Consider the following 288358-nt stretch of genomic DNA (forward strand, 5'->3'; position numbering starts at 1 on the left):
CCTACACCAAGCTTATTCAGCGCTTTGTAAGAACGACTAGTGACATCTACAAGGTGTTTAAAATGTTTGAGGAACGAAGAGCTGATGCTGAAATCGGCACAGTTCAAGCGCATTTGAAAACATTATGAGCGTAAGATTTTCAATGCATGAATTTGGTGAGAATATTTTCTTCTCGTTAGCTATGTAGCTGTGGTGATTGCAAATCTGTGGTAGCAGTGAATAATATGATTTTTGCTACTATAGCCTACAAGAATATTTTGATATGAACTGAGATTTTATTATTCCAATATCCTCTACTGCACACACATCTTTCAATTACAAATTCATATCTATCTGAGACAGAAGTGTATGAATAAGAAGTGTATGAATAAACAGAAATTTAATTTATGAATTTTCCAAAATTTCCACGAGTGACCGAGACATATTATGATTAATCATACCACCAGAGATAAATGAAAGATATCAGAAGACCAGACGACAGCACTGGAGTACGCACAGTAACTTCTATGCTTGACGTCCTGTCTGTTCATGAGTAACTTTCTCACGACTAAGTAATTCATGTTTTGTAGATAAAAATTGGAGACACTCTTGTACTTACGCTACCTTAAAAATATATTGAAAAAGTGTGTTCGTGTGTGATGATGTACTGCTTCCTTCTGCTTCTTTTAAAACTGAGTTCAGAACCATACAAAAAATTCTGAAGACTGCGTCAGCCAGCTGCTATATCTTCTAGGCTGATACTCTTCTTGAAGAAGTGTTCCGAAAACTAAACTGAGATGAGAGGCATGATGGCGACATCACGTATCAAAGACTTTGTAGCCTGGGTTTTATGCTGATATCGCCCACTTTGCAGAAAACGACATAGAACTTGAGTCCGTATTACTGATTCCGTTTGAGCCTAGGAAGCGAAAGGGGAATTACGAATGAAACTAAGTCTCGCTCTCCCAGGACGTCATTTGCACAATGCGATACGTTGGGATGAGTTACAGTAACAGACGTTCAGAAGGAGGCCGGGAGCAATATGTGGAGCTATGGCTCGGTAGAGCATACGGCTCAAAGAAAGAGAAAACATGTGAACAACAGGAATGGCGGGATGGTGAACCGCGTTAGACTGCGGAGCGGAGGATGTTTCAGCTGGATAGTAGTCCAATATTCTGAGCAAAGCTATGGGCAGGAGAGCGGAGAGCAGAGATCGGGGGACAGTAATACGAGAGGATCTTAGTCCAATGTAATATCGTTTAATATTAGTGCTACTACTTTAGACAGACAAAAGATATACCCAGAGAAAGTGTTGCATTGTACGAGACGGAACACTGAATGTCAAAAGTTTGATTGCGAAAGGGAAGCTAGAATATCTGAAAAGGGAAATGCAAAGGCTCATTTCAGATGTAGTGAGAGTGAGTGATATGAAATGGAAAGAATACAATGATATCTGGTCAGACGAACTGACCGTGAACGGTACAGTGATAGGATTATTCGAATAAGAATCTGCAGCAACGCAACGGCAACAAGAGTAGTTTACGCAAATAGGATGACGTCACATGCAAAAGACGAACAGACAGAGAAAGTCTGTGAAAGTATTGGACGTATAGCCCTGCATGAAAAAGGAGATGAGACTATAATTAGGAGTGATAAGAAAGCTGCAGTAGGGGAAGGAATTGAAAAAAGAGTTGCGGGAGAATATGGGTTTGATTATAGGAATGAGAGAGGAGGAAAACTGATTTCTGCAATAAATTTCAGTTAGTAATACCGAATAATTCTCAATCACAGGGAAAGTTCCGGAGGTAAGGGAAAAATCACATGGATTACATCATGGTGAGACAAAGATTTCCAAATTAGATATTGGTTTATAAGGCGTACTTAGGAGTAGATACAGAATCACATCACAGTTTAGTACTGATGAAGAACAGTTGAAGTTTAAGAGAATCGTCCGGGAGAATCAATATGAAAGTAGTGTGATACTGAAGGACTGGGGATAATGAGGTGCGTTTGAATTTGTCTAAGGCTGTAGATAATGCAATAATGAATACCACAAAAGGCAGTTTAGTTGAAGAGTAATAACTGTCTCTAATAAGGGCAATCACGGAATTTGTAGAGATAAATATGGGTACAAAGAAAGTGATTGTGAGGAAACCTTGAGTAAATATATATATATATATATATATATATATATATATATATATATACTCCTGGAAATGGAAAAAAGAACACATTGACACCAGTGTGTCAGACCCACCATACTTGCTCCGGACACTGCGAGAGGGCTGTACAAGCAATGATCACACGCACGGCACAGCGGACACACCAGGAACCGCGGTGTTGGCCGTCGAATGGCGCTAGCTGCGCAGCATTTGTGCACCGCCGCCGTCAGTGTCAGCCAGTTTGCCGTGGCATACGGAGCTCCATCGCAGTCTTTAACACTGGTAGCATGCCGCGACAGCGTGGACGTGAACCGTATGTGCAGTTGACGGACTTTGAGCGAGGGCGTATAGTGGGCATGCGGGAGGCCGGGTGGACGTACCGCCGAATTGCTCAACACGTGGGGCGTGAGGTCTCCACAGTACATCGATGTTGTCGCCAGTGGTCGGCGGGAGGTGTACGTGCCCGTCGACCTGGGACCGGACCGCAGCGACGCACGGATGCACGCCAAGACCGTAGGATCCTACGCAGTGCCGTAGGGGACCGCACCGCCACTTCCCAGCAAATTAGGGACACTGTTGCTCCTGGGGTATCGGCGAGGACCATTCGCAAACGTCTCCATGAAGCTGGGCTACGGTCCCGCACACCGTTAGGCCGTCTTCCGCTCACGCCCCAACATCGTGCAGCCCGCCTCCAGTGGTGTCGCGACAGGCGTGAATGGAGGGACGAATGGAGACGTGTCGTCTTCAGCGATGAGAGTCGCTTCTGCCTTGGTGCCAATGATGGTCGTATGCGTGTTTGGCGCCGTGCAGGTGAGCGCCACAATCAGGACTGCATACGACCGAGGCACACAGGGCCAACACCCGGCATCATGGTGTGGGGAGCGATCTCCTACACTGGCCGTACACCACTGGTGATCGTCGAGGGGACACTGAACAGTGCACGGTACATCCAAACCGTCATCGAACCCATCGTTCTACCATTCCTAGACCGGCAAGGGAACTTGCTGTTCCAACAGTACAATGCACGTCCGCATGTATCCCGTGCCACCCAACGTGTTCTAGAAGGTGTAAGTCAACTACCCTGGCCAGCAAGATCTCCGGATCTGTCCCCCATTGAGCATGTTTGGGACTGGATGAAGCGTCGTCTCACGCGGTCTGCACGTCCAGCACGAACGCTGGTCCAACTGAGGCGCCAGGTGGAAATGGCATGGCAAGCCGTTCCACAGGACTACATCCAGCATCTCTACGATCGTCTCCATGGGAGAATAGCAGCCTGCATTGCTGCGAAAGGTGGATATACACTGTACTAGTGCCGACATTGTGCATGCTCTGTTGCCTGTGTCTATGTGCCTGTGGTTCTGTCAGTGTGATCATGTGATGTATCTGAACCCAGGAATGTGTCAATAAAGTTTCCCCTTCCTGGGACAATGAATTCACGGTGTTCTTATTTCAATTTCCAGGAGTGTATATATATATTTGGACTGGTCGACGAAAGAAGGAAGAAGAAAAGAGTTCAGTAAAAGACAGCAATACAGAATACAAGTTATACAGGAATGAAATAAGAAGGAAGTCGAAGAAGCCAAGTCGAAATGTGTACAGGAAAAAAGTGAAGAATTTGAAAACTAAATGGTCGTCGGAAGTACTGATTCAGGTTATAGGAATGTCAAAATAACCTGCGGTGAAATTAAGAGGAAGGGTACCTACACCTCGCACTCGGATGCCGATGGAGGTGGAACCACTGACGTTCCCAGTTCGACGCCCGCCATCACCTGTGACGGGAATAGGCTCCAGCCCATTCGCAGCACAGCAGGTCGACCACCCAGCCCTTCCTGATGTCGAGATGGCACTGGACGGATTGACGGCGTCACCAGGCAATCCTTATTCTGCCCGTAGCGTTCGTAGGCATAGGCATGAACGCTGATAGCTCTAAGGACCGATTAAAAGGGAGGGATCACGTGTTACCGCCGCGCAATGCAGTCTATACAAGTAACGCCTACGACCTAAAGCGATTTAGGCTTGAGGTTTGTACCTCAAGGAGGTCCAGCCAGCGGCCGCATTAGTAACGCTCTTTGCCGGAGACTGGGGTTTTAAAGCAGCCCCACGGCGTACTAACAGTCAGTGCACTGTACAGGGAGATAATCGTTACGTGCTGTGGTAGACACCTTACATCGATGCGGCTATTGCCTTGGTTCTTGTTGTAGTCTAGTGTAGGAACTCTGTGTCTGGCATACGACGGCTTGGGCTTCTGTGGCTGGTACGCTGACCGGGTCCCTGCCAAACGCGGCCTTCCTGCGAGGCCGGTGACAACGTTCATACAGGTCACACCTCCGTTGCTCGTGCTCACGAGTGCGTTCTAGCGCGCTACCTAAGGCTCCATTGCCAAAATTAAAAAAAAAAACATGCTCTAATTGATTAAAGAATCCTCTTGTGAAACCTCTCTCTATCGGACTATCAGCCTATCATCTATCTTCAGCACTGTTCTTGAACTTACCTTTCTCCATGGAGGCGATACACATACTGAACAACATTTATTTCTTTCCGAGCACACTGCGGCTTCAGTGCCTGTTTCAAATATTTCTCTCAAATTTAGTCACTTTCCATCTCAGGAAAATAACGAATATTTCTCCACCACTTTGCTATTTCTACATCGTGCGGCTTCAGTGCCTGTTTCAAATATTTCTCTCAAATTTAGTCACTTTCCATCTCAGGAAAATAACGAATATTTCTCCACCACTTTGCTATTTCTACATCACTTTCCTTTCAGTAGAGGTAGAGAAACCGTTGGATGAGATGTTGCAACCCTGTCTCCCGTTTGAACTCGAAATATTCGCACTTCGAATCAATTTACGTACCTGTTTCATTTCTGCCTTGTTACGCTTCGTACGTTATTGTCGAACATACCACCGTAGCATCTTATATTCTCAAGGATCTTTTCCCCCCTCCGTTACACAGTTGCTAGGTTCAAGCCATCTCTTCAAATCACCTGCTCCCGAAAGTGCCCCCCCTCCAATTCAGCCCTTAAATTTTTAAGAATGATTAACCGGGCAACAAAGTCGCAACTATTGCAGTATATTGCTGGTTTCGGCCGATACTGCAAACGATTTACGGATCGATTAATGCCGTGGTAGTGTATACGAATTATTACTTATCTGCTTTCAAACGATGTTAAAAACTGCTCAGTTAAATATTTAGTTTCAGATTGCGACTACATCCTGTTATTATGAATTTATACGAAGCGTCATTAGTAATTCAAAGACTGAGCCGTAACGCACCATAAAGCCAGTCTGCCTGTCTTCGATACTATTGAATTTTTAAACTACGTTTCAAATTCGACTTCACTGCAACTTTTCCTTGTCTTGGCGTAACACCTCAACATTTGCCTGGGAAACTTGTCTGGTAAATCGGTTTCGATCCACTCTTTGCATATTGTAAGCAGTAATAGGTTCCAGGATTTTTCTACAATTGTTTGTCTTTCTGCGACAGCTCAGCAGATCTGCCACACAATATACGTAGGTCTGCGAAATGTATACGTAGGTTTTTATGTTGGTAACGCCATGCAGCGCTCTGTATGAAAGTCACTGACTGTGCTGTGTGGAGTCTGTGGCTGGTTGGACTCAATGTTGGAATATTCGATTGTGTAGTGTTGGGCAGATGGATGTGAACAGCGCGTGGCGTTGCGCAGTTGGAGGTGAGCCGCCAGCAGTGGTGGATGTGGAGAGAGAGATTCCAGAGTTTTGAGCGGACGATCTGGACGTGTGTCCGTCAGAAAAAGGAAATCTGTTTAATTGGATGTCATAAAATTACATATATATTATCACTTTTGAAGGCTGTTAAGGTAAATACATTGTTTGTTCTCTATCAAAATCTTTTATTTGCTAACTATGCCTATCAGTAGTAAGTGCCTTCAGTAGTTAGAATCTTTTATTTAGCTGGCAGTATTGGCGCTCGCTTCATTGCAGTAGTTCGAGTAACGAAAATTTTTGTGAGGTAAGTGATTCATGAAAGGTAGTCAGGGCCATTCTTTTGAGGGGATTATTGAAAGTCAGATTGCGTTGCGCTAAAAATATTGTGTGTCCGTTTAGTGATGATCAGAATAAGTAAAGAGAAAACTGTCTGAGTACGCTGAGTTTTGCTCACCTGTTTGTAAATCAAATAACTTAAGAGGTTTACCACTTCAGAAATTCATAATTTTTCTAGGAGGACGTTTCAGATGTAGCTATCTCAATGACAAAATTGTATGTTAAATGGTGCTTTTTTTCTGCCACCCATAAATTCCCAACCCTAAATCAGGCAGTCCGCTTTCTGCTTCCATCTTTTATTTTTCAGTGTTCCAAGGACGATACGTGCACCATTAAGAATTTAGAAAGTTAACATAGCAAAATAAAAAATAAATGTTAAAACTGGGTTGGGAAGGCATGAAATATACACCAACAAGCTTAGGCTAAAACTGTAAAGCAGCGGATTAGAAACTCAAAAATACTTAGAGTACTGCAAGTTTAAAAGTTCACACAAGGTTCAGCCGGATGGATGACGTAATAAATCGGCCAGAGGAGACGTTTAGCCTGTCGGCCAGACACGATACCCTCTTATCTGCGGAGACTCTATTGAAGTCCTGTCTGAAAAGACTGCACTGGTGCAGCGTGCCAGAGACAGTCTCATTAAACGTATTCTTCATTTGATTGCCTCGTATCGAACAAACGAACCTTTTGCTCGCCTAGATTAAATTTATCAACTTCCGAAACAGGTACATTTGAACTGGCAATGATCATTTCAACAAGTGACAGTTCACGGACCCACAGACGTCTGTGCATTACCGTATTTTAGCAGGTGCAAGTGCTTCAATTTGCGAGCTCAGCTACTTGACTGGGTAACGTCAATGCAAATTGAATCGGAGGTTGCGCAAGGTATCGAATTTTTTCTTAACAATTATTCCTCAGCGCAACCTACTCTGCAGCGCTCTTACAAGCTTCTCATGCTGATTATGAGAGCCCTGCATAACGCACTGGTCGTCGGCCCAAGCCCACATGGTGAATCTGCAGGAAAAGCAATTGTTTGCGGATATATAAAAGCATGATCTGAACACTCATATGAGAGAGATCTCTGGAGACCGCTACGAGAGACATCATATTAGTAATGAGGCTTGATTTTGAAACTTCTGGCGAATCTCTATAGCGGAGATTTGGCGTGGAGACGCCAGATGAGGGCCATGGACGATGGTCTTGGTGTGACTTGGATTCCGAGTGGCCAAACCGTTACATTTGTATCACGTGCTAACAAATTACCCTTTTTCAGAAACACAGACATTACAAACCCATACACCAAAATACCAGTACAGGAAACAACAAATTTAAAAACAAAATCTATTACAGCCAGGCAAAATTTCTATTGCAGGAGCTTACGAAATCATAGAAATCCTTAAAACGATTTTATCACAATACAGGGTGATTCAAAAAGAATACCACAACTTTAAAAATGTGTATTTAATGAAAGAAACATAATATAACCTTCTGTTATACATAATTACAAAGAGTATTTAAAAAGGTTTTTTTTCACTCAAAAACAAGTTCAGAGATGTTCAATATGGCCCCCTCCAGACACTCGAGCAATATCAACCCGATACTCCAACTCGTTCCACACTCTCTGTAGCATATCAGGCGTAACAGTTTGGATAGCTGCTGTTATTTCTCGTTTCAAATCATCAATGGTGGCTGGGAGAGGTGGCCGAAACACCATATCCTTAACATACCCCCATAAGAAAAAATCGCAGGGGGTAAGATCAGGGCTTCTTGGAGGCCAGTGATGAAGTGCTCTGTCACGGGCTGCCTGGCGGCCGATCCATCGCCTCGGGTAGTTGACATTCGTAGGACTCTCCATACAGTTGATTGTGGAATTTGCAGCTCTCTGCTAGCTCTGAGAGTCGATTTTCCTGGGCTGCGAACAAATGCTTGCTGGATGCGTGCTACATTTTCATCACTCGTTCTCGGCCGTCCAGAACTTTTCCCTTGCACAAACACCCATTCTCTGTAAACTGTTTATACCAACGTTTAATACACCACCTATCAGGAGGTTTAACGCCATACTTCGTTCGAAATGCACGCTGAACAACTGTCGTAGATTCACTTCTGCCGTACTCAATAACACAAAAAGCTTTCTGTTGAGCGGTCGCCATCTTAGCATCAACGGACGCTGACGCCTAGACAACAGCGCCTCAAGCGAACAAATGTACAACTAAATGAAACTTTATAGCTCCCTTAATTCGCCGACAGATAGCGCTTAGCTCTGCATTTGTCGTTACAGAGTTTTAAATTCCTAAAGTTGTGGTATTCTTTTTGAATCACCCTGAATTTTTTAATTCAATGGAAAACTACATCCAAGCAGATCGAACAGCTATGGGACACTGTAGCTGGCGCATTTGCAGATACGGGTTGTTAAAAAAGTCTCTCTGCAGTGCCGTATGATTGTTAGCCGCGCGTGCCGTAAACCGCAGTGAATATACCGAAATGAAACTCATTCAAATTCAAGTCACTAATTTATTGAATATTCATTTATACTTACAAATTTTCGCATTAAATGTTGAAAGTGTCCCCCCCCCCCCCCCCCCGTTGTTAAATACACAATTCAATTCGTCTAATCATGTTTCCAAACACAAGCTGTAACATTTCTTCTGTAACAGAAGCAGTGAAAGTGGATATTGCAGTTTTCAATCCATCGATGGATTTTGGACGGTTTTTAAAGACAGTTGCTTTCGCTGCATCCCAGAAGAAAAAGTCTGGTGGTGTTGGTCAGACGATCGTGGAGGCCAAAGTCCCTATGAAATCATGCGATCACCAAAAACATCAGCAAGCAGTGACAGTGCTGTATGCGCGGTTGAACCATCCTGTTGGAAATAAGCGTTCAGTATTTCACTTAATACAAGTTTACCTATGAATGGGTGCAGAATATCACTGCAGTATCGTTGTGCGTTTATTGTTTCGTTGAAAAATATTGGACTCACAATCCGACGTCTAGAAATTGCAATCCAAACTCGTATTTTCACAGAATGAAGCGGTTCCTCGTGAATACACGATGGATTTGCTGTACTCCACATTTTTGCGATTTCATATACCCGGAAAAATGAAAACACGCCTCATTAGTGAAAAACGTTTCATTAAGAGTATCCCTTCCATTTTGTTGAACAAAATTTTTGAGCCATTGACAATAATGCCGTCTCTTGCCAAGATCAATATTTTTCAGTTTGTGCACGACTGTCACTTTGTATGGGAAAAGTTCTAAGTTTTTCCTTACAGCTGTTTGAGCCATCCCGACACTAACATCGATTTCCTGGGCGAGTTTTATTTCTGACTTGTTCGGACTCATGGACATTTTATCGGAAATGTCGAGTAGCTTATCATCAGACAAAACGCTTGGACGACCACTTCTCGGTGCATCTGTCACTGAACCCGTACTTCGAAATTTGTTAATCAAATCTCGCACAGTATCGCGATGTGGGAGTGTCGTCTCCGGGAAAACTGAATTAAATGTTTGACGAACTGAAACTGTGTATTTACCGCCAGCTTTGAACACTTGTTCGACTAAATACACACGTTCTTTAATGGTTAACATTTTAACAGTGACAAAAACGAAACAAACGAACAAAGGAACTAAACTTAAACGTTTATGTCAACACGTAACGACACACACCAACGATACTGTTGACGCTGGCTGAGATAAACGAAAACAGTGGAATGTTGCGAGAGTCCACTTAAAGGTAAGTAACTCAGGCAGGCCAACAATCATACGGCACGCGCGGCTAACAATCATACGGCACTGCAGAGAGGCTTTTTGAACACCCCCTATATTTCTCAACACATTAGAAGAAATGTTTTTCAATTCACAGTCGCCAGTACTTAATAAGATCATCTTCTATTATAGATACGTAGATGACAAGTTAATGTTGATTGATGGAAACAGTATAGACATCAATAATGTCCATCAGGCACTGAACAACTTCCGTCGAAATATCAAATCTACTATGGAATTGAAAACATACAATTCAATAAGCTACCTTGACCTGGAAATTAGCCAAGACAACCGCCACACATTCATCCACATCTACATCTACATCTACATGATTACTCTGCTATTCACAATAAAGTGCCTGGTAGAGGGTTCAATGAACCACCTTCATGCTGTCGTTTACTGTTCCACTCTCGAACGGCACGCGGGAAAAACGAGCACTTCCAAATTTTTTCGTGCGAGCCCTGATTTCTCTTATTTTGATCATTTCTCCCTATGTAGGTGGGTACCAACAGAATGTTTTCGCAATCGGAGGAGAAAACTGGTGATTGAAATTTCATGAGAAGATCCCATCGCAACGAAAAACGCCTTTGTTTTAATGATTGCCACTCCAATTCACGTATCACGTCTGGGACACTATCTATCCTATTTCCCGATAATACAAAACGAGTTGCCGTTCTTTGTACTTTTTCGATGTCATCCGTCAGTCCCACCTGGTGCGGATCCCACACCGCACAGCAGTACTCCAGAATAGGGCGGACAAGCGTATTGTAAGCAGTCTCTTTGGTAGACCTGTTGCACCTTCTAAGTGTTGTGCCAATGAATCGCAGTCTTTGGTTTGCTCTACCCACAATATTATCTATGTGATCGTTCCAATTTAGGTTATTTGTAATTGTAATCCCTAAGTATTTAGTTAAATTTACATCCCTAAGATGTGTGTGACTCATCGCGTAATCGAAATTTAGCTGATTTCTTTTAGTTCTCATGTGAATAACTCCGCACTTTTCTTTATTCAGGGTCAATTGCCACTTTTCGCACCATACAGATATCTAAATCATTTTGCAAGTCGTTCTGATCATCTGATGACTTTACGAGAAGGTAAATGACAGCATCATCTGCAAACAACCTAAGACGGCTACTCAGATTTTCTCCTATGTCGTTAATATAGATCAGGAGCAATAGAGGGCCTATAACACTTCCTTGGCGAACGCCGGATATTACTTCTGTTTTACTCGATGACTTTCGGTCTATTACTATGAACTATGACCTTTCTGACAGGAAATCACGAATCCAGTCGCACAACTGAGGCGATACTCCGTAGGCACGCAGTTTGATTAGAAGACGCTTGTGATGAACGGTGTCGAAAGCCTTCTGGAAATCGAAAAATATGGAATCAATTTGACATCCCCTGTCGATAGCACTTATTAATTCATGAGTATAAAGAGCTAGTTGTGTTTCACAAGAACGATATTTTCTGAATCCGTGCTGACTGTAATAAATTAGACATATACAGAAAACATACCACTGCAGGTGACATAATAAATGCCAACTCTTGCCATCCTGAAATACAAAAGCCTGCCTTCTTCCACGCAATGATGAAAGTAATAATCAATTTACCTCTAGAACAACCAGCTATACAGAAAGAATTGAAAACACTGAGTTACATAGCTTAAAAAATTGTTTTGATCCATATATAAAAACCGCACAAAACCGAAACCCTTCACAATACATAATGACATACATCTTATCAGTGAAACCTTAACAAAACATGGAACAACCTAGTTTTTATAATATTCTACAAAGTGGTAAGGCGAAGTGTTCTCCTTCTGGCTGCTTCGAAACTCTGCCGTTTCCCGTCAGAGCAGGAACTCGACCGTCCATGGTGGCAAAGCTTGCGAGCGGCGACTAGTAAAACTCAAGTGAAGATATTAAACAACCCGTTACTCTTGTGGATTTTGCTATGTTGAATCAATAACGCTCTGAGGTGCGGAGGAAGGCAGAAAATGTCTCCCACTCTATAGCACAATTTCGAAAGGGGCGTATCAGATGCTCTGCACATAGACACACAGAAAAAGTGTGGGCTCTCTAGAAAATAACAGCATGACCTAATCAGAAAGCTGGATTCCGAAAGTTTAAACCGAACGATATCCTAAGGTACTGCAACGAAAATTCACGCGGCCTCTCGGAAGCCGCATCTGGCTAGAGATCTCCTATCTTCCTAAACGCCTTCTGCGAAGAATTGTAAGTTTCTTGCGACAGAAAAAAGGGCTCACCGTGACCCACCTGAGAATGAGCTGAGAACAAGAATGGACGTGAATGCTGGTCTGCTTGCCTGCGGCTGCGACTATGCTTAGGGCTCTTAAAATTTCTATGACGGCCAGCTCCTCTTAAAAGGATTATTATCTCGTGCAGCTCTTGGAAACCTCCATCGTACTACAGAGTAAAGGTAAAGAACTGACAACAGCTACTGGTAATGTTAATCCATATCTGCAAATACTGACCAGTGTAACTGAACGAATAGGGAATTTGTATATCATCCTCTGAAATATGTTAGAGGACAGTTTCAGAGAAAAATGGCGACACTGCACAACCAACAACTTAACAGGGACATCCGTTCTCAAATATCATAAGTTAGACGTGTATATTCTTAACTTCCTTATCCATTTGTACGGAATTATCATAAGACATTGATATTAGCCCGACAGATAAAGAGATACGTGACGAAGTAGAGAGTATGTATCATGTCACTAGCATCTAACAAAACGGGAAGAAAATACGAACTCTGAACCGACAGTGTCGACTCCAGTCTGCACGGTAGTGTTTCAATCAAAACATTTGCCCTCGATTTTTACTATTTTGGGGACTCGCTAGTCGCTTGAGCGACACATCACTCCGGTAATTCAAGGCAGAAATTGTGGGCATTTTCAAATTCTGCGAATCAGAAAAGATGCCATATCTGTTGCAGCAGATGTGGCGATCATCGCTAACACATACATATTCGGCAACAGGTCCAACCCGCTTAGATTGTTCCGGACGGCACTCATTCACAGACAAGACATACGCAATATTTATATAAGAACGAGAACTACAGCGTGCAAGGACTTGAGCTGCATCCGGAAGGGTATCCACAGGTTCTTTACAGATGTACCCAGCTGCCTTAAGACAAGTTCACTACCACGAGAGTGAGGGTTTCGGTTTTGTGTGTTTTTTGTAGGCACCCACAACATCCACCGGTAACTGACCACCCTATGGAAACAGCACCTCCACCTGTCAACCCAAAATGGATTCTCATCCTCAGAGAACTGGGTACCATCAGAACTATTTTCAGTCACGACAGAAAACAGCTAAGTACACTAGAGTTGTGGGATATAGTCCGTGTCACCCCACTTTGCATTGTTGCCAGATTTATTCAAGATAGTGAATCCAAGATGGCGCTCATAGATGTGGCATCATCGCAATAACCTCATGAAGAGAGTTAAAATTTTGGCGGGAAAAATTGCTGGAAAATGGTGGAAAAAAGGTCACTCCACTAACCTAAGAAAATGGTGTGAAAATTTTGGCGAGAACTTCAAATTTTGGTTGTAACATAGGTCAGTTAAGCTATGACTACCATCCAACCACTCCCGCTTCCTCGGAACTGGCGGGAGACGGTCAGTCTCTGTCCAGCTGCTGGAGAGGAAAGGGTGTACTTCACTTATTTTCAGTGGGAAGCTACAACAATTTATTTAGGGGGTGGATTGCAAGTAGTTTACATATTATGCTGATGCAAAACACTCACCCTGACGTGCAGGGATCACAGTACATAGCCTAAAGACCCAGATGCAGGATAGGGAGGAGTGTACTTCGTTTATTTTCAATTGGGCAGCTACAACAGTTTACTTAGGGGGTGGATTTCATGTCGTTTATTTATTACGCTGATACAAAAAACTCTCCCTGACGTGCTTGGGGTCACAATACATGGCCTACAAACCTGAAAACTCTTCGTAAATTACCGAAATACTGCAGTATACTAATGTACAGACAAACAGACAACAACTCGTAAATTGTCAACATAATGCATGTAAAACGCTCTGCAAACACGCTCACTAATTTTAAACTGTGTAAATAATGCATTGCATAGCCTACAGACATGTTCACAAAGTAATGCAGTACACTCATGTACAGATACGTTAACTGCACGTAAAATGGTCAAAACAATGCATGTATAACACTCTGCAGACACGTTCACAACGCTTAAACAGCAGAAATAATGCAGTGCACAAACGCTCATTGCACGTAAAAACGCTTTAGAACTGTCGTTAAGAACAGTCCATAAAATTCTTCTGGATTTGTGACCGCATTGCCAACTATAAAATTCTGGCATATTAGCAATACACCCGGAGGCAGGCGGCTTGCAATAGTCACCGAAACGTCGTAATTTTGTAGTTGACAATGTCGTGACAAACCCAAAAGAATTTTATTGACTGTGACAACAGCCACGGAAACGGAAACGGGTCCAGCGGTGGCTTAATTGCCGAGCGAGATGTTTTCCCTAGCAACCCAGCCTCGCAGGCGCAGCTAAAAGGTTGTCAGTGTTGTACTGACGTCTCATGTCTATGTAAATGACAGCCAAGTTACCTTCTGGACACGCTATAGAAATCTTTTGCACTGCTTTCAGAAACTGTTCGCGAAAATATCCCAGAATAATACATGATGCATTCTTCCTAGCGATCCTAACGAGACAGCCCATCCATTATATTTCAACCCTTCCCAGAAATCGTAAAGTTAACGATCGCTTTTTTTGTGGGAGATTTCGTGATATCTCAGCTTGTCTACATGGAAATTCTTGTCCTAACAGGACAGCTTGTTCAAAACATGGGTCAGCAAACGTTATTAACGTCTGTGGCGACCTGCCTTCGAGGAACAAAATAATGGCACAGCTAAAAGGTTGTCAATGCTATGCAGACGTCACATGTAGATGTAGCTGACACCCAAATCTCTCTCTGGACACATGCATACTATAAAAATATTTTGCACTGCTTTCAGAGACTGTTTACACAAATATCCCACAATAAAACCGAATGCATTCTTCCAGATGGTCCTAATGAGGCAACCACCCATCATGTGTTACCCTTACCAGAAATCGTGACGTCCTGCTTTCAACAAACGTCTCACAAAAAGTAAATGTTCGCTAGTGTTGTCATGACTAAAAGCCTTCATCATGTCTGTCCATGCTTGTGAAAACAAAGTTAATCACAAAAGTGTTCTTGTTGTCTGGAGGGACAAATCCCGCCAGAGATGGATGGTCTGTTTGGAAATGTCTCTGAATACTTGAGCGAAGAAGACATCACGTTACTCTGAGAACATTCCATAGATAACTTCCCTCATCTTGTTCACCAGTCTGTAGAGGCCCCTACGCCCCACACAAATAATATCTTGTGAGTGAATGGAGTATTCTGATTAGTTTTTATTGAAATTACCAGCTAAACTGCTGCTGCTGTCGGTGTGGAAGCACTGTCCATCTTTTTTTTTCTGCAGACAGACAAATTACGAGACTTTCAGCAGCAAAATTATTTTGTGTAGCTCGAAAAAAAACTTACAGCAGCCATATTGCACTGACAGTTAAACCCTGCAAAAGTGGTCTCCAGATCATGAAGTATGGAAAGACAGTTCCTCAGTTACAGTGCTCTGTAATTTTCGAGCAAAAGCTTGATTTTTTTTCGGTCAGAAGCCCGCCAAACTACTGATGCTGTCAGTGTAAGACCACTGTCCGCCATTTTCTGCAGACGAGACTTCCAGTGGCAAAATTATTTTGTACAGATTGCCATATTACACTGCCAGTTGAACCCTGCAAACGAGATCTACAGATCATGAAATATGGAAAGACACTTCCTCAGTTACAATGCTCTGTCACTGACGACGAAAGCTTAATATTTCAGAGTGAAACCTGTCTCCAACCCGACTATGTATCACCAGATACCATATCGATATAGTGAACACACAATTCGTATACTGCACCATACAAAATCATCACTTCTCCATACGGCATATAGCTATTTACCGTCAGACACTCGAACATATCCTGCAAAGACAGACAGCAGAAGCACATGCACTGTATATAGTCCTCACAGCATTAGATATTTTCCGTGAGCTTGGTAGGTCATCCACTGCAGCCAGTGGTCACAAGTCATCTGCCCCTGCACACACACACTGGCCTGACGTGTGACCAGAGTGCCCTAAGTGTACTGAGGTCACTCTCCAAACAGTTGTACAAAAGCTGGGTCGGTTCCTCTCGGCACAAAGGCTGAAACGTCACCTTTGAAAAATTTTACAAGACTGAGCTTAAACTGACACACAATGTTTTTAGCGCAACGCAATCTGACTTTCAAAAATCCCTACAAAAGAATGGCCCTGACTAACATTAACCTATACCTTTCACAAATCACTTACCTCACAAAAATCTTCATTACTCGAACTACTGCAATACAGCGAGAACCACTAGTGCCAGCTAAATAAAAGATTAAAACTACGGAAGGCACTAACTACTGATAGGCATAGTTAGCAAATGAAAGATTTTAATAGAGAACAAACAATGTATTTACCTTAATAATCATAATATATATAGCGGTTCATGCCACCCAGTATTACAAATTTCAAAACTCCGCCATCTCTCTCCCCACATCCACCACTGCTGGCGGCTCACCTCCAACTGCGCAACGCTACGCGCTGTTCACGTCCAGCTGCCGAACACTACAATGGCAGACAACAATGCAAACTAGCCACAGACTGCACACAGCACAGCCAGTGATTTTCATACAGAGCGCTACGTGGCGACGGCGTTACCAATATAAGAACCTAAACAGCCTACTTGCAAGGCGTTCCTCTTTCTGGCCCCGACCTGCTTGCTTGGTTTCTACACCCATCTCCAGACTCTGGGATTACAAGAACGTATGTATATTCAAATGGTTTACTAGAGTATCATACCATTTACACGATACTTCCCCATATCAAGCACATAGAAATATCGCTTGTGTAGCAGTTTCGCTTGCACAGTATAATTCCAAACACTAGAAATTACGAGGGCTATTCGGAAAGTAAGGAACGATAGGTTGTGAAATGGAAACCACAGTGAAAATCAGAACTGTTTTATTTGCTACAGTTAGCTACAACTTTCAGCTACTTATCTGCATATCTGGGAGTGTGTGTGCGGAACGATTTGAAGTACAATGATCATATAAAAGTAATTGTTGGTAAGGCGGGTACCAGGTTAAGATTCATTGGGAGAGTCCTTAGGAAATGTAGTCCATCGACAAAGGAGGTGGCTACGAAACACTTGTTCGACCTATACTTGAGTATTGCTCATCAGTGTGGGATCCGTACCAGGTCGGGTTGACGGAGGAGATAGTGAAGATCCAAAGAAGAGCGGCGCGTTTCGTCACAGGGTTAGTTGGTAAACGTGATAGTGTTACGGAGATGTTTAGCAAACGCAAGTGGTAGACTCTGCAAGAGAGGCGCTCTGCATCGCGGTGTAGCTTGCTGTCCAGGTTTCGAGAGGGTGCGTTTCTGTATGAGGTATCGAATATATTGTTTCCCCCTACTTATATCTCCCGTGGAGATCACGAATGAAAAATTAGAGAGATTCGAACGCTCACGGAGGCTTTCCGGCAGTCGTTCTTCCCGCGAACCATACACGACTGGAACAAGAAAGGGAGGTAATGACAGTGACACGTAAAGTGCCCTCCGCCACACACCGTTGGGCGGCTTGTCGAGTATAAATGTAGATGTAGATCTAGTCGCCGATCCGATTTAGACGTTTGTCATAGCGTTGTACCAACTTTCCAATACCCTCATTATAGAAGGCAGCCGCCAGTGCTTCCACCCATTCTCTAGCTGGCCTTCAGCTCGTTGTCTGTGCCAAAATGTTGTCTTCATAGCCAGCAGTTAAAGTGAGCAGAGGTGAAACTCAGATGGAGACAATTACGGGCTGTATTGTCGGTAATCAAACATTGTAACGTTGTTAGTTTAGTTTGTGGTATAAGCGGAACTGATAGACAATAAAAGCGGTTTAAAAGCTGTGAGCTGTCTGGGGAAGTTAACCTTGCATTACTGAGCAACTGTTTCACCAGGTATCCAGTCTAGCTTACGAAATTCCCAACCAGACTAACATTAATTATAATCTTTTAATAGTCATACGACAACCAGTGATATATATATATATAAAGAGAATTTAAATAAAAAGAAATAAATCAGTTTATATTTGGAAATTTATTTTAACATTGATCATTGAAATTTCAGCATATTAAATGTGATTCATAAATAAACTGGTGCCTTATTTAGGATTGTGGAAAATGTGAGTTTGTAATCTTACGGAACACATCAAATATGGAGCCAAGATTGGGAGACTACATACAACACTGCATTCATAAAATAGCACACGAAGAACGTTGAAACATATGCAAGAGGAAATTAACCACAACCAACCGATTCAATTTTCACCCAAAGAAGTTACGTTCGTAGCACAATCCTGTCCGTCATGTAATTACCACACACTGGTATACTAAATTCATACTAACTCTCTGTGAAATCTTCCCGAAAAGAATAGCTGAGGGCTACTTTGATGATTACACCACATGCTTCACGTGGTCAACTTGGTTTACACGAAGCGTGTAACTCCACAATATTTTTGATAATTAAAATAAATTAGATCGAAAAGCAATTTACAAAAGAAAAACCTCGAACTGGTTACTAACGTCTTACTATTAACCTGATGGGCCAAACAATTGTATAAGCACGTGGTACTGGTCTCACAAAGTACACTCCACGTGGGTTGAACATAAAGAAGAGTTGCTATATTGAAAAATATTGTCAAAACGAGAAGTTAAAATCTCACGCACATTCGCATTTAAGATTGATGATCTTAGTTAGAATTACTGATCAACACGTGGTTCCACTTTACTCACAAAGTAGTGACAAAGCAACTACCGGAATATATTCTGAACTTCACACGAGAATTACACTGCGCTGCAATTTAAGATAACATTAGACATTTTAGAGCTAAACCTAAAATAAAGGTGATTAAATTTTCAGTTAGGCTGAACTTAAGAAATCCATTGTCCTACGGACTTAGCAGACACGCGCTTAGCCGGAGATCTTATCACTTCAGACACTCGCCACGGACAGGCTGACTTGGTCCCTTTCTGAGGGTGGCTCCCCACTACAAACGGAAGTGGCCAGAGGGGCAGCTTCCTATACCAACATGACAAGGGACAGACAGGACCATACTAAGGATAGAAACCTCTTTGCTTTTAGAAAGCGTAGCTACCTGTTCCGACGTTGGTCCTACTGTTCTCTAGCAGACAGGCTTGTCTGCTACCCTGAAGCATGCAACTAGAAATACATTTGCTCATTCATCCTCTCACACAGAAGGGAAGGGAGATGACAGTATCCTATCATATACAGTATATAAAAGAAAGCGGATGTAGGTTCCGTATGAGACTGTGTGACATGAATTACATATAAACTGTGTTTTAAAGTGTAGTGGTGTGACAGATCGTTCTTGTTTATATGTAAAAGTAACACGTTCCACTACTCAGTCTCCTCCCAGATAGTCAGAAACGCCACAGTAAATTTAGACGAGGAATTTATGCCGTAAATGACAACAGATTTAAGAAATTAACATGAAAGGAATCCAGCAGAGACCTTTCATAACCCCAACGCTCCGGGAAAAGACTGTGCAGGGAATTTTCTGGCCATGCTAGGACATTCCCAAGCAGGCTTCTCACACCCAACTTAAACCAAAATGTAAAGAAAAGGCATAAGGTCACCAGCTACTTGCTAAAACACAATAATTTCAACACATCTATAGAATCTACCAATTTCTAACAGAAAAAGAACACAATCTGTGACACCTATTTAAAAGAGAGTGTAGACCTAATTCGGTCAGCAAGTAAAAACAATGGTTCCTGTGTCATTAATATGAAAACAATTTCTGGTTGTTACCCTTATGGAGTTCACCAGTATTTGCTCATTGCAAGAGCCAACTGATCACAGGAAAATTTATGACTGTTTATTAACAAGCAAAATTTATGAAAATAGCAAAGGTGCCACAGCAATTAAAAAAGAACATGAAAATAACATCAGTATTATAACGCAGAACATTACAATGCACAATCTGCTAAAGCAAAAAAAATTAAAAAAGAAAAAAACATGTTTTACAAAGTGGTTATCGTAAAAAATTCTATATCTTATAAAACTAATAATTTGTAGAATTAAAATAACGTTGTGGCACTAATTTAATCACTCTACTATATTTCAGTTAGTTAGCAAAGAATGATCACTGTGTCATTATACTGAAACTACAATTAATTATGCGGTTATTACCCTTAAGGGGTTCCTCACAATAAATATGCCCCATGCAAAGGCTAATCGATCACAGTCCAATGAGAGTGAATAGCTATCTGACTGATAAACGAAGCAATGCCACAGGAATGAATTTACGAAACAAAATATCACAAATCTAATACATCACACAAGAACAAACATTGATCAATAAAACAGCTCTGAAAGTACAATAGTCAACATCTAAAAAAAACACCAATGAACAAAACACCTGCAAAATACAAGAGTCAAAGTCTAAAAAAAACAATAAATAGAACACCTGCAAAATACAAGAGTCAGTCTAATAAGCACCAATAAATCGAACTCCTGCAAAAACACACGAATCAAAGTTTCTCTGACAGAAACACACATATATGCATTGAGCTAAGAACTGTATAATCACTGTTCACTGACACACTCAGTACTTCCACTGTTCCGAGGCACAATATAAGGGGCGGGGGAGGGAGGGCGGGTTCGTCGCCGCAGCTGTCAGTAGGGATTTTTGTCCATCTGTTGCGTGCAATCCCGCCGTCTCTGCCCTCTCATGAAGTTTCTCTTGGTGGCCCATGTCATGTACATCTCGATTTGGTTCCATGTTTGTGTTGTCAACTTCGTGCGGTATCCTCGTTTGACACGCCAGGTTGATATTCCTGGGCAAGGATGACACTTAATGGCTCTTCTTTGTGCCACCCTTAGCGACCAGAGAACATCGAACCATGATTTACCATCGCTTGACAGTAGGCATCCGTCAGGAAATGTCGATAGGCGTCGTTGACGTCTGCAAGTTCCTCTGGACAGTACCTGTCAAAAGGCTCCACGCCCCTTTATCCCCTGTCTTCTGTCGTTTCACCACGGCCGTCTTGTCACGTTCGCGTGCATGTGGTGCGTTGCCAGCAGATGGATTTCCTTGTGGTGGACCGCTCGGACATCTCAGGTCATCGCCTCCAGGAAGGGTCGCATTGGTACGGCCGGCCATTAGCTCCGGGTTGTAACGGAACATATTAAAGGCTTTACTGTACCGAAGTATGCGATACCCTCCAAATTCAACCAGTTTAACGAGTATTTATGATTATAGAAAAGTTATTGTGTATGTTAACAATGATTGCGTAACATGTCTCCATAAACAGTCAACCCAGTAAATTATACTGAATAACTAACCCACACAAAAGTTAATATCACTTGATCACTGATACAGCAAATGTCATCATGTAAAAACACTGAGTTCATCTTAAATAATTAATATGAAGTACGAAAAATAGTGCACAACTTAGGTATTTTGGATCTCCTTAAATAAAAATCACCCAGTGAAACCTATTTGTTCACTAGGAGCGGTTTCACTTAGTATTCACGAAATCAATCCTGTTTTAGACGAAAACCAATGTATTTCTTAATAATTCATGTTAATTACTTATTTATGCAAATTAGAGAAGTCAATTGACAAACTTCTAAAAAACGGACTTTTTGTAACAAAGAATTATTCTGTCAAGTCAACAAATCTGTCTGTCATTTTAATAACATGTTAAATTATGTCACTCGATGCAAATTAATAACTTTTCTGCACAAATTATGATAACAGATGTACATGTGACCTGTAAACTATATCTCTTTTTAGTAGTTCTTTGACAATGTTATAAATACGAGCAGCAAGAAGGGTCGAGAGGCAGTCGGAATGTCACTTTGGTACAGTGTGTTTGTGTGTTATTGTTTGAGGTGGATAAACAATGCAAAGAACATGTAAAAGAAGTTGTGTTGTGTCATAGTCTTTGGTGGACAGTGGAATTAAGATGGCCACCAGAGTAATAAATATTTGAAGTTTACATATTTGTTGGTTTCGTTCATTCTTTATCATCAAAAGCACATAAAAAACACGGGACCTCATGTTTTTAACCCTAGACAACCAGATTTAGAGCCAGCATCAACATCGAGACACAGCAGCGATCCAGCAAGCAGCAGTGATTACTACAATGCATTTTAATGGCGCCAACCTAACATCAAGTGCTAACAAGCTCCGTAAATGGGAGTGAAATACTGCGATTATAGCAATTAGCAATATCTACGACCAGGCGACCATTACAGGGTGCAAGGAAAAGTGTTTGCCGCGTACCCTTCTTTTGTTGTCGGCCGCGCTCCCGAAGTGGCCCGGTTGACAGTGTGTCCTGCTGGGAAACCCGCCAGTTTACAACTAGCCCTCCTCCTCGCTGCTCCCACTGTCTCGTAAGAGTGTAGCCGGTTCGCTTTCACGTTCTCAACTGCATTCACAGAAATTGTTCATCATAGTTATGTGATTACACAATGTCATACCTAATGCCACTTAGTACTGTCTTTCACAGTTTTTAAGAACAAAAGTGAGACTTAATTTTTTTTAAATGAAAAAATTAGATGAATCGACAATATAAAATAAAAGTTAAATGACTTGACAATGTAAAAAAAAATTAAAGTGAAATGACTTGACAATGTAAAAAATAAAAATTAAATGAACTGACAATATAATTTCTAAATCCACATCACTAATGTGGTTCACTTGCGTTTTGAAAAATCAAATGCTACTTATTAATTCACTAAAATGAATAGGATTATGCCTTGTGCAAGTATAGGTCAGGACAGCATGGGTTCACATGTTATTTACACACTCACACATGCACATCTGTTGTCTATTCTACAAACTAACTACCCATAAACATGCATTACTCAAAATTCTACTTCCATCCACTACTAGTTAATCCAACAAGCTACTTCAATGCTAGTTCAACAAAGTGTTTACACCACTTCAACATTGTTCTAATTCGTCCTCTTCTTGACGCTCGCGGCATATGTCTTGTCACATGATAAATATGGAGAACTTTCCTTAAACATACACAGTAAAAGAACAATGGTTATTTACACGCCAAAACATTTATACCAGCTGACACACTTGATAAGAGACTCGCAATTATACATTTATCATACTCATATATTCACACATAAAAACAGTAAGAAAATTTCATCTAAAATTACGTTATCACAAGAATTAATCACATAGATGACTCTGAGAACGGTAAAAATATCTGCATCATACAGGTTATACTACATTTTCTTACCCATTTTGCTGCGATTTCGTTCCTTCATTAAGTTACCTTTCGCTTCCAAATCAGTTATTTCGCCTGTGGTGGTTATTCTCGATTCATTTCTCATGAATGGCTAAATTGTGGTCTTCTCTATTTGTAAGTAGGCTGTTTATGTTTTCTTTATGTAAGTAGGCTGTTTATGTTTTCTTATTGGCAACGTTACGTAGCGCTCTATATGAAAATCACTGGCTGTGCTGTGTGCAGTGTGTGGCTAGTTTGCATTGTTGTCTGCCATTGTAGTGTTGGGCAGCGGCAGCTGGATGTGAACAGCGTGTAGCGTTGCGCAGTTGGAGGTGAGCCGCCAGCAGTGGTGGATGTGGGGAGAGAGATGGCGGAGTTTTGTAATTTGTTATGAACTGCTATATATATATTATGACTTTTGATGATATTAAGGTAAATATATTGTTTGTTCTCTATTAATATCTTTCATTTGCTAACTATCCCTATCAGTAGTTAGTGCCTTCAGTAGTTTGAATCTTTTATTTAGCTGGCAGTAGTGGCGCTCGATGTATTGCAGTAGTTTGAGTAATGAAGATTTTTGTGAGGTAAGTGATTTGTGAAAGGTATAGGTTAATGTTAGTCTGGGCCATTCTTTTGTAGGGATTTTTGAAAGTCAGATTGCGTTGCGCTAAAAATATTGTATGTCAGGTGAAGCACAGTCATGTATAAATTGTTCTAAGGGGACGTTTCATATGGCGACCCTGCCAGGATACCTCACTGGAATCTTCTGATTTTTTCTTGTAGTTTGTGTATTTAGTGTAGCTTTTGTTTATTGCTAGTGCATAATTGTAGAGAGAATCTCCTTTGTAGTTGCAGTCTTTCATTGTTGTACTGTAAAACAGTTGTGGCATGCATGTAGATTTGCACCAAGTATTTCGCAGCTGCGCTTGTAATTAACTACATATTATTTTCATTGCTATGTTAATGTGTTCTCTAATTTTTGCTATTCAAATTGTGCTTTTCTGTGTTATCGTGTGAAATATTGTGACAATAATGGCGTGTGAAAAACGTAACACTAGGCTCCAAAGTAAACTGAAAAATAATAGTGACGACGAGCGTAGCTTATCAGCACCACTGTGTAGTGAATTAACAGACATTCGAAGTAGTCATTTGGTAATTGTGCATAGGGAAATGGAGCGGGCGGCAAATAATGGTGTAGGCAGTGAAACAGGTAGTGAACAAGGAATCATCATCGATCGATCGGTCGGCAACAGCTCGCCTCAGGAATCCGAAATGATAGGACACAATTTTGCAAATACTGTAGATTCAGGTTTTGCGTCCTCACCGTTTTCTCAAATAAGTCAAGATACATTTTCTGCTTGTCAAAATGTGAATGTTGCTGGTGCAAATGCACTGCCGAAAAGCGTAGAGGAACAGATTCCAGACACTAATGCATTGTTATTACAATTAATGCAACAAATGGGACAAAATCTTCAAAAGTTAGACACAATGGAACAAAATCAGAGACAAACACAGCAAAAGCTTCAAAAGTTAGACACAATGGAACAAAATCTTCGGAAGTTAGACACCACACTTGAACAAACACGTGAAGATTTAACTACTGAGTTACATAACATTGAATCGAAATGTCAAAAAGTCTGTAATGACGTAAAAACACAAATTTGTGAGCATTTTCAGCCTATTTTTTCGCGGCATGAAAATGCATTACAGAATCACGAAGCAGCCATAAAAGAGCTGCAAACCATTGTTCATGAAAGTCATGAGACCTTGTGGGCTAAAATTGACTCAGTTGCATCTACTGATTCGGTTATGCAACTGGCAAAAACTCAGGAAAACTTAAAGAACACAGTAGATTCGACTTCAACACAAATGGACTCTCTGAAACTTGATTCAGAAAAACACACTGAGGAAATGTGTTCACTATCGGAGAAAGTAGCCGAACTTTCGGATCAGGTCACTAACTTATCTACAAAGGTAGATGATGATCTGAATGACACAAGACCCGTAGCCTTCACTGACACAGAAGAGTATGAACAAATAAGAAAATTCAAACAAAATCAAAATCAAATCATTACACAGTACAAAAGAGAAATCCGGGAAGTACAAGATCAGTTGACACAGGTAATACAAGAATTACGTATTTCAGAGGACACTCGCGCCCCAATACGGGAAGAGGGACATAGAAATACGGAAAAGCCACAAAATAATAACACAGGGCATTTCGGTAATTATGAAAGGAATTGGCAAGGTACACCGAATTTTGAGATGGAACCGCCGACACGACGTAACAATGACCGATATGCTACTCGCCGACACGATGATTTTGACTATAAGCTGTTCATTACTACACGTAAATTCAAAACGTTTAAGAATTCTGCCAACGACATTCATCCACAAGCGTGGCTCCATCAATTCTCTCATTGTTTCCCTCCTAACTGGTCATTGGAGCACAGGTTAGAATTTATGTGTGGCTACTTAGAGAATGAACCAGCTGTAAGAATGCGATCGGTCATTCACGATTGCCACAGTGAAGGAGAATTTTACCATGCCTTCCTCTCAGCATATTGGTCTCAAGCCACACAAGACCGAGTAAAACATGGCATCATAATGATGAAACATTTCGAACAATCTGAATTTTCCAGTCTTGTGAAATATTTTGAAGATATGTTGCATAAGAATCAGTATCTTTCAAACCCATACAGCCCCTCAGAACTCATCCGCATTTGTTTAATCAAACTGCCTGAACATTTGAGACATATTATTTTAGCAGGACGTTGCAAAGACGACATTGAAGCTTTTCAGGGACTCTTACAAGAATTAGAAATTGACACAGCACAGCCAGTGATTTTCATATAGAGCGCTACGTAACGTTGCCAATAAGAAAACATAAACAGCCTACTTACATAAAGAAAACATAAACAGCCTACTTACATATTCTGTAAACCAGTTTCATCTTAACATATTGAACTTACAACAGACACAAAAGATCCGAATCCTCCTGTAGTTTAAATGACAAATGTTTTGCTTCATCCTTATTACATTAAACCAAGCTTTCCTTCGGCCCCATAATCAAAATTATTTAATCTTCCTCTACCTTCAAGAGGGAAATTTCCTCAGTACAAATCATATAGGCTGCAGTGCATCCCGCACCAGCGAAAACAGTAAGCTGTAATGCTCACAGCATCAGCAAAACACATAAACGTCGCTTTTCTAGGACAAGTATTAACGCAGAATAATTTTTCAGGCTTTGGCTCAACATCAGTCAAGACTACAAAAAGGATCCATATTTCCGTTCGATTCTCCATTTGCTGGAAAACTGCTCGTCATTTGATTGCCATAATACTATTTCAAGCCACGTAAATTACACAAACCACAACTCTTCTTTCACCTTGAAGGGAATCAATCTACTTACGAAATCCACAGACAGCACATTACGTACTCAGCTATAAAGAACAAAAAAGACATATATCATCAATATTAACATATCATCGCATAATGGGAAGCCAAAGGTTAAACAATCGTATTATCGCATCCTGTTTTCAAGATTCCAAACTTACTCATTCCTTTCTCAGAGTTCTCCTATCTTAAAATATTTATACAACACGCAAATTATAGTAAGAGATCCTCATTTATACTGACAGATATAGAATAGTAATAGATAGATAGTAGCACTGAAAGCAGAAAATCGGAAACAAGGCTACTAACAGCTGGGGACCTGGGTTTGCCAGTCCCATAATACCCACACATCGGATATTCCCCTGAGTTTTGCATTAATTCAACACAGATCTTGCTTCCCTCAGGAGCGACTCTTTTCAATTTACACAAAAAAACATAAACAGCATTTCACTCGTCCACAAAGAAACCTTTTCTCTTCACGTTTGAACCAAACTAAATCCTAATTGCACAAGGAAAGAAAAAAAATTAAAACATCACTTCAATCAATCACATAGAAACATCTTTATCATTAATTTTTACCAACATATTATTCAAAATGCATTTATCACAAATGTAAACTAATCAATTGTTTCTCTTCACCGTCCTCTCTACTCCTCACTGTCCTTTCTACTCATTTGCCATGTCGCTCATTTGTTCCGATTGGGCGCCTTCTGCGCTGATCGTTTGTCATTGCCGGTTTTGTTCATTTCCATTTGCTGGATTATGTCTAGGGTTAGCCAGCCGAATTTCAACAACATGAGGTGCTCCGCCTGCAGTCCTATTCCCACCGTATTTATCGTAGTATCGATTCTGGTTGTCGTACCTGTAGCGTTCACGATCTTATCCACGTCCTCGATCATTTCCGTTGTTCCACCTGTGTTCGCGACTGTTACCCCGGTTTCTATACGGCCGGTCCCGATTATTGTTCCGTTCGCGTCGCGACGACAAGTCACGCCGTTGATTACTACTACGGCCACGACTGCGATCGCGCTGCTGTGCCCCGTAATAACTTTGTGCCTGATTAGGCGGGCATTTTGCTGTATTATATTCCAACTCTTGGAGAAGTGTCTTAAACATTTCCACGTCCTCTTTGCATCGTCCCGCAAGAATGACGTGGCACAAGTGCATCGGCAATTTGGTGATGCATATCCTAATTAGTTCCACAGGCCCGTATGGATCGTATAGAAATTGATTTGCCTGCAGCATGTGGTCGAATAGGCGTGCTGGGGTGCTGAAACAAGACTGGTTCAAATTTGGTAGCATAATTATGCCATGCTTGACCCTATCTTGTGCCGCTTCCGACCAATAGGCGGAGAGAAAGGCTTGTCGAAACTCCCGATTGGAGTTGCAGTGACACGCTGCCGACCTCATGCGAATCGCCGGTTCGCCTTCCGAATAGCCACACATATATTCTATCTTATGTAAACTTGCCCAGTCGGGGGGAAGACAGAACTCAAATTGCTCGAGCCATGCTCGTGGATGTATTCCTTTTTGCAAATTTCGAAATATCTCAAACTTTCTCACCGTAAGGAAATGTTTGAAATCAAATCCCCGCATTTCCTCCTGGCGAGGCCCTTGAATGTTTCTATTTTTCTCATGTCTGCCCCTCAAAATACATTCTTTCCTGTCGTCAAAATCTCCCTCATGGCCGGAGTCCCTCTCTGCACTGTTCGTACAGCTATTTTTAGTACTATTGGCGAGTTCGTAATCACACGCCATGCGGTTTTCCAGATGCGCCACGCGTTCTTGTAATTCGCCTGTTACAGCTTTGTGCCGCCTGTTCACTTCGAACTGTCCCTTCTGAAATCTAAGAAGCGAACGCACTTCTTCGGTCTCTGCGGCCGCTACCAGTGTAGTATTGTTCTCGCTTTCCGTCACCTTCATCGTGCCTACGATGTCCGCTAATGCCGCAATCTTATCATGTATTTGTCTGTTGTCCTCCGCCCCAGTCTGCTTCAATTGTTCTACTTGCTGTTCCAGTGCGTGAATCGCTTGACTGTTGTCCGCTACTGTGATGCTAACGGACGTGGGACAATGCGTTTCTGCCTCTTGGACCCTCGAGAGTATCTGCTGGTGTTCCCTTTGGCATTCTTCTCTCAGCGCTTGGAAATTCCTAAGTAGCTGTTCTTCGCTCTCTTTAGATTCCGCATCGCGACTCCGCTTGCCCTGTTCTAAAGCTTGCAGACGGTCATCGATTTGTTCAAATGTACGGCCTAATTCTTTCATAATATCACTTTTTATTTCACTTGCCAGATTGTTTATTCTTTGTGAGATATCATCGGACACTCTCTGCATCGACTTGTCGACCTTATTTGTCTGCTGGATTAGTTTTTCGTCTATTTGTTGGCCTAGCTCGCGGATCGATTTTTCAGATTTCTGCGTCATTTGTTCGCCTAGCTCGCGGATCGATTTTTCAGATTTCTCTGCGTTTTCTTTATTTTGTTGCAATAAGGCTTTCATGAGTTCTGCCAAATCAATTTGGTTAGTTGGAGGCAAATTAATTTCTGGCTCTAATGTGAGCCCGTTCGTCCTGTTTTGCATTCCCTCTAAAGTATTCCCCAATGCATTTTCGGAACCGTCCGACGCGTTAATATTCGAAATCAAATTATCCCCTTGGTCCATGATGCTTAAGTTATTGGACCGCCTACTTTTAGCTTGGTTACGTGTCTGCATTAGTTCAATTTATACCCAGTACACAACACACTAATCAGAATATATGTATCCACCAAAAATTACGACAGTCACACGAAAGGTACCCAACCTAGTACGCACTTTTTCACACGCAAAACAAATTTATATCTTTGATCGAAGTCAGTGCAATTTACAAGCGAGAAGAAAAACACATACAAATAAAACACACAAATATAGAAAACAAAACAAGACAAACAACACAACGCCGCTCAACAACGCTGTGAATCTTTTGAAAGTCTGCTCAGAAACAACGCAGAAGTTGTTTGAGCGCTGCAGGGAAAAAAATTAAGATTATACAACGCTCGCAATCTAACGTTTCAGAGATTCCAGAGTCTAGCGGAATCACAGAACAGGGTCGCCATGTGTAACGTTGTTAGTTTAGTTTGTGGTGTAAGCGGAACTGATAGACAATAAAAGCGGTTTAAAAGCTGTGAGCTGTCTGGGGAAGTTAACCTTGCATTACTGAGCAACTGTTTCACCAGGTATCCAGTCTAGCTTACGAAATTCCCAACCAGACTAACATTAATTATAATCTTTTAATAGTCATACGACAACCAGTGATATATATATAAAAAAAGAGAATTTAAATAAAAAGAAATAAATCAGTTTATATTTGGAAATTTATTTTAACATTGATCATTGAAATTTCAGCATATTAAATGTGATTCATAAATAAACTGGTGCCTTATTTAGGATTGTGGAAAATGTGAGTTTGTAATCTTACGGAACACATCAAATATGGAGCCAAGATTGGGAGACTGCATACAACACTGCATTCATAAAATAACACACGAAGAACGTTGAAACATATGCAAGAGGAAATTAACCACAACCAACCGATTCAATTTTCACCCAAAGAAGTTACGTTCATAGCACAATCCTGTCCGTCATGTAATTACCACACACTGGTATACTAAATTCATACTAACTCTCTGTGAAATCTTCCCGAAAAGAATAGCTGAGGGCTACTTTGATGATTACACCACATGCTTCACGTGGTCAACTTGGTTTACACGAAGCGTGTAACTCCACAATAATTTTGATAATTAAAATAAATTAGATCGAAAAGCAATTTACAAAAGAAAAACCTCGAACTGGTTACTAACGTCTTACTATTAACCTGATGGGCCAAACAATTGTATAAGCACGTGGTACTGGTCTCACAAAGTACACTCCACGTGGGTTGAACATAAAGAAGAGTTGCTATATTGAAAAATATTGTCAAGACGAGAAGTTAAAATCTCACGCACATTCGCATTTAAGATTGATGATCTTAGTTAGAATTACTGATCAACACGTGGTTCCACTTTACTCACAAAGTAGTGACAAAGCAACTACCGGAATATATTCTGAACTTCACACGAGAATTACGCTGCGCTGCAATTTAAGATAACATTAGACATTTTAGAGCTAAACCTAAAATAAAGGTGATTAAATTTTCAGTTAGGCTGAACTTAAGAAATACATTGTCCTACGGACTTAGCAGACACGCGCTTAGCCGGAGATCTTATCACTTCAGACGCTCGCCACGGACAGGCTGACTTGGTCCCTTTCTGAGGGTGGCTCCCCACTACAAACGGAAGTGGCCAGAGGGGCAGCTTCCTATACCAACATGACAAGGGACAGACAGGACCATACTAAGGATAGAAACCTCTTTGCTTTTAGAAAGCGTAGCTACCTGTTCCGACGTTGGTCCTACTGTTCTCTAGCAGACAGGCTTGTCTGCTACCCTGAAGCATGCAACTAGAAATACATTTGCTCATTCATCCTCTCACACAGAAGGGAAGGGAGATGACAGTATCCTGTCATATACAGTATATAAAAGAAAGCGGATGTAGGTTCCGTATGAGACTGTGTGACATGAATTACATATAAACTGTGTTTTAAAGTGTAGTGGTGTGACAGATCGTTCTTGTTTATGTGTAAAAGTAACACGTTCCACTACTCAGTCTCCTCCCAGATAGTCAGAAACGCCACAGTAAATTTAGACGAGGAATTTATGTCGTAAATGACAACAGATTTAAGAAATTAACATGAAAGGAGCAGAGACCTTTCAACATTTCCAATTGAAAACTATGCAGGAGCATCTTCATTGCCGTTGCAGAATGCGGCTGAGAATTGTCTTGAAGAAGAAAACGCACCACAGTTATGTAATTTTGGCTGCATAACTTCCGGCGAATTTTCTCACCAGGCCCTCGTACTTGGCGGGAAACACTATTGTTCTAGGTATCTTTATGTGCACCCTGTGTACTCAGAACTAAAAAGAGCGACGTAACGTGATCGACGGGCATACTAGAGACACTGCCCAAGACACCTGTGCAAAACTGAATCGGATTTTCACTGTGTTTCCGATTTCGCGACCGATCGTTCCTTACTTTTCGAGTGCAGTGAGGTGGAACGTGTTGTAAACCGCTGAGAACTAGAAACTTATTTCGTCTGCGAAGATCTTTAAGTGGAAAGCCGAAAAAATAGAGGAAACTGATAATTCCACTCGCGAATACCGATGTCGGTGATATGACAGATTCCAAATCATCTTTGTAATTTACAACGTCAACCATGGTGTTTCTCATGTCTAGAGAACGAGCAAATGTATCTTCCACCCGTCTTTCACCTGCTAGATGCACACAACATAAACAATCGATGTTCTCTCAACCAAATAAAGACAGGAAATGTGCAGAAGCAGTCAACTGAACAATTGACATTGGAATAATGGTCCAGCGCAAATACACGTCCAAACTGAATCTTCTCAAAGTTCTACTGAGTACACAGGTGATATGAAGGCTGTCCAACACATACTGATTATTTGCCCACAATTCAGTTATCTAGAGGGCCACACGGTTAGGTCAGCTACATTCCTGCACCCCAACCGGCCTTTCCATTAGGACGACTCCCGCCGTAAACTGGAAGCGTCAATTGTTCCTGCCACAGGCCAATGCCTCCACATGCTTCTGGCGCACACCAGGCAGAATCGTCCTAGGAAACCAGCCACATATATCTCTGTACTTACAATTAAATATTACGTATGCAGTCTCAATTGGATGACGTTCGACAATGAGCAAAGAATGGCAAATACCCCCCTTGTGATGGCTGTGGCTCTGGCAATAGAAGTATCTGTACAATTTTTATGACTGTACATAATTTTCCTAGTAAAAAAAAAACTTTCATTCCCTTTGCGGCTATCGCAGTTTTCCATGTCAAATCCATACCATCCTTATGACAGGACACAGTCATTTTCTTTGCACATGCTGGAACACACATATACTTTATAAGTCTGCTGCTCAGGGCGAATCTATCATGCATCCCCTACTACTCGGTATATATCAGACAGCAATCTACATGTTTCTAGAACTTCGTGATTAGTGTGTAATTTATTATCTTTCTCTCTATGAAGAGGGGAGCCCAGTATATCCTCGCATTCTTGGAATAAGGTCAGAGACGGAAAGATTTCCTCGCACTGTCTTTGACTAACCCGCCCTCCAGCACTGTGATCGACGAAACTTGTAGCTGACCAGAAGTGGGAGAGTGTAACGCCCACTACATCCACGTCTTGTGAAGGAACAGGGTGAAGTGAGTCCGTAATTGCCATTCAGTGTAGACTGTTCTGCGCGAATCTTACAGCACCTGTACAAGTGGACAAGATCCCTCCAGATGTGAACATGTTACGGAGGTTAGCACCTCTTATCGATGTATTGAAGATATGGGGATGTTGTGAAGATGAACAAGAAACAGGTGGTTTTTATGCATGATGGAGCTCCAAAGGGACGGAGTTCGAAGCATTTTACGTAAATCAACCATGCTATCAATTCTATTGTTCTAGTGTCTTGGATCAGTACCAAGAAAGGATTGGTAAGAGAGAACATAAACACATTCACTCCTAAGGCTTCACGGTTCTGCACTTAAAACAGGCTGTAATGTTAGATTGTTGCAGTTTCTGACCTATTAGTCGTGTGGAATGGAATGCTGTTAATATTCTAATGTACGAAATCTATTTCCAGCGCATGATGTACATCCTTCTTGCAGGTTTCTCTACGATAAAATATGGTGACAAAAAAAACTACTTCCTTAAAACATCGTTTCTGTGTGGTACATGCACAATATAGCTTTCGAGAGGTGTATAGCATCCACTGTTCACATATTATCATGGTTCAAAAATTATACTATGCTCGCATCAGTTCTACATAGAATGATCGTTAGTAACAGAGAATATCTCTTACAAGGAAATTGACAAATGCGTAGCAGCGGCGTTTGACTTATGAAATTACACGTCATGCCGTCACTAACTCTGTAAACAGGACATTTGTCGAGCAGATGTATACAAGAAAATTGCAGTACCTCATAAACACCTGTTGCTAACTTAAAATCACTGTAGTAGGAAAGTTAGAAAATCTGAAAAGGGAAACAGTAAGGCACAATCTAGATGTAGTAGTACCTAGAGAAGTGAAATGGGAAGACGATAGGAATTTCTGGTCGGACGAATCTAGGTTAATATCAACACCGGCAGAAAATGGTATGGTAGGAGTAGGAACGTAGGGCAGATAGTAAGTTACTGTAAACAGTTCAGTGACTAGGTTGCTCTCATCAGATTCGACTGCAAAACAACGCCAAAAACGATAGTTCAGATATACGCACCAGAACTGCAAGCAGGATATGAAGAGATAGAGAAAGTATATGAGGATACTGAGTACTTCTGTATGTAGAGGGAGATGAAAAACTAGTAATCATCGGGAATTCTAATACGGTTGTAGGGGAAGGAATAGAAGAAAAGTTTACAGCAGAATATGGGCTTTGCAATAGGAGTAAGGGAGGAGAGAGACTAATTGAATTTTGCAATAAACTTCGGATGGTAAAAACGAATACTCTGTTCAAGAATAAGAGGAGGAAGAATACTTGGATAACACCTGTAGGCACGGGAAGGTTCCAACTGGATAGTACCATGGTTAGACGGAGATTCCGAAATCAGAAATTGGATTGTAAGATATGCCCAGGAGCAGATATAGACTCAGATCACAATTTAGTAATGATGAAGACTGAAGTTTAAGAGAATGATTCAAAAGAATCAATGTGAAAGGAAATAGGACACTAAAGTACTGAGGAATAATAAGACGCATTTGGAGTTTGTTAAGAATGTGCGATATAGAACACCAGTTGAAGAGGACGTCTTTAGAAAGATCAGTCACAGATGTTGGGCAGACAAACGTAAGTAAGAAAAAAATAACTGTGAGGAGACCATGGGTAACAGATGAAATATTTCAGTTGACCGACAAAAGTAGAAAGTACAAAAATGCTCAGGGAAAGGCAAGAATACAGCGATATAACTCTCTCAGGAATGAAATAAATAGGAAGTGCAGTGTAGCTAGTCTGCAGGAGCAGCAGTGCTGACAGCAGACTTGGGGCCTGCTATTTTCTCTCCTGGTCGCTTTTCGTCCCACACGGCCCATCTGTCAATTATGCAACGCAGCGACAGTGGACCTGGTGGCGCTGGTATCCCTATCGATCTGTCCTTCACAGAGACAAAAAAAGGAGGTTTGGCATAACAGAAATTGGTCTTCCATCAAAAGTAAACCCAGTGAGACAACTGCCAGTTTGTAAATGAAACAAAGACTTATAGCAAAGAATTGAGCAACATAACGTTCTTCATACTGATCATGGAAAGGACACGTGCAACAATCTAAAAACAGATATTATCAGATTGGAAAGCCCCATGAAACATATCTTTTCAATACGAACAATTTGCATTGTTAGATGTAGCTCATAAAAACTCAACAGTTTAAACTTGGTTTAGTTCACGTTCCGTTACTTATATGCATATATATCACATAACTAATGAGGAGGTATTGAATAGAATTGGGGAGGAGAGGAGTTTGTGGCACAACTTGACGAGAAGAAGGGACCGATGGGTAGGACAAGTTCTGAGGCATCAATGGATCACAAATTTAGCATTGGAGGGCAGCGTGGAGGGTAAAAATCGTAGAGGGAGACCAAGACATGAATACACTAAGCAGATTCAGAAGGATGTAGGTTGCAGTAGGTAATGGGAGATGAAGAAACTGGCACAGGATAGGGTAGCATGGAGAGCTGCATTAAACCAGTCTCAGGACTGAAAACCACAACAACATGCATATATCACGGATCGCATTTCCGATATCTGACCATGGTGTTGAATATGGTAGTTGATCAACAAATATAATACTTTTCTTGGGAAAATTGGGTGTTCACACGAGCATAATCAAAGATTAGACCTATTGACCTGTCCTGTTTCTGAACTGTCCAAGCAGTCTTTTCCAAAATGGCAATTTATATAATACGCTTTTACCTTAATTTGAGTCAACATGTAAATTTAGTAATCGATCCTCTCCAGATATTTATCAGTATGGTAACAGGAATTGTCAACCAAAAATATTTTCAAATTGTCTTTGAATCTATTTTATTTCTCTGCTGGTACATAAAATTTTTAAGGAAGGTGGTCAAATATTTTATGACTGTATACTTTATTTTCGCCTGTCTAAAAGTAAGTTAGAGTTGTCAATCGTGGAGGCCACTTCTGTTTCTCGTTTTGTTATTTATTCACCCAAGAGATCTGATACTGAGTTTGACACATTCATTTCAATTATGCTGTCTTGTTATTGATTATATTTTCTCTCTTCCACAGAAAAAATGAATTAGTTTCTTTTTTTCAAGTTTCCTATCAGAAAAGTATGCAGCGGAAAAATCACTTATTGGACCTTGGAAACCACTATTTTTAACATTCTCCAATCTGTTGTGATTTTCAGTCACAAATTTAGACTGATCACAATAAAGTCCACATAGATGATATTTAAACATTTGAATACAAGGTCAGTAAACCATCAGAAATCATTTTCAGTGGAAATATTCATCATAAATGCAAATTACGAATGAATTAAAATATAATGTTTGCAGATGTGGTCAACCATTCATAGGTCCGTTAGGTGTTGGTAGTTATTAATATGTATCCAAAGACCTTTCACAAAAAGCGGTTGAACAATGAAGTGCTTGAGTACTGAACAGACACCTAACAAAACTGGTGCATGTATGAATGACTACAATAGAAACACCAGGGCATATTTCATATATACTGCTTGAAATTTTATCACCCCTCCAACAATTTTTGGTTTAACATCAAAGTGACTAAATGCGTGACGCACTGTTTCTCATAAATACTATAATGCTTTTTCTTTTAGATTACTGATCTTTCTGTTACATTTAGAAACTGTTCGTTCACGAAGATTGTATGTTCACTGTAATACACACACAAGCAATCATCTTGTTTATAACTGGATCATTTTGTTTATTGTCAAGGTTATCAATTTTCTTTCATATTGCTCTTGGTATTATGTAGATGTTATTTTCGAAATAATTACTTTACAACATAAAATGCAAACTTTCAGATGTGTTATGTTTTCCCTAAAAAGAACACTAACTTCTACAGAATGGAAGTGATCATTTTGTATTGTTGTTTGCTACTATACAATACGTTAATGCATTCCGTTATTGATGTGAACCTCACGTAAATATTTTGCATCTTTACAGTATGAATATTTGAACTGTTTCTGTATCAATATACCATGTAGACGTAATTTTTTAACAATAGAAAACGAAATACAAATGCAATTATGAGATGGATTTAAGTATGAAAGTGAATATAAAAAATGTTTCAAATGGCTCTGAGCACTATGGGACTTAACATCGGAGGTCATCAGTCCCCTAGAACTTAGAACTACTTAAACCTAACTAACCTAAGGACGTCCTACACATCCATGCCCAGGGCAGGATTCGAACCTGCGACCGTAGCGGTCGCGCGGTTACAGACTGAAGCGCCTAGAACTGCTCGGCCACACAGGCTGGCAAACTGAATATAAGTTACGTTTTCTTCCTACTGAAATTGACCCCGAAGATGATGTTCATGCAGAAGCTATTGAATGTGCTGGACATGAGCAGTCTGCTGAAAAATCTTCGGACACTGCAAAAAAAAAAAAAAGCCTAGCTGAATGTGTGGTTCAAAGAAGAAATTGATTTTTGTTGAAGCATGAAACCTATTTACGTAAGTTCGTAGGCTTCCACGCCCAGCATAATTTTGAATAAAACAGTTTTGGGTATTACACTGCGTCATTGTGAAACACTAATACAACTAAATTTCCAACGTTTTGGCTGACTTGCTGCCGTACTCTTCCTCGCCGTTAACTGCTGAATGCTGGTGAATGTCTTTCCCTATATGCTGTATACTGTCTTTTTCGATTATCTGGTGATTACCGACGTAACATATCTGGGATGTCATTGGGTAATTGGAAGAGAGATTGCTGTGGAGAGGATCCGCTGTACGGTAGGCTATTGCCTCTGCTACTCTGGTGGTTCACTGGAAGGCAACTGTAGTGAGTGGTAGGAAATAGCCGTATTGGTAGGCTGTTGCCCTTGCCACACTAGTAAGCGATTCATTGGCGACTCTCGTTGGTGATTGGTTGGCAGTAGCTAATCGGCAGCTTGAAACCAGACGTTAGAGTTTTCCTGCAGCGAAGCGTTAAGGCCGCTTAAGGCCGCACTGCATTTCTGTCTTGGCTGCTGTTTACGAGGTTAAGAAAAGGTCAGGTGGTGTTGCTGGCTGGCGAACACACGCGGTCCGCCAAGCTGGAATCGTTAGCACCCAGGCCGTAGGTAACTTGTAGCCATCCTCCCTGTTAATGCTATTCGGGCGTTTGATTATTTCAATAGCCTCTCTTAGTTTTCATTGCTGCACCCACGGCTGCCGAGCAAAAACGAAAGGTTCTAGAAAATTGATTAGAACGGCCACATTCCTGGTGGTGTTCAGATACTGCTGATTTGTTATTCTGTCCCAGTCGTACATGACGTTCATTCTGCGACACGCGAGCTGTAACGTATCCTCCAGTTTCATCAACACAGACCTCGCCGCATTCACACCGAAGTTCAAAGACGTCTGCAGTGTGAAGAGCATCCATGGGATCTTTAGTGGGTCTCAACAGATCTCGGACATTGCTGCCATTCTGGAATATGGGTTTGATTCTTCCGCGACACAGAACCTTACGTAACTGTCAATTACGCCCCTCAGCCGGCCGCGGTGGTCTCGCGGTTAAGGCGCTCAGTCCGGAACCGCGCGACTGCTACGGTCGCAGGTTCGAATCCTGCCTCGGGTATGGATGTGTGTGATGTCCTTAGGTTAGTTAGGTTTAAGTAGTTCTAAGTTCTAGGGGACTGATGACCACAGATGTTAAGTCCCATAGTGCTCAGAGCCATTTGAACCATTTGAACCATTACGCCCCTCACATAAGGTAAACTAACATCATGACGAGCTCCTTCTGTAACTCTGTCTGTGCTACGTACGCTGACAGCCCAAGCTTACCGGGTTAGTAACGTTAACCACCTACAACATGAACGGAACGGGCTCAAGACAACATTCCGTGCTGATGGATACATGACAGACTACACCGAGCTATGAGGTACAGCGAAGACAAAGCAGACAAAAGTATAGAGGAAGCTCCTTCTATTCATCGCCTACCTTATGTGACAGAGTGCCTACCATCTAGGCAATGTTCTGTTTCGTGGAGGGATCAAACCTGTATTCCAGAGTGGCCGCAAGATCCAAGGTCTGTTGAGGCCCACTAAGATTCCCTGGATACTCTCCACACTGCAGTCGGATACGAACTTGGTGTGAATGCTACGAAGTCGACGTTGGGTAAATTAGGAGACCAATTAGCACTCGCATGTCGGAACATGGACGTTCTGTACGACTCGCAGCTGTAGCTGAACTCCACAAGGATTATGGCTGTTCTATCAGTTCTCTAGAACCTCAAGTGCTTGCTCGGCAGCAGCGGATGCACCAGCGAAGAATAAGAGAGGCCACTGATAGAATCGAACGCCGTAACTGCATGAATAAGGATAACGGTTACAAGTTACCCATAATCTGGCCCGGCGGACCTCATGTGTTCGCCAACCAGCAACGTAACCTGAGCTGGGTTTAACAGCAAAAACAGCAGCCATGAGTAAGAGCGATGCTGTCAAAGCGCTTCACTGCAGGAAAATATTACCCCTGGTTTCAAGCTGCCGATTTGCTACTGTCTACCCGTCACCAGCGAGAGCCGCCTACCAACTGCTTACTAGAGTGTCACAGGTAATGGCCTGCCGATACGGCTATTCCCTACCACTCACCTCTACAGTTGCCTTCCAGTCAGCCACCAGAGTAGCATAGGCAATAGTTTACCGTACAAACATCCTCCTCCGTAGTAACCTTTCCTCAAATTGTCCATGACATCCCAAACATGTGACGTCTGTAGCTATTTGATAACCGAAATAGGCAGTACATACAGGGAAAACATTCACCAGTATTCAGCAGTTAACCGCCCGAAAGAGGACCACAGAAAGTCGGTCGAAACGTTGTCAATTTAGTTACTTTTGTGTTTTATAATGACGAAGCGTAATACCCAAAAATATTTTGTATATGTGGTGTCTGTTCTTTATTCAAGTTACGAAACATATTGTTAGGAGAGGTCATCCATTTGCTGACAACAAAAATTATTTGTTATGAACACCCTTACATCATCGTTTGAATCAGTCATCAGTTCAAAATACAAGGTCTGTCCGATATGGCTGCATTGAAGAGACAGGGAAACCTTATAGGAAACTGTATTGCCCTCATCATGGCAGCAACAAGTGTCAAAAGTGGGGAAATAATGAATGAATGATTTTTGGCAAAAATATTTGTTGTTATCCCTTAACAGTCTCTCCGTCATTTTTAAAGTAAAGCAATTCAGTTCCATACGAAAGATGAGTACGTACGGAAACTGCGGAGTAAGTACTAGTTCAAATGGCTCTGAGCACTATGCGACTTAACTTCTGAGGTCATCAGTCGCCTAGAACTTAGGACTACTTAAACCTAACTAGCCTAAGGACATCACACACATCCATGCCCGAGGCAGGATTCGAACCTGCGACTGTAGCGGTCGCTCGGTTCCAGACTGTATCGCCTAGAACCGCACGACCACTTCGGCCGGCGGAGTAAGTACTGAAAAATACTATAACTGCAAGACATCATTGCACGCTCCAAAAATCACAACAGTATGCTTCTTAATTTATCTCTAATTATCTGGAAGATGACAAAATACTGTTTCAAAGTGTTATAAAAGGTCTGAAAATTTTCCATTGTATGTTGGTAGCATGCAGTGATTGTGCCACTATTGGAATGCTGTTACGTGGTATCACTTCATAATTACTTGCATGTTTCCACGTGATGATCTATACAATTACTATTAATGTCTAGTAGTTTTGAATCTTACTGTTTCTACAATATGAAGTTGGTAACTGATAAAACTTAATATTTAACATTTCGTTTCAATGTTCAAAAACCTTTGAGATGGGTATGGTACATCAACTGAGTTTTCAATTACACATTCGTTCAAGCAAATATAAATATTGCTAACTTTGTTTTTAATACTTTTAATATTGATGTACGTGATACTAAATAATTTTCAGATTTGTCCGACCGTATAATATTTGGAGCTTTATTTACTTTAATCTCTTTCAGCACTGCCTGTCTGAATGATGAGATTAACCTAAAATTTTTGTGCCCTTTTAAGCCAGCAACAGCTGTATGTCACATTATATAATTCTGCGTTATAAATGTATCAAATAACATCGAAATAACACTAGACGAGAAATCATCTGGAAGGAAATCATAAATGTATATTTAATTACAAAATGATATACCATATTAAATAAAGCATTATGTCCGCAGCATTGAAAAATGGAGGCACGGCCAAAAGGTGTAAATATTTAAGGAAGTTATTAGGACAGGCGGCAAAAGATGTAGGGGGTTTAGAGAAGGCACAGGAAAATGAGATCAGAAATGGAACAAGTCATCTACTAAACAAATTATGAAAGTTTTAACCATTTAGCAGGCGTGCCTACAGTTGTCACATAAGCAGGTCCACGCTGTAAAATTTGCAGCATGGGCATTTTTCAGCAAAAGCAAGCCTAGTGTAATAGTTCACAATTAAGGCATCGATAAGGCATACTAACAGCTTTTGTTGTACCTTTTACAACAGTGCGTCCGCTGGAAGGAGCCTGTATTGTAGAAACTCACCTGAACCATTTTCATTTTGCTGACGACCTTGCACTGTTTGTCTGTACCACAGATTAACTTCTAAACTGAATGGAAAAACTTGACTAAGAAGTTTGAGAGCAGATCTGAAGATCATTTGTAATAAGACTAAAACGGTGTATAATCAACACAATAAAAATAATAAAAATTAACAATGACGTGCTACCAAACATATGTATCTAATTAATATGTGACCTATTAGCAATATTTTTCATAAAACTTTTAATGTTTACTTTCCAAGTAAATCGATTAAAATATGATGCTAATTACAATGTTAAATTGGTATTCCCATGAAGATAAACGTTTTAGTGGGAAAAGTGGAGACGTTCAGATTTCGTGTCTTGAAAAATTTTACCGTAGGCCCCTCGTAGTGGCGGTGTGTGGGGGGAGGGCTCAGCTGGGAAGGAAAACACTCTGTATTTCCTCTGGCAGGACACACTCTGATAAGGGTGAGGCGGCCTACTCTGAGGTGACAAAAGCCATAGGATACTTCCTGATATCGTGTCGGACCTCCGTTTTCCCAGAGTAGACCAGGAACTCAACGTAGCTTGGACTCGACAAGTCATGGTAGTCCCCTTGCAGAAATATAGACCCATGCTGTCTCTACAGCCTCCATAATTGCGGAAGTGTTGCTGGTGCTGGATTTTGTATACGAACTGACCTCGATTAAATTCATACCGGGCGGTGTGGGTAACCAATTCATTTGCTCGAATTGTCCAGAATATTCTTCTTCAAATCACTCGGAACGATTGTGGCGCGGTAACATGGCGCATTGTCATCCATAAAAATTGTATTGTTGTTTGGGAACATGCAGTCCATGAATGGCTGCAAATCGTCTCCAAGTAACCGAACATAACCAGTTCCAGTCAATGATCGGTTTAATTTGACCGGAGGACCCATCCAACCAATGCAAACACAGTACACGCCATTATGGAGCCACTGCCTTCTTGCACAGTGCCTTGTTGATAACTTGACTCTATGGCTTCGTGGAGTCTGCACTACACTTGAACCCTACCATCAGCCCTTAACCAACTGAAATCGGGATTCATCTGACAACGCTACTGTTTTCCAATCGTCTGGGATCCAACTGATACAAGATCCCAGGAAAGGCGCTGCAGGCGATGTCCTGCTGTTAGCAAAGGTTCTCTCGTCGGTCATCTGCTGCTATAGCGAATTAACTCCACATTACTCCAAACTGTCCTAACGGATACGTTCGTCGTACGTCTCACATTGATTTCTGAGAATATTTCATGCTGTGTTATTTGTCTGTTGGCAATGATAACTATATGCATATACCGCTGCCCTCGGTCGTTAAGTGAAGGCCGTGGTGCCGGCCAGTGTGTCCGAACGGTTCTAGGCGCTACAGTCTGGAACCGCATGACCGCTACGGTCGTAGGTTCGAATCCTGCCTCGGGCATGGATGTGTGTGATGTCCTTAGGTTAGTTAGGTTCAAGTAGTTCTAAGTTCTAGGGGACTGATGACCTCAGATGTTAAGTCCCATAGTGCTCAGAGCCATCTGAAGGCCGTCGCCTCTGCTTGTCCGTGGTGAGAGGCAGTGCCTGAAATTTGGCATTCTCGGCACACTCTTGACACTACGGATCTCGGAATATTGAATTCCCAAACTATTTCCGAAATGGAATATCCCATGAGTCTAGCTCCAACTACCACATCGCTTTCAAAGTCTGTTAATTCCCGTCGTGTGGCCAGAATCACGCCGAATATCTTTTCACATGAATCACCTGAGTACAAATCGCTATCCCATGACTTTTGTCAGCTAAGTGTATCCCCTCTTATTACGGTATTACGGCCATGAAAACTAAATAACGCCCAGGCTACAAAAGATCATCTCCACTACTAGAAAACTTTGAACACGGTGATAAATGTTAAAAAATACAAAAAAGAAATGTGATAGTGACATAGAGGTAGGAGATATACTTTAAACTTTAATCGCTTTGGAACAATACTGCATAATAACAACTGGTTTTCTACGTGTGATAAGATAACTCTTGAAGGTATTTTATTTTTTCAGGTGCTGCGGGTTTGAAGAAAAACTTGTACACCACAGGAAGAAGCTTACTATGTAGACTGGTTCATAGAGACAGTCTTTCGAGCACAATATGGAAGAGAATCAAATAAATATTCGGTCTTGTCATTCGGCATTTCCGGAAACGAGTACTGTTTTACACAAAAGGAGGCCAGTCAGACATGAATTTCAGACACCATTGTGAGAAAGGCACAGGAGGCGCTTACAAAGAATTCGTTGAAATCAATATGTACGACAGCCAGACAGTTGTAAATGCCACGACCAACAGTGCACAAAGCCATAGTTCAAGGTTACGTATCTATTCCTATGATTTGCAGTTCTTACGTCGTGAATCACACTAAGGCAGCGATTAGCAGTCTAACAACACTTTATTACATAGTCACAGAACATACAATACAACAATACATTGTTCTAAGAGTAAACAAACAGTCTCTCACTTGCCCGAAGTACATCACTCTGTGACATCCTCCCCACCCTGGTTGACCTCCAAAGGTACGGCCAGCGGCATAGGACGACTAATGATGTGACCTTCTGGTGTCCGGAGTATTATCGTCCTTGCCCTGCCGTCTCTTCCTGGTAGTACCTTTTCTATCCTGGCCTTTTTCCACATACGTCGCGGACGAAGGTCCTCTTGGATCACCACGATGTTGCCAGGGCGAAAGGGGATGACTCGTCCCGATGGGTGTTTAACTTCATGTTAGTTCCGGAGCTCCAATAGGTATTCTTTAACCCACCGGTTCCAAAAACTGTCACAGAGTTGCTGTCTCAGTTGGAATTTCTTTGTTAAATTCGTGCTCGCTGAAGGCTCTGGTCCCGTCGGAATAATCGTAAGTTTTTCTCCCGTCAGAAAATGGGAAGGTGTGAGTGCATCACAATCATCTCCTGGTGTGATGGGCTTGGAGTTCACCGCGGCTTCAATACTGATCAAGGTGGTGTTCAGTTGTTCCTCAGTGAGCTTTGCGAGTCCCAATACCTTCCGTAGGCAACGCTTTATAGTGCCCACCATTCTTTCCCACCATCCTCCCCACCAAGCCGCCCGGTAGACAATGAATTTCCAAGTAATACCGTGGTGGGCGAGGAACTGATAAGTTTTTGTGGTGGTTAATGCCTTCCAAAGTTGGGCTAGTTCCATATTCGTGGCGTGGAATGTTTTCGCGTTATCTGTATATATCGTATGGGGTAGTCCACGTCTTCCGGCGAATCGCTGAAGTGCCATAAGAAACTTGTCCGTTGACTAGTCTGTACAGAGTTCGAGGTGTACAGCTCGTGTGGTAGCACATGTGAAAAGAGTGATATATGACTTGTGCGTTTCCTTCCCCACTTTGATGAATAGTGGGCCAGCAAAGTCTATTCTGGTTACAGCAAAAGGTTTGGCAGGCGAAACTCATTCAGGTGGCAGCGGTGCTTCGACCTGTTGCCCTCGTGGATTCTTCAAGGTCTTGCATGCGAGGCATGAGTGTAGGATTCTTTTGATGGTCTGACGAGCTCTAAGGATCCAAAATTCGGTTCGCAGTTCGGATAGTACAGAACGAACATAAAGGTATGGAGGCGGGTATGTGTCTCTCGAATAATCAATTGTGTGAAGTGGTGGGAACCGTCAAGGAGAACGGGATGTTTTTGTTCCCTATTTAGACTAGTGCACTGCAGTCGACCTCCTAGACGTAACAGTCCATCTTCTAGGAAAGGATTGTATCGTGCGATTTTTGACTCTCTTGGTAGTGGTAAGTTATTCTGAAGTGCATGTAATTCGCTGGGGAAGGAATCTCTCTGGCCCACTCGAATCCAATACATTTTGGCAGCTGATAATTCCGTGGCTGTAAGTTCTCCTGAAGATTTATTCTTCTGACGAATGTTGTGCAGGAAGCGGAGAGTCCATGCTGCGATACGAATGAGCTTCCAGTATGAGCTGAATTTAAGTAAGTTCAAAAGGCTGGTTGGCGTAGATATCGTCAAGACTTGGCTCTGGGTCTTCTTCCTCTTTTCTTCGGGAGGAGGTCGTACCATCGTTGGAGGATCGTTTGGCCAGCATTCAGGAGGGCGTGTAAGCCAAGGCGGCCCATGCCACCAAATATCCAGAGAATTCATTTGGTAGCCGAGAAGTCCACGTGAGATGTGGTCAGCAGGATTGTCTGGTCCTGAGCAGTGTTTCCATTGCGTGGGAGTCGTGTGTGTTTGTATCTCAGTTACACGATTACAAACGAAGGTCTTCCATCTGTTAGTATCACAGCGAATCCAACTTAGTGTTATTGTATAATCCGTCCACAATATCGCATGGGCAATTTTAAAGTCTGTTGCGCGGCAAAAGTAACACAATAGTCTGGTCCCAACTACTGCCGCTAAAAGTTCGAGTCGAGGCAATGTCACCTTCTTAATAGGAGCAAGTCTGTTCTTGATGCAGACTAAATGGGTCACGACGTCATCATCTAAGACACTACGAATGTACAGAGATGCTCCATATGCCTCTTCCGAGGCGTCACAGAATACGTGCAGCTTAGAGTCTCTTCCATGAGTTGTAGCTATCCATCTAGGGACACATATATGTGACAATGAAGGTAAGCTAGATATCCAAGTGCGCCATCGTGCCCCTAAGTCCCAGGGCATAAGTTCATCCCAGCCAATTCCTCGGCACCAGGTGTCCTGGAATATCAATTTAACAACAAGAGAAGCAGGGGAAAACAGTCCGAGTGGGTCATAGAATTTAGCCGTACATTGTAAAAAGAGTCGTTTGGTGGCTGGCTCTTCTGACGACCTTCTGATGATTTCGCTAGGATCGATACAGAAGTAGTCACCTGTAGTGTTCCAGTCTACGCCTAAAACTTGAGTCTGGGTGTGGAGTTCTCGCCCTTCTGCCCTCCAGATAGTTTGGAGTTGTTCACAGTTGGTAGCCCATTTTGATAAGGGAAGACTGATCACTTTCATTAGGGTTACAAGTTCATAGTATATAGTTATCACCAAAATATCACCTGCTACTGAGATCACAAAGTCGTCCATGTATGCAGTCTTGTTTATAAGTGGCGCTACGGTGGGAAATGCTGTCATACACTTGTCGGCAAGTTCTCTTAGTGTTGCAGAAAGTAAAAATGGGCTGCAGCTCAGGCCGAATGGGAGTCTGTTAAAACGGTATTCTGTTAGTTCGTCCGCTAATTTTGAACCAGAAAAATCTGGTCAAGTCTTTGTCCTTTTCGTTCAAGGTTAATTGAAGGGAAGCTTGTGTGATGTCCGCGACGATAGCCGTAGAATATAGTCTGAAACGCAGTAAAATTTCCAGAATCTCTGGTAATAGGTTCGGTCCTACTTCTAATACCTCATTCAGAGAAGGTGCATTGTTTACGTGAGATGAGGCGTCAAAGACTAGTCTCCACTTAGTGGTTCCGTATTTCTCCTTCCTCACTGCATGATGAGGGAGATAAAATAGCTCCTTTCCTGAGAGTGGGGTGGGAGCGATCTCTACTTGCCCCTTCGTAATGTAGTCTAGCATAAGATCGAAATACATTTGCTTAAAGGTCTCTTGACGTTGAAATCTTTCCCTAAGGTGCTTGAATCGTTTTTCCGCGATCGGTCTGTTGCTCGAAAGCGCTGTATGTTGTCTTTTGGGAAGTGTAACCACTGCTCGATGATCCTTTAAAGAGAAAGATGCTCTAATCCCTTCAAGAAGTCTCGTATCCTTGTTCTCCTCAGGTAGATCCTGATCGGCAGTAATCCCTATAGTTTCCAAGTCCTAAAAGCGTCTGAAATCATTGTCCGAGTGCAGAGGAGATCGGTCAGTGTGAGCAAAATTTACCACGGTTACATGCACACAGGCTTGTGACTTGTTACCACGAAGTACCCACCCAAACTAACACTAAGGTTTCAGAGATGCGTATGGGCGAATTGTGCTTCACTATCTTCCAATAAAAATCGCCTCCTACAAGAATCTCCACGGGAAGATCTTCTGTTGAATCGGTTTTCGGATCTGCTAGCGTAATCTTATGGGCATGTGCTAAACTCTTTATATGTTGTGAAACTGAAGGCTGGTGAGAAATAACGTGAGTACTTTCGAAGGCAGTAAGTGGCACTGAAGAATTCTGCCAAAGCCCCTTCATATTAAACTTGTAAGTAGGCTGTTTATGTTTTCTTTATGTAAGTAGGATGTTTAGGTTCTTATATTGGTAACGCCGCCGCCACGTAGCACTCTGTATGAAAATCACTGGCTGTGCTGTGTGCAGTCTGTGGCTAGTTTGCATTGTTGTCTGCCATTGTTGTCATGAACTGCTATAGCTGGATATGAACAGCGCGTAGCGTTGCGCAGTTGGAGGTGAGCCGCCAGCAGTGGTGGATGTGGGGAGAGAGATGGCGGAGTTTTGATAATTTGTAATACTGGATGTCAATTATGAATATTAAGGTAAATACATTGTTTGTTCTCTATTAATATCTTTCATTTGCTAACTATCCCTATCAGTAGTTAGTGCCTTCAGTAGTTTGAATCTTTTATTTAGCTGGCAGTAGTGGCACTCGCTGTACTGCAGTAGTTCGAGTAACGAAGATTTTTGTGAGGTAAGTGATTTCTGAAAGGTATAGTTTAATGTTACTCAGGGCCATTCTTTTGCAGGGATTTTTGATAGTCAGATTGCGTTGCGCTAAAATTATTGTGTGTCAGGTTAAGCACAGTCATGTATAAATTGTTCTAAGGGGACGTTTCATATGTCGACCCTTAGCCTAGGATACTTCACTGGAATCTTCTGATTTTTTCTTGTAGTTTGTGTATTTAGTGTAGCTTTTGTTTATTGCTAGCGCGTAATTGTAGAGAGAATCTCCTTTGTAGTTGCAGTCTTTCATTGTTGTACTGTAAAACAGTTGTGGCATGCATGTAGATTTGCACCAAGTATTTCGCAGCTGCGCTTGTAATTAACTACATATTATTTTCAGTGCTATGTTAATGTGTTCTCTTATTTTTGCTATTCAAATTGTGCTTTTCTGTGTTATCGTGTGAAATATTGTGACAATAATGGCGTGTGAAAAACGTAACACTCGGCTCCAAAGTAAACTGAGAAATGACAGTGAAGACGAAAGCAGTGTGTTGGCCCCACCATGTAATGAATTAACTAATATTCAAAGTAGTAATTTGGTAACTGTGCATAGGGAAATGGAGCGGGCGTCAAACAATGGCGTAGGCAGTGAAACAGGTAGTGAACAGGGAAGCATTATCGATCGATCGGTCGGCAACAGCTCGCCTCAGGAATCCGAAATGATAGGACACAATTTTGCAAATACTGTAGATTCAGGTTTTGCGTCCTCACCGTTTTCTCAAATGAGTCAAGACACACTTTCCGCTTGTCAAAATGTGAATGTTGCCGGTGCAAATTCACTGCCGAAAAGCACTGAGGAACATGTTTCAGACACCAGTGCATTGTTATTACAGTTAATGCAACAAATGGGACAAAGGCTACAAAAGTTAGACACAACGCTTGAACAAAATCAGAAACAAATGGGACAAAATCTTCAAAAGTTAGACACAATGGAACAAAATCAGAGACAAACACAGCAAAAGCTTCAGAAGTTAGACACAATGGAACAAAATCAGAGACAAACACAGCAAAAGCTTCAGAAGTTAGACACCACACTTGAACAAACACGTGAAGATTTAACTACTGAGTTACATAACATCGAATCGAAATGTCAAAAGGTCTGTAATGATGTAAAAACACAAATTTGTGAGCATTTCCAACCTATTTTTTTGCGTCATGAGAATGCGTTACAGAATCACGAAGCAGCCATAAAAGAACTGCAGACTACTGTTCATGAAAATCATGAGACCTTGCAAGCTAAAATGGAATCAGTTGCATCTACCGATTCGGTTACGCAACTTGCAAAAACTCAGGAAAACTTAAAGGACACAGTAGAAAGGCACATGGGGGAAATTAGTTCATTATCAGAGAAAGTAGTTGAACTTTCGGATCAGCTAAATAATTTATCTACGAAGGTAGATGATAATCTGAATGACACAAAACCAGTAGTCTTTAATGACACAGAAGAGTGTGAACAAATTAGGAAATTCAAACAAAATCAGAATCAAATTAATACGCAACACCAAAGAGAAATCCGGGAAGTACAAGATCAGCTGACACAGGTAATACAAGAATTACGTATTTTAGAGGACACTCGCGCTCCAACACGGGAAGAGGAACTTAGAAATACGCAAAGCCACAAAATAATAACACAGGGCATTTCGGTAATTATGAAAGGAATTGGCAAGGTACACCGAATTTTGAGATGGAACCGCCGACACGACGTAACAATGACCGATATGCTACTCGCCGACACGATGATTTTGACTATAAGCTGTTCATTACTACACGTAAATTCAAAACGTTTAAGAATTCTGCCAACGACATTCATCCACAAGCGTGGCTCCATCAATTCTCTCATTGTTTCCCTCCCAACTGGTCATTGGAGCACAGGTTAGAATTTATGTGTGGCTACTTAGAGAATGAACCAGGTGTAAGAATGCGATCGGTCATTCACGATTGTCACAGTGAAGGAGATTTTTATCATGCCTTCCTCTCAGCATATTGGTCTCAAGCTACACAAGACCGAGTAAAACATAGCATCATAATGATGAAACACTTCGAACAATCTGAATTTTCCAGTCTTGTCAAATATTTTGAAGACATGTTGCACAAGAATCAGTACCTGTCAAACCCATACAGCCCCTCAGAACTCATCCGCATTTGCTTAATCAAACTGCCTGAACATTTACGACATATTATTTTAGCAGGACGTTGCAAAGACGACATTGAAGCTTTTTAGGGACTCTTACAAGAATTAGAAATTGACACAGACAGTCACGGGATGCGAAAACAGGAAAACAATCACTACAGGTCACATCCGTCAGAATTCCGTGACGACAGAAACGATAACTGGACGCGACAAGGCTATTCTCACCACACAAATTGTGACCAAAATAGACACCACCCGTATGACAACCGTTGGCAGAGTAGTAATAATTACAGGGAAAGATCACCTCTCCGCAGTAATGACTATCACAGAGACAATCAGAGAAACAGACAATATGGGAACCAAAACAATTATTATCAAGGGAGACAGAATAACTTCAGACGCAACGGTCCAGCACACAGTTACGATTCAGGGAGAAATTCTCCACCACGTGACTGACAAGAAAGAAACTATGGAATCTACCGACATGACGACAGACGATATGATCGTAACGACAGACCTGAATTGCATCAGAACTGGCGGTATTTAAACAGAGCAGAGCCCTCTCGGCAAGGCGAATTTGTGGAAGTTAGGTCTCCTAATCCCAATAACGACGCGCGCCAACAAAGAGACAATAGACAATGACTCGCACCGCAGGCTGCCGCGTGCGTCCGCTGGCTCAGGGAACAATAACATTGACGCTAACCTTGAGCAAAATTCCAGTATTCTTTACGGACGAATACCGCATGATAATTGCATTCAAGTGGAAACTCTGCGTACTGAGAAGAGCAAAGGTTTACACCACATTTCACATGTAAAAGCGTTTATTGAAAGATAATCTGCTTTTTAACTTTGTCTTTGCCATAAAACGTTTCACTTCACGTTACTAGTATGCTTTAGAAACTGTTACCATGCAACAATGTTTGAAGTTAAATATCCAGTCAAGAACCAAGAGAACTTATTTAAACAGAAATTACGAATGCATTGTTATTGCGAACAGATGACACAGTGTTATTGTGTGTGTACATTCTTGCTTGTTAGTTGCACGATTACGTAACGACTATAAGGCTCACATACTTGGAACATATACCGGCACTGCTAATGAAATTTTCATGCAACATTTTGGTTTGCTTGAGAGTGGATTCTGGATTTAAGGTACTTTCAGTGAGATACCAGATGAGACAGTGGTTGGTTTGTGTGACAGCTGCACGATTTTATCACGACGCTGCTGGTGAGCGACAATTTACAATGTTGCTTTTGCGGTGTATCTGTTTGGTATCTGCACAGTTTTTCTGAATTCTTCTGTAAAGTGGAACGTGTTTTGGTAGTAACTTTTGTGCTATTGCTACAAGGAGACAGCCTTTTCCGTGGGACAACAATACGATGCAGCACAGTACTTTCCTCATCACGGCAATAAGCGTAATAACTAAGTTATCTATACGCAAAGCATTTCGCTTTTGTGTCTCATGAGGTAAGTACATTGACTTCTGCAGAACTTAGCTTTCGGAGGACGATAACTACGACACTTCCCAGAGATTATCTTACAGCAAGACGCACATTTAGCGCTACAGGACACGTATTTGAGTGATTAGTTTTGTACTTGGGGCATTTATTTTTAAAGATTTTTGAATTACAAAGAAGGTTTTTCGTGATACATTTCATTCCAGTGCTGTAATCTGTAACACCTGAGGGTATAATTACAATAATCCTCAGGGGGGTACACGCTTACTTTGTGTACCATGTGTTTGGCAAGCACAAGGAACCCTAGCTAATATGGTATTTGCTTATACAACTTTACACATCGGTACCATATTTCTCTAACACATAAATTACACAGCTATCTGATCATTTAACTGAGAGATAAATATGTTTTTTACTACGTCAGTGACACATGTTTACGTAATTACACCGTTGGGTAACTTCACACTTATGAAATTGTATTTTGTCTGTACTGTGTGAACTCTTCATATTTTTTCGGAACCATTGTGATACTATGAGAGCTTTGAATGATGTATTTGGTAAGGGAGCATGATTTTAAAGTACGTTTGAGGCAGATGACACTGTTGAAATAAGCAGAGAATATTTTTTATGGTTTGAAATTATTGCAGAAAGCTACGACTTTTTTGAGATTTGACTGAGGTGTTATGATGTTAATTTTACAACGACGATGTGTATTATGCTGTTGAGGTATGTTTATGTCAATAAGATGATGCTACCATATATGAGGAATGTGATTACGTGTTTATATGTATATGAATAATGAGTAGTGTTTAGGGACTCTTGACTTGTGAAAAAGGATGTTGGAAACCAAGAATCGTACTTTAAGAGTTATGAAATGTGTGTGTAGATGCGTGAATGTATCACAATGCCGGCGAAAATTTTTTGGACACTGTTATATTCATAAGATTTGGTTTCTACACATTTGCAACGCAAATTCTCGACCCGTGAAATTTTGTATATGAGACTGTCTCTGTAGCGGAAAAATGTCGTAAATATTTCCATAAGAATGTTAAGTGACCACCTGCATGTGCGTCGTCGGCACACAGCTGTGTCAGACACCTGGAGAACAAGCCATTAGGGTGTGCCTTTCCGGAAGCACAGGCAGAAAAAAAAGGAGGCCTATATCCCGCTAATGACATTCGTTTCTAGAAAGCATCGCAAAAACGACTTGGTCGAAATTAAAAACATATGATAACACTGTGGAGCTCTTAATTTATGATATTTACTGAAATGCCTAATAAAATGACAAGAAATATTTTTACATCTGCACACCTGATTATGACAAGCGTCTTTCTATGAGAGTTGAGAGAATTTCTACTAACTTATGAAATGTCACATGACTACTGAATGATATTTTTATGCTTTGCTTTTCATAGTTGCTTATTTCATTTGATATCTGGTTTCCAGCTGTGTTGCAGCATTGCTTTTATAAAATGAAATGCATTTGCTAATGTGAACACTTTCTGTCAACAGATCTATTAAATAATTATTTTATGATCCACATTCTTTAAAAAGGGAGCACTTGGAAAGGAAAGAACAATAAGAAGGAACTAGTAACAGTAACACATAATTTCTTTTCAAGTACATGGAAATATTTTTTTTTACAATAAGTTGTTGTGGTGCACCACTTTAATTACATAGACATTAAGATGTGAATAGACATTTCCCTTTTCTGCATTGTTGTCTTTACTGTAATATTTTTTCTGCTTGCGATTTGTCATGTTGCTGCTGCTGTTTGCCAGGCATAGTGCTGCTAAATTTAACTTTGTATTACTCTGTTAAGCTGCACATTGGCTCATATTAGTTGTAATTTTGCATTTTATCTGTTAATTTAGATTTACTGCTGCTTCCTTTGCAAATTGGCATTTTTTGTCCTTGTGGTTTGTGTTAATTTGTTTTGTGCTGCTGCATTGCCTCGTCCCTTAGTTTAGCATCTGAGCTCAGTAGATTTAAGTTAGCTTAAGAGGGGGTAGCCTATAAGACAATGAGTTATGATGAATTGGAAGAAATGCATTGAGAAGCTATACGAAAAAGGTTTGGCAAAAAAAGTGTAGTGTACAGTGGAGAAAAACTATTTTTGACAGAGGATGTGAACTGAATACAGAAAGCAGGCTTAGATAGGACTTTTTGGGAATAATGATGAACGAAGGGAGATCTCCATGCAAAATACTGCAGTAAAACAAACCCTGTCCTTTCCTTTTGTGTCATCCCTCTATATATGTTTGTGTACCCTTGTGTATTTGTGTTTTTCCTGTCTTTATGTGTTTAGCTGATGAGAGCTATGTTGTAGACATTTTCTAATATTCTGTTATTTACTTTGTAAAGATGTTTAGACATTGTTTATACTGTTTGGTTGCTCACATGTGAAGGTGATGTTTCAAACGTTCTTCTGATCTTTTATGTATGTACTTATGTCATAATTTCTGTAACACTGATGTATATGTTTATTTCTATTGTTTTATAGAGCCTACATTACTACAAATGTTATCTGTATTGTTATGTTTTTAATGATGTATTTTGTACCTTTGTAATTGTATTCTTACGTCATAAAATTGTAATTGACACCAGTTCATCATATTATAAACTTGTAAGCATTCATTTCACTGCACACTTTTCTGTTGGTCATACTATATGGACAATATGTGAGAAGTAGGGACTGTTAGTGTTTGCACGTGTGTTACTAATTCAGCAAGGGACTGGATAACAGCATTGCTGGTTCTAAGGACAATTCCAAAAACTTTGTGAGTGCACAAGTGGTGGTTATGGACTTGCTCTATTATCCGCAAGACTCTTCAATGGTGATTGTGCACCTGCACAGTCGCAGCAGATGGCTGCTGGGCATCTCTACAAGGACTACAGTGGGTCTGCATCTTTGGTGGCCCACCAATACCACAATCTCTACCAGGACTACAGTGGGTCTGCTCTGTGATGACCTACCTATCAATATTCGTCAGAACTTCGAATGACTCTGCTGTGGGTTTGCTCTGTTGTGGCCCATTACCCGTCAGCATGTCAAGAGTCAGCACTGTCTTTCTGTTGGAAGGACAACACTACTTCTTCAAGACTGCATGGACATCCACTACTTCCGTGTGCATTGACTTTTATTGCTCAGACTTTGATAACAGAAACGGCAGTTTTACTGTGGTGAATGATCAGGACTGTCTTTATGGACTGTGAGAAAATTTTAGCTTTTGACCAACATTGTATTAATCAGTGTGTGCATTTGATATCTTTCTTACTGTAACTATGAAAAAATTTTTCAAATCTGTATTGGCCACTGGCCAAAAAAAATTTTGTAAAATTTTTTGTGGGGAGCATGGGGGCTATGTAAGTAGGCTGTTTATGTTTTCTTTATGTAAGTAGGCTGTTTAGGTTCTTATATTGGTAACGCCGCCGCCACGTAGCGCTCTGTATGAAAATCACTGGCTGTGGTGTGTGCAGTCTGTGGCTAGTTTGCATTGTTGTCTGCCATTGTTGTCATGAACTGCTATAGCTGGATGTGAACAGCGCGTAGCGTTGCGCAGTTGGAGGTGAGCCGCCAGCAGTGGTGGATGTGGGGAGAGAGATGGCGGAGTTTTGATAATTTGTAATACTGGATGTCAATTATGAATATTAAGGTAAATACATTGTTTGTTCTCTATTAATATCTTTCATTTGCTAACTATCCCTATCAGTAGTTAGTGCCTTCAGTAGTTTGAATCTTTTATTTAGCTGGCAGTAGTGGCGCTCGCTGTACTGCAGTAGTTCGAGTAACGAAGATTTTTGTGAGGTAAGTGATTTCTGAAAGGTATAGTTTAATGTTACTCAGGGCCATTCTTTTGCAGGGATTTTTGATAGTCAGATTGCGTTGCGCTAAAATTATTGTGTGTCAGGTTAAGCACAGTCATGTATAAATTGTTCTAAGGGGACGTTTCAAACTGAAAAAGTCTGTGGCCACGTGGGCGTGTAGACTTTGATTCAAAGGAACAAACGGTTAGTTCCTGTCGGTCTACCGTTTGCAGTTTCAGATCATCAATCAGCGATTTTGCTATGAAGCTGGACTGACTACCTGCGTCCAGTAGACATCGCGTTGTCCTGCTCAATCCTGTAGATCCTGAGACGCATAATTAGGCTGTCTGAAGGTACGTGTATCCGTGGGGAGCGACAGATACCTTTCCCACGGAAGTAACGTTTGTCTGACCCGCAAGACCCCTAATATCCTTTCGTTCCTCACAAATGGACTTATGATGCTGTCTTTTTACAGGTAACACACCGAGCCTTTTCTTTCTTTTTGCAATTTGACACTTTGTGCCCACGTTGAAGACAAAGAAAGGATCTGTTTATTAGTTTCAATTGACCTATTCGATCATTAACGCGTACAATCTTCTTACAGTCTTGCGCCCAATGACCGCAAGATTCGCAAAAAACGCAGAATGGTTCCTTTACGCTGGTATCCTTCGGAGTCGATCTTTTAGATTTCGCGTGTACGTGAAGTGCGGACGCTGTGGGAAGGTTACTACACTCCTGGAAATTGAAATAAGAACACCGTGAATTCATTGTCCCAGGAAGGGGAAACTTTATTGACACATTCCTGGGGTCAGATACATTACATAATCACACTGACAGAACCACAGGCACATAGACACAGGAAACAGAGCATGCACAATGTCGGCACTAGTACAGTGTATATCCACCTTTCGTAGCAATGCAGGCTGCTATTCTCCCATGGAGACGATCGTAGAGATGCTGGATGTAGTCCTGTGGAACGGCTTGCCATGCCATTTCCACCTGGCGCCTCAGTTGGACCAGCGTTCGTGCTGGACGTGCAGACCGCGTGAGACGACGCTTCATCCAGTCCCAAACATGCTCAATGGGGGACAGATCCGGAGATCTTGCTGGCCAGGGTAGTTGACTTACACCTTCTAGAGCACGTTGGGTGGCACGGGATACATGCGGACGTGCATTATCCTGTTGGAACAGCAAGTTCCCTTGCCGGTCTAGGAATGGTAGAACGATGGGTTCGATGACGGTTTGGATGTACCGTGCACTATTCAGTGTCCCCTCGACGATCACCAGTGGTGTACGGCCAGTGTTGGAGATCGCTCCCCACACCATGATGCCGGGTGTTCGCCCTGTGTGCCTCGATCGTATGCAGTCCTGATTGTGGCGCTCACGTGCACGGCGCCAAACACGCATACGACCATCATTGGCACCAAGGCAGAAGCGACTCTCATCGCTGAAGACGACACGTCTCCATTCGTCCCTCCATTCACGCCTGTCGCGACACCACTGGAGGCGGGCTGCACGATGTTTGGGCATGAGCGGAAGACGGCCTAACGGTGTGCGGGACCGTAGCCCAGCTTCATGGAGACGGTTGCGAATGGTCCTCGCCGATACCCCAGGAGCAACAGTGTCCCTAATTTGCTGGGTAGTGGCGGTGCGGTCCCCTACGGCACTGCGTAGGATCCTACGGTCTTGGCGTGCATCCGTGCGTCGCTGCGGTCCGGTCCCAGGTTGACGGGCACGTGCACCTTCCGCCGACCACTGGCGACAACATCGATGTACTGTGGAGACCTCACGCCCCACGTGTTGAGCAATTCGGCGGTACGTCCACCCGGCCTCCCGCATGCCCACTATACGCCCTCGCTCAAAGTCCCTCAACTGCACATACGGTTCACGTCCACGCTGTCGCGGCATGCTACCTGTTGTGGCGTAGCAAGACAGCCACGCCATTTGGAGGTAGCCGAAAGGCACGCGTACACACACGCCGGCTGGCGTGAGTTCTGGAACAGGATAAGTAATTGAATGCTAATAAGAAAAGTACGTATCTAAGTTAATACTCAATTTTAATTCATCCTTGTGGTACATCGCTATTGACGATACAAATGAGTCTATCTCCAGATACGGTTAATTACAATCACTGTAAGGCTAATGGCGCCTTGCTAGGTCGTAGCCATGGACTTAGCTGAAAGCTATTCTAACTATCTGCTCGGCTAATGAGCGATGCTTCGTCAGTGTAGTCGCTAGCAAAGTCGTCGTACAACTGGGGCGAGTGCTAGTCCGTCTTTCTAGACCTGCCATGTGGTGGCGCTAGGTCTGCAAGTACTGACAGTGGCGACACGCGGGTCCGACATGTACTAATGGACCGCGGCCGATTTAAAGCTACCACCTAGCAAGTGTGGTGTCTGGCGGTGACACCACATTCCTCCCCCGCAAATCGGCGAACGGTCGTGTTATAAGGCTTCCGCCCGCCGTGGGGAGGGCCCCATGTTGACGTATGCGATGAGGTGGGGAGCCTAACAACAGGCGAGGCTGTGCCACCCGCACCCGGCCATTCGGTCTGAGGGGAGCTAGGAAACGCCTGGAAACCTACTCCAGTGTGCACATCAACATGCGGCGTATGCGCCCGTAAGGTGACAGGAGGGGCCGAAGGGTCGACCTCCATTGCGTCGGGGCATCCGACGCGCAACGACGCCATGTGGTCCGGAGCGAAGGACAGCTGTCCACGGGAAGCGATCGGCGGCGCGTGACCCAGGGAGGCGTCCGGCGGCTGCAGCGAAGCGTCCTCTGCGGGCTGCGCCGGCGGCGGCTGCGGCGGCGACGGCGGCTGCGCGACGCCATGAGGCAAAATGGAAGGCATCGTCGGTAACACCTGGGGATGAGGCGAGCCAGTAGATGGGTCCCCAGGGCGCTGACCGGACGGCTCCGTCGCTGAAAGCAGACGGGGAGCGGCAGAACCCAGGCGACGACAGAGGCGCAGCTGATTGAGATGCCGACGCACCTCACCAGAGGCCCCCAAAACCAAATACATCGCGCGGCCGAGGCAGCGAAGAATGCGTCCTGCGAGCCAACGCCGTGAACCGCGATAGTTGCGATAGAATACAACGTCGCCTGGAGCAAAAGCAGGAGTCTGCCGCTGCACAGGAACCTGATGCGGCGGATGCAGCAAAGACATCAAGGTTCGATGAGGACGACCGTGAAGCAACTCAGCCGGCGAGCGACCATCGCGGGGCTGAGAGCGATACGAAGACAAAAAGAGCAACAACGCGTCCTCCCGAGAATGCGACTCTTTCAACTTCAACATCTGTGACTTGAAAGTCCGGACCAAACGTTCAGCGGCACCGTTTGACTGAGGCGAAAACGGCGCGGATGTCAGATATTGAATACCATTGGCCTTGCAGAATGACTGAAATTCTGCGGACATGAATTGTGGGCCATTGTCGGAAACAATAGTCTGTGGAAGACCTTCAATGCAAAAGATAGCAGACAACGCTTGGATGGTGGCAGATGACGTCGTGGAAGACATCTGGACAACAAAAGGAAAATTACTGAAGGAATCGACAACAACCAACCATCGAGCATTCCAGAATGGACCAGCAAAATCTATGTGTAAGCGTTGCCAAGGGGAAGTGGCTTTTGGCCAGGCAAAGAATTTCCGCGGCGGTGCGGATTGTTGTTCGGCACTCGCCATGCAAGAAGAGCACATATGCGTAATCGCAGCATCGATTCCGAACCAAGTACAGTGCTGACGAGCAAGTTGTTTCGTACGCACTATACCCCAATGTCCTTGGTGGAGAAGCTTTAAGACAGAGGACTGTAACGAACGTGGGACCACGACCCTAGACTGATCATTATCAGAACGCAACAACAAAACACCACGTCGTACAAAAAGTCTTTCCTTGTGAGCAAAAAATCTGCGAACCATCGGATCCTCGATCCGCGACTTCGACAAGGGCCATTGCGTAGCAACAAAACGCAAAACGGTAGCAAGGACAGGGTCAGCAGCTGTGGCGGTAGCTACACGACGAAAATCAATCGGAAACGATTCGACCACGTCATCAGTTTCCGCATCAATGAACATGCAAGCAAGTTCGGAAGAATCGAATGCTTTATCCTCGGCAACAGGCAAACGGGACAACGCATCGGCGTTTCCGTGCTTAGCAGTGGACCGATACAAGATATCGTAGCGGTACTGCGAGAGGAATATAGACCAGCGAATGAATTTCTGCGCTGTACGCGGTGGTACAGGCTTGGTCGGATGAAAAAGCAATGTCAAAGGTTTGTGGTCCGTGATGATAGTAAAGTGGCGACCATACAAGAAATCATGAAACTTTGTAACACCAAACACGAGAGCCAAAGCTTCCTTCTCTATCTGGGAATAATTTCGTTGCGCTGACGAGAGCAATTTGGACGCAAAGGCTATAGGGCGATCATGCGAACCATCTTTGTGCGCAAGCACAGCACCGATCCCGAAATCCGAGGCATCTACCATCAACAAAAGGGGTTTCTGGGGATCGAATGGCGTAAGGCAAGTATTTGAAAGCAACGCCGATTTCAATTGGCGAAAGGCGCGTTCGCATTCCGTCGACCAGACGAACGGAACACATTTACGGCGTAAGCGATGAAGCGGAGCTGAAATGGAAGAGGCATGCGGAATAAAGTTATGGTAGTAATTTATTTTTCCCAACACACTCTGTAGCTGCTTCAAATTCTGCGGCGAAGGCAAGTCCTGTATGGCATGGAGGTGCTCTGGACTCGGATGTATGCCTTGAGCATTGATTACATGTCCCAGATATGGCAAGTCACGAGCAAAAAACACACATTTGTCCTTCATCAAACGAAGACCATTCTGTCGCAAGACCTGAAATAATGTTCGGAGATTTTGTAAATGTTCCGCTTCTGTCTTTCCGGAGATCACTATATCGTCCAGATAGTTTGCTGCAGTAGGGACCGACGCACAAATAGTTTGTAAATATTGCTGAAACAATGCAGGGGCGGATGCACACCTGAATGGCAGTCTTTTGAATCTGTACAATCCAAGATGCGTGTTAACCACCAATACGCGCTGGGATTCTTCGTCCACCGGTATTTGCAAGTACGCATCTGCTAGGTCCAACTTTGAAAAATATTTTCCCGGGCACAGTTTGTCAAAAAGATCTTCCGGGCGGGGCAAAGGAAAAGTAGCAGTCACTAGTTGTGGATTCACTGTTGCCTGGAAGTCCACGCAAAGTCTCAATTTTCCGGAAGGTTTTTGCAAAATTACTAAGGGTGAGGCCCAGAGAGAAGCCTGCACACGTGCAATTACACCTTGGGATTCTAAATCGTTTAATGTTCGTGCGACCTCATCACGCAATGCGTGGGGAACATTGCGCGCTCTGAAAAATTTCGGTTGCGCGTTGACTTTGAGTTCCAAATGTGCTTCATAGTTCTTAGCGCAACCAAGGCCCGGTGCAAAAATGTCTGCAAATTCCTCACATAGACGAGAAACACTTTCGGAAGGCACAGTCTGGTTCACTGATAGGACCTGATTTACGATAGACAAGTTAAACAATTGAAATAAATCTAAACCAAACAAGTTCACTGCAGCAGAAGAACGAAGAACGTAAAATGACACAAGTTTTGTTTGTCCCTTGTATGTTGCAAGAAGGCTGCACTGTCCTAACACAGGGATATGCTGTCCTGAATAACTAGTGAGCTGAACTTTTGCGGCACGCAACGGCGGTGCGCCCAGTTGTTTGTACGTGGCGTGATTGAGCAATGAGACTGCAGCTCCGGTATCTAGCTGGAACGGTATCACTTGTCCGGCAAAGTCCAAATCTACAAAAAGTTTATTGTCCTGCTGACGACAAGAGCGACTGTTTTGTGCAACTTGAACAGACACTGGTACAGAATCACTTGCGACGAGACGGCATTGCCGTCGACGTCGACGCACACTTTTTGTGGGACGAACACAGTCACAGTTAGAGAGAGGAACACTGGGCGGAGTGGCATTAACTACATGAATGTCCATGGGCGAAGGTTCCCGAGCCTGAGTGTCCGTGGTTCGATTCCGGCGCGAAGCAAAGGGCCTGGAATGGGTGGTAGTGTCCGATCTAAGCTTTTTCTGGCAAACACTTTGAACATGTCCTTTCTTATTACAGAAAAAGCAAATAGCTTGGCGTGACGGGCAATTCTCACGCGAATGTCGAGTTGCACACCGCGGGCATGATTTCAGCACTGCATTTGCTTGCTTTCGCGGGACACGTAGCGTTGCGGACGGGCGCGAAGGCTGTTTACAGTTCCTTGCAGCGCGCCCGGCGGGCCGGTTAATGCGACACACAGCTGGCGAAGTTTCAAATGATTCCTGAGCAAAGTCAAGTGTGTCTTGCCTATCCAATATGTCTATCACTTGTTGAAGGGAGGGATTGACGAGTTTCAAAATATGTTCCCTTATGCGAACATCAGAAACGTTCTGTGCTATTGCATCACGCACCATAGTATCGGAATAAGGGAGTCCACAGTCACATTGAAAAGCGCAGTCCCTAGCAAGGCCTTGCAAAGTTGCAACCAACTCCCTATTAGTCTGACCGGCCGTACGTTTTGTACGAAAGAACGTATACCTTTTTGCAACTACATTAACTGTTTCTTTGAAATAGGCATCTAAAGCCGACAAAATTTCTTCGTAGGACAGAGTTGCTACGTCGCGTCGGGGAAACAATTTCACTATCACACGGTAGGTGGACACACCGACACACGAAAGCGAAAAGGGCTGCCGCTCATTACCTTTAATTCGGTAGGCGGCGAGATGGAATCCAAATTGGCGTGACCACTCCGACCAGCCTTCGTCGTCGGGACGAAATTGACGGAAAGGGGGTGCAACTGCGTGTTGTGGCTGCGGTAGCGATGAAGCGGCGGCGGCCGCATCGTGTTGCAGCGCACGTTGACCCTGGACGAGCTGTCCAAGGGCATCCAATAACGCCTGCGTCTGCTGATTCTGCAAGCGATAAAATTCGGACAGTACATCTGGAGATTGTGGCGAAGCCATGACACAAGCAAATTAAAAAAGAGGAATACGAACGCGAAAGTCTTTTTTAAGACTCGTCGCCAATCTGTTGTGGCGTAGCAAGACAGCCACGCCACTCGGAGGTAGCCGAAAGGCACGCGTACACACACGCCGGCTGGCGTGAGTTCTGGAACAGGATAAGTAATTGAATGCTAATAAGAAAAGTACGTATCTAAGTTAATACTCAACTTTAATGCATCCTTGTGGTACATCGCTATTGACGATACAAATGAGTCTATCTCCAGATACGGTTAATTACAATCACTGTAAGGCTAATGGCGCCTTGCTAGGTCGTTGCCATGGACTTAGCTGAAGGCTATTCTAACTATCTGCTCGGCTAATGAGCGATGCTTCGTCAGTGTAGTCGCTAGCAAAGTCGTCGTACAACTGGGGCGAGTGCTAGTCCGTCTTTCTAGACCTGCCATGTGGTGGCGCTAGGTCTGCAAGTACTGACAGTGGCGACACGCGGGTCCGACATGTACTAATGGACCGCGGCCGATTTAAAGCTACCACCTAGCAAGTGTGGTGTCTGGCGGTGACACCACACTACCAGTGTTAAAGACTGCGATGGAGCTCCGTATGCCACGGCAAACTGGCTGACACTGACGGCGGCGGTGCACAAATGCGCAGCTAGCGCCATTCGACGGCCAACACCGCGGTTCCTGGTGTGTCCGCTGTGCCGTGCGTGTGATCATTGCTTGTACAGCCCTCTCGCAGTGTCCGGAGCAAGTATGGTGGGTCTGACACACCGGTGTTAATGTGTTCTTTTTTCTATTTCCAGGAGTGTAGAAGTGCTGGAAAATTCACCGCGTATCTTCTGCATGGTAAGCGCCCCGTCGACTTCCTCGTTCAGAAACTCCATCAGTTGCAAAATTTCCCCTTCGGATATTCCTGTACGCTTGGCGTGAAATATCCAAGGGCGGCATATGTCATCCGGAAAAGCGCGTAAAATTTTCGGCGAGAGGACTCGGCCGTATCCGTTCACGTCTTTTCGAAGTGCCCGGAGAGCTTGAATACGTCGCTGGCGTTCAATGAATGTTGAATTAAGTTCCTCTGGGGTGGACAGCTGAATTGGTTTTATGGCTTCGAGATAATCTAAGAGGGCTTGAATTATTCGATCCTTGTTGCCATAACGCGCTCGGAGAATCCTCTTCGTTTCTGCGTACGTCTCGGCTGTCACCGCAATACCGTCCACTAAATGCTTTGGTTCTCCCGAGAGATAGCCGCGAAGAAAGATGTGTTTATTAATTGTAGTTACCGTCGGATCGTTGTCAACCGACTGCTCAAACTGCTCCCAGAATCGTGCCCATGTCTCGAGATCGCCTGAAAAAGGCTCAAGCTTGATCGGCGGAAGTTTTACTGAAGCTGTGGGAACTCTCATTGTTACAGATTGTACCGGCGGATTGTCGGGAATCTTTACGTCTGCTACCGATTTCGCAGGCTGTTTCTCTATTTCGTGAGACAATCGAGAAATTGTGAGTTTCGCGGTGTCTATATAATCTTCGCATTTAAGAACATCATCTTCGTGTTCGTCATCGTCTAATAACTCGTGAATATCCTCATCTAATTTAACGAGGCGGTCCAGAACGCTTCCCAATCTGTCATTGTAATATTCATAATCCGCGATTTCCGATGTGTCTGACAACCTTGGAACTTCCGGTACGAGTCGCGGAATGTTTGCTCTTTCTCTCATACGTTTTCTCTTTAGGGAGTGTAACTGTGCTTCTGATTTGTGGTATGTCATATCCACTCCGTCCGATTACTCGAAAGTTTAAAGCAGTGTCGGCTAGCGATCAGCTGGACCTAGTAAGGCGTTATCTTTGGAGCGCTAGTCGAAGTAGTTCAATTGATGGTCGCTAGATGGTAGCACTAGTCATAAACAACCTACAGGTGTAGCGTAGGATATGATAATTCATTACAGTGCTAATCGAACAGCTACAATAGCAGTACACAGCGGCAATAATGTAATAGTGCCTTTACAAATGGCACTACAAAACATGTTGCGTGATAATGCAATTGAACTTAGCTATGTATGCAGGCGGTTGTCGTCGAAGAGCTTCTTGCGTGGTGTGATAAATCGCTGCAGTAAACCCCCTCGTAGTATTGCCGCGTGACGTGCGTCCAGAGTTCGTGTTTCACAACGGCAATCGTGGAAATTGTCTCCCGGGTTTCGGCACCAAATTCTTATGTCGTGAATCACACTAGGGCAGCGGTTAGCAGTCTAACAACACTTTATTACATAGTCACAGAACATACAATACAACAAGTCAAAGATACATTGTCCTAAGAGTAAACAAACAGTCTCTCACTTGCCCGAAGTACATCACTCTGTGACAGCAGTGTTTCAGGCACAGAAGCTGATAGACAAACGTGAGCGTGGACAGTTTGCAGTGGGTGCGCTTGCCGAGATTATCGCAAATAATTCTGTTTGAAATACGTTTGTTTCTCTAATGAGTCAATTTTTCAACTATCCTGCAAATTGAACCGTCATGACGCTCGTATATAGGGATTAAAGTGTCCTTACGTTACACATGAAAAGGAAAGACTTTCCCAAATTAGTGTGGTGCAGACTTGTGCACGGTTGAAGCATTGGCATACCCTTTTTCAGCGAGTCTTCAGTCAACATTGATGTTTTCCTGCACATGTTACAAGAGTTTATTAGGGTGACCATATCGTCGGAGACCTCAGATGTCACATATTTTATTAGTGCTCCGATGGTTAAAATTCTTTATAGACAAATGATATTCATGGAATAAATCTCAAACTAATTCGAAATTCACACAGGACTCCGACAGGTAGATGCTTTTCGTAGCTCCTGTTCCATATCGTGTGGAAAAAAATAGTCAGTAAATGGGAAAAGTATGTCAGAGGTATTCACATTGGAAAGAAGAAAGGAAAAAAAGTCACTGTGAAATGCTTGGCCTTAGCAGATGACCTGGCTATACTAGCGAACAACAAAGACGTGGCAAAGTTGGCATTAGATAAACTGTATGAGAGCTCCTGTAAAGCTAGATTCCAAATTTCCTACGAAAAAGCTCATTATCTGAACATCAATGAACAGGGAAACTTACTCTGAAAACATCAATCACTTCAGGTATTTAGGAGCAACCATCCAACTCATAAGAAGGAACAAACTCCAAAACATCAAGAATTTAACTACGGAATTGATTCAAACTGAGAGACATGTTACATTTTTACGGTTTAATTTTTATTCTTGTTACAATTTCTATTTGACGAGAGCATTTTTGTTTAGATGTTTTTCACGCATGGTGTGATTACATGTATACCTACGTAATTTTTATTCTGGTGAAGACCGCCTTAGTGCTGTCGAAAGCATGGTCAATTTGACAACAATTTTATGCAACAGAGGTGGCTACACATATATTCTGTAATGAAGTTAACGAATAGTTGCTGGACTTCAGCCAACAACAATGTTTAAAATTTTAACATGAAGAATATTCAAACTGCAAGAGGCGTACAAACTGACAAGGGTATACTACAACGAAAGGGTATTTCCCTTAATGCAGAACAATGACACTACAACACAGTTCTTTTACCAGAGGCCATTTACACAGCAGAAATCACAGGGATGACGAATATTCGAGAAACAAGACTGGAAAATACTTAAAATGTTCACAACTCTGTTCTTCAAGACAGAATTTGGATGAGACGACCTATAACACAGACAACATCACAGATAATTTTAGGAAATACACCTGTTGTTCTATGAACGCCTATCTACAATAGATGATAACAGGGCCACTAAAAACAGTTTTAACATTACTCAAGCGAGAAAAGCAAAAAGACTTGTAACAATTGAAAATCTCAGGAAAGGGAATTAGGGACAGAAAACAATTCAGAAATAAAAAAAGAAACAAGAAAACTGAACAAGTCTTAAGAAAAGAAACAACAGGGAAAAATGGTTAAGAGAATGGAAGAATTAATGAAGAGGTTTAGGGAATAAAAGAAAAGAGGGGAAGGAAGTGAAGCTCCCCTAGAGGGAGTAGACGAATATAATAATACACTACTGGCCATTAAAACTGCTACAACAAGAAGAAATGCAGATGATAAACGGGTAATCATTGGAAAAATATATTATACTAGAACTGACATGTGATTCCATTTTCAAGCAGTTTGGGTGCATAGACCCTGAGAAATCATTACCCAGAACAACCGTACGCCTGGGCATTGAATCAAACAGAGCTTGGATGGCGTGTACAGGTACAGCTGCACACGCAGCTTCAACACGATACCACAGTTCATCAAGAGTAGTGACTGGCGTATTGTGACGAGCCAGTTGCTCGGCCACCATGGACCAGACGTTTTCAATTGGTGAGAGATCTGGAGAATGTGCTGACCAGGGCAGCAGTCGAACATTTTTCTGTACCCAGAAAGGCCCGTACAGGACCTGCAACATGCGGTCGTGCATTATCCTGCTGAAATGTAGGGTTTCACAGGGATCGAATGAAGGTTAGAGCCACGGGTCGTAACACATATGAAACGTAACTGTTCAAAGTGCCGTCAATGCGAACAAGAGGTGACCGAGACGTGCAACCAATGGCACCCCATACCATCACGCCGGGTGATACGCCAGTATGGCGATGACGAATATACGCTTCCAATGTGCGTTCACCGCCATTTCACCTAACACGGATGCAACCGTCGTGATGCTGTAAACAGAACCTGGATTCATCCGAAAAATGACGTTTTGCCATTCGTGAACCCAGGTTCGTCGTTGAGTACACCATTGCAGGCATTTTTGTCTGTGATGCAGCGTCGAGGGTAACCGCAGCCATGGTCTCCGAGCTGATAGTCCATGCTGCTGCAAACGTCGTCGACCTGTTCGTGCAGATGGTTGTTGTCTTGGTAACGACCCCATCTGCGACTCAGGGATCGAGACGTGGCTGCACGATCCGTTACAGCCATGCGGATAAGATGCCTGTCATCTCGATTGCTACTGATACGAGGCTGTTGGGATCCAGCACGGCGTTCCGCATTACCCTCCTGAACCCACCGATTCCATATTCTGCTCACAGTCATTGGATCTCGTCCAACGCGAGCAGCAATGTCTCGATACGATAAACCGCAATCGCGATAGGCTACAATCCGACATTTATCAAAGTCGGAAACGTGATGGTACGCATCACAACAACGTTTCACCAGGGAATGCCGGTCAACTGCTGTTTGTGTATGACAAATCGGTTGGAAACTTTCCTCATGTCAGCACGTTGTAGGTGTCGCCACCGGCGCCAGCCTTAGGTGAATGCTCTGAAAAGCTAATCATTTGCATATCACAGCATCTTCTTCCTGTCGGTTAAATTTCGCTTCTGTAGCACGTAATCTTCGTGGTGTAGCAATTTTAATGGCCAGTAGTGTAATAAGAATAATAGTAGTAATGGTAACAAAAACACTGAACAACCAATTTGAAGTTAAAGTGTGTAAACTGCATTATTTTGAGTTAGTTATGTTTATTTCAGTTTTAGTTTTATTAAAAAAAAGTGATCTATATTTTTGTATAAATAACTCGCTAACTAAATATGCATTCATGTTCCAAGGTTCAGTATAACAAATTTTAAGTGAATAATTACTTGAATTATGTTGTGTTTTATGCATTGATAAATTTCAGTGCCATTCTGGAAGTAGAAAAGTAAAATATTAAGAAAAAATGATAGTATTACATGAATGTAAGTACTTTGTAAGTCTACTTTGTACCAGAACTATGTAAAGCACAAAACAAAATATATACATTCATTGGTCACAAACGTATATGTAGGATTACGATTGTTAAATTCTATATGTACAGTATATACAATTATATATTTTGTTCAGAGATAAGTTCAGAAGATGACCGTTTTCGCTTGGCTTGACGTTTATGCACATACTCGGGAACATGCCTTGTGACAGTTCAGCAGTAATCTCCTAAAATAGTAGGACTCCACTTTCCGGCATACCTCTTCTCGAATGTGGGCAATATCTTGATGAAATCGCTCTCCATGTTCATTACTTACTGCACCACAACTTTGGGGACCTGGAATGAAATAGTTATAGTCTCCACCACAATCCTCAAACGACTGCCACGTCCCCTTACCATCCCATGTTGGTGGCGGTCTAACGTGTACTAACGTGCACAGCACACGACCTCATCCAAGATGTTGGTCATGATATCAATTGACGACGCAAGTGCCACAGCCCCCCATGACTGGGAGTTTGAATTCTGGCGGGAAAAAAGGGAAGTTGGGCTACCTCCACTACCCTAAGTCATCCGACCGCCACCTCTTCCTAGGAATTGGCGGGAAAAAGACTCAGTTGAGCAATAGTTTGGAGGGAAATCGATTGCTCTGTGTGAAATACTGTTTAAACAATTTAGTCAATGTATGGAATACATGGAAAGCGTATATCGTTTATTTATAAAAAAATCAGTTTTTTGGGAGGTTGAATTTTTCTTGCTCATCATTCTCTGCTGTTTGGAAACACGTAAGTCATTCTAGAAGCAATTACATGGAGGGCAAACATGTTCCGTAACTAAGTTCAGCATTGTACTCTGGGTGTCTTAACCTAATGTTCCGGCTTTTGTCGGCATTAAACGTGTTGTTCTTTTAAGTAGTTTTCCATGTCACCGCACTTAAACTATTGTACGGCCTTTGATGCCAAATTAAGTAATCAGTTATGTCCTCCCACCATTTTTTGGGACACTTTTCGAATTTCACATGCTTTTCAACGCCATTTCTGGCGCATTCTTCTTTGTCACCCACCCTCTTAAACTATTGCACTGCGTTTTACATAAAAATTATTCAAATTAACAGTGTTCTGCACATAAACTGCTCTTCTACTCCAAGACACCCACTCACGCACTCCCTCCCATTAACTACTGTACTGCTGACACCACATTGATATGCAAATTAATGAAATCGGTATTCTTCACACATATGGAGTACTTTTTCTTAATTCGCAGCATCCTATTGGTCGGTGAAATCGATGGAATAAAGTTTAAACAAGAGACTGCTAATAAAAGAAACACATCCCACCACTCGTCACCAGACGCCGCCGCCGCCGCCGCCCCCGCCACAGCTGCTGCCACCACCGCGAGCCACCACTGGACCCATCGCTCTTACGCCGCTGCTAGTGAAAGTTGGGTCTATTTTCGTGTTTACAGACAGAATTCTTTGAGTGTTATACCGACCTCACAGAGCTCAAAGGCGCAGTCCCCATACGGGAGACACCTCCGGGCAGCACTTGTGTTTACCGTTGCTGACAGAATATCACAGGCTGCTTTCCCCCTAACTGAAAATACGAGCTGCTTTCAGCTGTGCGTATCCACCCCAGTGTGACTAAGGCCTCGTCACGAAACGGTGACAACTCGCCATCTAAAAGGTTCTCAATGTTATTCTAACATCTCATGGCTTTGTAAAAAATAACAGCCAAGTCCATCTCTCAGGAATTGTGTAGAGTCCCAGGAATAGTTAACGCTTGCTTTCTAGATGTCTCAGCTTGTATGCATGGAAATTCTTGCCCTAACAGAACCTGTTTACGAAAATAACGCCGAATGCAGTCTTCCTTGCGGACCTAACGCGGTACCCAGTCCATCAAGTGTTACCTGTCCTGCTTTGAACTCACACAGACATGCCCTAAGCTGTGTACAATTTACTATTTCCCAGCACAAAGGAAGTGAATGAATCGAGCATTATGATTGGCTCTTATCGAATTTACCTGCCGAATTACTGATGCCACCAGTATCGAAGCACCGTCAGTCATTTTTCCTTCTTCAGACGAGACTTTCAGCGGCAGTAAACTATTTTACACTGAACACCATATTGCACCGACAACTAAACCTCGCAAACTGCCATAGATATCGTCAAAAATGGAAAGACTCTTACTCATTTCCAATACACGCCCACCGAGGACAGGAACGTGAATATTAGTCAGCGAAACCCACCTCCAACCCAGCAGTATATCACCACATACTGTGTCTATGTAGTAAACATACAATTGAAATCCTCCACCATACAAAATCATCCCTTTTACATCATTCATACATATATCGCGAAGACGGACAGTACCATATACACTCCTGGAAATGGAAAAAAGAACACATTGACACCGGTGTGTCAGACCCACCATACTTGCTCCGGACACTGCGAGAGGGCTGTACAAGCAATGATCACACGCACGGCACAGCGGACACACCAGGAACCGCGGTGTTGGCCGTCGAATGGCGCTAGCTGCGCAGCATTTGTGCACCGCCGCCGTCAGTGTCAGCCAGTTTGCCGTGGCATACGGAGCTCCATCGCAGTCTTTAACACTGGTAGCATGCCGCGACAGCGTGGACGTGAACCGTATGTGCAGTTGACGGACTTTGAGCGAGGGCATATAGTGGGCATGCGGGAGGCCGGGTGGACGTACCGCCGAATTGCTCAACACGTGGGGCGTGAGGTCTCCACAGTACATCGATGTTGTCGCCAGTGGTCGGCGGAAGGTGCACGTGCCCGTCGACCTGGGACCGGACCGCAGCGACGCACGGATGCACGCCAAGACCGTAGGATCCTACGCAGTGCCGTAGGGGACCGCACCGCCACTTCCCAGCAAATTAGGGACACTGTTGCTCCTGGGGTATCGGCGAGGACCATTCGCAACCGTCTCCATGAAGCTGGGCTACGGTCCCGCACACCGTTAGGCCGTCTTCCGCTCACGCCCCAACATCGTGCAGCCCGCCTCCAGTGGTGTCGCGACAGGCGTGAATGGAGGGACGAATGGAGACGTGTCGTCTTCAGCGATGAGAGTCGCTTCTGCCTTGGTGCCAATGATGGTCGTATGCGTGTTTGGCGCCGTGCAGGTGAGCGCCACAATCAGGACTGCATACGACCGAGGCACACAGGGCCAACACCCGGCATCATGGTGTGGGGAGCGATCTCCTACACTGGCCGTACACCACTGGTGATCGTCGAGGGGACACTGAACAGTGCACGGTACATCCAAACCGTCATCGAACCCATCGTTCTACCATTCCTAGACCGGCAAGGGAACTTGCTGTTCCAACAGGACAATGCACGTCCGCATGTATCCCGTGCCACCCAACGTGCCCTAGAAGGTGTAAGTCAACTACCCTGGCCAGCAAGATCTCCGGATCTGTCCCCCATTGAGCATGTTTGGGACTGGATGAAGCGTCGTCTCACGCGGCCTGCACGTCCAGCACGAATGCTGGTCCAACTGAGGCGCCAGGTGGAAATGGCATGGCAAGCCGTTCCACAGGACTACATCCAGCATCTCTACGATCGTCTCCATGGGAGAATAGCAGCCTGCATTGCTGCGAAAGGTGGATATACACTGTACTAGTGCCGACATTGTGCATGCTCTGTTGCCTGTGTCTATGTGCCTGTGGTTCTGTCAGTGTGATCATGTGATGTATCTGACCCCAGGAATGTGTCAATAAAGTTTCCCCTTCCTGGGACAATGAATTCACGGTGTTCTTATTTCAATTTCCAGGAGTGTATATATACTCCTCTCAGCACTAGGGCATCTACGCCCGACGGGTGCCCACAGCACCTCAGCAGACCGAAGTCGCTCTCAGAACTGTTCTACAAATTCGGGATCGTTTCCCCTTGGCACAAACGCGTTACTGTTTGTGCTCCGAACTCGCTTCCTTGTTGCTCGCTTTTCTACACAAATCTCCAGACTCGGGGTTTACAAGAACACACGTATTTTCGCTTAGTTCGCCGTAATATTATGGTATATTATACCATTTTAGCGGTACTTCTCGATATCAGGCACTAGGCAGCATCCTACTGATATCTAGCTCAGCATAATTCCTAAGATATAGACTGGAATCTTGGAAGTTTAGCGAGGTGGACCATGATGTAAACCACTGAGTAACTAGAAACAAATAGAGGAAACTGATATTTCCACTCTCGAGTACCGATGTCGGTGGTGTAACAGATTAAAAATCATTCCTATAATTAACAAGCCAAGTAAGGCCTTTCCGATGTCTAGAGAACAGACAAACGTGTCTTCCACATGCTAGATGCACACACTGCAAGCGATCTTCTCTCAACTAAATAAAGGCGTGAAATGTGTAAAAGCAGTCAACTGAACACTTTACATGGGAGGGAATATCGGTCCAGTGCAAACGAATCTCCAGACACAATCTTCTCAAATTTCCACTTGATCATGAAAGCCGCCCAACACATATTAAGTATTTGTCCGCTATCTCATCGTCTAAAGGACATCAAAGGCAACTCAGATACATTCCTACACTCTAACAAGCCTCTGCATTCGGACGGCTGCTGCCGTTAACGGGAAACGTGAATCATTCGCACCACAGACCATGCATACACGGAATCATTCTAGAAAACCGGTCACATATATGTTTTATCCTTGTACATACAATTAAATGTTATGATCGCGTTCTCAATTAAATGGCAATCGACAATGAGTGAAGTTTCGGAAGTACACCCTGCTATTGGCAGTGGCTCTGAAAGTAGAAATATCACTATCTTTCTTATGATTTTACATACTCTTCCCTTTGCTATCACAGTTCTCTGAGTCAATTCCATACCCTTCTTACGACTGGACATAGTCATTTCGTTCCAGAAACATATACATTTTAAACCTGATGCTCAAATGCGAACATATGACGCATCCCCTATTACTAAGTCCAATACTTCGTCAAAAGCTGATTGCCTATGCTACGAAATAATACTGACCGAAAATCAACGATGAGTGGACATGTCTTTTAGTTTTATCTTGCGAGAGCTACCACTGTGTAGTAGACGTAATCGACCCGATGTTAAAAAAATGCAATCCCAACAACTACCGTATGTTACTGTCACAAGCGATCTTGGTTCTACAGGTGCACACAAGTATCCATGTTAAAGCCTATACCTGCTTTACGAATCGGGGTACGACTTTAACTCTGAATGAGGTGGTTTTTTTCCGGACAAATACAGTGACGGTGGTTGTAGAAATGCGTATTATCAGACCAACACGTAGCCCACAATGCAACCTCGTGATAAAATTACCGCATTTTGAAAGTTTTTCGGCTAAGGAACGTACGAGGGCTGTCCAGAAAGTAAGGTTCGATTGATCGCGAAATGGAAACCAAAGTGAAAATCAGAAATGTTTTATTTGTAACAGTTGGCTACACCTTCCAGCTACTTCTCTACGTAGTCGCCGTTCTGACTTAGACATTTGCCGTAGCATTGCACCAAATTTCCAATACCCTCATCAAAGAAGACAGCCGCTAGTGCTTTCCACCAATTCTCTACGCTGACCTACAGCTCGTTGTGTGTGCCAAAATGTTGTCTTCATAGCCAGCAGTTCATGTGAGCACAGATGAAACTCAGAGGGAGACAATAACGGGCTGTATTGTGGGTAATCAAACATTTCCAATTGAAAACGACGCAAGAGCATCTTCATTGCCCCTGCAGAATGCGGCTGAGAATTGCCTTGAAGGCGAAACCGCACGATAGTTACGTAATGTTGGCTGCATAGCTTCAGGCGAAATTTCTCACCAGGCCTTCGTACTTGGCGGGAGACACTATTTTCTAGACATCTTTACGCGCTCACTGTGAGCTCAGAAATGAGAAGAGCTACGTGTTGCTATCTAGGGTCATACTAGAGACACTGCCCAACACATCTGTGCAAAGCTTTATCGGACTTTCGTAGTCGTTCCCATTTCGCGACCGATCGGAACTTACTCTCTGGACACCCCTCGTATTTGCAGCACATTCTGTCTCGAGACCAAATCAGAGATTCTGCGATACATACAATGAGTTACAGGCGATGACTGATTGAGAAGGAACACAAACAGTAGTAGTAGATGATGTGCCGATTCATGTCATAAGAAAATGTCCACTAGCTTCTCAGATCTCTAGTGTTACGCTATCCACTACAAATGATGCAATGATTTGGAATTGGGTGTTTCCATTCAAGCACATACCTGGGTGGGATCCTATTGACAATTCCTTTAATGATTACAACCACTACTCAATCATATTTCAGGCATTCCCAAATCTCGAAATGAGTCACCTTTCCCGAAACTAGCTGCTACAGTAAAATTCCAACGTGGTTTTAGTCACCCCCTATGCATCTTGCAACTGCTTCCATTTCTACAGCTTTCCGCTTGTGATAATTCCAATTTGAGTCGGAACTGAACAGAAGTTTGAGAAAGACTTATCCACCACCTTCTTCAACCCATGTAGAAATAGAACGACCTGAGTTAGTGCAACAGGACCGTGTTTTGACCATTAGGTTGTAATGCACGCAATGTGGTACATCTTCAAACTAGATACAGATACTACATACCGAAGCAGATCCGTGTCCATTCAAATCACTCAGCCCAACATGCTATCATCGTTATTCTATACCCGCCAACAGAGAAAAATTACGAACTATGAAAGCCCAACCGATTTAGAAGTCACCTAGGCACCGATGCTGGCGCAATGACGCATAGCTGCGGTGCAGTCCAGTGCGGAGACAGATTTCACAATACTCCCCTGGAAGCGCATTTCTAACAGTATACCCAGTCCCTCACAGAATTTTCACCTCTAACTGCTGCTGCTACTGCTGCTGCCTGTATGGCACAATCCTATTAAATTTACAAGGCCCAGCAGAGGCCACTTTAAAGTTTGATCACCTATACTCTAGGCGAATGATCGTATCCCACAGACTGTACTAAATCGCATGAGACGCTCCATCTGGTCCTGTTTAGTTGTTTCAGACACTGTTTTCTAACAAGCTTTTGTACAATGCCAAACATTTCCTTTTTTCTTCTATGACTTCGAGACCTGTTCAAGGTTCTAAACTGACAATAAGAAGTTCTGATCCACGGCCTTTCACAGGAAACTAGATGTTCCACGGTGTAAATCATATTCTTACGGCGGATAGCGTAACACGCCATACATCGGCTGATTTTAAATAAAAGACAGTTACAACATAAGCAAACTGGACGAGTTTTACAGCGTTGACATAGGTTTCCAAACTACAACCTGAAGGTGATTCACGAGCTCTACATTGAGACTCGTCTCTCACACTGACGGAATAGCTGATGGCCCTGCGTTCCTTTCGATGGATTCCTCATGTTGCACTCAGGTACGCGATCGGTGTTTCGGTGCGATCCACCCCAGAAGGTGCTTTCCATCCATCCCCAACTCAAATAATCAGTATCAGTTAATCATTATGTAGTAACCAACAGCGTGCCAGTGCACGGATGGGATGGAAAAGACAAAATTGATGTATACTAATAATAAGCATCACAGTTGATAGCGTGAACAATTTTAGCAATTTTACAGTAACTTCAACACCGGCCAATGATGTGACAGCATGTTTCCCCAATTACAGTTTCATAGCGAAACGACACCCTCTCCACTTGGCGAGTATCATTGCAAACAAGGATAGATGACTGGCCAGTACGTCCATTCAGTGGTAATTCTCGAACATATAAATCATCAAAGTATACCAGACAGCACTCCACATATTTCTATCACCTCGAGCATAGTGTTTAATTTACGATCTATGTCTCTGCATATGGGAGTCACAGAGAATTCTCGCTGTCTTATAGTAAAATTAGAGAGTGAAAGACCCTCCTCTCAATGTCATTAACCAACCCACCATGCAGCACCATTAACGAATTAATCTGCAACCGACCAGTAGAAGACCGCTACACTCCACGGCTCGTGAATAAATCGAGCTTTCCGAGTTCTTACCCATCTCAAGATGCGTCCATGTCGAGGAGCTTAGCTCTCCTTATCGACGTATAGTAACAGATTTCAAAGTGCAGTGGTGTAATAACAGGCAGTTAAGAAGAACAAAAAATAAATGATTTTTATACGCAATGGAGCTCCAGATCGATGGAGTTCGGCGCATTTTTACGTAAATCAACCAAGCTATCAACTCAAAAGTATTGTTCTAGAGTCTAGAATCGGTATCTGGAAGGTATTGGTAAGAGAGAACATAAACAAACGCAATCCTAAGGCTACAACGTTCTGTACTTAAAACGGGCTATAATGCTAGATATGGCGGAGGATTTGAACTGTATGTTTATTACATCGACACAGTACATGGTGATATACTGCTGTGTTGGAGATGGATTTCGCTGACTAAAATTCAAGTTCCTGGCCTCGGTGGGCATGCAGTGTAAGTGAGTAAGAGACTTTCCATATTTGTCGTTATGTATGGCAGTTTGCGAGGTTTAGTTGTCGGTGCAATATGGTGTTCAGAGTAAAATAGTTTACTGCCGCTGAAAGTCTCATCTGCAGAAGGAAAAATGACTGACGGTGCTTCGATAGTGGTGGCATCAGTAATTCGGCAGGTAAATTCGATAAGATACTAAAATGTAGACTTTCACGGCCGGAAATATCATGTCCATTATAATTATCCGGGCTGTTATGCCGTGGTTGGTTGATGAATTCTGTGTCGATTCCCAACGTTTCGTCTCCGACTGCGGGAGACATCTTCAAGGGGGTCCGTAGCTCAATATTCGTTTCGAGGAGACGCAAGTACTAGCAGCCACAAGCGGATATTACGAAAGGCTCTACAGGGAGGCAATCGAAATCGCTAAACACCCAAACAATTTCAACCGTAAGGAGGAGGGTGTGAAATTAAACGACATATGGATGCCGGTGTTAAAGAAGATGTGTACCACCCGCCCACTACTGGGTGATGGCAACGGCGATCGACGGCGACGGACAGCGGCCAATTGCACTGAAGTTTTCAAAACACGTGACGTCACGCCGCGGCGTGGGAGCGCGCGGACACGGAATTTAGCGGCAGTCAGTAGCGAGCCAGTGGGTGTGTTGGACCTTCCATTGAGCTACGGACCCCCTTGAAGATGTCTCCCGCAGTCGGAGACGAAACGTTGGGAATCGACACAGAATTCATCAACCGACCACGGCATAACAGCCCGGATAATTATAATGGACAAATTCGATAAGAGCCAATCATAATGATCAATTCATTCACATCCTTTGTGCTGGAATATAGGAGACTGTACATAGCTTACGGAGTGTTTGTGTGTGTTGGAAGCTGGACGGGTAACATGTGATGGGCTGGGTATTACGTTTGGTCCTCGAGGAAGTCTGCATTCGGCATTATTTTCGTAACGAGGTTCTGTTAGGGCATATAAGCTGAGACATCTAGAAAGCGAGCGTTAACTATTCCTGGGACACTATACAATTCCCGAGAGGTGGACTTGGCTGTTATTTTTTACAACGCCATGTGACGTCAGAATAACACTGAGAACCTTTTAGATGGTGAGTCACACCGTTTCGCGGTGAGGTGTCAGTCACGCTGGGGCGGGTACACACAGCTGTACGCAGCTCGTATGTTCAATTAGTGGGAAAGCAGCTTGTGTTATTTTGTCATCAACGGAAAAGACAAGTGCTACCCCGAGGTGCCTCATGTATGGGGGCTGCGCCTCTAAGTTCTGTGAGGTCAGTATAACAGTGACTGTATACTCGAAAATAGAGGCAACTTTCACCTGCATCTGGCTGCAGCTCATTCTCGCGTATGAGACAGACGTGAGCGCGCGTTGGAGGTCTGTGACGTCGGTATAACACCCGACGAGTTCTAACTGTATACACGAAAATAGACTCAACTTTCACCAGCAGCGGCGTGAGAGCGATGGGTCGCGCTGGCTTGCGTCCAGTGGTTGCTCGCGGTGGCGGCACGGCTGTGGCGGGGGCGGCGGCGGCGGCGGCGTCTGGCGTGGAGTGACGAGATGTGCTTTTTTTTATTAGCAATCTCTTGTTTAAAGTTTATCCCATTTCACCGACAAATAGGATGCTGCGAATTAAGAAAAACTTCTCTATACGTGTGAAGAATACTGATTTAATTAATTTGCATAATTTTTTATATCAATGTTGTGTTAATGGTCCAGTAGTTAATGGGAGGGAGTGCATGAGGGGGTGACTTGGAGCAGAAGAGCAGGTTATGTGCAGAATACTACGTTAATTTGCATAATTTGTATGTAAAACGGAGTACAATAGTTTAAGTGGGTAGGTGAAAAAGAAGAATGCGCCAGAAATGGTGTTGAAAAGCATGTGAAATTCGAAAAGTGTGCCGGAAAATGGCGGGAGGACATAACTGAGTACTTAATTTGGTATCAAAGGCGGTACAATAGTTTAAGTGTGGTGACATGGGAAACCACTTAACAGAACAATAGGTTACGTGCCAACAAAAGCCTAAACATTAGGTTAAGACGCCCAGAGTAAAGTGCTGAACATTAGGTTATGGGACATGTTTGCCCTTCATGTAATTGCTTCTTGTGAGACCTACATGTTTTCAAATAGCAGAGAATGATTAGCAAAGGGATGTCCAGCCCCCCCCCCCCCCCCCAAAAAAAAAAACTATTTTTTTTATAAATAAACAATTTACCCTTTCCATGTATTCCATACATTGTTCAAATTGTTTCAACAATATTTCACACAGAGCAATCGATTTTCGTCCAAATGATCAGGTGAGTCTTTTTCCCACCAATGCCTAGGAAGAGGAGGCAGTCGTATGAGAGGTTAGCGGAGGTAGCTCAACTGTCTTTTTCCCGCCAAAATTCAAACTTCTATTAAGGTGCGGTGTTGCACTTCCGTCATTATCTACATGTACATCTACATACATACTCCGCAATCCACCATACGGTGCGTGGCGGAGAGTACCTCGTACTAGAACTAGCATCTTCTCTCCCTGTTCCACTCCCAAACAGAACGAGGGAAAAATGACTGCCTATATGCCTCTGTACGAGCCCTAATCTCTCTTATCTTATCTTTGTGGTCTTTCCGCGAAATGTAAGTTGGCGGCAGTAAAATTGTACCGCAGTCAGCATCAAATGCTGGTTCTCTAAATTTCCTCAGTAGCGATTCACGAAAAGAACGCCTCCTTTCCTCCAGAGACTCCCATCCGAGTTCCTGAAGCATTTCCATAACACTCGCGTGATGATCATACCTACCAGTAACAAATCTAGCAGCCCGCCTCTGAATTGCTTCTATGTCCTCCCTCAATCCGACCTGATAGGGATCCCAAACGCTCGAGCAGTACTCAAGAATAGGTCGTATTAGTGTTTTATAAGCGGCCTCCTTTACAGATGAACCACATCTTCCCAAAATTCTACCAATGAACCGAAGACGACTATCCGCCTTCCCCACAACTGCCATTACATGCTTGTCCCACTTCATATCGCTCTGCAATGTTACGCCCAAATATTTAATCGACGTGACTCTGTCAAGCGCTACTCTACTAATGGACTATTCAAACATTACGGGATTCTTTCTCCTGTCCATCTGCATTAATTTACATTTATCTATATTTAGAGTTAGCTGCCATTCTCTACACCAATCACAAATCCTGTCCAACTCATCTTGTATCCTCCTACAGCCACTCAACGACGACACCTTCCCGTACACCACAGCATCATCAGCAAAAAGCCGCACATTGCTATCCACCCTATCCAAAAGATCATTTATGTAGATAGAAAACAACAGCGGACCTACCACACTTCCCTGGGGCACTCCAGATGATACCCTCACCTCCGATGAACACTCACCATCGAGGACAACGTACTGGGTTCTATTACTTGAGAAGTCTTCGAGCCACTCACATATTTGGGAACCAATCCCATATGCTCGTACCTTAGTTAGGAGTCTGCAGTGGGGCACCAAGTCAAACGCTTTCCGAAAGTCAAGGAATATGTCATCCGTCTGATACCCTTCATCTATGGTTCGCAAGATACCATGTGAAAAAAGGGAGAGTTGCATTTTGCAGGAGCGATGCTTTCTAAAGCCGTGGTGATGCATGGACAGCAACTGCTCCGTCTCAAGGAAATTCCTTATATTCGAAGTGAGAATATGTTCGAGAATCCTGCAACAAACCGATGTTAAGGATATTGGTCTGTAATTTTGAGGATCTGTCCTTCTACCCTTCTTATATACAGGCGTCACATGCGCTTTTTTCCAGTCGGTCGGGACTTTACGTTGGGCAAGAGATTCGCGATAAATGCAAGCTAAGTAAGGAGCCAATGCAGTAGAGTACTCTCTGTAAAACCGAATTGGAATCACATCAGGACCTGGCGATTTATTTGTTTTCAACCCATTCAGCTGCTTCACAACCCCAGGGATGTCTATCACTATGTACTCCTTACGGGAATCTATACGAGACTGAAACGGCGGTATGTTTGTACGATCCTCCTGTGTGAATGATTTCTCAAATGCTAAATTTAAAATTTCAGCTTTCGTTTTGTTGTCTTCCGTTGTCAGGCCAGACTGATCAGTGAGTGACTGGATGGAAGCCTTCGACCCGCTTACCGATTTTACGTAAGACCAGAATTTCCTTGGGTTTTCAGCAAGATCTTTTGCTAAGGAATGAGGTGGTAGTGCTTGTATGCTTCGCGCATAGCTCTCATTACAGCAGCACGAATCTCTACTAACTTTTGCCTGTCCTCATTCTCCCGATCTTTCTTGTACCGCGAGTGCAACTGTCTTTGCTTCCTGAGCATTCTCCGAATTGCGCTATTAAACCACGGTGGGTCTTTTCCGTCGGTAACCCACATTTTCAGCACATATGTCTCCAATGCATGATTTAAAATTTGCCCATAATTCTTCCACGTCCATCGTACCGGAAGTAAATGAAGTAAATTCATTTACTAAGTGGGATGCTAACAACTGCTTATCTGCTCTTTCTAGTAAGAATACTCTCCTAGCGTTCTTGACCGACTTTTTAACTTTCGTAACCATATTCGTAATGACAACATCATGATCACTAATCCCTGTCTCAACACTGACACCGTCGATGAGGTCTGGTCTGCTCGTGGCTACCAGATCTAAAATATTTCCATTACGCGTTGGCTATCGATTTAGCTGCTCAAGACAGTTTTCGGATAATGTGTTCAAAAGTAATTCACACGACGGCTTGTCTGTACCACCTGTAATGAATCCAAAGACATCCCAGTCTATACTAGGTAGGTTGAAGTCACCTCCGACTAATATAGCATGATCCGAGTACTTCTGCGATACAGAGTGTAGACTCCCTTTGAATGATTCTGGATGCTGTCACGGTGGAACCTGGTGGCCGGTAATAACAACCAACAATTAACATTATTTCTCCTAGCCCTGTTAAACGTGTCCAGATAACTTCACAATCACACTCTACTTCTACCTCAGTAGAGACAATATTTTTGTCTAATATAATGAAGACACCACCTCCTATGGTGTCTAATCCGTCTTTCTGATACACGTTCCAACCCTCACTAAATATTTCGGAACTTCCTATCTCAGGGTTCAGCCAGGCTCAGTCCCGAGAATAATTTGCACGCCACACACTTCCTGAAGGGCAGTAAAGTCAGGAACTTTATTCCGAACACTCTGAAAATTTATTGCTAATATCTTGACAGCTGAAGTGTCTTTACACTGAGCCCGTCCTGATTTCCCTGCCTGCACGTCGACTGGTGAGTGTTCATCATGATACCTCGCACTACTGCCTAGTCTAAAAAACCCACATGTGCATGCCACAAGTACTCTGCTGCCCGAGTAGCCGCTTCCTTTGTGTAGTGCTCCCCTGACCTATCTAGGGGCGTCCTACAATTCCCCACCAAATAGCGCAAGTCTAGAAATCTGCAGCCAAGACCATCACAGAGTCGACGAAGCCTCTGGTTGAGACTCTCCACTCGGCTCCAAACCAAAGGACCTTGATCCACTCTGGGAACGATGCTGCAAACAGAGAGCTCTGCTTGCACCCCGTGTGTGAGGCCAACGGTCTTCACCAAATCCGCCAGCTGCCTGTAAGAACTGAGGATCGCCTCAGAACCCAAGCGACAGGCATCATTGGTGCCGACATGAGCAACTACTTGCAGACGACTGCACCCCGTACGGTCGATAGCCGCAGGTAAGGCCGCCTCCACATCTTGGATGAGGCCCCCCAGCAGACAAACCGAGTGCACGTTGGAATTCTTTCCAGCCCTGTACGCTATTTCCCTAAGGTGCTCCATCACTCGCCTAACGTTGGAGCTCCCAATAACCAGCAAGCCTTTGCCCCCGTGTGCCTGCTCGGGCCCTGCCGAAGGAGCGGCCACCTGCCCACTGACAGGATGAACGGGCGAGGCCAGCCGGCCAGCCTCCACATTCACCCTCCGCCTCGAGCGACGCGAACGCGTTGCAGTCCGCCACTCACCCTGAGGTAAGGGCGGCCCCAACGTGCCGGGTACACTAGAAGGTGCCGCGGTGGCTGAGTCAGCAGACGCAGCAAGCGACACCTGGGGTGTCTCAAGTGACGCGACGCGCCAGACCCTCCGCAGTCGCTGCACCTCGAGGCAGCAGCCTGAAGGCGGCTGACTGTGGCCAACAGCACGCCCAGCTGCTCGCGAACTGCAGTCAGTTCCTCCTGTGCCCGCAAACAGCACGCACACACCGTATCCATCCTACTGCTAATATCTGGACGTATAGAGTTGCGACAAATAAAACAGCAATATGTGACTGCACAGTTGCGTCACCAGCGCCAGATTGAGCTGCGATATATGAACAATTGCTTATGAACTAAGCAATCAAATGACCACGACTACGCCACTATACAGATATTACAATGCGATCCTACCACTGTCTTAGTACAAATGACAACCGCCTAAGCGATGTTACACTCTACCGTTATTAAAATTTGATACTACCCATTTCTCATTCGAAAATACGCAAAGATCCGAAAAATTTCACCATGCAAGCACAGAAAATCTGACAAAATTTGTTTCCCGCCTGGCAGGGGGCGTCGCAGGGGGCGTGGCACTTGCCCATCAGAGAGGTTAATTAATTGATCAATTTAATTAAGTAGTCAATGTAACCTACGTTCCCGCCATTTTCTTAGGTTAGTAGAGGTTGCATTGTCCTGATGGAATTTGAACGTTCCACTAGGGGCGGGGGGATGGCAGGGGGGAATGGCACTTTCCCACCAGAAATGTTAATTAATTGATCATTTTAATTAAGTAGTCAATGAAATTGATAAGAGTGAGAGGGGGTCTATTCCAATAACTCAGACCTGAAAGAGTATATATATATATAGACAAGAGCTTTCAAATGCCTCCATAAATGTAAGTCAAGAGGGTTGAGGTCAGGAGAGCGTGGAGGCCATGGAATTGGTCCGCCTCTACCAATCCATCGGTCACCGAATCTGTTGTTGAGAACCGTACGAACACTTCGACTGAAATGTGCAGGAGCTCCATCGTGCATGAACCACATGTTGTGTCGTACTTGTAAAGGCACATGTTCTAGTAGCACAGGTAGAGTATCCCGTATGAAATCATGATAACGTGCTCCATTGAGCGTAGGTGGAAGAAACTAAAATGAGCTCTAACATGGAAATTAAGCGTTTCCGGACACATGTCCACATAACATCTTCTCTTTATTTATGTGTGAGGAATGTTTCCTGAAAGTTTGGCCGTACCTTTTTATAACACCCTATATATATATATATATATATAGGGTGTATATATATATATATATATATATATATATATATATATATATATATATATATATATATATATATATATATATATATACACCCTATATATATATATATATATATAGGGTGTTATAAAAAGGTACGGCCAAACTTTCAGGAAACATTCCTCACACATAAATAAAGAGAAGATGTTATGTGGACATGTGTCCGGAAACGCTTAATTTCCATGTTAGAGCTCATTTTAGTTTCTTCCACCTACGCTCAATGGAGCACGTTATCATGATTTCATACGGGATACTCTACCTGTGCTACTAGAACATGTGCCTTTACAAGTACGACACAACATGTGGTTCATGCACGATGGAGCTCCTGCACATTTCAGTCGAAGTGTTCGTACGGTTCTCAACAACAGATTCGGTGACCGATGGATTGGTAGAGGCGGACCAATTCCATGGCCTCCACGCTCTCCTGACCTCAACCCTCTTGACTTACATTTATGGAGGCATTTGAAAGCTCTTGTCTACGCAACCCCGGTACCAAATGTAGAGACTCTTCGTGCTCGTATTGTGGACGGCTGTGATACAATACGCCGATCTCCAGGGCTGCATCAGCGCATCAGGGATTCCATGCGACGGAGGGTGGATGCTTGTATCCTCGCTAACGGAGGACGTTTTGAACATTTCCTGTAACAAAGTGTTTGAAGTCACGCTGGTACGTTCTGTTGCTGTGTGTTTCCATTCCATGATTAATGTGATTTGAAGAGAAGTAATAAAATGAGCTCTAACATGGAAAGTAAGCGTTTCCGGACACATGTCCACATAACATATTTTCTTTCTTTACGTGTGAGGAATGTTTCCTGAAAGTTTGGCCGTACGTTTTTGTAACACCCTGTATAATACATACCGCCAGGCTGGGGTTTGTGTCAGTGGATTATATATATATATATATATATATATATATATATATATATATATATATATATAAGATGCCATTTTGTGTTGGCTGGATTTACTAGTATCCCAAATACCAAAAGGTGTCATGGAAGTGATGAAATCGATAGCCGGACGGAGTGGCCAAGCGGTTCTAGGCGCTACAGTCTGGAACCGCGCGACCGCTACGGTCGCAGGTTCGAATCTTGCCTCGGGCATGGATGTGTGTGATGTCCTCAGCTGTTAAGTCCCATAGTGCTCAGAGCCATTTGAACCATTTGAAATCGATAAACCGAAAGGACACTAGGGCTTTTTTAAATTGTAATCACATCCTTTATTCATTGAAAAATACGTAATGGTGCAAGGCTTATTCACAGTGCCAAAACGACAGCCAGCTGGTGGATGTGTGGATGTATAAAAAAAATTTTTTTAGACCTATAATTGATAGTCAGAAGTGTTATGCTGGTGCTTCAATGTAAAGGTACTGTGGCTTATGTTCCGACATATGTTTGTGGGAAGTAATCAAACTACTATTCACATAAGTAAGAAAATGTGTTCGCTATTCTTTCAATTACTTACTTTTGAAGATCATCTGTGTTTCGGATGGAGGAAGTGGGTGATTCGATGAAAAGTAGTTAAAACTAGATAGTTGAAAGCGTAGCGAACCCATTTTCTTACCTATGTGAATCCCCTAAATTGTTTAAATAAAGAATTTTCCACACGTTGTCTAAATAGTTTATACAATATTCCATACACAGCAATCGACTTCTGGACAAATTCTTTAGCTAAATAAATAAACTATATTCCACACACTGCCATAAATAACTAAACTATATTCTACACATTGCCTAAATTGTTTAAACAATATTCCATACACTGCAAATCGAATTCCCTCCAAATGATCGATCAGCTGAGCCTTTTTCCAGCCAATTTCCGTGAGCGGAGGTAGGAGGGGAGGGGGGTTTACCACAGGAGGAGAAGTTAATTAATTGATCAATTTAATTAAGTAAATCAAACTGATAAGAGTGAGAGGTGCTATTCCAATAACTCAGACCTGAAAGTTTACTTGTTGCAGCAATGGGGAGGGCGTGAGTTGGTGGTTTCCTGAGGGGAAAGGGGAGTGTGAGGGGGTGGCGGAACAACAGGTTAAGGACCTGTCAGTCAAAAGGTAGGGTACATTCAGCAGAACAATAAGTTAAGCACCTGTCAACCAAAGGAGGACAATAGGTTAAGTATCTGTCAGTAAAAGGAGAACAATTGGTTTGCCCCTGAGTGCATGCCTGCCCCTTATGTAGGTAACCAACACCAACAAAATGTGCTGATTGTCTCTTTGTCCCACTAGTTTTGAGGAATGAAGAAAACAGTCAGAAGCAAGAGGACTTGGCGTCTCTTCAATCCACCGCCAACTTCCATCACCACAACAACCCTGGCTACGGCAACACTCGCTGACCTGTCAGTTCGGACACTCTTAAGGGCCCCCGCTGCACCACAGCCAGGGGCCACTGAGGGTGCTACCGATTGGTCACCGCACAGCTCCGAGGCGACGTGCCGTCCCATCCCAGACCCGTCCGCCGTCATCACCATACGACAAACGTCTGTGAAGGATGTGAGACGATTCATTCCCCCCTCCTTCTCTTTACTAACTCAGTTGCGTCCAGACAAAGTCAAATTTGCGCTGAGATTTGAAATTTCTGCTGTAGTGTTTTTTATGTAAAAGGTACCGCAATAAATGCAATCATTTCATATTTTATTCACCTAAACGATCTGTTCCACTTTGCTTATCAGTCCCATAATCTCATAACCTCTCGTGGTTGATTTCATTTAATTATTGATGTCAATTATTGGCTGCCAACCTGGGCCAATGTCATTAGTAATTTGTATGTTATGTTATATCGCAAAGACTTCCCAGTTCACTACAAAAGAAAAAATGACCTTCATTACCCACTGTTAAAGCTGTCAGCGGCTCAGAAAAGTGTTCAATATGCAGCAATATAAGTTTTTGATCATTTGCCCAATAACATAAAATGTCTGATAGGTAGTGAAGCAAGTATTGACCCTAGTAATACCCACGCATTTTCCATAATGCGTAATACCAACAAGGGGTGGGGGGCGGCGTAGTTTGTGCCCACCAAAAGAAAACTAAAAAAATGTCGAATTTTGTTAAATCTGTTTAACTCCTATTAACAATGTACTTTTCAAATAGGTGCTGATGTATATGTAGGGTACAGAACCTGAAAATATCGTTTGGGACATTCTTAGTAACACCATCGTATTTTCCATAATGTTTACACAAAGTGGTGGGGTACCTTATGGCCATGAAAGAAATTAAAAAATTACAAATCTCGTTAATTAGCGTTGATTTTCATGCACAACATGCCTTTTAAAGTTATATAGATGTGTGAGAAGCGTACTGAACCTGAAAATGTGGATATTATATTTGTTGTGAAAAGTCACATTTGCTAAAAGACTTACATTTTTGGGTTAAGTTTTATTGAAAAATTTAAAACAGTTACAGAATGTGATAAAAGAAATCGTTGAAAACAATAAATATTTTTCCAAAATTTGGAAGTATGAAGTACCAGATTGGATTGCGACAATTTCAAAAGGTTGGAACGTAGTACCACTCCTCCCCCCTCCCCCCAGTTGGTAAGTCGAGGTTTAAATCTAAAATAATTGATCCCGGAGAAATCCTTCTATTCCATTGAAGAATTTCAATTTAAAAACTGGCTGCAAGTAAAAGAAATAATAAAAAATAGGAAAAGTTAGGTGTAGTAGCAACAGCAGGACAAAAAATAATATGTTCATACATATTCTGTAAACTGACTAGTTCCACATCATTTCGATAAAAGAATCGTTCATATGATCTATGGAACATGTAACTAAATAAGTGCCCTGTCTGTGGTCGTTTGTGCACCCAATCATATGCCTCTACTCTTTCCTCAACGGTGTAACTGTGTCCGCTCACATGGTTTTGCAATTGAAATAATGCAATACTCAAACGGAATAACACAATACTGTGAAGAGAAAATTCCATCAGTTGCAAAACAGCGATATGAATTAAAGAACTATTTATTTCCCTAGATGCCCATGTTAAGAGGGGTACAGGCACTTCTTGGACATCCTGTAAGTCTTCCCAATAAAGGTATATCTTACATCGGAGACTGTTCAAAAAATACAGGCAATCTTTTGTTCTTTGTTAAAGTGACATTCTCTCCACTTGTTGAAATACTTCGTCCTTTTTCAGGCGCAGAACAACTGCCTTTACCCCGGCTGGAAAAAGGGCCGTGATGTTGCAATATTAGTTTTTGAGCCAGAAAATATTTGCCACATTTAATGCTCCGGTGGAACTGCCAACAGGCGGTGTAGCTTACATTTCCGGAAAGTGCGAGTTTCCCGGCTGCTGACAAGCTGTAGAAATAACTCTTGTTACAAATACCCGAGGCGGAAACGTGGCCATTTATTAAGGAGAAAGAAATTGCTGATTGCTGCCGTAATGGACTCTGCGGCGCCGGCGCTGTTCTAACGGCTGGAATATCCGCGGCCGCCATTGCCCGCACTCTCCTTCTGTCTATTACATCATCGATATTGCCACCTCATTTATTACGAGATTGAATCTCCACCATCTTCTCTTCTTTTTTCGCATTTAGCTCGCTATCGACAGTTCTCCGACCGCACAAAGAAATTAGTTTCCAGACGAATCCCTAGCTCTACTCAATGCGGTAGAAGATAACCCGCTGAAATACGGGGAGGTGAAGGGGGTAGGATCGGCGAGCGAGATGAGCGATCCGGGAAATTAAGTTTTTCCCCCTTCTCTCTTCCCCTTTGGCCTCCTTCCTTCCTTCCTTCCCTGCGCCAACCAGAATATAATGAGGCTCGTCTTATCGCCTTGCAGTTAAAAACAATAGAACGGCCTGCTGGCTAGGGCGACGCATTAATGAGCCAAGAGTTAAAACACCAATCACAGAATTACAATTAATTACCTTTTCGTATAAGTTGTAAAACACTTATGAGTCTGCCGCTGAGTTACAATTATCCAACTCGAATTAAATTTTCAATATTTTTTAAAGAAATGATTTGGAGTAAATAGATAGTAGTTAGAATTACATTTGACCCTGTGTTCAAGGCAGGATCATGCATACAAGGGACTGGGTGATGTTCGTAAAAACTTCCGTGGGGTTACAATAAAGCGATTGCTTACATCTGCTCTTCAGGAATTTTGCAGGCATGAAGAAACTGAAACGTGTTGATTGACATCCATCCGTATTTATTACAGTAAAAAATGGATTATGTGTGTGTGTATGTTTCACATCTCTTCCTAAACCACAGGACCGATTTCAATCAAACTGGGTGCACGTATCCGTTCCTGTCAGATAACAATTGCTGTGGGGGTAAGAACCACCTACCTACAACAGTTCAAGAGATAATGCGCCATAAACACTGAGGTGCGCGAAAAAGTCCCGCATCATGCATGCAAATTTTAATACTTTTATTCTTTACTGCAAACACATCACATTCCATTTTTTTGTTTCCGTTTCTAATAGAAAGTTGACAAAATGAACACTTGGGGTAATGTCGGATTTATCGGCTAGTTGTTTAATAATCTTATACAGTTCAGCTGCACCGTTACATTTTTAACACTATTATGACCTTGACACAAGAATCACTTAAACTCGTACGGTATAATCAAAGCGATGGTAAAATTATATTTTACAGTTGAAGAAACCGTCACTTCCTCATCAGACTTGGAAGACAGGTCAATACGTCAGGCCACGTTAAAAGAACGGTTATTCTCAGAAATCGAGTTAAAACAGCAATGTTGATTACGCAACTCATCTAGCTCTGCGAGAGAGTTGAAGAAAAAGTTTTGAACTGCAATGTGGCAAGTGATATAGCTGTTGTGCAACACTCCTCCCCAATTGGAAAAATCCAGTCCACCGGATTCTGATGTGTCCACATTTCTGAATAAAAGCTTTAATACATAATTCATGGGTCGAAATAAAAAATACTATATTCTCAGCTAATTTTTACTCTAATTCATCGTGAGCCACATGGTTATAGGCTGTTTGATAAAGTGCTATTTCCTAAGACTAATCCAGTCCATCGATTGCAGATGCACTGAGAGTTTGAATTATGGGGCGGTTTTCCACTTAAAGTAGATACAGGTTACGCAAAGGGTAGATTCATAACCACAGTGGTACCAGAAACCGAGACACTCATGGTCGTGGTTGTACTGAGCTGCTTACCATGGTATTGCCGTACATGTCACAGCATTTGCTCAGCAGTAATGCGTCCCTTCTGTCTAGGTGGAAGCTAATGCAGCGAATGGAGAAGGTCAAGTTTTAAAGGTGTTGTTAGGTAAGCTAGATGCTGGATTACAAGCACAGGCAATGGTTTTACTGGTCAGTACATCGAGCGTTGTCTCATATTCATTACAATGGTTACAGCAGCAGTAGCTGGGAGGTGAAAAGTAGCTCCTACTATATCACAGGTAGTATCATCGATCAATAACCTCCTATCCTGTATTTCCTGTCTCATCATTCCCTTACGTCTTCCATGCTCATAAAAATTTATAATTACTACTTCAGGTGTAAACATGAAGGAAATCCAATGCATGTAAGCCCATTGGAAGTAATGGTGTGGAGCCAGAACATCCCTTTGACATCCCATTGCATCTGCTTTTCCTAGAAATAACTATATCTCACATGATTTCGTGTCGTCTGGGCCATCCTGGTTGAGCAAATAGAAACTTGCTCTCTCTGACAATGGTGACACTCTTCCGTTGATATCAACATGGTTGTGTGGGAGAGAACTGGAGTTCAACTACAGTTTCGGCCGCTTCATGAGCTCAGAAGCGTCCGCGGTGCTTTCGTCAACCCGTGGGCTCAACGAAGACGACAGTGCAAATATTTCGTCGGATCGTCGAGCCTGAGTTAGAGAAGACGCAATTCACGCTCGGGAAACCGCAGCGCCTACATGACATTTCCTTCGGGAGTAATCAAGCACATTGACGGAAAATCCGTGACAATGGTCAAGCAATTGATCGGTAACACTGCGCAAGCAGAACTTCGTGAAGACGAACTCTACCGAGATGATGAGCTGAAATAATCCGCGCGCATCGAAGAAGAGCTTCCTTTCTCTTTGCAGATCGGCACTACTTCCTGTGTTTTTCCCTGCATGTACTTTCTCAGAGCTTCCAATTTTGCTGAATAGCGGTGGACCGCGAAAAGTTTGCAATGCGCATCAACACTGGCTACTGGAAACTAAGCTAGCGTATGAGGCTGAGCTCTAGCGGTGCTAATCTCTACTGTAGCCACATGGTAGAATAACGACAAGCTTTGGTCTGTCTGTTTCTCTACATGCTACAGTTCCGCCGTTAGGGCTTCCTGGACCTTTCATATACCAGCCACGAACTGGCTCGGAGATAGCTCTGTAGTACTCAGTTGCCTTCGCACCACCTGGTGTACTGTCTGCTACAACGCTGTTACTTCCATTCAGCACCAACTATGCTGTCCGCTGCCGACTGCAGATGTTTTATCACTGCGATTCTGTATCTAACACATCCACTCGTGTCTATACCACATTAAATTTTCGAACCACTGTCCCCACAGTTATTTTTACAAATCCTGTCATTATCGTACTTAATTCCCCTCACGCTAGATTAGTATTCAGTACACCTTGTGCCAGGTTTGCTAGTTGTGCGGTATGCCATTCTGTAACAGCTCTGTTGCTTTCAGCAACTTCCCTCGCTTCACTCAGCGTCTCATTTAATTCCCGGGTATCATCGGTATCTGTAATCCCAAAGACTATCTTTAAGAATTTCCCACCTGCATCGAACCATCTCCTTTCCTGATGCAGCAGCATTATGGCGCTATATCCATCACTTGGCGCAACTGTTTTCGCAGCCATTTATAGGAGAGAGACAACCCTACGTATTCTCCTGGTACTTTCTTCAGTACTCCTTTACTCTCGGCCTCAAGACATAATTCGGGAAACATTTCCACTGGTCTTCGTACCTCATTCCTTACGTCTCATGCATCGTAAGTCAGTGGTGGCTGGTTAGTATGGCGACCTCCAACCTGTTTAAAAGTACTCCTCCCTAGAGCTGCTGATTCCGCAGTGCTGCACCACTTCACCACTGTAGAGGTGTAGCATCACCAGAATTATGCCATACATCATGGTTATCCTAGAAGATGACGTCACGCAGGAGAAACGAATCCACATTGTTGTCTCTCTGCCCCTTCGAAAGGCCTGACTCCCAAGTTCCATTGTCACACACGACCAGCGACACACTCACTTCGTTACGTTAGCACACCCACAGTCCACTAATGCATTATACTATCCAACAAGCCTATTATTAAATAATATGTCGAAGTAAAAACAGAAATCACTCTTGGCTAACAAAACATAATAATTCCAACAAAATAAGACAAAATAACATAATTCAACATAAAGCTTCATCATATATTCCATAAGCTTTGTCACTTATTGGTATGGCCTCAGTGCATAGGGGACCCAGTATGCAGCTTGCGTGCGAGCTTCTGATTTGTCCCTTCCCAGCTTGCCCTACGTTCTTTGCAGACAGCGGCACTAGCACTCGCGGTAAAGCAACTGAAGCACCTTCAGGAGTTCTCATGTGCTCCATGTGCACAGTGTTGGTCTGCATCGCTACTGAATTTGATGCTTACTGGCCATTGATTTTCTGTAACCTAATATGACACTTGATATGGTGTAAATAAATTTATTAGTTTTACCTTATCTTTATCCGACGACTCTGCGTAAGAAATGTCAGAATACTGTAGTGAACACACATATGTTATGTGCTTTTAATCTGGAAACAGTAAAAATATGAAATACGTTTTTCATCATAACCAAATAGGTGTAATTTCTACGATGGGGGTTTCTCTATGATTCGCACATAAACTGTTTTCTTACTTCAATATTAGAAGGTAGGAAGACTGGAATCGAACATCATTACAAATGAAACGAGGCGTAAGATAAGGAGGGCTAACGAAATTGACTGTGTCCTTCGTAAAGATACAAAAACCGTGGAAAACCTTAATCTGGGTTGCTGGATCTGTATTTTAACCGCGATTCGCCCCCCATCCCCCTAAACTGCTAGTGAATTGCCGTATCCAATGGCCCACCTCAGTCGATTTTAGGTTTTCGAATGTCATGAATAATTAGGCGCGCCTAATTCCATTGTGTAATCCAGATTGTCGACGGCAGCTTGCACTGCCTGAACGTACTGAAAACTTCGACATAAAACGATGTAGTAAACGCAAACTACTAGCCTATATAAGTCTTCTATAGTTCTTAGAGTGACTTGATCATTATTACTATTCTGCATTAAGATTTTGTTGCGTAAGGAACTGCACGGAAGTGGAAGGACTCCTAGTATTACAATATTCGATCCTCGTTGTCGCATTCTATTTTGTCGACTATAACGTTTGCGTTATCTGAATTAGCAGCTTGCTAACAAGATGTGTCTATGACCACGACGTTGGCAGTTCTTTATCTCTAACACGAAACGAAGCAATCTAACTACGTAAGAGTGGTAGAAAGTAGAACACATACGACTGAACACGGTATGTGGACATTGTGCAAAAGAAACTGGGCGTCATTTGCAAGTGACTTTCTCACAGTGACCTGTATTGGATGTGGATAAAACAACTGATAATTAAGAAAGATGTATTTATGTTTTACCGATATTTGCCAAAATATTATTTAGAAATACAGTGTGAAACAACAAGTTGTATATGTCTTACTATATGTAAATGTACCCCTACGAAATATTCAGTTCTTATATTGAAAAATGTAGACGTGTAAAGCGAAAACAACAAAATCACCAGAAATGTAAGTCAACCATTGCAGTATGTGCTGCTTATAAGAGTAGACATTTATAGTGATAGTATTAGGACAATGATAGACACATTAAAGTGTCAAAATGTTTTGTGTGTGGTACAAACATTGTATTGCTACTAATAAAAGTTTGTGCTCTCTGATTTCCTAATAGCCGGCCGGAGTGGCCGTGCGGTTCTAGGCGCTACAGTCTGGAACCGCGAGACCGCTACCGTTGGAGGTTCGAATCCTGCCACGGGCATGGATGTGTGTGATGTCCTTAGGACAGTTAGGTTTAAGTAGTTCTAAGTTCTAGGAGACTGATGACCTCAGACGTTGAGTCCCATAGTGCTCAGAGCCATTTGAACCATTTTTTGATTTCCTAATAAGAAACAAAAACTTTCTGGAAACGACTATCATGATATGTCATATACTCCTACATCTATTTTTCGTATATCGTATAATGTTCTGGAATAGAGCGGAAAAATATATGCTGTGTTGATACTATCAGTGTCATTTTTATACTGTTTTCTTTTTCACTCTTTCCTGGAACAAGAGAATGAGAGAGAGAGAGAGAGAGAGAGAGAGAGGGAGAGAGAGAGAGAGAGAGAGAGAAACGAACAGGAGAACACCACGTCGATATCAGCGGTCGATCGAACCCGTTTCTCTCTCCGGAACAGCGAGAATACGGGAATGGCGAAGCGGCAGGTCTGCGTGGCTAGCGGTCTGAAGTTCTTTGCAGTGTTATTGCCGCTCATCGCTGACACTTTTAATCGGAGCCGCTCGTTAGGATGCAAAACGCTCACTTTAATGGCCGAAAGTCGGCGTCGCTGGTGCTTCTTAATTTCCGCGGACGAGTGCCATGTTCCCCGCTCCACCCCCAGCAAACTCGCCCCGCGGAGCCCCCATTGGGTTGCAAGCAGCAGCCAGAATAATAAAGCAGACTGCGAGCTGCAGAAAACTGCGGACAGCGACCGAAACAGAGTCTGCCCGCCGCTTATAACGCCGCAAAAATTGAAGGAGCGGCAGCAGGCTCTCCGTTCTCCATGTAATGCCAAGAAATACTTATGAGATAGATGTTATGAACTAAAAAGACGGTGGCGAATAATGAATAAAGTTTTCAGCAGCGTGCGAATGAAGAAAATAAGATTCGAATGTGTTAGTTACTAAAATTTCACGCACATTTTCGCCAGGGCATATCTGAACTCTGGTGCAACGTTTTATGACGGTAATGCCACAAAAAAGCGACGAAGATTACGGGATGGATAAGAACTTCCCTTAAATATGACGGGCATTCTTCCAAAGTGGGAAGAAGAAGGAGGCACACTGATGCTTCTTTTTTCTGCAGAAGCTGTGATACATCGATCGCCGTAGAAAAGATATCGCTATTGTCAGCAATGTTAAGTAATCCTCTCATTCCATCACTACGCACATTGTAATGAATGATGTTACTTCTCTCTCTCTCTCTCTCTACTTCTGATACATGATTACCTGTAAATCTCTATGCTCGATAGTGTGGCTGTGTCCTGTTTACAAGGAACACTGGTAGGTCATAGTTTAACTTATAAGCATCCTGTTGATGTCGAGGAAGAGCAGATGCCTCATTAAAATTCATTTATAGATTTTAAGCGAATGTAATTCATTCACGACAGAAGTGGTTTATTAAACACTCGTTCAAAAACTACTGTGAATGACTTTTTTTAGCAGCAACAATTTGATATAATTTGTGCGATATCCGCTGAGACAGGTACCGTTAAGATGGAACACGTGTAACTTGTCAGTAAACGTCCAGAGACTCTAGAGTGAGGTTGTATTTACCATAACTGTCGCACATCATGGATATTGAAAAACACGTGTATATTAAGTTCTGTTTCAAGTTGCAAAAAAGTGCCAAAGTAATTTATAAAATGTTGAAATTGGCGTATGACAATAATGCTGTAAGTCTGAAGACTTTTTACATGTGGTATGAGCGATTTAAAAGCGGAAATGAGTCGATAGAAGACGAGCAATGTTTAGGACCTCCATTAACCTCATAAACAGAAGAAAACGAGCAAAACGTAGGAAAAAATTATTCGTTAAAACAGGCGAATAACTATTCGAGGGCTTACCGAAGAGCTTATCATCTCGTACGGGTCTGTACAATGGATTTTAATGAAATTACAGAACCGTGAAAATTACACAGATGTTATTTTGCTGCACGGAAATAGTGTCTGGCACTTAGCCACCCACACAGGTAATGTGGCAATCGTACACACATTACGGCGTTATGCTGGGACTTATGTGAAAGGCTTGATAATGGACGAAAGTACGAAAATGGTAGCCATTTAAACAAAAACAGACTTCCTTGCAACTTTCACGGTTTTGTAATTTCATTGAGTCGTAGTAAGTTGCTAGTTACTGCCATCCAGCACAATAGAAGTAAACAAAGCATTTTAACCGATAATTTGCAAACGAGACGAGTGAGTGCAAAATTTGTTCTTAGACTTTTGAGTCATGAACAAGAGGAAAACAGTGTGTCAGCACGACGCTGAGGGATCGACTTGGATTTGTGGATATGACCCCGAGACGAAAATTCAGAGCTTCCAATGCAGAACCAGTGAATCTCTTCGCCGTAAAACGGCAAGTCAGTCAAAATCGAATATAAAAATCATGGTCTTTAATTTTTCGATACTGAAGGCATAGTGCAATCAGAATTCGTTCAAAGGAGAAGGACCATAAATGGAGAATTTTACAAGGGCGTACTGCAGCCTTTTCGAAACAATTTATGAAGAAAGAGACCGGAAAAATGGGCCAAAGCCTTTCTTCTTCATCACGACAATGCACTGTGTAACACTTCGCTTTTGATTCGATAGTTTTTGGCCAGAAAAAGTCTCCCTGTCTGTCCACCTCTGCCTTACTCACCAGATTTAGCATCATGCGACTTATGGCTCTTTCCAAAAATTGAAAATGTGCTTAAAGAGAAACGTTTTGACACCATTTCTGACGTTGAGAGGGCCCCAAAAAAGCAGCTGAACGCCATTCCAAAAGAAGCTTTCCAGAAATGCTTCCAGTCATGGATTCAACATTGGGATAAGTGCATTACTAGCTTAGGACTGTATTTTGAAGGAGATTAAATCAAATGCCACGTTAGCTTATTATTTTGTTTCTAATGAAATTATTCGCCATATTTTTATCACACCTTGTACAACGAAGAGAGGCGCGTTTCGTCACGAGCTCGTTTATCCGGAGGGAGCGTTACGGAGATGCTCAACAAATTCCAGTCAGACATTACAAGGAAGCGTTGTGCACCACGCCCCTTGAGGATTCAGAAAATATATTACTTCCTCCCACATAAATGTCGCGAAATGCCCGCGTCGAAAAAACTGGAGAAATTGACTGTCATAACCAACAGTAATTTTTCCCACACGCCATTTGCGAATGTAACAGGAAACGAGAGAAAAGATAGTGTTAGCAAAAACACCCTCCACTGCACACAGTATGGCGCTATGGTGCCTTGTAGAGTATAAATTTAGATGTGGATAGATAACGGAGCGTTATCTCGGGTGGACCAGGATGAGATGAAGAATGAGCTGTTGCCTAATTTAGATCACAGCGACCAGCAGTTTTGCACCACAACGATGTGAGTAGTCAGTTAACAGGAAGTGAGCGTACAAATTTCTGTTGCTGTTCTTGTTGAAGGTTAGACTGTACCGGTCCAGAGGGCTAGTCTCATGATAAGGCCAACTGGTAGTCAGAGCTTGTGTTGAATAACGCTAGAATAAGGTGAAGGCGTCATGTTGTTACGAGTGCTATGTGTGGCACGAGTGCTTGTTCCAAAAGGTCGTCTTTGTCGAACTGACTTAAAGTCTTCAAAATAAGCGAGAACAGGATTTAACGCTCCTTAGAACGGTTACAAGTTGTGGTTGGGAGGAAATGGGAAGGCGAGTAGCAGTGCCCTTTTAAGACACACCTCGTCAGAATTGTCCTAAGCGATCTAGTGAAATCGTGGGACACCTGGGTAACTGAATGCAGACTTGAATTGGTATTTCGAATTAGACACTTTGACAGATCGCTGAATTCACGAAAACCAAGGTCGAGGAGCAACCTAACAGACATCGTATGTCTGGAAAAGGCAAAACTTTACCGTTCGCTACAGCCAGAAGTGCCAACTGTCCCATCAGGGCTAGTGGTAGCAGAAACACCCTCCACCTCACACCGAATGGCGCTGTAGTGCCTAGCGGAGTATAAATTTAGATGTGGACAAGTAACGGAGCGTTATTTCGGGTGGACCAGGATGAGATGTTAGAGGATTATGATGAGGTCGACGCATTTGCTCTAATGGTGGACGTAGTCTATGGTTACTGGACAAGGTACGCGGTGCATGGTCTGTCGATCATTGGCAGTGAGAATCCGTCGAGGAGAGCCCACGTAATTATCGTTGCTTATATATATATATATATATATATATATATATATATATATATATATATATATATATATATATATATTTTACACAGTAGTTGATTTTATCAGCTCTTTAAACTGCTGCTTTGCTACAACCATCACCACTACAACCAGCTCCAGAATCAGAAGCACCATCCCCAACTACTGCAGCCACACCCAGACCTGCACTAACTGGATATAGATCAATTATGACTGCACCAGCCACATCTACATGGGTTTCAGCTACACCAGCTCCAGGTAAAAAAAAAAAAAAAAAAAAAAAAAAAGACGAACCCACGTTCTGTATTCTACAACCACCTGTTGCTTGGGTTTCCTGCCATGACTTTTGGTTCATGTGCACAAGTGCTTCCAGTTAGCTCACCATGTCTCAGACAACCCTTAGCACAAGTTCAAAATGGTTCAAATGGCTCTGAGCACTATGGGACTCAACTGCTGTGGTCATAAGTCCCCTAGTACTTAGAACTACTTAAACCAAACTAACCTAAGGACATCACACACATCCATGCCCGAGGCAGGATTCGAACCTGCGACCGTAGCGGTCGTGCGGTTCCAGACTGTAGCGCCTTTAACCGCTCAGCCACTCCGGCCGGCTAGCACAAGTTGCTCGCTTACTCTCACACTTGTGATCCTCAGGGCTGATCCCAAGATCAAAGTGGGGGAAGTTGAATGGGAGCTGAATTCTATTCCTAAGTCCTCTAAAGGATTCTGGTCCCACATTCCTCATCCATGTCTTCTCTGATATGCCATACATCACCTCCATCAGAAGAGATCCTATATGCATCACCGGAAAACAAAAAGTAATACGTTCTCAATCTCAAGCCTATGCCAAATGATGCAACAAATGTTCCTCTAAAATGACTATTTAACTTCCGATTGCCAAAACCCATCCAAATATCCGTACTGCAAAACCAACCAGCTTTAGCAACACTGTCCTACTGTCTCTATCCCTCTGTAACACCTGCAACAAATCCTATCCCACCTACTTGTAACTGTAATGCAACCTAATCCCCCCTCCCCAAAACAAGCCTGAATTGACCGCCCCAACAGCCTTGTCGACTTACCGCTTCACTCAAACCTACGTCCTGCCACCAACAATGAAGTCGTCACTCATCCCAGTGCCACTGTCCTTCAAATTATCGACCGACCTGAGCGTCCACATATCCCCCATCAAGTCAACCTGGCTGCTGTCCCCTGTTACATTGAACTGGAATTGCCACATGTTCTCAAAACCACTCCCATTTCCTATTTCCTCAACTAGACATCCTCATCTTAACACTTTCCTACTCAATCTTAAACTGCCTATTCAAGACAAAAATACCGATCCCTGGACCGCAGCGTAGATAGATACCTCCATCACTATCATGTCTGAACATTGGTGAGAAATTAAACTGCAGGAACTTACTGGAAAATCTTGGAGTTAAGCATTTTATCTAAAAACTTCAAAAAGAAAGCTGCTGCAGCAAATATAATTTTGTTTATGCCTCCCAATGAACAGAGGTCCATCCATGTTACTGCAACCCAGATTTGAAGAACAGTCATAAATCGACTCTGAAATATTTAGAGGTGGTGTGACGTAGAATGAGTACGGCAAAAAACAATTCAGCTGGTCGAAGACTACTTCATCATCACGACCGAATTTTAAAAAATACAACCGAACGTAAAAAATCTTTGTTTGTTTTTCGAGTTGAAAGGGACAGCCCATCGTGTATTTGTCCCCAAAGGTAGCACACTTTACCAGAACTGCTCCGTTCAAATACTGAAAAGATTACATCAGGCGCCGTGGTCAGTTGGCCTGCACCCTGGCGATCAATGGATTTGGTCCTCTACTACACGAATGCTTCTGATAGCACAAAGTTGAACGTCAGTTTTTGGTCAAGAGAAAAAGCCAACAGCTTCACATCCACTATCCTCGCAGGTTCTGGCCTCCTGTGATGTTTCCATACACCTACAATAGAAAGGAAGTTAAAACAAAAGTTTGATTTGCTATAGAAGATGTGAAACAAAAAACGTTGGAAGTACTACACGGAATAGCTTGAGAAGACTTTGAATATCGTTTCCGTTAACGGCTGAAACGTTGAGAAAAGTGCATTAGGTTTGATGGACTCTGTTTTGATGGTAATATAATTTTATAAATATTTCGCGAAGCAGAAACGGTGCAACTGATAAATTCACTTTACTTTTACATCCCCTCTGATGTTAAAATGTATGATTCATTTTATGTGTTGTTAATTTTAATCTTTTGTATTTCGCAGTACAGCCAATCGTTCTTCACTCTGCAAAAACTTACTTGTCGGAGTATTTTTGCGTCCATTGAGGACACTAAATAGAATCATTAACAAGTAGTCGAATGAGGCCGTTTGCTTAAATTAGCTAGTAATTTGCTGTAGCCATGGTGTATTAATGATACAGTATAAATATAAGTAGCTTCTTTTAACTCGGTTCACGTGGTTAATTAAAACTGACGTCGTTATTTATTTGAACAATTTATTTAGTTTGAAGTAAACGTCAATTAGCTTTTGATGATTGTTATTACTCAATTATTCCTCCAACGTTTCGTATTAATCAAAGCACAAGAAAGGCGGTTATGATTCAAGGATGAAATAGACGATATTGTGAATGAAATCAGATGTAAAAACCGCCGACGTATCTCATTAGTGAGTCTACATTACCAGTTTATTGTCAACATATCTCAAGATTGAAAGTGTTTCCATGTTGACTGATAATAAGACTCATTAAATCATTCATTAAATTTTTAGTATTTCCCACATCACAAGGCTCATTACCACAACTTTGTTTCATATCACCGAAGCAACTGAAAAATAAATGGAACGCAGAGAATACTTTAATAATAGTACGACAATTGCGTTGAATATTACATGTCTTACGTGTTACAGTTGTACCGTACGTAATCATTAGTATTTATTTTTACAAAAAATTAGAAATGATTTAAAGACAATGATAACACATGTATAGAGAGAAATATTTGTTCAATATAGCTTCATTTCCCCACGGTTTTATCATATAAAATATTTTTAACGCACTGTCACCGGCGATGAAAACTGAATGACATCCTACGTCGGCAAAAACTTAGATCTTCGTACAGAAGCGATGAAATAGTGATTGTGTAGAAAATCTTATCTCATCCTGTCATCTTCCCTAATCCCAAGAAGAAGGAGCCGTGTTGGTGCGCAGTCTGGAATAATACATGTATGTGTACCTACACGATAAGACAGAACAGCCAAATTTTGCAATAAGTATACCGGTTATCGCCTCACGAACGAAAATATGCCATTTTTTTCTGGCTTCTCTTTGTCAGTAGACTGTTGTAATGTGACGTTCAGAATTACTTGCTTAAAAGACTTAATGAAATCTATATATGATCACTATTCATTACATCGAAAATGTTTACTACACGCTGTTTGAAAGTTGATGCATCTTCCATTTTGATGGCCACGCGGAGTGGCCGCGCGGTTAGAGGCAACATGCCATGGATTGCGCCGCCCCTCCCGCCGGAGGTTCGAGCCCTCCCTCGGCCATGATTGTGTGTGTTGTTTTTCGCATGAGTTAGTATAAGTTAATTTAAATAGTGTGTAAGTCTAGGGACTGATGACCTCAGCAGTTTGGGCCCTTAGGAATTCACACGCACACACACATTTCTATTTTGATGGGAAGCTCGCGTGTTTCTGCACCATAATATCACGATGAGACTCTTGGGGCTGGTTATGTAATAGCGAAGAAAGATCTCAGCCTATTAGGGGTTATAAGCTAGTAAACCACCTTTTATTACTACTGTTATACCAGTAACTGGTGCACTTGCATAGATGATTTTTCTGTTCTAGAAGAGATGAGAGCAGGATCTACCTGTCACAAGCTTTGCGGTACCCCAAAACGCCAGTATCGTCTACAGTGCATTAGGGCTGACGTTAAGCCGTTTGCACAGTTCCCTGGCCGCAGTCCGCCGGGCCACGGATGGTCCTGTTGAGGTGCTGCAGCCCAGCGGCAACCGCCGGATTGCAGCCCGTCTGTCCTTCGTGTGGCTTCTGCTTCTGCTGCGAGGCAGAGCCTACGCGTGTTCCAAGCCACTGCAGTGTCTCAGCATATAACATTCATGAACATGGTGTCCGAGGATTTAGAGGTAACTATGTCCACCCAACATTATGCCTCCCCACTACATAATACCTCATGAATCGATCGTTTTCGATAACTTTCCTGGGTGCATTACATGTTTCCATCTCTCGCCATATGAGAATATGCATGACATTAATCTTTTATATATATATATATATATATATATATATATATATATATATATATATATATATACTTATGGAGGGAGATGAAGCAGTGCAGAGGACGCCATCTTGAAATCTCATCCTGGCTGGATAAATCTGTATGATAGTTATCAAAGGCCCCTGTCTTGGCTTGTAACATCATCATCCCCAGAGGATCGGCTTCCAGGGCGCAATTTCTTCCTTTGTATGTCCACTGTCCTATGGCACATTTGTCACTAACTGGGTGTGGGGAAGCACCCCAGAACCCAAATATTAGCCATGTTGTATCCTTTGTGGCTTAATGGGATGGGTTGAGGTGTTCATAAATCATTCTATTTTGTATTCGTATCCTCAACCAATAGCAAAAGTGGCTTAAAGAGAGGAGAGGAAGGAGGGGGTGATAATAAATCAACTGACCTCATACCAGAAAAGGCACCCTACTCACAGAATTTGAGAAGAAAAAAGTACGTACTGAAAAGGAGAAGCAACATGGTGATAGGTCGTGTGTTAAGAGGTCAGCGAATAACTTCCATGGTATTAGAGAGAGCTGTAGAGGTTAAAAACTACAGCTGAAGACAGATATTGGAATACATCCAGCAGATAACTGAGGACATAGGGACCAAGAGCAACTCTGAGATTAAGAGGTTCATACAAGAAACCAGTTTGTGGTGGGTTGCATCATTTGCCTGATGATGGCGTAGAAAGCAGAAAGTTGGTTATTAACAAGGAAGTCTAACGTAAATACACACATCAAAAAATGTTTTGCACAACTCCGGTTCCCAGAACTCCTGAAAACAGACGTTGACTGTGGATATTGTCTCACAGACAGAGTCCCTTTGATGTTCAGAGATGTCACTAAACCCGCCCAAAAATGTAAACAACCATGCATGAGCAGCGCCTATTAGACGGAGGGGGTCCGACAGCCGATCGGTTCCTGTCATTCCACCAGGAGGGAGGTACACAGCTCTGGTGTTGTCTGTAGTTCAACCACGCCTAGACGGTCAATGCCGCGTTTGAAGGGCTCTCAACAAGGGAAATGTCCAGGTGTCTCTGAGTGACCCAAAGCGATGTTGTTCGGACATGGAGGAGATACAGAGTCAGGAAGTGTCGACGACATGTCTCGCTCAGGCCGCCCAATGGCTACTACTGCAGTGGATGACCGCTACCTACGGATTATGGCCCGGAGGACCCCTGACAGCAACGACACCATGTTGAAGAGATTGGTACAAGGAAGCAGTTTGTAGTGTGTTGCATCATTTGCCTGAGGCAGCCGCAGAACGCCGTGTTACGACTCAAACTGTGCGCATTAGGCTGCATGATGCGCACCTTCACTCCCGACGTCCATGGCGAGGTCCACCTTTGCAACAACGACACCATGCAGCACTGTACAGATGGGCCCAACAACATGCCGAATGGACCACTCAGGATTTGCATCAAGTTCTCTTAACCGATGAGTGTCGCATATGCCTTCAACCAGACAATCGTCGGAGACATGTTTGGAGGCAACCCGGTCAGGCTGAATGCTGTAGACACACTGCCCAGCGAGTGCAGCAAGGTGGAGGTTCCCTGCTTTTCTGGTGTGGCACTATGTGGGGCCGACGTACGCCGCTGGTGATCATGGAAGACGCAGTAACGGCTGTATGATACGTGAATGCCATCCTCCGACCGATAGTGCAACCATATCAGCAGCATATTGACGAGGCATTCCCCTTCATGGACGACAATTCGCGCCCCCATCGTGCACATCTTGTGAATGAGTTCCTTCAGGATAACGACATCGCTCGACTAGAGTGGCCAACATGTTCTCCAGGCATGAACCCTATCGAAAATGCCTGGGATGGATTGAAAATGGCTGTTTATGGATGAAGTGACCCACTAATCACTCTGAGGGATCAACGCAGAATCGACGTTGAGGAGTGGGACAATCTGGACCAACAGTGCCTTGATGAACTTGTGGATAATATGCCACGACGAATACAGGCATGCATCAATGCAAGAGGACGTGCTACTGTGTATTAGAGGTACCGATGAAGGTCTCGCTGTATGGTGGTACAAGATGCAATGTACTGTTTTCATTACTGTTTTCATATGCAGTAAAAAGGGCGGGAATGATGTTTATGTTAATCTCTATTACAGTTTGCTGTACAGGTTCCGGAACCGAGAAGATGCGAAACTATATTTGATGTGTGTATTACTGTGGGATGTTAATACTGCACATTTCCGTTTTTAATATGTATATGTTTCTGTAAGCACTGACGGAATATTCAATAATATTGCTTGTAGATGAAGAACAGAATTCTGTTAATTTACTTGAAATATTCTATATACAGTGAGAATTTTTGCTTATCGTGAAGTTATTACATTCTTCATTTTTTTGGCATAGTGTGGAGTATTTGTGATGTATGTGACACTGATATTGTTTCTTGTGTGTATTCCGTTATTTATCCATTGACTGTCAAAATAAATCTTCTGAACTACTTCCAAAAAGTCGTTATTAAATGTTTTTACCTGACAACTGCCAGTTAAAACTGGGCGGTATCCTTTTACAGCGTTTCTCAAATCCTTAACTGTATTCCTAATTTTTCCTTTTATGTTGGCCGTTTGACAGAGGTTTCTTCACTTTTTTTAATCACATTGATTAAGACGACAGAGTATTATTTCTAGTATAAGATCAATTTTACTCCAAATCTCCATGATTTCTTATATTTTTGCTTTCCTTGTGTATAATAAATGGGTAACATAACTTTTGTAATCGAAGGCTTCTGTTAAGCCATATTCGTGTCATATTTTATTATTTTTTGGATAATCAGCAGTTAAAGACTGATAAAACAACTTGTAAAAACGTTAACTTCACAACTGGCATGTGCCGCATTACACACAGCCTTCCAGTCAGTTTCCTGTTAAGCTTCCATAGAAGATTCTGTTGTCTATTCATTAATAACTGACCGTTTTCGACGATACCACTTCATTATAATTAGGTATGTTATTAAATATGGCTTGCTTTGCATCATGGTTAAAGTGGCCATCTGGCCATTCACTACTAGATAAATATTTAGATAATTGCTGAAGTGTGCATCTACAGATTCACTATGTGATTAAAATTATCAGGACACCTGGCTGAAAATGACTTAAAAGTTCGTGGCCCCCTCCATCGGTAATGCTGGAACTCAATATGGTGTTGATCCACCCTTAGCCTTGATGACAGCTTCCACTCTCGCAGGCATGCGTTCAATCAGGTGCTGGAAGGTTTCTTGGGGAATGGCAACCCATTCTTCACGGAGTGCTGCACTGAGGAGTGGTATCGATGTTGGTCGGTGAGGTCTGGCATAATCGGAGTTCCAAAACATCCCAAAGGTGTTCTATAGGATTCAGGTCAGGACTCTGTGCAGGCCAATCCATTACAGGGATGGTACTGTCGTGTAACCACTCCGCCACAGGCCGTGCATTGTGAACATGTGCTCGATCGTGTTGAAAGATGCTATCGCCATCCCCGAATTGCTCTTCAACAGTGGGAAGCAAGAAGGTGCTTAATACATCAATGTAGGCCTGTACTGTGATAGTGCCACGCAAAACAACAATGGGTGCAAGCCTCCCTCCATGAAAAACACGACCACAACATAATACCACAGCCTCCGAATTTTACTGTTGACACTATACACGCTGCGAGATGTCGCTGATCACACCCTGCCATCGGATCGCCACATTGTGTGCTGTGATCTTGTGCCCGCCCAGATAGACGCGCTGTTCAAGGGGCTGCTACCCGAGCGGAGAGGCGTGCCGATGTGCCGGTCAGCCTGTGGATGGTTTTTATGGTGGTTTTTCATCTGCCTCGGCGAGTGCGGGCTGGTTCCCCGTATTCCGCCTCAGTTACACTATGTTGGCGATTGCTGCCCGAACACTGTCTCCCACTGGGGGCCGAACCGCACAAATAACCATGGGTTCGGTGTGGGGCGGCGGTGAGATGGGTAGACTGCCGTGGTCCATGGTTCAATACACAATACACAAAACACCGTGATCTTTGAGTTTACGGGAGATTTGACAGTGCTAGCGTTAGCAGTGGCGTGTTTATGGGCTGCTCCCAACGGACACGCCCATTTCTTATGGTGAGTGTTCGCTTCTCGAGGCGGCACTGGGCATTATCATTACTGGGTAGTTGCAAGACCTCTCACTGAGGATCTGCCTCGATGCCCGAGCTAAATGGGGATTGAGATTTTACATCAATCCTGGGCACGAAGACAAGGAATGTGATATCTGAATTGAAGTTAAGAGATAAAATAATGGTTTATAATACTTTCAAAAATAAAGTGTTTACAATGCAAGTGAATATTCGAAACAGAAAAACCTCTTACTAAATTGGTTGATATAGGAAAGCAGTTTGATATAATAAGAGAAAATTTGAGGGAATAAAATATAGTAATATTAAGTTTCACACTGACAGACAAAAAAGTAAAGGACTCAGAAGACTTGGTCGGCTGCAACTTTATACACGCACGCACCTGGGTGTGTAAATGATTACAGTTCCAATTCTCTGTGACAGAGAAAACGGACACCAAGGTGCATTAGTACTGTTCGTGTTTAGTGTGATTACCAGACCTGGTATGGTATACAAGAGGCGGGAACAGCGGAGACGCCGAGTTAACTCTGTAAAGGAGTGTGAGGCAGCGTTATCAGCACATGACACAACATGAAAAAGGTTTCACTGTCACTCTCCATCTGCATAGATAGACGACTCACTCACTATCCAGATTTGTGAGACGCTGGGCTATGTCGTGGCTCAGTGCTGGACTGTGTTTGAACTTAAGGGCAGACATACTCGTCATCAAAAAAATGGTTCAAATGGTTCTGAGCACTATGGGACTTAACATCGGAGGTCATCTGTCCCCTAGAACTTAGAACTACTTAAATCTAACTAACCTAAGGACATCACACAACACCCAGTCATCACGAGGCAGAGAAAATCACTCGTCATCAGGGTTTTGGATGACCAGGTCAGACCACCATAAGAGTGAATCGCCATATTGGGCAGCAAGCACATCTTAACCCATTCACATCTGCACCTGCTATCCAAAAATAAGTAACGGGCTCCCTACAAAATTTTGTGTCATCCTGGATGATTAGCTGGAAACTAGCAGCAGCTGGACTAGATAATTACCATCCCATGCTCAGGCTGTCATTAAAACCTCAACACAAATGGTTGCATTTGGAGTGCTGCTGTGACTAAGAAGCATCAATTGCTGATGAATAACGTTGCATTGTGTTCAACAACGAACTGCTGTTCTGTATAACGCTGGATGACCATCATAAGTGAACATGGCTGTGACATGAGGAGAGGCTCCATGCTTACAATCTTTAGGAGAGGTACAAGTGTATTATTCCTGGCTTTATGGTTTGGATATGCCTTCAAGTCACAGTTGGTAGGAACTTCGATGGCAAATTGGTACTGTCAGATGATACATTGATTATCATCCTTGGAGAGTGCAATAAGATATCAGGATGACAGTGGAGTTGTGTAATTAACTTCTTTTTCTGGCCCTCGGACATGGTACATCATGAATATCTTGGTAGAGGCATTCTGTTGTGTCTCATGCGAAACGATAGACGTCCGTCATTGCTGACAGCATAAAGAGCAGAGCCGAGCACAGGACCACCCAAATGCCACTTTCAGCGACGTCTTCAGCTGTGACCATGATGACAGTACAGCAGCGCTGCCAGTGATACTGCGGATGCAGCCGTGACCTCCCTCCAGCAAGTGGGCAGCTCTCTGTTGCGGCGGCGTCTGGTCTCGCGACTCATGGCAGGCTGCCCCATCCCATGGTCGAACAGTGGACCCATACTACATTCCAGGATGTCACTCTTGGTGTCACAGGCTCTTGGTGTAGGCTGTGATAGTGAGATGAGAATATTTTAGTACATGAATGGCTGAGTACTTGTACACTCCAGACTGTGTTCAATTAGGGCATGAGGCCCATACTTTAAGTACTTCTGTGGTGGCAAGAGAGGAGAGGCTTCTGTCCTTCTGCTAGCGTATTGCAGCATTGGCTATAGCTATAGCGCACCCAACGGGTTCTGTTTTGCAAAACCTGTCGGCTTTGTTTCGCTTCACAACGCGTAACACTCTTGCCTGCCTGCACCTGGCTCTGTTGCAACTCACTTCCGCCCTGGCCAAATACAGTCGATATGCTCCAGTATTTCGACATCATGCATCCCCATTTGTTATCTCTCACGCAACAGTATCATGGTGCCATACATCATCATGACAATACTTGTCCACTTACAGCATGTGCCTCTATGAGCCGTCTGCAAAATGCTGAAGTATCCTGCGACGAGCAAGGCCCCAGATTTGTCAAAAAAAAATGCTTCAAATGGCTCTGAGTACTATAGGACTTAACTACTTTGGTCATCAGTCCCCTAGAACTTAGAGCTACTTAAACCTAACTAACCTAAGGACACCACACAGATCCATGCCCGAGGCAGGATTCGAACCTGCGACTGTAGCGGTCGCACGGTTCCAGACTGTAGCGTCTAGAACCGCTCGGCCACTCCGGCCGGCCCCATATTTGTCCCTGACACAATATGTGTACGGGACTAGTCTGTCTCATTGCCAATATCCACAGTGTCAAGGACTTGTTGCAACTGTTGTGGGCTTCAGGAGGGGATACAATGGCTTCATAACACACTTTCCAAATGAATCAGTGAATGCGTCCAGATTAGTGGAGTTACAACGTTATACTCATTAACGGGCTCAAACTGCCGTGTTCCCTGTAAATTACATTTGATTTTGTACTCACTGACATAACATCAGATACCCTCCCAACCTGTGAAGTTTCATTCCGTTTCAGGTTCCCCTTCTGAGTGCTTCATACTTCTCTATCAGGCAGTGTATTTGCCATTGTCGCTAAGAGGTGAGATGTAAATTATTCCCTAAGGACTGTGGGAAAAACATAGCAGCACTGGAAACGTCAACTATGGAACGGTGACGAAAAACTTAGGATGGAGGGAGGGAACCTATGTCCGTTGAGATATTGTGACAGGGAAAAAGTTAAAAAATTGTGAAGACAAAAATGTATAAATAATCGGATTAGCGCTTCAGAACATATTTTGGTTTCGATTTTGTAACTTGGTCTAAAAGTAAGGATCAAGCCTATGTTAATGAGCCAAAATCAATAGATTGTTTAGAGAAGAGGAACAAATTTATGCAGCTATACACTTGAAGCACATCGCTGAATGGACTTTAAAAAAAGTAACTGGGAGCAAGCGGATCTAGTTCCACAGAAGGAATTTGGAAATGAAGTCAGCAGATGAAATCGTTCTGAAAACATTTCAGAACAGGGACTGACAAAATTGCGTTGAAAATTGTCATTAGAAGTAACAGACTGGTGGGTCATTAACTATGGGATAAAGAATCAGTTAACTGAAAACGAAGGGAGCAGTAGAAGATTTGAGCCGTACGAAAGCAAACTGGAATCTGTTTTTCTTGCCGAAGACATAGTTTTGCTCTGAATGGAATTTTTAGCTGTCCAGGTATAGGTTCTGAAGTGATTTATGGCAAATAACGAATTAGTCTTCGGAACAGATTTGTCTCAATGGCCCAATAGCGATCGTGGTCTGTGTGTTTCATTTAAATGGATCAATTGGAATGCCATTCGACTATAAATTTATTTGGTTTGCAATCACAAATTCATCCATTTTTTTGGCTTTCTGCAGTAAGTCTGTTCGTCTATATGCAGCGGATGATAAATGGACGACTGAATTCAAGATGATCTACAGGAAATGATTAACGAGAAACATGTCTCAAATCAGCAACTGGAACTCTACAGAAAAACAAGGTGATCTCTATTCCATCCGTCAGAATGGTAACAGAGTTTTCAGTTGTATAAATTGATGCGTCCCTTTGATAATTTTGCGAAGAGTATAACAATGATTTACAAATACTCTAATATTGTCCACTTTAAGGACCAGAGGCCACAGTTGTGAAGATAATCGTTACAATTACTTTAGCATACAACCGCTAATGTAAGAAAGACAGTCCTCAGCAACAAATACTACACAAGGCGTCTGGCTTAAGTGAATGAAAAACTACGCAAGAAGTCTGAGCCACGAAAGGAAAAAATCTGAACAGTCTATCAGCCCACAACAATGCTTCGACAATGGAGAAACGGGAAATATATTTGTGGCACCAGTTGCTGTACCATTCACATTTTTCAGCCTACTTTGTTCCGTATGTGATTCACTGTTAGAAAACATTTTGAGCCATGTGAGGCGATAATATCGACCGTACACTGATGCTTTGCAGACGTTCCGGAGTCACACTTGAGGGATCATTACTTCAGTGGAAAAAAGTTGCGTAAAGTGCGTCGACCTAAAAGGTGAAAGGAACGGCATTTTTTTTTCTTTTCTTTTCTTTTTTTTTTTTTTCAAGTTAATTGTGTTCACCTTGTCCTCCCAGAGTGAGATAAATACCCGTAAATGTACTACTGAGGAATAAGAATCCAACGGTAGTGAAGCGATTAGCTCGTGACAAAAAAATGATTAGAACTGAATAAGGACAGTTCAGCCGATAATGAGGAAAAAACTGCTATCTCGCGCGGCCTATGGCATTCCTTCTGCACCCGCTTGACAGTGTAGTAGCACAGGTAGCGGTGGACGTTATTGATAGAAGGAGAGGCAGAGGCGCCTGCGCGAGCAGAGGTGTCGGGATGAGCAGTTAGTCCCTCCGTCCTGCCGCTCCCCCCTCCCCCATTCATCAGGAGGCATTCAGCGGCCTAAGCCGTCTTCATTGAGCGCCGCGCGACCGATGGGTGAATAGCGGCTGCCGCGCCCGCGGCTTCCCGAACGTCAGCGGCTGCCGACAGCCCTCGAAATTTTGTAAGGGTGGCCAACTTCGCAGCGTGCTTTCTCGAGCCCTCTCGCGGTGCGTTAGCCGCATATTTCGTGAGTAAAGTTTCGTTTAGAGCAGCCCCGGGTTTTGTGAAGCACGCCCTTCTACAACGCAGCAGCCGCACCGCGCTGCCGCAGGATCTCTAACCCTCAGGGTACAGCTGCATTTGTATGGCATCGCGTCTCTATTTAACTGTGAAATGGCGTCACTGTGCTGTCATTTTGTATCATGAAATTCTGGCAGTCAACAGGGAACTCAAACGCGGTGGAACATCACTGATAGTTCTTTGTATTTCATTCCAGCGTATCTCAGAAGCCTGATATCTACATCTACATCTACATCTACATCAATTCACATTTAAGTGCTTGGCAGAGGGTTCATCGAACCACAATCATACTATCTCTCTACCATTCCACTCCCGAACAGCGCGCGGGAAAAACGAACACCTAAAGCTTTCTGTTCGAGCTCTGATTTCTCTTATTTTATTTTGATGATCATTCCTACCTATGTAGGTTGGGCTCAACAAAATATTTTCGCATTCGGAAGAGAAAGTTGGTGACTGAAATTTCGTAAATAGATATTGCCGCGACGAAAAACGTCTTTGCTTTAATGACTTCCATCCCAACTCGCGTATCATATCTGCCACACTCTCTCCCCTATTACGTGATAATACAAAACGAGCTGCCTTTTTTTGCACCCTTTCGATGTCCTCCGTCAATCCTACCTGGTAAGGATCCCACACCGCGCAGTAATATTCTAACAGAGGACACTCGTCAAGGAATAGCCACAAAATGTACTAGGCGTATTTAGAAATACATGAATATATGAATCATACAGGATGATTCTTACAAAAAACTAAAAATAGCAACCAGCCACTGTTAATAATCCTATTCATTATGAACAAATATCGTCGTTACCGGTTTCGAATCGGTTGATTCATCATCAGACGGCTGCTCACACTTACAGTTAGTTATATCTTATGTTGCACATTCGATGTCGGCTGATTAACGCTGTGGTGAAAGTTCCTTAGGGTGATTGTGCCATACAGTAAAAAAGACCGAGCAAAAGGACTCTTTTCTATAATTGGACCTAACAATGAACTAAAACAATGTAAACAATTTTCTAAGATAAGAACTAACTTGGTTTTGTTTTACGCGTGCATCGAAATTCCTGCCTCGTTTAACAGGAATGTTCACTGCTTCCAATGAATTTCATATTTGGCGGAGTAGCAAGAAAGAGTCAACATTTGTTTTAACTTTCCTCATAATATTGCACTTTCGAAGTTGAGAAAAGCGTAGAATCTTGCCTACTGTTCAGAGAACTACGTACTTATTTAAAAGGCAGTCAGCTGTGTTACAAGATATCTTAGGTTTCTCGATGCAAATAACATAAAACAAACTCATTTGTTAGGAAGTTGTTTACGTTGTAGTAGCTCATTCTTAGATCCAGTTACAGTAAAGTTGCTCTGTTTCTAACACCGTTTTTCGGTGAAGGATATCACCACCCAAGGAAAGTTTTCCACAACGAAAAAGAGGCCACATCGCATGTGCAGCGTAAGACGAAAGTAATTTTAAACGTGAACAGCTGCATGAAATGAACTTGTCGGGTCAAAATCAGTAACAGTGCTATTTGTTCGTAATAAGTAGGAATATTAACAGTGGCTGACTGCTGTTTGTAAGAATTATCCTGTCTTTACACAGCCAGGTCCTAATGTCGACCGAGCTAGGTGGCGCAGTGGTTAGCACACTGGACTCGCATTCGGGAGGTCGACGGTTCAATCACGCTTCCGGCCATCGTTATTTAGGTTTTCCGTGTTATCCATAATCGCTCCAGGCAAATGCCGGAATGGTTCCTTTGAAAGGGCACGGCCGACTTCCCTTCCCATCCTTCCCTAATCCGATGACCTAGCTGCTTGGTCTCCTTCCCCAAACAACCCAACTCGCTCCCCTAATTTCTAAAAATACCATACAAATCATGGCACTATTTAAATACTTCTAATCTGATTCTGTACTCTTTAATCTATGTGCCGCAGGCTGTCTCGTGCGCTACAATTATTATTCGCTCTTCCTGTTCAAAATATATCTAATATTACCCCCATGGTGACTGAGGCTAAACTTGGACGATACGTTAGTGGCACTGGCATGTGTTATCTCGGACTATTAAACAGAGTAAGGTTTTCTGCAATGCGAAATACTTTTCCTTGCCCGTCGTCCACTGCAGTTTTTGAGCGTTTCTGTAACGCCCTCTCGATGGTTGAAAAAAAAAAAAAAAATCCGTGAGGAATGTGCCAGTCCTTCTTCCATTTCTTTAATACAGCATACTAAGGTCATTGGGCGACAAACAATTCTTAAGAATCGATCGAAAATGGCATATGAAAGCGATATCCTTTGTGGTAAAATTACATTTCCTTAGTGTTACTGGATAGGTTTAGATCTGCTATCTGGGTTAAGCACAACTGGCTCCGATCTGTTGTTTCATCTGAAGTCATGCCCGACTGATGTTCACAGAGCTCTGCTTCACGCTTGTGATTACAGTAGCTGATCCCTGTTCGTACAGTCAAGGCATATGAGCTTTTTGCACCTGTTTATTCACGTAACTGGACATGATAAATGTCAAGGTTCAATTGACAGTGTTTGAATCAATCACCATCCAAACATATGCAATCCTTCTTGTATTTCGTAAGTCTCTTCTAAAGACGTGCCCTCATTGCATAACTGCATCGTAAGCGAAATGACATACAGAAATTTAGTATCAAATCTTCAAATCACAGTCACATACCTGTTGCGGTATTCCTTAAGTACGTACATAGAATGCACAATATCATGTCATCAAATTAATATACGCATAAAACACGTTATACATGCGATCAGGAATATTTTCTGGAGAGGTTATGCGTCTGTTCTGTTATTTATACAGGTTTTATTCCCTTTCTTTGTCAGTCGAAACAGGATTCTGAAATCATGAAAGTGAAGGGATTCTTTCGTTTTACATTGCATTTATCCCTTCTAGTACGTGGTCCGGTTTTTCAGGATTTGACAAATTTTATTTCATTATTTAACTTTGTAGGTGGATGCACTTACTGACGCCACGGTTGTCAAGGTACCTGAGGGAAGGAAATCGTCTGTGCCATCTGTCTCTGAATGGTGTAAACTGTGTTCCGTGTGTTATGGTATTTTAACTGTTTGTATAACGTTTTGTCTGAGACGAAATTTGAGGAGCATCCCAGCATTTGCTCAAAGGAGCGTGGGAAACCAGCTAAACACCAAGTTTAGGTAGGCCAGCGTACCAGGGGCGGTCGTTAACCCATAGGGCGGATTCGATCCGGATCTGCCTCACTTCCCTGTCTAGTAAGCAAGTTCGCTGCGCGCTGTGCTATAGGAGCATAAGTATAAAAGTAAGTAGATATGAATATTTATTTCATGTGAAGAAAGTGCCTTGGATCTCCACGTGTGGCTCCATGCGATAAGCCCATTTACGAAAGCATCCATTTGCGTGACCTAAGCAAGCCAGCGCCACCTGAAGCTGTGAGCGGCGAGAAACCGAATCAGCTAGTGTCCGAACGCAGCATTCACGGCTTCTATCCACACACTGCAACCTTTGACTGTAGCTAATTGCGGACTAAACGGATGATGTACAGTGATGTGCCCGCCACGAGACATTGACCGCCGCCTGGTGGCGTTAGGGCAATGAGTGCGTGCAAGCGGAGCAGAGGCGAATGGGGAACCTTTCTAGCGACGACACGGACCGTAAATGGGGAAACCCACTGACGCTGATTAAATGCAGATGGTTATGGATCAGCGTCCGGATACGAGCATCTCGGAAACGATGAAACTGGTCGGCTCTTGACGTTCTTGTGTCGTGAGTATCTGCGGAAACTGGTTTGAGGCAGTGAATCTACGAGAAGCCGACAAGGTGTTGCACGGCTACTTCTCGTCACAGAAAGTGGAGAGGTTGCTCGCTCTATGCAGCAGGATAGGCGGCTGTTCTGACGGCAGAGTGCAAGTCCCTTCTCTCTCAAACGGCAGTGCCGATTTATTATCCTGAAACCTCCCCATTGTCTTTCACTGGGAGCAAAAGTATTTAATAATTGTCCGCAGCTCGTGGTCGTGCGGTAGCGTTCTCGCTTCCCGCGCCCGGGTTCCCGGGTTCTATTCCCGGCGGGGTCAGGGATTTTCTCTGCCTCGTGATGACTGGGTGTTGTGTGCTGTCCTTAGGTTAGTTAGGTTTAAGTAGTTCTAAGTTCTAGGGGACTGATGACCATCGATGTTAAGTCCCATAGTGCTCAGAGTCATTTGAACCATTTAATAATTCTGGGAGACGGTAGTCTGTAGTTTTTTATATTTAATCCTCGGTGCAGGCCAGAACGTCATGTGTGTAATAGAATAGTACAGTAAAAAAAAAAAAACTCGCGCTCTGAGAGATCCGTACAAACTTAATTATATATGTAGACACACCATCTATTCCGGGAATCAAGAAACTCGACGATTTTTGCCTGTTTGCAACATCGCTATTGGCAAGATATCGGTCCTGGGGAATTCAAAACTTTCGAGACTGTTTTAATTTTAAGTTTGACGTCGATCATAAAATAACAATGAATTATTTATTTCCATGTGAGAAATTAAAAATTTAGAATTTTCGTGCTTTTTTCTTCACTTGTATTGTAAAACTTCCCTTCTTGCCAAATTTCATAATCCTAGGTCAAAGAGAAGTACGCTATAGGTTTTGATGAGTGAGTTTGCGAGTATCAAAATAGGTGACATAAATGGCCGTATCTTTTGATTACACTGACTTAGAAGCTTAAGTTTTTACATCGTCAAGAGACCATAGAGCCTAGTAAACGCCGGCCGAAGTGGCCGTGCGGTTGAAGGCGCTGCAGTCTGGAACCGCAAGACCGCTACGGTCGCAGGTTCGAATCCTGCCTTGGGCATGGATGTTTGTGATGTCCTTAGGTTAGTTAGGTTTAATTAGTTCTAAGTTGTAGGGGACTAATGACCTCAGCAGTTGAGTCCCATAGTGCTCAGAGCCATTTGAACCTAGTAAACGACACAAATTTCAACTTGACACGTTTACCCGTTTCTCAGAAAAATCGCGTTTAACAGTCGGACAGACATACAAACAGACAGACGAACAACAAAATCACCCTAGAAGGGTTTCGTTTTTACTAACCGAATCACAGAACCCTAAAAAAGTAGTTAATTTCATCTCTACTCACTTTTTTTTGCTGAGAAGCTTTACCCAGCTACACCAACAGAAATGTGTAAACAAGAAACGTTTTTCAGCAGTTACGTATACCTTTCTCCACCAAAAACGCTGGCCACTGCCACACTGTAATTTACACAGTATCCGACTTAATTTCTGATTGAAATAAATAATTCGTTACCCGGAGTACATTCCCGTTCCACGGGCCTTAAAACAGGGTTGTCCTCTTTCTTCAACTCCACACGTGATTATAACAGAGACCCTGTTACGAAGATTACGTAGAAGCCTACAAGGTATCACTTTATTCGGTACTAAAACAATGTATACGCTTACCCGGTCGATATACGCGAAATAATACTCAATAAGATGACGAGACACTTGAACAGAATCTAGTCCACCAATACCAAAGGGACGGTGGAACGTCACTAAGTAACACCGCATTGGTCGTCCTAATGTTTGGAACGTCAAACCTGGCTACCCAACAGTATACCACATCAAACTCTCTTGACATGGCTTCTTACAACTGGCACCTCAAGACTCAGATAAGGAAGGCAGTTCTGTGTGATCAACACTAAAGAAGTTTTGGTCGTTTGTTAACACGTATACCTTAGGAAACGGACACCACATAACGACTGCTTTTTTCATGTTCAGTGTCACAACCAAACTTACTAGTAGTAGAGTGGGACATTTTGAGCCTAAATCTTTCAAAGATGTTTCCTCTTTAGCAATTATGAAGTATTGGAGTGACGAGCCTTTTGACACAGGCCATGGCAATCAACCTGAAACAAAATAACATGATAGCAACAGTGGAAAAAGGCAAATAGTGTGAGGCAGGTGGTTGTTGTTTTGTTTTAGTAGTGCATACCCCTGAGATGCTAAATTGATGACCCCATGATCGGGAAATGGAGTGAAGCTTCCAATGTAATCATGAGAATTTACTATTCCAAGGTAATGGAACAAGTCATACAATGGATAACGTCTTCATAAATCTGAATTTAACAAAGGAAAGCACACTTTAAAAGTTAATAGTCATGCACACCATATTTTAGGGAAGAGAGCACTTAACTAGTAACTGAAAAAGCATACTTGCATAATATACTATATATTTCCCTTGACTCGCATTCAAGTTAAAGAGACAAATTACATGTAATTCCGATCTTGGTATCAATTTTAGGATCGCACACTGAAATTGCCAGCTGTCAAGCGAAGAACATTTCAGAACGTGCTTATGAAAAGTGAACTTGAAAGAACAAACACCGTTCACCGATGCAAAGTGCATCCTGCGAATCGAACAACTAATTTTCAGTCGTCGATTGCCGAAACGACTATCTCCACAAAGTTAATAAATACCGCGCCCCCCTGGACTTTACCACGGAAAAGCATTGATGACCGCATCTCACCAAATAAACTTATAATACACGGCTGCATGCACCGGCTGTGAGCGGCAGTTAACGTACTGGACCCAATCTCAGGTGTGCGGCCCATGAGGTGCTGCAAAATCGTCTTTCATGGAAGCAGAAGGCAGAAATTGTAACTTCTCTCTCAAGTTCCGGGAAAGCGCCGAGTCATCCACCAATTACGGTAATGGTTCCGCTTATCGTCTAATCTCTAGCAACGTTTTACCCGGACTGTCACCACCACCCCAATGAAGTTTCGAGATTTCGACATAGCGTTAGTAAGAGTGAGACTTTTTGTTTATTTTGTGGGTCAGTCATTGAGATGCTGCGTCTTGCGGTTCTTACAGAAAACTTCCAACTACTGTTTTCGTTAAGTAAAGGAGGCATTCCTCCATGTGGCATAGTGCCTTTGCACAAGCAATTTCAAGTAGCCCAGCGTGTTACCTGCTGCCTAGTTAATAAGGCCAACCCTGAGCTGGGGGAAGTGCGGAGGGTGGAGGCTGCATGTGTCCCAAAGGCCACTTAAAGCTACACACGTTTATGCCTGTGGCAGAGTTCGAATGCTTCCACTGTGTCTCTCTGCTAGGCTGCAGTGCCGACGAAGTGAACAGCTAATTCAGTTCCTAGCCTGACCATAGGCAACATGTGGAATTACACTTGCGTTTGGCAAGTAGTAATATGATTTATGAGAAGAACAACTTAGTTACCCGTTCGTTGTGTTAGTAGACCTGGGAAATCTAGTGGAGGACAAAAACATGAATAAAATATGTAGGGTGGTACTACATGAATAATTAAGTAACCTTAAAATAGCATGAGTTTATTTTAATTCTCTCAACTAACAGACACCCAGTGGCGATAACACAAATGTCTGTTTTATGAAGTTTTATACGTTAGGGACGAAAAAAAAATATTCAACAGCCTGAATTAATTGCAGTATGACAGAAAACACACAATACTATTTTTTGTTAACACTTAAGTATCAGCAGTAAGACTGGCTAACTCTACTGGGAAACAGGCATAACCCATTTGCCTACATCTGCTACTTCAGTATCTTTCAGTACTGCGTAGTGACAGAAACAGTATTAACCTTTTAGAAAAGAGACAGATTACAAGCAAGAGCCCGCTGCTGTCAAGGAAGGATGTAAGGAAGGCAGATCGAGGTCATCAGACACGGAGCACAAGCTCTGACCATGTCAAGGTTTGGCGAGGAAATTGGTTGTGCCTTCTCGTAGGAACCATCCCGACACTTGCCTGGAATGGTTTAAGGAAATCTGGATAGCCACACTTTAGTTGTCATCCTCCGCAGTGCGAGTCCAGTATGCTAACCACCTTGCTCGGTATTGTAATCAACGCAGTGATGACTTCCACTGCTTATCTCTTCTTATGCAATGAAACATTTCGCATCTGGAACTGAACGCAGGATATATTGGCCTTCATAAATAGGACATCTCCTCAAATGATATGCACAAAAAGGAAAAAAAGACGGTTTGCTTAGTAGCAGTATCAGTTCTCGTTACGTTATGCAAAGGTTATGGCATATGCCAGATGAGTTCAAAAGTATGGCGAATAATGGTGCTCGTTAGGAAAGTGGCTACTATAGATGAGAAGAAATATTAGGTGCACACTGTGCATATGCCTGAGGTTCTCGTTAAACAGGCTGAAGAGGCTGTTCCGCTTCCAATTAAGGGAATGGGCTGCAACCAGCTGCGGGTGGTGGCTCAAGTTGGAACAAACTATACTTGGCCGTCGACATCGTATATTTATCATTCTCGAGCCTAGCAGAAAAGGTTTAGAAGACAAGGCTTCCTCAGAGAGTTTCAGTGAACCTTACTATCTGCAGAAAAAACAAATGGCAGCCACAGAACTTCTTCTTTTTCTTCAACATCCATTATTAAATGCTAATAAAAAGAGCATTCACCACTTACAATGGATGTTTAGTGAATACTCACAGGGCCATTTTCACGTAATTTCTGAAATAATACTTCCTCTTCCACCTTTTCCCAAAGCGAAAGAAGAAACTAATGTTATATTTCATTTGCGTCTGTGCTGGTTGAGATTACCGACTGCCAATTTTTCTGCTGATAAGTGTATCTCCACTCACGGCACAGCAGTAACACTTGCCGCGGGAACGATGCCCGGTTTATAAACAGGAGCTCCTTTAAGCAGGTGATGGAAATACTCGCATTGTTTCTAACTGGTGAAGGATACTAGAACCTACCGCCGGATTACGAGCAGCCGTTTGTTCGCCAATCTTGCGGGCGCCCTGGTATCTTGATGAAGACACTGCATAATCCCATCATTCCCAGTCTGTGGCAGAATTGTTTGGAGGAACAGAGGGAGGAGTGCACGCGTTGGGCCTGGCTCCGCACAATCTCTACGAGCTGTGGGCGGCCGTTGTGTGCCCATGGGTAGCACGATGGCTCGCCAAGAAATTCTGTGTTGTGGAGTCCACATTACGGCACGCCTTGGACGTCGCCAGTGTGAAGGTGTGTTAGGTAGATGTCCAATTCAGTTGTTCGTACTTTCATTGCAACACTAATAAATCAGATGGTAATGAGCAGCGTTGTCTGTTGAAATATTCATGGGCAAACAGAGCAGATAGAACTGGCAGAGATATTAATTTACTGCTTCATCCACTATCATAAGAACCAAAAAAAAAAATGAAATTAGTTTATATTAACCACATCCAAGATTAAAAATAGCAGTCTACATATAACTGAGGAAAAATTTTCTGAACGCTGTTGTAGTCATGTACGTGACCAACGCAAACACGACTTTTCAAAAAGGTCGGAGGAATTCACAAAGCTGCTCATGTTTTGTTCGCAAAGTACTTAGCGAAGGAATGACATCACAGATAATGTAGGGGAGAGTGTTGAACCTTCGAGAATAGTATATTCAAGAACACGTGAAGTGTTTTTTTGTCGGTACTTCAATGTGGTGACCGATTGTAGAACCACGTGAAGGAATGCGCATCAGGGATCGCCGTAAGCAGATTATCCTAATTGCTAGACTTCTTGTTGCTGTTAGATACGATTTTGTGTTTCGCACAACATTTGTAAATATTTTGCGTTTTACGTATTTAACTGCTGCATAATACATTACAGCGATTTGGAATATACTGTAAATTCTACAGGTAGAAAATTTTACGGTTAGTAAAATGCTGAATATTTTTAGAACTATTTATATAACATGTGGACAGTTTAACAACACTTCATCAGACGTGCACCATCCTCATCTACATCTACATCTACATGGATATTTTTCAAACCACACTTAAGTCCCTGACAGAATGTTCGCCGAACCGCCTTCACAATAATTCTCTGTTATCCAATCCTCGAACAACGCGCGGAAAAAACAAGCACTTTCCATGCGAATTCTGATTCCTCTTTTTTATTACTGTGATCGTTTCTCCACATTAAGGTCGGCGTCAACAAAATATTTTCGCATTTGCTGGAGAAAGCTGGTGATTGAAATTTCGTGAGAAGATCTCGCCGCAACGAGAAACACCTTCGTTTCTAGCGTGCCCACTCAAAATCTTGTTCACGTCCGTAACACTCTCTCCACTGTTTCTCGATAGCACAAAACGTGCTCCTTTCTTCGAATTTTCTAAATGTACTCCGTTAATCCTATCTGGTAAGGATCCCACAACGCACAGCAGTTCTCTAAAACAGGACAGACAAAGGTAGTGTTGACGGTCTCTTTAGTAGATTTGTTGCAACTTCTAAGTGTACTGCTAATAAATGACAGTCCTTGATTCGCCTTCCCTACAACAGTTTCTATGTGTTCTTTCCCATTTAAGTTGTTCGTAATAGTAATTCCTAGGTATTTAGTTGAACTTATAGGCTTTGCATTTGATTGATTTATCGTGGAACCGAGGTTTAAAGAATTCCTTTCAACACTCATATGGTTAACCTCACACTTTCCATTATCTAGGGTCTATTGACAATTTTCACACCATAAAGATATTTTATCTAAATCGTTTTTCAATTACTTCCTACTGACAACTCTACTAGACCATAAATGACAGCATCGTCTGCAAACAACCTAAGACGGCTCCTCAGACTGTCTCTTAAATCGTTTATGTAGGTAAGTAACAGCAGAAGACCTTTAACACTACCCTGGGGAACGCCAGAAATCACTTCCATTTCACCCGATGACTTTACGTTAATTACTACGAACTGTGATCTCTCTGACAGAAAATCACGACTGCAGTCGCGTAACTGACTCAGTATTCCGTAAGCACACAATTTGATTACAAGCCCCTTGTGAGGTACGGTTTCAAAAGCCGTCTGGAAATCTAGAAATACGGAATCAATTTGATATCCCTTGTCAACAGATATCAACACATCGTCCTAAATCCGTGTTGACTCTGTGTCAATAGGCTGTTCTGTTCGACGTAGTACCTAATATTCGAACACAATATGTGTTCCAAAATCCTGCTGCATATCATCCGCAGCTCGTGGTCGTGCGGTAGCGTTCTCGCTTCCCGCGCCCGGGTTCGATTCCCGGCGGGGTCAGGGATTTTCTCTGCCTTGTGATGACTGGGTGTCCTTAGGTTAGTTAGGTTTAAGTAGTTCTAAGTTCTAGGGGACTGATGACCATAGATGTTAAGTCCCATAGTGCTCAGAGCCATTTGAACCATTTTTTGCTGCATATCGACGTTAATGATATGGGCCTGTAATTCGGTGGATTACTCCTATTGCCCTTCTTGAATATTGGTGTGATATGCGTAACTTTCCAGTTTCTGCGTACCGATCTTTCATCGAGAGAGCAGTTGTATATGATTGTTAAGCACGGAGCTATTGCATCAGCATACTCCGAAAGGAAACCTGATTGGTATACAGTCTAGACCGGAAGACTTGCTTTTATTAAGTGATTTAAGTTGCTTCACTAGTTCGAGAATATCTACTTCTAAGTTACTCATGCTAGCAGCTGTTCTTGATTCGAACTCTGGAATATTTACCACATCTTCCTTGGCGAAGGCATTTCGGAAGGCTTTGTTTAGTAACTCTGCTTTAGCGGCACTGTCATCAAAAGTATTTCCATTGCTGTCGCACAGAGAAAGCATTGATTTTCTCCTGCAGCTAGCGTATTTTGCATACGACCTAAACATCTTTGTACTTTCTGCCAGGATTCGAGGCAAAGTTTCGTTGTGGAAACTATTATAAGCATCTCGCACTGAAGTCCACGGTAAATTTCGAGCTTCTATAGAAGGGGGATCGGCTCCGTCTTTTGTAATTATTCGGCATGATTTCCTCAATCGCTGTCGATACTATTTAGTCGAATTCAAGCCACGTTTGGTCTATGCTTAGATGGTTAATTTGGAAGGAGTGGAGATTGTCTCTCAGGAAGCCATGAAGTGAATTTTAACCTGCTGTTTTTGAACAAGTATATTTTTAGTTTGTTTTTGGAGGATTTGGAGGTTACAATATTCAATTTCCCTACGACAACTCTGTGTTCATTAAACCCTGTATCCGTTCTGATGCTCGTTATTAGTTCAGGATAATTTGTTGCTAAGAGATCAAGTGCGTTTTTGCAGTCGTATACTATTCGAGTGGGCTCATGAACTAACTGACAGAAATCATTTTCAGAGAATTCATTTAGCACAATTTCTGATGGTATTTCATGCGTATCTCCAGTTTTAAACAAGTATTTTCGCCAACGTCCGAGTGTAAACTGAAGCTACTACCAACACGAATTGCGTGTGTCGGGTATGTGTTTGAAATTAGACTTAAGTTTTCTTTGAAACTTTCAGCAACTGAATCATCTGAGCTGGGAAATCAGTAACAGGAGCCAGTTATTATTTTATTCCGATTGCCAAGAAGAACCTCAACCTATACTAACTCACAGGAACTATCTGCTTCAATACCGCTGCAAGAGAAACTACTTCTAGCAGTAACAAACACGCCACCGCCAACTGTATTTGCCCTTCTCTCTGAACACCGTTAGGTCCTTCGCAAAAATTTCGGCTGAAGTTATCTCTGGCTTTAGCCAGCTTTCAACGCCCATAGCGATTTGAGCATCAATGCTTTCTCTTAGTGCTTAGAGCGCTAGTACTTTCCCATCACAGCTGCGAGAGTTTACGACTGTAACACCGATAGTTCCTAGGCCTACGTTATTCTTGTGTTCGACCTGCACCATTTGAGATGGAAGCCCTTTCTAAGTTTCCCAGAGGCCTCCTAACCTCAAAAACCACCCAGACCACGCTACACATCCCCTGCTACCCACGTAGCCGCCTCCTGTTTGTAATGGACTCCTGACCTATTCAGCAGAACCTAAAACCCAACCAACCTGTGGTGCAAGTCGAGGAATCTACAGCCTACACGGTCGCAGAACCGTCTGAACTACTGAACTACTGATTCAGACCTTCCTCTCAGCTAAGTGCAAGAATTCTGCAACTGGTCCTGTCGACTATGCTGCAAATGATCTCCGCTTTCGTCTCGCAAATACGACTGGCAGCCTTCACCACTTCTGATGGCCGCTCAAAACCAGAAAGAATCTCTTCTGATCCAAAGCGACACACATTATTGGTACCGGCATTGGCTGCGCAATGTGCTTTTACCATAAATATATGTCCAAGTGATGCTAAGTGCTATTATCTACGTATAAAGAAAAATATTATCTTCTCAACAATCTTCAAATTGTGAGCTACACTCTTAATTTTTGTATGTAAAATTAGTCAATGTACTCACGGCAATTTTACGCACGGGCTCTTCCTCCCAAGTTGGTACATTTGAGTTTGAGCGTTAAGTGCAAGAGGACTCACTGTCCTCACAATAATTAGACGGAACACATTATCTGGTATAAATATTTATTGTAATAAACTTTACAATGTGTACATCCAGCGCGTCAACTGTGGCTCCTGGCTTAGCTGAGAGACATAAACGTCCATTCAGTATTTAAGAAAGGAGATGTTATCATTTAGTAGTTTTCCTTAGATTTCACAAGACCAGAAGGGCAAAACAATGAGTTTCATGAAAAGGAGCTATTGCTTATTATGCTATATTAATTGAATTTAACGTCATCTTCAGTGTATGCGAATAATAAAGTGTGGTGCGGAACTGGTGGGAGGTTATAACCACATACACACAGGACCGTTAAACAACTGGTCTATGACAGCCAGCCCCCACACCAAGGGAGGCAAGTTATCCGTCTTGACCAGCACATGATCACCGATCTGGGGCTGCCGTGCTTCTTCGTGTCCAGTTCCTGCGTTGCTGCAGATCGTGTATGTATTCTGTGGACCACCTCTTCCAAAAGGACTGAAGCAACTGCTGTACATGTTGCCACCTGTGCCACCTGTTGGCAGGAACCTCAACGATAGAGGCTTCTGGATGAGAACAAAGGGGCTGTCCGATTAGGAAATGACTAGGAGTGAGAGCAACAGGAGAATCTAGGTCATCAGAGACAAGACGCAATGGCTTTGAATTCAAGCATGTTTCTGTCTGAATTAACTCAGTTGTCAGTTCTTCAAATGACAGTACCGCATTGCCACAGACGTGTTTGAGATGTGATTTCATACATTTGATTCCTGCCTCCCAGAATCCACCAAACTGAACCTCCAACTGATTCCCTCTGAGATCGAAAAATTCACCACACCTTCAACAGTAGTATAATCAGAGAAAAAACGTTTAAGTTCATTGTGTGCACTTACATATATGGTGCCATTGTCACTGTACATGTGAGAAAGTTTCCCTCTTCTTATAATGAATCTCCTGAGGGCGGTCAAACATGAACTCGTTACCAAGTCACTAACTAATTTTAAATGGATAACCTTGGTTGCCATGCAAATGAATAAAGCAATATAAGCCTTGGTGGTAAAATTGTTCAAATGTGTTTGAAATCTTATGGGACTTAGCTGCTAAGGTCATCGGTCCCTAAGCTTACACACTACTTAACCTAAATTATCCTACGGACAAACACACACACACATGCCTGAGGGAGGACTCGAACCTCAGACGGGACCAGCCGCACAGCCTTGGTGGTAACCTTATTCCGTCTTCCATCATGATTTACAGCAATAGGGCCTGCACAGTGTACTCCACAGTGTTGGAATGGGCGCGACTGGTTTACTCTAGCTGCAGGTAGCTGACCCATGAGTTTCTCCCTTTTCTCTGTCACCTCCATTACGGTCCCTGGGGTACAAGTTATTTACAGGCTAGACATGTAGTTACAAGGGCATTCTGCTCACAATTTCCTCTTGTAAAAAGTCATAAACCACACACACCAAATATAGTACTGGGGAACACGGAGATCATTACCTAAAATATGAATATTAATCTGACCGACAGTGTAGTTAAAGTGAGAGAGTGGCGTGGCGTGCCGCCTCTCAGCCCCACCCTCTGTTACTGCCCGGATCTTGCAAGCTGAGAGGCTTCCTCTGAAACAGGACAAGCGACGTGGTCTGGCTGTGTGACATTGTTAGCCACAGATACACCTAGAACCTGTTTGTCAAACCAACAGGGGAGTCTTTTGGTACCTGCCATACTCCGAGGCGACATCCCACTCCAACACAGGTGAGCGATTAACCTCAGTGCAAGCAGTAACTTGGTTGGGCTGTCCACTGGTGCAGACTGATCAGCGGACTCGTGGGCCAGGCTGGAAGACCGTTGGATGAGCACGGCTGGTCCACAACAGTGATGTCCGTTCATTGCAGCCTGAAGCTGTGTAATTGAAGCCATCACAGCCTGGAGCTGAGAGCAAACTGTTGCCATCCCACTCGCATCTGCACACAGCAATCACAATCCCTATCGATACTGAAGACGGTGGAAAACGTTATTACACAGAAAAACAAACGAGTATCGTCACACTCTACGAAACTCTGCTGTAGACACTGACGAAAACGCAAGAACTGTATGTAATAAAATAGATTAACATGCAGAGATTCAAAAACTAAACTACCAGATCACACGGGCGAGACTAAATAATTCTCTCCTGTTTAGTAAATTGTCAATGTCACAAAATCGATTACTTCCCTGCCGCTGCTCTGTATTGGCTAGCGGCTGCTGCCTGACCCACTATCTTGACACAAAAGAAAGTCTTTTACTATGGAACATGTTATAGTTGCAAATGACCTGAGTTTCCTTAACAGTTTTACCTGTATTTTCCTTGTGTTGAAAGTGGAAGCTTGTGTTAGGTTCCAATAGCTAGTATTTCAAGACGTATTTAACTTCTAACTGGTTCCTAATAATAAACGGTGTCTCAAAATCTCAAAAGGTATGCTACAACTTGGATGTGTTATAGCACCAAAACTACTTAGATGACGAGTAACTGACAAGAGTGCTACAGTGCTAGTGGTGTTGATACAACACACAGCAACTGAAACGATAAACAAAGCAAACGTTGAGTTAAATGTGCAACAACAGTTGTCGAAGTTGTAATTTAGCCAGAAAGGAATCCAAAGAACTTCACAGAGTGAGAAACAAGTAGCAAATGAAATATTAGCGTTTCTGCAAGATGAGTCAGTGAAATGTGTCGTGTCGTTTAGACTCGACTGTGCGGACAATGTCCTTGAGGAATACAACGATGATGATACATGCTTAATAAGTGAAAGTGATATTGAAACAGTTGTCGAACCATGTTGTTCATCATCCTTGTCGAACAAAGAGCCACAAATCCTATCTCCAGTGAAATGTAGTAAAGGACAATCGTTGTCCAAGCTGCGGGTACTAAACATAATTACGTACGTGGAAGGTCATTAGCAGAATAGTAAAAAACAATTATGCACAGATTCCGAATAAGTTCGCAGCAATGTGACCCTGTTGTACATAAGCAAAACTATGGATATTCAACAGAGGACAAGGCGAATTTGTTACAAAAAGTGATGTTTCCGCGTTTCAAGGAAGCTCGATACAAACTAAAGGATGTGCACATCAAACTGCGCACGACATAGATTTCAGCGATTTCAAGGGAAGCAAATGGCTCTGAGCACTATGGGACTCAACATCTTAGGTCATAAGTCCCCTAGAACTTAGAACTACTTAAACCTAACTAACCTAAGGACATCACACACACCCATGCCCGAGGCAGGATTCGAACCTGCGACCGTAGCAGTCCCGCGGTTCCGGACTGCAGCGCCAGAACCGCTAGACCACCGCGGCCGGCTGGGAAGCAGTGGATGGTAGCACAACTTCAAACAGTGCTACAGAATTGGGAAACTTAAGATAATGAAATTTAAAACAAAGTGTCAACTTGACGATACACAGCAAACTGTGGAATCGCCCAAAAATCTGTAGATTCGATAAACAAAGTTATCCCATCGTTCAGTAAGGAAGTTGTTTTCAACTCCGACCTATTGGGGTTTGAAGAGGAAAGGCATATGAAAGGAAGCCTGGAAATCAGAGGTACCAAGAGAGTTGTATCAAGATCAACTCACTCATTCGTATACAATTACATCGACTGTTAATCTGGATGGGAAATTGGCTGGAAAGTTATTTATTGGGCCGCGAGAAGTGGATGGCGCTCTGCCCCTGCGATTCTTTCTCGTGTATGTGATGTCGAAAGGGCAGGAGACAATGTTTAGGTTAGAGCAAGCGACAGCGGGAAAATGGGCGTAAGAGATCTACAACTATGGTTTGAGCACTGCTTGTGGCCAATAGCTGGTCAAAATAACTTGTTTTTGCTTGATTCCTGGTCTGCGTATAAGAACCGTACTCTTTTAGAGCAAACTATTTCTCCTGAAAAGTGTGTGACATTGCAATTCATACCACCTGGAACCACTGGACAAATTTTGCGTTCCTGTAAATCATCATCGCACTACCTGGAGCTACGCCTTAAAGGATAGCCAGTTGACTATTTCGCAATCGGTTGAATGCCATCACATTCCATCAGTTACCATCAACCAGTTACACCAATATCATTCTACACATATTCTTTAGGAGTGGATACCCAGCTGAACGTCCTCCACGGTTTGTAACTCCCAAGGAGTTCGTCTTCGATCTTGATCGTGCAAACCTTGTGATCAATGTGGCGCGCCAGTTTCGTTCGGTGTTCATGGTGTAAGTTGATGGTTTGTTCTGAACAGTTCTTGAATGTCGACGATGACCATTTTGTGAAGTGTAATACCTGCATCCCTGCACCTCCTAGACACCCATTTTCTGTCGCCCTCCTGATGCACGTAGTGAGTCATTAGCAGCTTTAATTTATCCTGTCATAATTGTTAACACAAGACTTTCAAATGAGACGTTTTAAAGATTTAAGTTGCGACCTCGCGCTCAAGGGGTTCCTTGTGAGACACTAATTCTGATTAGATGGGTAGATCACATAACTAATGAGGAGATACTGAATAGAATTGGGGAGAAGAGGAGTTTGTGGCACAACTTGACTAGAAGAAGGGATCGGTTGGTAGGACATATTCTGAGGCATCAAGGGGTCACCAGTTTAGTATTGGAGGGCAACGTGGAGGGTAAAAATCGTAGAGGGAGACCAAGAGATGAATACACTAAGCAGATTCAGAAGGATGTAGGCTGCCGTACGTACTAGGAGATGTAGCAGCTTCCACAGGATAAAGTAGCATGGAGAGCTGCAGCAAACCAGTCTCAGAACTGAAGACCACAACAACAACAACAACAACAACAACAACAATTCTGATTTAAACATAGAAGTTTGTAGTAAAGAGTTGTAACTTCTAGCTAAGAGGACAGCCTTGTGTATATGTGGAGTATCGTTCAATCGTAAAGTCTTGACACAACTCAGTACAAAAACATTTGCTAGTCAAGTGCCTAAATTCGGGAAAACGTGGTATGCTCTGCTATTTCGCCATAATTTTAGATAGCCTACGACATGCCTGAAAATCAAGAGAACAGTGATGTGCAATGAAATGGCAGAGTTAGGACCATTATTAGCAAACAGTTCTTTTGTCTGTGAGGTTTCTTTCGAATGTAAAGTTTTAAATGAAGCAGAACTATGTCATCGTAGTTCACAGTAAAACAGTGGAACAGCGTAAGGGTTATGTACGTTTTGCTGCAACGAGCATATCACCGAAATTATTGGTCACGTCTAAATGAACAGCGACAATAAAGAACCCTGCTGATCGTGTTTGCTGATCAAAGAGTAAATGCATGACCCGACATTCAGCTATTAAAATACTTCGTGGCCATCTAGTTCCACTATCTTCTCTTGTCACGCCGGACCACCGGACCACACAGGGTTCATCTTGTGAAATGCTGCACCATGTTTATCAGATGATTTAATTTGTACGGAAAGCAGTTTCTGATGTTTGTGTTTAGCGCATCTCCTCTTTGTTCGAACCAGTTATATCTATGGATTACCTAGCAGCGATGGATGTGAAGTATTACTGAAGGGTTGATGATATGACAGCATTTACGAGGTAGGCATGTATGCCGAGCGTATCAAGGTAAAATATAAGTCTATGTAGAGCAACATTGGGAAGGGAATATATCACAAGAATATAACATCCATTTTCACTGTTTTCCGAAATAGTTGTACCACTGCTATAAAATTCGTATCTCTTGTACTAACCGACATTTAGTTAGGTCCGCATGAACTACGTGCTTCTTGGTGACGTAGTGTTAGCTATGAGCCCTGTACGTCAAGAAAGCGATCGTCTGAAGACAGCGTTGATTTTGTTGTAATTTTCATCTAACAATCTGTGAACGAGGCGAAGAGAATTATTGTTGTAAGGAAGTGACAACCTAATGTTTTATGTATGGATGAAAATACGAGCATGAAATACTTTTTCGTTTTCAGACTGTCGTGAAACTGTATTCGTTGTGGATCATTTGTGGAAAATTGGCAGAAGCAAATTGGTGACGTGTCTAGAATGTACCCCTATGTTTCCGATATTGTACCGGCATTTTAAGAAAGTTGCACATATAGTGAAATTTAAAAATGCTTGTAGCATTCTTTGTGTAACATAAAGTCTAGAAATGCTGTGGTGAATTTTCTAACGTGTTCTTTATCCTAACTTACTGGTTAAATAATTGTTTTTCATTCCAGTGTGGCAACGGAAGACCTTGTGGAAGTGGAGCACAGATGTACTGCATTTAGCAGTTACGATATTTAAAAATGCACATCACTAATTAAAAGAATGCGCACGCTTATAAAATGTGTCGAAAGCCAACGTGCTAAAAATAAAAAAAAATGCTAGCTGGGATATACAAATTTATGGCCGTAGTAAATGCTTTTTCCAACGGAGTTGAAAATAAATTGCACGAGCAATTTCTTATATTTCAATAATTGATGTTCGATTTGCATGTAGGACGTAAGGAAACTTGTTCCATACTAAAAAAAGTATCTAAGCGAAAAAAGGAGAAGAAATCTAGACCTACAGCTCTGTCTGTCAAAAGGAATGCGAGGAAGCTAGCACGACACTGATTCGTATAAATGGTTACGTTAGAACTAATGTATGTAAAATTTCCTTAGACTAGAGGTATCATAAGCTCAGGTGGTATATAAAGGGCGAACATACATAAAACCGACAAACTGCAGGGACGGATTTCTGAGTGGAAACATAGGAAAAAAGGTCCTATAGACATGCGTCCGTAAATGGACGGTGCAACAACAAACCGTCCTAGAACAGAATACAGAGCTGCATCGCATCCACGTCACAACAGACTTTCAAAGTGGCCTGCATGGTAATCCGGGTGATATGGATAGTAGCGGTTGTCATGCAGAATGCACATAATCGTACTTTGGCTTCTACCATATAGGTGGGCCGCTTGCCCGTAACTTGTATTAGGGTTTGTCTCGATATGCTGTAGAAACGGGTCTTCCAAATCTGGTGTAAGCACAGTCGTCGCCTACCTCCACTTTTGTCTGGCTCAAAGGGCCCATGATTACACAAACGCCCAAAAAGGGCTTGAAATGCTGTGTGACGTGTTTGGTGTCTGTGAGGGTACCTGTTTTGGTATAGTTGTGCTGTCTCTCGACCGTTTCCATCTGCTTGGCCGTACGTATACGCCATCTCGGCTTATTCCCGACATGAATAGCAGACCATCCTGCTACTTACATTACGCTGCTTCAATCACTCTGTTTACACCACACAAGAAACACGCGGCACGAGGTCAGAGGAATTATTATTCGTCAGCGGCATGTACCGTGGCAATGATGCATTTCTGGACACATGTTCGTACGACCTTTTTACCTCAATTTCCTCTCCCTACCCTTTGTCGATTTTGTTAATGTTCATCCTGTATAGGGTGGTACAATTTGCGCACCCACTGCTACAAATTAGGCCACCAGATTTCTATCTTTTACCGCTTACACATCTTTATAAAATTAAGTGTAATGTGTCTATTTCTCTCTGAATTTCGTGTTTTCATCAGGCAGCATGAACATTTTGCAAATGAGAATGGCATTGTTTAAAATTTTTGTAAACTGCAGTTTACTTTCTAATAAATAAAATCTCAGAAGTGACACTCCCCCATTTGAAGGCCACAGAATTTGCCATGACCTACATTTCGCATACAAAGGACAAATGGTAAAACTTTTTGTGGGCAGTATTTCTTTAAGTCCTTTCAGAATAGTTAGTTAATAAGGGATTCACACTTACTTTCCACAAGCTGCACACTAGGCTCCTTTTGAAAAGCAGAGTCCAAGCACTAATTAACAATCAGAATTTATCCGTTCCAAATTGTAATTTCTATTAATGTATAGGAAACAACAGGCATAGAGTTCAACCTACCATTCTTCTACATTCTAAGATATTTATCAGAAAATGACACGACAAAGTTGAAATAAGCATGTGATAACATGGTTGTTGGATGAAACCCGTATTTGTAATTTGTTAAACATTTTTTTAAATTTTTATTACCGTCTGGAGATGGAAGGACACTGTACTCAAGATCCCTCAAAATTGCTAATGGTGTTACAATACAAAAAATATTAGAAGAGTCTGGTAACTGGATCCTTCTCTTGAAATCAAATCCCTGTTATACATATTTGTTAAGTTTCCTGAATGAAGACACTTTCCGATTGCGGAGGCCGTTACGTTAAGATAAAATTTGTGATCATAATGCAAAAATTATCAAGGTTATTTGTGTTGTTGAAAGGTACATAGAAATGCGATTATAAAAACAGCGGAGAAACTAATCTTTTGATGGAATTTAACGACACGTCATTTTGGATCAATGATAAAAAATACAAACGTTTAACAATAAGTAACAGAATAAATTACGTGCTGGTTTTCGGGAATGAATGGCAGCAGCCACGTTTCGTCATAGCAGAATTTTTATTTTGTCATTACTGCTTTTTAGCCGACTAACAACTCATCATCAGATGATACAGTTCTTAGTAATCGTTCCTAGCGTTGTGAGGATCATTGAGTAGAATCATTTGATTCAATAGGATTGCCCCTGGTGCACAAATCACTCTGATAAACATTGTTTATGTTCACCAGTTATGTTAATTACTCAACAATACATACAAGTGGGGGAATATGTGTATAGCATTGCAGGTACGGCGTGTTTTCTTTTTTTTTTTAATTTATGAATTAGTCCCGCTATGGACCGCATACAACTTAAGACTTACGATGTTTCTTTTTCTTCATTTCCTCCCAGTACTTCATTTTCTCTCCAACGGCTCGTCTCTGCTCATCTGTCCACACTCTCTTGGGTCGAAGTTTCGACTCATCTTCTTCATAGTTCGCGTTTTCTATCAGTAGCCTGAAGTGATTACTGTCACGTATTACTTCTTCTATAACACCTATTTTGTTAACATCTTTCTTTACTGCTTCTATCCATCCTACAGTTTCTTTCAGCTTACTAACAAATTAAAAATTTTCTTTATAATCCGTGTTTCTTCGATTCTTTTTAAATGTCCATAAAATTTTAGCCGTCTCTTCCTCATTGTATCTGTGATCTTTTCTATATTTTTGTATAAATCTTCATTTCTCCTTTTAAACCACCTATTTCCATTGTTTTTCGCAGGACCTAAAATTTTTCTTAGTATTTTTCTCTCTCTTTTTTCTAGTTCTCTTAATTCGCCTTTCTTATTCAACGTTCGGCACTCTGATCCATATGTTGCTTGTGTCGTAATAACTGAAATATAATGTCTAACCTTCGCTTATATGGATATTTATTTCTTATTGTAGTAGTTTTGTGTTAATTTATATTCAAATTCTAACATTTTTATACTTTATTTATTTGTTGTGTTATTCAGTCCATTGGCTTGGATGCACTCCCCAAGGTATTTGAATTTATTAACTCTTTTAATTTTTCCATATTTCGTTTTCATAAACTTTTCTGTATTATGTTTGTGTTCTATATACTCGGTTTTTTCATAAGATATTTTTAGCCCAGTCTTTTCAGGAATCTCATGTAGCAGATCAAGCGTAACTGTTGCGTCTGTTCGGTTTTCAGTTATCAACGTCATATTATCGGCAAAGGCTAAACATTTCACTTCAAATTTGTTCTTTCCTCTGCTCATGCTTATACTACCCTTTGTGCCTCTGTTTTTTAATGTGCTTTTCCATGTTTTTACTATTTTATCTAAAACAAGTTAAACAGAATTGGGGACAGTCCATCTTCGTGTCGACCGCCTGTTTTGACTTTGAATGTTTCAGAAATTTCGCCTTGAAACGTAATCCTTGATGTATCTGTGAGCGTTTGTTCAACAAGTCTTCTGGTGTTTTCATCTATCTCTGATTCGTAATGTATCTGGAATAGTGTTTGTTTGTCAACTGAGTCGTAAGCCTTCTTGAAGTCTACGAAAGTAATTGCTCTCACTCTCAAAATTACTTTTAAAATAAAAATCTGTTCTGCACATGATCTGCCTTTTTTAAATCTTGCGTGATAATCTCCTACATTAGATCCTACTTATTCCTCTATTCTATTTAAAAGTGCTTTAGACAGTATTTTGTACGTTACTGGTAACAAGGATATACCGCTGTAGTTGTTGATGTCTGTTTTATCTCCTTTTCTATGGAGAAGATGGATCAATGCTTGTTTCCAGTCACTGGGTATGATTCCTTTTGTCCAAAGCTTTTAATTACTTTGTGAATTTTCAGCCATGCGGATAAGCCCCCTAGTTTCCACATTTCTGCTACTATATCATCCTCTCCTGGTGCTTTGTTATTCTTCAATGCTTTGATAGTTTTTTTTCTATTTCTTCTACGGTAGGTGGTTCTGATAGTGAATTTTTCATGTCATTAGGTTCTTCACAATTTAATAGAGTTTCAAAGTATTCAGCTAAAATTTTGCAGTTCTCTTTATTGCTTAAACCATTTTCTCATTTTTATATTTAAAATGTAAACTTTGTGACTGGAATCCTGTTAAAACTTCTTTGATAGTCTTATAGAAGTCTCTAGTGTTGTTCCTCTTAAAGTCTGCATCCATTTCTTCTAATCTGTCTTTGCCATATTTTCTTTTCGCTGATCTGATGATTTTTGCCGCCTTTTTCCTTTCCTCTTTAAACTCTTCCCAGTATTCATATTTCTTATTACCGTTCCATTTTTCCATGCCTTTAGTCGATTGTCAATTGCTTCATCACACAGCTCGTTCCACCATCTGTGTCTTGGTATCCTTTGTGGTTGTCCTATTTCTTTAACTGACTCTAGCATTGTTTATTTAATTTCTTCCCAATCATCCATTTTCTTGTGTTTAATATATCACAGAATTTGTCCTCATCTTGCGTGAGAAATTTAGTGTTTACTCTTGGAAATCTTTTTGGCTTTGGTTAAGGGTTTGTTCGGTTGGAACATGGTCTTTATTTCAGATAATGGTCTGAGTCTACGGTTAGGCCCTTCCTCATTCTGACATCCAAGATTTTCTTGTAGTTACGAGTCATTATTGCCACATGGTCTAATTAATATTCACCTTGTTATGGATTAGGTAATACACAGGCTTTTTTTCTTTCTTGCAAGTTTCCTGAAAAATGTCGACATTAGTTTTAGTTTAAATTGTTTACAAAAGTCTATGAGTTCCTCCCCATTTCTGTTGAATCTTTCATGTTCTGGGTAATCTCCAAATACCGATTTAAATTTTATTTCTTTGCCAACTTGTACATTAAAGACGCCCACTAAAATTTTGATATGTTCTTTTGGTAATTTGGATGTTTCGTATTCTAGCATTTCCCAAAAATCTTCCACTTTATCAACAATTGTTCTGTTATATTGGTTGATAGGTGCATGGTGCATTTATAATGGTGTAACGTTTATTACCTGACTTGAACGTCAGAAATGAAGTTCGTTCTGATGGGGAGCTAAAATTAGTTATTGATTCCGTAAGTTGCTGTTTGACCATAAATGCTGTCCCTGATATAGTAGTATTATGGGAATTTTTTAATGGCTGGTTTCCCTTTGTAGATCCTGTAACCACCTGATTCAAATGCATTTTCATCCAGATACCTTGTTTCTTGAAGTGCTAATATAAGTATGTTGCGTTGATTGAGAGTGTCCGTTAGGTGTTTTAGTTTTCCAACTCCCATAAATGTGTTGATGTTCAGAGTCCCCAGTAGGTGTTTTTTTCTTGGTTCGTATCTTTGAAAAAGTTCTAGGAAGCTCCGACTCTTCCTTACATGATGTTCTAGGCTCTCCAGAATCCAAAAGCCTAGTTACACCGTCGTGAATAGCGATGGTAGATTGGATACTTCCTGGAGTACTTTTCCTTTTGAAATTTACCGTCATGTCTTAGGTTAAAGTTTAGTTTGGGGAAAGGTAGTTGAACCTTTCCATGAGAAGAATTCAAGCATTTAGCTTAGATTTATAAGTGAGGCCGCCACTGACATGAGGGACAGACGCCATTTGTAGCCGCCAACCGTGGGAACAGACGCTACGATCTGGTGCTTTTATACAAAAGCCTGCCTCTTCCGCCAGTTCCGCCGTTCTGATTATCTTCTTCGTCGCCTTCACTGCCGTTTAGGTCTTCACCGTTTCCCTGGCAAGGGGCCCTCACGAGGTACCATCACTCGGGCCAGGTGAACCAAGGTTTTTTTATCGAGCTGTTACTCCTCCCCCTCCTCCTTTTTCAACCGGACTTGTGACCGGCTTTGGAGGAGTATTTCGTAATGAATATAACTAATGTACATGAACAGTGTTTTACATAGCGATTTGTGCACAAGGAGTAATCCTATGGAATCAAATAACTGTACACAATAACCCCCACAATGCTATGAACAATCGATAAGAACTGTGTCATTTGGTGATGAATCGCTAGGTGACTTGGTACTGGTGATGGGTAAATAAAAAATCGTGCCTTCATGTAAGGTAGTAGGTGCAGTCATTTATGGAATCTTTTTTCAATGCAGTCGAGTATTCCACGTTCATAGCAGATAAAAGTTTCAAAGTAAGTACTTCATTCCGCTAATCCTCACTGTCCAGAATTGTCGTGTTCTCTCGAAAAAATAGTAATATAAATAATAAAATTGAAAATGAAAGAGGTTTGATTTATTAGGATTGTTTACCTCAGTTTATAAACTCGGAACCATTATAGCATCGCTTTGTGTCCATCTGTCTGTCTGTCAGACTGTTAATAACCCTTTTTCTGAGGAACGAGTAGACGCACCAAGTTAAAATTTATGTCACATATTAAGATCTATGGTCCCTTGGTGGTGTAATAATTTTAAGCTTTTAAGTCAACGAAATCAAAAGATACGACCACATATGACACATACTTTGGTACTTGAAAACTCAGTAATCAAAACCTGTGGGATACTTCCGGCTAATCAACAATCATGAAAACAAGTATCACCCTAAAACAACTCAAAGTCCGATTAGGAAACACATTCGTATAAGTCATATGACTAACGTGCAACATCAAAGAGTTTGTGACATGTCAATGCGAAGCCTACAATCAATCTTTGCCTAGCACTTCGTGAAGCGAAGTACGTTCGTTTTAGTTTTAATACGACGTCTACTGTCACTATTTGTCGACAACTTCGTTGAGCCTTCGAGAATGGAGTACACGATGGAGCTGTAAATATTTTGTCACCTGCAAGTCTCCCATATGAAAAAAAAAACAACACATGATTCCGAGAACTCTCCTGACGCAGCTCCCATACTTGAACATTAGTGTCCAAATAGGTTCGATTAGATTTCAGTCTGGAGACTTTGGGAAAAATTTTAAACTCGATACTTTTAAATGTGAATTTAACCAATTAATGACTGTTTTCAGTGTTTGCACGCCACTGTTATCTACTGTGAATTACTTGACAGACGTTTCTTCTATTAGATAAAGAGCTCCTCCGATTGACAACATATTCTTCTAAAACGTGAGAGTGTTCCTCCGAGTCCATCCTCGAGGAAGCCAATTGTCTCGCTTCGTCTTCACTCATCCAACTAAAAACATCAAAGCTAGTCCTTCCACTTGATTTGTAGATTTTTAAAGTAGAGAGTGCTATAGGATCTCGACAGACGCAGTCTGAAGTCCTCATGCGAACAGAAAGCTTTCTCGGTGGACCACACCATCGCGCTCCAGAAGCTCGCCATCGGGGAAACACAGCAGACAAAACGCGCTTTTCGATGACGTTATACAATGACCTGTTTTCTTACAAGCTTGTGATATAGAAGCCAAAATCTTGAAGACGTCGGCAAACGGTATCCCATTCTTTCGCATGTCGACGTTTCCAACAATTATTCCGGTGGTTTGAATGGATTTTCGATGCTGGCATGTAAGTTAACTGTATTTTATCCCCCAGTAGTTACCTTATGACTTTCGGATTCTTAGAGATTAAGACGACCTTCTTCGTCCTCTTACTTATATTCTCGCCCACATTTTTGTAGAAACTTCTGACGTGCCAATTGGTTCTGCAATACAATCGAGAAACCAAATTCCGACATACACGCAATATGGTTCCTACTTACTTCGGATAAGTAACGTATGAGTTGAAAATAATTCTTTCCTATGATTCATATCCTCTACTTTATGTAGCTACTGACGCAACTCACAACTAATACTTGAGGAAATCTGTTGCTGCAACGCCGGAAGTAATGAGCACATGATGCAAGCGTTTTCTAACGGATCCTGGCAGGTTTATGATTCCAGTCACTTGTCGCCGAAAAGTATTTCACGTAATGAGTGCGCAGTATGGAACTGCATTTCTCATCCTTCAGCTTCTTTTCTTTTTGGCCATTTGAAAACCATGTTAACACTGGTCAATTTGCTTTTTTCTGGACTTTATCCTTCTCCAATATTCTTTATTATAGTTAGCAACCTTCTTCGCTCTTCTAGCCGTGGTTTTTTTTTTTGTCCAGCGTATAACTCCGTACTTTGAACCAGAGCCGGCCTGTGTGGCCGAGCGGTTCTAGGCGCTTCAGTCTGGAATCGGTGACCGCTACGGTCGCAGGTTCGAATCCTGCCTCGGGCATGGATGTGTGTGATGTCCTTAGGTTAGTTAGGTTTAAGTATTTCTAAGTTGTAGGGGACTGATGACGTCAAATGTTAAGTCCCATAGTACTCAGAACCATTTGAACCATTTTTTGAACCCGAAGTAGCCGGTATTTTTGATTGAAAGTCAGTCTGTTGTAAATAGCTGTTTCCTGTAATCCTCTTTCTTCCAGGTTAATCTAAATCTCTTGTATTTAGCATGCTTCGGTTCTGCGGGCTTCAGTTATCTTGTTCACAATGAACTTGGCGCAGTCTAATTGTGTGTTCGAAGAACATAGTTCTTCTTTTCTTGAAGGTGCCCGGCGGTCTTCTACACAAAATTACTTCATTGAAACATTTCGCGCTTGCTGCCCAACCCTGTGGAAAATTCCCAAGAAAGAAAGCTCCACTTTCATGGGTTGTATTCACTGCTTCTGCAGTACGTAGTACCTTTTCTGATATACGACTGCTTGTAACTGACGTGTAATTTAGCAAGAGAAAACTCAAAATACAGCTGTCAGGTTTTACATGATACACGTCCTCATCTCCCAGCTGCCTCGTTGCAAGCAATGTCCGTGAGGGCTGACAGGTACTGCAAAGTGCATCCCGGACAGGTAGACAGTTCCGAGGACTGTGTAGCCGCGCATTGTGTGCCCGCACACGCCTGTACAGCAGTGCTCTCACTAGACAAGTGCAGCATTTCACATGGAGTCATCTGTTTCAAAGCATTACGAGTTAGTATGGTCTTGACTACAGGACTCAAAAGAGAATTTTAATTACTAAAAGTATAAAAAATCTTTACACCAACCGAAAGGTTACCAAAGGATGTTTCCATGAAGCAGTACTTCCCGAGGTCGTCGATTATACCTTGTTTCTCCATCAAAAATACTAAACTATCTCAACATAATCCTGGATGAGCCTCTCATCTGAACACACTATCTGATAAAGCAAGAAATGTCTGTCTTGCTCATATTCTATTAAAAAATTTAGAAAATATATTCAGAATGAAATAGAACAAAACCTTTTGCCATTATTAGTCCCATCGAATCTCTACTAATGTGATGTTGGTGAACATGAAGTGAACAGAGAAAACTCCAGATGAGTCGAGGTTGCCAGGGAAGTTTGCGTAAGGTGCATATTGTGTAGCACAATAATACCAATAAACTGTTGGGGGTGTCTCTTGAAGAAGGGTAGCAGCCTTATACTGGTTACAAGGACAACAGTCTGGAGAATTAAAAGATCTCGTCTGTAATATTAGCCAACATGGTCTTCTTCTACTGGTACCGTGAAGGGCTAAAAGCAAAGCGAATCTACAGCTGTTATTTTTCCTGGGTCATGCAGCACTACTATATGGTTACATGACGACGCCTTTCTCTTGGGTAAAATATTATGGAGGTAAAATAGCCACCATTCGAATATCCAGACAAGTACCACTCAGGAGGAAATCGCCAATTAGGGAAACAATACTGTCATACTACAGGCCAGAGTCTGGAATGTTAGATCCTTAAGTGAGACAAGTGGGTTAGAGAATTTAAAACGGTATGTGGATAGACCACACGAACACTAGCAACAGTGCTACATTACTCCTCCCATCTCTATGTGCCCAAATATATGTATTCCTTTGTTAGCGTTTTTAAAGGAAGGATTTAGTTGACAAAAGTTTATGGGGAATAATAGATTTGTGAGTTATTGATGAAAGTGATACTTATTCCAAACCAGTTCAAAGAACACTTTGATTTAATAACACCCTTTTTCCACAAAACACAATTAACTGAAGGGTGGGCAAATAAAAGTGGCCCAGAGGACAGTGTTGCTGGGTACAAAGAAACACAGCAGAGGATTGGAGTATAGCAGATACTGAAAATGACCATCATTCATCTCTTGGCACACTTGGGCCCTGCTCAGAAAATTGGTGAAGGTGGATCGAAGCTGAACTGCTGGATTTTCTGCACTCTCATGTGAAATATTCTGCTGCATTTCTTGAAGACTGCGAGGGACATTGTGAAACACCTTAGACTTGAGGGCGCCCCACCTAAAGTAAACCCACACTGACAGATCAGATGACTTGGGTGGCTAGCTAGGGCCGCGTTCAGTCTGACCTCTGCTAACAATTCTGTCACACGTAGAGATTGAGTAAATGTGCTCCAAGGCTCGGCCAGCTGTATTGGCAGTTGATCCATCCTTTTGAAAGTAACTGTATGTCTTTTCCTTCTCCGTTAATGCTGCCACAAATGGTTTAAAAATGTTGGGAATGTAACGCGCCAAAGTCAGCATCTGATGAAAGAAGATGAGACCAGTAATGCGGCGTACTGACATCACACACCAAACCCCAACCTTTTGATCATGCAGTTGTGTTTATGCGGTTTCTCCCCTGACCAGAGCTTGTGTTTCTGTGAGTTGACATAACCACTCAGGTGACCAGACTTCATCAGACATAAAGGGCAGATCCAACTCATTCATTGTTATCTTAGTGAACAGCCACTCACAAAACTGGAGGCTGCTGGTTGTAATGCATGAACAACAGACAGTCGGTAGGGAAAAGTGGACTTTGTAGTACGTTCCTGTGGGACCAAACTGCTGAAGTCAGCGGTCCCTAGGCCTACATACTACTTAATATAACTTCAACTAACTTACGCTAAGGACAATATATCCACCCATGCTCCAGGTAGCACTCGAACTTCCCACGGGGGAGCAGCGCGAACCGTGGCAAGGCGCCCCTAGACCGCACGGCTACCCCGCGTGGCGGTCGATAGGGAAGCAAGTGCAGATCTAGCTGAAATATTCGTCCATATGATCGACGTGATACGCCGGTTTCTTGCAACAGGCGTTGGATTGATTTGGCAGGACCATGAAGCATTTCTGGGGAGCACCAGCCACATTTTCTGCTGTACGAGCACGTTCCATAATGTTTTTTAACTTATTCAAAACAGATACCATCTGATGCCGTTCTGGGGAACTGCAGCCACATTTTCTGGTGTACAGGCCCGTTACAGAATGTTTTTAGACTTCTTCAAAACAGTTCCTGTCTGATGCAATTTTCGGACTACGCATTGCATGGCACTTTTTGCTGGCACTTTGGCGCTATTAAACTTATCTGCAAGCAATTGGCCACATCATTCCCACGACTTTGTTGTCACGCAACTTTCCACGACGAACACCCACTGCTCCTCTGTTAGTACCATCGTCCCCTTTGCACTGCTCCACTCACATTGACACAGCTCACAGTACACTATGAACTGGTGTGGATCACGTGTCTGGCGTACACGTGATGTGGATTGGATTGTTTTGGGGGAAGAGACCAAACAGCGAGGTCATCGGTCTCATCGGATTAGGGAAGGACGGGAGAGGAATTCGGCCGTGCCCTTTCAAAGGAACCATCCCGGCATTTGCCTGGAGCGATTTAGGGAAATCACGGAAAACCTAAATCAGGATGGCCGGAGGCGGGATTGAACCGTCGTCCTCCCGAATGCGAGTCCAGCGTGATGTGGCGTCACAGGGTGTGGTAAAGTGCATACATTCAGGTCCAGTTGTATGCATTCGCCTAGGCCACTTTTATTCGTCCCAGTCTGTACTTGACCCTGACACTTCAGATACCCTGTAAACGCAGTGCAAATAGTGAGACTGAAAATAATCACCAGTTACATCCAAATACATACGCTTAAGAAGTCTGCATCTAACGAACGCGGCCGAGAAACACTAGGTGTTATATTAAGGCAAGTGCGGTCTCAACACAACAATGACAATAATAGTTCAGATTCCGTTATTACAACTGTTGGAGGCAACCCACTGTGGCTGCATTCACATGATTCTCAACCTGTTGTAATGCTAAACAGTAATCTCACAAAAAATGCCAATAACAGCAAATATTACGATGTGCGAGGATACAGGAGCCTCACACAGCCTTAGAATTTAAGAAATAAATTTCACCAGGAAGTTCCAGTGTGCAATTCATCAAAAAAGATCTTAGCAGGTAAGAAAGGAACAACAGCTTATGATTACTAGGTGATAAATTAACATACACATAAAATTATGTACATTTAACAAATGCTGCTACATGAGAACACAGCTTCAAAAGTCAAGTACAAAACGATAGCTGTAAAAAATCTTCGAAATGAAGGAAAATGTAAATGGGGAAAGGGCATAAAATACAATTACTCATAGGACTCGTTTATCATATAAAATCGCAGCAATTAATCTAGAAGTAAGTATTAACCAATACACACATGTTGTTGTTGTGGTCTTCAGTCCTGAGACTGGTTTGATGCAGCTCTCCATGCTACTCTATCCTGTGCAAGCTTCTTCATCTCCCAGTATCTACTGCAACCTACATCCTTCTGAATCTGCTTAGTGTATTCATCTCTTGGTCTCCCTCTACGATTTTTACCCTCCACACTGCCCTCCAATGCTAAATTTGTGATCCCTTGATGCCTCAAAACATGTCCTACCAACCGATCCCTTCTTCTAGTCAAGTTGTGCCACAAACTTCTCTTCTCCCCAATCCTATTCAATACCTCCTCATTAGTTACGTGATCTACCCACCTTATCTTCAGCATTCTTCTGTAGCACCACATTTCGAAAGCTTCTATTCTCTTCTTGTCCAAACTAGTTATCGTCCATGTTTCACTTCCATACAGGGCTACACTCCATACAAATACTTTCAGAAACGACTTCGTGACACTTAAATCTATACTCGATGTTAACAAATTCCTCTTCTTGAGAAACGCTTTCCTTGCCATTGCCAGTCTATATTTTATATCCTCTCTACTTCGAACATCATCGGTTATTTTACTCCCTAAATAGCAAAACTCCTTTACTACTTTAAGTGTCTCATTTCCTAATCTAATTCCCTCAGCATCACCCGACTTAATTTGACTACATTCCATTATCCTCGTTTTGCTTTTGTTGATGTTCATCTTATATCCTCCTTTCAAGACACTGTCCATTCCGTTCAACTGCTCTTCCAAGTCCTTTGCTGTCTCTGACAGAATTACAATGTCATCGGCGAACCTCAAAGTTTTTACTTCTTCTCCATGAATTTTAATACCTACTCCGAATTTTTCTTTTGTTTCCTTTACTGCTTGCTCAATATACAGATTGAATAACATTGGGGAGAGGCTACAACCCTGTCTTACTCCTTTCCCAACCACTGCTTCCCTTTCATGCCCCTCGACTCTTATAACTGCCATCTGGTTTCTGTACAAACTGTAAATAGCCTTTCGCTCCCTGTATTTTACCCCTGCCACCTTTAGAATTTGAAAGAGAGTATTCCAGTTAACATTGTCAAAAGCTTTCTCTAAGTCTACAAATGCTAGAAACGTAGGTTTGCCTTTTCTTAATCTTTCTTCTAAGATAAGTCGTAAGGTTAGTATTGCCTCACGTGTTCCAACATTTCTACGGAATCCAAACTGATCTTCCCCGAGGTCGGCTTCTACCAGTTTTTCCATTCGTCTGTAAAGAATTCGCGTTAGTATTTTGCAGCTGTGACTTATTAAACTGATAGTTCGGTAATTTTCACATCTGTCAACACCTGCTTTCTTTGGGATTGGAATTATTATATTCTTCTTGAAGTCTGAGGGTATTTCGCCTGTCTCATACATCGTGCTCACCAGATGGTAGAGTTTTGTCATGACTGGCTCTCCCGAGGCCATCAGTAGTTCAAATGGAATGTTGTCTACTCCCGGGGCCTTGTTTCGACTCAGGTCTTTCAGTGCTCTGTCAAACTCTTCACGCAGTATCTTATCTCCCATTTCGTCTTCATCTACATCCTCTTCCATTTCCATAATATTGTCCTCAAGTACATCGCCCTTGTATAAACCCTCTATATACTCCTTCCACCTTTCTGCCTTCCCTTCTTTGCTTAGAACTGGGTTGCCATCTGAGCTCTTGATATTCATACAAGTGGTTCTCTTCTCTCCAAAGGTCTCTTTAATTTTCCTGTAGGCAGTATCTATCTTACCCCTAGTGAGACAAGCCTCTACATCCTTACATTTGTCCTCTAGCCATCCCTGCTTAGCCATTTTGCACTTCCTGTCGATCTCATTTTTGAGACGTTTGTATTCCTTTTTGCCTGCTTCATTTACTGCATTTTTATATTTTCTCCTTTCATCAATTAAATTCAATATTTCTTCTGTTACCCAAGGATTTCTATTAGCCCTCATCTTTTTACCTACTTGATCCTCTGCTGCCTTCACTACTTCATCCCTCAGAGCTACCCATTCTTCTTCTACTGTATTTCTGTCCCCCATTCCTGTCAATTGTTCCCTTATGCTCTTCCTGAAACTCTTTACAACCTCTGGTTCTTTCAGTTTATCCAGGTCCCATCTCCTTAAATTCCCACCTTTTTGCAGTTTCTTCAGTTTCAATCTGCAGTTCATAACCAATAGATTGTGGTCAGAATCCACATCTGCCCCAGGAAATGTCTTACAATTTAAAACCTGGTTCCTAAATCTCTGTCTTACCATTATATAATCTATCTGATACCTACTAGTATCTCCAGGATTCTTCCAGGTATACAACCTTCTTTTATGATTCTTGAACCAAGTATTGGCTATGATTAAGTTATGCTCTGTGCAAAATTCTACAAGGCGGCTTCCTCTTTCATTCCTTCCCCCCAATCCATATTCACCTACTATGTTTCCTTCTCTCCCTTTTCCTACTGACGAATTCCAGTCACCCATGACTATTAAATTTTCGTCTCCTTTCACTACCTGAATAATTTCTTTTATCTCGTCATACATTTCATCTATTTCTTCATCATCTGCAGAGGTAGTTGGCATATAAACTTGTACTACTGTAGTAGGCATGGGCTTTGTGTCTATCTTGGCCACAATAATGCGTTCACTATGCTGTTTGTAGTAGCTAACCCGCACTCCTATTTTTTTATTCATTATTAAACCTACTCCTGCATTACCCCTATTTGATTTTGTATTTATAACCCTGTAATCACCTGACCAAAAGTCTTTTTCCTCCTGCCACCGAACTTCACTAATTCCCACTATATCTAACTTTAACCTATCCATTTCCCTTTTTAAATTTTCTATCCTACCTGCCCGATTAAGGGATCTGACATTCCACGCTCCGATCCGTAGAACGCCAGTTTTCTTTCTCCTGATAACGACGTCCTCTTGAGTAGTCCCCGCCCGGAGATCCGAATGGGGGACTATTTTACCTCCAGAATATTTTACCCAAGAGGACGCCATCATCATTTAATCATACAGTAGAGCTGCATTTCCTCGGGAAAAATTACGGCTATAGTTTCCCCTTGCTGGCTGATGGTAATATCGAGACAGTTACGCTGCATGAGGCGGTTAAACTGTTGCAGAATATCTTCAGTACTCTTAAGCTGGCCATGTAGCAGCAAAGTAACTATATTAATTGCTCATGAATCCAGATATAGCCTCACAAAACCGTCTTTTTTTATCACTGCTTGTATAGGACTACAATTCTGACAGTCTGACCACTCAATAATATCTTTATGTAGAATCCTCTAAATTTTTTCATCTCCGCCTTCTCTTTTGAAAATTCAGAGCATGATACAATATAAGCGATTGACACAGTGTCCCACCACAAACTGTTAATGAAGATCTGAGCACTGGAATAGTATCTGAGTTAAGCATGTGGCTCAAAGATCCACTCAATAATAGAAGACAGTTCATCAGAGACAAAGGAATCATCAGGAGTACCCCAGGCATGATAGGACTGCTCCTGTTTTCTGTGTATATAAATTATATGATTGATAGGATGAGCAGCAATCTGTGATTGCTGGTGACGCTGTGGCCTATAAGAAAGTAAAGTCGTTGAGTACTTTTTTCTTCTTATTTTTTCATTTGCATTTAGACTTCTAGGGCCCACGATCTTATAATTTTCGTACGGGCCACAGTGTTTCATTCGGTCCACTTACCTGGAACCAACAGTCCTGGATCGAACCCGCCTTGCGGTTTAATGATGAGGGTTGGTGTGGGGTTTTAAGACAGTTTTCCACATCCTCTTAGGTTAAATACCGCGCTGGTGCATACTTCCTGCTTCATATACGTACTACACGAACATTTAGAAAACGTACTCATTCTTGAACACGAGATGCACTGTAGACACAAACAGAAAGGGTTCACCGATTTCGTCCCTGCAGTGTCCCTAAAATTATCAAGTGTCCCTAAAATTATCAAAACTTGTGCAACAATATCGACACTTTAGGGAAATGAGTGGAGGCAAAGAAGAAGAAGAAGAAGAAGAAATAACTGATGGTGGCTGATGTTGAAATAATACGAAATGCACATTGACATCACGAAGAAAAACATTTCTGCAAGAAGAGGGATTTGTTAGCATTTAAGATTTACAAAGTTTTTTCTTAAGCTGTTTGGAATGTAGCCTTGTACTGAAGTGAAATGTGGATGATAAACAGTTCAGACAAGAAGTTAATAGTTGCTTTTCGAGCGAGGTGCTACAGAAGAATGCTAGAGGATTAGATAGGTAAGTCGTTTATATAATAAAGAGGTACTGAATAGAAACGGAGGGACAAGAAATGTGTGTTACAACTTAAGTAAGTGGTAGTTAAGAGGCAAAAAAATTAAATGAATGGGAGAACAATATTTCCATATCAATAGTTTATTATGTAGTGTAGGGCTCTCAGACTGATCACATTGTTCTGTTATTTCACTAATTACATTGCTACACTCACATTTTAGATTTTTGATGGCTTTTATATATTCTACTTTATGTTACTTGAGTCCATAACATATCATACATGTATTATGACGGTTTACTTAGCATACTTTACGTTACCATTAATTCTTATCACTGTTTTTACTGCTTTCCTTTTGTTTTTCATCCATTTTTCCTATGTGCCATTCCCTTATTGCCTAAAACGACACATGCTATTACATGGCTGAGAGTTATCTAGGTTGATGGCCTGCCACAGCTCGCTTATATTCTACTAGCTGACACAAACCCAGTAGTGCCCAGTTATTCATTGTTCCAATTTTCTATTAGAACCTAAAACAAAAACAAAAAGTTAACTGTTTTTGTAGTGTAATATCGAAAAAATTTCATGTATTTGTGAAAAGACCTTTTAGATTATGGAACAGCCGTGCATAGAAATATGCATAATGTAGCAATGTATAAGTACAGTATCCAAATTAAGGAACATAGTGCGCAAAATACAGATTCTCTGTACTGTTTATTTAACTCAGACCTTGAGTATAAACAATATTTCTAGTTACATCTCCAATAGCTACGGTGAATAAATTCTTGGGGTGATCCTACATTTGAGCCAGTGTCTGTGATGTTTTCTTACATTGTCATTAGTCCAAGAGAAAAGCATGAAGACGTCAAATCCACTTCGAAGTATTTAATAGACTGCCCCTGTGACTTCTTAATTGTGATGGCAGTCTATGTGTTATATAATGATATAATTTTGTAGATACATTCAGTAGCATATGTGATACTGTCTCCAAAACGTGTTTTGAGTAGAGTTACTAGAAGAGAAGTAAAAAATTTAAATGTCATGCACAATGCAGCAGTTTTTCATGCACCTCAGTGTTTGTAGTGTCATACATCTTGACCTATGGGCAGCACCTTGACCTAATTTTGTAGTTCCATTTAGCGGCCTTAAAAATCATGCATGACGCGACAGTTTTTCCGCGCATCTCATAGCTTATGACGTAATATTTCCTAAATAATATCTCATAAACTGTAAAAGATAGGTAGTTCTTACCCCATAGCGATTGCTGCCTACAGTAAGGTTGAAATCGGTTCAGTGGTTGAGGAGGAGATGTGGAAAACACACACACACACACACACACACACACACACACACACACAATGTGTGTGGCTTATCCTTTTAAATGATTAAATGAACTATTGTAAGCGTTAAGACCAGTCAGTCAAGATTTACCATACCTTCACTAATAACGAAGTCTGTTTACTTTCTTACATAGTATGAGCGTCTGCAGCGCATCACATCTCCAGATGTCTGGCACAACCTTCCACTTAGTCGTGGGTGGTGTTCATAGGATGTGGTTGCCCAACATTGTTTGGTTTCGGTTTCCTTCTCCTTCGTCCTACCCATCCAGACATTAAAGTTTTAGGTCTGTTTGACTATTGTGCCCTCTCCTCTTATTTTTAATTGGTTCCACCTAAGATGTAATGATTTGGAGCCTTTGCATTAACTAATCCGATCACATACTGTGCATGAGCATAGACATTGAGCTGCCTTGCTTCATTAGTCTGCTTTTTTGGTCCCTCTAAATGTTATATTTATTCAGTCTTCTCCTTTCCATATTATACTTTTGTACATCTGAAGAAGGGATTTTAACATCCCCGAACCTGTTACGGATTGAATAAATCATTAGTACCAACTGAAGTGATCTCTGTAAATTAATTAATAAATCTATATAAATAAAAATGTACACGTCTGTTCGTTCAAAATCTTGAATCTCCGAAAGATCTTCACTGATTGCTTTGATATTTTGACACAATGTTGCATTGGGATACACATGTGGTTTTATATACCTAGAGGAGCGCCATCTGTTGAAAGAAATTATAAACACAGATTTAAATTTGTTAGCATAAATCTTGAAAAGCTCTTGACATATTTACTTCAGATATTTACACAATAATAAACATTCAAATGGCACACTTACAGAGCACATTAAATCGATACAACAGTTATTACATTCTTCCTTCTCCTTCCTTTCTGCCCACATTAATTTCATGCATTCTAATCTCTGTCTTCAGGGATCCTCGATGTTATGAGGCTGCTTTCTTTTTGTCTCTTGTTCTTTCCTGAAATATATAGTATATAAAGGAGAAACATTGTTAGCAAAAATCTTGAATAGTTTTTGAACGATTTATTTCTAAATTTTACATGATACTTTAATATACATAAGGGCAGAATAGAGAGGAAACATTTTAGCAAAATTCTCGAAAAGATGTTAACCGATTTATATCAACACGGAGTGTTCATTTTAACTGAAGACATTGAAATATCTCGAAAACTACACATCTGATCAAAGAAGGCTATAATTCAAATTTGTTTATATACTAAGATGGTATCTGTTCTTTCGAAGATGTCCGAAAGAACAGATACCATCGGTGACCATGCAGCTCGTTAGAATGAAATTACAATGAAATGAACACCCTTAGCTGCTTACAGGCGTTGACATACGTCAACGGGGACAGATGAAAAGACCCGGGATCTCCTGCTTACATGGCAGACGCTCTATCCATCTGAGCCACCGAGGACACAGAGCATAGCGCGACTGCAGGGATTTATCTCTGGCACGCCTCCCGTGAAACCCACATTCTCAACGTACTGTCCCGCACTACATTCGTAGTGCCCCCGCCCATTATACTCATTACTCGCGCTCGTTGCCGATTCCCGTAAGAGTTCGGGCACTGTTTGTGCATTCGCATAGAAGAAGAAGATGGTCAAGTGGCCGGTGAGCCTTAATTATATATATACTAAGATGGTATCTGTTCTTTCGGACATGTCCGAACCTGCGTTTGAACACCTGTGGCTTGTCGAGTAGTCTCCTGTTCGATATGTCTAAGGAATACAACGTTGTAAATGGGGTATCCAATTAGAAGTTATGAAATACTGGCCTGTCCTACCCTCGCAGAATGGAGGTAGGTTCTCACATGCTATTGGACATTCAAGGGCCTTCGAGTAGCATGTCGTAAATAACGATTGTGTGCCCATTTCTGTTCCTTCGGTTACAGCTCCACTTGCGCCGAAACGAAGAAAATGCTTCAGACAAGACTTATGCAGATTTTGCTGTACAATTGTAAACTGCAATAAAAAACGGGGGGTCCCATTGAAGATTACAAAGTTTCCCCCAGCCAACCAGTCACAACGTGGGGTGGGATTGGGGGGGGGGGGGGGGTCGAGTGTGATATCATTGGATTTTCCACTCTGAAGTAAAAAAATTGGAATTATTGCTTTTGTTGATCCAATTTTTAGTTTTTGGGATATTTCGATCTACTCAGTCAAGATGAACACCATACACATACACCCACATTGAACACCTGTGGGGTATCATAGTTGTCATGACTTATGGAACGACCCTCGTATATATATATATTCTGGAAAACTACTGCAAATAAACTTTTGGGACATGTTTTATTAGATTCACCAGATCACTAACAATACAATAAATGGAAATCTTGTTTTACTTTAACCTCGTACAATTTTGCGATGGCTTCATATTAGCGAAGTTGCTAAATTTTAGGCAAAATCTTTTATTAGCCGTAACTCCTTAACTAAACACTTGTGGACCTATATTTATATGAAGTTTTTTCTTTAGTTCTACTTATAGAATAACACATCAAAAAATTTGCATATCTTCGTGAATCACCCTGCATATATAAAAGGGTGGTTTCATAAATCATGGCAACATATGGCATCACTGTGTTGCAGTAAACACATCTGAAAGCAAAAGGCAAATAGTGCTGATATTAACCAATACATTGTGACTGCATCTGAGGATGGCTCAATATCAGCGCCTGACATGTCCACTGTGAGCTTGACCTTGCTACAAGATGGGTGTAAGTAGAGTGGAGCAGAGAACATATGTGAAAATTGCCTTTCTGGCTGACAGAAATGTTTCTCAGTTTTATGCGGATCTACGAGTAGCTGCGGGTGACTGTGAAAACATCCGGCACTGGTGGATAATACAGTCATACTCCATGATAACCCCACAGCCCACACTGCAGACGTCGTTAAGAATTGTGCATAATGGTGGGGCAGGGAAATCCTCCCTCAGTCGCCCTACTCAACAGAGCACAATCCCAGTGACTTCAGCCTCGTTCCCCAACTGAAGAAACCATTGCGTGAGAGATGCTTTGCAAAAAGGGCAGATATCATCATGGCATTCTGGCACGTTGATGGTTACAGCAACGCCACACGACACCTTCCGTTTCGTTGGAAACGCTGTCTGGATACACTGGGGGGCTTTTTTGAGGATAGTGGTTGATTTTGATTAACTTTTGTCCCATTTGTACTCAAGCACAATAAATTTACGTTGAGTTCCAATACACGTGCTTCATTTCACTCTGTGTCGCCACTTCCAGTACTGGAACTTTATTTTATGTTGACATTCAGATACACACTGCTTTACTGGCTCAACAAACATTTTGAAATTCCCATGTCATTGCGTTATCATAAGATTTATATATATACAGGTTGATTATAATTAAAGCTAAACTTTCAAATCGCTGTAGAAATAACACCACTGGTCAACTGGTCAGAATGACGTCAAATTGCAACGGAATATTATTGGAGAAGGGGGAAAACGTATTGCAGAAGAAAAATAAATCGTTACAAAATGTACCAACAGATGGTGCTGTAAGCATCATAATTTAATAGTGGTCGAGTACAAATGACAAATGAATCATACAACACCTAAGGTGTACGTTTGACGTTAAACAAACCGAATTACTCAGTGTGCATGGGTGTTCAGGTATTATACTGTTAGTTACGTAAGCTCCATATGACACCGGATGGGAAAAATCGGTTTTTAATTGTCCTGACGCCAAAAACTGCATAAAAAGTATCCATAAAATTCAAATCGGATTATTAATTTCCGTGTGACTGGCGCAAAACAAGTTCAATATGCTGTCCACCGTTTTCTGCTGCAAGTTGAAATCGAGAAACAGCATGTTCCACAACTGATCGAAGTGTTTCCGGGGTCACGTTCAGAATGTGTTGCGCAATGCGTGCCTTCAATGCAGCTAAGTCTGCAATCAGAACACTAAACACATCATCTTACAGATAGACCCTCAGCCAGAACTCACATGGGTTAAGATCTTGTGATCGGCACTGCCAGGCTGTAGGGTAATGGCGGCTAATAATTCTAGCATTTCCGAAATGGCGCTTCAGCAGCTTGTTAACTGGATTTGCAATGTGCGGAAGTGCGCCATCTTGCATAAAAATGGTGCCATCCACACATCCACGCTGTTGGAGAGCTGGAATGACGTGGTTGCGCAAAAGACACTCATAGCGCTTACCAGTGACGGTACAGGTAACAGGACCGGAAGCACCTGCATCTTAGAAAAAATATGACCCTATGATAAATGATGCCGTAAACCCGCACCACACAATGACCTTTTCAGGGTGAAGTGGTACTGGTTGATTTGCGTGTGGATTTTCCGTTGCCCATATTCGACAATCCTGTGTATTGACATTTCCTGTCAGATGGAAGTGGGCTTCGTCTGTCACAAAATCTTCCACGGCCAATCATTGTCCACTTCCACGCGAGCAAGAAATTCTAAAGCAAAGGTCTCTCTCTCTCTCTCTCTCTCTCTCTCTTGCTAACAGATCAACAGGGAGCAACTCGTGGACATAGGTAATTTTGATTTTTGAATGGATAGCAAAGAAGGATGTTTTGTAGGATTTTACGCACTGCAATCGCGGGTATATCCAATGTTCGGGCAATTTTCCGTGCACTACACGTTTGCACACCACCACTCGTCTCCTCCTGCATTGCTGTGGCCACTGTTTCCCCTGACGTCGAATCAATTCGTTTCTTCCCTCTACCAGGTTGCACACCAAAATAACCTGTCTTTTCGAATTTTCGAATCATTTTCTCGAGAACCATGGTAGTCATCGGACCAACGCCTTTCTTCAAACCCTTCAATGTCCGTAACTTTTGCAGAGCGACGCGTGCACAGTCATCACTCTTGTAATACAGCTTTACGGGCAGAGCGCGATCCTGCATTGATACAGTCATGGTGAACGTCTCAGTTGCGAAAGGAGGAAAAGCCGTGTACCCGGCGTGTTTATGTCGACTTCACTGGGTCGTGCGCATGACAGATATTTTTATTTACGCATTCTGACACATACAGCGACACTATTGATCAATTTTCACACTATTTTTTTCTTCTGCCATACGTTTTGCCCTTCTTCGATAATATTCCATTGCAATTTGACGTCATTCTGATCAGTGAGTTATTTCTACAGTGTTTTGAAACTTTAACTTTAATTATAATCACACTGTATGTATATAAACACACAGCCCGAACACTATGACCGTTGTCCAGCGTGACAATGGATGCTGCCTGATGCCGTGGGCCCGAGGCACGGTAACAAAAGTGTGGAAGTGTATTGGATACGTGCCGGAGATCACGCTAGCAAAGATATGGGCTGCAAAAGGGGAAATCCATTGAGATAAGCGACTTTGACAAAGAGCAGATTATTATTACGCAGAGCCTGTGAGTACCTCGAAATCGGTGAAGCTGGTCGAATGTTCATCTACTACTGTCGTAGCATCTACAGAGAGAGGTATAAGGACAGTGAAATACTACTAGAGGCTAAATGGTTGGACGTCCACTACTCTTCGCAAAACTTGGGATTCGGAGACCTGTCTGCTCCGTAAAGTACACTCCTGGAAATTGAAATAAGAACACCGTGAATTCATTGTCCCAGGAAGGGGAAACTTTATTGACACATTCCTGGGGTCAGATACATCACATGATCACACTGACAGAACCACAGGCACATAGACACAGGCAACAGAGCATGCACAATGTCGGCACTAGTACAGTGTATATCCACCTTTCGCGGCAATGCAGGCTGCTATTCTCCCATGGAGACGATCGTAGAGATGCTGGATGTAGTCCTGTGGAACGGCTTGCCATGCCATTTCCACCTGGCGCCTCAGTTGGACCAGCGTTCGTGCTGGACGTGCAGACCGCGTGAGACGACGCTTCATCCAGTCCCAAACATGCTCAATGGGGGACAGATCCGGAGATCTTGCTGGCCAGGGTAGTTGACTTACACCTTCTAGAGCACGTTGGGTGGCACGGGATACATGCGGACGTGCATTGTCCTGTTGGAACAGCAAGTTCCCTTGCCGGTCTAGGAATGGTAGAACGATGGGTTCGATGACGGTTTGCATGTACCGTGCACTATTCAGTGTCCCCTCGACGATCACCAGTGGTGTACGGCCAGTGTAGGAGATCGCTCCCCACACCATGATGCCGGGTGTTGGCCCTGTGTGCCTCGGTCGTATGCAGTCCTGATTGTGGCGCTTACCTGCACGGCGCCAAACACGCATACGACCATCATTGGCACCAAGGCAGAAGCGACTCTCATCGCTGAAGACGACACGTCTCCATTCGTCCCTCCATTCACGCCTGTCGCGACACCACTGGAGGCGGGCTGCACGATGTTGGGGCGTGAGCGGAAGACTGCCTAACGGTGTGCGGGACCGTAGCCCAGCTTCATGGAGACGGTTGCGAATGGTCCTCGCCGATACCCCAGGAGCAACAGTGTCCCTAATTTGCTGGGAAGTGGCGGTGCGGTCCCCTACGGCACTGCGTAGGATCCTACGGTCTTGGCGTGCATCCGTGCGTCGCTGCGGTCCGGTCCCAGGTCGACGGGCACGTGCACCTTCCGCCGACCACTGGCGACAACATCGATGTACTGTGGAGACCTCACGCCCCACGTGTTGAGCAATTCGGAGGTACGTCCACCCGGCCTCCCGCATGCCCACTATACGCCCTCGCTCAAAGTCCGTCAACTGCACATACGGTTCACGTCCACGCTGTCGCGGCATGCTACCAGTGATAAAGACTGCGATGGAGCTCCGTATGCCACAGCAAACTGGCTGACACTGACGGCGGCGGTGCACAAATGCTGCGCAGCTAGCGCTATTCGACGGCCAACACCGCGGTTCCAGGTGTGTCCGATGTGCCGTGCGTGTGATCATTGCTTGTACAGCCCTCTCGCAGTGTCCGGAGCAAGTGTGGTGGGTCTGACACACCGGTGTCAATGTGTTCTTTTTTCCATTTCCAGGAGTGTATGTTGGATGGGGACCAGTGGTATCTCTGCCAAAAGAGTACAGTGCTGGTGCGTGCACAAGTGTTTCGGAGCACACCATTCATTGTACATTGTTGAACGTGGAGCTCTGCAGCAGAACACCCCTACGTGTTCACACGTTGACCCAACGGCATCGTCAATAACGATTGCAGTGGGCACAGGAATATCAGGATTAGACTGTCGATCAGTGGAGACGTGCTGAATTTTCGGGCGGGTCACATTTTTACTACACTAGATTGATGGTCATCTCCACATATCGTTTCATTCAGGTGAACAGCGGGCTGTAAAGTGCAGCGTGCCATGAATCCAGGCTGGTGGCAGCAGTATTATACTATGGGAGACACTCTCCTGCGTTTGCGTAGACCTTTGGTAGTATTCGAAACACATTGACACCTGCGAACCATCTGCATCCCTTCATGCTTAATGTCTTCCTCGACAGCGATTCAATCTTCTTGGAGCCAGAACCACGCTACAGTTTTTAAGGAGCATTACATCGACCTCACGTTCATGTCTAAGCGACCAAATTCGCCTGTCGCAAAACCTGTGTAACCCGTCTGGATCACTATTGGACGCCATCACCACGTATGCAAATCAGCAGCCCATTATTTACGCGAATTACATAACCTGTGCATAGACATATAATGCTACATAGCTCTACAAACCTACCAACAAACTCTGATACGCAGAATCAGTGATGTATTTCGTTTCACAGACAGACAAGCAAGCTAGTAAGCAGGTAGTCATAATGTTTTAGACACACACACACACACACACACACACACACACACACACACACACACACAAACAAACAAACAAACAAACACACAGAAGTTTTGTTAGAAAAACCTCGAAAACTTCTTGATTGATTTACTTCAAATTTTTGCACAATACTCTAATAAACATTCGAACAGACATAAGCTATACACTTGTAGTGTGTATAATGCACACTGTCCAGCCAAGTTAATGTGACCACCTGCCAAAAGGGTGAATAACCACCTTTTCCAGCGCAGGACAAGCAGGAAGAGAGTCACTGAGGTTCTGAAAGGTACCAACATGGTTGTAGAGCCATGCTGACTCCAGGGCCATGGCCATATCCACTAGATTTCTTGGTTGAGGAGCTGTGGTGCTAACAGCTTGATATAGGTGGTTCCACAGATTCACAACTGGGTATAAATATGGGCTGTCTGGTGGTCAGGGGAGTACAGTAAACTCATCTTGATGCATTTCCAACTATGCACTTACACTGCAAGCTATGTGACATATTGCAGTGTCCTGGTGGCAAATGCCATTTTACTGAGGCAAAACAAACTGAATGTAGGGTTGGACATGCTCCCCAAGAATAGATAATGCTTGTGTTGATCTATTCTGCCTTCCAGAATGACGAGATCACCCATAGTATGCCACGACAACATTCCTTGCTGATTGTAGTTTGTTTGCTTTCAGACGTTTCACACCGTACATGCTACGGCCATCTGTCTCATGGAGCATTATACTTGATTCAAGTGAGAAGGCCTCTAATGAATTCTCTTACTGCTTTGGTTTTGATGAAAGTCTATGTGTGTGTGTTAATGCAGCTAGCCGCTAACTTGGTGTTTTGTCTGTACAGAAGTGTATCTGTCGCCTTTATCGCTCTCTCACCCTCACACACAATTCTGTACAATAAAGTCAAGGGCTTAGGTTTTCTTATCAGGCTTATCCGTGCAAAGACAGACAAAAAAATTATACTAATGGGAGGATTCTGAGTAACTTCTAGAATTCCATTCGCTCTCTCTCTCTCTCTCTCTCTCTCTCTCTCTCTCTCTCTCTCTCTCTCTCTGTCCTTTATCTGTGTACAGTTCAAATATAAGTTACATGAAATCAGCGTAGTAGAATCTCTGGTGGAGCCCTTCGTCTTAATATTCAGCGGCTGGCTTGCTAGAAAAGCTCTTTACATACGTTATTATTATTAAGCGCTGCATTCAGTTGGGAAAATCGATCGTTTGAACACTTCGTTCAGTTTACGACAGATCGAAAATTTCAGATGTGGACGAAGCCTTTTTGAACGATTTCAATAAAACTCAGAGTTGCAGGCTCTCTTCGTCACAGCTGAAACTTCCCAATTAAGTACAGAGCCCAGACAATCATCAATGATTCAGACAGAGAACGCATTCGTCATTCACTCTAGAATAAAATGGTCACAAACCTTATTTCTGAGGAAAATTGTATATTGAATCCATTTCCGTACATGTTCCGTTTCCGTGGATTTTAAGTCTCATGCAATTTACTTTTACAAGTCCTTCTTTCTCTTTATCTACCACGCTAGCGGCACAAACTTTCCTGTCTCGCTTTAGCGCGAAGAAGAGTAAATCAAAATCTCCTTTAGCAATCCGAAAATCTTCCAACCGATACTTTCCGAAGCTGTTCCTTTCTCTCTCTCTCTCTATAATGACCATGGAGCATACATCTCTGTACCTCTGTTGTTCCAAAGAATAAACGTACTAGAAAAATACCTTGGCGTCGACGAGCTGTCGGCGCATATATTACTAGAAAATCTGCTCAGACACTTTTCAAACGTAAATAAATGTGGATGATTTGATTGACCATTATTAATTATTGCGGGGTAGAGGGTAATTTTCCGTGGGGAGATTACAATGCCCCTCGCAGCGAGCGAAGTTTGTGAGGTCAATTTTTATTCACCGAACACACTTCGCGAGCTATCTATTAGCGTGGATAACCCGGAAGTGATGATTGTCAGCCCTCCGACTGAAAAAGAATATTATGTTTGAACTAGACGAAGAAAAGAAATGTTGAAGACAGAAGAAATGAAGAGACCGGTACCGCGGCTGTATTACTTTTACGTGCATCTAGGTGTTATGTTTGCTGTGCACAACCAAGGAAGATGACCTTTCATGAACTTATGTCAGGGTCTACCCATTCGGGAACTTTCTTAAGCAGGGAAACCTTGGAAAACCTCTTAAGCTTAGACCCCCAGCCTACGGTACATAGAAGATAGGAAAGCCTATAGAAGAACAAAATTAATTTTGAAATTTATCTCTAAAGGAAAGATAGGGCTTAATTTGTATCACGATTTGGAGAAGAGTAGTTTGTGCCTCTAGCAAAAAAAAAAAAAAACGTTTTACAATAAATAACGTGAATTTGCGTTTTACAATCTTGCTCCTAGGACAATATCTTGCGGTGCTAAACTCCCCCGGGTCTTGCATGTCCCCGACGTCCACATTTGTAGTCGGTCTTCTATGCGGCCCCCTCCGTCGTTGATCTTCTACGCGGCCCACAATGGGAAGAGTAGAAGGGGCAGGGATACTCGAATACACATGCAACATTCATTCCAAAAGAATTAGCAATGACCAAAAGGGAAACTCTTCCTGTAAGAGAACTGATTAGGTTGCACCGTCCAAGATTCTCCTTTTTGAAAGCAAAATCCTTGTGGCTTCATGGATCCTTTTTGTTACGACGTACTTCAAGGAATTCAACTCTTAATTAATGATGTTGCCAAAAGCATCAACCGATTTACTCTCGTTTGAATACTCCTTTTGACTTTGCCTCCCCACTTGTGCTTATAAGTCCAAAAGTTTTAACAGATTTTCTATGACTGATTTGTTCTTCGTAATTTAAAGGATTCATGTAACTGACTATAGATTTTGGATTCAAATCATCGAATAATGGAAAGTGTAGTTCATTTTATTCCAAGACATCATCCATATTTCCTTGATAAGTCATATAATTTAGCTATACTAAAAAAAAACTTTTTATTCTAAATACATATATTTCTACGCTTGAGTGCTGAAATGTAGAAGTTATTAGCATTGAGGAATGCGGATTCACTTCTTTCATTTACTCTCTGATTCATACGGCGTTCATCCATGCTCATATATGGAAATGGATTTTTCACACAAAATTCCCAAACGAACACGAACCATTAAATTACTACTGAATCTATGAATACTACTTTCTTTAATCATTCATTAATAAATTAAAACTCTTAACTTCGAATTATACCACCTATTCCTTTTAAAGTTCAACATGAATCAGTTTATCCTCGCGTTTGGTGCGAGTCTCTTACAAAGGATATCTGTATCGTCTATATCGATTTTAATTCTCGCGCCGACGTCAACTGTTTTGCGCGGGAAATAATCTTTGCGGCGTTAACCGTCACTCACGATTCACTACCACAACACATCCCTTCACATATTTACACATTTAAGCGTTCACATGAGATTATATATGAATCTTCACTCGAACCTCTTTAGATTATTCAGCGTCATTTGCGGGGAAACATTTCATTCTTCATGAAGGTCAGTCAGATCCTTTATACATCTTGATAACATTAGCAATGCTAAAGTTCTATGTTCACCCCAACCACAGGTGAAGCCTATCTCCACTATCTTTTTTACAGCACTCAATAGTACTAATTAGTCACTATTTCTATACTCTATGTCACTGACTGACTACTTCAATTTAAAGGCTTTTAACACTACACACACACAGTTTATTCTTATATATTTTTTTTTTACGAGCGTTCATCTCTGTCACTCGGAACACCATTCCTCCCTATCTTCTAATCTTCATTATATCTTTTTAAGTCGTTATGAGGAAATAACCCTTTTATTTTGATCGATCCCGGGTAGCGATCTATTTTCTTTTGAACTTGAGCCTTTAACCTCCAGGGAACAGGATAGAAAGTTCTACAATACGTTTCGTACGGCTTAACGTAGAGATGGCATATGTATCCTTTAATCACTCCTGGCCTTTCATCAAACACGTTTTCATACGCTGATAATAATTCTTTGAGCTGCGTCTTCTGATCTTCAGTGATGCATTCGGATTCATTTAACTTCTCATACACTAATTGACCGAAATCTCCTTTGACTTTGAACTCATTATTCACGTGCTGTTTAGAATTTTGTGCAGTCCTGATTACTTGCACACTGATCCCACTATTATATTTTCTGGTAAGGCTTTCTTTTTTCAACAAGTCCAACTCAATTTCTTGTTTATTTACATTTAACCAAATTTTTCCTGTTTTAAAATCTATTCTGCATCCGTATTGACGTAGGCTGTCGACTCCGATAATGCAGTCTACCACCAAATTTTTCACAACAAGGAATGTGCTTAATATTGCTACCTTTCCTACTTCTACACTAAGTAGTGACTGCACTTTTACATTCGCCGATCGAGCCCCAACGGCGCCTATTATTTTGCAATTTTGAACTGGAAAAATTGGTACTCGTCTTATATTTCTGATCTTGTTGAATAGAGCCTCCGAAATAACATTTGTGGTTGCAGCTGTGTCTAAAACCGCCACTATAGGTACAGTTTCCAAAATGACTTGCACTTCGGCTACTGCCACCTGTTCCTTATTCTCATCTTGGGGTTCTAAGTCCTCGGTCAATTCATCTGCCAGTAATCGTCCATCATTATACGTTAGCATGGGTACACATATCCTGTTGCCCCTCAACCTATTGTTGACCGCTCCTCCGGGGCACGAGTGGGTCCTTACAAGTTTGTTGGATTTTGATTCACTTGGTGGTTGACCTCATCCGTCACTTCGGTAATTACCGGTTGATTCGCGGATGTCCGTCCCCACTGATGTTGGTTATTTGAGTTTGTTCCCCCCGGTTGGTTCCACTTTCTATTACTGTTATTGTTCCAAGCTTGTGGTCTGAAATTCCTTTCGTTCCCCCATACGGGATTGTATCGTTTCCCATTCCTGTTGTTCCTTGGATAGCCCCTCGCAAGACTATTGCCGGTATTATTATTGAGATTTTGAGGGGTTTCTCCACTATTTATCGATCTCTGTGCGTTCCCTTGCCTACCATTTGGCGGAGGTTCTATCTCCCTATATTGGAATCTGTTGTTACAGGCTTTCTGGTTGTTCTCTTCTATAATGTCTATATGATCTAACGTCGTGAGGAACGACTCCGGGTCTTTATCGTTGCCGTAAATTAATTGATTCCGGATGCTAGTTGGTAATCTTGCCTTAAGTATGTTTATTATGTCTGGCAAAGGCATAGGTCTGTCCCAATATCTAGTTTTATTTATATATTTTTCAAAATACTTCCTAAGGCTTCCTTTCGAAAAAGAGAAAGGCTCTGGGTAGAGCACCTCCTGCCTTAGGCGTTCCTGTACTCCTTCTGACCAGAACTTTGCTAAAAACGCTTTCTCAAAATCGTCATAGGTCGAGCAAACAGAAGTCATGTCCGAGGCCCAGATCGCCCCCGAACCTTGTATATACCCAGTAACGAAACTGATCTTCTGCCACTCCGACCAATTTCTGGGTAGAACTCCTCTAAAACTTCGAATAAAAACAATCGGATGGACCCCCCTTTTTTCGGTGTTAAAAATCTGAAATTGCCGATGCTTTATCATTTTTTCTTCGGCATGGCAAAGGCTTTCGTAATCTCCGTCAGATAAAACTTCACGCGAACAACTAGCTCGTGGCAATTTAATATTTGAGTTACTCACACAAGTCGGTATTGTGTGCGAATGTGCAGTAACTGGCTCTATAGTCGCTGGCAACTTCTGCTGCTGGCCTGTATTCATTTGTTCTGAGCCTTGTTGTGAAACGCGTATCGACTCTGCTATCGTTTGTTTCCAATGCTCGAGATCAGCACCTAACTGCTGTCGCACTTCCTCTAGTCCTTTCGCAAACAAATTCTCTTCCTGTTTGCCGCACAGACTCTGGAATGCTTCTTTAACATTTTGCTCAACGTTTTCACACATTAGCCTTTTGTTTTCTAATGTGATTTCGGATAATTTACCCGTTAATACATTAATCTGGTGGTCTATAACGTCTTGACGTTCTGTCAGATGTTCCACACTTTCCTTTAGGTTCGTCTGCGTACGTGCCAATTCAGGAAGTTGCGCAATTGCACATGACATGGCATCTTGCTTTTGTACTAATTGCGGAACCATTTCCACCTGTTCGCGTACGGTATCTATCTTAATAGCCACGTACTCCTTCATTTCTACACGTACGCGTTGAGTAGATTCCTCACATTGAGCTTTAACCAATTCGATTTGTGCAGTTAATTTTGGTTCCGTCTCTTCCGCCTGATCTTTAAGTTCCTTTGTCTTCGCCTCTATCCGTTGTTCTAATTCGGAAAAACTGTCATGTAACTGCTGCTTAATCTCAGCTTTCAGCTTTTCCTGCCCTTCCGTAACTGAGGCTAACTTCGTATTCAAATCATTTTGCCCCTCAGTAACTGAGGCTAACTTCGCATTCAAATCATTTTGCCCTTCATTCACTGCGGCGAACTTCGCGTTAATGTCGGTTTTCAAATTTTCTTGCCCTTCAGTAACTGAGGCTAATTTTGTATTCAAATGGTTTTGCCCTTCAGTAACTGAGGCTAATTTCGCGTTAATGTCGGTTTCCATATTTTCCTGCCCTTCAGTAACTGAGGCTAATTTTGTATTCATATTATTCACTGTCTCCGTTAACATCTGCATCTGCCTCATGATAATGACCAATGGGTCTAATCCATGTTGCATACTGGCTGTTACATCTCCAGCCGTGTCTACCGGGCGTTCTATTGCGCTATCTGTAGCGATCGGTTCTACAACACTTCTTACTACATCATTATCATCAGTGCTCACAGCTGAAGGCTGTTGCGTGTTGCTCTGCTCTGCTTGACTCATCTTAAACATTGCCCTAGTTAAAACCATATAAATGTTCTACAGTCAAGATGTATATATATCTCCCTTCACAAGAATACTTCTGTGGCTACTTTGTTATAGTACTTATACAGGTAAATGCAACTAGGGCAGATCAATCAAACTACTTCTGTTATGAACACAATTAGTAAATGTTCAAATCTACGTCTACTTCCTCAATACTAGCAAGTTTTGATAAAAAAGTATATTCTGTGGTTACTTTGTTATAGTACTTATACAGGTAAATGCAACTAGGGCAGATCAATCAAACTACTTCTGTTATGAACATAATTAGTAAATGTTCAAATCTACGTCTACTTCCTCAATACTAGCAAGTTCTGATAAAAAAGTATAGATCTGCTTTTTTTTTTTTTTTTTATATGGACTTGTAGTCCGAGGTGATAGGTTACAATACAGCATCACCGGTCTGTGTCCAGCGTGCTGCTTTTATTTGTAGATCAAATAATACGACTGCGAGTATTTCTTCTCTTTTCCACGTTAAGTTGTCTCGTCGTAGTTCACATGAAACAAAGAACAAAATTATTTTAACAACGTCCAAAAACGTGTCCTGTCACGGATTGGCCGTTCTAATGAATTCTCTTACTGCTTTGGTTTTGATGAAAGTCTATGTGTGTGTGTTAATGCAGCTAGCCGCTAACTTGGTGTAATGTTTTGTCTGTACAGAAGTGTGTCTGTCGCCTTTATCGCTCTCTCACCCTCACACACAATTCTGTACAATAAAGTCAAGGGCTTAGGTTTTCTTATCAGGCTTATCCGTGCAAAGACAGACAAAAAAATTATACTAATGGGAGGATTCTGAGTAACTTCTAGAATTCCATTCGCTCTCTCTCTCTCTCTCTCTCTCTCTCTCTCTCTCTCTCTCTCTCTCTCTGTCCTTTATCTGTGTACAGTTCAAATATAAGTTACATGAAATCAGCCTAGTAGAATCTCTGGTGGAGCCCTTCGTCTTAATATTCAGCGGCTGGCTTGCTAGAAAAGATCTTTATATACGTTATTATTATTAAGCGCTGCATTCAGTTGGGAAAATCGATCGTTTGAACACTTCGTTCAGTTTACGACAGATCGAAAATTTCAGATGTGGACGAAGCCTTTTTGGACGATTTCAATAAAACTCAGAGATTGCAGGCTCTCTTCGTCACAGCTGAAACTTCCCAATTAAGTACAGAGCCCAGACAATCATCAATGATTCAGACAGAGAACGCATTCGTCATTCACTCTAGAATAAAATGGTCACAAACCTTATTTCTGAGGAAAATTGTATATTGAATCCATTTCCGTACAGGTTCCGTTTCCGTGGATTTTAAGTCTCATGCAATTTACTTTTACAAGTCATTCTTTCTCTTTATCTACCACGCTAGCGGCACAAACTTTCCTGTCTCGCTTTAGCGCGAAGAAGAGTAAATCAAAATCTCCTTTAGCAATCCGAAAATCTTCCAACCGATACTTTCCGAAGCTGTTCCTTTCTCTCTCTCTCTCTCTCTCTCTCTATAATGACCATGGAGCATACATCTCTGTACCTCTGTTGTTCCAAAGAATAAACGTACTAGAAAAATACCTTGGCGTCGACGAGCTGTCGGCGCATATATTACTAGAAAATCTGCTCAGACACTTTTCAAACGTAAATAAATGTGGATGATTTGATTGACCATTATTAATTATTGCGGGGTAGAGGGTAATTTTCCGTGGGGAGATTACAGGCCAACTGTTGCCAGTAAATGGACGTCCATTTGCGATATGGGCTTGCAAATTCCAGGCATTGTCGCCGATGAACAGCAGACACCATGGGTGCATGAACCAGGCGCCTGCTGTGGAAGCCCATATGCACCAAAGTTTGCTGAACGATCATTTAGGAGATACTGTTTTTAGCCTCTTGGTTCATCTGGGCAGTCAGTTCCTTCGCAGTTGCACCTCTGTTCGCCCACAAACATCTCCCCACCCGTCATGGCTTGTGGTGCACCGCGGTTGTCTCGGCGCTGGTTTTGTACCTCCATTTTGCCATGCGCATAATACTTTAACCAAGGCGGTACGTAAACAATTTATAAACTTACTCATTTCGTAAATGCTTCCATCCTTGGCCCATAAACCTAAGGTTATGCCATTTGGACGGCAAATAAATTACTCTGTTCCCGCATTGTGACATCGGCTGCACTGTTTTCAGTGTCCCCCAAGAGGCTTCGTATACCCTCCACTGCTAGGCTGCTATCTGCCGCCTGTGAGTGGCTACTACCCGTTGACGTCGAACCGAGGCTGTGGTTATATTAATTTGACTGGACCACTTACAAATTGACACATAATATACAGAGTAGCCCACTTAAACGTTTCAGCACTAATGCCTCTAGTATAACAACAGATACTGAAGAACGACTTTCACACGTATGCGTGTAAAGCAGTGACACATAGAAGTAAATACTACAAGACATTCTATAACGTAAGCAAATATAAGTTTCAGCACTAACTTCTTATTTTTTAAATGGACGCCCCATATTATTTATTACGCAATCAGTAATATGAAAAAACTCAAATATAATGGCGTTGGTTGCATTGCAATATGTCATGTCATATCCTGTGAAATTGTAGAGCGATGTTGACACTTGAAATAAACGAAACGCACCGCTATTGCACATCCCGGGATGCAAGCATGATCCCCACATACCATTGTTGGTGGCAGGAAATTCTATTGTTACTTTCGTCTCTCGTGACAACAGCGAAAGTAAGATTGTGTACATCAATCACATCGCGATTATGCGTAACGTGAGGTTCACGCTTGCGTCTTGAGATGCGCTGCAGTGGTGCGTTTCGTTTATTTCAAGTGTCAACTTCGCTTTGCAATTTCTCGGGTTGTAACTGGCGTATTGTGATGCAGCTCACGCCATTCTTTTTGTAATTTTTCATGTTATTGATTGCGCAAGAAATAAAAGGTGGTGGCCATTAAAAAAACTAATATTTGCTTACGTTTTTGAATGTCTCATAGTATTTATTTTCACGAGCTTCTGTGTTACACTCATACCAGTGAAAGTTGTTTTTCAGTATCTACTTTTGATCCAGAGACATTTGCGCTGAACATTGAAGTCGGCTATCCTACAAAATAGGGATACCTTTGTTATCAAAAATTACAAAATAGGGATACCTTTGTTATCAATAATTTAGAAAAGTTATTGGCTGTTTTACTTCAAATTTTTATTCGATAATCTAATAAATAATCTGACAGCATAGGCTAAGTTTTTTTTTTTTTTTTTTTTTTTTAATGGACTTGTAGTCCGAGGTGATAGGTTACAATACAGCATCACCGGTCTGTTGCGGTCTAACTGTGTTGGTGGGCCAGTAAATTTCCACTGTGCAGTGACTTTGTCACTGCAATTCACTTTGGAGGTGTGGCGGTGGGACTTGTAAGTATTTAGTATTTTTCTAAGCAATAATGTACAGATTTCTGTTAAAACCAACTGTGAGAAAAAAAGTGCGCTTTTGTTTTCTTTCTAGCAGATAGTTTTAACTACGATAGCAGGAAATTTAAGCCATTAGACAAATTGTTTGTCCCATTGATATTCGTTTCCTTATATATAATTTTTAAGAGAATTGTGTACGCAACAATGTGCTGTTTTGTTTTCTTCCGCCCGCATCTCGTGGTCGTGCGGTAGCGTTCTCGCTTCCCACGCCCGGGTTCCCGGGTTCGATTCCCGGCGGGGTCAGGGATTTTCTCTGCCTCGTGATGGCTGGGTGTTGTGTGCTGTCCTTAGGTTAGCTAGGTTTAAGTAGTTCTAAGTTCTAGGGGACTTATGACCACAGCAGTTGAGTCCCATAGTGCTCAGAGCCATTTGAACCATTTTTGTTTTCTTCCTCACTCTCTGTTTTAACGGAATGAAGGAAAGTTTATTTGTGGCTTGCCAGCATTTGATTACAATACAGCTACAGAATCTCAATAGTCCAAAAGTTTGTAATCATATGCGTTCACAGATTAAAGCTAAGCAAAATACTGTCATTGAAGTCACTAACCTCAAAGATCCAGCGGGTGGAGAGGTCTGTCTCATAGCATGTAAGAAGTATCCCACCCGATTTACCCATTCATTCTAAGCGACTTCAATCCCCAATCAAGGTTTTGTTCGCAGTAACAATAAAGAAGGCTGAAGCTCAGAGACGGGGGAAGGAGGGGATGGTGTGGGACAGGGGAAGGAGGGGGGAGGTGATGGACAGTGAGAGGGGTTATGAGGTGATGGACAGAGAAAGGGGAAGAAGGAGATTAGGAGGTAAGTCCAATTCCCATACATATTTAGTAACTAGGAAGCATTTCCAGGTTCGCTAGTGCCTAAATAAAAACGCGATATAGCTTAGAGATTCCTGGTAGGTTTCTTGGCTTTCGAGGTTAGGGAACGAATGTATTATCCACGAATTTTCTGAAGTATATCCAGTTCTCAGCATATCGCTCAAGATAACAGAAAGTAATTTCAAAATAATCATCTCCATTTTTCTGGTACTTAGATTTAGCAGAAGTTTTTTTTTTGTCCTCGGGATGGCTGTTATCAAACCTAAAGACTGCCATTTTTTATTGTTCATCAGCCAGAACCTTTTTTCAGATGGGAAAGCATTCGGTAAGGATGATGATGAAGGAGAAGCATCTTTCAGCTTTCTGACGTTTTATTTTACCTTCTGTACCTGCAGTAGGTTTTACGTTGATATACTGCGTCTAGGAATCTTCTCAGGCGTACTATTACATAATTATGTTCTGCTTGTAATATTGCTGAACGCCATAGGAGCTTGATCTGAAATACACTTCATTAACAGAAACAAGTACTTTTCTCTGTCCCACAGTCACAACAGAATTGTAAGATTTTATGAGTGCTTGAATTCGGATGAATGGAAGTAGCACATAAATAATGTTTTTATACACGTTACTGTCCTGTGCAGTATTTCGGAATTGCAGAAAGGCTTGTGAACAACCAACATTGTATGGAATCCACAAGACATCAGTGCTGAGATTAAATGGACTTGAATGTTGTTACTTTATTTCTCGAAAGAAATACCCTCTTCTAGACAGTACTGAGCACCACGTCATTCTCCCCAAATACCGGGTGATCAAAAAGTCAGTATAAATTTGAAAACTGAACAAATCACGGAATAATGTAGATAGAGAGGTACAAATTGACACACGTGGTTGGAATGACATGGGATTTTATTAGAACCAAAAGAATACAAACGTTCAAAAAATGTCCGACAGATGGCGCTTCATCTGTTCAGAATAGCAATAATTAGCATAACAAAGTAAGACAAAGCAAAGATGATGTTCTTTACAGGAAATGCTCAATATGTCCACCATCATTCCTCAACAATAGCTTTAGTCGAGGAATAATGTTGTGAACAGCACAGTACAGCATGTCCGGAGTTATGGTGAGGCATTGGCGTCGGATGTTGTCTTTCAGCATCCCTAGAGATGTCGGTAGATCACGATACACTTGCGACTTCAGGTAACCCCAAAGCCAATAATCGCACGGACTGAGGTCTGGGGACCTAGGAGGCCAAGCATGACTAAAGTGGCGGCTGAGCACACGACCATCACCAAACGACGCGTGCAAGAGATCTTTCACGCGTCTAGAAATATGGGGTGTTTTTTTTTTTTGTTCTAATAAAACCCCATGCCATTCCAAGAATGAGTGTCAATTTTTATCTCTCTATCTACAATATTCCGTGGTTTATAAAGTTTTCAAATTTATACTGACTTTTTGACCACCCGGTATGCTCCCCAAAGTTTATCAGCGACAAAATTAATGTATTTTAGTGCTTCGCAAAGCATCTTACTGTTTGTGGTGGAGTATATATCACCGCCACCTTCTACCTCTCTCGTTCCACCACAAATGAAAGTATCCAATTTTTATAATCACTATGTCATAGTCATTTTGTGAGATATATAAAGCAGGAAGTAATACGACGCTTGACTCTTCTTCCTGTACGACGTCAGAGTATTAGAAATAAGACTCTCTATGGTGCACTATGCCTCTCTTTCACAGTCTACCAATGACAATGGATGAGCATTTTCGTGAAGCTATCCAACTGACTATAATAACTGAGGACGAACCGCACGGTCATTCTTCGAATATTTTTGGTAATGTGTAATGATATTCTATCGTAGCTGTTGGAGAATGTAAACAGTACGTATGAATTGGTCAAACGATGATTTCGTAATTTACATCTTTCATGGGTGAATTACATTGTTCCTAAAAATCTAGATAAATTATTTCCCTCTTCCACTATTAATTTTATGTTTTCGTTCAATATTGAATCGTTCCGAATGCGTACTCTTAGATATTTAAAAATTGTGACTGTCGCTTGTGAGTGAACCCCAACGGCTGAATTGTTCAACGTTCTATTTACGGGTGATACGTTACATATATTTATACCGCGGCTCAAGTACCAGACCCTGCGGCAGGCATCAATTCTCTGTAGGTCTTCCCGTAGTTCGCATCAGTTTATTGGCCAATATTATTTACCTATATGTGATAGCATCGACCGCGAACATGGAACGTGTCAGTACATGAAATTACAACATAAAAGTAATAACAGATAAAAATAAAATATTTATGAACCCGAAGAAAGTCAATCCATAAGTTTAAGTAAACTCAATCAACAATACAAGAAGAATCAGCTCAAGGAACTCCTCGACAGAATAGAAGGAGTGACCCATTAGGAAACTCGTCAGTTTAGATTTGAAAGCGCCTGGATTACAGTTAAGATTTTTGAATTCGAGTACTAGCTTATTGAAAATGGAAATAGCACTATACTACACACCTTTTTGCACAAGAGTGAAGGAATTCCGATCCAAATGCAGGTTTGATTTCTGCCGAGTATTAACGGAATGAAAGCTGCTTATTCTTGGGAATAAGCTAATATTGTTCACAAGAAATGACAGTAAGGAACAAATATATTGAGAGGCCGATGTCAGAATACCCAGACTCGTGAACAGGAGTCGATAAGAGGTTCGTGAACTTACACCACTTATTGCCCGATCCGCCCGTTTCTGAGCCAAAAACATCGTTTTAGAATGGGAAGAATTACCCCAAAATATAATACCATACGACATAAGCAAATGAAAATAAGCAAAGCAGACTAATTGTCGTGTCGAACGATCACTCACTTCAGATATCGTTCGAATAGTAAAAATGGCAGTGTTAAGTCGTTGAACAAGATCCTAAACGTGGGCTTTCCATGACAGTTTACTATCTATCTGAACACCTAGAAATTTGAACTGTTCAGTTTCACGAATCATAAGCCCATTAAAACGTCAGGTTTGTTGAATTGTGTGTTAGAAACTGTAAAAACTGAGTGTTACTGTAATTTAGCATTAGTTTATTTTCTGCAAGCCATGAACTGAGGTCATGAACTGCACTATTTGAAAACGATTGCATACAACACCCTTTACTACCAAGCTAGTGTCATCAGCAAATAGAAATATTTTAGAGTTACTTGTAATACTAGAGGGCATATCATTTATATAAATAAGGAACAGGAGTGGCCCCAGTGCTGATCCCTGGGGCACCCCCCACTTGACCGTACCCCACTCAGACCCTCACAACACAGCCATTCTCAACATTGTGAATTTGTTTAACCCATCCAGTACCTCACAGAGAAATGAGAATATAGCATTTAAAGTTGTTACGCGACTTCTAAAGCCGAACTGTACTTTTGATATCAAATCGTGTGATATAAAATGATCAATTATTTCAATAACCTTAGCAAACAGTGATGACATAGAAATAGGTCTAAAATTATCGACATTATCCCTTTCTCCCTTTTTATAAAGCCGCTTTACTACTGAATCTTTAATTGCTCAGGAAACTGACCATTCCTAAAGGAAAATTACAAATATTGCTAAATACAGGGCTAACATGTACAGCACGGTACTTTAATATTCTGCTAGGCACTCCATCATAACCATGCGAGTCCTTATTCGTCAGTGATTTAATTATGACTCAGTCTCCACTTTGTCTGTATCACACAGGAGTATTTCAGACACCAATCTCGGGTCGGCCGGTGTGGCCGAGCGGTTCTAGGCACTTCAGTCTGGAATCGCGCGACCGCTACGGTCGCAGGTTCGGATCCTGCCTCGAGCATGAATATGTGTGATGTCCTTAGGTTAGTTAGGTTTAAGTAGTTCTCAGTTCTAGGGGACTGATGACCTCAGATGTTAAATCTCATAGTGTTCTGAGCCATTTTTGAACCAATCTCGGAAAGGCATTTGCCAAGAAAGTTATATGATTCCCTGTAGAAACTAACTTTTTATTTAGTTCACCAGCAATGATCAGAAAATGATCGTTAAATTATGTACATATATTTGATTTATCAGTAACAGAAATATTTTTACTACGAACTCACTTTACATCGTCGACTTTGTGCTGCTGACCAGACACTTCCTTCACAACCGACCATACGATTTCAATTTCATCCTGTGAATTAGCTATTCTATTTGCATGCCACATACTCTTTGCCTTCCTAATAACATTTATAAGCACCTTACAATTACTGTTTGTAATGGGCTACTGTTGTTTGATTATGACTACTTCTAACACGCTTATTTCTTGACAAGGTTTAAAAAACTCTACTGTTGTTGGATTAACTTTCCTTTTAGTGTTAAATTTTGTGCATCATGGTCTGGAAGGAAATTCACTTTCCTACACAGTTTGTAATTACATGTGACATTTGTTTGAATACAAAAGCCTTTTAGTGTTAAAATTCGTGCATCATGGTCTGGCAGGAAATTCAACTTTTACTAAAAGAATGCCCATCTACTGATGAAGAATGAATAAAAATATGGTGTATGGCTGTGCTACTGTTCTCCTGCACCCTAGTTGGAAAAAACACACTCTTCTTCAGATCATATGAATTTAGGAGATCTACCAACATCCTTTTTCTTGCACCATCATACACAAAATTTATGTTCAAGTCACCACATACAACTAATTTCTGATACTTTCTACAAAGTGACTCAAGAACCCTCTCTAGCTTGAGCAGAAATGCTCTAAGTCATAGATAAAAGACCTATAAGCAACAACAATTAGAAGTTTAGTTTCACTAAATTCATCTGCCCCTGCACAACATTCAAATATCTGTTCGGTGCAATGCTGTGATACGTCTATGGACTCAAATGGAATACTGTTTTTTTTTAGGTACATAGCCACTTCCCCACCCCGCAAGGAACTCTTGAAAAAGTAAACTATCTATCTCAAGAATTGTGGTCAGAGAAACAATTCTTAGGCTACAGTATCTGTGTCTGCGATGGCATCACTGTGAAGTCGTAGAATCTTTGACAGCCAACAGTGGATAGCTGCGGTGTGCAGCAGGCGGAATTCCTTGAGTGTAGTGTAATGCATGGACGCACATTTGGAACTATGTGTCTTGCACATTTATTACGAGGAGGAATGATGACAAAGAACAATGATTGGATATCATACAGACATAAAAAAGGTTTTCATATGAAGAATAAGGTATTATTTGATGAGGTTTATTTTTATTTTTGTAGACTTGTATTGTTGATCCACTTCACTCTCATCACAGTTGAGTTTTGATAACTATTCAGTTGATTGATCATTTGAGTTAACTTATTGTACCATGGAAGTTATTAGATTAGTTGAATTTTCATGTTATAGTCCATAATTGTTGTTTTTCATAAGTTCCTTTCTAACTGAAATTTCAGAACTTAAAGGTTGAGTCATGTGTTTCATTGGGATTCTGTCTCAATATTATGAATCCAATTTCCATTGGCCAACTGCGGTTACTTTTTAGCAGTATTTTTTTAGCTGTTGCGGAGTAATGCTGTGTAGCTGTTTCTGCCAGTACTTCATTTCGCACGTGCCATTCACAGTACGTGATTGTTTTGTTTCCTTTGCGCAATGTAGGTTCTGCCAGTTTCTTTATTTTAGCAGGGTCATATGTCAGTCGAGAAATTTTCGCATGTTTCAGGTTCCGTTCCTATACAGGTCGACATTACAGTTTGTTTTTAATACCGTTACGTTTGTTTCAATCAGTTCGCACTGACCAATTCTACTGAGCATGAAATTATTGGTTTGCTTATTTATTTGCTCATGAAAGATATTGGTTTTCACACACACACACACACACACACACACACACACACACACACACACACACAGAAGTAAAGGCTACTCACTTACAGCGCTAAATCCATCTTACGGCCCTCGGCCGATCGCCCGATAGAGATGTCATCTGTGCCACTGAATCACTTCTCAGAATGTCACTATGTGAACATAACGCACTAGCTCGTATTGTTTCAAAGATCTGGAAGAGTCCCTGACTCACGGATATGGGTGTACATATAGTATTCGTATCAAAGAACTCACAGCTCCGGAAATCACAGTCTTTTTATATGTTCCATGTCGTGACAGGCACACACGGAAAGAAGAAAGAGGAATCCATCTACGAAATAACTTTGCACATGTTCTAGCTTGGAGTCGTTTGATGGATTTTAGACGGTGGAGCGAGCTGGTCTCTGAGCAGTAATAGCGTTTGTCGATACAATTTCCTGGTCACACGCTGTCAGCCGGTAGAGAGCATACGTCACGAGCGTTATTTTTTATTTCGCTGACATGCTGCGCCCGACATACGGGCCACATGTTATGAAAACTTCAGTGAGACTATCGATCAAAGCTTGGCTGCAAGTCCGTGGGTGACAAGGTTGTCGCTCCAACTAGGATAGTGTAGCACATAGCTACTTGACGCATAATGAACATGTGAGGCTCAAAAAATTGTGACAGGTTTCATATAGAGTCTTACAGAAAATATACACCAAGAAGATCGACCTGTATAGCAGATGTTATAAGACAGCACGTGGTTAAGTAAAAAAGTTTATAATAATACATTTAGGTATTATCTTAATTCTAGAAGGTCACTCTTTGATTTTTAAATTGTGTAGAGCATGGAAAACTTTAGTTCAGTCTACTGATTCGAGTACATTAGCTTATCGAAAGGAAAAAGAGTACTTACATAGTTTTTAAGAATCATGCATACACGATTTTTAAAAAATCTTCCAGTCATGTATCATTTTACTCCTTAGTAATGCCTTAAAAGACGAAAAAATTATCCACGAATAGCGCTGTCCCCTGCAGAACGAATTTTTCGCAAGCGGGTTGTCCCACAAAATAGGTTACGAAGCCTGAATGGCAGCAAACTCGACAGCTCCTTTAGAGTGGCCTTTTTGTGCGAGAGCAGTAGTTAGAGAAACGCACCGCGGTGCCAGTGTCGCAGCGCCGGTGGGCGGTTATCAATGGATGGAACCAATTACCTGTACCTCATTTGCTTCAGAATACGTCGCGGCGACAGCTCTGAATGTTCGTTCCGAGAGCAATGAAGAGAAAAGTTCTGGGCCGCTTTGTGAGAACTCCTTTCACAGAAGCTGGATTCGCGGACGCAGTTAAGTCCCTACCGTCTTCAGGGGGCCCGCTGTCCCGAGCCAAATCTCTTTCCGATCGACACAGCTCCCATTCCGGCCTCCCTTCTCAGCCCCACCCCACCCCCTCTCCGCCTCAATCCCTCTCCCCGGGACCTGAACAGGTGGGAAGCTGCTGCCGCCAGCCGGATCGTCGGAATTAAACGGGAGCCCCGACTGGATCTGAGCAAGAGCAAGAGCAGGAACAACGGCTCACTGGGGCGGGGAGTATCGTAGCGCCGCTCTCGGGCAGACGGCGCGGCGGTCGTCAGGGCATGCCAAATCCTGCCACAGGAGACCTATTTTCCTGTTGGTTTCTTCCCGAATGGCGCTTTAACCTCAAATGGTACAAGTCTCTCAGTTTAGAAGCAGAGCGTATGTATGCTGTTGGACTGGAAAACTACATCTACATCTACGTGATTACTCTGCTATTCACAATAAAGTGCCAGGCAGAGGGTTCAATGAACCACCTTCAAGCTGTTTCTCTACCGTTGCACTCTCGAACGGTGCGCGGGAAAAAACGAGCGCTTAAATTTTTCTGTGCGAGCCCTATTTTCTCTCATTTTATCGTGACGATCATTTCTCACATTGTAGGTGGGTGCCAACAGATCGTTATCACAATCGGAGGAGAAAACTGGTGATTGAATTTTCATGAGAAGATCCCGTCGCAACGAAAAACGCCTTTGTTTTAATGATTGCCACTCCAAGTCACTATCTCCCCTGTTTCGCGATAATAAATAACGAGCCGGTCTCGGTGGCCGTGCGGTTCTAGGCGCTCCAGTCCGGAGCCGCGCTGCTGCTGCGATCGCAGGCTCGAATCCTGCTTCGGGCATGAGTGTGTGTGATGTCCTTAGGTTAGTTAGGTTTAAGTAGTTCTAAGTTCTAGGGGACTGATGACCACAGATGTTAAGTCCCATAGTGCTCAGAGCCATTTGAACCATTTTGAATAAGTAACGAGCCGCCCTTCTTTGAACTTTTTCGAGGTCATCCGTCAATTCCACCTGATGTAGATCCCACACCGCACAGCAATTCTCCAGAATAGGGTAGACAACCGTGATGTAAGCAGTATCGTTGGTGGACCTGTAGCACCTTCTAGGTGTTGTGCCAATGAATCGCAGTCTTTGGTTTGCTCTACCCACAACATTATCTGTGTGATCATTCCAATTTAGGTTATTTTTAATTGCAATCCCTAAGTATTTAGTTGAATTTACAGCGTACAGATTTGTGTGACTTATCGCGCAATCGAAATTTAGCCGATTTCTTTCAGTGTTCGTGTGAATAACTTCACACTTTTCTTTATTCAGGGTCAATTGCCACTTTTAGCACCATACAGATATCTTATCTAAATCATTTTGCAATTCGTTTTGGTCATTAATGACTTTACAAGACGGTAAATCACAGCATCATCTGCAAATAATCTAAGACAGTGTAAGTAGGTTGTTTAGGTTTTTATGTTGCTAACGCCACGTAGCGCTCTGTATTAAAATCACTGACTGTGCTGTGTGCAGTCTGTGGCTCATATTTGCTATTGTAGTGTTGGGCAGTTGGATGAGAACAGCGCGTAGCGTTGCACAGTTAGAGGTGAGCCGCCAGCAGTGGAGGATGTGGGGAGAGTGGTGGCAGAATTTTGAGAGCGTACGATCTGGACGCGTGTCCGTCAGAAAGAGTTAAATTTGTAATACTGGATATCATGAACTGATTTATACATACATACATATATATATATATATATATATATATATATATATATATATATATATAAAATGACTTTTTAACACTACCAAGGTAAATACATTGTTTGTTCTCTATCAAAATCTTTCATTTGCTAAGTATGACTATCAGTAGTTAGTGCCTTCAGTAGTTAGAATCTTTTCTTTAGCTGGCAGTATTGGTGCACGCTGTATTGCAGTAGTTCGAGTAACGAAGATTTTTGTGAGGTAAGTGATTCATGAAAGGAATAGGTTATTGTTAGTCAGGGCCGTTCTTTTGTAGGGATTATTGAAAGTCAGATTGCGTTGCGCTAAAAATATTGTGTGTCAGTTTAGTGATGATCAGAACGCAATCTGACTTTCAATAATCCCTACAAAAGAATGGCCCTGACTAACAATAACCTATACCTTTCATGAATCACTTACCTCACAAAAATCTTCGTTACTCGAACTACTGCAATACAGCGAGCGCCAATACTGCCAGCTAAATAAAAGCTTCAAACTACTGAAGGCACTAGCTACTGATAGGCATATTTAGCAAATGAATGAATTTGATAGAGAACAAACAATATATTTACCTTAATAGTGTTCAAAAGTCGTAATATATATATCAGTTCATGACATTCAGTCTTACAAATTTACTCTTTCTGATGGACACACGTCCAGATCATCCGCTCTCAAAACTCCGCCATCTCTCTCCCCACATCCACCACTGCTGGTGACTCACCTCCAACTGTGCAACGTTACGCGCTGTCCATATCCAACTGCCTAACACTACACACACTAGCACACATTCCAAAAATGCAAACCAGCCACAGACTGAACACAGCACAGTCAGTGATTTTCATACAGAGCGCTACGTGGCGTTACCAACATAAAAACCTAAACAGCCTACTTACAACAGCTGCTGAGATTGTCTCCTATGTCGTTAATATAGATCGGGAACAATAGAGGGCCTGTAACACCTCCTTGGGGAACGCCGGATATTCCTTTTGTTTTACTCGATGACTCCGTGTATTACTACGAACTGCGACCTCCCTGACAGGAAATCACGAGTCCAGTCGCGCAACTGAGGCGATCTTCCATAATAGGAAAGCAGTTTGGTTAGAAGACGCTTGTGAGGAACGGTGTCGAAAGCCTTACATCACTTTGAAAACACAGTTTAAAAAACCGCAACATCCACATATACATTTATATCTACATCTACATGGCAACTCTGCAATTCACATTTAAGTGCCTGCAAGAGGATTCATCGAACCATCTCCACAATAATTGTCTGTTATTCCACTATCGAACAGCGCATGACAAAAAACGAACACCTATATCTTCCCGTGCGAGCTCTGATTTCCCTTATCTAAGTAAGATGATCTTTTCTCCCTATGTAGGTCGGCGTCAACAAAATATTTTCGCATTTGGAGGAGAAAGCTGGTGATTGAAATTTCGTGAGAAGATCCCCCCGCAACGAGGAACGCCTTTGTTTTCGTGATGACCACCCCAAATCATGTCCATAACTCTCTCCTTTTTCTCAATAACACAAAACGTGCTGTTCTTCTTTGAACTTTCTCGATGTACTCCCGTTAATCCTATCTGATAAGAATCACATCCCACGCAGAATTACTCCGAAAGAGGGGGCAAGCATAGTATAGGTAGTCTCTTTAGTAGACCTGTTGCGTCTTCTAAGTGTTCTGCCAATAAAACGCAGTCCTCGGTTTGCCTTCCCCACAACATTTTCTGTTTGTTCTTTCCAATTTAAGTTGTTCGTAATTGTAATTCTTAGGTATTTAGTTGAATTTACGGCCTTTTCATTGGACTGTAACGGAAGTGAAGGATTTCTTTTAGCATGCATGTGGATGACCTCACACTTTTCATTACTTAGGGTCAATTGACAATTTTCACACCATCCAGAATCTTTTTTAAGTCTTTTTAGAATTTGTTTTATCTTCTGATGACTTTCGTACACGATAAATGACAGTATCATCTGCAGACAACCTATGACAGTTGCTCAGATTGTTTCCTAAATCGTTTGTATGGATAAGGAACAGCAGAGGGTCTATAACACTACCTCGGAGAACGCAAGGAGACACTTCTGTTTTACTCGATGACTTTTCGTCAGTTACTACGAACTTTGATCTGTCTGACGGGAAATCAGGAATCCAGTCGCATAGCTGACTCGATATTCCATAAGCACCCAATTTGATTGCAAGCCACTTGTGAGGTACGGTGTCGAGAGCCTTCTGGTAATGTAGCAATGCGGAATCAATTTGAAATCCCTTCTCGATAGCACACAACACTTCTTTTGAATAAAGAGCTAATTGTGTTTCACAAGAACGATGTTTTCTAATCCGTGTTGACTATGTGTCAATAGACCATCCTTTTCGAGGTAATTCATATTGTTTCGAACACAATGTATGTGCATATCGGCGTTAATGGTACTAAGTAAGTTTCAGACCAACGCAACTATAGGGTGACACACGGCAAACGAACAGTTTCAAACGAAAGTATGTTGTTCTTAAAGAAAATATCTTACGTTTTATACGTGGTACTGTAAAAGGACGCTGAAAAATAAATATACTGACAAGAAGAAAGGACTATAAATAAAATACGAACAAGAGAAAGAGTCAGGATGACAAGAGATGTGTTAAGATGTCAGGGAATAATAACTTTCGTGGTTACTGAAGAAGCTGTAGAGGGTGTGGAGTAAGGCAGAAATATGAATACATCCAACCAATAACGGGTGAGCCGGCTAGTGTGGCCGAGCGGTTCTAGGCGCTTCAGTCTGGAACCGCGATACCGCTACGGTCGCAGGTTCGAATCCTGTCTCGGGCATGGATGTGCGTGATGTCCTTAGGTTAGTTAGGTTTAAGTAGTTCTAAGTCTAGGGGATAGATGACTTCAGATGTTAAGTCCCATAGTGCTCAGAGCCATTTGAACCAATAAAGGACGGCGCTGGACGCAAGCGCTACTCTAAGATGAAGGAATTGGAACAGCAGAGGGAGTCGCGGTGTGCCACATCAAACAAGTCATAAGGCGGACGACTTCGAAAATATATATACCTATATACCTATATATACCTATACCTAGCCGAAATTTATAATCTTTTATTTAGTTGACAGTATGCGACGTTTCCCAACCACCACTTTCAGCGTAGTACTAGGCAATCTAAAAACGTCCGTTTAACGTAGGTCACGCTGAATATTACTGGTAAAAGCAATTATTATCTGCTTGTATCACCTTTTCTAACAAGACATTGGCTCGAAGTACCATATTGGAGAGTAAAGTGTCTTTCATATAACACCGTTTAAAAACACACAGCCGATGACCAGGCTACTGGCGAGACTACGGGTAGACTACAGCCTTTCTTCACAGCAGTATTGGCATGGAAGGGTGGCGGGCTTACCTCGCCAGCCACCATTTACCCCCGCGAAATATCCCCAATAATGATTTCAAGCAAGCCGAATGGACAAGGGGCCATCCTAGATGGGCTGGAAAAAGGAAAAGTCACCGCAGTTTCCCGAAAATGAACCAATGATCTCCAGGGCAGGAGTCGAGTGTTTTTTCTGGCGGACCACAATAGCCACACGCTCCTACAATCCAAATCCCTTTTAACTAGTACTGATTTTTGTACCATGTGTGCTGGTAAACTGACAATAAACCTTACGTCAAAGGAAGAACACTGTTGAGCGATGAATTCAACTGCAAGGACAGTAGAAATGGAGAAAGGTTAAATTGGGCAGTGATCTGGAAGGAAAACAAGGAGTCATTTTTTCAAGTGAACGTCCTGGTATTTGCCTTATGCAATTTATTGACACCACAGAAAATGTAAACCCGAGAGACTGTAGGAAGCTTTGAACTCTGTTCCTCCATAACGTGTAGCTACTGCATTAATAAAAAAAATGGCTCTGAGCACTATGGGACTTAACTTCTGAGGTCATCAGTACCATAGAACTTAGAACTAGTTAAACCTAACTAACCTAAGGACATCACACACATCCATGCCCGAGGCAGGATTCGAATCTGCGACCGTGGCGGTTGCACGGTTCCAGACTGCAGCGCCTAGAACCGCCTGCATTAATCATTGCACTACGTTGCTCACTGACTTTATGCCATATGTTAACAATGGATGATGTCAATAAGGAGATTATAACTTAATGGTTTACTTAATGTGTGATGCATTTAATTTCAACACACAGTAATTTTGGAAAGAGATGATCCAGTTATCATATTCTGTAAATAAAGAAAACTTGAACTATTATTTCCCATCGTTACATTTTCACTTACTAACATATAATGAATACATAGTTGCCTGTCTTGTCCATGTAGTACCTTAAAAGCATTGTATCATTAGCCACAGTCAAAAATATGCAAGCTCCAAAAATTGATTGTCAACGTCTTACATACAACATAACGATCGTTATTACTGATGGAACTTAACACCTTCAACTTTGTTCAGAGACGTTCGACGTCTGTTCACCTACTAAAGGTTGTAAGGTGCTTATACGTGCACATCCATCACAGTTTAACATAATAGTTGCGACGCTCCGTCTCGTGTTTGTTACCTACAGCGACAGCAGAGCCCCAAGCGGCCAGCAAACATACGATATCAGATGAGTGCGAGTACTAACTTTCATAATGATTTGCAACGTAGGTTTTACAATAGGGAGTGTACATAGTGCCACAAAAGCCGACAATACCTAAAATATGACACCAAATCTGTCGTTATTTAGTTTCGTAAGAACCCTGGGAGGCACGAAACAGTACATTACAGGACAGTTTATTTATGTTTTTCTTCTAACTTACAGACATTTACTGAATATTGTCGATTTCCTTCAATAACAAAAAGTTGCTAGTAAATACCAGAAAATCTGACCTTTTGCGTAAATACGTCGTATATCTACCCAGCGAGTTTTGTTTGCTACACTTTTAGCCAGATCAGTGACTGTGGAACATAGGAATCCTGTATGGAACGGAATTCCTACCTTATTTACGTTACCAAATAAGCCATCACAACTGTAGCTTAAGGGACTAAGACACAAACGTGATACTACATTGTCAAAAGCAATAAAAATGTTTCCGAACACAGAAGAAACCAGTTCCACAATTGTTGCTAAATCTGAGCCACAAAAGAATGTGCAATACATTCGCTTTTGAAGCAAAAGTTATCACATGTACAGAAATATACGTGTATTAGAAAGTTGAGAGAAGTATAAGCATGGCCGTAACACCAGACTACAGAATTTTGTTTTGTGTCAAGGAAACTGCCTATGATAATATAAGAGACATCAACCGAAATGTACGCTTCTTATGCATGAAAAATGTGTTTATATTCTCTTGGTTTCAGCAGAATAAGCTGCATATATATATATATATATATATATATATATATATATATATATATATATATATATATAAACTTAATTAACGAAGTAGTTTTAATATTTTTCCGTTCCAAATTGCCAAGAGACATGAAATATCGTGAAATGCATGTAAAAACACCTGAAGCACACTCATTCAATGACATAACTTATTCGTGAAGAAAAGGTTCCGAAAGTTCCGGAACCTGCACAGGAAACTGGAATAGAGATCAATATAAACATCATTTCCGCCCTTCTTATTGCTCATGAAAACCACACATTGCGTGTTGTACCATCATACAGCGAGACCTTCAGAGGCGGTGGTCCAGATTGCTGTATGCACCGGCACCTCTAATACCCAGTAGCACGTCCTCTTGCATTGATGCATGCCTGTATTCGTGATGGCATACTATCTACAAGTTCATCAAGGCACTGTTAGTCCAGATTGTCCCACTCCTCAACAGCGATTCGGCGTAGATCACTCAGAGTGGTTGGTGGGTCACGTCGTCCACATACAGCGCTTTTCAGTCTATCCCAGGCATGTTAGATAGGGTTCATATCTGGAGAACATGCTGGCCACTCTAGTCGAGAGCTTTCGTGATCCTGAAGGAAATCATTCACAAGATGTGTACGATGGGGGCGCGAATTGTCGTCCATGAAGACGAATGCCTCGCGAATATGCTGCCGATATGGTTGCACTATCGGTTGGAGCATGGCATTCACGATCGTATAGGCGTTACGGCGCCTTCCATGACCACCAGTGGCGTACGTCGGCCTTACATAGTGCCACTCCAAAACATCAGGGAACCTCCACCTTGCTTCCCTCGCTGGGTAGTGTGTCTAAGGCGTTCAGCCTGACTGGGTTGCCTCCAAACACGTCTCTGACGATTGTCTGGGGGACGGCATATGCGACAGTCATCGGTGAAGAGAACGTGGTGCCAGTCCTGAACGGTCCATTCAGCATGTTGTTGGGCCCATGTGTACCGCGCTGCATGGTGCCGTGGTTGCAAAGATGGACCTCGCCGTGGACGTCGGGAGTGAAGTTGCGCATCATGCAGCCTATTGCGCACAGTTTTGAGTCTTAACACGGCCTCCTGTGGCTGCACGAAAAGCATTATTCAACAAGATTGGGTTGCTGTCAAGGTTCCCCCGGGCCATAATCCGGAGGTAGCGGTCATCCACTGCAGTAGTAGCCCTTAGGCGGCTTGAGCGAGGCATGTAATCGACAGTTCCTGTCTCTCACTTTCTCCTCCATGCCCGAACAACATCGCTTTGGTTCACTCCGAGATGCCTGGACACTTCCCTTGTTGAGAACCCTTCCTGGCACAAAGTAACTATGCAAAGGCGACCGAACCTCCGTATTGACCGTCTAAGCATGGTTGAACTACAGACATCAAGAGCCGTGTACCTCCTTCCTGGTGGAATGACTGGAACTGATCGGCTGTCGGACCCTCTCCGTCTAATAGGCGCTGCTCGTGGATGGTTATTTACATCTTTGGGCGGGTTTACTGACATCTCTGAACAGTCAAAGGAAGGAGTTCGGGGAAGCAGGGTGATGCAAAACATTTTTCTTCATGATAATGTTGATATGTCATTGATTCAGCTGTTTTACATACATTTCACCATAATTCATATCTCTTGGCAATTTGGAACGGAAAAATATAACACCTATTTCGTTAATTAAGTATAAAACAACTACAAACAAACATTATCCTTATTAAGCATGTGAGTGTGCTTTCTCGTCACTTGGAGCGTTAGTGTCGCTCCAGCTGCAAACGGTAACAGATTTTGCACCAGACAGGGTCGTGCCTGTTTGTATTAGAATGCGACATGAGTTCCAACCAATGATATAACTGTTGACCCAAAGAACTTTGAGTATCCATATGTCTATGTTATAGCATTACTTATAACTATTTTACAACTATATCCACCACTATCATTATTAATGAAGAATACAAAATCATAGGTGTTTTACCGCATTAATTTGTTTAATCATCTGACCTGGGCTTAAAGGATCATTATCAGACTTAAGAAGATGAAAAACATTGAAATACATATTGCACATGGAGAGTGACATGCAAAAAGAGTAAATGTCATCTTCTGTGGTGAAACTGCAACGTGTTCTAAAATATTTAAGCTAACAAAGAAAATAAACCAGTGAAACATTAACACTAAAGATAAAAATAGCGTTCGGACAGGTGCGCGCGAGTGTGCGTGCGCGTGTGCGTGTGCGTGCAGCCGAAGATGCGGTTAAATAGGACATTAGCAAAGAATTACACTCAGCAGAGGAGAAAATGATATATGGTGAAACAGCCTAAAGCAGATGCAGAAACAAAGTAGAAGGCAGAATTGATAATTGTAACAGGAAATACATAAACTAACTTAGGTATTGGTGGTATGTAGGGCAGCTGTACATTAATAAAATAGCCTTTCAAGCTTGCCACAACTATTTCTGAGCTGGGACTGAAACATGTTAATGCAAATGATTCGATCCAACTTTTCTAGCGCAGTTTGATTTTTCTGGACAGGTGTAGTTCATTCCCAGCAGATCATTTCCCCTTCTGCCTGCAGAAATCAGTGGTTATGAATTGTTGGGTCAGCAAACGTACATTCTTCTGTCTTCTGCATGTTCGGCACTGTGTCCATCATCACTCACTGTCGCATTATTAGGAGTCACTGGTACTGACTATTATTCACTGTGATGAATACGCTTCATAGTGACTGGCGACTAGGAATACTGCACAACTTTTTTGGCGTCAATCCACTTTTTCTGCGAGAAAAAAATTATAAGCTGTTGGTTGATCCAGTGGTTCTTTCCAAATCCTGAAAACACCGAAGAACGGGATTCATGAGTCTTTTAATCATTCTGTCGGTAGTGCATTACATTACTTCTTCTCATAGCCGTCAGCCTTACACTCAAAATAAAGTTCGTCGCACTTCTTTACTCGAGGATAAGTTTATGACTAAGTGTTCAGCTGTTTATGCGACTACAAGACATCTGAGCAAAACTAACGATTTTCTTGCATGTAAAACTTCTCATTAAACTTAAAAAGTTGAAGGATACGACAAACTTTAATGCTTCTACTTTCTCTACTACTTTACTTTTGTTTCTACTACTTTCTTTCTTGTATATATATATATATATATATATATATATATATATATATATATATATAATGAAGCCAACCTCGCACCTCCGTTAATTTTGTGCTCTGGTATCAATTGTGTCAAGACCCTATTATTTTTAACTAGAAGCTTTCACTATAAATGTGGCATTTACAAAATATCTCACCTGACCAATTGATTAATTTTGCTCCAGGCTACATTGATAATAAGTGTCGCCGGTAGTGCGACTGTACATGTTTATATTCTCTCAATCGGGTACTGAGCTTTTGGCTTCATTACAGTAATGCTCTCTAAAATCTCAATAGATGCAGAGCATTGCAACGTAATTATAAAATGTTTTTAAGTAATGCTGTAACATAGACATACCGATGTTCAGTTCTTGAGTCGACAGTTATATCATTCGTTGGCATCGACGTACACGCATCCAGGTGTTACAATCTTTGGTAGGGGAATGGACTGCCGAATCTCTCTGAACAGAGTTCTATGAAAGTATGAAATGTCATCAGTAATTCCGATCGTTGTGTTGTTTGACAAATGGAGAATATTGTATAAGTACGACAATCATTTCTGCAGCTTGCATATTTTTGATTGTGGCTAATGACACAATACTTCTGATGTACTACATGGACAACATAAAAAACTAGGTATTCATTATATGTTAGTAAGAGAAAAGTGTAACAACCAGAAATAATATTTAAAGTTTTCCTTGATGCTGGATCTCTCCCCAATTGAAAACGTTTGGATCATTATCAGCAGGGCCCTCCAACTTTTTGACCATCTACCGCGACAGAATTTGGCACACTATTCTTTCAGATGGACATCCAGAAACTCTGTTAATCAAGGCCTCGTGCCTTCATTTTTAAATCTACACTAGTGTCCAAAAATTAAGCAACAAACGGAAATTGTGCGAGGTCGCCGTTATTTTGTAACAAGACAATATAAACAAGTTATACTAAAGTAGAAACAACGTAAGAATACAGAACGTAAACAACTGCAACATGCATAACGGTAGACGAAAATGTTCTTTTTTTCCAACGTAGCGGATTCGCACACGCATTCTGGCAACTGGTTACTGTGCTCAGTGTGTGGTGTAACAAATGGTTCAAATGGCTCTGAGCACTATGTGGCTTAACTTCTGAGGTCATCAGTCGCCTAGAACTTAGAACTAATTAAACCTAACTAACCTAAGGACATCACACACATCCATGCCCGAGGCAGGATTCGAACCTGCGAACGTAGTGGTCGCTCGGCTCCAGACCTTAGCGCCTAGAACCGCACGGCCACTCCGGCCGGCGTGGTGTAACAATCGCTGGCAGCAGTACAGGCCTGACAAAGACGCGGCATGCTGTTAATGATGTCATCGATCTCATGTTGAGGCAGTAACGCCCATTTTTTCTGCAGAGCTGCTCGCGAGTCTTGAAGAGTGGCTGTAGATACTGATGTGATACAGCCCGTCTCCCTAGTGCATCCCAAACATGCTCTATGGGATTCAATTCGGGACAGGGAACAGACCATGTCACGCGAACAGATCTTCCGTTTCCAAGAAAACATTAACCACCTGTGCTCTACTAGGTCTATCATTATCATCCATCAGTACGAAATCTAGGCCCACAGCACTTCGCAACAACCGCAAATTGGGTCCCAAGAACTCGTCACAAGACCTGATAGCAGTTAAACCTTGCTGATTCACCTGTACAATTTCATGAAGAGGTATTACAGTGGTCAACATAATCCCTGCACACACCAATAGGGAAAATTCCTCGCTATCTGTCTCTTTCGACATGTTTAGGTCCTGAAATCGTGTTCCATGTTCCCTCCAGATGCGAATCCGTCGAAAATCGCTTTCCAGATGAAATCGGGACTCATCTGTGAAAAGTACATTGGCCCACTGTTCGACCGTCCAGGTAGCATGTTAACAACCCCACTGCAGACGGTCCCTTCTGTGAAGACGCGCCGGCCTGTGTGGCCGAGCGGTTCTAGGCGCTTCAGTCTGGAACCGCGCGACCGCTACGGTCGCAGGTTCGAATCCTGCCTTGGGCATGGATGTGTGTGATGTCCTTAGGTTAGTTAGGTTTAAGTAGTTCTAAGGGACTGATGACCTCAGATGTTAAGTCCCATAGTGCTCAGAGCCATTTGAACCATTTGTGAAGACGCGTGAGAGGTACACATACACCAGGTCTTCGACAGTAAAGGCCACTCTGCCGAAGCTTTCTGTTCACCCTTTGCCTCGATACAACACGTCCAATGGATGCTGAGAGGTCAGATGCCAGTTGCTGTGCAGTATTACAGTGATACCATCGTCCCCTTGCAGCCAAATAACCGTCGTCTCTTTCTGGTGTCACACGTGGTCGGCTCTGTCCTTCCTTTGTGATTCAGTTTAGGTCTCCATAAACCGTCATCCTCTCCGGTAGCTGCATGGTCAGCGTGACGGACTGCCGTCCTCAGGGGCCCGGGTTCGATTCCCGGCTAGGTCGGGGATTCTCTCCGGTCAGGGACTGGGTTTTGTGTTATATTCATCATCATTTTATCCCCATCTGGCGTGCAGGTCGCCCAAGGTGGCGTCGAATGTAATAAGAACTGCACCAAGGCGGTCGGACCTGCCCTGTAAGGATCCTTACGGCCAATGACACCAAACGCTCATTTACATTTTTTCCATAAGCCGTCGCCACATCCGAGAAACAACGGAACGGTTCATATTAAGTCATCGCGCCACATCATTTTGCGGCTGTCATTCCATTCTGCCTACGGCCCTCCATCGGAGAGAGTGTGGCAGGTGTCTTCTCTGTGCCTGTGTGTACAGCGACTGTGGATGTGGGACTACCCGGCAAACACTGCCCCATTTAATGGGGAAGGCAAAACGTAATAAATGAACAAATTCACACACAACACAAACAGTCTTCACTACCTTAAGAGAACTGACATAGGACACAGAACAGAAATAACACGCGTACACACACATAAACACATGATTACTCTATCTCCAACCACTCAGAGACCTATACAAGGAAAGGAAGTCGAGAGAATTCGCACTACAGCTTTCAAAATCTCTCGTGACACACGATACATCTCGTTACACGTGATAAGTGTAGGATGATGTAATATTTGAATTAATGCCGAGGTGAACAGCTATACTTCTTCTGCGCTATCTGAGGAACTAATTCTGACCTTAATTTGAGAAAACGACAGAAAGCGTTACAACCTAATGTCCACTGAGAGGATACATTCTGGTAATTCTGACAAGAAACATTAAAAGCAGATGTGGCGGCGGACGTGTGTTCTGTTGTAATAAGTGACAGTCGCCGCTGAACCTACCTGATTGTTGTGTCAGCTTAGGAGAAGAATGTGAAACTACATCAGGCTTGGTCAGTTAAGATGGTAACTGCATTACCTGAACGCTATGTGTGTTGCATATCTATCGGGCGTTACCTCATTTTCATCACTTTGTTGATGTATTTGATCAATGTGTTATTAGATTTCTCTAGGTGAACTGTCGTGCAAGTGAGTGGGTATATATAAGGATCGCATAAGCTATGGAACATTTTTGTTCTACATAGTTATCCTGTCTGTTACATAAAAATAAGAAATATTTACAGCAAAACTAAAGTTGTCAATCTTTAATAAAGGTATTATTCGAAAATTGTTGATAAATAATATGAAACAGAGGGATGCATTAGTAAAATATATAATTATCTCAAAAGAAAGGAAAACAGAAACGCAAAACAAAAACATATCAAACATCACTTCCACACATCGTAAAGCTTATATAAAGCATGTTTCTGTTGCCCATAACTTTCACACTAATCAATTACAACAATGATGAAGAATGCTGTACTGAGCACAAAATAGCAACAATAATTATGTAGTTTTTTATGTTTGTGCATGCCAACTGTATTTGCGTCAAAAATAAATGCTTTGGTTACATAAGATCGCCGGATAAAATATACAGTGGACTAACGCAGAACAATGTGTAGTTCAAATAAAAAACAAAGAGTGTCGTGAACTCCCGTTTTGTCTCACACACTTTCATTTTGCTTTACCTATCAATGCTACCAATACTGGCAGTAATCCTACCATTTACTACGTCATTTATGTACTGTACGAAGACTAGTTTTGGTAGAGCCCGACTCTAGTGAGGAGGCATGGAGGCCAGACCGGGCAGATTTCAGTAACTGCACGAGTACCATGGTGTCCTGAATAGAAGGTGACACCCTTTGGGCTTCAATGATTGGCGGACATTCTGAGTATGAGAATTAGCAATACTGCAGGACAGCGGCTAGTATGTCAGGAAGAACTGGGCATCCGGCTGTTGGAAGGAAACATGAAGTGGTAACCACCATGGCTGTACTGAATCTCCAAAATTAATTTCAAATAATATGAAATCCCAATTAATTACAGAGAACCCAGTAATATGGTTTAAATAAATGAAAATAAAAGAATATTAAGAAGAGCGCATGGATGTAAACGCGCCCTCGATCCGAAGTGTAGTTTTAAGTTATTTTATATTAAACGTATGATGTGTAAAATGAACTATGAAAATTAATATCTCAACAACGCCAAGCGATGTTCAGAAACAAAGTGTCTACAGATAGGTCTCCTTTAGCGTTATCAGACTATTATAGTAGATAAATATTAACTATTTTGAGTTACAGGGCGGAATGTCCATTCTACCAATAAAAACGTGATTTTCCACTCGAATAATAAGTGAAATATTAAGAGTTGTGGCAGCACTACCAAATTGACATAGGTGGGGATGTATTAAAGTGCTTAGTTTTAATTGTTTATATATTTTAGTAATGACACAACGTGACGTACCTACTACGCTGTCGTAGCAGGGTGAGGTGATACTCATACGAGGCGCGACCCAGGCGGCGGATAAAGGAGTCCTAACCGCCTTACCGGTGGACTTGAGTGAAATAAAGTAGTTCTCGTGGACCAAACACACCCTCTACGGTTAACAACCCTAGCTGTAAATCGGAGCTTGCTCCAGGTAAGGTTAGTTACCTTTGAAAGTCAAATATGGAAAGGTCTTTCACGAAAAAAATACTACCGTCCTGCCCAAAAAGGCAGGTAAAGGTTACATCGGATTCGTTGGGTAGCCAAGAAGAAAACAGCAATGAATCGGAGCATTTTCAACCACTCAAATGCATATTGACATACAAAAAGAGGACTCAACATAAATAAATAAATTATATAGCAATACACAACATAAACTCATTACTTAAGACCAGGAAACTCAATAACTTCACAGATAAATTAAATAAACAAAAATTTTAATAACGGGTCTCCAAGAAGTGAGAACCACGACAATGGACCCGTGCGAATCCCAAGTATATAGAATTCCTAATGGGAAACCAGGACAGAGGGTTATCGAGAAATTTCCCCAATCTGGAACAGGATTTATAGTGAACATAAAAATAGTAGATTCAGGATCTGATTTTCAAGAAATATTACTAAGAATTGCAGCTCATTTAAAACAATGAATGAAATCCACACAATTATAAATGCTCGAGCTCTTACAAACGAAAAATATTTTCTAACAAAGTCAAAGAAAGAGGTAGACAAATTTTGAGACCTTCTCGAACAAACTGTAAACAGAATAAGCAAACGGAATTTAAAAATCTTGTGGGAGACATCAACACCCAGTTGGGCATAGAAAGGAAATATAAAGATATAGCTGTAAAAATTTACAAGTGAGAATCGTCAAAGATTTGTAGAACTCTGCAGAAAACACACCCTTACGTCTAAATCAATATGCTTCAAGATGAAGCCAAATAAACTTGAAAAATGTAAATTCCCAGACTAGAGGGAGAGGTAGTGTCAGCTAGATCATGTCTGAATAACAAAATTTTCATAAGGAAATAAACGATGTTAAAGTATTGAGAGGAGTAGACACACGCTAAGAGCAGCACTTGGTTAAAATTAAAATCAAGTTCACTCAATTAAAGAAAAAGAATTAAAAAACTAATAAAATAATTAGAAGATATGACCCACACAGCTAATTAAAAAGACAAATACCACAAATAACATAAAGTAACAGATGACCTAAAAGAACTGGTACCAAGTCTCAAGAAACAAGCCTAAAATCTAGCTGCCTTGAATCCACGATGAAAACGTGCATGGTGGACTCCAGAATGTAACAAATTTCACGAAGAAAGCCACCAAGCATGGTTAAAGTCTCAAACAAGCAAACTGAAGAAAATGCCATCAATCTCAAAAATGAAAAGAAAAAATTGACACAAAACGGTAGGAGAATTATGAGAGGATTTCATAAAGACATAATAAACTGTATAGAAGATAATTAGCACAAAACCAATTCCAGAAACTATTGCAAAATCTTTGGAAAACAGCTACGAGAGAATGAGTCCCCAACGCTAATGCTGAAAGATGAAGATGGAAGAATGGCACATAGTAACGAAGAAAATGCTGAAATCATGACAGAAGTATTTAATAAACTTTCAATTGTGAAGAACCCAAAGAACTCCTAAAAATGAACATAAAAAAGCCCAGTTAAAACCGAACCTAACAAATTAGACTCTACAACTTTCCAAGAACTATAAAGAGTCCTCAAAGGACAAAAAAAATCAGTAAGCCATGTGGAGTAGATCAGCGAGACTCTTTAGCAGAAGCAGCACTTTCTTGAAGATGGCGAACAGTTGGATCGCCGAAATAACGAATCGAGATGATTTGAGGATCTGGCAGCACACCCGAAGAGACTTTCAAGATCATGTTTTCGTTCAAATGTGGAAATATTCAAGTGTCAAAGTCACGACCTTCTTACACAAGGCTCTAACTATAATTTGGCTACCAGAACAGATATCTGAACAATGAATCACGGCTATCATCCACCCACTACATAAGAAGGAGGATAAGAGCAGTCTAGACAACTATAGAGGAATCTCTCTTCTAGACTGGACATACAAGATTTTATCGAAGATCCGATATGGAAGAATCAAGGAACAACTAGAATAGGAGTTACGAGAATATCAGGGAGGTTTCAGACCATGGGTAAGCTGCGCAGAGCAGATCATTAGTTTAAAATTGATTATGGCATACTACAGGGAATGGAGCAAACCTCTCGCATTAAGATTTGTAGATTTTAAGAAGGCAGATAACTAACTCCGTAGACCTTCAGTATCAAAATATTTAAGGGATCTGGAGCTTCATCCAAAATCAATTACATTACTAGGACTCATTCTAACTAATATAACACATGACACTCCAATTAGCTGATGTGCATCTGCCAGCGTTTGAAAGATACGAGAAAGAACAAATCCCATCGTAATGGCCCGCATCTCGTGGTCGTGCGGTAGCGTTCTCGCTTCCCACGCCCGGGTTCCCGGGTTCGATTCCCGGCGGGGTCAGGGATTTTCTCTGCCTCGTGATGGCTGGGTGTTGTATGCTGTCCTTAGGTTAGTTAGGTTTAAGTAATTCTAAGTTCTAGGGGACTGATGACCATAGATGTTAAGTCCCATAGTGCTCAGAGCCATTTGAGCCCATCGTAATGTATGTGAAATTGTATCAGAACTTGTGAATCACACGTTGCCGGCGGTAACGGAGTGTACAGTCCCATGTTAGGGAATGTGTGTCCTGTAAGCGGAAAGACTGGTCAACGGCGGAAGTAAAACCACGGCGTGCATGACGTGTTTACAACATCTCTGCGCTGCTCACTCTGCCCTATACTCGCCGTGTCGATAGCTGTTAACGGCAGCGTCGCAGTGTTACTACAGTACCGTGGCAAGTTTCACAAACGAGCAATACGCCGACATCCACCTCACCTACGGGCTTGCAGATGGAAGAGCTGACGTTGCAAGGCAACTGTATCACGAGAAGTTTCCTAGCTGGCGCCTTCGATCCGCTAAAACGTTTTACTCTGTGGACAGGCGCTTGAGGGAGTATGGTGCATGTGTATCACCTCCAGGATTTAGTGGACGTGGCCTACCGTCGACGTACAGTGCGGATGACGAAGGAAAAGTGTTACAAACAATAAACACCAGGTCTCTCGCCACTGCGGTCGGAATGTCACAATCTACCGTTATGCGAGTACTCCACAGAAACCATTACCATCTCTATCGCATGCAGAAGGTACAGGCATTATTGCCGGAAGACTAACAGAGGAGGTTGGACTTCTGCAACTTTATCCTACGGCGTTAGACCCACGACCAGCATTTTTCACGAACAATACTGTTCACCGGCGAAGCTTATTTCACGAAGAAGGGTATAGTGAATTGGCATAATTGGCACGAGTGGATGGAAGAAAACCCCCACAGCACAGTGATACGAGGGTACCAACAACGATGCGGTGTCAATATCTGGTGTGGCATTATTGATCACCATCTCATAGGGCCACATGTGCTACCACAAAGGCTTGCAGGAGAGCGGCATCTGCGTTTCCTGGATGCTACATTACCGGAATTGTTGGAAGACGTTAGTTTGGCCTCTCGTATGAACCTGTGGTACATGCATGATGGTGCCCCCGCTTACTCCAGCGTCACAGTGCGAAGCCATCTGAACAATGCCTTCCCTTCGAAATGGACCGGTCGTGGAGGCCCTGTAGCATGGACAGCAAGATGGCCAGACCTGAATCCACTGGATTTCTTTTTGTGGGGCCATCTGAAATCTGTGATTTATGAGGGAGAGGTTGTTGATGTCAACGCCCTTCAACGCAGAATACAACGTGCCTGTGATATTACGCAAAGAGAGAGAGACATGTTGGATCGTGTTCAGCAATCCTTCCTGTGAAGACTTCAACTTTTATTGCAATGAATTGAAAACCCTTAGCTGCTTACAGGCATTGACATACGTCAACGGAGACAGATGAAAATGTGTGCCCCGATCGGGACTCGAACCCGGTATCTCTTGCTTACATGGCAGACGCTCTGTCCAGCTGAACCACCGGAGACACAGAGAATAGTGCGACTGCAGGGATTTTTCTCTGGCACGCCTCCAGCGAAACCCACATTCTAAACGTATTGTCCCGCAGGACATTCGTAGTGCCCCTGCCCATTATACTCTTACTCGCGGCGCGTTGCCGATTCCCGTAAGAGTTCTGGCACTGTTTGTGCATCCACACACATCCTCCGAACGTGAGGAGAGGGGTTAGTGTAACTGGTTAATACAAACCATAAAAAATGAACGGAAGTATGTTTTTTAACACAAACCTACGTTCTTTGAAATGGAACCACGTTAGTTTTGTTAGCACATCTGAACATATAAACAAATACGTAATCAGTGCCGTTTGTTGCATTGTAAAATGTTAATTACATCCGGAGATATTGTAACCTAAAGTTGACGCTTGAGTACCACTCCTCCGCTGTTCGATCGTGTGTATCGGAGAGCACCGAATTACGTAGGGATCCAAAGGGAACGGTGATGGACCTTAGGTACAGAAGAGACTGGAACAGCACATTACGTCCACATCCTAACACCTTTTTACTGGTCTTTTTCACTGACGCACATGTACATTACCATGAGGGGTGAGGTACACATACACACGTGGTTTCCGTTTTCAGTTACGGAGTGGAATAGAGTGTATCCCGACATGTCAGGCCAATAGATGTTCAATGTGGTGGCCATCATTTGCTGCACACAATTGCAATCTTTGGCGTAATGAATGTCGTACACGCCGCAGTACATCTGGTGTAATGTCGCCGCAGGCTGCCACAATACGTTGTTTCATATCCTCTGGGGTTGTAGGCACATCACGGTACACATTCTCCTTTAACGTACCCCACAGAAAGAAGTCCAGAGGTGTAAGATCAGGAGAACGGGCTGGCCAATTTCTGCGTCCTCCATGTCCTATGAAACGCCCGTCGAACATCCTGTCAAGGGTCAGCCTAGTGTTAATTGCGGAATGTGCAGGTGCACCACCATGCTGATACCACATACGTCGACGCGTTTCCAGTGGGACATTTTAGAGCAACATTGACAGATCATTCTGTAGAAATGCGATGTATGTTGCAGTTGTTTGGGCCCCTGCAATGAAGTGAGGACCAATGAGGTGATCGCCAATGATTCCGCACCATACATTTACAGTCCACGGTCGCTGTCGCTCTACCTGTCTGAGCCAGCGAGGATTGTCCACGGACCAGTAATGCATGTTCCATAGATTCACTGCCCCGTGGTTTGTGAAACCCGCTTCATCGGTAAACAGGTAGAACTGCAACGCATTCTCTGTTAATGCCCATTGACAGAATTGCACTCGATGATTAAAGTCATCACCATGTAATTGCTGATGTAGCGACTCATGAAAGTGGTGACGATGCAGTATGCGCATGACACTACTTTGATTTAGTCCACCGGCTCTCGCAATGTCCCGTGTACTCATGTGTGGGTTCATGGCAACAGCAGCTAACACACCAACTGCACCTGCTTCTCCTGTGACGGGCCTGTTACGGACCCGTTTGCGTGCTACGACCATACCTGTTGCATACAGTTGGCGGTAGATGTTTTGCAATGTGCGGCACGTTGGATGCTCTCTGTCCAGGAACCGTTCAGCGTACACCCTGCAGGGTTCAGCTGCATTTCGTCGACACTCGCCATAGATGAGTATCATCTCCTCCTTTTCAGAGTTCGAATACACCATGGTCACAGTTCCTACAACACTACACTTTCACAGACGTCTGGTAACACGGTGTACTACAGTTGGTCTGCGTGCGGAGATGAATGCAGAATAACAATAGCAGCAAGGGCTACATGGGAACACTGCGACAGCTAGACCAAACCACAACAGTGCACTACAGCCACACTCGTAAACACGGTCGTCATCGTAAACATGTCCCTGCAGATGCTGCTCGCCGACCGTGGCCCGTGTTTGTTACAACACGCAACTGAACGTCGGTGGTTTCAAGCGTCAACTTTATGTTACAATATCTCCGGATGTAATTAACATTTTACAATGCAACAAACGGCACTGATTACGTATTTGTTTATATGGTCAGATGTGCTAACAAAACTAACGTGGTTCCAATTAAAAACGTAGGTTTGTGTTAAAAAACATACTTCCGTACATTTTTGTATGGTTTGTATTAAACAATTACACTAGCCCCTCTCCTCACGTTCGGTCTGTGGAATCGGTTCGTCAGTATTTGATATGGTTTACGAAATATATCCAGCGGTAACGTTAGGTGACTCACCCTGTATATATTGTGGCCGTCATTTCGAACAGTACTTATATACCGCCACTGCAGCTTCTGGTCATGTGTTTGTATGTTAGTTTCAATTTGTACAGCTGTATTGTATTTGTCTGTATTAACTGCCACATACCTGTGTAGTTGTATTTTGTATTCTGCATCTACGTACTCGTTTCTTAAAACTAATTCTGTGACACAAAACCGAATTATAAAACATGCATGTACAGTAGTGCAGCCCCTCCTCACGTTCCTTTCCCTATGTCAACTAGCCGCGATACATAATACCGGCCAGTGTAACCGGTATGAGATAGATATGGGCGCTTTCGTTGCTCGCAGTGTCACGCAGACCGTCGCTTGACGCCGCATGCCTCGCCCTCTCGTGAGCCCTGTTGCCCTGCTGCCGATCTGTCCCCTTGGCCAAGGTCGGCGCCGCACAGAAACACCCAAAGTCCACCATATTTCCAGATTTTTACCGTTGAAACGCATTGTCATTTATTGACATAGGAACATGCGGAAAACGAATTTATGTTTGTAGCTCAGTGTGTGACAATTTTCACGACATATTTTTCCTCATTTATGATTCACCCTGTATATGAATGTAATTAGGAAAGACTATAGAATTTAATAAAGTCATAAAAATTTTCGATTTTTCCACCATTTATAAGTACCCTGTATCCTTAATTTAAGCCCTCGCACAGACATTCATTAGTTGAAAGGTAAACGATTACTAATCTGTGACAAGTGTTACAGCATGTCGAATAACTCAGTTTCGTTAAAATTTTAAACTGTGTGAGTAGTGAACATTATTCTTCACCGCAAAATCCTGCCTGCATTTATTTGACCTTTGTGACTGGCCTTTTTTGGGTTAATGTGACAATTCCGTTGGTTGGCTCCCAGGCTGCAGTGCAGCCGATATTTGAAAATCCAACCGCTTAATCTGGGGTCCTATAAACAGCGATTTTTCTATCTTACAATCTATCATTCATGTAGCTACGCGTGATGACTCACGAGCTACAAGTTTTCTGAACAATTATTTTGTGGAAGCCACAAAATAGCCACAAGTTTCATCTTTTCCATCTTTGTCCGTACAGTCGCACTAGTAAAACGGTATGACAATACAACTGCAAACTCCATTCGTGGAAACACAGCTGAGCGTAAGTTCCCATTTTCATATTTGTTAATAACAGCTGCGAATACGTTTGCAGATGACATGCAGTACGGCAAAGAATCGACACCAAACATAGAAATTAAACAATGATTTTAAAGTAAAGAGGTACTACAAAATTACTGACAGCAATCTGAAGCTAAACATTACATACGTAGGAACGTTCATTTTCGTTAAGTCTTGTATCAAAAAGTTAATTTTTTTTCTTGTTTTTGAGTAAATAACTCCACTGATGATGGCGGTATTACGGCGAAACTATTTAAAGGAATTAAACCATGAAAAATGTCTGCACTAGGGTGGACCGACAATTCCATATTCTTTTAAGCAGAGACCGAAAGTATTCAGGTTACAATGACAATAAATATGACTGAACTGATTTTTTAAAAGAACTGTTGGCTCAGAATCGTTTGAGTAACATGTGGTCACCATATGCGCGTGATGAACAAAAGCACAGAGCAGTGGCGTAGCTGCGCACCGGGGTGGCAGAAAACGCAGAGACGGGGGAGGGGGGGGGGGAGGCGGGGCACTGCGCCGCAGACAGCCGCGTCGATGTAGGCGGCCCTCCCGCTAGGACACACGTGTTACGAACTTTAAGGGCTGTTTAAAACACTGTAAAACACTGTGGCAGTTTTGGGAACGCCTTAATGTAGCCAACCGCATCTCAAGGATAATGTTGCAAGTAGTAATGTGATGCAACACACTTACTTCATCTGATCATAATCGTCGTTTCTTTGCTGCTATTCTTGATTTATTATTTTAATTGTCAAACAGACTGGTAAATGTAAGTGTTTTGCAGTCCATCATACATTTACGACAGAAACACATGGAAGTAAAAAAATTATTTCAAGCAAACCCTGATTCTGTGTTGTTTAATTGATGCAAAACAATGTCAAATAAAGAGGTCTACGTAATGTGTTAATGAAATGGTGGCATTTATCTACGATGGTATTTCGCAACAAGTGACATATTTTTAAGTAGTTTTAAATAAAATTACTCTGCGGTTACTTCATTATTTTATATAATTTCGACAACTCATTGAACTATACTGATATAACATTTTATAATGGAATGTCATTCCGACACTTTTGGCTATAGACATTCAAGTTTATGATAAGATGGCTCATTTGTCACAAACTCTATAATACGATGATATAAAAAAAATTTCTATGACTCTAGTGTCATTCCGATAGAGATCATTTTCTTTCAAAGGGTGCACACCGCTGAACAGACGACGTTAATTAATATGGTAGAATAATAGGGGAAAGAACGATTAGAGTTAAACGTCATGTCTGCATCCAGGTCATTCGGAAATAGAGAAGTAGAAGGGAGAAAATAGTCTCGTCATTCGACATAGGAAAACCATATAATGCCGTTGGAATTTGAGCCCAAGCTCCCCCACCCCTATGACGATTCCAGCTCTCAGGCACTGTCCTATTTCACAAAACAGTTCACACACAAATTTCACTTCTCGACTATATCGGGATCGTTACAGAACACTTTAACCGACAGAAGTAAAATGAAGATCACAGAGAATAAACACGCAAAAAAGAAGAACCACTGAAAACAAATAATTACAGTTGCTCTTTCTGACAAAGTGGTGCAAATTTATGAAATTTGTTCGTAGAAAACTGTCAATAATAATTTGAAAGGTAATGTAACGTGAACTAATAAAGCGCCGCATTCCTAGAAACAAATTTTTATGGTAATTATGTTTCAAAACGATGAAAATGTTTTAATTCATTTCTCAACACTTTTAGAATATTGCACATACACACAAATACATATTTGTACACACAGATAGGTAACGTTACAAACGTAAAAATTAGTACGATTTAAATACTGTTCTGTCAGTCTCTCTTGAGATTAATTACGGGTTTCTATGATCGACCGTAATTCACTTATGTCTTTATTTGTCTTGTATCTGTTTTACTATATTGTAGCCAAGGGAAAGTGTTACTTTCGGCATACAGCTGTATAAAAGAATCTGAAACCTTGCACAAACAAGAGAAATAAAGCACAAGGAGCGGGCTGTCACAGCGGACTACTTGCCACTAATGTAACTTAGTATGGAAGTTGTAGAAAAAAGCCACCGGATGATCGCGATGTGGTTGAGCAAATATGTAATGGATTATATATTATTTAATTTATAAAGAAGTATCTGATGCAACTGTGCGATGACTTGTCAGCTGTTCATAGTGGACTGATTAAAATAAACTGTTGTACATTTACTAAAGGTAGTATGCAAGGTTCTTACGGTTCTAAGCAAAAAACTCACCAGTCAACTCATAAGGCAGGTAACGGCGGGAGGGCAAGCAGTTAGTTGTTCCAAACTGGCGCGTTGCTATAGAAACGTAAACACATTATGTGCACGCTAATGGTTCAGGTAAGTTCGTAATGACCGCTAATACTGCGCCATGGCTGTCTCGTCCTATCTGGTGCCGTACAAGCGCTATTTGGCGCCATATACACGAATGAAACTGTGAAAGTGTGGACGTTACGTACTGAGAAATGACAAGCAACTAAAGGCAAAAGAATTTAAACATAGATAACAAATTTCTTGCGGATTCTTTGAAAATCATAAGCATCTACCAATGAGGACATGGTTGGTGTTGTACGTGGTTACAGGTAACTCTCTCTGTGCCTTTATGAGCTCCACCGACGTCGTTCAGTTTTAACTTGGATTAATAGAATAAGTAATAGCTGCTGCGTTTCCACTTTCCTCCTTCTCTATTCACTTGTAAAGAGTTTGTTAAGATTGCAAACTATCACTGACGCAGTAATTTCTAAAGAACAATCAGACTTCAGGGAAGAGATTTTGTACAGTTATCATACATTTATTATAAACAAATTACTTAGAATGTCGGTAATTTGGCTTATAAATGCATTTAGTATTTATTGATTACAGGAAAACCTTTATAGCTTGTACGGTCTCCTTTACGGAATACATTAGAAAGAAAACGTGCGTGGGCGTCTACTAAAGTTTAGCCGAAAAGTGTTTCCTAATCACCTTGTTGATCTCATAAAAAATCTGTATGTAAATACGAAAATAGTTGTAAGTTCAGGTTCGAAAATACTGGGTGAAATTTTAATAAATCAAGTTATTCAACAAGGGTGTAGTCTATCGTCCACTTTATTTGACATATATATTGACGACTTAATTATGATGTGGAAATCAGAAATACAGTTAGGAATTAAAGTAGGATCTAGCATATCATTAAATACTCACATTATATGCTGATGACCAGGAAACAGAAGATAATATAAAAAGAGCAGTATATAGATTGAGCCAAAATGCAATATAGCACAAATTAACTACATTTGCAAGTAAGACGAAGATAATGGCTTTCAAAGGGAAGAATCCAACCGGATCAAAAATAATAATAAATAGGAAAATAGTAGAACAAGTATCCCACTTCAGTTATCTAGGAAGTGATACAAGTTTTAATTATTGCAAACACACGTACAAGAAAGTTGATAGATTTCAAGCTATCTGCAGAATAGCTGAGAGACCTTTGCGGAGAATAACAAGGAAGAAAACAGGAATGAAATTCTACAAAGTTGTGGCATATGGTTTCAACCATGGACAAAAGCAAAAACCGAAATATCACTTATACAGGCAACAAAGACGAAGTCCAAGAGATATGTAAAGGACTGTAATAAAATGGATCAAATAACAGTAAGATCAGTTTTAAAAATATATTCAGTTAAATACAAGATACAAATGAAAAGAATGACATGGAAGGCTCATCTTATAAAAAAAATGAATTATCGTCCGACTGGAAAGAGAGAACAAGGTAGATCTTGTAAGAGATGGATGGTTGATAGACGTAAAACAGGTGACTATAATACATATGCTGATGATGATGATGAGTTTCTTAAGTAGGCCAACACTGTATACTTCTCAAGTTCCAAAAATTCTGGGATGCTGACAGTGATGCTCACGATCTGTTGAATGGAACAAAAACAGCAGTATAGTACAGGCGCTCACTGCTTAAGAGAAGAATAATAGATTCTGTTGTGTTAACGGTTCGTTACGGTACACACATAGACCAATAGAGTGCGTCACACACCAGATAGTCTCCAGAGTGGCACCACAGTTATGATCAGTCGTCGCCACATAGAAGGCGCATTTGACACGAACCATATTATGCTTTCGCTACACGGCTTCCAAATAGTCCGCTCCGCCATAGACGGTGCTGTTTCCAGGAGCTGCTTCCTTCGCCCTCCAAGTAATTCGCAGATTAGTATCCTTCTGCCGGTCGCAGATTTAAGCGGACGCACACCGTCATTCGGCCAGTTCCGGTGGCAGTTATCAACGGGTCACCAGTACTTACCAACAAGTAGTGTCACGTAACCGCAGTCATCGCCGAGTATCGCAGAGTGTAGCTGTTGACAGCCTGAAGCTAGAAACTGTCACAAACAGAAGTCCAGACTAAACCATTATTATGACATTACTGATAGCCTTGGGAGAGCCAGTTCTGACAAAACTCTACCATCTGGAGAGCAAGATGTAAGAGATAGGCGAAATTCCCTCAGACTTCAAGAAGAATATAATAATTCCAATCCCAAAGAAAGCAGGTGTTGACAAATGTGAAAATTACCGAACTATCAGTTTAATAAGTCACAGCTGCAAAACACTAACACGAATTCTTTACAGACGAATGGACAAATTGGTAGAAGCCGACCTCGGGGAAGATCAGTTTGGATTCCGTAGAAATGTTGGAACAGGTGAGGCAATACTGACCCTACGACTTATCTTAGAAGAAAGATTCAGGAAAGGCAAACCTACGTTCCTAGCATTTGTAGACTTAAGAGAAAGTTTTTGACAATGTTGACTGGAATACTCTATTTCAAATTCTGAAGGTGGCAGGGGTAAAATACAGGGAGCGAAAGGCTATTTACAATTTGTACAGAAACTAGATGGCAGTTATAAGAGTCGAGGGACATGAAAGAGAAGCAGTGGTTGGGAAGGGAGTGAGACAGGGTTGTAGCCTCTCCCCGATGCTATTCGATCTGTATATTGAGCAAGAAGTAAAGGAAACAAAAGAAAAATTCGGAGTAGGCATTAAAATCCACGAAGAAGAAATAAAAACTTTGAGGTTCGCCGATGACATTGTAATTCTGTCAGAGACAGCAATGGACTTGGAAGAGCAGTTGAACGGAATGGATAGTGTCTTGAAAGGAGTGTATAAGATGAACATCAACGAAAGCAAAACGAGGATAATGGAATGTAGTCGAATTAAGTCGGGTGATGCTGAGGAAATCAGATTAGGAAATGAGACACTTAAAGTAGTAAAGGAGTTTTGCTATTTGGAGAGCGAAATAACTGATGATTGTCGAAGTAGAGAGGATATAAAATGTAGACTGGCAATGGCAAGGAAAGCGTTTCTGAAAAAGAGAAAATTGTTAACATCTATTATTGATTTAAGCGTCAGGAAGTCGTTTCTGATAGTATTTGTATGGAGTGTGGCCATGTATGGAAGTGAAACATGGACGATAAATAGTTTGGACAAGAAGAGAATAGAAGCTTTCGAAATGTGGTGTTACGGAAGAATGCTGAAGATTAGATGGGTAGATCACATAACTAATGAGAAGGTACTGAATAGGATTGGGGAAAAGAGGAGCTTGTGGCACAACTTGACTAGAAGAAGGCATCGGTTGGTAGGACATGTTCTGAGGCATCAAGGGATCACCAATTTAGTAATGGAGGGCAGCGTGGAGGGTAAAAATCGTAGAGGGAGACCAAGAGATGAATACACTAAGCAGACTCAGAAGGATGCAGGCTGCAGTAGGTACTGGGAGATGATGAAGCTTGCAGAGGATAGAGTAGCATGGAGAGTTGCATCAAACCAGTCTCAGGACTGAAGACGACAACAACAACAACAACAACAATGAAATGATAATTAAATAAGACCCTAAATTGTCGACAGGCGTTGATATACATCAACGGGGACAGTTGTAAATGTGTGCCCCGACCGGGACTCGAACCCGGTATCTCCTGCTTACACGGCAGACGCTCTATCCATCTGAGCCCCCGAGGACACAGAGGATAGTGCGTCTGCATGGATTTATCCCTTGTACGCCCCCCGTGGGACCACATTACCAACTTAATGTCCACGCACTACATTCGTAGTCCCCTGCCAATTACTCATTACTCGCGGCAGACAAACTTACCGAGTCCCGTAAGGACGCGTGAGGATCCAGCACAGAAGAAGAAGGTCAATGGCCGATTAGCCTTAACTATATAGCAGACAGAAGAGCCGTTATTCCTTGGAGGCTTTCCAAAAATCACTAAAAGGAAAGCCACCATTAAAGTCAAACAAAGTTACATTAATATTAATTCGGTCGAATCTGTCCTTTCGGACATGTCCGAAAGAAGAGATACCATCTTTATAAACCATTACTTGGTTTGTTAGCCATCATTCACTGAATCAGATTATATCAGTATTCAGAGATTTTACTTCTGTACCACGACTTGTCATCACATTAAAGTTGAATATCATTGTGTACATTGTTTAAGTTTTAGTTTAACCTAGTCCTGTGACCATACGGCTGCAGTATGCAAGCATGCCTACTCAGTATAACAACTATTTTATGAAGTAGCGAGTACGCTCCCTGCTACTTTTATCCCTTTATTGATTACACATAGAAATATTATGAAGGAAACAAATGATGTTACTGAAATTAGATGTATGTGGTCATACGAACAACTTTACATTTTTATAAAATTTATTTTTTCGCAATACAGCATGTTGCTTGTAAGCAATATCGCCCATAAAAGGAGCATGGGTGCTACATATGAAATACCACAATGTTGTTTTTGTTGATTTAAAAATGATTGCGTTTTGCTTTATTTCATGTGACACGTTTTAAAACAATTCCTCAGTGGAACAAACTACAAATCAAATTCACATTTTACGGTCAAATTCCCCTGAGGGCAATGCCAACATCGTCTTCTTGGCCCATTCTCTAGTCATCGACCAAGACTGTCATATCGTGCGTCATTCACTGACAGAGGAGCCCCTGTTTTCCTCTTCTTATAGAGTGGCTGTGCATCCTGCCTGCCAATTACAAATGACTTTTCCTCTTCTGTAACATCTGGCAGCATTCCTCTGCCTGTTCAAGGAATAAAATCGGACACAGTGACTGACACTTCAGCTCTCACAAACATCTTGAAACCCTATCCATCCTTTATCCACCTGAATGCACTGCCTGTTTTCTTACTGTGTTTGGTGTTTGTCCTTTTATTGTGCGATTTACTATCAGTGTCTGAAGTTGCAATGATTTTGAAGCATGGAAGAAAGTAAGGAAGCCTCGAGTTCAAAGTCCCGTCGATATCGAGATCATTAGAGACAGAGAAGAAGCACGGTATGTTTCAAGGGTGGGAGAGGATGCCGGCCATACCCTTTCAAAGGAACTATCCGGGTTTTTGCCTGGAGCGGTTTAAGGAAATCACAAAAAATATAAATATGGATGGCCTGACATGGATTTGAACCGTCGTACTCCAGTGTCCTAACCACCTTGCTTGGTCACAACGATTCGGATGTTAGCGCCTGAGAAAACCATGGACACTTCATCAGACCCCACGCTACATTCTGGAATATCCAGTTAGCCACTTTTGCAGACCGTCTCTAGTTCATTATCTTCATTATTGTAGGCTACAGTCAGAGTGCCAAGGATGGTCTGGCGGTAAAATATTGTTGGGTCTTTTATTTCATCCATAGAACATGTTTGCTTCCATCTCCAGTATCCTGTAAATGAGTATTCATGACAGCACTAGAAACATTACACATATGTAATCAAGTTGAGCTCCATGGCAATGTTACCTACAGGCTACCACATCTGTATCGTAACTCATCGTCAAAACTTCCTATTTCCTTTTATATACAGTTTTCTTTGCGTAATACAAAACAGCGCTTCAAATTTGAAAGCAACTGCTATTTCGGTAACCGACAGTCACATAAAGTAGCACGCCTCCTGCCAAAGATGCACACTAGACGGTAACTTCCCGCCAGAGGGAACAGAATATCGCTGGACCAGAGAGTTTAAACTTTCCTTGTAAGCATTATTGCCCATCAAAAGACGAAACTTGAAAAATGTCGCACGAAACAGTGATCAGTTTTGATATTGCTTGAGAGCAACATTGCCCAATAATGGGTTATGTTGCGAACCAAACTAAAGGTTGGCTTATTCATGAAATGAGATAAATATTCGTATTACAGGTTTGAGTTGCGGTCTATCAAATAGAATTTTAATTTTAGTATTAATGTAACTTTGCTTGACTTTTATGGTGATTTTCCTTTAAGTGATTTTTGCAAAGCCTCCGAGGAATAACGGCTCTCGTAACTGAAACACTTAAAATGTTATTTTGTAACTTGCAGTCACACCAGACTTCAATATTTAAAAGATACAGGTTGCTGGTCCGAGAGAACACATATTATAATACGAAACTGCTAATATAATATTAGTTAACAGCCATTCTCCTTCGTCAATTATCTTCACTCTGATTGCTACGAAGTATTACTACATAAATACAAATTATTTATGATAGAAGCAATTAGGTTCGGTATACCGTCGTTTTAAATAAAACACTGATACTTTTGATGACTTACTTTGTCAAGTAAATAACTATACATCGATTACGCTAAGCCGTTCCTCTCAAAACTCTATCAGACAAAATAGGAGAATAATAATTGTTTTGACTGTTTTTTTTAGAAATAAAAATTATCTGAGATATTATCTCTTACGCCTATCACATACATAAAAATTAATTCTTTGCGCTTCGCGGCGTATTTATTCCGTACAGAATTTTTCTTTTCCCTTAAAAGATCTATTACAAAACTTGTTTGCTGAATACAACAGATTCCGAACAAATGTTGATATCTATACATAATAAAATAATCGCTGTGAGGGGTTTGGTCTCACGTTGAATCACGATCACGAAGACCTGAAGAGGAGACAATACACAGTTTGTAAAGTGTTTTGATAATCTTTTTCTTCCGAAGTTGGCCAGCTATGGACCGTGCAGAACTTACAGGTTTTTCGGCCTTTCTTTTACTCTCTCCCCAGAACCTCTTCATTCTTTCACTTCATTCCTTTCTCCATTTCTCGGAAATGTATTGTGTGGGCCTTCTCGTTAGTGGTCTCTCTTGAAGAAGGTTTTTGGTGTTGACTTGCTTCCAAATTATTCTTTGTTTTGGTTCATCTCTAGCGTGATACTAGTTTCTTGTGCATCTCTTTAGACCTCTTCTACCCACTTAAAGGTGGACATTAATGATGTGATATAGCTAAAGATCGTTTTGCTCAATCAGTTTTCGTTCATTCTTGGTAGGTGACCACAAAATTTCAACAATTGTTTCCGCATTTTCTGTTAATTTTTCGGTGCACTTGTAGTGTAGAGCTCCTCGTTTTACCTATGCTTCCAAGTTCCGTCTATAGTCTTTGAGATCCGTTTTCCAAGCCATTTTATGCAAGAACTCCAGCATGCTTTGTGCATTTTTCGGATTTATAGCTAAAAGGGCAAAACATCTGATTTCCAAAATCTGCCAGGAAGTTTCATCTGATTTCCCAGTGTTTCCTTTCTTCCCAAGGTGTATTCCACTTATTCCTTCAAACTTCAGAGCTGCTTCCCAGGTTCTCATTTTGTTATGTAGGACTATACTGAAGAGAGCTAGGGATAATCCGTTTTCTTGTCTGATTCCTGTCTTTATTTCAAAAGACAGAGAGATTTCTTCAAAAATTTTACTTTTATGATGATGATCGTTAGACTTTGTTTGACAATTTCCCTCGTATTTCTATCAGTTCCGAATTCCTCGAAAACACTAAATGAAGTTTGACTGACAATTGAGTCTTTTGCTTTTATGAAGCAGACAAAAATTACTACTGTGTTCTGGCTTCTTATTGCTCCAGTTTTCAGAACAGAATGCTGAACAAATCCATGCATGATTTGCCTTTTTGGGAAATAAGCTTGATATTCCCAATGATGTGACTGGTCTGTTCTTCAGCTCTTCATAGCAGGGCAATGGAGAGTACCTTATAAGCACGTAAGGAAATACCTATGTAGTTGAAACTTCCTGGCAGATTAAAACTGTGTGCCCGACCGAGACTCGAACTCGGGACCTTTGCCTTTCGCGGGCAAGTGCTCTACCAACTGAGCTACCGAAGCACGACTCACGTCAGGTACTCACAGCTTTACTTCTGCCAGTATCTCGTCTCCTACCTTCCAAACTTTACAGGTCCCGAGTTCGAGTCTCGGTCGGGCACACAGTTTTAATCTGCCAGGAAGTTTCATATCAGCGCACACTCCGCTGCAGAGTGAAAATTTCATTCTGGGACCTATGTAGTTGCTCAGATCCGTTCGGTTTCCTTTTTTATGAAATAGCTATGTGAGAGCACATTTCCACTCTGTCAGTATCTTTTCAGTTTTCCATATTTCTTCTATAAGGCATTGTATTCCTTCCGCAGCAACGTTCTCTTCAATTTTCCACATTTCTGCCACTATAGCATCTTCCCCTGGTGCCTTATTGTCGTTGAGCTCCTTGATTACCTTCCTGATTTTACTGAGGCTTGATGGTTTGGAATCTAACTTCTTGCGGATTTGTTTCTGAGCGCTTCACAGTTCAGCTGTACGTCGAAATAGCGTGCCAACATCTGAAGGTTTTCTTTGTCATTTGTACATATGCTCCCATCTGCCCCCCTAAAGCACTGTTCAAGCTGTTAATATCCATAGAGCTCCTCTTTGAAGGCCCTCTCAAACTTCTTGGTGTTGTTTCTGAATTCTTTTCCCACCTTTTCCATTGAACATTTGTCATATTTCCTCTTCTCTGCTCTTATGATCGTGGATGTTTCTTTCCTTTTTTCTTCTAGTCTACCCATTCCTCCTCGGTCTTCTTAGAGTTCCATCTCTTACAGGATTTTAATCTTCTTTAAGTGCTTCGTCACACTTTTCATTCCAGCACGTGTGCTTTTGTTTTCGCAGAGCGTGTACCAAACCTTCTGATACCTTGGTTAAGACTTCTTTTATTTCTTCACAGATGCTCATCTCCACGTTAGACAGTTTTTTCAGGTACTTACTTAGCGTCTCTTACGTGAGTCTTGGTTTCTAGTTAATAAATCTCTTCGGTTGAAATCTTACTTTGATCTCTGAGAGATATAGGTCTGAGTCTATGTTGATGCTCTTTCTTACTTTGACGTTTAGAATTTATTTCGACATCGGATTATTATTGCAACCTGGCCACTTGGAGCTCCCCTAGCTTTATGATGGGAGAAACCCACGTTTTCTTCTTCCTTGGGAAGACTTTAAAATATGTAAACATTAGCTGTAGGTTGAATTGTCTGCAGAAGGCCATAAGTCTTATCCATTTTTGTTGGATGTGATATGCGCCAGGAAGTCCCCCAATGCTGTTCTCTATTTCTGCTCACTTGGCATTGAAATCAGCGAATATAAGCTTAACGTTATGGTGAGGAATTTTGTATGCTGCATCTTCTAGAGTATGCCAAAAGTTGTCCACTTTTTGGGATTTCTCTTGTTATCTTCGTTTAGGGAGGCATGTGCATTAATAATAGAGAACGCTTTATTTCCATACGCAAAGGAGAGAAGTGAAACCCATGATAAATTCAGTTATGTTCTTCTTGACTGCAAAGGCTGTTCCTAGATTGGATATGTTTGAGCTGCTTTATAGATGTTGTACCTTTCTTAATCTATTGGCTGTTCATCCAGGAATCTGGTCTCTTGCAAAGCTAGTATGTAGATGTTTCTTTCTTCAAAAACACTGACCAGTTCCTTTAATTTTCTTGTTTTCAGGAGCATATTTAAGTTCAGTGTTCGGAGCAGATGTGTTGATTTGTGTCGTATTCTCCGTGTTGAGGTTCTGGAAAGCTCCGACTCTTCGCTATTCCAGGCTCTACATAATTTGACGGCCTGGTTGCACCGCTGTTTTGAAATGAAAACGGATATCATTATAAAAATTGTTTATAACAGGTGCGTAGATTAAAAAAGCGCATTGAGGGTCACAATCTGTTTCTCGAAAATAGATTTAAGTATTAGTGTAAGCGGAGATACGTAAGAGGGAATGGATGGTGGTGTATGGATGAAAATGTAACAAATAATTAATATTATGTGTAGGTAGTCCTGTATTGTAAGTGCTGTTTTGGAGATGAAGATAATGACACAACAAACGAAATTGTGTCGGGCAGAATCAAAGAAATCAGAAAAAAATAAATCACATACATCTCCTCCTGTATAGCGACATAAGTATATCTTTGCTTTGGGATCGAGTACTGACTGTAGCTCATATTTTCTCTTCCAGCATCTGTCGCTATCTGAGCAACACGATGTTCGTAAACCATTTCATGTTTTCGGGTTTCATATGTAACATTACCTTCTATTGAGAAACAATCACACAGCGTGCAACATCGGCGTCATTTCCTTATGCGTTGCAGCAGAGGTAGTTCATGTGGAGACGAGGCAGGTGCCTCTCCACAATGCGTTCCACGTTCACCAACGGGAAAGGATAGCCTGCAGTTCCTACTCAGCGCTGCGTCCTATATTTTTCCGGAGCAATTTACAACAGCGGAGAGGCATCTTTGCGATGGCAGCCCGTCCGGAAAGCAATTTCCGCACCCCGCGGGAAGCGGAAGGCAGTGTTCAGGCGGCCCCGTCTGCAGCCGCACTAGGAGTCCACAGAGTCCGGGAAAGACGAATGTTGCAGAGGGGACCCCCTTCAGCTGTCCACATCTTGAAAACTTGTACGTAAATGGGTGTGTTCCAGACGATGGAGAAAATGAATATGCTGTGACTAACGAAAAATTATAATACAAAGGAACTCGAATCTGACTTCCCCGCATTTCCTGAGCAGTTGCCTTAGTTATTAGGCTACTCGATATTGGAATAGGATAACCAAGGAACGGATTTGATGGGGAATGGTGGTTTACGCGATCACAAGAGATCTACATCTACATCTACATCTACATGGATTCTCTGCAAATCACATTTAATTGCCTGGCAGAGGGTTCATCGAACCACCTTCACAATTCTCTATTATTTCCGTACGAGCTCTGATTTCCCTTATTTTGAAGCAGTGATCGTTTCTCCCTGTGTAGGTCGGTGTCAACAAAATACACTCCTGGAAATTGAAATAAGAACACCGTGAATTCATTGTCCCAGGAAGGGGAAACTTTATTGACACATTCCTGGGGTCAGATACATCACATGATCACACTGACAGAACCACAGGCACATAGACACAGGCAACAGAGCATGCACAATGTCGGCACTAGTACAGTGTATATCCACCTTTCGCAGCAATGCAGGCTGCTATTCTCCCATGGAGACGATCGTAGAGATGCTGGATGTAGTCCTGTGGAACGGCTTGCCATGCCATTTCCACCTGGCGCCTCAGTTGGACCAGCGTTCGTGCTGGACGTGCAGACCGCGTGAGACGACGCTTCATCCAGTCCCAAACATGCTCAATGGGGGACAGATCCGGAGATCTTGCTGGCCAGGGTAGTTGACTTACACCTTCTAGAGCACGTTGGGTGGCACGGGATACATGCGGACGTGCATTGTTCTGTTGGAACAGCAAGTTCCCTTGCCGGTCTAGGAATGGTAGAACGATGGGTTCGATGACGGTTTGGATGTACCGTGCACTATTCAGTGTCCCCTCGACGATCACCAGTGGTGTACGGCCAGTGTAGAAGATCGCTCCCCACACCATGATGCCGGGTGTTGGCCCTGTGTGCCTCGGTCGTATGCAGTCCTGATTGTGGCGCTCACCTGCACGGCGCCAAACACGCATACGACCATCATTGGCACCAAGGCAGAAGCGACTCTCATCGCTGAAGACGACACGTCTCCATTCGTCCCTCCATTCACGCCTGTCGCGACACCACTGGAGGCGGGCTGCACGATGTTGGGGCGTGAGCGGAAGACGGCCTAACGGTGTGCGGGACCGTAGCCCAGCTTCATGGAGACGGTTGCGAATGGTCCTCGCCGATACCCCAGGAGCAACAGTGTCCCTAATTTGCTGGGAAGTGGCGGTGCGGTCCCCTACGGCACTGCGTAGGATCCTACGGTCTTGGCGTGCATCCGTGCGTCGCTGCGGTCCGGTCCCAGGTCGACGGGCACGTGCACCTTCCGCCGACCACTGGCGACAACATCGATGTACTGTGGAGACCTCACGCCCCACGTGTTGAGCAATTCGGCGGTACGTCCACCCGGCCTCCCGCATGCCCACTATACGCCCTCGCTCAAAGTCCGTCAACTGCACATACGGTTCACGTCCACGCTGTCGCGGCGTGCTACCAGTGTTAAAGACTGTGATGGAGCTCCGTATGCCACGGCAAACTGGCTGACACTGACGGCGGCGGTGCACAAATGCTGCGCAGCTAGCGCCATTCGACGGCCAACACCGCGGTTCCTGGTGTGTCCGCTGTGCCGTGCGTGTGATCATTGCTTGTACAGCCCTCTCGCAGTGTCCGGAGCAAGTATGGTGGGTCTGACACACCGGTGTCAATGTGTACTTTTTTCCATTTCCAGGAGTGTATTTTCGCATTCGGAGGAGAAATTTGGTGACCGGAAATTCGTGAGAAGATTCCGTCCCAACGATAAACGCCTTTCTTTTAATGATGCCAGCCCAAATCATTTATCATTTCAGTGACACTCTCCAATGTATCGTGATAATACAAAACGTGCTGCCCTTCTTTGAACTTTTTCGATGTACTCTGTCAGTCTTATCTGGTAAGGATCCCACACTGCACATCAGTATCCTAAAAGGGGACGGACAAGCGTAGTGTAGGCAGTCTCCTTAGGAGATCTGTTACATTTTGTAAGCGTCCTGCCAGTAAAACGCAGTCGTCACTTAGCCTTCCCTACAACATTTTCTATGTGTTCCTTCCAATTTAAGTTGTTTGTAATTGTAATTTCTAGGTATTTAGTTGTATTTACGGCCTTTAGATTTCACTGATTTATCGTGTAACCGAAGTTTAATGAATTCCTTTTAGCAATCATGTGGATGATTTCACACTTTTGGTTATTTAGGGTCAACGGCAAATTTTCGCTCCATTCAGATATCTTTTCTAAATCGTTTTGCAATTTGTTTTGATCTTCTGATGACGATATTAGTCGATAAACGACAGCGTCATCTGGAAACAACCCAAGACGGCTGGTAACATTGTCTCCCAAATCGTTTATATAGATAAGGAACAGCAAACGGCCTATAACACTATCTTGGGGAAGCCAGAAGGCATTTGATTTACTCTATGACTTTCCGTCAATTACTACGAACTGTGACCTCTCTGCCTGGAAGTCACAAATCCAGTCATATAACTGAGACGATATTCCATAAGCACGCAATTTCACTACAAGTCGCTTGTGTGGTACAGTATCAAAAGCCTTCCGGAAATCCAGAAATACGGAATCGATCTGAAATCCCTTGTCAATGGCACTCAACACTTCAAGCGAATAAAGAGCTAGTTGCATTTCACAAGAACGATGTTTTCTAAACCCATGTTGACCGTGTGTCAATAGACCGTTTTTTTCGACGTAATTCATAATGTTCGAACACAATATATGTTCCAGAATCCTGCTGTTTATCGACGTTAATGATATGGACCTGTAATTAAGTGGATTGCTTCTACTATCTTTCTTGAATATTGGTGTGACCTGTGCAACTTTCCAGTCTTTGGGTACGGATCTTTCTTCGAGTGAACGGTTATATATGATTCTTAAGTATAGAGCTAGCGCATCAGCATACTCTGAAAGGAACATAACTGGTGTACAGTCTGGACTAGAAAACTTGCTTTTGTTAAGTGATTTAAGTTGCTTCACTACTCCGAGGATATTTACTTCTACATCACTCATGTTGGCGGCTATTCTTGATTCGAATTCTGGAACATTTATTTCGTCTTCTTTTGCGAAGGCATTTCGCAAGGCCGTGCTTAGTAACTCTGCTTTGGCAGCACTGTCATCAATAGTACCTCCATTGCCATCGCGCAGAGAAGGCATTGATTGTTTCTTGCCGCTAACATACTTCACATACGATCAGAATCTCTTTGGATTTTCTGCCAGGTTTCGAGACGAAGTTTCGTTGTGGAAACTGTTATAGGCGCCTCGCATTGGACTCCGCGCTAAATTTCGAGCTTCTGTAAAAGGTCGCCAATCTTGGGGATTTTGCGTCTGTTTAAATTTGACATGTTTCGTTGTTTCTACAACAGTGTTCTGACCCGTTTTGTGTATCAAGGAGGATCAAGTGCGTCGTTTGTTAATTTATTTGGTATAAATCTCTCAATTGCTACCGATACTATTTCTTTGAATTCAAGCCACGTCTGGTCTACACTTATATTATAAATTTGGTAGGAGTGGACATTGTCTCTCAGGAAGGCGTCAAGTGAATTTTTACTTGCTTCTTTGAATAGGTATATTTTTCGTTTACTTCTGGAGGATTTGGGGGTTACAATATTCAATCTCGCTGGGACAACCCTATGTTCATTCGTCCCTATATCCATTTTGATGCTCTTTATTAACGCAGGACTAATTTTTGCTAAGAGGTCAAGTGTGTTTTCACAACCATTTACTATTCGCGTGGGCTCGTGAACTAACTGCTCGAGATAATTTTCAGAAACTGCGTTTAGCACAGTTTCGGATGATGTTTTATGCGTACCTCCGGAATTAAACATGTATTTTCGCCAAAATAGCGAGGACAAATTAAAGTCACCAGCAACTATTATCGTATGAGCCGGGTACGTGTTTGAAATCAAACTCAAGTTTTCTTTGAACCTTTCAGCAACTGTATCATCTGAACTGGGAGGTCGGTAAAAGGATCCAATTATTATTTTATTGCGGTTGCCAACAATGCCTCTGCCCATACTAACTCACAGGAACTATCTGCTTCAATTTCGCTACGAGGTAAAGCACTTCTAACAACAATAAACACACTACCACCAACCTTGTTTAGCCTATTCTTTCGGAACACCGTTAGGTTCTTCGCAAAAATTTCGGCTGAGCTTATCTCCGGCTTTAGCCAGCTTTCAGTGCCTATAACGATTTGAGCATCAGTGTTTTGTATTAGCGCTTGGAGCTCTAACACGTTGCCAACACAGCTACGACAATTTACAACGATGGATCCTGTATCTACGTTCTTCATGTGATCGGCCTGCACCCTTTGTGACTGAAGCCGTTCTTGTGTTTTCTCGAGACCCTGTAACCTAAAAAACCGCCCAGTCAACGCCACACAGCTTCTGTTACCCGTGTAGCCGCCTCGTGTGTATAGCGGACACCTGACCTATTCTGCCGAACCTGAAACCACCCACCCGTTGGCGCAAGTCGAGGAATCTGCACCCTACACGTCGCAGAACCGTCTGAGCCTCTGATTCAGACGCTGCACTCTGCTCTGTACCAGAGGTTCGCAATCGGCCTTGTCGACTATGCTACAAAATATCAGCTCTGCTTTCATCTTGCAAGCAAGACTGGCAGCCTTTGCCACTTCTGTTAGCCGCTCGAAACCAGATAGAATCTCTTCTGATCCAGAGTGACACTCATCATTGGGACCGACGTGAGCAACCACTTGCAGTTGGCTGCACCCTGTGCTCTTCATGGCATCTAGAACGACCTGTTCCACATCTGGATTGGCTCCACCTGGTATGCACACGGAGTGCACACTGGTTTTCTTTCCCTTCTTGGCAGCCATGTCCCTAAGGGGCCCCATAACGCGCCTAACGTTGGAGCTCCCAACTATCAATAATTCCACCCTCTATGATTGTCCGGATCTTGCAGGCTGAGATACACGCTGAAGTGACAAAAGTCATGGGATACCTCCAAATATTTCGCCTGGCGTAGTGCAGCAACTTGGCGTGGCATGGACTCAACAGGTCGTTGGAAGTCCCTCCAGAAATAATGTTAGTAGTAGCGTAACCATTGTCAGTGCAGGTTGCATACGTTCAATGTCAAGTACACATTCAGGGGAAACTTGACGACTTATGATACCCTCCCACACCCAACTGTTCTGTTAACTGATTTATGACCACCTGAATTCTGAGGAATTCCTCCATCTCCCCCTCCCGCTACACCACCGCCAATGCTCTGGATACCTGTTACCGTCCCCCCTAGCTCTTGCCGATACGAGCACACTTTCAGACATGAGTTATTCAATTAGACCTCGCCCACTCTGTCAGTTTGATTGACTAATTAATTAAATCGAATTATTCAACCCCTTTCCCCTCTAGTAAATTCTCAGCCCCACCTCCCCTCCTCCACCTGGAACTTGGCGGCAAATGGACTCAGTCTGTGCTGAAGAGGAAGGATTTCACGACAAGACATTAAAATCAATGTCAGTTACATAGAAAAGGATGTACTGTTTATTTATAAAATTAAATTCGCAGGGGTTGGAGTTCTTTTTTTATTTGGTGGAAAACGCTGCTCATCGTTTTCTGCAGTCTGAGAATATGCAGGTGTTGCAAATATATCTCAAAGATGTAATTAAACAGATCACTTTCTTTGCTGATCACGCAAGGAAAACTATCAAGAAAACCGACTTCAACATACCTCACCACATGTAGTCTTTCTGTCGCATCTTTGCTCTGACAGCACAGAAAGAATGCTCGTCAGGACAAAGTGCGCCCACGTGCTGACCACTTTGCTGGGTTGTACCATGCGCCGCTGTCCGACAGGCAGCACTACATCTGCTCGGACCCTGCGATTGCTGCAACCCACCGCAACACCAGTCGCCTCACAGTATTAGCACAACTCAAGTGGCTACTTCACGCCGTGTGCCACTGTTAAGAGAATTGCAACCAACCTTTCCAAACCAGCAGACCATAGTGTCTCAGAATACTGCACTCTATCTGGTTGTGACCACCCAGCAGCCGCATCACTCAAAGGACACCGGTCCCCTTTGTTCATGGCAGTGTCCTTTGCCGCCTCAAGTGGCTACTTCCGGCACCTCCGCAACCTGCTTCCAAACACACAACTTCGATAGTTGGTCAGTGGAACCACCTGCTCTACATACTGACCGAGCTGTGCACACACTGACTTAGTTCACAATACCACTGTCAAAGGATGCTGAGAAAAGCAACATCCTCACCCCTCCAGTTACTTCCACTTGGACAAAGCATCAGATGGCGGCAACTCCTTGTTATAGATGGCGGAAAGTTTTTGATGTTAATGGATGGGAAATTCCCCTCAAAATATATGCTCTCTCTCTCTCTCTCTCTCTCTGTCTCTCAGGTGGCTACTTCCTGCCCTACCACACTAACCAGTCCTTTGTCCTGAACAAAGTAGTGGTTACCTTGTAAATCCATAGCTGTGGCTGTCTTGGAAATAGTCCCTCACTCTATCAGATTGATTGACTAATTAATTAATAAAATTAATAGCCTACATGTGGGAGCAGTTTTTTCTTGCATCCTGTTGGTGGATGATAGGACTGGTATACGGGGCGAGATTCAATCCTGCAACTGCCCAGTTGCCAAACCACTCCGGATTTCCTTCCTCCCCCCCCTTGCCTCCTGTTGGCAGATAATGACACAGTTAGGTCTTTTGGCAGGAGGTATGTTACGTTGGAAGCAGCTGAGAATTTCAAATTTCAGCACAATTGTATGCTATATCCTTAAACAATCTATAGTGGGGCTGGATTTATGTGTGTGCTCTCAGTACCACTATTGGAAACAATAAACTGACAAGTCAGGGATTTGACATCTTGATTGGAAGCGGTGCTGTATAAAATAGCAATTGGAATTTCAAATTTGGAATTTATACTGTCATGGTTGTGGAATTCCCGACCACTACAGGCCTGCTAAGTGTATTTTATAAAGCAGTATAGAATTCCTAAGTTTGTTCTCTCAGCAACAGCAGGATGCAGAAGGAAGAAGAAAGGGTCTACCATGTGACAGGACAGTAACATCAATAAATACCATTACAAGACAGAGTGCAGTGCAATGTATTGAGAAGCACTAAACCACAGTCCTAGTAGGTGTCACGGCTAGATGCTTGAGAGCGCTGAAAACACTCCTGCAGAAAGCCGACTTACTTTCCAGATCTCCACATTCAGCGCGCCCGTTCCCTCGTCCACCGCTAATGCCAGTGCTCAGATGTCAGAGAAAACTGCCCTTCATGACTTCAGCCACAGTCATTTGCACGTGAGAAAGCTAGAGTGCACCACCACATCCATGGAGGGCATTTGCGGATGATTGGAGTGGTATGAATTTGGACGTTGTCAAACCATCTAGCGCGAACACTTGGCAATGATCTATACTGAACTGCTCAATTTCCTACGGAGAAAATATGCAGCAAATGTGGTTGCAGAGAAAGCCCAATGCATGCTGAGTATTTTTCACTATTCAGCTATCCAGAGAGCGCTGCTAGGGCCGCCACTGGGACTTGTCCTCACAGCTGTGTGAAAGAATGACTAGCCAGCTGGCCCAAACGTTTATTATACCCATTGCTCGCGACAGCCTTAAGCCGGAAATGTCATTTCGTCCCAGTCACCAACTACCTCCTCCACGCACCCAAATAGCCAGCAGGCCAGTTACATATTTATCACAAAAATTATATGGAGGTATGTTCCATCTGTGCAACTAAATGAAGGTCGTTTGTTTGTTGCCACATGCATTTCGCTTCTTTTATTTGGAAGCAACTCCAGTGGCCTGCAATACATGTTTCCTTTCATACATATAATAAATGTGTTATGTAGTAGTTACAGTATGTTATTAGGTTACATTTTGTCATGTTTTTCTCTTGTTTTTCAGATTAAAAATAACTTCTGTAGCACAAATTTCTCGAGGTGAAATTACTGTTCGGTGTTTCTTTTGATAATAGTCCCCATGCTGCAGCTGGCCGCATTCCGAGGTTTTGCACTCAAAATTGTCACAACACATCACCTACATCACTTACACCTTTCATTTTGTGATCAACATGCGTGTGTTTATTTTTTGTCTTTTGTTTGTGGTTTGATATTTTCATTTGTCTCTCTCTCTCTCTCTCTCTCTCTCTCTCTCTGTGTGTGTGTGTGTGTGTGTGTGTGTGTTCGTGTGCAGGAAGATTCTTGTACACTTTGCATATGAGATATTTGCCATAGAAGAATAGAACAGCCAACGTTCGTAAAAATGCTAAGCATCACAGTGCGAGAGTAAAGAGACGAAATATGCTTTTCAGTGTGCGCTTATACCAAGACGTGCGTCCAGCGTTTAAATACTCTAAATAAACACTATGAGCCGACCGCGGTGGCCAAGCGCTTCAGTTCGGAACCGCGTGGCTGCTACGGTCGCAGGTTCGAATCCTGCCTCGGGAATGGATGTGTGTGATGTCTTTAGGTTAGTTAGGTTTAAGTAGCTCTAAGTTATAGGGGACTGATGACCTCAGATGTTAAGTCCCATAGTGCTCAGAGCCATTTTAAACACTATGACCCACTGGGCGTAGATATTTAAAATCAGTGCCGCAGCGCTAGGTAGCAAGAAGCTGTGAAACAGAAGAAAGAACAATCTATCTTTTGTTAAGAAATATTCTAGAGACTTCATTATCCTTTGTACTTTTGGTCGCCGACATGTTAAGACTTACTACATAGCATTTCTACAAGTTGTATTTTTATTTTGTGTAAAAACTATGTGAAACGACGAACAAACGTTTTGGTAACTCGGGTGAGGATATAATGTACTTACACACACACAAGGACGTTTAATTTGAAGAAGGAACGGACTGATAAAGCAGCGATTATTGGACTGCGCCATGTACAAAAGAAATATCAGAAGTAAGTCATGTATTTATTGTGTATTTGTCAATGTCTAGAGTTTAAAGCCAATTTGTTCACAATATATTACTATTTTAGGATGCAGTAATTTTCTTCTTATTCTTTTCTTTCACTAACCAAAAATGATGTTCAAATTATATATGAGCTTTGTTACACGTTCGCTCTTTATCGCGATGTCTCGATTGTATTTGGGAGACCACTAATGTGTTCAACTTCAGATCTGTTAATCTTTCTCTTACGAAATTCCACTAATTTGCTTTCATTTACATTTTTATATTCAAATAGGTCCCTTAGGTATTTTCATCGAATATTCTGATTGCCTGAACGCAATCCGTGTCAAAAGGTCAATTAAGAAAACCCCTTCGCGTAATCAATCCGCACGTCTCCTGAACACAATCGAGAACCGACGCATCGGTGATCAATTAATAATCTCTCACTCTCTTTAAGTCGCACTAAAAAACGGCCACACAGGATAGCCGTAAGTAAGCAATCTAGCGTTGCATCTTTTCAGTAAATATTACCAACAAACAAAGACAGCATCACTATTATTATTTACTACTATTTCTTAGACAGAGTAAGCAAGTTCCTAACGCCAGAATGTGAAACAAAGTTGGCATGGAAAATTGACTGGGAACCAGCGAAACAGTCATTTCTCGTCGAAAGCGATAAGACGGCTGGAATAGATTGTTTAACGAGGATGACAACCAAATGTAGACTAATAAATGTATATATGTCAGATCACAAGCCCAGGTGTGAACTCAAAATCAACGGCAGTCACCTTATAGTTCTCTATAAAATGTCCTTAGCTAAACAGCGATGTATTACCATCTGTGGCACTGCAATATATAACCACAGAATGGATCGTTCTTTGCCTGTGAACAAGACTGTTTAGGTGTTTTAAGCCCTAACAAACTGTATTTACAAAGTGCTTCTCTGCATTCCCCACAAATGACAACCGTCAGTGTGAGCTAACAAATACTTTACAGAACAGTTGCCACAGGGCTTTTAACAACATTGTGCTGCATGTCTATTGATGTAACAGGGGTACGAACAAGTTGACTGCTGTCTTTGAAGCTTTTCTGGAAAAGAAAACCATCTGCCTCTAAATCGATGTGGATCTGTGTTAAGGGATGATAGAAAGTAGATAGTGTAATCGGTTGAGAGGGATTGTAACGATGTATGATTTAATGGTAGACTGATGATGCATTCTAGAGAGAGGGAGATGATGTGGCAAAACGTTTGTCACGGATTTAACCTTTTTTTCCGTTGTGCTCTCGGGGTGCATTACTTGTGTGGCATACCTTTTGATCGACTCGTATACAAGTGCTTGTTTTGTGTGTCTGTTAGAGCGCTGTCTACCTACAATATTTAACACCAAGCCTCTCCAAACGACAGAGGGCTTCCAATGCATGTGTGATGAGTCATGCATCGATGGAAAACCTATTTAAACACCCTTATCTAGATGAACGAAGATGTACGCAAGGTATTCCATTTCTCTACCACATCTTGGACATAAAATCGAACCTTCGGTTTCACAACTGCAGTGATTCTAAGTTAGTGGCAGGTGTTTGTGAGGTACTGCAATTCCTGTGTATACATCTACCTGAGAAATGTGTGTCTGGAAGAGAGCAATCATTTGGAATTAGTGCAATATGGAGTGCAATTTTACATATCAAACACCACTGCTACGCATTTGTGTTTATGTTCCATGAGCACTTCTTTCTTCCCAGCACCTTCTTGGTATGGAATCCAGACAAAACAACAAATTAACACAATTGATAGCACAAGTGAATTACGTAAAATGTTTCAAACTTCTTCCATCTGGAGCTCCATCATGCATAACTCAAACATTTCTTCTTCTACTTCTTTTTCCTAATCGTCTATTATATCACCACAACACTCACAAACGTAACAGGCTTGTATCTACTATACACCAATAAGGAGTGCTAAACTGCTCAGCATACAAGCATCTAGAGAGATTGTGTGTAACTGGATGGGTGATGTGGGTGGGACTGCTATAGAACAGTCTTCGCAGAACGATGGTAACAGTATTGGAATTAGAAAACTAATCTGTATCACTAGCGCCGGTCGGTACAAGTTTGGAAGAGGTATTATGCTATTTGCGAAAGCAAAATATCAAGCTACTGATTACGTGGAACTCAGCTCATTTTGTTCCTTCACGAGACTTCGAATGTATCAGGTATAGTACCCTCCTAGTTCTGGTCTGTTTCGAAATAAATTGGAGACGAGTTTCAGGGAGGGTAGGTTAAAGACAGAGGAAGAGCTACGAGATGCATAGAGAGAGGCCATGCGGAGTTTTGGTCAGGTTTCTTAGACTATAGATTTAACGAGAGTGTAGCTCGTTTCGAAACAGAGGGATGAGTGCTATAATTTTGAATCTCCGACCTTAGGCCACGAATGCGAGAATACTTTCTGACTCCATCCACACAGGGCGGGAGATGGCAAATCATAATTAAATCTTGTCCAACTTATAAAGTGTTTCGGTTAAGGAACGTAGTTTTTGCGCTTCTTCTCTGTTGATGGCTGTTTTCTACACTAAGAAACATTATTTGTATCATGTGATGTAGGCTGTGTAACAGAGTTCATAACATGTCCACAGGTATATGACCCTTGCAGGGTAATGGAGGGAGTGGTTTAACGATGATACAGAAATTGAGAACCATGCTGCAATATCATTGGCTGAAAGCATCATGAGACTGACTGACACGATGAGACAAGTCATGGAGAGTGGTGGTTTGGAACTCGAGTAATTGAGTAAAACGCATTAAAATTATGGATAGAATTACGAAAGTTGATGGAAAATACTTGAAATTGATAAAAATACGACAAAAGATGTGGAGGGGTGAGGATATTTACATCCTCGCCTAGGTGTATGAAGATCATTCCATTCTTCCACCTGTGTGATTGACAACTGATGGTGCTGTCTGTCTGTTTCTATGGGTTTAAGTCCTGCAGGATACGCCCTTGTTCCATATGGAGATAAGCACTGTAAACCATAAAAATTAATTATGCAGTGTGCAGAGATTTGGAGCTTAGGATGACTACCACCTAGGACACCGAAACATCGATTATATATCTGGGTACAATATGCAACACCAGTGTGAGGAATCGATGCCCAGGGTCTCCGAGAAATGGAACAACGAGACATATGCTACCCTCTCACAGTGGAAGATGAGATTAAATGTGGAGATCATCACCTTTAGACAGCTGTTTGGAAGCGCTCCACAATGCCGCAAACTCTTCCAGTTTCCGTATGTCACGATATCCTCCACTTTTTTGTCAATGAGAAACACTGCCTTAGTCTTTCATTTCAACCATCCTGCGTGTTGTGAGGACAGCATAGTTCACACATGCAGTGTCTAGTTTTCTATGAGGCCCAATGAATCTAAACATGTTAATGTTGGCTTAGCACACGACACGGACCTCGAAGTTGTGGTAGAAAACAAAATGTATTGCAGTGTACAAAGCTATAGTCATGTACTGCTTAGATGCGTTACAGCAGAAAACACAATGCATCAAACTGCTTATGAACGAACAACACAGGAACCCTCTCTTGTGACTAATAGCCTGTGGGATATTGTCCTCTTACAGTGCGTGTGGCGAAACCTTACGCTGGTCTGTGCAAGCGACGTCGGTTACTGGCTGACTGCTTCAATGTACCAGTGCCTATATATTGAATAGGATCGTCACATATGCTCGATGTCAGCAAACATTTGGTAATTGTTTTCGATACATAAGAAGAAAGGGACGTGGAAATATCTTACTGAGTTCTCTATTGCATGATGTTAGTGAAGTTTTTATAGTTCATAGTTTTTCTCTGTAACGAGTAGGGAGAGGATGTTAGGATGACAGACATGAATGCACCCTGAGAGACGCAGATTTCCTTCAGACTACAGTACGTGTTGGTAGTGTGGGAATGTGCCACAACGCAGTAGCAAAACACATCCATAACTGCCCTTATTTCCTTTTCTACTACCTCGTGTTGAAGGAGAAAGTTTAGTTTGGCGCTGGGCTTGCACATTGTACACGACTGGTGGAACTACAACAACGAACACTCCTGGAAATGGAAAAAAGAACACATTGACACCGGTGTGTCAGACCCACCATACTTGCTCCGGACACTGCGAGAGGGCTGTACAAGCAATGATCACACGCAAGGCACAGCGGACACACCAGGAACCGCGGTGTTGGCCGTCGAATGGCGCTAGCTGCGCAGCATTTGTGCACCGCCGCCGTCAGTGTCAGCCAGTTTGCCGTGGCATACGGAGCTCCATCGCAGTCTTTAACACTGGTAGCATGCTGCGACAGCGTGGACCTTATGTGCAGTTGACGGACTTTGAGCGAGGGCGTATAGTGGTCATGCGGGAGGCCGGGTGGACGTACCGCCGAATTGCTCAACACGTGGGGCGTGAGGTCTCCACAGTACATCGATGTTGTCGCCAGTGGTCGGCGGAAGGTGCACGTGCCCGTCGACCTGGGACCGGACCGCAGCGACGCACGGATGCACGCCAAGACCGTAGGATCCTACGCAGTGCCGTAGGGGACCGCACCGCCACTTCCCAGCAAATTAGGGACACTGTTGCTCCTGGGGTATCGGCGAGGACCATTCGTAACCGTCTCCATGAAGCTGGGCTACGGTCCCGCACACCGTTAGGCCGTCTTCCGCTCACGCCCCAACATCGTGCAGCCCGCCTCCAGTGGTGTCGCGACAGGCGTGAATGGAGGGACGAATGGAGACGTGTCGTCTTCAGCGATGAGAGTCGCTTCTGCCTTGGTGCCAATGATGGTCGTATGCGTGTTTGACGCCGTGCAGGTGAGCGCCACAATCAGGACTGCATACGACCGAGGCACACAGGGCCAACACCCGGCATCATGGTGTGGGGAGCGATCTTCTACACTGGCCGTACACCACTGGTGATCGTCGAGGGGACACTGAATAGTGCACGGTACATCCAAACCGTCATCGAACCCATCGTTCTACCATTCCTAGACCGGCAAGCGAACTTGCTGTTCCAACAGGACAATGCACATCCGCATGTATCCCGTGCCACCCAACGTGCTCTAGAAGGTGTAAGTCAACTACCCTGGCCAGCAAGATCTCCGGATCTGTCCCCCATTGAGCATGTTTGGGACTGGATGAAGCGTCGTCTCACGCGGTCTGCACGTTCAGCACGAACGCTGGTCCAACTGAGGCGCCAGGTGGAAATGGCATGGCAAGCCGTTCCACAGGACTACATCCAGCATCTCTACGATCGTCTCCATGGGAGAATAGCAGCCTGCATTGCTGCGAAAGGTGGATATACACTGTACTAGTGCCGACATTGTGCATGCTCTGTTGCCTGTGTCTAAGTGCCTGTGGTTCTGTCAGTGTGATCATGTGATGTATCTGAGCCCAGGAATGTGTCAATAAAGTTTCCCCTTCCTGGGACAATGAATTCACGGTGTTCTTATTTCAATTTCCAGGACTGTATTTCCATTTCCACCGAGTGGTCAAGTTACAGTCCTGTTGCATTAACTCAGCTCCTCCTGTTTTTCTACTGGATGCTGAAAGTGGTAGATATAGCGCTCTCTGACTTCCGTTCAGTTCCGACTAAAACTGAAATGATCGCACGGACAAAACAACTGGGAGTGTGGGACAGAGACTGAGGAAAAGTTACAAGTTGCAGAGAGACTGACTAAAACATGCTGGAGTTTTGCTGTATGGGGCTCTTACCAGATAGGTTCCAAAAATGTGACTCGTTTCAAGATATAAAAGTGCCACAAATATGACTCACCAGTGGCTGTAATCATTAAAACACATCCATAGGATGCTACTCAAGCACGTGGTTGAATGGAGAGACTTTATTCTAAATCTCAAACAGAACTTCTACCAGAGAGTGTAACACTATAGATCTGAAAAATCTGTGTATTACTCATAGTATTTGGTACATGTCTTATGACTTCAGTCTAGAATTGCAGTTTTTAAATGATTCCTCACATGGTATACCATCTACTGTACGTGATATTTTTCAAAAAAATGGTTCAAATGGCTGTGAGCACTATGGGACGTAACTTCTGAGGTCATCAGTCCCCTAGAACTTACAACTACTTAAACCTAACTAACCTAAGGACATCACACACATCCATGCCCGAGGCAGGATTCGAACCTGCGACCATAGCGGTCGTGCGGTTCCAGACTGTAGCGCCTAGAACCGCTCGGCCACTCCGGGATATTTTTCAAACAACCATCATCCTCCCCTGTGCATATATTACAGAACCACTGTTACACTGTCTATATGGTATCCGGATAGAATGTGTTACAATTACTGTTTGTTAGCGTAAGAACTATTTAGCAGCCACACGACGGAGTTCCAAATATCGGCTTAATTCCACGTTCCTTAGCTGAATCACTTTCTAAATTCGGTGAAAACGGTGATCTTATTACGAGCTTACACATCTGACGATGTGGCGAAGTGCACCCACACTTCCGGTCTGTTAACACACACCCCTGCGATCACTATCTATATTCAATGTCGCGGTATTTGGTGGAAGACCACTTCATTCGGAAGCTACACCGTATCTCGGTTTATAAAACTTGTTTATTTTTTAACAAGGATATCGTTAGCGATAGTTATGGGCGACTGTAGAACCAAGGCCGCTTTTTATGCAGGGTGACACTAACATAGCCTTGCGATTGCGTTTTTAAGAGCTGGTCGCTAATAAAGCGATTACGTCTCTCCTCCGAAGACACACAGACACCAGTCGCAAGAAAAACCAATGAATCATGTCCATCCATAGCGGATTTTCGCTCAATATTGTTTGGTGCCACGGCATTCAGTTATTGTCGAAGTATTATACTTAGTTGGGGATGTGTGATAGATGCGCTGTGATTGACATGTGTTGAGGTGTGAGATTACTGTGGTCAGTTTTCCTACATGTGCAAAAAAAATGACTAGTCCAGTCGTAAGGTAGGTATGGACTTGAAGTGGAAAGTTGCAATTTTAACACATCGGTAGCCGTAAGTGGGGTGAACGATTTTACGTGGAAAATTATGTCCAATCATAAGGAGGGTACAGGTAATGATTTCAACGTGAGATTCGTCTCCGAGCCATAGACATCAGGAGGAGGAGTTTCCGATACTTTGCTTATTGTCGAATGTTACCAGACTGGGGCTGCAAACTTAATATTTAATTGTAATTTCCAGGGTATGGATTTTTAAGTGATCACCTTTTTTGTTAGGGTAAATTTAAGTTGTTTGGAAAGATATCACACTGAGAAATTTTGTTTCTAGAAAAGAGGCATTTTTTCACGCTCCTTTCTCCCTTTTTTGGGACCTATATCCCTTTTCTCCTCAACCATGCCCATAAACCACCTTTTCACCCTTTTTTTTAATGTCATTCCAATTTGTTCTATAAGATTTATGATCAGTACAAAATATTTAACTTTCAATTAATGTCTCGACAGCTTGATGCGTAAGTGCTAATAGTAAGCCTGCGTCTTTCAGTAAATGCCCCGAGAGAGTTGAAAGTACACCTGCTACAATGGAAAATCATTGTGTGTTCGACAAAACTCTTTCTGTCGCTTTACCACTATAAAGTAGCCCACAATAATTGAATTGACAATGAGTGATGCTAACCCATCCAGGATCAGTAGTCTGCTGTTCGTGAATGTTTGTGTCTGTTAACGTGGAGACGGAGGCTGGTCACGCAGATATGGCAGTAACCATACGCAGATAGTTCCTAGAATTAAGACTGGGTTCTGCTCGAAGCTACTAAAATTGCTGCGACTGTATTTCCAGCATGAATGAGAGAACTCTGATAACTTTGTGGTGTGAAGCAGAGTGAGGATAGCAAGTGAGCAGATGGATACAAGAGTTTTGTGTGACAGTCGCACCGATTTTTGCACGTGAGCTAGTGTTAGCTCCTTGTTATATTACTAAACGAGTGTACGACTAGATTTTACCACGCCAAAGATGCCTGGTGCCCAATTTATTGTTCTAATTCAGGAATTCAAACAAGATTTCATAGACTGGTGGAACTGTTATTCGATGTACTATTTGCGATTCGCAAATTTTGGTAGATGAGAAACACCGGCGACATCGCATCAGAGAACACAATTATACCTCCAAGCATCAAATGAATGAAACTCTTCAAGCAAGCAAATTGCGGCAGCCTGTATTACGAAATGCGTTTCAACAGAGTTCTTCAAAAAGCCAAAATTTGAAGGAATTAAACATTCATTTCTGTGCAGCTGTTACACAAGCAGGAACTTCACTCAATAATGTGAACCATCTAGTCTTCAAGGGATTTCTTGGAAAATATACAAAGATTTCAATGCCCAATGAGAGTAAGAAAAAACTACATGGAGCCTGTTCACAAAGAAACCACACAAAGAATCACGGAGAAAGAGTCTGATTGCGATGTGAGAATTATTGGGGATGAAACCATAAACTTAATGGAACAATATGTTTGGAACATTTTAGTTTTTCCCTTAGCAGGGGAGAAAGTTAACCCCATGTTATTACACATGTACGAGGTGCTTAAAGATAAAGCAATCAATTATGGACTTCCGCCAAAATCTCTGGCCTACTGGTATCGAGTTTGACAGACTTCTAGTGGTTACACACCAGGCTCCATACATGTTTTCAGCAGCTAATCAATCAAAACTTTTCTTTCCTAAGCTGAAGCATGTGACATGCTTGGTTCATGACCTTCACTGGGTCTGTGTATCCATAAGGAACGAATACGACATCGCAAATCATTTCATCTCCGCCCTCTAGAAGATTCTACTAAAAGCTCTGAGTCGTGTTGTTGCCTACAGGGAAGCCATTGACCTGTCCGTTCCAAAATTCCTGGCTGGTCGTTATGGATCTTGGATTGGGTAGGCTGATATGTTGTATGAGAATTTTGGCAAAATTAGAGAGTTTGAGCTTTCTTTGGATCAGCCAATGTAGGTGCAATTTCCAATGCACAGCAACTTCCGTTGCTGGAATAAATAAATAATTTGCATAGAGAACTAGATTGTGTCCGTAGTAACAAGTAACTGACTGCAGCTATTAAACAATTAGAAGGATAAGGTCTGGAAGAGGACACACAATGGGATATTTTTACTTCCGTGAGGCAGCAGTTAGATGGCTTCGCTAAAGACAGACTTGAGTCTAGGCCTTAGAAGAATCCAGACATTGAGGAATTCGCCCTATCTGAAGAGCTGCCATTCCGAGTGAATACGAGGTTTGTCCCATTGGTTTCTGTGGATGTCGAAAGGAGCTTTAGGATCTAAAAAGATATTCTACTTTTAAGAGGAACGGACTTACTTTTAAATGTGTAGAGATGCTTAATGTCGAAGTACGACAGCTTCATGTTTCTTCCTCCTTTTGATGAGTGATAATTTGATGTACTTGTTTGTAATTCAATAAACTAGAATAGAGGAAAGAGAAATCGTTGAATAAACAAGCTCGTTATGTCCCTCTTTTTACCTTATTTGAGGCCTTTTCTGTTACTTTTTGCAACTGAAATTTGCACGTAAAAATCCTAACTCTGGTAATTACAGTGATAAATATGTGGCTGGTTTCTTATGACGACTCTGCTGGCTGCTCGGGGGCACGGTGAAGGTAGTGCGTAACCGGAACGAATTGACATTTCTGGCTTAAGGCTGTTGCGAGCGGTGGGTACAAACAAAAGTTCCGGCTGGCCGGCTTGTCGATTCTTTCCCGCAGCTGCAGGGGCAATTTCCAGCGGCAGCCCTTGTGGCGCTCTCTGGATGCTGAATAGTGAACTAATACTCAGTACGCATCGGGCGGTTTCTGCGGTCACGTATGTTACATGTATTCTCCGTGAAAAAGTCAATACAGATCACTGCCAAGTGTTGGCGATGGACGTATTGATAACATCCGAATTCCTACCACTCCAATCATCCTTGGATGCCCTCCGTGGCCTGGGTTGTGCACTTTGGCATTCACACTTGCAAATGGCTGTGGCTGCAGTCAGGGTGGCAGTTTTCTCCGACCTCTGAGCACTGGCGCTGACGGTGTACGACAGAAGTGGCGCATTGAATGCGGACATCTGGTTGTTGGGTGGGTTGTATGTATCAGTGTTTTCAGCGATGTCAGGCAGCTACTTGGATTGTAGGTTTTTATTGCTTCTCAATACATTGCACTGCACTCTGTCTAGTGGTGATATTTGCTGTTGTTACTAGCCTGTGACGCGTTTTTTCTTCCTTCTTCGTCCTGCTGTAGCTGAAAGAACAAACTTAGGAATTTATAAAATACACTTAGCTGGCCCGTAGTAATCGGGAATTCCACGACCGTGATGGTTTAAATTCACGCCGAAATTTGAAATTCCAACTACACTCTTGGAAATTGAAATAAGAACACCGTGAATTCATTGTCCCAGGAAGGGGAAACTTTATTGACACATTCCTGGGATCAGATACATCACATGATCACACTGACAGAACCACAGGCACATAGACACAGGCAACAGAGCATGCACAATGTCGGCACTGGTACAGTGTATATCCACCTTTCGCAGCAATGCAGGCTGCTATTCTCCCATGGAGACGATCGTAGAGATGCTGGATGTAGTACTGTGGAACGGCTTGCCATGCCATTTCCACCTGGCGCCTCAGTTGGACCAGCGTTCGTGCTGGACGTGCAGACCGCGTGAGACGACGCTTCATCCAGTCCCAAACATGCTCAATGGGGGACAGATCCGGAGATCTTGCTGGCCAGGGTAGTTGACTTACACCATCTAGAGCACGTTGGGTGGGACGGGATACATGCGGACGTGCATTGTCCTGTTGGAACAGCAAGTTCCCTTGCCGGTCTAGGAATGGTAGAACGATGGGTTCGATGACGGTTTGGATGTACCGTGCACTATTCAGTGTCCCCTCGACGATCACCAGTGGTGTACGGCCAGTGTAGGAGATCGCTCCCCACACCATGACGCCGGGTGTTGGCCCTGTGTGCCTCGGTCGTATGCAGTCCTGATTGTGGCGCTCACCTGCACGGCGCCAAACACGCATACGACCATCATTGGCACCAAGGCAGAAGCGACTCTCATCGCTGAAGACGACACGTCTCCATTCGTCCCTCCATTCACGCCTGTCGCGACACCACTGGAGGCGGGCTGCACGATGTTGGGGCGTGAGCGGAAGACGGCGTAACGGTGTGCGGGACCGTAGCCCAGCTTCATGGAGACGGTTGCGAATGGTCCTCGCCGATACCCCAGGAGCAACAGTGTCCCTAATTTGCTGGGAAGTGGCGGTGCGGTCCCCTACGGCACTGCGTAGGATCCTACGGTCTTGGCGTGCATCCGTGCGTCGCTGCGGTCCGGTCCCAGGTCGACGGGCTCGTGCACCTTCCACCGACCACTGGCGACAACATCGATGTACTGTGGAGACCTCACGCCCCACGTGTTGAGCAATTCGGCGGTACGTCCACCCGGCCTCCCGCATGCCCACTATACGCCCTCGCTCAAAGTCCGTCAACTGCACATACGGTTCACGTCCACGCTGTCGCGGCATGCTACCAGTGTTAAAGACTGCGATGGAGCTCCGTATGCCACGGCAAACTGGCTGACACTGACGGCGGCGGTGCACAAATGCTGCGCAGCTAGCGCCATTCGACGGCCAACACCGCGGTTCCTGGTGTGTCCGCTGTGCCGTGCGTGTGATCATTGCTTGTACAGCCCTCTCGCAGTGTCCGGAGCAAGTATGGTGGGTCTGACACACCGGTGTCAATGTGTTCTTTTTTCCATTTCCAAAAGTGTATCATTTTATACAGCACTACTTCCAGCCAAGACGTCATATCCCCGACCTGTCAACTTATTGTTTCCAATATTGATACTGAGAGCATACAGATCAGTCCAACACCTCTGCAGATTGTTTAAAGACACAGCCTGCAGTGAGCTGAAATTTTAAATTCTGAGCTACCTCCAACGTAATGGATCTCCTGCCAATTGACCTAACCGTTCCAATACCCGTCAATAGGAGGCAAGGGGGAAAAATCCGTTGGAAGCCAGGCAGTTACAGGATCGAATCCCACCAAATATACCAGTCCTAGTAGCCATCAATACAATGCAAGGAAAACTGCCACACACAAAGGATATCGATTTCATTAATTAGTCAGTCAATCTGATAGAGTGAGAAAATATTTGAAAGGCGTCTACAGCAGGGGATTTATTAGGTGAAACATCCCCTTAGAAAAATTATAGATGACTGTGCTTAAATTGACACACAATATTTTTTTAGCGCAACGCAATCTGACTTTCAGTAATCCCTACAAGAGAATGGCCCTGACTAAATTAACCTCTACGTTTCACACATCACTTACCTCACAAAATCTTCGTAACACGAACTACTGCAATACAGCGAGCGCCACTACTGCCAGCTAAATAAAACATTCAAACTACTGAAGGCACTAACTACTGATAGTCATAGTTAGCAAATGAAAGATTTTAATAGAGAACAAACAATGTATTTACCTTAATAGTCATAATATATATAGCAGTTCATGACATCCATTCTTACAAATGTACTGTTTCTGATGGGCACACCTCCAGATTATCCATTCTCAAAATTCCGCCATCTCACTTCCCCATTTCCACCACTGCTGGCGGCTCGCCTCCAACTGCGCAACGCTACGCGCTGTTAACAGCCAACTGCCCAACATTACAATGGCCAACAACAATGCAAATCAGCCACAGACTGTACACAGCACAGCCAGTGATTTTCATACAGAGCGCTATGTGGCGTTACCAATATAAAAAAACCGAAACAGCCTACTTACACAGGTATCGACTACTTCCTTGAGGAGAAAGGTGAAGTTAGAGTGGCACATCACAGATACTACCTACTTCTTCTCAGATGTGTGTTCCATCCACTACAGGCTTCCATAGCAGTGGAAATGTGGGAACAAAGGGATGTACGGACTACCAAGGTCAGGTCTGCATGAATGGCAAGGGGGCAGAGGAGGATGGTGGACGGCATGAGGGGGGGAGGGAGGGTAGGCACCTTGGTATTCGTGTGTTTTCGTACGTTGGTTCACAGAAACAGGAAGCAACTACTTGAGACACACACACACACACACACACACACACACACACAGAGAGAGAGAGAGAGGGGGGGGGGAGAAGAGAGAGAGAGCATATATTTTGAGAGGAATTCCTAGGTATTAATTATCAAAGAGTTACCGCCATCTGTATCAAAGAGTAGCCTGATGCTCTGTCCAACTAAAAGTAACTGAAGACGTGAAAGGGTGGTGAGGAGGGAACTGGAGGGAGGTGGGGTGGGGGGTTGCTTCTCCCAGTGTCCTCCACCGGTTGTATTGTGAACTAGTTCAGTCAGTATCTGCACAGCAGGGTGAGCACATAGAGCAACTGGTTCCAAGGATCTGGTACGGGTTGTGAGTGCTTAGAAGCAGATAGTACAGGTGCTGCAGCCAGAAGTAGCCACTTGAGGTGGCAAAGGACACAACCACTAAAATAAGACTGTGGTTGTGGGGGTGACATGGCTGCTGGGTGGTCACATAGAGGAGGAGCGCAGATTCGGAGGCACTATGGTCTTCTGGTTTGGAGAGGTTGGTCGGAATTACCCCAAGCAGTGGCATGTGATAGGAAGCAACCACTTGGGATGTGTTAATTCTGCGAGGCAGCTGGCAGTGTGATGGCCAACTGTTGTCATAGGGCCTGAGGAGATGTAGTGTGGCCGCTTGGGCACTGGTACATGGTGCAGCCCAGCGAAGTGTATGGCGCATGGGCATGCAATGTTCCAGCTAGTACATCTCCCCTGCAGTCGGTGCAAAGACGTGATCAAAAGATTATGTGCGGTGAGTTATGTTGACGTCGAGTTTGTGACATTATTACATGCATGGTAGGAGAAAGAGCGATCTGTTTAATTGCTTCTTTTCGAGGTATTTTACAAGACCTGCATCTTTCGAAACAGCAGAGAATGATGAGCTTTTCCCACGAATTACAAGAGAGATCCAACTCATGTGAATTTTATAAATAAACATTGTAGTCTTTACTATGTAATTGACATTGATTTGAATTTCTTCTCACGAGATCCTCCCTCTCCAGCATAGACAATCTGTTTCCAGCCAATTTCCAGGTAGAGCAGGGGAGATGGGGCTGAGGTTTATGAGAGGGAGAGGGATCAATTAATTTGTTGACTTGATTAATTAGTCAATCAAACTGATAGAGTGGCATGGGGCTATTCAAATAACTGAGGCTTGAAAGTATGCTTATATCAGCGAGGGGGAGGGGATAGGGTTGGAGGTTTACAGAGTGGGGGGAATTAGAGGGGGAGGGGGAAGGCTGGGGGTTTTTCTTGAAAGGATGGATTATCCTGAGGTCATAAATTAAGTAGCAGAAAGTAGGTTAAGGAGAAGGGTACAGGGTCATAAATCAATCAAGATTGCCCCTGAAAGTGTGTTTTTCCCTGAATGTATGAACTTGCACCAAAAATGGCCCAGAACAATGGTCACGCTGCTACTAGTGTTGTTGGTGCAGGATTTTGTGCACGAACTGACCTCTCGATTATGTCCCATAAATGTTCAATGGGATTCATGTCGGGTGATATGGGTGGCCAAAATACACTCCTGCAAATGGAAAAAAGAACACATTGACACCGGTGTGTCAGACCCACCATACTTGCTCCGGACACTGCGAGAGGGCTGTACAAGCAATGATCACTCGCACGGTACAGCGGACACACCAGGAACCGCGGTGTTGGCCGTCGAATGGCGCTAGCTGCGCAGCATTTGTGCACCGCCGCCGTCAGTGTCAGCCAGTTTGCCGTGGCATACGGAGTTCCATCGCAGTCTTTAACACTGGTAGCATGCCGCGACAGCGTGGACGTGAACCGTATGTGCAGTTGACGGACTTTGAGCGAGGGCGTACAGTGGGCATGCGGGAGGCCGGGTGGACGTACCGCCGAATTGCTCAACACGTGGGGCGTGAGGTCTCCACAGTACATCGATGTTGTCGCCAGTGGTCGGCGGAAGGTGCACGTGCCCGTCGACCTGGGACCGGACCGCAGCGACGCACGGATGCACGCCAAGACCGTAGGATCCTACGCAGTGCCGTAGGGGACCGCACCGCCACTTCCCAGCAAATTAGGGACACTGTTGCTCCTGGGGTATCGGCGAGGACCATTCGCAACCGTCTCCATGAAGCTGGGCTACGGTCCCGCACACCGTTACGCCGTCTTCCGCTCACGCCCCAACATCGTGCAGCCCGCCTCCAGTGGTGTCGCGACAGGCGTGAATGGAGGGGACGAATGGAGACGTGTCGTCTTCAGCGATGAGAGTCGCTTCTGCCTTGGTGCCAATGAAGGTCGTATGCGTGTTTGGCGCCGTGCAGGTGAGCGCCACAATCAGGACTGCATACGACCGAGGCACACAGGGCCAACACCCGGCATCATGGTGTGGGGAGCGATCTCCTAGACTGGCCGTACACCACTGGTGATCGTCGAGGGGACACTGAATAGTGCACGGTACCTCCAAACCGTCATCGAACCCATCGTTCTACCATTCCTAGACCGGCAAGGGAACTTGCTGTTCCAACAGGACAATGCACGTCCGCATGTATCCCGTGCCACCCAACGTGCTCTAGGAGGTGTAAGTCAACTACCCTGGCCAGCAAGATCTCCGGATCTGTCCCCCATTGAGCATGTTTGGGACTGGATGAAGCGTCGTCTCACGCGGTCTGCACGTCCAGCACGAACGCTGGTCCAACTGAGGCGCCAGGTGGAAATGGCATGGCAAGCCGTTCCACAGGACTACATCCAGCATCTCTACGATCGTCTCCATGGGAGAATAGCAGCCTGCATTGCTGCGAAAGGTGGATATACACCGTACTAGTGCCGACATTGTGCATGCTCTGTTGCCTGTGTCTATGTGCCTGTGGTTCTGTCAGTGTGATCATGTGATGTATCTGACCCCAGGAATGTGTCAATAAAGTTTCCCCTTCCTGGGACAATGAATTCACGGTGTTCTTATTTCAATTTCCAGGAGTGTATTTTCTGAAACTGTCCAGAATGTTCTTCAAGCAAGTCACGAACAGTTGTGGCCTACTGACATGGCGCATGGTCATTCATAACAATTAAATTGTTGAATGACTGCAAATGGTCTCCAAGTAGCCGAACATAGCGTTTCCAGTCAATAATAGGTTCCGTTGTACCAGAGGGCCCAGTTCATTCCATGTGAAGACAATCCACATTATTTCAGAACCAGCACCAACTTGCACAGTGCCTTGTTCACAAACTGGGTAAATGCCTTCGTTGGGTCTGCGCCACTTTCGAAACCTGCCATTAACTATTACCAACTTAAATCGAGACTCACCTGAGCAGGCTAAAATTTCCAATCATCTAGTGTCCATCCGATACGGTCACGAACCCAGAAGAGGGGCTGCAGGAGATGTCGTGCTCTTAGTCGTCTGCTACCATAGCCTATTAACGTCAATTTTCGCGGCACTGCCCTACATTCGTAGTCCGTTCTACATTGATTTCTGCGGTTATTTCACGCAGTGTTGCTTGTCTGTTAGCACTGACAACTCTATGTAAACGCCTCTGTTCTCGGTCGTTAACTGAATTTCGTCGACTACTGCATTGTCCAAGGTGAGAGGTAATGAGTGAAATCTGTTTTTTTTTTTCGGCACACTCTTGATACTGCGCATCTCGGAATATTGAATTGTCTAACGATTTCTGAAATAGAATGTCGTATGTCTCTAGCTCCAACCACCATTTCGCTTTCCGTGTGTGTTCATCCCGTCGTGCGGCCCTAATCACGTCGAAACCCGTTCCACATGAATCATCTGAGTAAATATGACAGCTGCTCCAATGCCCTGCCCTTTTATACTTGTCTATGTGATGCCACCGCCATCTGTATATGTGCATATCGCTATCCCATAACTTCTCATTGTACACCATTTGAATGAAGGTCATTGATATGAAATGGATAGGTGTAATCATGATGCAATCAGTGACTATATTGTGTTGGTCCAGGGTGGAAGCCAAGGAATAGGTGGGTGATGACAAAGAGAGCAAAATAATTAGAAGCGTACGTAATATGTATGTAACGTCGTTTGCTTAAATTTAAGCAGAAAGTCCAAATAGTATCCCACACTAGTCCGTTACACAGGTATATCTGTCAAACTGTCACAACTAGTAATGCTGCAAAGGCTCCAAGTGAACATGATGATTAGACTGGCTGGCGTCCGTGCGACGTCTTCTTAGCCGGCTCGACGGTGGCGCTACTAGCGCGTGCAGCAGAGGGTTTAGTTACAACCTCTGGACATAGAGTGCCTAGTGTGGTTCGACAGTCTATAACGCCACAGAATGTGCAGTGACATGTAGTAATATTAGCGAAGTAACGCTCAGAAACGCCGAACGACAAAGTGATGAATCTGTTTTCGGAAGTTTCGGAAGTAACAGGAGCAAAAAGTGACTGAGCGCTTGAGTCGGACCCTGTTGGCATCCTGAGTGCAACAATCTACAAGATAATTTCTGTTTTAAAGACAAATCCGTTTAACGTTAAAACCTTCCTGGACGCTTACATTGCTTTCCTCAGGTAGAGTTTCCATGTCTCCATAGTGCGCTCGCAAAAGTGCTGCGATGTTTCTATCAACATACATGTGTGAAGGACCTTTTTCGATTAAATAAGTCACCATTACATGACAAACTTAGTGCGAATGTCTGAAATTGTCTGCATCTGTCCGTATGCCGTCAGTTTCTACCAAATAAAAACTATACGAGGGTTGGAACTTAACTAGTGGCAACTATTTATTCACAACCGATACAAAAGAGTTACATGTTTTCACCTGTTACTGTCCTTCAAAGTAGTCACCAGCGTTGGGTAGAAGCTGTTGCCAGCGATGTGGGAGGCGTAGTATACCGTTATCAGAGCCTGTTCTGTTGATGGTGCGAATAGAGTGGTCTACTACCTATCGAATCTCTGGAACAGTTCTGAAACGAATGCCACGAAGTGGTTCCTTCATCTTCGGAATCAAATCAAAGTCACAAGGACTTTAGTCCGGGGAGTATGGTAGATGGTACAGTACTTCCCAGTCCCATCGACCGAACAGAGCAGCCACAGCTTGCGCTGTATGCGCCCGCGCTTTGTCGTGCAAAATGATGGGTGGGTTGCGCAGAAAGCGTCGCCGCATCTTTCGCAAAGCTGGTCGCAGTTGATGCTCCAAAAACGCTTCAGAACTGTTCCATAGATTCGACAGGCGGTAGACCGCTCTATTCGCACCATCAACAGAACAGGCTCTGCTAACGGTATACTACGCCTTCCACATCGCTGGCAACGGCTTCTACACAACGCTGGTGACTAATTTGAAGGACAGTAACAGGTGAAAACATGTAACTCTTTTGTATCGGTTGTGAATAAATAATTGCCACTATTTAAGTTCCAATCCTAATATTATGTCTTCAGCGCTCCGAAAATAATTAAATGTTACTGGAAATTCGTTTCCTTTTTGATCTATATTATTAAGAAATGTGGAATATGAACCAAAGTCGGATGCAATGCGACTGCATTGCTATTTATATGCTGCGCATTTGCAGTTTCCCCCTCTTACCCTTTCTCGCGCTTAGCGTGGCGAAGTGTGCCAGCGAGACTTAGCGCTGTGGCACTCACGCCAGGGCGAGGCTCGTGAGCCGTATTCTTGGCTACTTCTGGTCTACTTTATGTACATTTAGGAGCCGGTATCTCACTCAAAAATCACGTTTCAGTGTTGGTTGGTTATGAGCAGACCGTGTTAAGCTTTGCGTAAGGAGGAGAAACATGTATCAGCGTGAGTCAGAGGTAGACAACGGCAGGACAGAGACTGTAGTTCATCGTACCGAAATATTGCTGGTCAGGATGCCATCAGTGCTATACCAGTAAGGAATCGATGGATTCAAAACTGCCGCACTCACTGCCATGAAAGGATCTGAAGGATCCTCTGCTGCTAGCACTCGAGAGGTCACATGTATTGTTTGTTTGGCTGTAATGATGATGATGATGATTGGTTTGTGGGGCGCTCAACTGCGCCGTCATCGAAGTCCCAATTTTTACATAGTCCATTTTCTTTTCACAATCCTACCTAGTCACTCTCGTAAATGATGATGATGAAATGCTGAGGACAACACAAACACCCAGTCCCCGGGCAGAGAAAATCCCCAACCCGGCTGGGAACCCAGGACCTCGTGATCCGGAGGCAGCAATCCTAGCCCCTAGACCACGAGCTACGGACTTGTTTGACTGTGCGGGACCGTGTCCTCCTGTCACATACTCAGAGTCACGACATGAGCTTGTTTTCAGCACACAGGCAGTGCGACAACATCCAGAGCACCAATGGCTGGCAGCATAGCGGCAACGTTTGCAGCTTACCTTGATGAGGCGCGCCGACGCTGTGTGCCCGACTACAGCGTTGGCCAATTCGTCAGCAACGTTGGCGTATGCTTGCAGTAAAACTATCAGTACATCAGACCTGAAAGCTGTGAACTCCGATGCCAAGCAACCATCGCAAGTGGGCGCTCAGTTTCAAGGTCCGAAAGCGTCCTAACTGCATTACAATCGGAAATTAAAGTTCACCAATTGATTCTGTGTCATTTAAAAGAAGAAGTAAAACTGTCCAGTAATATCTACCTAAGTTTCTCCCTAGTGTTACTAATAGTCCGCGAGAAATAAATTTAAACAGGTGTTAGTTATTTGCAGCACGTCGCAACACACTGCAAAACGTTAACTTTTCATCTCGCTACAGTGTCTAGCATCCATCATAAGTTACAGTTCTCTCAGTCTGTGAACAACTACCACCTGTAAACAATGAATTAAGATAGATTCAGCATACGGTGTAGAGTAAAATTTAAAGTCTTTCACTCTCGGCGCGGCCGACCTGCCGCACAAAAATCCCTCTCCAGCGCTGCATGTTGCCTAACTCACCACAGAGAGTGATCCTGACTCAGACACCAAAGACCCTGTTGTACTGGCGCCCCTTCATTGTAAAGCGACGCTGACCCGACGCTAACCTGTTTTGTTACTACAAAAATTACTTTAATGATCACCATTCAAATTTGCAAATAATACATTAAAGCTGTACATATGCGAAGATTGCCCTCTTTCTTCTACATCTACATCTGCTTGCAGATCCATACCCTGCAAACCATTATGAAATGCATGGCAGAGGACATGTCACATCGTCCCAGTTATTAGAGGTTTTTCCCATTCCATTCACTTATGGGTCGCAGGAATGATTCCTTAAATGCCTCTGTGCGTGCTGTAATTAGCCTATGTTTGACTTCGCGATACCTGGAGAAGCAACACGTAGAGGGTAGCAATATATTCCTAGATTCGTCACTTAAAGTTGACTCTGGAAGCTTTCCAAGCAGTTTTACACGGCATAGTTTGTGACTATCTTCAAGCGTGTTCCAATCTAGTTCTTTCAGCGTCTTCTCTGACACTTTCTCAAGGGTCATTTGCTGCCTAAAACTGCATTTCAAGACTGTTGGTTCCCTTGTTATTGACAAATTAAATATTTAAATGTTTTTGCAACACTGGTTAACATAAAAAGCATATTCATAAATTAACATAAACATTCAGGTTGCCGGTACTCCGATTCGTCTTTTGACGACCTTTCACCTAGTACCCTTACAATTTACAACACTGCCCCATACTCACAAGCCAAAATCCTTTATTAGTAGCTGATTTACATAAATTTAATATTGCTATTGAAATACTAAATGTTGTAAAACCATCTTTATAGGACTCTAAATATTGTGTAGTAATACATATATTTTTTCCCTTTTTCGCGCAACAGTATCTGTAACTATAACCGCACACAATACGAAGGAAATAAATAAATATATATATGTATATATACTAATCATAGAGAAAGAACGAGCATTTCCGAGACGATTCAGATGACGACGATTTCCGTCATTGTTATATAACAAGCCAGAACATTTCTTTCATTAGTCGTTGGGTCTCTGCACGAAGTAGCAGTACTCTCAAAGTTTTTAAGAGGAGGATCGTTTCCAAATTTTCAGGCTACGTTCCTGTGGTTGATTGCTTTCTGCACTATTGAACTTAATGGCGGTACTTTGGAGCGCTAAATGTCTACTGAAAGACGTACTTTGACGTTGATATTGCGTTAACTGGCAGCCATTATGTTGCATTTGGTAAAAGGAGAAAACTTCATTCTTGCTACTACAGCTTTTTACAGCTGTGCGTATCTGTGTATCTACGTGTGTGTATGTGGCTAATTTTACTACTATATAAAAATGGAATGAGATAGTGAAAAACATCAATAGTCAAATAGATGAGATGTTAACAAAATTAGAAACACTATCGCTAACTATGGAAACCGTTTTGACCACTCAAGAAGAGACAAGAAGAAATTATTAATGAATATTGAACAATCGTCTAAAGTGCAGCCAGAAACTAAAACAGAATTAATGATGAAATTCGAAGCAGTTTCTTATGCAGAGAAGCAGTCTTCCTCTGGACAAGAAAAACTGTCAGCTGCAAATACAAAGGCACAGACTGCTCTTGCAATCGTAGTCAAAAACATTTCCAAATCACACGCGAGAAATAACTCCAAACGATTTGACGAAGTACAATAAAATCCATAAAAGTCTACATGGCCAAGTGGCTACAGAAAAAAGTACACTCTTGGAAATTGAAATAAGAACACCGTGAATTCATTGTCCCAGGAAGGGGAAACTTTATTGACACATTCCTGGGGTCAGATACATCACATGATCACACTGACAGAACCACAGGCACATAGACACAGGCAACAGAGCATGCACAATGTCGGCACTAGTACGGTGTATATCCACCTTTCGCAGCAATGCAGGCTGCTATTCTCCCATGGAGACGATCGTAGAGATGCTGGATGTAGTCCTGTGGAACGGCTTGCCATGCCATTTCCACCTGGCGCCTCAGTTGGACCAGCGTTCGTGCTGGACGTGCAGACCGCGTGAGACGACGCTTCATCCAGTCCCAAACATGCTCAATGGGGGACAGATCCGGAGATCTTGCTGGCCAGGGTAGTTGACTTACACCTTCTAGAGCACGTTGGGTGGCACGGGATACATGCGGACGTGCATTGTCCTGTTGGAACAGCAAGTTCCCTTGCCGGTCTAGGAATGGTAGAACGATGGGTTCGATGACGGTTTGGATGTACCGTGCACTATTCAGTGTCCCCTCGACGATCACCAGTGGTGTACGGCCAGTCTAGGAGATCGCTCCCCACACCATGATGCCGGGTGTTGGCCCTGTGTGCCTCGGTCGTATGCAGTCCTGATTGTGGCGCTCACCTGCACAGCGCCAAACACGCATACGACCATCATTGGCACCAAGGCAGAAGCGACTCTCATCGCTGAAGACGACACGTCTCCATTCGTCCCCTCCATTCACGCCTGTCGCGACACCACTGGAGGCGGGCTGCACGATGTTGGGGCGTGAGCGGAAGACGGCGTAACGGTGTGCGGGACCGTAGCCCAGCTTCATGGAGACGGTTGCGAATGGTCCTCGCCGATACCCCAGGAGCAACAGTGTCCCTAATTTGCTGGGAAGTGGCGGTGCGGTCCCCTACGGCACTGCGTAGGATCCTACGGTCTTGGCGTGCATCCGTGCGTCGCTGCGGTCCGGTCCCATGTCGACGGGCACGTGCACCTTCCGCCGACCACTGGCGACAACATCGATGTACTGTGGAGACCTCACGCCCCACGTGTTGAGCAATTCGGCGGTACGTCCACCCGGCCTCCCGCATGCCCACTATACGCTCTCGCTCAAAGTCCGTCAACTGCACATACGGTTCACGTCCACGCTGTCGCGGCATGCTACCAGTGTTAAAGACTGCGATGGAGCTCCGTATGCCACGGCAAACTGGCTGACACTGACGGCGGCGGTGCACAAATGCTGCGCAGCTAGCGCCATTCGACGGCCAACACCGCGGTTCCTGGTGTGTCCGCTGTGCCGTGCGTGTGATCATTGCTTGTACAGCCCTCTCGCAGTGTCCGGAGCAAGTATGGTGGGTCTGACACACCGGTGTCAATGTGTTCTTTTTTCCATTTGCAGGAGTGTAAATAAGTGATATTATCCAACAATATTTTTCTCATTGTGAAGAAGAACAACGCTTTAAGAAGTTAAACTATGCTCCGAGCCTATAAATTTGAAGCAGATAAGTGCGTAGGAAAGACTGTCACCAACTAATTTAATTTAGTAGAAAAAGAACACAATTTTCATGAACAGAGTATAAACAAATAGATTGAAGAAGTCAAGGATTCGTCGCCTCTGAATTTAGATTAGTGCGAATCCTTAGTTAAAGAGCTATCTAAAGATATAAGCCAGATAAACGAAGCTGTGAAAACTGATGTCTCAACCACCGATTCTGATAAGATTGAGTCTGATACAAACTATTTTTATATACTGCGAGCCTGAACTGAGCTCACAACTCAAACTTAGCGCTGTAACAAATAGTGATACCATTTACGTGATATTAATTAATTGCTAATGCTTTAATGGAGAAAAATATTACTTGACAGCATCGGTTTGGCACATTGATGCCACACAGAAATGTGTGCATCCTATGGTGTTTATTCATTCCTTTAAGGGAATTTTGTCTTACTCCTGGAATGAGATACACAGTATCAAATTCATACAGAGGCGGTGCAACTCTCTAGGCTCTTTGTCGATGGCGGCAGCCACCGAGCCATGAAGGCGCGCAGCAGCAGCATTTGTCTGATAAACAGTAAATTAATTTAATCTTTTTCTTCACGTGCTTCTGCAAAGAAATGAACTATACGTGTGTTTTTTACTCTGTAGACCAGTGGTTAGGAAATTAATCGTAGTTCAAAATTTTAAACATGGCTGAATCAGCAACTGTTGAAAATCTTCACGGTAAATGATAACAGCCAAACAGTTGCAGGATAAAGATTTACTGATATCCTTGACCACGATTCCGGTATGTCTGAATATACTCATCAGAAGCAAAAATATACCTGAACAGGAAGACACCTTCATTAGCAAAAAACTAAGCAACATAACTCACATCGAAGGAAAAAAACACTTATTGCTTTAAGTAACCAGAAAAAATACCAAAGTATTACAAGCACAAAACATTTAGTCACTTTGTAAAATCGCATCCTGCAGTGGAGATGCATAAAACAATCGTGCCAAAGGTGACGTCAGTAGTTAAAATGAAAATATCACCTCCATCTGTACAGCATAATTATAAAGAGATGATCGATGCGAACACAGCATACTATCAGTACTTAGCCTGTGACAAGAGGGTATGGGAGCACTAGGGCAGACAAGTTCACCTAGAGAGGGCACTTGTGGTATGCGCGAGACACTCCCGCACTTTAAAACACCGGGATACATGCTAATTTAAACCCTCTGTCTTAATAAATAAAACATATCAGAACCATTTAAAACACTCGCATACAATAGAAAATCTGAACACCAATTTGCCTGTGTCCTAGTGTCAAGCAGTTGCAGATTACGCTAAGGAACATATCCCACGAGACAGAGCAAAATTGTTATGCGCGAGAATCTCTCGCAAATTAAGGGCTAGGATAAATACTAGAGAAAACAAACAAAATGTTGTAAATCGAAACCGTCTGTCATCATGAATAAAAAACATAACAGAATCATTTAAATCACACATACACATCGAAAACCACGAACGAAAATACGTAAAACCACAACAAGACAGGAAAGGAGCATTTCACCAGCAGCAACAGACAAGAAAACTAGCCTCTAGTCAGCCCAGACTATATTACGTTAGAGCAAGAAGGGGTTTGAAACTATCCAAAAAAAATTTGTTTCTAAGCTGCACCTGTTTGTTAAGAATAAACCCATCTTTTCGAGATATATGTTGAAAATTTCTAATTCCTCGAACAGGTCCAGTTTGTAACACTTACTCACTTCGTGTAGCGTTACAAGAGAGGCGTTGTGCATCACAGAGAGATTTAATATTGAAATTTCGGGACAGCACTTTTAAGGGGGAATCGGACAACATATTACTTCCTCCTATACACATCTGGCATATTGACCATGAGGAGAAAACGTGAGGAATTAGAGCCAATATAGACAATCATTCTTCGCACGCACTTTTCGCGGGTGGAACAGGGTTGGAGGAAACAGGTAGTGGTACCGGAAGTACCCTCCGCCACACACCATTAGGTGGCTTGCGGAGTATGATGTAGATGTAGATGCCAAAACGGACATAATGATGTACTTGTGCTCCACTCCAAGAAGTGTGAGCATCGCTGAAATTCAGTTCGATGACGTCCAAAAAGAAACATTCCTTCCTGAACCTTACACAAGTGCTAAGGTAGCCTCAGCCACTACATTGAAAAATATATCAATAAAACAAAATGTTTAGACGAGGCCATTACGAACAATGGTGTTCTTCGCATACTGAGAGCAAAACTGCCTGTTCTAGTAAGTGAAAAACCAGTTGAAGTGCCAGATGAAGATCTGGATACATTCCTGTCCTTGACAACATAGATTCGATTCACGAAAATTCAAGGGCTATGCAAAGCACGTGTTCTTTACAGCCAGACAACACCACTCAATAATACGACCAAAGCAATAGGTGTTCTGAGAACTATCACCATTACAGGGAATGGTGAAGATCAAATAATTGCTCGCATTTGTGTTGCCACGGTGTGAGAGGCATGACGAACACAATGAAAATCGCGATCTCAATAACAAGCGTGACCGGAACCAAAATTATCACAAATCGTACTGTCGATAGCAAAACCGACATCATGATGTACGTGTGCTCCAATCCAGGAGACGTAAGCATCACTGAAATTCAGTTTGATGACGTTCAGAATAAATCAGCAAGCTAACTGAGACGAAAAGGTGCCCCACTGACCTGGTCCAGAGAACAGTGGGGGCATGCATGTTGATTTGCATTTCATTAGTACAATGAAGGCGTAAGTGCGTGAAACTCAGTTGTGCCAGGAGCACAGCGAATGTGATAATCATTCAGAGTGTAATGTGCGGTCCGCAGTTAAAACCAAATTTAATGGATCACCTTTCACAGTAATTCTCAACACCAGAACGCAGCTAAGTGCCGTATCTGCCAGTCTATTTAACTGAATCAGGGAGCAATAGGATGTACCAACATTCCCTGTGAGTGGATGTGAGATTGTGGTAGCAGTTCCAGGCTCTACTGCAAATTACATTAGGGAAATAATGGTGTCCTATGCGTTCCTCTATCTTGATGGTCTGACCACTCACTGCGCATCATGGGCATTAATTTTCTAAGCTAGAGGCACTCAATGGTCAACCTGTCAGCTGGAAAAGTGCCCACGAAAGTTGCAGAATAACAGAATATGGAAAATTTTACCAAGGAGTGACGATAAAATTCGTCGGCGAGGTGACGGACCATAACCAGCTGACTGCAAATATGCCATGTGTCACTCGTGAGAAAAGCGCGTGAGTCTGGCTACCTCCGTGCTTCGCAGAAAGCTGAACTAGAGCAGGTACTAAAAGCCTACGTTACAGGGTAGTGTCCGTGTCTCATCTGCGGATATGAGTGCTAACTAGACGTGTATCGTCATAAAATCATCTGCCACACTTCCTACAATGTTCCAAGGCCGGGCGTCTAGAGGTCACAAAAAAAAGGTCAGAAACAATCTGACAGGCTTGTAAAGGTATTGCAGAGTAGGTTTTGCTGAGGAGTAAGTGATAAGAAAAAAACAAAAAAAAAAACGATACTTTGCGTCATTTCCGAGATAATTAACTTTGAAGTTAGCCAATCACACCATTGCACGCTTAAATTCAAGCGGCCGGGCAGAGACAGTGTCGCCAACATCGTTTTTCGTTTGATTTCCTAAAACCCAACAACAAAGCTATACAATAATTGGATATGGGACGGTAGTAAGGATCGAACCCAAAACTAAAGCTGAGTAGTGCTATCATCTATGCTGTGAGAACAACGGACACTAACTGTATCTAGTGGGCCGCTTGAATTTGCGCACGGGGCAGCCTAACTGGATAAACCGAATGGTAATTAACTCGGAAACGGCGCAACCTATCGAATTTGTTTTCTTAACAATTATTTCTCAGCACAGCTCAGCCTTACAGGCTTTTCAGGCTATTTCTGACCACCCTGTATACGTAGCCATTTCAGTAAATCCTTATGTGGTAGCCAACTCATGTATTATAAATGTTGTTGTTGTTGTTGTTGTTGTGGTCTTCAGTCCTGAGACTGGTTTGATGCAGCTCTCCATGCTACTCTATCCTGTGCAAGCTTCTTCATCTCCCAGTACCTACTGCAACCTACATCCTTCTGAATCTGCTTAGTGTATTCATCTCTTGGTCTCCCCCTACGATTTTTACCCTCCACGCTGCCCTCCAATACTAAATTGGTGATCCCTTGATGCCTCAGAACATGTCCTGCTAACCGATCCCTTCTTCTGGTCAAGTTGTGCCACAAACTTCTCTTCTCCCCAATCCTATTCAATACTTCCTCATTAGTTATGTGATCTACCCATCTAATCTTCAGCATTCTTCTGTAGCACCACATTTCGAAAGCTTCTATTCTCTTCTTGTCCAAACTATTTACCGTCCATGTTTCACTTCCATACATGGCTACACTCCATACAAATACTTTCAGAAACGACTTCCTGACACTTAAATCTATACTCGATGTTAACAAATTCCTCTTCTTCAAAAACGCTTTCCTTGCCATTGCCAGTCTACATTTTATATCCTCTCTACTTCGACCATCATCAGTTATTTTGCTCCCCAAATAGCAAAACTCCTTTACTACTTTAAGTGTCTCATTTCCTAATCTAATTCCCTCAGCATCACCCGACTTAATTAGACTACATTCCATTATCCTCGTTTTGCTTTTGTTGATGTTCATCTTATATCCTCCTTTCAAGACACTGTCCATTCCGTTCAACTGCACTTCCAGGTCCTTTGCTGTCTCTGACAGAATTACAATGTCATCGGCAAACCTCAAGGTTTTTATTTCTTCTCCATGGATTTTAATACCTACTCCGAATTTTTCTTTTGTTTCCTTTACTGCTTGCTCGATATACAGATTGAATAACATCGGGGAGAGGCTACAACCCTGTCTTACTCCTTTCCCAACCACTGCTTCCCTTTCATGTCCCTCGACTCTTATAACTGCCATCTGGTTTCTGTACAAATTGTAAATAGCCTTTCGCTCCCTGTATTTTACCCCTGCCACCTTTAGAATTTGAAAGAGAATATTCCAGTCAACATTGTCAAAAGCTTTCTCTAAGTCTACAAATGCTAGAAATGTAGGTTTGCCTTTCCTTAATCTTTCTTCTAAGATAAGTCGTAAGGTCAGTATTGCCTCACGTGTTCCAGTATTTCTACGGAATCCAAACTGATCTTCCCCGAGGTCGGCTTCTACTAGTTTTTCCATTCGTCTGTAAAGAATTCGTGTTAGTATTTTGCAGCTGTGACATATTAAACTGATTGTTCGGTAATTTTCACATCTGTCAATACCGGCTTTCTTTGGGATTGGAATTATTACATTCTTCTTGAAGTCTGAGGGTATTTCACCTGTTTCATACATCTTGCTCACCAGATGGTAGAGTTTTGTCAGGACTGGCTCTCCCAAGGCCGTCAGTAGTTCCAATGGAATGTTGTCTACTCCGGGGGCCTTGTTTCGACTCAGGTCTTTCAGTGCTCTGTCAAACTCTTCACGCAGTATCGTATCTCCCATTTCATCTTCATCTACATCCTCTTCCATTTCCATAATACTGTCCTCAAGTACATCGCCCTTGTATAGACCCTCTATATACTCCTTCCACCTTTCTGCTTTCCCTTCTTTGCTTAGAACTGGGTTTCCATCTGAGCTCTTGATGTTCATACAAGTGGTTCTCTTATCTCCAAAGGTCTCTTTAATTTTCCTGTAGGCAGCATCTATCTTACCCATAGTGAAATAAGCCTCTACATCCTTACATTTGTCCTCTACCCATGCCTGCTTAGCCATTTTGCACTTCCTGTCGATCTCATTTTTGAGACGTTTGTATTCCTTTTTGCCTGCTTCATTAACTGCATTTTTATATTTTCTCCTTTCATCAATTAAATTCAATATTTCTTCTGTTATCCAAGGATTTCTAAGAGCCCTGGTCTTTTTACCTACTTGATCCTCTGCTGCCTTCACTACTTCATCCCTCAAAGCTACCCATTCTTCTTCTACTGTATTTCTTTCCCCCATTCCTGTCAATTGTTCCCTTATGCTCTCCCTAAAACTCTGTACAACCTCTGGTTCTTTCAGTTTATCCAGGTCCCATCTCCTTAAATTCCCACCTTTTTGCAGTTTCTTCAGTTTTAATCTACAGGTCATAACCAATAGATTGTGGTCAGAGTCCACATCTGCCCCTGGAAATGTCTTACAATTTAAAACCTGGTTCCTAAATCTCTGTCTTACCATTATATAATCTATCTGATACCTTTTAGTATCTCCATGGTTCTTCCATGTATACAACCTTCTATCATGATTCTTAAACCAAGTGTTAGCTATAATTAAGTTGTGCTCTGTGCAAAATTCTACCAGGCGGCTTCCTCTTTCATTTCTTAGCCCCAATCCATATTCACCTACTATGTTTCCTTCTCTCCCTTTTCCTACACTCGAATTCCAGTCACCCATGACTATCAAATTTTCGTCTCCCTTCACTATCTGAATAATTTCTTTTATATCACCATACATTTCTTCAATTTCTTCATCATCTGCAGAGCTAGTTGGCATATAAACTTGTACTACTGTAGTAGGCGTGGGCTTCGTGTCTATCTTGGCCACAATAATGCGTTCACTATGCTGTTTGTAGTAGCTTACCCGCTTTCCTATTTTCCTATTCATTATTAAACCTACTCCTGCATTGCCCCTATTTGACTTTGTGTTTATAACCCTGTAGTCACCTGACCAGAAGTCTTGTTCCTCCTGCCACCGAACTTCACTAATTCCCACTATATCTAACTTTAACCTATCCATTTCCCTTTTTAAATTTTCTAACCTACCTGCCCGATTAAGGGATCTGACATTCCACGCTCCGATCCGTAGGACGCCAGTTTTCTTTCTCCTGATAACGACATCCTCTTGAGTAGTCCGCGCCCGGAGATCCGAATGGGGGACTATTTTACCTCCGGAATATTTTACCCAAGAGGACGCCATCATCATTTAATCATACAGTAAAGCGGCATGCCCTCGGGAAAAATTACGGCCGTAGTTTCCCCTTGCTTTCAGCCGTTCGCAGTACCAGCACAGCAATGCCGTTTTGGTTATTGTTACAAGGCCAGATCAGTCAATCATCCAGACTGTTGCCCTTGCAACTACTGAAAAGGCTGCTGCCCCTCTTCAGGAACCACACGTTTGTCTGGCCTCTCAACAAATACCCCTCCGTTGTGGTTGTACCTACGGTACGGCCATCTGTATCGCTGAGGCACACAAGCCTCCCCACCAACGGCAAGGTCCATGGTTCATGGGGGGGGGGGGTATTATAAATATGGCAGAATTAAGGAGCTGTACCCTTATCGGGAAGTCTCACCAGTAGCGTGTGATCCGTTATGAGCTATACGTGCTATACAACAAAGTAGATAGTTATCAGATCTAGTTTTTGTGTACGTTACATTGTGAACTTATATTCTAGTTATACAGATCGCGTATGTATTTCACGAGAAGTATTTGTTTCATTTATGTTAGCATAAGATGTTACAAACTACGTGATATGCTAATTCCTATGACATTTCTGCAGTCACAGGTAAGTCATCTTAGGGTTAATCATTCTGACGCATTATATTACTCTATTTCATGACTCATACAGCTAGGATGATTTGATGGAGACATCTACGTTCAAGGAATTTCATTTCGTGTTTCTTGAACCAAGTTTGTTGATTTGACGAGGTATGAATAAGCGAATATTTCATGTTTTGAATCCCACGACCTTTTCCTGGCCTCAATGCGGTAGTGCTCAGTCAGGAGCCACAGGCTCTGCGCTGGGATTACGAAACATTGTTGGAAGGAGAATTACGTGTTCTGCACGTGATCCAGGTCAAGTTTGAACTAATTCATATGTAGGAGGGAGAAAAAGCAACTTTAATTAAACTACTTAAACATTTATACAGACGTGCTTACATTTCACTGTTTGTAACTTTGTTCTATTCAGCAGCGTTTCCTGTTTACTCACACAATTTCAACGCCATTAGTGACAAAACCGCTGCGTACAGGCTATTTATTGTGTCTTAACATCCTTGTTAATTCACGTCGACAAAACAAATATCGCATTAGACTAATTTGGACCGCTCTATCTAATGGGCGCATAAAATTCCGCTTTAACAATCATTTTGTTGTGACGAGAAAAAACTGACGCTTTCCGTCGGCACTGGACGTCGTACGAAAGACGTGATGAAAAGTAAGTACCGTTTTGGAAAAAAAAAACTTATTAAACATTTTTTTTTCAAATCAACATTTATTTTTACAAGAAAGAGGATATCCTAAAGTATTTTTCTACATAGATGCCACCAATGTTCAAATTTTGTCATAGCAGAGAACCAACTTTTCTATGCCCTCTTGAGGGAAAAATACGGCACTGGCGGTGTCACCTCTAGAGAGAAACGCAACAAGCAGAAAACGATGCAAAGAGCGGTGTTCGGCAGTGGCTGTCTTCACTGGCGGCATCTTCTTATGAAGAGGCCATAGAAAAGTTGGTTTCCCGCTATAACAAATATTTGAACTGTCGTAGCAAATATGTACAAAAATGCTTTAAAAATTCAGAGTGTAACTCGGGAACTAGAGGTGTAAGTAAGCCGAAGAAATTTAGAAAATTGAATCGAAGAAACGAAAGGGTGCCTGCTGAGTCGTGGAGGGAGTTGGATTAATACCATGTTTCATACACAATCACAATCACCTACGGTACAATAATATGTAAATGAGTGAATTTAATCAATAAATTTGTATGTTATTATTCACTCAAACGTTATATTCGTTGTGGAACACCCTGTAGGTACTATTTTTAATCGCTGAGATATATTGCGTAAGATTAATTGATGTTTTCATTCACAGGGAAAAACCAGGGAACATGGCCACTCTAAGGAAAATGTTGCTTTTACCTGACATCACGTCACAGATAACCATATGAAATATATCCCTACAAACGGTATATATTCTGTAACCATAAAATACTCGTCTTATATTATAGGTGTGTAGGTAGGGCAAAGTGGCCAGAGCCACGGAAAAGGAATAATAACACTCAGGTGGAGTAGTATCTGGATTTCTAAGGCTTCGATTTGGACGCTTCTCCCTAAACCGTGTCACCCAAACATTGCCTGTATTTTTTGTTCTTTTTGTTCTATGCATATGGTAGATTATTCCGATCAGCAAGCTGAAATGTGAAATGGCATAAATTAATTGCTGATACGTCATAATACCTTCGTTCCATGTCAGAAATGTGGTCCTCCCTTTTGCTCTTGGTTGAATACACTTCTGAAGTTCCCAATAGTCTTCTTGTCTTCAGTAGCATCACGGTTTTCTTAAGAACTCTTAGTTTAAGAGTGTTTCTTGAAATACTGAATATTTTGGATGCTGCAGCAAACGGCGTCTTCTTTTTTACAGGATCCAATGCCTTCTGCATAGATACGGAATCCCATGATTGTTGTAGTGATTTTCTTAAATAAGCATCTTGACACACACTTGTAATAAGACAACATAGTTTTTCATCAAGTTGTTTATACACCAATGCCTTAGTAAGCTTATTTTATGAAATACTCTTGTCTTATTATAAATTTCGTTGTCTCGAAACAAGGTGAATACATTACAAATATGTGATCGGGCAAAGTGGTCACGTGGCCAATTGCAACATTACCCAGGAACTTCAAACTCTGTTGCAACTTTATGATAACTTAGAAATCTCTAGCATTATTAGATTTACGTTTTAACGCCATATATAAATTATAGGAAAAGTATCTCATAGCTCGGAAAAGATATTCATCAATGTTCAGAATTTGGTAACAGCAAAGGAGTTACATTACTGTAAGTTAAAGCTAGATTTTGTTAAAGTGTTTTTGATTAGCTGGGGCATACAGTTACAAATTTCTAAAACAGAAGGGTTTCACTGGAGAATAATCTTCTGAAATGCTCACAATTCGTACAGCACAGGGAGCAAACTTCAGAACCTATCTCGTCGAAGATTACAGCTTCCAACCAATAACCGGAACTTTCTTTGGGGTAGAACTGCAGAAAAAGAGAGATACGCTCACATACATCGTTGAGAACATTAAACCTAAGAAAAATACCAAACTTGCTACAAAATGAGTCGGATTTTGTAACGCATAGTACATTGGAACAATATGTAGTACATATAACCCTCCAAAGAGTAAATGAAGTGGTTGAAGAAGATCTACAAGAAACTGCGACTCTAATTCAGAAGAGATGAATATGTACTCTTAAATATTTTATCGTGTTATTTTAGACGATATATTATTTCTACATGTACCTCCTAACTGTCCAATGAACAAGCTGATTGGAGAGATTTGAGAGGGTGTGATACCACTTAAATTATTCATATTGGTTTGTTTTACACGATTTAAATCTAACGGTTATGAACTAACTGTTGAATTATCTGGGCGAGAAAGAACTTTGAGGGACATCAATATTTTGTTAAAATATTTTAATGAGTTTTTTTTTACGTTACCTGTATTAATCTGTAACAACTGGGTTTACCTCAAATAAGCAAGCAGACGCAACGAAGTCTACCGCGCCGAGATTCCTGTCTTAATGACAGTTACGACGTTGCAGGTGAGGGTGTATATGTGGAACGCAGCATTCCTTCGTAATAAGGACGAGTGATATACCGGCAGACCATCACACAGGATGTTTCGCGCCAAACGTGATCCGTCGGTTCCTGGCCCGGAGATCACAGGTCGAGCCAATGGCCGTTGCATACCCTACTCCACAGCGTCACAATCACGCTAGGAATGTAAAAGAACGAGAGTTGAGGGCGTCCATTGAAATTAAGTTATTATCCACTGTAGCATCGAACGATAAAAAATGAAATCAGATTTGGAAAATATGGGGAAGAAAATGGTCCAAGTCCTGCTAAGGAAAGCGTCCCCGTATGTGATGAAGAGGAACCACGTGAAATCTAAACGTGGATGGAATGAAGGAAATTCAAAGCCCAGTTTTTGCGGAAGCGATTCCACTATCTCAATATTGCGCCACATTGTTCGGGTACACGGTGGAAAAAAACAACGGTATGTCGCCTATGTGTCCATTAACGCAGTGTCATCGATGTACAATAAAATATTCCGGCATATCCTTACACCACCTCGGTTTAATTCTGTTTGCCTGTGGCTAACCGTGCTACAAAACTATGCACCTTTGTTGTGTTGATACACCCCCGAACAATGTATGATTCTGCCTCTTCCGTTAATAGTGAGGTTGCAGTGCCTTCTAAGAATGGGAAGACGTTTCAAGTTCACTTCGCGCCTGGTACTATCCACAATCACTTGGTACACAGAACTGTAATTCATCTGAGAACGTCATCTTTACCCACTGGCGTTTCATTCATTCGAGATGGTCAAAAGACTACTGTAATTTGTCTTTCGGGAACCAGTAAACTCGTGCAGTGTAGCGTAAGCATCAGAATCGTAGCTAGTATTCTTCATATAAGGGCTGCCAACAACAGAGCCATTGTTGCAAATACTGTGACAAACGAATACCGTTTCTATTTCCGTTACACCCTGTAATCAAAGTGGTTTATTCCTAGGTAGCAGGAACCTATTATACACACGGAATTTGAGCAGCAATGCTTCAGTAATTATATTTAAATTGACGAGGAACTAGTAAAACTGATGATTACTTGAACTGGAGTAAGCTCCCAGCGTAACGTACGGAATGCCTGGGGCAAATTGTATGTGCCTAACACAGCTGATAATTCAGACGTCTGAGACTTAAAGTAGTTAACAGAGACTAACTGGAAAGACTGAACGCTATTTGCTGGTGTGCTGTTTCCGCCTCGTCTATTCTCTAATCTCAGTAATCTTATTTCTGTCGGCCTTTGACGCTTACTTAGAGTTTAATGAGCGATTCGCGTAGCAGACTTGCTTCAGTCCAGAAAATACTCTCAGTGGTTATTAGGTGCCTGTTCTTCAGAGAACCTTATTTACCTACCGGAAAACAGTGAACAATTACCTCATTTCGCTTGCTTGGAGCGTGAAATTAACCTCCGCGTTGGTCTCATGACGTAATCAGTCTGCATCTTCTCTTTGACCTGCTGCGCGTTTAACACTCGTAGAGTGCAACAGTAGCAAGACACTGAATACACCTGTTCACTCAACTGAGTCTTTCACACGCTAATTCAATTCCGGGCAGGCCTTATACTGCTTTTTTGGATGTCACAAGATTGTTTTCAGAGAAATTTTTCTCTACCTTTTATTAATTTAGATGCATGAAAACCTACATCAATTTTTCTTGCAGACTTCGCTTTGGAATTTTCTTTATAGACTGAAGTAATAAGTAATTTGAAACATATCAGGTAGCGAAAGATACAAACGTGATACATTACTCTGGCTCGACGGTTCCTGCATATAGGAAGATCTTTAGCTTGACTGTTATTGTCACTTGAACTTTCCTACGACATAAGTAACAGCATGATACTGTATGCAGCTATCACCACCACACCTAGCCGAGGGTTTGTAACTTCACGAAAAGATAACTACTGACTGCAGAAATCAAATTTTTCGAATGTAAATTAAATTACAGATTTGATGAAAATCAATGACCACTTACAAAGAATGGATAGTAAGAGGTACGGAGCAGAGGAAATACTAGATATCACATTTACACTGTCTTCTTTGGCCCAAGAAGAAAGTAAAAATGGGTAACAGAAAATAAATCAGTCGCTCTATGTAGGAGTAGTTAGGTTTTTGTGTGTAATGTTCTCGTATACACCCCCGCAACGATTCTTTAGTAAAAGGAGGTCAGTCAGATCTGAGTACCCACACACACATCTGTGAACTGGAATCGCACAGTGAATATTTGCACACGGCAAGTTATGCTCTTTGCGTTCTTCCTCTGGTATGCTAAGACTGCGGTTTCTTCAAAAGCATGTAGCCATTCATCTTCTCCCACTGTTGTCACCATTTCCAGCACTTTGGAGTCATCGCATACTGTCATAACCGCTGTTTCCATTTACTGAATGTCGTATGGTGCCTTCTTTTCTCAATGCCATTGGCCACATCTGTAAGTCATCGTCCTACTGGTCGCCCCTAGGTTTGCCACATCGACAACTAGAGTTTTCTAGTCTTGAGAGTGAGTCAGCATCGTCTTGCCAGCTGCCTATTAAACATTTGCATCTGTAGCTGCAGGCCATCGGCAACATTGTAGGACTCTTTGCAAGTAGTCTAACAACTGGCCACTGCTCCCGTTCATCAACCAAACAAATGGCGCTTCCCACTATAACAGTCATCTTTCACCTCTCCCACTTCTACACCCACTGTTACAACAAGGAGCACTTGCTTCCAGCAGTCATCATATACCCATCCTTCCACGCAAATAATGAATGTGACGATACTGATTGCTTTGACCCAGTATGTCAACAAACTAATGGGCATAATCCACTCATTGGAATATAGTATTCACAAAATAGGCGCCATAACAGACTAAATTGTCACATTCTGATCAAACCTAAATCTTGGGCTATGCTACAGATCAAGGTGTCATCACAACTGAGGTATGATATTCATGTCCATTAGCTTCGTCAACTTACTAGCAACCTGTCACCTTCCAACATGAGGCTGCAGACAGAATGAAAGCGGAGTGCCTGCAAAGGGGACTCAGCGCGAGGCGAATGGACACAATGCGAAAAGTATCTACTTGTCATCAAATGAGGCAGTACACAGTGGCAGCCGAGCTTCGGTGCTGACCAGCGTTGTCTCGCGGCTGTCAGCGAGCTGGAATGAATGAGACATTCTTTGATTGCTTTCGGTGTGCTGGATGGGACTGACATAATCGAGATGCCAGCCCTGAATTCTGTCTCAAATGATTTTATATAAACAGTTCGGTAAAAAATATTGATTTTCACGTCTCTTATAGCTTTGTATGTCATCTTAATGGAGAAGTGCTCAAAATTTTGGTAATGGTCATACTTATTGCGATATTATTATTTACGTACGACGCTGCGTGAAATTGGAAAAAGTGTGCAATGAAAAATATGGGTCGCTGTGATTTTACGCTTGGTGCATATTACAGCATATTTTACTGTGAACGAAATTTAGATGGGATACAGAATTTTTCTTTAGATCTGGTAGAATGTCTTTGTATGTCTCCAGTCTCAAGAAAATGGAATTTATGTAGTACATACACTTCTGACAGCATATGCATGAGAATCAAATATTCATGACGTACCTCATACCTCCTAAACCGTTCGAGATATCGACACGAGATTTTGGCAAGTGGTATCACGCAAAGAGGACAGTATTTTGCTATATTGTTAGCACATGGAACTTTCTTATCTACTGCTATATAGCAGAACCTACGATTTTTATTTTATTTTTTCGATCCAGCACAATAATTTTTTTGAGTCTTCCAACAACTACTGAAAAGAGAATTTGCTTGTTTGAAAGTAAACGCGAAATTTCTTATCCTGTATTACAACATTCTGACGCAGTGATGTTTTTCCATGAGGTACTGAGCACCCTTTTTGCCTCTTGCTTGTTTAATGAGACACACTGTTTCAAGATTCTGTCGCAATAGCTATTGCAACGTCAGTTTATGAAATTTGTACTGCTTTCTGACAAAAAAAAAAAAAAATTAAACCTCTCTACGAGGGAAATGTAACTGCTCCTCATAACTGTTGATGCTTCTTCAAATGAGAAATGGTTAACAATTCAGACAAAAATAAATCTCCGATTCTGTTGCAGTTTTTTGCGGAATCGTATAACCGACTGTATTTTAATAGTGAAGAAGTGGAATAGAAACACACCAAAGGATTTTCTCCCTATTTATCATCTGAAAAATATGACAGTAATTTTCAGCAAAAAGTGTACCGCATTTCTGTTCATATCTCCGTTCAGAGTGTAGTGGTGAACTTCTAAACCATAATTATTTTTGAATGTGTTTAAGATAGATTTTATATATTTATAATCTATTTTAACCTTAATGAGTATTCTTAAGCTGTTCATAAAATAATGACTACCATGTTTTTGTAATACACTGGCACGTTATTCGTTATTTCTAATAGAACAATACTGCACTTTTGCTGCAGAGTAGAACTGGCCCAATAAAACTCTTTCAGAACTCTGAAGCTGTGAACACACTGGTGACTTGCAGAACCTTGCCAAACATTCGTCAAAGTCAGTATCACTGATGAATTAAAAAATATTTGTAGGACGAAGATTCAATCTCTCATTCTGTACAGAGATAGGAATGGGTAGATCGTACGGTATTTGCTGTACTTTTTCGTATGTCAAATATTAATGAGGTTTATAAAGAAAAACTTTAGGTTCATTTCAGTCCCACCTGTGCATTATTAAAGATACAATGCATGGCAGGATTCCCCTGAAAGTGCAACAGAATTAGCGAATTATTTTCGTCTGAGTTGTTAAACTACACTCCTGGAAATTGAAATAAGAACACCATGAATTCATTGTCCCAGGAAGGGGAAACTTTATTGACACATTCCTGCGGTCAGATACATCACATGATCACACTGACAGAACCAGAGGCACATAGACACAGGCAACAGAGCATGCTCAGTGTCGGCACTAGTACAGTGTATATCCACCTTTCGCAGCAATGCAGGCTGCTATTCTCCCATGGAGACGATCGTAGAGATGCTGGATGTAGTCCTGTGGAACGGCTTGCCATGCCATTTCCACCTGGCGCCTCAGTTGGACCAGCGTTCGTGCTGGACGTGCAGACCGCGTGAGACGACGCTTCATCCAGTCCCAAACATGCTCAATGGGGGACAGATCCGGAGATCTTGCTGGCCAGGGTAGTTGACTTACACCTTCTAGAGCACGTTGGGTGGCACGGGATACATGCGGACGTGCATTGTCCTGTTGGAACAGCAAGTTCCCTTGCCGGTCTAGGAATGGTAGAACGATGGGTTCGATGACGGTTTGGATGTACCGTGCACTATTCAGTGTCCCTTCGACGATCACCAGTGGTGTACGGCCAGTGTAGGAGATCGCTCCCCACACCATGATGCCGGGTGTTGGCCCTGTGTGCCTCGGTCGTATGCAGTCCTGATTGTGGCGCTCACCTGCACGGCGCCAAACACGCATACGACCATCATTGGCACCAAGGCAGAAGCGACTCTCATCGCTGAAGACGACACGTCTCCATTCGTCCCTCCATTCACGCCTGTCGCGACACCACTGGAGACGGGCTGCACGATGTTGGGGCGTGAGCGGAAGACGGCCTAACGGTGTGCGGGACCGTAGCCCAGCTTCATGGAGACGGTTGCGAATGGTCCTCGCCGATACCCCAGGAGCAACAGTGTCCCTAATTTGCTGGGAAGTGGCGGTGCGGTCCCCTACGGCACTGCGTAGGATCCTACGGTGTTGGCGTGCATCCGTGCGTCTCTGCGGTCCGGTCCCAGGTCGACGGGCACGTGCACCTTCCGCCGACCACTGGCGACAACATCGATGTACTGTGGAGACCTCACGCCCCACGTGTTGAGCAATTCGGCGGTACGTCCACCCGGCCTCCCGCATGCCCACTATACGCCCTCGCTCAAAGTCCGTCAACTGCACATACGGTTCACGTCCACGCTGTCGCGGCATGCTACCAGTGTTAAAGACTGCGATGGAGCTCCGTATGCCACGGCAAACTGGCTGACACTGACGGCGGCGGTGCACAAATGCTGCGCAGCTAGCGCCATTCGACGGCCAACACCGCGGTTCCTGGTGTGTCCGCTGTGCCGTGCGTGTGATCATTGCTTGTACAGCCCTCTCGCAGTGTCCGGAGCAAGTATGGTGGGTCTGACACACCGGTGTCAATGTGTTCTTTTTTCCATTTCCAGGAGTGTATTTTAGCCCAAAGTATCACTGATGACGCTTTTGGATAAGAGAGAAGGTTACCAAGTCAGACCAAATTAAATCTTTCTTTTTGTTGAAATTTTAGATTAATCTTGTGACCCTGTGCCTTTTTAATAAGGAACAGGTGGTACTGAAACTTAGCGAATTAATTTTTTTGTGCACCTTAAACCTCATGAAGCAGTGGTTCATTAAGTGAGGAACGTAGGGCAAATCAGGTCAATAGCTTGTCAAGAAGTACATTCATGATATGAAAATAAACGTGTAATTTCTTCACAATGTTGTTGCAAAAACCCGCAGCGAATCTCGTTTCACAACCTGTAGATAGCCCTTAAATATTAGATTGTTTCATTACTTAAAGAGCGGCATGAGGCTACTCATTCACTTTAAAGTAGATCAGAAATATGTATAAACTATCTTTAACCCATCAACAGATAATTATGATGGAGAAGTTCACAACTTCACACTGAATGGGGATAGAAACAAAAATATGGTTAACTATTTGCTGCGAATTATCATTATTTTTCTCAGATAAGGAACAGGAATAAAATCCTCTGGTAAATTTTCCCCAGTCGTTTACGATTAAAAATAGGGTGTATTGTAGGAGTCCGCCAAAATTGGAACAGATTTATCGATTTTTGTCTAAATTGTTAACCATTTCTCATTTGAAGAAGTGTCATCAGTTATGAGGAATAGCTACATTTCTCTTGTTGACCTGTTTTGCTGTGTGTCTTATTAAAAATGCAATAGGCGACCAGAAGTAGTAGAGGAACCTATGTACGATGACACGCTGCATTGTTGCAAAAGCCCGCATCTCGTGGTCGTGCGGTAGCGTTCTCGCTTCCCACGCCCGGGTTCCCGGGTTCGATTCCCGGCGGGGTCAGGGATTTTCTCTGCCTCGTGATGACTGGGTGTTGTGTGCTGTCCTTAGGTTAGTTAGGTTTAAGTAGTTCTCAGTTCTAGGGGAGTGATGACCATAGATGTTAAGTCCCATAGTGCTCAGAGCCAAGCCATTGTTGCAAAATTTATTCAAGATGGCGACGCTGACGTCATCTAAGATGTCAGGGTGTAGACTTGGCAACAGCGCATGACGTCATCCAAGATGGCGGCTTTTGGCGGGAAAATAGGTCAATTGTGCTATGTCCACTAACCTAACCCCCAGAAAAAATGGCGAGAATTTTGAATTTTGGCGGGAAAATAGGTCAATTGGGCTATGTCCAGTAACCTAACCCTCCAAAAAAAATTGGCGGCAAATTCAAATTCCAATACGATAATGCATGCAAAATCGTACTTGTCTTTATTATTATTCATTATTATTGATTATCATTTATTAACATTCATTATCACTTATTATTATTTATATCAAGCACGTGTGTATGCAGTCCAACTGTGTTAGTTCATTGAAATTTCGTGGTCACTTATGCTTCCGCCGCTAAATTATTAAAATCTCGTCATATGTACTACGAAGTCACAAGGTGGGAAAAGGACTCTTTATTTCAGTCATTACGGTCATGCAGGTCATCCTTGAGATGCTCGCGCGGCCAGCTGAGTCGCTCCGCTTTCTCCTAGGCCCCAGGTAGGCAGCGACCAGCCCCAGATTGGCGTCGCAGAGTCCCCCACAGCACTCACCCTAAGTAAACATGTTTTGGTGAGCACTTAACGCTGGACAGGAACCTGTCCATGACTACGTCAAAACGGTCGGCCATTCGATCCAGCATGCGGTGGACAGAGAACGCACTCTCGCGCTTTTGGCGGCAATGTTGTATTTCTGGACAGGTCGAACAGGTCCATATTCACGTCAGGCACCCCCCAATCGGTCCGCATTCCACCACGTGTCCTAGTCGTGGACAAAAGAACACGTTTCGCGCCAAAGTTGTTTTTCGGGACACTGCAATCTCCCCTGATGTTACACAATGGTCCGAGATGTTTGCTTCCATCTCCAATGTTAAGTTCTATTACATAACCCACTAAAAGCTATTCTTTATTATTATTCATTATCATTTATTATTATTATTCATTATCACTCATTATCATTTATCATCATTCATTATCATTTTTTATTATTATTATTGTTATTATTATGTGACTGAGAACACCGTGCTACACTTTTGTCGCCAAAGTTTGCTCAACAGTTGAATCCGCCATGAATGTACAAGAGCATGTTTGGTCGCCACAATACCCTTGACTCTCTCTCGCGCGCATGTTATAACCGGACACGTGCCCCGTGGACGTCCGACTACCCTCGATTGCCCCCTCCATACACGCGATGGACATAGTCTTCTGTAAATGTGCTAACACCCACATCGCCCATCTAACCTATCAATTACCTAAGCACTTAATTTCATTTCAATTTTAATCATATTAAATAATTCAATTTACAATTTCATATACGTATGCAAAGGTGTTCAACTACCTACTTTCAACTACTTTTAGAAGACCAGACCACCACCTCTTCCTAGGAGCCCTCGCCGAGTTTGAATTCTGTCAGTAAAGAAACCTCACTTCCGCTTTCGCTACCGACCTAAGAAAATTGCACTTAAAGAAAGGACACTTGTACTAATCTCATCCACCTGACCACCACTTCCTCCTAGGATCAGGCGCCAAGTGTGAAATCTGCCAGTAAAATGGTTCAAATGGCTCTGAGCACTATGGGACTTAACATCTGAGGTCATCAGTCCCCTAGAATTTAGAACTACTTAAACCTAACTAACCTAAGAACATCACACACATCCATGCCCGAGGCAGGATTCGAACCTGCGACCGTAGCAATTGCGCGGTTCCGGACTGACGTGCCTAGAACCGCTTGGCCAATGCCAGTAAACAAAGCTCACTTGCGTCTTCACTACCAACGTAAGAAAATTTCTCAAAATGAAGCGTACCACCACCACCACTTCCTAGGGGGCCGGTGGTAAAAGGACTCAGCCCGCACTAGGCTGATGGAGGGAGGAAGGAGTGTACTTTATTTATTTGGGAGCAATTTATTTAGCGATGGGGTATATGTATCATAGAACAGACGCTCGGACATGCCCCCACAGCATACAGACCTGCAAACTACTCCTACATAACTCATGTATAAGGCTCTACACACACGCTTGTTAATTGTAAACTGTCAGGAAAGTCACAGCACAGCCCACAGACATGTCAAGCACACCTAAATAATTCAAAACATTTACGCCCATAGAACCGAACTACTCTTAATTTCTCTAAATAATAATCCATCTAAAATAACCTGCTCGCTAATGGTTAACGTTTCCAAATCATACACTTGTCTTTATTTTAAAAACTAGAGATAGACAGCACCACCACCCTCTGTATTCGTCACTCAGTCCACGGTCCAGCTGACTTAGTACACAGAACCATCGACACAGGACCCCCCCCCCCCTTACATCAGAATATGTGAATAGTTTCACATATCTTTACCGAGCGAGGTGGCGCAGTGGTTAGACACTGGACTCGCATTCGGGAGGACGACGGTTCAATCCCGCGTCCGGCCATCCTGATTTAGGTTTTCCGTGATTTCCCTAAATCGCTCCAGGCAAATGCCGGGATGGTTCCTTTCAAAGGGCACGGCCGACTTCCTTCCCCGTCCTTCCCTAATCCGATGAGACCGATGACCTCGCTGTCTGGTCTCCTTCCCCAAACCAACCACATATGTTTTTGAAACGTTTGCATATCATAGGTTTCGATATGTAACGCTGGACTAAGGCAGGTTCTGAACTCCAGTAGTGCACTAACTGGGTAACACAACCACACCCATCAAAATATTTATTCCAATCCAGGCCTCTATCTCAGTGTATAAAGTTGTCCAGTTATTTGTTGACTCACTTACAGTCTGACCAGATTGCGTTTTTGCGCAAAAACCGCTCAGACTGCGCTGTGCTGCTCGGGGAAGTAAGGAAGGACTGCACTCTATTTATTTCGAGCCCTTTTATTTAGGCATGGAGTATATTAGTCACAAAACACCCGCACTGATCTGCCTGTGGTCATGTGACACAGCCCACAAACACGTAAACAACTCCTAATTTCACCACACAATAGCAACCTGCTCTTAAATAATGCAGTACACAATATCCGCAGATGAGCTCTGTACTCTTAAACTCTCCAAATAACGCACAGCACAGTGCACAGTGATGCTCGCAAAATAGTGCAACAGACGCACCCAAACACCCTCACCCAAAACCCTGCCCCCAGCTGCCAAAATGACCAAAAGTCCCTGCTCGGCCTCCCCTCAAACATGACCTCCTCACAGTCGCCTAACACCGGAGAGATTCATATCACCTATGCGCCTTAGATTACGTTCCAAGGCAGGCCGCGCGCACGTGCGGTCGGCGCGAGAGGGGGTTCCAGAGCTTCCACCCAAGTTCAGCTTCCGCGCTCTCGTGACAGCCGACCAGAAAGGGCGCTCTCCTCTGACACACGTGAAAGCTGCTTTGTTCTTCTCATGTATACCGCCGGCGTCTCAGGTCTGGACCTGCCTTCACGTCTATTGTCAGAATAGCCCATAACTCGTTGACACACGCGATAAACGCCGCCGCGAAAACACTTACTACTCGCCTGCAACTGAGATGGTGACGGAAAACCAATCACTCTGATCTGCGCTGCAGGGGCGTGTAATGATTGACAGCACTCTATTTATTTTTTCAAACAGCTTATTTAACAATACCGTATATCTATCACACTATCTCAAAAACACCCACCCAGATGTGCCCTAGGCCATGTTGCACAGCCCACAGACAAGCTCCCAACTCATAATTTCAGTACACACAATAGCAAACTGCTACTAAATAATTCCTGACACAAATGTGTAGATACGCTCAGTACTCGTAAACTATCCAAATAACACATAGCAAAGCCTGCAGATCTGCTCGCAAAATAACTCAGCAGACGTGCGCAGGTACCCCTCACCGCACCATGTCCACAGAATCGTGAAGTCACTCTTCCGTCTGATTTCATACCGCGCACAGCCCCTGCTCGGCTTCTGCAAGCGTGAGTTGGCGCGGTCGACGCGTTCGTCAGCTGTCAAAGCACACACAGACGTCCGTCCAGGACCCCAATCCGTCACAACCCCAAGCCGCGACCACCGTACGCGGGTGAAAGTCAACTTTATATCAACATAAAATAATTCCAAAGCGCAGCCTCCATACGCTAGACACATCAGAGCAGCACATGTCTTTACCTCCTATGACACAGTAGCACACTGCACATTGCTCCTGACACAACATTACACGGCCCTTTAACTAAACATAACTACACATCACTGCTCTGACCTCGTCGCCTGACCAGCCATCTAAAACCTTCTCAATATTATTCTTACTGTACAACATTAAAAAAAAAAAGATCTAATTTACTCCTCCCATCGCACCTAACCTCACATCCATTCCACCATCAACATACTAAAACGTCCTCAACCCTATCCTGACGTTCATGTATCACCCCACAAACCATGTCCATCAATCAATTTACCATTCTCATCCCCTCTTTTCGAATTACAAACGTGGCTGCTATCTAGTCAAACTTCTATACAGACCATCAAGAACATACCACACTCACACCAATATTCAAAGCCTGGTCCATATTTACCACCTCCAACTTGAATTAAATATTATTATTACCATTGCCACAACTTTCTGCCAGCGCTCGATTTGGACCTATTTTTCCGCTCTTAACTGTTGTCACTAGCGGTCGAATATCACTATCTATAGATTGCATAAATTTCCACATAACAAAAAATCTAGTCCAATTATATATGTCCTCAAGCCGCACCCTCTCACGATAGCATACAAACTCATCTTCTCTAGTCATTATACAACTTTTATCAGCGACACACCTCAGTCGCTATCCCCGATAATGAATACCCGACCAGCGTGCGTAAGACCTGTGAAGACTTCGCCGACGCGCGTTTGTGTACTGTAATCATCATCACATTTCATTCAACAACAAGGAAAGACACGAATTCGTTCGTCCTCGATGTTCTAATGTCTCACTCCTTCCATCCTGCATTACACTTCATCCATTCAACATACACATTCATTCACGCCGCCGTTTAGAGACTCCTATGTCCGAACACATAACATCATTCAACAACTATCACTTGCTCTTATCTAACAAGTCATCCATTAGGTCTGGCTGCAAGGTCACCCCTTTCTTTCTTTCTTTCAGCAGGAGACAGCTATTTTTTACAGTGGTATCTAAAATGCGCCATCAACTTAACATCACCAATCGCGAAACACATCTTCAAATGCGTATACACTTTTACTCAATTACACAGCGTTCCCACTGAGGACATGATCTTCAGTATTACAGTTCTTAATCCAATAACCACCAAAACAAGTACTAAATGCTCAAACTAATCCCATTGCACCTTACAAAGCGAGCGTCTGAGCGCCGCCGGCAGCATGTCAGAGCCACATATCTGTCCATCTAAACAGCCGTTCACTCAGCCCCAGGACCAGCATGCTGAAGTGGGCTCTCTCTACACCTGCTCTCCAGCTATTGTCTAACGGCATACAGTGCACAAATGGATGCCTGAATAGCGTAGATCTCTAACCTCCCCTGCATCTCCAACTGGACATGTAAGGACATGTAAACAGTGTCTCCCCCAGCCAGCGAACCCGACGTCATTCACGCTGCGCTGACAATTTCCACTAACAAATCTTAAAGACTCACATATATAAAAGCCTATTCACTCGTTCCAAAATTCACTTAATAATAAAAAAGCATTCTCCCTTTCTAAGCATAGATGAGTATGCATTTAGAACAAATAGACAAACATAATTCCAAGCAGAAGTTATACATATGATTAAAAACAAAAAATGACCTCAATTTAGGTTATACGACACTTATGTAGATGTCCTAATGATACGGTCATAGATGAGTCGTGTCATTCTCTCGCTCATTCCTTCAACACACGCTTTCACAGAACTTGTTCTACTTCTATGCCACCCACCCTGTTATAATAATTTTGTATAAGCATTTACACCCCCACACACAACCTAGCTCAACAGAACATAATAATTCTTTTTTCCGCAGATAGTCATATTCGGTGAACAATTAAACGTACTAAATTACGCATACATGTAGTCAAATAAGCAAATACTTTTACTGACATACACACCCCCTCTCACTGAAGATAGGGCATTTAATATTGTATACTTAAACACAGACCAATGATAACAATATTCCTATGCCCACCTAGTAAGTAGGCTGTTTATGTTTTCTTATTGGCAACGTTACGTAGCGCTCTATATGAAAATCACTGGCTGTGCTGTGTGCAGTCTGTGGCTAGTTTGCATTGTTGTCTGCCATTGTAGTGTTGGGCAGCGGCAGCTGGATGTGAACAGCGCGTAGCGTTGCGCAGTTAGAGATGAGCCGCCAGCAGTGGTGGATGTGAGGAGAGAGATGGCGGAGTTTTGAAATTACATATATTATGACTTGTGATGATATTGAGGTAAATACATTGTTTGTTCTCTATTAATATCTTTCATTTGCTAACTATCCCTATCAGTAGTTAGTGCCTTCCGTAGTTTGAATCTTTTATTTAGGTGGCAGTAGTGGCGCTCGCTGTATTGCAATAGTTCGAGTATCGAAGATTGTTGTGAGGTAAGTGATTTGTGAAAGGTATAGTTTAATGTTTGTCTGGGCCATTCTTTTGTAGGGATTTTTGAAAGTCAGATTGCGTTGCGCTAAAAATATTGTGTGTCAGTTTAAGCACAGTCCTGAATAATTGTTCTAAGGGGACGTTTCATATGGCGACCCTTAGCCTAGGATACCTCACTGGAATCTTCTGATTTATTCCTTGTAGTTTGTGCAATTAGCGTAGATTTTGTTTATTGCTAGCGCGTAATTGTAGAGAGAATCTCCTTTGTAGTTGCAGTCTTTCATTGTTGTACAGTAAAACAGTTGTGACATGCATGTAGATTTGCACCAAGTATTTAAATAGACATTATTTCCATTTCTATGTTAATGTGTTATCTTATTTTACTCTTCAAATTGTGCTTTACTGTGTTATCGTGTGAAATATTGTGACAATAATAGCGTGTGAAATACGTAACACTAGGCTCCAAAGTAAACTGAGAAATAATAGTGACGACGAGCGTAGCTTATCAGCGCCGCCGAGTAATGAATTTACTAATGTTCAAAGTAGTAATTTGGTAACTGTGCATAGGGAAATGGAGCGGGCGTCAAATAATGGTGTAGACAGTGAAACAGGTAGTGAACAGGGAAGCATTATCGATCGATCGGTCGGCAACAGCTCGCCTCAGGAATCGGGAATGACAGAACACAATATTGCAAATACTGTAGACTCAGGTTTTGGGTTCTCAACGTTTTTTCAAATGTGTCAAGACACATTTTCCGCTTGTCAAAATGTGAATGTTGCCGGTGCAAATTCACTGCCGAAAAGCACTGAGGAACATGTTTCAGACACCAATGCATTGTTATTACAATTAATACAACAAATGGGACAAACACAACAAAAGCTTCAAAAGTTAGACACAATGGAACAACACCAGAGACAAACACAGCAACAGTTACACGCAATGGAACAAAATCTTCACACCACACTTGAACAAACACGTGAGGATTTAACTACTGAGTTACATAACATTGAATCGAAATGTCAAAAAGTCTGTAATGACGAAAAAACCCAAATTTGTGAGCATTTTCAACCTATTTTTTCGCAGCATGAAAATGCATTACAGACTCACGAAGCAGCCATAAAAGAACTCCAAACTATTGTTCATGAAAATCACGACACCTTGCAAGCTAAAATTGACTCAGTTGCATCTGCCGATTTGGTTACGCAACTTGCAAAAACTCAAGAAAACTTAAAGGACACAGTAGATACGATTTCAACACAAATGGACACTCTGAAACTTGGTTCAGAAAAACACACTGAGGAAATAAGTACACTATTGGAGAAAGTAGCCGAACTTTCGGATCAGGTCACTAACTTATCTACAAAGGTAGATGATGATCTGAATGACACAAGACCCGTAGCCTTCACTGACACAGAAGAGTATGAACAAATAAGAAAATTCAAACAAAATCAAAATCAAATCAATACACAGTACAAAAGAGAAATCCGGGAAGTACAAGATCAGTTGACGCAGGTAATACAAGAATTACATATTTCAGAGGACACTCGCGCTCCAACACGGGAAGAGGAACTTAGAAATACAGAAAAGCCACAAAATAATAACACAGGGCATTTCGGTAATTATGAAAGAAATTGGCAAGGTACACCGAATTTTGAGATGGAATCGCCGACACGACGTAACAGTGACTGATATGCTACTCGCAGACATGATGATTTTGAGTATAAGCTGTTCATTACTACACGTAAATTCAAAATGTTTAAGAATTCTGCCAACGACATTCATCCACAAGCGTGGATCCATCAATTCTCTCATTGTTTCCCTCCTAACTGGTCATTGGAGCACAGGTTAGAATTTATGTGTGGCTACTTAGAGAATGAACCAGCTGTAAGAATGTGATCGGTAATTCACGATTGCCACAGTGAAGGAGAATTTTACCATGCCTTCCTCTCAGCATATTGGTCTCAAGCCACACAAGACCGAGTAAAACATGGCATCATGATGATGAAACACTTTGAACAATCTGAATTTTCCAGTCTTGTCAAATATTTTGAAGACATGTTGCACAAGAATCAGTACCTGTCAAACCCATACAGCCCCTCAGAACTCATCCGCATTTGCTTAATCAAACTGCCTGAACATTTACGACATATTATTTTAGCAGGACGTTGCAAAGACGACATTGAAGCTTTTCAGGGACTCTTACAAGAACTAGAAATTGACACAGACAGTCGCGGGATGCAAAAACAGGAACACAACAACTACAGGTCACATCCGTCGCAATTCCGCGATGAAAGAAATAAGAACTGGACACGACAAGGCTATTCTCATAACGTAAATCGTGACCAAAACAGACACCACCTGTATGACAACCGTTGGCAGAGTAGTAATAATTACAGGGAAAGATCACCTCTCTGCGGTAATGACTATCACAGAGACAATCAGAGAAACAGACAATATGGGAACCAAAACAATTATTATCAAGGGAGACAGGATAACTTTAGACGTAATGGTCCACCACGCAGTTACGATTCCGGGAGAAATTCTCCACCATGTGACCGACACGAAAGAAACTGTGTAAACTACCGACAAAACGACAGACCTGAATTCCATCAGAACTGGCGAGCTTTAAACAGAGCTGGGCCCTCTCGGCAAGGCGAATTTGTGGAAGTTAGGCCTCCTAATCCCAATAACGACGCGCGCCAACAAAGAAACAGACAATGACTCGCACCGCAGGCAGCCACTTGCGCCTGCTGGCTCCGAGAAAAATAACATAGACGCTAACCTTGAGAAAAATTCTAGTATTCTTTACCGACGTATACCGCATGATAATTGCGTTCAAGTTGAAACTCTGCGAACTAGGAAGAGTAAAGGTTTACACCACATTTCACATGTAAAACCGTTCATTGAGAGATACTTTTTAACTTAGTCTTTGGTATAAAACTTTTCACTTCACGTTACTAGTACTCTTTGTCACACTTAGAAACTGTTAACATGCAATTATGTTTTAAAGCTAACTAACTATCCAGCCAAAAACATAGAGAACTTATTCAAACAGAAATTACGACTGCATTGTTATTGCGAACAGACGACACAGTGTTATTGTGTGTGTACATTCTTGCTTGTTAGTTGCACGATTACGCAATGACTATAAGGCTCACATACTTAGAACATTTACCAGTACTGCTAATGAGATTCTAATGCAACATTTTGGTTTACTTGAAAATACATTCTGGATTTAAAGTACTTTCTGAGAGATACCAGATGACACTGTAGTTAGTTTATGTGACAGCTACACGATTATATCATGACGTTACTAATGTGTGACACAATTTACATTGTTGCTCTTGCGGAGTATCTGTTTTAAATCTGCACAGTTTTTCTGAATTATTCTGGAAAGTAAAACATGTTTTAGTAGTAACTTTTGTGCTATAGCTACAATGAGACAGCCTTTTCCGTATTAATTCTGTTCTGTTTAATGCTCATGTGTGAAGTTGATGTTTCTAAAGTTATTCTGATCTTTTATGTATGTACTCATGTCATAATTCCTGTAACACTGATGTATATGTTTATTTCTATTCTGTTGTAAAGCCTGTACTACAAATGTTATCTGTATTGTTATGTTCTTTAATGATGTATTTTGTACCTTTGTAATTGTATTCTCATGTCATAAATTTCAAATGTAATTGACACCAGTTCATCAAATTACGTAACTTGTAAGCATTCATTTCACTGCACACGTTTCTGTTGGTCATAGTATATGGACAATATGTGAGAAGTAGGGACTGATAGTGTTTGCACGTGTGTTAATAATTCAGCAAGGGACTGGATAACAGCATTGCTGGTTCTAAGGACAATTCCAAAAACTTTGTGAGTGCACAAGTGGTGATTATGGACTTGCTATATTAACTGCAAGACTCTTCGATGGTGATTGTGCACCTGCACATTCGCAACAGATGGCTGCTGGCCATCTCTACAAGGACTACAGTGGGTCTGCATCTCTGATGACCCACCAATACCATTATTTCTACAAGGACTACAGTGGGTCTGCACCTCTGGTGGCCCACCAATACCGTAATCTCTACCAGGACTACAGTGGGTCTGCTCTGTGACGACCTACCTAACACTCTTCTTCAAAACGTCGAATGACTCAGCTGTGGGTTTGCTCTGTTGTGGCCCATTACCTGTCAGCATGTCAAGCGTCAGCACTGTCTTTCCGTTGGAAGGACAACACTACTTCTTCAAGACTGCATGGACATCCACTACTTACGTGTGCATTGTCTTTTACTGCTCAGACTTCGATAAAAGAAACGGCAGTTTTACTGTGATGAATGATCAGGACTGTCTTTATGGACTGTGAGAAAATTTTAGCTTTTGACCAACATTGTATCAATAAGTGTGTGCATTTGATATCTTTGTTATTGTAATTATGAAAAATTTTTTTCAAATCATTATTGGCCACTGCCCAAAAATATTTTGTAAAATTTTTTGTGGGGAGCATGGGGGCTATGTAAGTAGGCTGTTTATGTTTTCTTATTGGCAACGTTACGTGGCGCTCTATATGAAAATCACTGGCTGTGCTGTGTGCAGTCTGTGGCTAGTTTGCATTGTTGTCTGCCATTGTAGTGTTGGGCAGCGGCAGCTGGATGTGAACAGTGCGTAGCGTTGCGCAGTTAGAGGTGAGCCGCCAGCAGTGGTGGATGTGAGGAGAGAGATTTGAAATTACATATATTATGACTCGTGATGATATTGAGGTAAATACATTGTTTGTTCTCTATTAATATCTTTCATTTGCTAACTATCCCTATCAGTAGTTAGTGCCTTCCGTAGTTTGAATCTTTTATTTAGCTGGCAGTAGTGGCGCTCGCTGTATTGCAGTAGTTCGAGTAACGAAGATTGTTGTGAGGTAAGTGATTTGTGAAAGGTATAGTTTAATGTTTGTCTGGGCCATTCTTTTGTAGGGATTTTTGAAAGTCAGATTGCGTTGCGCTAAAAATATTGTGTGTCAGTTTAAGCACAGTCTTGTATAAATTGTTCTAAGGGGACGTTTCAACCTTGTCCTTATAGTAAAGATACAATTAATTTTCCTATACAGTACAAAATGGCCATTTTACATCAGAGCACCCTCAGACGACCCAAGTTGCTCTCAGAACAGTTCAGCTAATTCGAGAGTCTTTTCCCATTGGCAGAAACGCGTCAGTCTTTCTGATCAGAGCCTGCTCCCTTATCTACAGACATCTCCAGACTCGCTTATTAGAAAAGCAAAAATATTTTTAATATAATATTATAAAATTCACCTCGTACTCATCGATATTAAACACAGACCTAGTACTCTAGCGTCCCATAGACCTCTGACTAACTACAATTCCTGCCCTGCACAGACATTAACACGGACTGATGGACGGCCTCTCACAGGAAACTATACCTTGCACCTTGTAAATCATATATTAAAGTCGGTAGCATAACATTGAATGATTTTAAATAAAGGACAGCCACAACACAAGGAAACTAGGAGAGCCTGGTGGCGTTGTGGCGACTTTTCAAACTACCCCCCGAAAGTGATTGACGGCCTCTACATTTAAACTCATATGTCGCAATGACCCAATAGTTGATAACTCCGCGCCGGCCGGAGTGGCCATGCGATTCTAGGCGCTTCAGTCTGGAACTGCGCGACCGCTACGGTCGCAGGTTCGAATCCTGCCTCGGGCATGGATGTGTGTGATGTCCTTAGGTTAGTTAGGTCTAAGTAGTTCTAAGTTCTAGGGGACTGATGACCTCCGATGTTAAGTCCCATAGTGCTCAGAGCAATTTGAACCATTTTGATAACTCCGCGTTCCATCCCTAGTGATTGTTCATTTTGCGCACAAGTACGGGATCACCGTTTTCGGTGCTAGCAACCCCAGAAGTTGCGGTCCATCAACCAAAATTTGTTCCCCAACTCAAACAAGCATTGTCACTCAATCATTATGTGGTACCAAATGCACGGATGGTGTGGATAAGACACCACCGATCTACTGTAATATTATCAATCACAGCTGATATTGCGAAAAATTTTACAGTAAGTCCAACACTGGCCAATCATGTGACAGCATGTTTTCCTAATTTCAGTATCATAGCTAAACCATAGCTCGTCTACTTTGCAACTATCATTGCGAGTATTGGTAGATGACTGCTCAGTACGTCCATTCACACTTAATTCTCGAACACATAAAAAGGATCAAAGTATACCAGACAACGCTATACGTATTTCTGAGACCTCGCGCATAGTACTCGATCAATCTCTCTGCGTATGGCGGTCACAGAGCACTCTCTCCCTCTTACATTAAAAGACCATCCTCACCTCGGCATTGACCAGCCTACCCCGCAACATCGCTACCCAATAATCCTCGACCGAGCAAACGAGTACAGCTACACTCCACCTCTCTTGACTGAATAGAGCTTTCCTACACCTAACTCCTCCAAGTGCACCACATTTCTCGAGATGTAAGCAAGTCATTGAGCTTAGCACACCATATCGTTCTATAGAAACAGATCTCAAAGTGCCTAAATTTAATAGCATACAGTTAAGAAGAGCAAGAACGGAGTGATATTTATACGCAACGTAGTTCGACACATTTTTATGTAAATCATCTAATCTATCATGTGTAAAGTATTGTAGCTGCATACGACTAGAACGCAGGCTATATCATGTGACTAAAGCATCCAGATAGAACACTGAAAAAAAAAGACCTTCAGCAACTTGTCCTTCTCTATAATAAATGAGTCAACGTTTAAATCGTACCTAGTTACAGCTCTATCTCAATCGATCATCCCGTACACTCTCTGTTATCCTTTAACACAGATGTGAGTAAGCTTATACGTGAATGATTCTCTGTCCTCCTGAAAAGCATCAAATACAGTATTCAACTCGTGTGTATCACTGCTACCTCAGTAGACGTATAGTATAATACGAACTCAACGAGAAAAAATGTACTACCTTCCTGATTCCGCTCGCTTCGATGTCTTCGTTTTCCTACATTTCTCTTGTTGCCGCATACTTGACTCCATGTACAAATTGCTCCCTGCGAACCAGAAGATAAGCAAGTACGTCCTCATTTTCACCGCATTTCGGTGTATATTAGGTTAGTTTATACGTATGCGCTAATCAGTTTTCGCATTTCTGTCGATTTAATGTCAGATCGATCCATGCGAGCGCGACATAACCTATCGTTCTGTCTTCTAAAATTGTGTGTAAATGTAACCCAGGCGTATCCAGTCAGCATTTTCTGACACTTTCCACATTATTGCGAAGTGTCGTATTCATGATCTATGGAACAAATACTAATCTAATATAATCCAATCTTTAAACTCGCTCAGTGACACAATCAACATCATACCACTGCAGAAGAACTGATACAAATTATAAAAGTAAGTACTGAGCAAAACTACATTCAACTTAACGTCTCATCTGTGTATAAAGGAAGACATGGAAATGGAACTGCTATCTAATACATGCCAGTAAATATCTTAATGAAACACATAAAAACAGAAGTTTCGCAAAATAGCAGAAATGAAAAATATTAAACTTTTCCTCTGTCATATATACGCAAATGATGTCGTAAATTACATACATGACCCTCAAGAACATATAAACGGTTTACGCTTCAATGTTTAATGCTTACCACGACATTAAATTCACTATGGAAATGAAACATAAGAAACAGTATACTACCTTCACCTCAAAATAAAAAAAATTCTACAACATACACATGTTCAACATATTTAGAAAATAAACAGAAGAAATCGTGGTTGTCTTTCTGACAGTACGTGGCACAGAGTTGGCATCATAACATAGCCCAACTTTCTGATGATGACTGACTGGTCCCAGGGGGTGTAAATACTGCTAACTGACGATGTAGAAGAAGTTCAAATATCTCCCTGCTGCCTTGTATCAGTTAACTATAACAACACATCTAATTGTATTGCGAAAGTCTCCAATATTTAATCTCTCTGAATTGAAAACTGTAGCGGCTAAGGGAAAAGATATACTCTTTAATGACTGCACACTTTAGAGACTTCCTTGAATAAGGAAATTAAGACAGTTCGTTGCTTTTAATACTCTGACTTGAAAAGATACTAATTCTGATTTCAGGAAAAATTGAGGTTAATATTTGCTTGATTTACTGTTGAACTTCTCTGGCGAAGTCCCACAGTCATTTGGCGGCGTTCGTGCGACCTCGTTCAGAAAGTATAAATCTTCTGTTTACCGAATCTTCATAAAACAACTACTTTCCCCTCCATTGGCCGTCCGGAGTCCCTACGTCTGCTAATACGACACTCTCAATGGAGAATGGATGGTAGTCATCATTATTGCCGATACTTTAAAAAATCGTAGAAATAAAAATTGTTTCATTAGAGGAATACGACTGTGTTTGCAAGCTCTAGGTACCCATCCATTCTTCATCGACTACCAGAAACATCTACGACACGTAAGGTGCTGTCTTGAAAATTAGAACTTCAACAATCCCTTAGGAATAATTAACAAAATATATTCTTGCAGAAGCAGTGCATTTTTGTCGTTTTTTCCGCTCAGACACTGCAGTTTCTTCCACAACTAGCTCACAGGAATTACATAAAGTGGACATGAACTGAAAGTTAGGCAGTAGCAGTTGCTAACATTGTCTAGAATCTATTCGCTATAACACCGGCCATGCAGTACAAGCTCTCAAACATAAGTACACTACTTGGCCATTAAAATTTCTACATCAAGAAGAAATGCAGATGATAAACGGGTATTCATTGGACAAATACATTATACTAGAACTGACATGTGATTACATTTTCATGCATTTTGGGTGCATAGATCCTGAGAAATCAGTACCCAGAACAACCACCTTGGTACGCCTGGCATTGAGTCAAACAGAGATTGGATGGCGTGTACAGGTACAGCTGCCCATGCAGCTTCAAAACGATACCACAGTCCATCAAGAGTAGTGACTGGCGTATTGTGACGAGTCAGTTGCTCGGCCACTATTGAACAGGCGTTTTCAATTGGTGAGAGATCTGGAGAATGTGCTGGCAAGGGCAGGAGTCGAATATTTTCTGTATCCAGAAAGGCCCATACAGGACCTCCAACATGCAGTCGTGCATTATCCTGCTGAAACGTAGGGTTTCACGGGGATCGAATGAAGGGTAAAGCCACGAGTCGTAACACATCTGAAATGTAACGCCTACTGTTCAATGTGCCGTCAATGCGAACAAGAGGTGACCGAGACGTGTTACCAATGCCACCCCATACCACCATGCCGGGTGATGCGCCAGTATGGCGATGGCGAATGCACACTTCGAATGTGCGTTCAACGCGATGTCGCCAAACACGGATGCGACCATCATGATGCTGTAAACAGAACCTGGATTCATCTGAAAAAATGACGTTTTGCCATCCGTGCACCCAGTTCGTCGTTGAGTACACCATCGCAGGCGCTCCAGTCTGTGATGCAACGTCAAGGGTAACCGCAGCCATGGTCTCCAAGCTGATAGTCCATGCTGCTGCAAACGTCGTCGAGCTGTTCGTGCAGATGGCTGTTGTCTTGCAAACGTCCCCATCTGTTGACTCAGGGATCGAGACGTGGCTGCACGATCCGTTACAGCCATGCGGATAAGATGCCTGTCATCTCGACTGCTAGTGATACGAGGCGGTTGGGATCCAGCGCGGCGTTCCGTATTACCCTCCTGAACCCACCGATTCCATATTCTGCTAACAGTCATTGAAACTCGACCAACGCGAGCAGCTATGTCGCGATACGATAAACTGCAATCGCGATAGGTTACAATCCGACCTTTATGAAAGTCAGAAACGTGATGGCATTTCTCTCCTTACACGAGGCATCACAACAACGTTTCACCAGGCAACGGCGGTCAACTGCTGTTTGTGCATGAGAAATCAGTTGGAAACTTTCCTCCTGTCAGCACGTTGTAGGTGTCGCCACCGGTGCCAACCTTGTGTGAATGCTCTGAAAAGCTAATCATTTGCATACCACAGCATCTTTTTCCTGTCAGTTAAATTTCGCGTCTGTAGCACGTCATCTTCGTGGTGTAGCAATTTTAATGGCCAGTGGTGGATATCTTAGTAGATTCTTCGAGAAGAATCTTTACACTGAGTAAATGCCGCAAGGCAAAGAGCGCTAAGCTCTATCGCAGGTGCATCGGCAGTATTTATCTCGTACATCCGTATAATGAACGTGATAACGAAGTAACGTTCCTATGTAATTCGAAGGGTGGTCGGTGTCCGAGTTTGTGGTCGTTGCCTTGCTCCAGTAGGTGGATGCACTGAAGTTATTAGTGACAGAGGGTACTTCAGTCTGCATGGGTCGCTAACTGTGGCGGTCAGTGCCCCTAACGTGATGCTGTGCGACATATAGCACTTGGTTCACTACAGCATCATAACGATGTGGAGGGAAAACATGCCATATTAATGTCAACAAATAGGTGTCTGGATACTTTCGATCAGATAGTGTATGGAATATCTGTATCTAAGAATTATAATTCCACTTCACTCAGTTGTATGTCTGTGAGATTCATTACTCTTCATGAGAACATATGTTATCCTCCCCAGAGGAACATAGCCCCAAGTCGGCTTAATATACAAAATAATAAACAGCTATATTAGCCAGTCGATAAGGTCAGTCACATTTTTAGAGCGTACAATATGATGCACTATCATCCCCTTTAAGACGGTGTTTGGTGACATGGACCATTCCTAAAAAACTACTAAAAACATCACTTGACGATACTTCGTTTACTATGGCCACCGTTCCTTATTTGCAGTAAAAGATGCTGACCTCCGCCCCTCCCACATCACAGACAACACTATCATCAAATTTCAGCTCGTTTTACTTTTAACATAGGAACTTAATAGTGTAAAACTGAAGTACATAGCAAGTAAACAAACTGTTCTGCAGCTGACTCACAAATATTTTTTAAAAAGAAAATAAGTAAAAATAGGTTATTTATTTCACTGTGGAAGTTGCTGTAACTGTAAATCTATTTTCTCGCAGAACGATAAAATACGAAACAAAGCTACCATCTATTTATAACACCTAAATGGTTAAGTCACGTGTGTTTTGGTATAGACCACTCACAATAGCAATATCAGAAAATGTCGTAAATTGTCACTACTTTCTCACAATATAATGCTTCAACGTTTTAGGCCCCAGAGTACAGGAAACGAAGTAACAATAGTGATGATGCCACTGAATCTGATACCACGCATACATTATGTAATTGCCTGCACCATTGGCGAGAATGATGTTATGCCCCATGTAGCCTTTCCACAGGAATCTCTCCGAATGGCCTATTTCCAATAAAGGTAGGTGGCTTAAGAAGAAGCTTAGAAACGTGATTGGATGACATAGTGAAGTAAAATCTATTTCCAAGGAAGGTGTATGTGTGAGGGGGATTGAACAGTAAAATACTGAGCTGTTATTGGGAGAGCTAAATCCGTGTCTTGGGTTGGAACCTCTCTGAATGGCCTATTTCCAAAAAAGAAGCATGGCCTAGGAAAGGAAATGTATGGGGCAGGTCATGGCTTAGGAAGGGAGATGGGGGTAGTGAGAGGAGAGGACAGGGAAGGGAAGGCCGTGACTTAGGAGAGGAGTGGGGCGTGATGACTTCACGTTTTGGCCCTGCCCCTGCGTGTAGTCAGCCCAACGGTCAGATTTAGTCCACAATGCCCGTTGCTTCTATCACACGGTCCAAAGGGATCTTTGCTCTCCTACACCACAGCGTATGGAGTGTAACAAAACGGTGCAATCTGACATAGAGTGAATGCAGGAAATATCTTGAGGAACAAATTGAAGATATCCATGTGCACAAAGTTACCAAATGTCAAAGTTACGGGGAACAACGTTGAAGCTAGTTCCCGTAATCGGCAGCAAAAGGGAGCTTTCATGCTAACACCTCTACCGCAAGCTAACAGTTCTACCGTCACTGCAGAGCTAGTTCTCCTAATCGGCAGGAAACGGGAGTTTTCATGCTAACACCTAAACCGTCCTGCGCTTAGGTGCCTCCGTACCGTTGCTGTAAGCGGCGTGGACGCATTTGACGGCATCTGACATTCTGAATGCTGTCAGCCCCACTGCACGAAGTTCCATTTGCTATCTTCCGCGTTCAAACTCACGACTGCTGTTGAAAGGGAGACCAAATGGCAGCTATTGGTCTCTGTAGTTGCGACGCTCTGTAGTTGGATGACGTTTCCGTGCATTCCTTAAGGCCGGTATTACACTATCAAATTTCTTTGTCACAGATTTGATCAAAAATATGATCAAATATTCCGTCAAATATATTTGACAAAGATCTTTGACGTAGCGCTAGAAGGGGTATTACACTGTCATCATATTTTTCGTCAACGTTGAAGATGGCTGACAACAACTTGTTATTAACCGCAGCAGTTGCATGTACCACAGTTGCACTGTGTGCACATGCGGAAGAGAAGCAGAGCAAAAAAAGGAAACATACCTGGGTGAAGCCGTGGGTTTTATGACGACACGATAAAAGCATTCCACAAAACTTGTTACGTGAACTTACAGTGGAGGACGTCAAGTCATACATCAATTACTTAAGAATGGATGAGCATACATTTCTGTATGTGCTCAGTGAAGTGTATCCTCATATCACAAAGCACAATATTCACTTATGAACTGCTACATCTGCAGAAGACAGGCTCACTGTAACACTCAGATTCCTTGCTACAGGAGAGGTTTAGGTTAGGTTAGGTTAGGTCAGGTCAGGTCTCCAATCTTCGTAATCTATTTTTGTATTCAGCGTGCCTCACGTTATAAAGCGCCCCATCACCTTCTTACATCTCTATTAATTTTGTAGTTGTCGGCACACACTAATTTTATTTACCGGCAATGTTTATAAAAACACTACAGACGACAGAATGCAGCGATGCTAGTGCTCCGTGTGGTAACATGTCACATTGCAGTGGACAGAAGACAAGCGACTTCTTTGATCAAATCTGCAGCGAGGCCCTAGATTTGATCAAATATTGGACGACATTTGACAAAGTTCCCTATTACACCATCAAATATCTTTGACAAAGATAATGGACAAAGATATTTGATAAAGAAATTTGATAGTGTAATACCAGCCTAATGAAAGGCAGTGCACAGAATGAAATGGAAGCTAATCACAAGTCCACAAAACACAGGTGCCGGAGCCCGCTCTCCCTTTTCCCTCATCGCGCCTTCCTCATCCCTTGTTCACTTACTACAGTGGGCGGACATTCACTCGCACAAAAGCCTGTGCTGAGGATAAAGAGCAGAGATTTGAGACTAGTGGATAACGTGCACTGCAGTTCACGTTTGCTCAAGTGGAACGTCATTTATCTGAAGCTCAAATAATTGTATTAGAGGAGTTGGAATGTTCAGGGCGCAATGCATTTCCTCATTCGTGTTGTACGTATTAAATTATTTCTTTTTTCCTTAAGAATGTGTGAACTCGCCGACGAGCGATCTAAGGCGCTGCAGTCATGGACTATGCGGCTGATTCCGGCGGAGGTTGGAGTCCTCCCTCGGGCATGGGTGTGTGTGTTTGTCCTTAGGATAATTTAGGTTAAGTAGTGTGTAAGCTTTGGATTGATGACCTTAGCAGTTAATTTGAAAATTGTTTTTCAACTCACCGAAAAGGTGCCATAACTACACTAAGAGAATCATATTAAGCAGAAAATTGGTGTTATACTGAGAGTAACGGAAATCAACGACTCACCTTTTAGGGCACATTTCGTAATCGTAAATGAAGGAAACATGTTGCAAAATATGTATTTGGAACACTTTGTTTCCAAGATAAAAGTCATTTTCCCACTTTCTGCAACTGCCTAATCGGCTAGAAGATATTCTTTACCAAATTTTTATTACAAGCAGTTTCTCTTGTTTAGCAAGACACTTCGTCAAAAATTGTTTCGGGTTAACAAAACACCCTGATAAGTCGCATTTGTACTTGTTATCAGTATCGTTGTCAAAGCATGGGTCATTTATTATTATGATACATTTGCTACAATAAAACGTTAAAGGAGTTTTATTATGAACTTCAAGAGCTTTACAATGAATGGAATTACCTGTTAGATTGATATTTTATCGACATTTTGATAAGTTTTACCGCAACCATCAAGAAGAGAGATACGGTTAGAGTTTATTTGCAAGTACGGTTTGGCTCGGCAGGCTATAGGAGGATTTATTATCATTTCAAATGTAAAAGCGCTCCCCTAGCATAAATATTGCGCTTAGGTTCGCTCCTTGAAGAGGTTTACTGCGGAAATAAAAGGGAGGCGGGAATGGGTGCTACTTTTAATTAAATTATGGCGACGGCGTGCTGTGAGCCTCGTTCTGCGCCCAGCTTGAGGGGGCGAAGAGTTTCTTGCGTTCGCCGTCAGTAGCGGCGGGCCGGCGCAACAGGCGAACATTAAAGAGCCAGCCATGCGCGGCCCATCTGACAACGCGGAATATTCATTTACTGCTCTCCTGGCGGAAAGGAAAGAAAAAACAAGCGGCACTCGCGCTCAGATGTTCCCGTCCTTGGCAAGAAGAATACCCTGTATATTAATTTCCCGCCGCTGCTCGTTATTCACTGCACTCTAACGTATAGAGTTGGTGTCTGAATTTTCCACTGCACGCTCTTTCATTCAATTCGACGGATTCTGATAAATCCACTCGTCGACGTCATTAGGCTGAGAAATAAACTATAAGAAAAGAGAGAGAGAGACAAAGACACCCCACGAAGGAATTATCCGAATGAGATGGAAATCGGTAGATGTGATATACTTTGTAATGGCAAAACAAATGATTATAATTTCAAATGATTAAGAGAAAAGTTTCACAAATTGAGCAACTTGGTAAGGCGTTACTCTACCTCTGGCTCTTATGTAAACAGTTATTAGGTTTGACATAGACTGATAGAGTTGTTGGGTGTCCTCCTGAAGGATGTCCTGCCAAATTCTGTCCAACCGGTGCGTGAGATGGTTCAGGTAATAGCTGCTTGGAGGGCCCATTCCACAATGCTGTAAACGTTCTCAACTGAGAAAACAACTCGACGACCTTGTTGGCCAAGGTGGGGTTTGCAAGCACGAATCTCTCGCGTTGTGTGGGCGGGCATTATCTTTATTTAAATGTAAGACCAGTATGGCTTGCCATGAAAGGCAATCAAACGGAGCGTAGAATATCGTCGACATACTGCTGCGCAGGAGAGAGCGGATAGGTGGGAAGAGCACAGTGAAGGTCTCTATGAGGGAAAGATTTGTGTGATGCAATAAAAGAAGCAACAGGAGTGGATTTAGAAGAGATAGGGGATCCAGTATTAGCTCAGAATTTGGGAGAGCTTTGGAGGACTTAAGATCAAATAAGGCAGAAGGGAAACATTCCATCAGAATTTCTAAAATCATTGGGAGTGGCAACAATAAGGACTATTCACGTTGGTGTGTAGAATGGCGACATACCATCTGAAATATCATCCACACTGTTCCGAAGACTGCAAGAGCTGACAACTGCGTGGATTATAGCACAATCAGCTTAACAGCTCATGCATCCAAGTTGAGGACAAGAGTAATACACAGAAAAACGTAAAAGAAAACTGAGGATGAGTTAGATGACGATCATTTTGGCTTCAGGAAAGGTAAAGGCACCAGAGAGGCAATTCTGACGTTGCGGTTGATAATGGAAGCAAGACTAAAGAAAACCCAAGACACGTTCATAGACTTTGTTGACCTGGAAAAATATAAAGAAAAATATAAAATGGTGCAAGATGTTCGAAATCCTGACAAAAATAGAGGTAAGCTATAGGGAGAGACAAGTAATATACAGTATGTACAAGAGCCAAGAGGGAATAATAAGGATGGACAACCAAGAAAACTATATCGCTGATCAGATTCGCTGATGACATTGCTATCGTGACTGAAAGTGAAGAAGAATTACGTAATCTGCTGAATGGAAAGAACAGTCTAATCAATACAGAATATGGACTGAGAATAAATCAAAGAAAGACAAAAGTTGTGAGATGTAGTAGAAATGAGAACAGCGAGATACTTAACATCAGGATCGATGGTCATGAAGTAGATGAAGTTAAGGAATTCTTCTAACTGTGCAGCAAAATAACCAATGACGGACAGAGCAAGCACGACATCAAAAGCAGAGTAGTACTGGTGAAAAGCGCATTTCCTGGCCAAGAGAAGTCTACTAGTATCTAACATAAGCCTTAATTTGAGGAAGAAATTTCTGAGACTGTATGTTTGGAGCACAGTATTGTGTGGTAGTGAAACTTGGATTGTGGGAAAAACGTAGCAGAAGAGAACCGAAGCATTTGAGAAGTGGTGCTGCAGACGAATGTTGAAAATGAGGTGGATTGATAAGGTAAGGAACGAAAAGTTTCTGTGAAGAATCGGAGAGGAAAGGAAAATGTGGAAAATGTTGGCAAGAAGAAGAGACAGGATGATAGGACAGCTGTTGAGACATCATTGATAACTTCCATGGTACTAGAGGGAACTGCTGAGGGTAAAAACTGTAGAGGAGGACAGAGATTGGAATATATCTAGCAAATAATGAAGACGCAGGTTCCAAGTGCTACTCTGAGATCAAGTGGTTGGTAGTGGAGGTGAATTCGTGGCGGGTCGCATCAAACCATCAAAAGACTGATGACTCAAAAACAAAAGAAAAACCGCTTTGCTGTAATGGTGACGTGAATGAGAAAAAGTGGGGTCCTGCTATGGTAAGAAATGACATCCGAGATCATCACTCCTGGTTGCGAAGCCGAATGGCGGGCGACAGTTAGGTTGGTATTCCACAACTATCAAGGGTGTCTCCAAAGAGGTCTTCGCTGGTGATCGGGGAATAATTTGAAGCGGGACTCATCACTAAAAACAATTTTACTGCAGTCAATGAGATTCCACACCAAGGATGTGTTTGGAGACGCTCCGGACAGCAGTGGGATATCAGCCTGATTGTCGCTCTTCATGCTGCCTGACAGCCTGGAGCCATGGTCTGGGGTCCATTTCCTATCACAGCAGGAACCTCGGGTTGTCATCCACCATACCTTTACTGCACAGCGGTATGTCGACGATATTCTACGCCCTGTTTTGTTGTCCTTCATGCTGAGCCATCCTGGGCTTACATTTCAGCAGTATAATGCCCATCTACACACAGCTTGTCTTCACGCTTGCCAAGTCCAACCTTGGACAGTATGATAGCCAAATATCTTCCTAATTGAGAAAGCTGGGAGCATTCTGGGCAGGGTCACCCAACGGCTCGGGATTTTGAGGATCTAATGCACCAATTGGGCAGAATTTGGCATGATCCACTCATAAGGACATCTAACAACTCTTTCATAGAATACCAAGCGGAATAACTGCTTGCACAAGGACCAGAGGTGGACTACCGCTTTATTCACTTGCTGAAGTTGTGAACCTCTTTCTCTAGAACAAATCATCTAGTTTTTCTGAAACTGTGATCATTTGTTTGTCTGTACTTTACAACGCGTCTATTGATTTCCAATCTATTCGGATAATTCCTTCGTGGTGCGTCGCTTTTTTGTCTTAATAGTGTAATTTGTTGAAAATACCATGAAAACCTCGACAAAAATCTTCCCACCCTCAAGTAACACCGTATATATGTGCGACTGGTGACTTATGTCACATAATCCGTTGACATAAAAGGACACAGGGGCTTCCGAACATGTGTCTTTCGTGGGTTGCCCAGGCAAGATCTCATTCCAGGGAGATGTCACTGCTCTAATGCATAACTAAAGTTTCCATAGGAAGTCAGAGACGTAGTCCAGATATTTGTGGAATATTTCGTTTGTGACACTACTGGCGCCAGTCTTCAATTTTTAGACACAGCCGTGTAGTCGCTGACTGAAGTGATTGACACTTCGGCTCCATTTATGAGGACATGAACAACTGACCGTTTCTCATGTGGAATCCATATATATATATATATATATATATATATATATATATATATATATATATTGATTGCAAAGCAAGGCTTGAGGGAATTTCGATTGTTGCCGTGGAGCGGCCAAGATAAAACTTACTGAACTCACGGAATCTGTATAGTTTAAAAACATCAACTTTAACGTAAATTAATTATCTGTTGCAATTTAAAAAGGTTCTTATAACGAAATCTCTCGCATTTACAGTTACTGTTAACACTGAAAAATAAATTAATACTTCGGCGCGTAATGGCCGACCAGAGGCTGCATCGGAAGATGAGCTTCTCGCAGCACAAATTACTGAAAAAAATGCTTATTAAAAATAATTAGCCACTGCGAGCATTTGAGGTGACAACTATTACAAAGAAATTCATTTTCTAATAATAATAACAAGTTTATTTTACCAAAAATACGAATAACTTACAGAAAATATATGTAGCCGCTCAATGGCTGCCTTCCGTATAGCGAAACAAAACAGTGTGTGTACCACAAAATACGTCCTTCCTCCTCGGCCGTACAATCGCGTCTCTTTCGATCCTTTTTTAATTTCATAGACATTAAATAAAGATGGTATCTCTGCATATCAGTTGTTTCAAGAACATTAACTATATCTTTCACTAATTATATAAATAAAATACGTAAACTACGATTTACAACCGCTAAAAATGTCAATATTTATGTGACGTACCGTCACATGGGCCCCTTAGTGACGGTGTACGTAATAAAGTCCACTGTTTATGTACAGACTCACTACGGTTTTATATTTCAGTTTATGTTTGGCCCACCTATATCAATTCACTGTTCAATACTCTGTTCATTACACAATTATGGGTGCCGTACATAATTCACAATTACAGGTGAGTACGTCTATCAGTCCCATCTGTCTTTCTGTTTTATTATGAATAGGAACAATCCGGTATCTTAAAGACCCGAAGCACTTTGACTTACACTCCCCCATTCGGGTTACAGGCGTAAGGGAAAAAATCGGGCCAAAAAAACCCCGCCCGGAGCCTTCGGATTGTTGTTATTGCAGTTAATTTTGATTTACATTGAATGTATAGTACCTGCACACAAATTAACAGACAAATATATACGTATACATTTACATTACAAAATATCATCATTAAAACATGAAATTACGTAATGTAGAACAGTCTTTTTTTGTACAGATAGCTGTTTTAGTCTTTGTGTTTTTGACTGTTACAATTTTACATGGTATATCAGTTCATTGTCGACTACAACATTTTTGGATCTGATCGAAGTAAACGTTGCCGACGGCGGTTTGTTGTTGATGTGGCGGTGTGTCGCTGCTGGCGTAGACGGTAGCGTATGTGACCGCTTGTAGCAGCCGCCGCCCATACGTTGGCCCAAGCGCTGACGTAGGCGCGAACAGCTGCCGATCGGTGGGCGAGGCGCGGCGTCCGCTGCCCGGACAGGACAACAGCCGATCGCTCGCCGGGACGCGCAACATGTAAACATTTCACCGAGTATCAGTTCATCAGCATAATAAAGTAAATATACCTGCTATAAGTGTTGGAAGAAAATTCATTAGTTTCCCAAACACTCTACAGTCACTTGTGTTCACTGTTTACAGAATGCGTTGTAAGACTGTACGAACGAACGAGTTCCAGGTCTTTAAATAAGTTCTGGTACGAACTCACACATTTTACACTGATTTAACATAACTGTAGTTTAAAGCTAAGTGTTCACTTGATCGCAGTACGCACTGTCACTATGGTGAGTGTTCGGTTGAGTACGTCGCGGTGACACTTTTCGCTTCATATCACTTGGCCTGCGTCGCTTCTAGCGTGCATCTGCCGGTCCGGAAACCACAGTCCGCTGTGCGCTACCTATAGCGTATTTTCGCAGTCCACTGCTATGTCTCTGTTTATCAGAAGTCTCACTTCTTTGCCGAAACATTTATCCACACCGTGAATGTCTATCATGTTTCGCATCTAAATTGTTTTCTGGGAAAGGCTATTAATTTTTATTCTTTTGTTCACTATTCTTTCAGAACAGTCTTCCACTGTTAAACACAGTCACACATGTCATGTTCTTGCATAGTTAACTGTTCACACTTTTATGTCGTTCCAATTCGTAGTTCAGTTTATCCGTTTTTTCACTATTTGAGCGTTCCGATAGTCACTTTTAAGTTGGAACAATGTTTATAGCATTTTACTAGAATTACATAATAAATTTGCTTTCCATTATATATATGGTAAATTAGAGTTCCTTCTAGGTCCGTTTATCACTTAGTATTCAGTGATTGACCTAGTTGTCGCCTCTTATTTAAAGTGTTGACCAGTTGGTCATACTGGACCCGTGAGTTCAGTAGGTTTTATGACATGTGTATTATTTATTCATTTAACACTGATTCATAAACTTTTGTCATTGTTGCGTTTGCAGCTGCCTTGCTTACGCGCGGGTGTACCTGCAAGCGCCTTCAAGCTGGAATCAGTGTGGAAGTTAAGAGATGTTATTCTGTTTGATATTTTTTTATTACGCGAATTCTCGCTGTTAATTTGCGCGTCCGACGACCATGCACAATGCTTCTTCCCTTTTCAAGGTCCGCAGCTCGTGGTCGTGCGGTAGTGTTCTCGCTTCCCGTGCCCGGGTTCCCGGGTTCGATTCCCGGCGGGGTCAGGGATTTTCTCTGCCTCGTGATGACTGGGTGTTGTGTGCTGTCCTTAGGTTAGTTAGGTTTAAGTAGTTCTAAGTTCTAGGGGACTGATGACCATAGAAGTTAAGTCCCATAGTGCTCAGAGCCATTTGAACCCTTTTCATGGTTTACCCTGTGCAGAGCGTCCTTACGCAGATTCATTTGCTAATCTCTTTTCTGTCACGGCACTTGTTTAAGTGCAGTATTCTCCTTCTGTCTCAACTCACTCATACATACATTTAGCAACTACTCTATATCTAACAAGCACAAGTATAAAATCAAATAGACATAAAATAAATCTTACTAACTAGGCATACAACTTACATCTACTTTTACACACTACACATTTTAGACTTAAACCCATAAGTATCCATCGGTATAAATGGTTTTATTATTTGCCACCGCAGCATTCTCTGTATTTCTCTCCCCACGGTTTGGGATCAAATGGCTCTGAGCACTATGAGACTTAACATCTATGGTCATCAGTCCCCTAGAACTTAGAACTACTTAAACCTAACTAACCTAAGGACAGCACACAACACCCAGTCATCACGAGGCAGGGAAAATCCCTGACCCCACCGGGAATCGAACCCGGGAACCCGGGCGTGGGAAGCGAGAACGCTACCGCACGACCACGAGCTCCCCACGGTTTGTCTTTTCGACCACGGCACTGAATGGGAGGCACAGCAGAAAGTTTGGTGAGGTTTTACTTGCATGTCAAACTCATACTCTTTTATTATACA

The sequence above is a fragment of the Schistocerca cancellata genome, chromosome 1 (assembly GCF_023864275.1).
Source record: "Schistocerca cancellata isolate TAMUIC-IGC-003103 chromosome 1, iqSchCanc2.1, whole genome shotgun sequence".
Classification (NCBI taxonomy): Eukaryota; Metazoa; Arthropoda; class Insecta; order Orthoptera; family Acrididae; genus Schistocerca; species Schistocerca cancellata.